The 285,552-nt window shown below is 34.9% G+C and overlaps 2 protein-coding genes across 5 annotated transcripts; both read left to right on the top strand.

Moving 5' to 3' along the window:
• Positions 1-1,000: 1,000 nt before the first annotated feature.
• LOC150100764 (uncharacterized) lies at positions 1,001-38,212 on the top strand. 2 transcript variants are annotated; one of them, XM_090401781.1, is made up of 3 exons: positions 1,001-1,046; positions 34,525-34,763; positions 35,980-38,212. In XM_090401781.1, exons 2-3 carry the CDS (start codon positions 34,542-34,544, stop codon positions 36,235-36,237), a joined length of 480 nt encoding a protein of 159 aa, XP_090257907.1. In that variant the 5' UTR covers positions 1,001-1,046; positions 34,525-34,541; the 3' UTR covers positions 36,238-38,212. The 2 variants fall into 2 exon arrangements, with proteins under 2 accessions (XP_090257907.1, XP_090257906.1); XM_090401780.1 differs by lacking the exon at positions 1,001-1,046 and adding an exon at positions 24,696-25,018.
• A 14,745-nt stretch (positions 38,213-52,957) lies between these two features.
• Positions 52,958-240,174, top strand: LOC150100765 (afadin- and alpha-actinin-binding protein-like). Of its 3 annotated transcripts, XM_090401952.1 has the most exons (13): positions 52,958-53,133; positions 65,557-65,668; positions 68,807-69,002; positions 72,102-72,241; positions 85,587-85,755; positions 96,463-96,601; positions 123,507-123,582; positions 138,511-138,649; positions 153,586-153,763; positions 177,315-177,430; positions 194,116-194,259; positions 230,330-230,532; positions 239,723-240,174. In XM_090401952.1, the coding sequence occupies exons 3-13, from the start codon at positions 68,835-68,837 to the stop codon at positions 239,928-239,930; spliced, it is 1,680 nt and encodes a 559-aa protein (XP_090258078.1). In that variant the 5' UTR covers positions 52,958-53,133; positions 65,557-65,668; positions 68,807-68,834; the 3' UTR covers positions 239,931-240,174. The 3 variants fall into 3 exon arrangements, with proteins under 3 accessions (XP_090258078.1, XP_090258077.1, XP_090258080.1); XM_090401951.1 differs by lacking the exon at positions 65,557-65,668; XM_090401954.1 differs by lacking the exon at positions 65,557-65,668 and having other exon boundaries at positions 194,122-194,259.
• Positions 240,175-285,552: the final 45,378 nt, after the last annotated feature.

Here is a 285,552-nt window from a genome sequence, read left to right on the forward strand (position 1 = left end):
GGCCTTTTTTCCCTGCCAACCTGGCAGAGAACACTTCGTTTGCTAATCTTTATTACATGGAAAAAATTTTGGTAGCCTCAGACTTCATGATTTTTGAACAATTTTTAATAGCAATCTGTTTTATTCTTAATACACTTATTTATAAATTTAATAAGTAAGGTGTACATAAAGTTCACGACATTATAATAACATATTTTTATATATAAAGAAGGAAGTCAAGTGATTTTTATGTGCTTCCTACTTACGAAAGGTTATAAGCCTATAATGCATTAGTACTGTGGGTGAGCTAAGGTTTTTTTTTTCTTCTATTTTTTAAGTTTTATATTTTATGTATTTTTATTTATTTTTACATAGTCCTAAAACCCTGCTCTAGAGACCAAGCATTCGCGACAGGTTTACTGGGAAATAAGCAGGTTAGGTCGAAATTTTAAATAAAATTTTCCTACATATAAAATAAAATTCTTTCGGTGGAAAAAAAATAAAGTAATTATGAAATGTCCGGATTAGATCCAAATTTAAAAGTATTAATCACAGTTATCTATTTTTAGCAAAATTGTATCCCAGACTCTTCAGGCAGAGTAAAATCTGACCGTTTTCTTTAAATTCTTGGTAGCATGCAACCACGCTCTTCATTCGTCCATTTGTTACTCTGGTCTTATTGCATACTTCTGCCTTGTGTTTCTTTGGCCAGTTTTAATTTGAAGTAGCAGCCTCAGTGTTCATATTGATCCTTCCGTATTTCTTCCAGCATCGAAACAACAACACATTGTTTGGGGTACCTGTAGTTGGCTGTCGTCCATCTGTCATGTCGCCTACTTGGCTGTCGCCCAGTTGTCTTGTCGCCCTCAAATGTTTTATTTAGGAAGACATACTTAACCCTTTAATGTGGCTTTGGCTTATATCGCAAGAATCGTTATCTTAGAACTGTGGCTTACTTTTTGGAGTGCTTTTACTGTTTTTAATTTTTTTAAAAAATTAACAATTTTTTACAATCGACAGAGAACAGTAAGAGTGAATGAAAAACATGTCACTTACTGAATGTCAAGGTTTGTCTCAGTTTCATAATCTTATTCTAAAGAAGAATTTACTTATTTTTTATAGTAAGATAGGCGGAAGCGAGTAGCGTTTTTTATTTATTTAATAAAAAACTGTTTGGTTTAGTTAATTATCTAGAATTTGATAAATTTAATGAAAACAGATCAGTTATTCAAAAACCTTCCTATGAAAGCAGTTTTATTTAACAATAAATAATAATCATTTGAGTAAAGAACTAGAACCACATCACACCACATAGTTTTGTAATCTCTTCTCACTTTATCATAAAAACGTCGAAGTTGAGTCCGAGAACTCGTAATTGGCTTCACCGAATAAGAGTGAAGACAGCGAACTAAAAACAATAGGACTCCTTCCCGGTATTTAATATTTACGAACTTAATTAATTAATTAAGTTCGAGGCAATGCACTACTATTCAGGGTGCCCACCTAACTTGATGCTGAAGTGGTAGCATTAAATCCCACAAAATTAATTATTTTCAAACAAAGGTGAGTTAGTTGATCTCATACAGAGATGGAAGGTTTTTTTCCTTACTGAAATTCGAGTTTTTCATCCTTCAAAATGTACAAACTAGCCATAGAACACACTCACTGAAAACACACTTTCCGGAAAGCAAATCTAACTGCATCGTTGTTTGTTTGCTGAAACAAACTTTTTGCAAATAAATAAAATTAGAAGCAATGTTTCCGAGTTATTTATTTACGCAGGGGATTGCTGTATATGTAAATAAATAGACAGCAGATAATTCAACTAAAATTGATGATATTTTCTAGTTGAAAACAAGAAATCGTCTATTTTCTGTAAAATGATAAAATGTTTGTGGTGAGAAAACAAGTGGTCCCATTGGTATTCCGTATAACTACTTACTTCTAATACAAAATAACGTTATTAGGCATTTCTTTGTTTCTATGCAGTACTATAAATATATATCATTGTTATAGGATGCATCATAATAGTGTTGGATATCACACAAAGAAATCGGTGCATTCACCACACGACAAGATAATTAGTTCATTTCTATCCCTAAGTGAAAAAAAGTACTACTACTACTGTAGAGTCTCTATGAACTGAAAAAAGCTTGGTATTATTCATCAAAGAGGATCACGTGAAGTTTTGTTTTGGAATAATACGCGCACCATCACTATTATTTATTGCATTGCGTTAACTGACGTCCATATCTAGCTACTACCTAAAAATAAGGAAGTTCATTATGGCATACGACAGCCCCATAGAGAGCGACAGATGTGGGTGACAGAATATTTTTCTCTATAGTAGAAAAATTTCTGCATGATTAATTACTGTCCGTTGCACGGATGTGTGAGTGTGTCATAAATATTCATGTCCTAAGTTCGAAATCTGAAGTCATCACCTCGTAGAAATTAAGACAAACTCGTACCCGATAAACTCCTAAGTAAGAAAATGGGCACTCATGGCCTCCCAACTTGCATGGCAGACTCGTAAAGAAAGTGTTCAAATTTTATTTGGTTATATCTGCGGTACGTTTGGTGAATGGAAGATCGGAAAACTATTAATTAAACATAAATTTGTGTAACTGCATAGCTGTCCCTTTCCAATTGTTTGAAACTGGAATTGCAATTCAACCACATTATTGATTCTCTAAGTTATTACCGAAGTTAATGGTTTTGTATATGATTAATTAACATATCGTGCATAACGGATGATTGTATTGGAATAACACCCAGTGATCAATTTAAGATGAATTCGAACTATAAACAGTAATAAACTGCAGAGTTTACCTCTTTAGAATGCCAGTTTTACTTTCATCTTCAAACACTCAAAATGACTCGAACATTTATTTTATTTGTTTTAACAATCGGTTAAAAGAGACTCATTGAATAAGCAATCGAATGTTAAACATCCGCTTTAAGACATCCACTTCCGTTTTCCAATACCGAACACTACAAATCTAAGAAGAACGTAATACAACAGTTTTATTACAATTTCATTCGCTTTTTGAAAGGAGCCTCAGATTTTGAATTTATCCAAGGTTTTGACTTTATGACTGCATCAAAATCAACATTTCTTTATTCAAATAAATATAGAAAATTAACTAAAGCTACTAGAAGGCTTCGTTTGATCATTTTAGGAGATAATCAGATTTTTTAGCTTGCCGTTACTCCAAAAGGTAGCTAACTTTATATTTGTTTAATACAACAATAGAGGCAGAAGGTTAACAGTGTCGTTTTCCTTCAAGTTTGTTCTACTAAAGGTTACTTAATTTCATTTAAATATATAATAATAATAAAATGATAAACACGTCGTGTCTTGTACTAGATTAATCTCTCGCTATTCTTGAAAATAAAAGGTTTATACTTTCTGTAGGTATTAAAAAACAGTTGTTTAATTGTATTATTAGACCTAAAAATTCTGTCGAGTAACATTTCTGCCTATTAGCAAATATATCGTACTCTTTCTGGTCAGTATGCTCATATCCAAATACAATTTATTATATTTATTAACAATTTATTATATTCTGTTATTTAACTTTGAATTTTGTTTATTAATCATCGTATGTTACACATCACTTTATTGATTATAGCTGAATCGCATTTTTGCAGTATTGAGAGAACAGACAGGTAAAAAAGAGTGACGGATCAGACTTTTCTATTCTTGCTTTTAATAATGCGAATTGTATAGAAGTCACGAAATAAAATATGAGTATTTTGAATTCAGAGTATAAAATCTAATTCATATTTCATCAAACTAAAACGCTGTAAACTCTGCAGAAAAGTTACATGAGTTAAAAGTAAAGAATTGTTTTAAAAAAATAATAATATGTGGCTCGATCTGCTGATCAACTAGCAAACGATTTATGTCTAATTCTTATATCTTCCTTCTATTATATAAAATACAGCAAATATCTTTAAAAAGCAATATAATTAGAGAGAAAAAGAAAGCGCATAAAAATTATCGAACTGATCAAAGATATATATATAAATAAATGTGTAATAAGATACACAACACAAATACGCAGAAAATCCTTGTAAGGAAAGGGATCAGACAAAAGAAGACTATGCTTATTTAGCATAAGTATGGACAAAATTATAATATTAAGAAATATGGATTAAACGGATTAAAACTCAAAAAGAAAATTTTAAGTTGGTTGCGTACGGTATTGCTTGCATGTGATGGAGATTATCTCCAGAGATAATTTAAATTCCAACGGACATGCAGTACTTTTAACATGGAAATGTGAATAAAGATATTAAAAATAAAAAGATCTAAACGGCAAATATTTGAGCAAGTAATGAAATTTAAATACCCAAGACAACTGTGAACAGTAAAACTATAACTTCATTCTGTGTTATAGTTTAAAAGAACTTTTGAAAACTTCTAAAATACTAGCTATGAAAAAGAAATACCGAACAAAATAAATAAAATTAAGACTATATAAATCAGTAGTCCGATCAATATTAACTTATGTTTGTAAAACAAGGATAGAAACACAACAGATAAACAGACTACATGTGAAATGAAATAGCTATAAAAATAATTAATAAAACGAAATTTGATACAATAAAAAATTAAAAGATTTATAACGAATGCCAGTTATAACCCACAATATAAAAAAGAGAAGTTGAATATGGAATAAACATATTAATATGTATCCAAAAAAAAATGAATAAATTTGCAAGAGACTGAAAACCAGAGAATAGGAAAAAACTCTCCTCTGTTATTACAGATGATGATGACAACAGATAATGTGTCTCTTCCGATAGAATGGATTCAAGTATTCGTTAAATCTACATGATAAGCTGCCCGGTCTTACGGATGTTGAGTTAGTCGGCATTCCACCTCATCTCAAAGTATTAGGGTTAAGCGAAGATGGTCAAGATTTAGTTCATTGCTCTATACTCCTTGATTTTTTTACATCCACTCAGATTACTCACGATACTTTTGATGGTTGATCCTCTGCATCATGATAATAATAATACTAGTTGCGTGATGTATGAGGATTCAGCTGGGAATCTTCATACATCGTGTCTGTTATTACTGGATCAGAAATTCCTAAGGTGTCTTCTAGGGATTATCCTTCTGTGGATTCGCACATGAAAGCGAGGATGGTGAAGATGAGGCAAGAGATGAAGCGTATGCGTATTGAAATGAAGAGAATTGCAGATTATGCGTGGAAGAATGAAGAATGGAAGGAAAGATGGTCATCTGAAAGTGGTAACGAATGATTCGAGAGTAGCTCTGCATGGAGATTCAATTATTAAAGGTATGGTGATGAGAAGGTACATTAGATTTATTTTCTCGGAGGCATAATGCAGAGTGATTGAAACGTTGGGTGGGAACAAGGAGAATGTCAGACTGGATATAAGGAGGTTGTTTAGGAAAGTAAAAAATAAGAGTATGGTAGGGAAGATAGTCAGTGTGTTTCCCGGGTATGATAGTGATGAGTTGAGGCGGCAAGCAAAAATATTATGAATGCTGTGTTAGCAGAACTATGTGAGGAGATAGGAGTGCATTTTGTAGTGCAAGGTGATGTGAAAGAGATAAGACTTAAGCTTCTAATTATAAACTAATCTGTGTGTGGAGTTGTTGTTAAAATATTGAAGAGATAAGTCAGGACCACTATTCAGAACCTGGGTTGATAACAGCAGCATTCTCTTTGATGATCAGTATGGGTTTACTAAAAGAATATTGTGTTTTAGCAATCTGCTCACTTTTTATAATAAAGTGGCACGTGCATTGGATAAAGGTGATGCATACACGGTGAAATATTTATTGCAAAGGCCTTTGATAGATTGTCACATAATAAGCTAGTGATTAAGTTGGAAAACATGGGATTGGGTAGTAGTTTAGTACATTGGATAAGGGACTATCCAAGCAAGTTATGTATGGAGGAGCGATATTCCAGAAGAGGAAAGTTACTAGTGGCGTACCCTAAGGATCTGTGATCTGTTTTGGGGCCGTTGCTGTTTAAGTTGTATGTTAATGATATCGGGAGGGATCTAAATGGTGATATTCAGTTGTTTGCAGATGATGCAAAGTTGGGGGAGAACAATTAGAAATGAAGCCGATGTCGTAGCTTTGCAGGAAGACTTGAATTTGCAAGTGATTGGGGTTACCAGTTCAATGTTGCAAAGTGTAAAGTTTTAAAAATTTGGGAAGCAAAAATGGGATGCAAGGTATACAACTGGTGGCAATATCTTGGAGGAAGTGGTGGAGACGACGGATCTGGAAGTTATTGTGGATAAAGACGTAAAATTTCTGACACACATTTTTAGAATCGGAAAGACAGAACAACAGTATGGCAATGATATGGAGGACACCAACGTGTAGAAGTTGGGATGTTATGGTTCCACTGGCTTTGATTAGGCCACATATGGCCTATGTGCACAGATTTGATCAGCTGGTTTTCACAAGGATGAGGAGGTATTGGAAAAGGTCCAGAGATGATTGATTAAGTTGGTTTCTGGTCTCTGGAATGTGAAATATAAGGACAGATTGAGAGAACGCAAATTACAGAGCCTAGTGAACACGGGGAGGAGGGGAATATGATTTAGACGTAGATGAGGGGTTGTTATATGATTAATGTAGATGATGTTTTACACTGAATGGGGGGAAAACAAAAGGAAAACAAGAGGTCATTCGTGGAAGCTGTATAAGAGGGCGTGAGCAAGTAGGTGAGGAGCAAATTTTCTAATTTTCTGGATGGAGACTGTTGGTGATTGTAATGCATTGTCCAAGTATGCAGTGAATGTGAAGACAGTGAGCAAATTTAAGGCATGGTATGATAAACTGTGTGTGTGTGTGTGTGTGTGTGAGACTGTTGGTGATTGTAATGCATTGTCCAAGTATGCAGTGAATGTGAAAACAGTGAGCAAATTTAAGGCATGGTATGATAAACTGTGTGTGTGTGTGTGTGTGTGTGTGTGTGTGTGTGTGTGTGTGTGTGTGTGTGTGTGTGTGTGTGTGTGTGTGTGTGTGTGTGTGTGTGTGTGTGTGTGTGTGCAATAGTGGGATCTCCCACGATGAGTCAGTTGACTCCATGGAGGTCTGATGATAATGATAATAATAATAAGAACAAAAAAAAGGTGGATAAATGGTGGTCTGCACTGAAATATTACAGACACGACAAGCTGAATCTTAAAACAAGAACAAGAAAAAAGAAAAATCTGCAACGTGCAGTGCCATCTATTGACCAGACACCAAACTGTATTTGATACGTACTCATGTTTATATGCTTTTTAATCGGGCAAGTGATGTGGGTAAGTGTTGTAGGTAAGTAAATGGGTAATTTAAAACAATCATCAAAAATAATGACTGGTAAACGTTTGCGATCAAGGAGTAAAGAATTTTAGTTTTATATAAAATTATTTCTTAACAAATATCCGATTATACGTTTGGAAACAGCGCAGGGTACAAAAAGATTTGTCTTAAATGTTCCTGTTTCTTTACATTTTCGCTGGAACAAATAAATGGCCGATTTCCTATCTGTGAATTGCTCATGCGCAGTTCACAGATAGGAAATCGGCCACTTATTTGTCACTTTCTTCGTGCGATACCTAAGAATCGTGAGTCTCTTGTGAAGGCGCAGGCTATTTACAACTACTCTTGTAATATGCATATCAACTAGCTTAGAAAGTTGATTCGAGAACATTTTAGAATGGCGAACGAACTAAATAAGCTTCTTGAGTTGCCACGCACACATTTCAAAGTAACTGAAAACATTCCTTTACTCGTTATCATAAATAAACGGACAGGAAATGCGACTCACGTTCAAGCAACACCGCTCAACATTAAACGAAACGAAACATGCAAATAATTGCAGACATTTAATTGTCTGGAAATATTTCCTTCAGTCTCTCATTATTCCAAGATCACGTAAACACCATTACTTATCTAGATAGAAACCACAAAGGCTGCAATTTCATTACCTTTTCTACTCAGTAGCTCTTCTTTGTGTTAGATCTTTGGGGATTCTCTTAATGAATTACGTAGAATGATAGTAACTTTATCTACTAAAAGATTTATAGACGGTGATCTCTTACAATAAATGCGTTCCTATCTGTGGAAAATCTTTACACATATAATCGCAGATAAAGTTTCCCAAAAAGGTGGTCGTGGAAAACAATAAAATTCCAGACATTAGCATTTATTAAAATTACAACGTGTAGGACTCAGACAACTGGCCTTCGAGTCTCAATATTTTGAACGGAAACAGACACGGATGGTTCTCATAATTATGTGCAGGTGAACTTCAAATTTCACTTGTGGAAAGGATTAACTTCGTCCATTTTTCTTTATTATAATATAACCTGTGTTCATCTTGTATCCAGAACGAAACCAGACACGGGCGGTTCTCATAAATGATGTACAGGTGCAAACCGGAATGTACGAGTGGTAACAGTTAACTTATTACAAGGTTAAACTGTGTTCGTCTTGTACCTTGAGCAAGGCAATTTATAATGCTAATACCGAGTAACTGAAACTTACTGGGCATTAAGTAATTTGTATTAAATGTCATAGTGGGTATGCAAATTGAAAGTGCGGCTGTATATGTACATCGCAGAATAAGATGAATAATGCTACGATAGGAATGTTCAGATTTCTAGAATTGAATTACTGGAGGACGTATTAACCATTTTATTTAAAGAACACTACTAAATGGGTAAGGTAGTTTAGTTTCTTACTTACTGTGCTTCGCAAAAACTGTAATTTTATGAAAAGTGATTTATATTTTAATAGATACGGAGGTAAAAATAAAGTCATCGATTTACTGAAACTTATGTCTGCACTATTAAACACAGTTTCCAGTTGTTAGTTGCCTTCGAGAATAAATATAGCCCGCATAGCTATGTTATGTGGGGTCCATTTATTCTCGAAATTTCCTAGTATTCTGTTAAGAAGTAGACTGTCCAGTTCAGAAACGTTTTTTTTTTTTTTTTGTGTTGTTGTTGAAAATACCAAGTCAAAGGAATGGGCACAATGATCAAATAACCGATATAAGAAATATTAGACGCAATTATCACTATCTACTAAATTTTGAAAAAAAAATGCAAGTCGATCATTCTCGTGCCAAATCCAGAATAAATGACAATAAAAGAATAAATAAATAACGCATCTGGAAAGAGTAAGTTTCGTGGTAAGAAAATTAATTAATTACATAAATAAGTAATATAAAAATAAAATAAAACAAAAACCAATATCTTACTATACTTACGATACTAATGTACTTATAACTTTGGGTGGATGTCACATTAAAAAAAAAAAAAAAAAAAAAAGGAAAGCATTATCGCTAAACACACACAGCGATAATGTCATAATTGTGAAACAACATGTTTAAACTAGTGATGCTTTCTACTTCGTTTCTTTTTATTTATACTTCTTAGTGTTTCTATCTTAAATTGTTCTTTTATTCCCCTCTTTCTTCTGTTAAAAGAGCCGTCTTGTAAGATATAAAAAATTACAAGGATGTAAAGTCATCACTGAGCGGCTGTAAACGAATAGTTTATCCCCCCCCCCCAAAAAAAAAGGTGATGAGTTTTGAGTGAAGGTTGATCTTCTTCATCATATGCAACAGTCAAGAAATTTATTACAGTCGAAATGAGACATGAGGTCTTAAAAATGAATACAACATTTTCCTTGTTGTATTTTCCTACATGCCCCGCCTGGTGGTGAATAATCCAACCTCTTAATTGTTCGTACTTATGAATCTGATCCAAATATATTAAATAATTGTTGGCACTTTTTTTGTGCAACATGTACGAAAAAGTTTATGACAAGATTATCCAAACCGGAATATGGATTCATTACTTTAAACGAGGTCGACAGAACAGTTCTGCTTGACTGTTTAAAATTGTTACTTCCTTGTTAGGTGGAGAATAAAGAAATTGTGATCATGATTGATTAACTGTGTGTCCTCTTTTGCAGTTGTCAATGGCACACTTACGCTTCCTGTTATAAAATAGAGAAAAATTATTAATAACAAAACGCACAGTTAACTGCTATAACTGCATCTGAGCACTTCACTCCTTAGTTTTGTTTGAAGGCTATAATAATGAATATATCTGCATTGCTCTTCTTCACTTGGAGTAATTTTCTTCATACTTTCATTTCGTTTCATGTATACATCTCCATGTCAAAGAATTAAAATTTTCAGAAACATCACTGCTGGTATGTAAGTCGGTAAATATGCCTGAAAAACAGGAAAAAAGAACAACTCCCATTGTTGGATGAACAGTGAACGGGTTCTTCTGTTCTCCGGTCTTTTCCTGGTCTTTAAGACCTGCAACTGGTTTCGACAACATTAATTAATAGGATAAGATCATTGGTCTTATGCTCATTGGGTTATTTTTCTCAAACAGCGTATGTTCTTCTGGCAAATTTGCTGTGATATGATAAAAAACATAAGTCCTATGGATATATACTATTAAATGATTCTGTTTTTAAAGTTAGAACTTTTCAGACAAGCATTGTATGAACACTTTACAAAACATCTAATGTTTGGAATGTTCGTACAACGCCATGTTCATATATTCATACACATCTGTTTATGTGTATAAACATGGATCCATCTCTGTCTTTTTAAAACCAAATTTAACCAAGGTGTATTTTACTGTCAGGTTTCTAGCTTAAATTTTCTAGATTGTCTTATCTAGAAAAGATGTGTAAGATCGTTATTTAGTAACTTTTTTTAATCCTCTCACGTCTTTATTCTCAAAGGAATTAGGAGAAAAGCTCTTTTAACCGAAAATTAAGTCGGTCTCCATCCATTTGTCCTAAAACCCTAACATGTATATTATTGTCTGAAGTAATCCCTTTGAAAATAAAAATAAATCCTTTATCGCGTGTTTCAATCCCTGCAGGAAGTACATAGGATTCTTTCAGCTCTCACTTCTTTAAAAAAAAATTGTAGTCTTTGCTCTTGATCATCACCCCAGTGCAGTGCATTTTGGGAACGTGTGTTAAACCAAAGGCAATGCTCCTGATCTCGAGTAGTATTTGCATTCAGTCGTGTATGAACTGACATACAAATTTACAAGCTGAGTTGCGGAACACACACACACACACACACACACACACACACACACACACACACACACACACACACACACACACACACACACACACACACACACACACACACACACACACACACACACACACACACACACACACACACACACACACACACACACCCGCGCGCGATATTCGCCTATGTCAAAAAGCTTCTCTTGGCCTCGGAACTAAGAAGATGCGATCTTAGTGCCTTCGTTGTTATAATCTGGCTTTTGAATGAAAAGTCTCGCCAATATTTATGTAAATTTCAAACTAGACTTACTGCAGATTTCTTTAAAGATATTGACGTAAAGAATTCAAGACAATTTCTTTCTCTAAACAAATATTACATTATCCCTTGGAGATGCGTTCTTTATTATTTAAAACGCGTGGCGAGGCTATTAAATATAAAGAAAAATAGCAGTTTATTTGAAATCATGATTCAAATCAAATATGGCTCCATAGTAATATCCTATCTTGCGTTAGTAACTCTTCTCTGTCAATCATATATACGAAATATTAAATATTGCAGAATGTCCGATACATTATTACACCATGTGTGTGTGAACTGATTGTTTAAGAAAACTGTTTATCTACAATGAAAAAAAAAGCAACCACTATGACTATAATAGAACTGCATACTTAAGTGAAGACTTATATGCAATGCAAACAGAAGAGAGAAAATGGGAATGAGAAAAACAAAATCCCCAGCAGAAAGCAGAGTTAGGAGAGATAGTCATTTATTTCAAGAGTTCTCATACAACTGATACTTGGATGAATATGTTATTTGCTGAGCGTCGAAATCTACTCTAACTGAAGAGTGTTTTTACAACATGAAATCGCAAGAGAAAAGCGAGACTGCGTTCAGAATTTCTACTTCCTTGAGTATGAGTATCAACGTGAATTTCGATTAGACGAATTGTGAGAATTTTACATGAAGTTTCTGAATAACAATTCTCCCATGAAAAAAAAAAAGATACATTATTCTGAAAAATACCACTAACTAAATATATTCAGCAACACAGAAAAAAACAACAACCATAGTCTCTGAAAATGTAATATTCAACACTGGATTATTTTTAAGGCAATCCAAACACAAGTTTCCTAAACCTCTAATACGTGAATGGGCGGAAAATTAACATGAAAGATCCTACTTATTAGCGTTGTTAACTTTCGACGTGAAAATCAGGGCACCATACTTATTTTTCTTATGAAAAACATGAGGAATGTGGTTTTTCCAAAGGGCAGTAGTACAGTGAGTGAAGAAGAGGAAGGAGTGAGTTTAGTTTTGAATTGTAAAAAGTTTATGATTAAGTCCTCTGCGTGTCTTAACAGATTTAGAGAAGAGTAAGGATACCATTTTGGATGAACAAAGACAATGGAATTATCTTTAGAAAATGCATGTATTAGAAACAGAACATTTGTACCTCTCTCGGTATCGACGATTCCCTTCGGTCGGAAAGATCTAGGTTCGAATCCCATTTAAGATCAAAAGAATCTTTATAAGGGTATTTACACTTCATCTCGATATGCTCCTCGCAAAAGCTTGAGTTTTTGTCCTGCAAGACAGACACGGCCAGACGTAATTTTAACATATAATACACTGGTCTCATTACCTTAGCTGCTTCGATCTTAACTCAAAACTCGAAGATAGTTTGTCACAGGTAAAAATAATGCTTGGAGCGAAAGACTTAACCTAATTTCTTGCATAAATTTATCACAAAGGGAGATATAGATAAATGTTGCGTGAGAGTTTGAAAATAGGCGTTTCTCAAAGGCGCGCGGTACAGATCGAACTCTGCTGTTTAGTGTAAAACTTAAAAGGGCGACTGGATCAGTTTATCACCAACATAAACATTATTCCAGATGAAAAGGATTTCCACTGACAACGCCAATGATTCGGGTTCTATACAAAAGTTTTTTGGAAGCGTTTGTTTAGATTCAGGGGCGTCTGTCAGAAGAATGGGGATACTGTTTTAATCGTTAAATTTAGTCATTTTAATTCTCTCCCCTTACTCAACATTTTCGCCATTTTTTTCTATGTGAATTCCATTTAAGAATGGTTGTAACTTATCGTGCATTAGTGCCATGAGTGGAATAAGAAATAATCTGAGAAACTTTGCTCCAGAATCCAAAAATGATGTCTCAAGCCATTTTAGGCTTCTAATGAGTAAGGTGGTAGTGGCCTTACATCAAACAACAAAAAAGTCGTTTACCATCTAAAGACTTCCGTGGCAGAATCGAACACACACACACACATGGTCTGTATGTGGGAAAATGATGTTGAATACGCCATCATTTGTTAATTGCACAGTGTGGTCAGCTCTTTGTCGCTTACAAATATCTCAGAATAATTTTCAGGCATAGCGGATACTTTACTCTCACAATATCCTAAAACAGAGAAGAACAGGAAGTTCACTTTATTACAGAGTCATATTGCGTCTTAGATATAAAATTTCTCTTAGATATAAATCTTCCTTATATTCATCAAAAATGGGTTATTTTTATTGAAAAAAAAATTATATATTTGGTCACATAGTTAGGATTCCTTTGGCTGTAACGTAATTCATCTAAGCAAAGAAAAGAAAAAAAGCTTAAGACTATCATGATATCAAGCATTATGAGGAAACAGAGTTCCCGAACAAAAGAATGTGATTTGTGATAATGGACTGTCCAATAGAAATCGATCAAAATGCAATTTATAGTTTTATTCGCGTAATGAAGTTACTGATGATGAAATTATTCATGAGTAGTGAATATTTCTTCTTTATTACTGATGAATAAGCAGAAGTTGATTAAAGAGAGGCTTTTTTTATTAGGAAAGATAGAATTAAATTTCCTGTTGATAACGCTGCAGAGAACAATTACAAATAAAGTATTTCATGCAGAATAAACTGCTTACGAATGATGAGTTTTATTCTATTTTTATTATTGTTTAGTTCGTGACAATACAGATCTTCATTTATCCTTTGAGGAACAAAAGGCTAAAGTTAGAGGATTTTTAAAATCATTTTATTTAATTAATAACGAAAAATGTGTGGTAAATATTATTACCTAATGAATGTTTTTAAATATATCTTTGCATACTTTCATCTTTATATTTTTGATGAATAAACTGTACTGCTCTTCACTACTTCTTTCTGTGTTCATTGATTTTTCACCAACAATATGTCTCAGCACTGCTGTAGTGCATGCTACATACGCTTTCGTTCGATTTTTATTCTCCTTTTGCACGTTTTGGTATTCTGTTAAAACACAGAGCCAGAGATGAAGACAATCAGATCTAGCGAATTGTTTCGAACCCTCTGTGGTTACAAATACTGTATGGACCTTAACAAAACCAGACCAGAGTGAACTGTAGAATGCATGTAGCAAACATAAAAAAAAAGACGAAATAAAAAAAGCATTGTATATGGGGAATGAAACAACATAATTTCACTCTAGGGTACGTTGAGGTGTGCTTTCGAATACCTAATTTTGATTTCTCTAGTCTCACACATACTAAAAGACGAATCTAGAATAGAATTACCTCCATCTGGGTATCACTTAATATTGAACACATCGGTTTGTACGTTGAATGTGCTTTTTTTTTCTATTTCTCAATAAAAAACAAGTTAATTCAGAGAGGGAAGGACTGATATACACCGTGTCCTGTAATGCATATTGACTGACTCCGAAAAATGCGAAATTAAGGAATCAAATTCAATATGGGGAAATTCGTGAACATATTAGCAGAAACCGATACTCTCGAAAACAGAATGGAAAGCACGCACGAGCAAAAACAACAAGGGCTCATTTCTTTTTTTCTTCTGATATCAGTATTTTTTATCAATATCGATCTACATCAGAACTTGCCAAAAGAAATTTCTTGAAAATTCTGCACACTGCGCAAGATTATTGTCGAAGTGGACAAGAAAGTGTTTGAGTAGGGGGTTATCTTATGGGATATCTCCTTTCAAATATGTTAGCCATTTCATAACGAACAGCCTTTTTGCCAATAAATCGGAACCTAGTTACCGTAGTAACTAGGTTCCGATACAACCGTAGAACAGTAGTTGACCAATACTTATAATCATAAGGAATCTCGGAATAAAAAAAAAATAAATAAATAAAAATTACGTACAGGCACGTGTCAAGTAGCGGAACGACATGTCCTCTCAATCGATGAACGAGCAAGTGGACTTTCTTCTACCCTAGGGATACCGCAACCGTAGTTTCTTTTTGCTTTATCTCAGATGATTTTCTTTCTTTTTTTCCCCTATAGTGATAGACACCCAAGAACTATTTTGTTCCAATACTCTGACCACTAAGTCCATCGCTTCTTTCTTTCTTTAACAAGTATAGTAAATGCATACATACTACATCAACACATTTATTTAGCACATATCTTATTAGTTTCTTTGCCACATTACCTGAATTATACTGTGCAAACATCGCCTTAAACCAACTATTATGTAGTAAAGGGAAAGGTTCAACCTTAATCAAATATAAATCACAGATTTCTGGGCATTAGGTAGGTGTGGGTTAATGCAATAAACAGAGCCGTCTGAAAACAGTGTGCTGAATCCAGTAGGACTGATGCTTCTCTCTCTCTCTCTCTCTCTCTCAAGTTCTCCTGAAGAATTAATGCATCGATATAAATATTACCTAATTAAAATAAACACAGATTTGTCGCTTCCAACAAGGTCTTGTTAAATCACATCAGTTAATTTGGTCCCGATTTAATTGCGCACTACGTTTAACAAACTTGTAGAATGCAACTTTGTCATTTGTAGCAATCAATTGAATTCAAAATATGCATCTCTTAAAGATATTCTTTTTCACTCTTCTTCCAGCTTGATAGCTGCGGTCGGCATTATGGTACGACCAGGCAAACTAGAACTGGCAATTGCTTTTCCGTTCTGTGTATTACACTACGCCAAATGAAAATAAAATCAATTAATTCTCAGTAGGATTTATTTTGTTGATTTTTCAGAAAAAGAAATCGAAAAGTTTTGTTATACATTTTTCTAACGTTTTTAAAGTTTATAAATTTTCTAATAGTTCATTATCTTTTCACGGATATTCGCATTATGTTTTGAAGTTCATTGGAAGCTTTATTAGTTTAAAGATTTCCTTTTTTGCAGTTAATATCTCTAGTGTCGAAATGGACTGATCATGAACTATCTCATTGAAGATTATATGAACATTAGGCCAGTGTATTGTGTCTATTAATTACGTTTATTCTACTGATAAGTTTGCCTAATTTGCAGAAGGAAAATCCCGAGTTTCTGGATGGAATTATCCGTACTGAAAACGTTGAGTTTTACTGTAAAAGAAATTTTACCGTTAATATATCCTATTAAAAAAAAGAGGAAATTATGAGGAAATGAAAGTGTCCCAATAAACTTTTTTCAAGCCATTTGATCTCCAATAAGCTGAGTATTGGTCTCATTTAAGGGAGATGAATTTCATCTCCCACCTAAGGATAATCACGAATCCATGTCCTAGTCCACGGGAGGACTTAAACCTACAGCGTATTGGTTGGAGAGTAGTATGAGTATAGCAATTAGGTTAATTGACTCCACGTTGCATTCCTCCGTTTCATTTGACCAACCTTACAATCCACAAATCACCGCAACGTGAAACCTCTACCACCTTAAATTCGGATCTTGAAACATTCACTAAAGGGGTTTGAATAACCTTGTCAAATTCGATACTAGCTGAACACAGTTCTGCTTTATTTCTCATAAAAAAATAATAATTTTCTTCCAGTCTCACTTAAATGGTCCGTAAGTGGTTAACTAAGGTGATTTCTAGTTGTTCAGTATGAAGAAAGGTAACAACACCTAAATCTCTATTCAAGATTAGATGTATTCTTGGGATAACCTCAAATCTCTCTTGGCACAAATACTGCCTCCTCTGCATCCAAAAAAATAGGTTTCTCTTTGACTTGAGGTGTTATTCTAACCCTATACAAATTACAAATCCGTCCAACCATTGATCTCGCATTTGGGATGGTGCTCCTAAAAGCTCCTTAAAATATTGAATTCTATAAGGAAAAGATCGGTTAGAATGACCGACCCCTCTCTAGCTAACACTCCGCTCACTTTCACTCAGGCGCTCAGTTTCCACTGCTTGAATCTTCTAAGGCCGCTCTTCGTTCAGAATTTTCATTAATAAGTCCTGTACTCTCTGTCAAACGCGCGAGAAGCCATTCACCATGCTGTCATAGTTCAACTCCAAACCCACAGAACAGATTTCTCTTCCTCTTCGTTCATCCCTTCCACTACTGTCCTCTGGAACAATCTCCCTCCATTCGTGTTTCCAAAGAAATACAATCCACAATTGCTGAAGACAAATGTGAACCAATTCCTTATTGCCCATCCATGATACTATACTACAGGTTGACAAATCTCTCGTGTCTTGGTTTCCATTAAAAAAAAAAACGAATAAATAAATAGGCTGCCGAAGAAGCTTTGGCGCTAGTTTAGTATGTCTGTGAATTGCAAACGATCTTTTGGATGATTTCTCGGTTCATTTGGGATAAATAAAGTTTTCAGAGGAAAAATCCTCCATATGAGACGGGCTAACTCATCTTCAGTTGAAGCTCTTATTCATCTCTGTCTAGACATGTTTCGGATCCAAGTCTGTAGACCAAAGCGCAGATAAGCAGGAGCTATGCTATCATATTATGGATCGCAGAAATGTTTCGCTTTTGCGTTAGCTTCTGGGGCAAGCTTATTTTTTCAGTATTGTAGTACCTCATTTGACTATACAGGACTCTTTAAGATGTTTAAAGATAATTTATACTTCTCCGAGATTTAAAAAAAAAAGAAGAAAAAAGTCTTCTTTTTTTTTTTCACGTATATAAATACATGAAGTCATCTTCATGTATTTTAATCATGTTTTTCTCTAATTGCCCCACTGAGCTGTAAGTATATGTACAAGCCTTGTTAAAATAAATTTTAGTTTTTTTTTTTGTCTCTGTAACTTTTTAATGTGCACGATTGTTTTTTGGCTTTCCGATTACTACTTGCATTTGTGAAAAATATAATTGGAACATTATTTAAATTAAGGGGATATTAAATCCCACATTGTTTTAAAACCGAATAAGAAACTCAAAGATTGGAATCAGAGAGTTTCTTGCCGAATATAGTAAACTATAAAAGTATTGGCGAATACTAGCGTGAGCTAAATGCAAGTAGTCCTAGAACGTAGTACAAACTCGGGCAACTCGCAGCAAAGGTGGTAAAGTTCTGATCGCTATTCTTGGTATTTTCCATAATGTAAAAACACACTTCCTAGGAAATGTATGCTGTTATTACATTATGGTGGGAGGTCACTACCCAGACCGGTTTCAGCCTTTATTGAGGCTTCATCAGTGAGTAGCTAGACCAAATTAATAATACCAAAGGGTATAGCGAAAAGAACTTATATACTCTGCTATACGAGTTGTCGAAAAGGTGCAACCCATTAATTGAAACTTTTCCCTGGAAGAAATTATCACTGCCAGGGGAAAATAACAACTGTCATCTGTAACTCAAGAAATCTTTTTGGCTCATAGTAGACTTCCAGATCCCCTAAATCCTCGCACCACTATTGTGTCAGGTGAGCCTATACAGAGTCCAAGAAATGGTTTTAAGAATTGCGTTGGCGATGATTTGTGAAGGGACTGGGAATAAAGGAAACTATCCATGAGCATAGTTTACCACAATACTCTTTACTACTTATTTCATATCTCTCCCAATTTCAACTTATGTTAAAGAACAGTTTCTTTTATTTTATGTGTTATTAATACTTTTATGCTAGCACCAAACTTGGATATTTTATAATGATTGAATCTTCTTTATTTGATTTCGTGTAATAAAGTCTTTTGAAGCTTGAACCTTACATGAACAGTTTATCGTTATTTTATCTTTATTATATGTTTATTTATTTTATGTGTAAGAAAGCTTTTTAAACTTTGACCTAACCAGGTTGTCTCTCAGTAAAGCTGTCACCTATCTGTCCTGTCGCCTAGTTGTCTCTTGTCTAGTTGTCCTATCGCTTGTTCTCTGTCCCATTTGTTACCTCATGGGTTCTATAGTTAACTGATTGTCGTTTTGTTATTTGACGTGTTCCTAATTATTTTATAATTAACTTACAAATAGTGTTCTAAGATCTCTATGTAGTCAGGACGTTTCGCAGAAGTATCTTTGTTCTGCCATTGCATCATGAATAAACGTAGCATTGTATCATTAGTCCCAAGCAACTATTTCAAGAGATTTTGCTTTATAACCCATTCTTTTTTTATACACATGAAGACTCGAAGAAAACATCGTTTCCAGATATCTGCTAACTTTGCATCTCTTACAAGATCTTTCAATACCAGTCAAGTTTAGGAACAATCAAATGAATCACAATTGAAAAAAACAAAGTAAAAAAACACGTACCACAGATTTCTAGAAACAACGAAACAATTTATTGTTTCTAAAACTTCAGCGAGATCTCCGTAGCTCAGTTGGTAGAAATGAACCCTTTGGTTGGAAAGACAAGAGTTCGAATCCCGTCTATAACGTGAAGAAACTTCATGAGGTCTTTCAATCAAATGGTGAGTTAGCCTTTCTCATACAGAAATCAACGGTGTTTCGTTCCTCAAAACAAGCAAACCGATCCCGTGAACACACCGATCTATAAGCATAAAGACTTCCCCTTAGGAAACGCAACAGAGGATCAGAAGACTATACCCGTCTTAAGGGAGGATTGTAGTTGAAGAAGAAGATGAAGAAAATGTCACTTAAAACAAGTCAGAGTACTTCGACTTATCCTCTTATAAATGTTTCTAGAAGCATAAGCATAAACTTTTATACGTGAAAAACACTCTGCTATAACATTGCAAATTTTCTATATTTGATTGTGACTCTCTCTCTCTCTCTCTCTCTCTCTCTCTCTCTCTCTCTCTCTCTCTCTCTCTCTCTGTGATAATTATAAAGGGAAAAAATGAATTTTAACAGCATTTTTCTTTTCGGAAACACATTAGCACGATCAATGAGGATCACCGTAACGGGCAAACAAGTACTGCAATCATAACCCTATCCCATCGTCCGGATTCAATTGAGCTGATCGCTCAACTTAAACTATCGTAATGAACTAATTAGTTCGCAGCTGTTAGCTCAGAAGGCTGAGTCTATTACTGTCTATAATACGGTGACGAATCCTTTTGGACAGACACTCGAATTTCAACTACTTAGAACTCTGTTCAGGAAAACAATTACCGTATCCTCCAACTCCTGTCAAAGGTCTACTACATCAGAGTGTTGCTCCGTTACAAGCCGACACGTCCATCGTTCATCACACCTTGGGCTTCTCAATGAATGAGAATGGGAATATCTCTGCATTTTTTTTTTACAGATGATGGTTGACGCTAAAATATAACCATTTCGGACTTAATTCTATTTCTCCTCCTCGAAAAAAATTATAAGAACAAATGTATATACTGTACGAATTCATTATATCAAATACACTTCGTACAACTGTCTTGGTCTCATGCGATTTCCAAAGACAGTGACGTCATGTAAGTAAGAATCAAACTATGTTTCGAAGTCAAACATCATATGGGCTAACTGAATCATATCAATCAATGGATATGATCTTTGAGTACTGAATAAAATTGAATATAAAGAAATTATATTATTTGTTCTTATTTTTCTTTATCAGTGGACGCCCAAAATTTTTTCTCGCTACTTACGGCTGTAAACCAGTATAATTGTTGTGAGCATCTGGATGAATCAGAACAAAGTCATTTTTCTTAGATGCATCTTTTCTTGAGAACGATTGACACTTACAATAAAAAGTTTATTAGGAAATTTAAGCTGATGTTTTAATTTCCAAACTACAATTTGGAAATTGTAAAGTCAGCATAAATGTCTTCAAAATTTTGTATTGAAAGAAAGAGGAATTGAAGAAGAAGAAAAAAGATTGGTTCGATCTAATCTATTAGAAAATAAAACATTTGTCTCGGAGCTTTGACTACCTTGAAGTAATTCATATCTGGCAATGGCGGAATGTGAGCTCCATATAAACTTATTATGGTTATCTCTGAATTCAAAACCTCTCCCGGTTTTCCAAATTTTTCCGTTGGTTACAAACCGAAAGTTGCGCAAGCTTTCCGGTGTTCGTAAATCCACGTTGATCCAAGATGCGTGGATGAACTTTTGGTCTATAAGATAGTCAGAGCATGCCCTAGCATGTAGATGATACATATAAGAAAAAATCACTGTCGCTATTTGGAAGTCGATCTCATAGCAGTCAAGAATATTACTAACCATTACGGATAATTATTGAGTCAGGATTCACTTTTGAGGCACAAAACTATTAAAAATCATTCAATAGTTTTCAATTCATAGATCATTGTTTTTTGTTTTGTTTTTGGTTTTTGACAATTTCGTCCAAAAATGTTATAAATCTGATGTAACGCTAAGAATTTAGGTAATACAGAAGCCCTTATCTATAAACCAAACATAACTTTTCAAGGCAGTCAGTAGAGTGACTGTCTCACACAGAGCAATGAAAATATTTTTTACATCGATCCCATACACCAATGGTGAAGAACCTATAAACACATCAGTGCTCTGTGTTATGTGCAGATGAGAATTGAGAACGAAAAAATTTATTGACTTTTTTTATTGAAGAAACGATGAAAATCAAGAAGGTTACGGCAGATTTATATCCATTCTTGAATGAACTTGTCAAAAAAAAAAAAAAAAAATCAATGACCTATGAATTGAAAGTCTGTTACTAACAACCAGAGCAGCAGCTCTTGCTGCTCTTGTTTTAACAGGCCCACGTGTAGGAATGATGGTTGTCAGTTCAGTGGAGCAATCATCATTAAAGTACCGGTAGAATAGACATAGTGCTCAAATATTTCATCTGTGAAATAGTGATTGAAGTACTTCGAAAAGGGAGAAATCATTCTGTGACAAGTTGCTATCTTCTGGACAAAACTGAGAAGTTTTAGATTTTAGGAGCACTATCCTCAAACGTGTTAGCGATATTCTAAGCATGGGTTGCTTTGGGATTTGTATAGATAGTAGTATGGTAGGTAAAAATGATATCTAGTTTTGCAGATGTCAGGAAGCGATCCGTCTGGTGATCTATGTATTACTTATGGTAAGAATAGGTGACCTGGGATCCCTTTTGAGAGAGAAAAGGCAAGACTACGTTTTGGTAGCATTGAAGGGTGATCATATTTTCCTCGATCTATTGAAGGATGGTATGCAAATCAATGTTTAAGGCACTGGAAGCTTGGGATGTCTGAGCACTATATGGTTTGGCAAATGAGTAGGATGAATGGAGCGTAGTATCATCAACAAAGCTGTGAACTGAATTAGTGAAAATTTAGAGTAGGTCATTTATGCGCGGAGAAAGGGAGAAGGCGATAGAACAGCTCTCTGATGTACTCCTGCACTAATAGCGAAGCATAAAGACTGGGAGTAGTCCACCATGATACAATGAACGACCAGAGGGAAAGCTGGCTATCCAATTACAGTGGGTGGCGTCGATCAAAAGCTCTGGAATTATTTACAGCGACGCACATGTTCCTCCGAACCTTTCCATTGTCTGTGTCTAGTGGTAGGTGATGTACGCTAAGTCAGCCATGGAATGGCAAAATCCATACTGGTGATCGCTGATTAACTAGTGAGCCTCTAGGTAGAGGAGAAGTTGACTATTGATAACTTTCTCCATTAATCTGGAGAGGATTGAAGTGATAAGGATTGTTCGATAGTTTTACGGTTGACTGGATATATGATTGATTCCACTGGGTGAGAGGTTGAGATCGGTGCCAGCTAAGTAGGAATGAATGAAGGATTCGGAGATGCCATTCACTAGGCTAATCAGAGTTTATTTTTCAGTCTATTGACATAACTATCATACTTGGTTTTGTTCCAAATAAACCAGAAAAGTAGAATATGAAACTGTTTTTCATTAACGTGTCACTACAGATTTAAAAATATATATACTTTTATATCGTTCTATAAAAAATATTATTATTCGTCTTTATTTCCTCTTTTAAGTGAATTTATTAATTTCTCTCCAAAATAGAAAATTACCCCACATGGATAGGCCTAAAGAAGAGAGTGAGGAATTCTATGAAAACTTACAAACTGTTTTGGACAGCCTACCAATGAGAAACATGCTTTACATCTTAGGGGACTTCAATGCAAAAGTGGGAAAGAGTATGAGAGTTAGGCCGGAGTGTGGCATATTTGGTCTAGGTGAACGCAATACCCGAGGTGAAGGACTGTTGGAATTTGCCCAAGCTAACAGATTAATTATTACCAATACTTGCTCCCAGAAACGCCCACGACGGATCTATACTTAAATATCTAACATTGATGGGTCAAAGCACCAGATTGATTACATCCTGGTTCTCCAGGGGTGGAAGACAAGCATCTCTGATGTGCACACTTGTCCTGGAGCAGATTGTGGTACAGACCATCAGCTAGTAAGAGCCTAAGTAAGACTGAGACTCCAAAATTTTTTTCTTCCAAGTCAGGCACATTCCACTAGATTGGATGTTAGATAATTCCTAGTGGATTCACAGACGAAATATCAACTCGGTTGGATGATTTTCTGTAGACAAAAGCATCTCTGATGTGCACACTTGTCCTGGAGCAGATTGTGGTACAGACCATCAGCTAGTAAGAGCCTAAGTAAGACTGAGACTCCAAAAACTTCCAAGTCAGGCACATTCCACTAGATTGGATGTTAGATAATTCCTAGTGGATTCACAGACGAAATATCAACTCGGTTGGATGATTTTCTGTAGACAAATGAGGAGAACTCACCAGAAATGCTTTGGGAAGGAATCAAGGTGATAATACAAGATACAGCCAAGACGTATCTCGGCCCAATATGAAGACCAAGAGACCCATGGATATCAGATTCAACATGGGAACTAATCAAAAGAAGGCGGTTGGAAAAACAAAGCGACACAGGGACTGAAGAATATAAAAGATTACATAGAGAAACTTTTGTCTTCTCACGTCTCTAAAACTTTTATTTAGATTATTTTATTGCTTTTAATTCATTATTTGATGTTTTAAGCTTTTTCATCTGTTTGTATCAGTTGTATCCGATTATTATTATTATTTTCTAAGAAGCGAACTGTGTAGTTTAAGAAGATATTCAAGCGATATCGAACTACAATTAGAATGATAATAATCTAAAGGCAGGTGTACGTGGTGCCATCTAGTATCAAGTTTGTGTTTGAAACCTAAGCTAAGTTCATATTACATCTGACAATAATATCTTCAGATTACTGAAATGATAGCTATATTGTTATATTTATATGTTTATTATATTAAGTTGCAACTAAAAAAAGTCCTACAAAGGCACTATTAAAAAAATCAATCCCAAATCTAATTCAATTTTATTCTATCTAATTTTAACCGTAAATATCAATGAATTTGTTATACTCTTAGTTTATCGAAAAATTTTACATCACTTTTATTCGTAATATTTGATAAACACTAACGGCCTGAGCTATATGGATAGAATAAACAACTACTTTTTTTAAAAAAAAAGAAAAAAAAAGAAAAAGAAAATTTGGATATAAAGTAGTTGTTTGCAATCGGTGGATCGCGGAAAGATTTCAAATAGATGCTCATTCTATCTCCCCGTACACTAGTATAATGCAATATTTTATTAACTGTAAGTAAATGTTGTTAAGTAACTGAAACGTAAAAACAAAATAATAATAAAAAAAAATACTTCGGTTCAGAACTTCAAGCACACAACTACAACTTGCGAATGCGAAGTAGCATTTCCAATTTGCTTCAATTAAAAACAAGCACAGAAATAGACTCAACTTGGAAGATAATCAACACGCACTTTCCTCAACAATTCTCAGCATCGAGCAATTAGCCTCAAGAAAAAAAAAAAAAAAAAAAAAAAACTCAGCTTTCCTACTGGGTGAGTAGTAAGAAATAATATTATTTTGACATGAAAACGGAAATAAATTTCGAGTTAGCTTCGTATTCTTAAATAAGTAAACAAATAAAATACTCTAAAAACTTGATTTTGCAAGTTCTTAGACTTCCCAGTAATTCCGTGAATGTCAAGAGAGGACTAAATATAAATATAAAAACTTTAGTTTATTATATGAAATCTGCATGCAGTTATGCTGTCTAAATAACTGTTTCGTTTACATTATTTTGAAAGAGAATTTAGTTGTTTATTATTATTATTATGATGATTATCCTGGTGTATATACTAAGAGTGAAAAGTGGGTCACGATAATAGTCTCTCTCTCTCTCTCTCAGTCTCTCTGCTATCAAGGAAATTAGTTGTCATCTCGCTAACAAAGAGAGACAAAACTTTACGGAAGTAAATAATTGGGTAATTTTAGCATCTCCTTCTCAAGTGTCACGAGCGGATATACCAAGCGAACGCTTTAATAATAAAAACCTTCCTAAAAGTCCTAAAAAAAGTTTCCACAGTATTTTTTTTTTTGTATTTCTCGCAATCTCCTCAGCACGAAAAGGTTATTAAAACATCCCGAAATCTTCTCATTATTTACTGTCATTCTTTCAGGGTTAGAATAGAATTCATCTTGCTAAAACGGTCGTAAAACTCATACGAAACATTTACCTGAGTTGCTGAAGACGATTTATCATATAGTTCATCTCAATGTAATTCTTTAAGAACGCCCTACCGTGTCATTAATATTAACTAAAACTTCCATAGTTTGCTTGGGAAGTTTAAGTCAATTTATTCTTATCCCTAATTCCATTCCCATAGTTTTGAGCAACAAGTTCCTATTTTTGCTTGTCATGCTAGCTTGCAGTTTCTTCACAACATTTTAATTAGTGTTTCTGTCTTGACACAAACTTTGAATAATGTTGCTTACTTCCCTGCTTGCTACTCTTTGAGAACCATGCATCACTTATTAAACGAAAAGAATTTGAGCCATAAAATATGTTGCATACTATAAATAATTTACCTAACATAGTCTATAGGTAATATTTGTTAATAAAAGACTAATCATTAACATTCTTGTCAATATTTACTAATGTGTTAATCGTATCAGTATTAATTTTTTTAAAGGATGTCCATGCAGAATAAATTTTTCATCTAAAACATTTTTTCTGGAAAAATGAAAGTTTTTAATGTGTCTACCATGAACTTTTATATTCATAAAAAAACCCTTTCTAAAAAAAATAGAAGAGATAGCCTATTTCATAGGCTAGTCCTCCTATTCTATAAACTAGACATTTGTTTTATTCGCAAGAGAATAATAGATAGCCTATATAATAGGCTACATCGCATAGCAAACTTTATAAAGCCAGCTATCGCGAAGGAATAGCCTGTTTTACAGACGACGAATGTTACTAACGTCGTTCTTTTTTTCAGAGGGAATTTATGTTAGATACAATAACAATGAATTTTTAGAATCTATAACCTGTTAATATTAACCCTTTTAGCAACGTATGCATTTAAGTATTTTATGCTGATAACATAGCACACAACCAAAATTACAAACTCAAAATCATCGCCTTGCATGGGAGGATTTCAAATGACTGCCCGTTTCAAGTTTTACTCGTTTATTTAATGCCAGGAGTCAAAATATATTTCGTGACAATCTTGTAGTCTTTCACTGTTCATAGAATGCATTATACAGTAAATAACTGTTCATTGTCTAAATGATTTGTTCAGTGAGAGCCTCTGTAGCTCAGTCGGTGAGTTCTAATTACTGTTATAAACTATTGATAATTTGTTCGGGCTTGCTAATTGAAACATGCGAATATTATGAATATGAAAATAACTTTTTTATAATATGAGCTAGTACATATAAATTTAATCTCAATAAAATGGTATACCACACTCGCTAATTCGGGGAAAAATTGAAACTCGCAAGTAAAATTTCTGACCCATTTGGCAGAGGATGATAAGTGATTTTTTTTTTTTTTTTTTTTTTTGAAATCATTAACTGATTAACACAGAACTTTTTTACCATTTATATTATGAAAAATAGAAATAAATTGTAGCCTTACTTAGAAACCCATTTCCACATTACAGACAATATTCATTGTAATCAGGGTCGGAGTTTTTTTGGGGGCGGCAAAGTTGGCATAAACTATACGAAAAATAAGGGAGAAGGGGTGGCAAAATATGCTACTGCAGGGGGCGACTATACGAAAAAATAAGCTACTGCACTGGGTGGCAAAATTCTTAGGGGCGGCCCTGATTGTAATCATAAGTATACCAAATAATTATACTTCAATTGTATGTAATGAAAAATATTTAATGAACTACTTTTAGTTGTATATGGGTAATACGTAATTACTGTTAGTCCGTGCATTCCAGGTTCTGCTATGTAGGTGTAGTGTCTAGAAATATTTCTATGGATGTCGTTCGTATTATTCTTCTAAATCTATTAGAATAGGCGAAGCAACAGTAGATGTATTTATAGTCATTAAATATTAGCTTCATCAATCGTTCATAATAATAATATCCTTTCTTTGAAATGATCTTAACACTTCTTGTGGTGGTCGTGTGACCCAATGAGTCCAATGTTCATCGAGAGGTCACTCCACTCTACACAAATCATTGTCTCTAATATTTAATCCTCCGCCTACACAGGACACTGATCACTAACAACACACAACGCCACCAATGAGATCTCGACGAGAACTGGTTTTCTATTTCAGCCTTTATTTAAAAAACCCGCATGCCACTTATATTAAATCTCCACTGAGACATCTGTTTGTACTACGCTAACAGATAAATAAATGAATATTGTAACAGCATTATTAAATAAAATAGTGCAACAAGTCCCCCCCCCTCCCTCTTTGTCCTTCCTATTACATAAAGGAATGATTAGTATAGTTTGCTAATTCAAATGACTTCTAATATTTATTATGCTGTCAGGCATGTATTGTATATGAGCTAAAAAGTATATCTGACATCGTTAAAAGTACAAACTTTCGAAGATCCCAAAATAATATAAATAAAATATATTTTTAATACATTATTATTTGTTTCCCTTGCGCCATCTATAAATAGATATCAAAAGTTCGCCTTTCGAATTATTATGGTCTATTATAATACGTGACATTCCACGAAATACGTCAGTGCACACTATAATTGGTTTTGGTTTGCTGTGACCGATGTCTATCACGCAGAAACATGTGTACATATTCCATTTGAGTCAGATCAGACAGTTTCCTTTTTAGTTTCTGTTAAAAAAGGTTATTTTAAAGATTCTAAAGAAATATATTTCTGGGTTAGAAATGAGTAAATGTTGAGCTATTACATTAAAAGGATAATCTAAAGCAAATTTATTGAAAGAGTTCAGGTACTGTGTAAGTGGTAATCCAATTAAATGAGATTTGTTGTATTTATTTACGATGCATTATTCTAGTATTCATTTTATAATAATAATAAATAAAATGACTAGGAAATTTAATCTTTATTTATGTATTCATTCGTGTAACCATTTGTGCATTCATTTATACTTGGCGAAAAGATTATAATCACAGTGCTAAAGGGTATCTTTGAAGCTATCGGAGAGATTTTTTGAAGCCACTGTAGTAATTAGTTGACAATTTTTTCATCATTTAAGTTGTAACGCATGAAATAATTTTCTGTGTGTCTCATCTACTTATGATTTCTATATAAACAGTCCACATGGTATTCTTAAGGTCTGCTTAGGTAGAGATAGTTCGCTGATTCACTGGAAGTGCATATTAAATAATTTATATAGTAACTTCTTACGAAATTGGTTGTGGAGAGTTGCATTTGTTATTTGCATTCACACAACTCTCTCTCTCTCTCTCTCTACACTGCAGCTGAAAGATAACTAAGAGAACTGTAATATTGACTTTTTCTAAAAAAAAAAAAAAAAAAAAGACAAATCCTCTCTACCACTCATGTATCATTTGCCTCCTTTCTATTGTATATCCAAAAAGAAAATCCTTTTTCTCTGTAATATATTCTTATCATATGTAAATAGTCTCTTGTAGCCTATCTTCCAATGTATATTTTATGAAGTTAAATAAATAAATTTTAAAAAAAAAAATCTCTGTGGTTATCCAATTTCTGTTTTTGTGTTGCTGTTGTTCCGTATATAGTTTTGCCATGGCAAATTATTTCTTTAAAAATTTCCCACCCTCCATTAAAACTGATGTACAAATATCAACCATCAGATTAAGTGTGAAGGGTGGCAATATATCTTTAATTTGGAGAAGGTTCGTTGCGATAGGTCTTAATTTCTTTTTGAAGGTAGTTAATATGACTACTCCACTTCATATCGTGATCTACGTGAAGGCCAATATATTTTACTATTGTGATTTGTGTTATTGCGGTGCACGAGAATTTTTCTCCTATATTGCTGCAATGCATTTCGTTGCAATTATTGATTTTCAATGGTTTTTTAATAATCACAATAATGTGTCTTTTCCGTGTTGAAAAAGATGTGTGTGTGTGTGTGTGTGTGTGTGTGTGTGTGTGGCAAACTTTGTTCTAGTTTCTTGTTATGTGCATGGTGTATTGAAGCCTGATTTGATATTGGTTAATAATAATTGTTAGAATAATAATGCCAAGTTATGCTAGCGTAACGCAGGGCATCTTATCATAATCCTTCAGTTATTGATATTTTTAATGACTGTAAAGGAGTGCTTGTTTGAAGTTGTATATGGTCTATTATTATTGTTACTTGCACTTCCATTGAGTTCCGTACTCATCACCCGGAGGCCATTCAACACATCATTCTGCACTATAGTAATCTACGGCATGTTACTACTCCATTTTATTCCACGTTATACTATTTCGTGTGGACATTTCACATATTGTTGTTGTTGTTTTTGGCATTACGGGCAAAGCAACGAAGGCCATGAGGCCATCTAACTGCGTATGCTCTTCTGTCTTATTTGTCTGTTTTGTGCGATTATAAAAAACCTAAGTTTCCGAGAGGAAAAATCTGTCACTTCTACAATATACAGGACTGGCTAATTTACTTTTAGTTCAAAAGTTCTCATAAAAATTCTTCCTATCCTCGACAGGATTCAAATTTTGGTCTCTCCAACCAAAAGGAAACAATTGGTCCAAAAGGAACGTTGAAACGATTATCGTGTCCTAGACGATATTCGAATCAACGTTCTTTCCATCTAAGTGATGTTGTCATTACTGATCAGTTATGCTTTGCTGTTGCGAATTGTTATTGTGATTAGCAGTTTCACAGGAACCTCAATTTATACATTGTATACGCTGCTCAGAAAGGAATAACAATAGTAAGAAGGAAGAGGAATAGTAAACATATGTCCAGAAAATTCTAATATACCATAAGAACCAAATAAATAGTGCATGACTGAATACTGCGATCATGCAACAAAAATAAAAAAAACACTCAATAAAAATCAAAGATAAAATTATAAGATACATTTTTATTTTTTCATTTAAAAAAAAAAAAAAAAGAAATTTTGTTCGTTTCATTTATTTTAATTTCTGTCGTGTTTTTTTTTTCTGAGTTAAGTTTCTATTTTCAGTAATGATTCAAGTAATATTAATATAATTTCCCCGTTTAGATGCAAGTATCCTTTGAAATTAGTAGGTCCAAATTCAGTTTGATTTAATCTCTCTCTCTCTCTCTTTCTCTCTCTCTCTCTCTCTCTCTCTCTTTAGATTCTTATATAATCATGAGTGAAATTAGACAGAACAAGTTAATCTGGTCATTCATGATAATCTTACTTATATAAATGTGGTACGTCAGTACGTCTCGGCGATGATTTATGCATTTTTTTTTTTTTTTTACTGGTCCCGCTGCCAAATGTGCATGCAAGCATTAATACAGACGTGATTGTTATTGAAGTCAAGATTTTGACCTTGACCATTAATCGTCTCGCTGACTTTCGTCTGTTGAACATGGTCGTTCCTAAACGCAACAAAGAATTGCTGCCTAGTGATTCAGTTTCTGTGACATGAGGGTGTGACAGCTGCAGAAATTCATTTAAGAATCGCAATACTATGCAGAGACGGAGTGCAGTGTGAGTTCTATAGACTCATATGTTGGACTAACGTGGATGCGTGGATTTATTTTTTCACAACAGGAGGTAGTTATGGTTCAATTGGCAAACTGACGATAAATTATTCGTGATTCTCTTTGAAGGGAACATCATTTTATTCAATTATGGCCATGTGAAGAATGTGCGCTTGCGTGATTTGTCCTTGGCACCTTGTTTTTCACTCTTGCAAAAGCTTATCATCGTAATTATATTCAAAATAATAGCTTATCTCTTTGTTGAGAAACGATGTGTGATCTATTTATTATGTTGTAAATTTTAAACATAGAACAATAAAAAAAATGATAGAATAGAAAAATGATAGAAAAATTATAGACCGCCTCCGTAGCGCAATTGGAAGAACGACGGTACGTTGCACCCTCCGATTGGAACAGACCTAAGTTCGATTCTCGTCGCGACGGGAGGAATCTTTATCTGGACGATTCTCAATCGAAGGTGAGTTAGCCGATCTCATACTGACGTAGCAGGGCTTTTTCTCCCGGAAACTCGGGTTTTTCATCCCGCATACAGACAAAAAAAAAAAAAAAAAAAAAAACCGAAATTACAAATAATCACCAATAGATAATTACATTTACAAGTACGTATATTTATAGGGGGGTGTGACCAATTTATGTGCCACTGTCCGTCCGTCGGATGCCTCTTTATCAGGAAGGCTTTGGCTTATCTAACCTATGGCCTGAAGGCACTGTGAGTCGATTACTATCTATGGCAGGGATCGGCAACCTTTTCAGACTCGCGGACCACATTCAACTTTTAATTTTAATAATCGGGCCGCAAGCGTTTAATTAAGAGATAATAGTGAGTGAAAATATACTTAAGTTATCAATTTTAAAAAACACAGAAATATTTAAAGTACCAGACATGAAACAAGCATGAAAATGAAACTCAATGAAAAATTATTATCACATAAAAACAAAGTAATATAGTTTGTACATCACGATATGTGAGTCTCCTTACTTAATGTGACTTTTGTGATTGTTTTCCCTTGGCCAAATTATCTCGATCCACTTTATAACTTGAGGTGCAAATTCGAATCGAAGCATGCAAAGTTCATCAGTCAGGTCGAGAAGAAAATTTATGTTTTCTAAAACTCATGGCAGAAAATGCTTATTCCCAAATGCATGTGCTTCCAAATGCGACTATCATCTTCTTTGCGAAACTGATTAATCCTTCATTTTTTTTGGTAAGCATCGATAAAATTTTTGGATATTTTCTAACGAAAATGCGTTCTTTAATGTTTCATTGTGCTGCAATTCCAAAACTTCCCTCTGTAGTAGTGGGTTGGTATGTCATTAATGTCGACATTAAAAGTGTTCAAAAAGAATCGCATTTCGATGTTATGTTTATGAAAATCAACAAATCTTGTTGAAACTTCCGTTAGTAAATCTTCAATAATACCAACAAAAGTTTCCTTTTGTTTGTATGACCAAGTTGCACAGGTGATATCCCGAAGTATAGGTATAAAATTATTTTTAATTTATTATTCATGTTATAAAATGTATTATTTAAATAATTCAACATACAGGCCACATGTCATGTAAGTATGGTCAACCTTTTATGGGCCGCCAAAAATGTACGTTTGGGCCGTAGGTTGCCGACCCCTGGTCTATGGCATTAATGCATTATACCTTTCCCAACTTCTGTAAGTGGGATGTCCATAAAAAATAAACGAGATATAACTCTTTTTAAAGCTTCTTCTTTTTTACCTCCTTTTGAGGGTATCTTTCTCCACTGTAAATATATCCTGAATAAATATTGGCATGCGTTAAACAAAAATCAGGGATGTTGACTATAGTTCATGAAAAAAGTTTGCCATCATCGGATTCTGTACACTAATAATAATAATAATAATAATAATAATAATAATAATAATAATAATAATAATAATAATAATAATAATAATAATATAACTGTGATGCAACACTGTGCCTGCTTGGTAACAACGAATATAATTTGATATTCTTCTTCATCTTGAAATATTCAAATATTCTGAAGTTACTAATGGTTTCTGGCATGTTATTAAACATTAAAAATTATCTGTCAAAATTTTGCTTTGTTTCCAAGAAATACCTGCTCATCATGTCGCTTTCTGCTTTACTCTACTTCATCAACTAATGTGCGATTAGAAAGAGTTGGACTGGTTGGAATTACGGTCGCTGAGATTAAGACTGTGAGTCCGGTCTTTTTAACAGATTAAAAGTGCGTGTGTTCTCTACCAGTTTCACTGAATGAAAAACCTGACTTTCCAGGAGGAAAAAATCCCTCTATCTCCGCTTGACTTCGACTAAGACATCCTCAGCTGAAAGCCCTTATAGCGGTTCCTTTTCCTAGATGGGATTTGAACACGTCTTTCCAACCGAAAGGAAATGTCGCAAGGTTCTTGCAAGAACTTTTTTTTTCTTTTTTCAATAATCATTGTTATCATTTTTTGAAGTACCCAAAAGAGACATACTGGTTACTGTGATAGTCTTAACACAATTGAAGACTTTACGGCAAGAAAGGGGGGGGGAGCTCCAATTTTATCAACCCTTTTTCCTCGTAGATGGATGAATTTTCAAAATTTGAAGCTGTTCCCTTTTTGTGCCAAATTGCACAAAAATACGTTAATCTAACGTAAATAATTAAAATAAGAAATAAACTGTTGTTACAAAACTATTATTACTACATGGGAATATATTAGACAATATCAAACAACACAATTTTGTGAAAATTACAAAGAAATATTTATAAGAAATTATGAATATTAGTCTCAAAGTTGTAAGGTGCAAGTTCTATGCCTCCTTCTTACGCCAATCTATTTAACGATTTTTTTACACCCAAATACTCTGTTTTTAAGAAAATTGAATTACAACCTGTAACTCAATTTTCGACCAAAAACGGAGCTGCCTCATTTTTGCAGCAATGCCTTCAATTAAGGTTTCGCAGCCAACTTGAGTCACTTAAGAAAGATAGATAAAATAAATTATGCCAATGCTACTACACAAAAAAGCGCGGTTTCTGAACCATACTCATCTTCTTGGGATGCACTCTGTTAGTATATATATATATATATATATATATCAATTTTGTTACTCTTTTTTTCTCTCTCTCCTCTGAATAGCCATCGTATCATTACTATTATAAACAAGAAAGGACTTTAACCCGAATTTTAAGAGAAACAAAGAGAGAAAACTCCTTCTTACTTTGTTTATTAAAGTTCGAAGATCTACTGTAAATATAAACAAGAATAGTATTCATGGTTAATGTTGAACATATTCCAGATTAATCATTGCAATATTTCGCTTTCAGAATGATTTTTGGATTTCCATAGGAAAAATTGTTAACGTCTGTTTTTAGGTGCAAAGTACAATCCCTACAACTTATATATTACAGTATTACGTTTTTTCTGATTTCTTTTAGAAGAGAAATAACACCTGATGGAAGAGCAAAGTCAGGTAAAAAGTGAACCACCGCCGAAGTCCAGTGATATTCTAAAACCTTGCCAGGAAGTGGAAGAGCTGTTAGCCATGATCAGAAAGACGAAAAATTGGATTGATGACATAAGGAATCTTTTACAAAACAGCGCAAAACAAACAAAAATTGAAAGCAAATTAGCTCAAGATAAAAATTCACTAGTAATAAAATGCAGCGAAGAAAAGGTCAGTATTTTTATGTACATAATCTATGTTATGATATCTGACGATAATATATGATAATGCTATTCTGTTATCATAAAGAATGGATCTTCTTCCTCTTAACCTTTTATTTTTGGTCGACCATTCAATAATTTCGTATTTTATTCTTTTTGAGTCAATTTTATTAGTCTGTTCATTCCATTCTGATCTCTGATCTTTTTAATTCATTCTTTTTGTTGGCTGTAACTGACATTATTTGACATGTAATTGATATATATATAATTGCTTGGTATCTTTAACATAACATATACCCAAGGTAAAAAACTTTCTACATATATATGGTAAGGTTTTGAAGCGGCTAAGTCAAGTGAAAGAACAACGACTGGGTCCTCACATCGTTGTTCGACAGTTCATGGCTTTCAAAAACACGACAGTCATTTATTTCCCCATCCTCCTATTCGCCTGGCCTCACCCCCTACGCCTCTTTCCTGTTCCTCAAGATTAAATTATGGCTGAAAAGGTTGTTTTGATGCGAATTCAGGAGGAGATATCCAGGCAGAATCGCAGAAGGTGCTCAATGCAGTCACACTTGAGAACTTCCAGGGATCCATGGAACCATGGGAAAAAATTCCTAGGATCGCTGTGTGCATGGCTAAGGGGGGACTGCTTCGATTGAGACGATGGAAAGTACGAGTTAAGGTAAATAATTCCCCAATATTGTTGTTTATGTTATTTTGGTAGTTATTTTCTTTCTTATTCATGATATTCTTCATATTGTTATCATATAAATGTTCATGCATTTTGGGGAGGGCTAACAGTGTTCTTGTTTTGTTTTTATCTTCAGTATATCAAAACGTCCATTTTGTATGTTCCGGTTTACTTTTGTCATAATGTTTCATTATGTTTGTTTAATGCTTCTTTTAAACATTTTCATCATTCTGATATCGTATTCGCTCTTGAAGAGATTCCAACCAAATTTAGTCTTGTTAAAAATGAAATATTTATATATATTATAATTTATTATAATTATTGTAATACACTAAGAATTGTAATTCGCTAGTGCGACTTAATATTAATTTATTAACATTTACTTATCTTCCCATCATCTACATTTTATGCAGGGACTTAACTCGAACGCGTATATTCTTGGAGTTATAATCAACTCTCTTAAGTCTAGCAAATTTCATTCGATTATAATTAATAAATATCCATTTACAAATTTTTATGTAATATCTTTCAGGAGGAATATGAGAACATGTTAAGGAAAAAGTCGGTACACAGATATGAGGAAATACAAACTTTGAATAACCAAGATCAAGTACTGCAAAACAAGAAAAATATATCTGATATATACCTGCACGTTCCTTCTTGCGAGCTGAGTAAAGTGTACTACATGATAAAGCATTTAAAGGAACAGGTCAAAGAGCTCAACTCGTATGTACAGTATGATATAACAATATTAACTGCGCAGCAAAACAAATCAAATTCATTGGAATGATTCAACAACTGAATAAAAAAGGAATGTCTTGATTCGATAATATTAGTAGTTATTTAAATGTTTTCCAAGATTATTTAATGTAAGAGTAACATGGAAAAAATCAAACCGGTAATAATTAATATACATTTGTGCATCATAAGGATATAAAAAATTAAGGGATGTATGCTGCTTATTCTGAATACACTCACGATATTAAATATTGTAAATATTTAGCTATTATACCATACAATAAGCATTGCCTTTTATTAATTCCAAAGTCTTGAAAGAATTATATGTATGAATGAACGTGGTCTCTATGCAAAAAAGAAACATGAAAATAAATAAACAAATAAGTAATAAGCATAATGGAATTGACTATACTGTAGTTTAACTGTCTCAAATCCATTTTGCTTAATCTTTATGCCTTGATATTTTGTGTTTTCCAAGATCTTTCTCCCCCTCCCTCCCTTCCTCCCGCCTTTTAGAAGAGGATTGATTCATTTATTCATTTGGTTTTGTATGGTACCTGTTATCAATCTCATCCTAATACTCTCTTTTCGTGTAAGCAAAGTGCATGTTCAGAAGCACTAGCCGGTTAGTTCTAGGACGTAATCAAAAACATAATCTGTTGTCGTTCATTTTTAACGACTAAAACAAATCCATAATAAATCCATTAAGAAAGCTTTGAGGCATACGTGATAAATTGTAAATTCATGCATGCAAATTGAAAACTCGTTTCCCATTAATATTAGGGATTAAATAAAATAAAGGCACTTATAGTTTTCTATTTAAGTGCCTACAGATTTTATTTTCTGGAAAATTCTGTTGCAGGACGCTTGCCAGAGAATGAGCAGGAACGAACGACATATTTACTGAAGAAATGAATGTGATGAGTTCAAAGTTGAATTGAGAATGGATGTTGGCTAATTTCTACTCAAATTTTCACCCGGTTTGAGGCATAATTATATGAGAAAAAAATCAGAAAACTACCTTTTTTTGATAAGCGTTATTGAGTTGCAAATTTATAAAGTTACAGAAGAAACAATGAAGGATTCTGCTTATTGAAAGGTTTAGCCACCATCGGTAACGTCAATTGGACGTTATTGATAACTTATATTACAGCCTCCGTAGCTGTCGGTATAGACCAGACATGTTACACACGAGGCCCGAGGGCCGCATGAGGCCCGTTGACAAGTAATGTCCGGCCTTCTAAACTTTGTAACCGATATGGTTATTTCACTTTTGACAACACCGATTTAAATAAACATATTTAAAAAATTAACATTTCCACTTAAGATTATTTTATACGCCAAACTACTTTGCAATTTCTAAAGGAAATAATCTTCTATTTGTCATTTCAAAAAATCTTGTTACACTTACACCACTCTGCATAAATATCGAATTTTACCAAATTTTAACGAGCAAGTCTACGTACGCTGCTACATCCGCTGACCACAGCAATCGGAGGCTAGCCGTTAGCAATTTTCAAGTCGTAAGAAAGGGTAGTGTTTTCTTTATAATTAATAAAGAATTTATATAAATTATGTCGAAACATTCAACAGTATTAGTAAAAAACGATTAATTGAAAAAGAACACTGTAGTTTTCAAGAAAAATGGGAGTTACAATTTTTTGTATTAAGTGAAGAAAAAAAAAATATCCCTGATATGTAGAAACTCTATTGCAGATTGCAAAGAATATAATGTTAAAACGCATTACGATACATCATGAAGAAAACTATGACAAATATGTTGCGAAACTTCGTGAAGATAAATTGTTATCAGAATTAAAGTTGACACTTCAAAATCAACAAAGTGTGTTTACCAAACCTATTGAAGATAATAGAGCTGCGGTAAAAACCAGTTATTTGTTATCACATTTAATCAAGTTTCTTCAAAAAATGATATGTATAATTTTATTTAAATATGTAAACTTTATATTTTATATGTATTTTTGAAACATGGTTGTATTTTGTACTTATATAATGTTAATATTAAAAAATCAGTTTCCTCTTTATTTCGAGATTTTTTTCTGTTGCGGCCTGCAGCTTAATTTGGCCCTTGGAGGTAAACGAGTTTGATATGCCTGGTATAGACGAAGCCCTTTTGTCGGAAAGACCTGAGTTCGAACCGGCCCCGTGAACACACGCATCTGCAGACATAGGGCACACTGGGAGGCCTAGGTTACTACCTTATCCTCGAAGCGGTCGCGGTTTCGAATTGTAATAGGCCATGCCTAATACAAACGTACTGGCCACTAAGGCCTGTACGTTTTTATTTTAACAGTATTGCAGCACCAAAACGAAACAGTATATTATAAATGGATGTTTATTAACTAGCTTAAAATTCACTGGATTTTAGACTAGTATCCTCAGTGGAAAACAGTAGGTTATACTGTATTTACACTTGACAGTGCTGCGGGTAAACTGTAACATTCTATTGCTCATTGTTGGCATATTAAGTATGGCATGCTATGCCCCACCAAGTGGCACTTATTAGGTATTTGTTGTACAGCTGGATAAGTTGGTGCTGCTGTACAAACCTAAACGTATCGATGGTGTCAATGAGGAAATGTCTGCTTTATAGAGAACTAGAATCACTCTCAACAAACTTGCTGCCATTCAAAGTAGCACATCGTAAAAATGCAGGATGTATATTACCGACCTCCCACACACATGCACTGGATTAGGAAATGATCGCATTGAATGCGAAAGGAAGTGGTCTGGCAAAACCGATAAAGCACTCTACAAGGTATGCCAGATTCCGTTGTTGACGATCCTGGTATTTTGTATGCAACTGTTCATGATCTTATCCTCAAATCATTACATGAAGATAGATGATGATGACAGATTGGTGGAGACCTGATTACATTCTGCTACAAAGGCATAAAAAGCCGTAGAAAAAAATGGACACATATCTTATCGTCTCGTCTCAAAAATAATTTAATTTTCTACTTTTGTTTGAGTATATTGAGATGTTTGAAACAGTATGTCAGATTTAATTCATTACACATATCGTAAAAAGAATATTTACGATATGTGTGATGTGTGTTACGTCAACGAAGGTTATCTTAGTTTAGAAATGATAATTCATTAATATGACAAGAAAATTAGATGAGAAGATAAATAAATAAAAGCGATCTATCTTGAAAGTGGATCTGAATGATTCTTATCCGTTTTAGATCTAAGGAGAGTGATCGTAAAACATGAAAGATTAAAAAAAAAAAAAAAAAAGAGGAAGATATCAAGATCTAAAAAGGCAACCAAAGTCAAATCCAATATTAATGAGATAAATACGTTTAGTAATATCTGAAAATTAACTGATTTGAACGAGTGTTTTTTTTTTCGTAAAAAAAATATTTAAGAAGAAAGAACAGAACTCGAAATAGCAATATACAATTGTCATATTAATGGATTTATTGTTCAACTCAAAACATCCCCCCCCCACACACACACACACGCGCACGCGCGCGCGCGTAAACGTTTTTTTTTTTTTCTTATATAGTCCAAAGGAAAGCTTCGCAGGGATGCTTTATTAGATTCTAGGTTTGCTGTTTAACTGAACTGAATAACATTTTTCTGTTTTATAATGGTAGATGCAGGTTTTGGTGGAATGCCCATGGAAGTATGGGAATTCCATCGGAATGATAGAAGAAGAACTGAGACATAGCTAGTGTCTATGTGCCAGGGGAATAGAGTGAACTGTATTTATACTGGTTTAGCATAAGGGAGAAGTCATGAAGCGTACGATTTCCATGTGCACACGGAAGTCGTACTTTAATTTTAGTCGCCAAACGTGCTTCTACTGCTGTAAAAAAAGAATGAGAACTAAAACAATATCTGATTGGTTGGTGTCTCCCGTTCTTGTAGATTATACAGCCTCCCTTCCCATGTGATATTAGCAGGAAATTACACTCACGAAGTCTTAATTTTGAAAGTAATTTCTTATATCCATTTACAGCCTCCTTTGCTCAGTCAGTATACACTTGAAAAGACCTGGATTTGACTTCCGTCTAGAAGACAAAGGACATTTATCATGGCTATTCAAGTTAAGATGAATTAGCCGGTCCTATACGGCGGTGACAGCGGTTTCCTCCCAGAAACTCGGTTTTTCATCCGAATATCAGTCGAATCGACAAGAAGAAACACACGTAATTTACAGCCATCGCAGACAATGCAGATAAGATAAACCACCCTATTATAAGCATTACGAGGTTGTTAAGAATCCAAGTTACTTGGATTCTGGTTGGAAAGACCAGAGTTCGAATACTGTCAGGACGCATATAACGTGTATCAGTTTTTCACCTGAGGTAGGCCGCTCTCATACGAGAGGAAGGTTTTCTTCTGCAGGAAACTCGGGTCTTTCATCAGGCAAACCAGTTAGAAGAACACACGCAATTTATAAACAATAATACACTTGGCCTCATAGTCTTAGCTGCATCGGGCGTGATTATAAACAACCACTCAGCCAACAGAATCCCGTTCGAACAGCCTTTATCAGGGCTTTTCTGTTGAAAGTCTGATACGGAGGTTGAAGGGTTTTCTTCTCAGAAAGTCTGTATTACCTTCTACAACCAGGCAAACATGCCTTGGAGAGCATACACATTCTTTATGCACACAAAAAAAATATATTTAGGCTTAATGCTAACCACCTTATTCTGAAATATGGTTTCAAATGCCAATTTTGGAATTAGCATTTGATGTGCCCTAAAAGCCTGTAAGTACCACGAATTGTTGTGACGGTATACTATTATTATCGTATTATACTGCAGTCACCATTATCATCATCACTGCTTGCTGCTTCAATTACGTCTCTGAACTGACTCACTATACTTCACCGCTCCATATTTATATTATCGCTTTCTTGGATGTATATATATATGTATATAATTCAACTTATTGTTCAACTTAAAACATCTCACCTCATAATAATAATAATAATAATAATAATAATAATAATAATAATAATAATAATAATAATAATAATAAAGACACTACATGGATTTTGGTTAAAACATCTAACCAGTCTACATGATCGAAAGGCAGAACAATTCAATTATTTGTTGCAGTCAGGTTCAATGAAAGACTGGATAATATCTGGGCGCACTTTTCTAGTCATTAAAACTAAAGATAACGGTGCAGACCCAAATAACTATCGCCCATAACATGCCTACCAACTATTCTTAAGCTGTTCAATGCAATCATAGCAAATTCCATATACCACTACTTATCAGATTTATCCGATTGAACAAAAAGGCAATTTTCAAAAATCCAGAGGAACAAAAGACCAGATCCTTATTAATAAAATGATTCTCAGAAATTCAAAAAGACGAAAAACTTAAACATGGCATGGATGGACTATAAGAAAGCATTCGATTCCCTCCTACACTCCTGGATCCTAAAATCACTACAAATATTTGGAATTAGCAAAAGCATATGTTCCTTTCTGGCTGCTATGAAATCACGGAAAACAACCTTAATAACGAATAATGAACAATTCGGAGATATCAGCATTAAACGTGGAATTTTCCAAGGTGATTCCTTGTCACCATTGCTCTTCAACATTTCTTTGATACCTTTGACTATGATTCTGAACAAGACAAAACTAGGATATGAAATTCCTAATTATAATATTAAATTTTCTTATCTATTGTATATCGATGACTTGAAGTTATATGGAAAATCAGCCGAGCAAATAGACTCTTTAATGAACACAGTTCGTATTTTCAGTCAGGACATCAAAATGAAATTTGGTTTAGATAAATTGCACATTTATCTAAACCAAATTTTATCTATTAAACGAGGAAAAATCAATGACACTAGCAATTTTAATTTTGATCAAGAGAAATATATAAAAGCACTTTCAGTTGATGAACACTATAAATACCTAGGAGTATTAGAAGCCAGTGGCATTCTCAACTGGAAAGTTAAACAAAGGCGGCAGCAGAATACACCGAAAGAGTTAGAAATATTCTGAAAACAAAACTAAATGGATTAAATACAATTATAACAATGAATTCTTGGGCTATACCAGTGATCCAATACACAGCTGGCATAATAGATTGGACAAAAGAAAACCTGAATAAACTGGACCGCAAAACTAGAAAACTAATGACTATGCATCATGCATTGCATCCATGAAGTGATGTTGACCGGTTGTACCTACCAAGGAAAATAGGTGGACTGGGTCTGATACAAATGAGACAGACTTTGGAAGAAGAAGAAATTAGCTTAAAAAGTTACATCGACAATAGCTCCGAGCAAATGTTTCAAGCAATTACACAAGAGGACCTTCTAAAAGCAACAGGAAACAAATCCGATTACAAAAAGAACAACAAAATAACCGATATATGCGCTAGAAAAATAAACCCTTGCATGGCCAATTTCTTCGAGATGCTGAGGACAAAATTGACGTGAACAAGACACGGCAATGGCTTTAACACGGATACATTAAAAAAGAAACAGAAGGATTTATTCTAGCAGCTCAAGAACGGGCATTACAAACTAATGCAATCAAAGCAAAAATTTTGAACATCAATAATAACAGCAAATGCAGATTATGTGATCAGAAAGATGAGACAGTAGAACATCTAATCTGTGCCTGCAGCAAGATAGCTCAAACTGACTATAAATACCGATATGATCAAGTGGCCAAAATAATTCATTGGCATATGTGCAAAAAATACGACTTTCCTACATCTGATAACTGGAGGCAGCATAAAATAGAGACAGTATTTGAAAACGAAACAGCAAAAATTCTCTGGGACTTTTCGAATACAAACTGATCGTCATTTGGAACACAATAGACCTGACACAGGTTTGGATTATTGATATCGCAATATCCTTTGATAACAACATTAAGAACAAAGAACTGGAAAAAATTACTAAATATCGAGATCTGGCAATCGAAGTTGGCCGGCCATGGCTTAAACACACTAAAGTTATCCCAATAGTTATTGGTGCGCTTAGCGCAATTTCAAAGAAGCTATCCAACTATTTACAGCAATTAAAAATCAACGAAGTGACCCCATATGACCTACAAAAAACAGCATTACTTGGAACAGTCCATATTTTACGACGCTACCTGACGGAGTACTCTTAGATTCTTGGGTAGAATCTGAATTGTTCTGTATCAATAGTCAAATTGTTGTTTAAATAATGTTGTTTAAATCTTGTTTTGACTGTGTATCAATTTTGATAATAAAGACTAGTCATTAACAGATAAAAGAAATGAAATCTGTAATTTATTTAATATAACGGTTTCATTTCGTTGCTTGACTGATAATGACTTGCATTGCATGCTGTAGTGCCAATCGGTTTCACTCCGTTTGTAGCATATCTTTTAAGCCAACAAAATACGCGAGTGGCTCATAACTCAGGGAAGAACGCTGGCGATTTCAAAACATTCTCCATTCGAATGCCAAAGCATAAGCCAAACAAAGTGAACTGCACTATTAAGAACAAAATATTTGAGCACAGAACACTCATGTACGTACCAAAATAAATAAAAAGTGATAACAAAAGTAATGAAAATATTTTGGGAGATAGGACTCTGGTACAAATAGAACGCAAAAATTTAAAAGAGTATCATATAATACTATGTTTATGGAAGCAGGTGGATTCTGAATAAGACTGCAAGCGCGCGCGCGCACGCACGCACACGCACGCACGCACGCACACACACACACACACACACACACACACACACACACACACACACACACACACACACACAGCAAGTTATATTCAAACGTGTGTGTGTGTGTGTGTGTGTGTGTGTGTGTGTGTGTGTGTGTGTGTGTGTGTGTGCATAGATGGCAAATCTCAAATACTGTATAATATTCTCTAATTTTGTGCACAACACAAACATTATTATTAATTTTATTAATTTATTATTAACAGGGCCCCATCGAAAAAAAATCGTAATAGAGACATATATTATTATAATATTTATTGTATTTATATTCAATACTAATTTATAATTTATATCCAAAAACATATGCAGCGAATATTGCAAAAATCAAATGCAAATATTACATTTTTAGCATCTTACAGGTGTACACATTTGACATGGCACATTATCTCAGATTTTTATATAGATAGATATATTGTTATTGTACATTTGCATATTGTACACAAGCACATGAAACGTAAGACGATTAGTAATAAAGAAAGAATTAAATACATAAAATAAATTTAATAACAATTTAATGGGAATTAATGTATGCTACACAAAAAGTCAATATCAGGTGAAATATTTGAAACGGCTATTCTTAGATTTCTTTCCAATTCTTCCATTGATAAGCAGGACCTATGCTTATTTTTAATTACCAATAACGATGAAAATGCTGTTTCACAAAGGTATGTAGATTAGAAAGGAATTAACACATTTCAGACTGCGTATGCTAATGAGGGACATTCTTTTTGTCGTCGAATCCAAAATTCGGATAAATCACTGTTAAGAAATTATGATTCGAGGATTGAATCTGCTCTCATACCAATTAGTTCTTCTTGGGATGACCATGGAAGATTGCTAAATTGTAGAGAAGGAGCAAATGGTGTTCTTATCTAATCATATTCTTTATGTTCATTCAAATTAGGAAAATATTTTTCGAAAAAATCATAGAATTTGTGAGGTGGTTAATTATTATCCATTTATTTTCTGTTGATAGTAAAATATTATTTTCTTTAACATATTTATGAAGAGAAGTAAACCTTTCCGTTTTATTATCCTTAAAACCTTTTAACCACGCAGAAAGTTTACTTTGAAATGCTTGCAATTTAATGTTTAGTGTTAATATATTGGTGCTTTTTCCTTGCAGAGAAAGATTTAATTCATTAACTTTTTCGAAAAAATCCATCCGACAGATAAGAAATGAAACAAAACCAATTTTGATCACAAAAATGAGATGCTAACATGGAATTCTTATCAAGAAGAAAAATTCGTAGTTCATCTTTCAATATTAAAACTCGTTTTAGAACTTTTCCGCGGGACAACCCCTTACTTCTGTGTGATATAAAAGTGTGTCGTAATTGGAATCCATCTCTTGGCATAAAATACGCAACAGTCTTCTATTAGTAGCATTACTTTTTATATAATTAACTACAGTAGAAACTTTTGATAACACTTTACTCAGTGATTCTTCCGTTTGTCGAAATGCTAAGTTTTATCTATGGATAAGGCAATGAACATGTCTTGCATTCGGATAAACGTTTTTTACTTCTGCTACAAAACCTGAAATTCTCCCTGTCATTGCTGCGGCACCATCAGTGCATCCAAATGCACTTTTGCCAATCAAGTTCATATTCTTTAAAAAAATTATTCACTTTTTCAAATATATCTTTTCCTTTGGTTGTACCGGAAAGATTTCAAAACAGTAGATCTTCATGAATTTGAAAATTATAGACGTATCTAACAAAAACCATTAAATTAGCGTCCTTTGTATTATCCGTAGATTCATCAAGCTGAATGGCAAATGCATTATTTTGATTCGTGAAATCAATGTTGACATGATATTATCGGCAATGCAATCTATTCATCTTTTAATTGTGATATTAGACACAGGAATTTTTTTAAAGGTTCTGATATTTCGGAACCATAGATAGTTTCGCAAATTTTTTATTGCTGTTGGTAATACGAGGTCTTCACCAATTGTATGAGGTTTCTTTGTTTTTGCAATTAACAAAGCAATTTCGAAAGATACTTGTACTAATTACTAATTTGTCATTCAGTTTATCATGCTTTGAAAAACATTTAGTTTGTCGTTTTAATTCTTCAGCCTTTCTTTGAAAAAACAATTGTCTTGCTCTTATATTCCCCATGAACAGTACCTAAATGGCGACAAAGTTTTCCGGGTGGCATGCAATCATTTGATAACTGTTTATAGCCGATTACACATATAGGTTTTGATTATTATACGATGGTACAAACCCATATTTGAAATAAGAAGGATCAAAATTTTCGAATTTTTTCATGCGACATTTTTTGCCTTCTTACCGTTTGGTGCTGAAGACGACGCGGGCTGTTCTGGTAAAATATGAAATACTATCCTTTTTTTTGAGTATGTTTCTGCTTCTGATTGTTCGCTGGATTTTTTTATCGGCCACTTATTCATCTCAGGGTTAAATTTTTAATTAGAATATATCAAATAATAGCACCACTTACCAATACTAGCACACCACAGACTAACAATGAAATTAGTGAATATTACCTGAATAAGGGAATCCCCGTACCAGGAACAGACCAATTAGTATTTTCATAGTGGTGGTTAACTTATTGGTAAAGTTGGTTAAAATTAAAAATCAGGAATGAGTGGATACACACGCACATGATACTTTATAGAAGCAGATTGACTCAGTAAAATGGTAGATCCTGCCTCCGAACTTTATTCACATTTTATAATAAGATGACAGCAGAATTGGATAAAGGAAATGATTACACCATGATATACCTGGAATTTGCAAGGCTTATCATCCAAGTGAGGTTACTGCTGTAACATAACGGTGTATGGGACAGAGACTGATGTGGGAACGCAGGTGGATGAATTGGAGGTTCTTAAGATATTGCAGAATCTCAATGTAAATACATCTTTTGGATTAGATGGGATATCAGTTTCTGGGAACGCGCAAGGAAACTGGCAATGCCTGTGACTAGGCTCTTTAATTTAATTCTCAGTTCTGGTAGAGTTAAGAGATAGTGGAAAGAGGCAAGATAATTCGCTTGCATAAAGCAGGTTCTAAGATTGCAGAAGTATATATAATTCAATCAGGATCTCAGAATGTGGTAAAATTACTGGAAAAATTGGTGAAAGAGAGAAATCAAGAGTATCGAGATATTTAATATTCTATGAGGAGCAACATGGCTTTGATAAGGGTCAGTTATGTCAGTTATAATAAGTTCAGTTAGTAATTTACTAACTTTTTATTATAGTATTACAGCTGAGTTGGATACACAAAGATTCTGCTGTATTTTCAAAAGCATTTGACAGGACACCACATGGAATTAGGTTACATAAATTAGAACAAATGGGGATGGATATGACACTTGTGGACAAAAGAGTGGCTGCTGGACAGATATCCAAAAGTAATATATGGAGGACGAGAATCCAGGAAAAAGCAGATGACAATTTGTGTGCTTCAAAGGTCTGTGTTAGAACCACTACTGTTTAATTTGTACATAAATGATACAAGAAATAACATGAAAGGAAATATTCATTCGTTTGATGATTATGCAAAATTATCTAGGGCAGGGTTTCCCAAACTATGTTCCGGGGAACACTGATGTTCCTCGGAAAGTGAATAAGTGTTCCGTGAAAAAATATCACAATTGATACGAGCCTGGAATGGTTTTAAATGCTACGACAAGTTCAAACATGATTTTCATGTTTGAAAATCAGGCGCTCCTCATTTTGTGTGTTGATTGTGCTATTCAGGCCAGCGTGCGCTGGCCTTGACTCAGCACCCCGCGGTTTTCGACAACTCAAAGCGCAAGTGAAGTACGGAGGGAGGTATGTATTCTAGGAAACGTGCGGTCACAAGCAAGGTCAATGGGAGGCTCTGCAGCCCTGCACGCCTGTAGAGTGCGCTGTCAAATTTTTGCGATGCGATACAGCCTGCTTCGGCGATAGTGTGCGCTTAGCTTTACATTGAATACGAGACCGATGATACTTCGCTCTAACCAAGATGATCTGTTAAAATTTCAGGATTTGTGAAGTGTTCCGTCGTAGGAAAAATTTGGGAAACGCTGAGCTAAAGTAGTAGTGAATCAAGGCAATGTGGAGAGCTTGCGGGATGATTTAAATAGGTTCTCGGTATGGGCTGAAGATAATGGGTATCATTTTAATGTAGAGAAATGTAAAGTTATGCATTTTGAGATAAACTGATTACAAGCTGTGTACCATACTGATGGAACTATACTCCAGGAAGAAGATGAAACTATGGATTTATGGGTAGTGGTAGACAAAGATTCCAGATGTGGAAATCACATTTGCACATCCGGGCTACTGTTCTCAGGTCTGGTCTCTTGGGTTTCTTGGGATGAGGAAGTGCTGGAAAGGTTTCAGAGGCAAGCAATCAAGATGACAAGTGGTGTGTGGCATGTTCCCTATGAGGATAGATTGATGGTGTCTACGAACTGCATAACTTAGTTGATAGGCAAAAAGAAGGGCTATGATAGAAACATTTAAGATAATCTTTCCCTTGCATCAAACCCGATGCAGGGGAATTATTACCGCACTTGTCTAGATGAGAAGAACAGGAGGTCATCCCTGGAAGTTGAGTAAGATTGTCGTTAGTAGGGGTGATGACTATATTTTTCGCTTTGAGAGTTGTGAATGAATGGAATGGGTTGCGAGAGTCAGCTGTTAGCGAGGGTTCAAGGAGAGGTATAACAAATTGTGTGGAAAGTTTGATCTCCCTGAATGTGTCTTCAGCCTCCATTGAGGTGACAATACAATAATAATAATAATAATAATAATAATAATAATAATAATAATAATAATAATAATAATAATAATAATGATTATTGAAAAGAAAATGAAAGAGTTTGAGAACAGGAATCAAACATTGGAGATTCAGTGGCAAACTCTGAAGAAAACATTGATTGATTCTGCCAGAGAGGCATATGGTAAGGTTGTGTGCAAGGATAGAAAAATCAGAACTCCATGGTGGACACAGGAAGTTAAAGAGGCAGTGAAGGAAAAGAAGAAAGCATATCAAAAGTTCCTGGCAAATAAGTCAGCTTTTACTCTTACAGAATACAGAGACAAATGTAAGAAAGCTAAACAGTGTGTAAAACTAGCTAAACAAAAGTCATGGGAGGACTTTGGCAAGAATATAGAAAATAAATATCAAGAAGGTGGCAAAATATTCTGAAGGTTGTTGAAGAAGCTTAGGAATGGAGGAAAGAGTTCTGTAAAAGGAGTTAGAGATGATAAAGGTGATATGAAAACAGGAGAAAAAGATATCCTTGAAGTATGGAGTAATTACTTTGAAAAACTGCTAAATGAAACAAGCAGTGATGAGAGCACAGTGGTAAAAAACACTGACCAGGCATGCAGTCAGGAATACATATCCATACTTGAAGTAGAAAAAGCCATCAAAGGCTTGAAATGTGGAAAGGCAGCAGGAGTAGATGATATTCGACCAGAAATGCTGAAGTATGGTGGTATAAAAGTCTTACAGTGGCTGCACTGCACAGTTCAGAAAGCCTGGACTGAGGGACGAATTTCCGATGATTGGAGTAGAGCTCTCTTGGTACCCATACATAAAAAGGGAAATCAAACTGAATGTGAGAATTACAGAGGTATTTCCCTACTGAGTGTTCCTGGCAAGATCTATGCAAGTATACTTGAGAAACGGTTGAGAAGAATTGTGGAAGAAAAGCTTGGTGAAGAACAAGCTGGATTCAGGCCAAATAGAGGCTATCAGGATCAGATCTTCACTTTATGACAAATAGTCGAGAAAGCATGGGAATATAACAAAGATCTGTATTTAAGTTTTTTCGATTTGGAAAAGGCATATGACAAAGTGCCAAGAGAGAAGCTATTCAATACGCTGCAGTTATATGGTGTCGATGGGGCATTATATCAAGCAATACTTAGTCTTTATTTGAGTTGTAAGTCAGCAGTTAGAATTGATACAGGAAGATGGTTTAATGTTAAATCTGGTGTGAGACAAGGGCGTACATTATCCCCTCTATTATTCATTATCTATATGGATCACATTATGAAGGAAAGTGATATTAAACCTGATATCAAAATTGGAGATGTTAATGTCAGCTCTTTGCTTTATGCGGATGATGTTATACTTCTAAATAAATCCAATACAAGTCTGCAAGATTCTCTGACTAAATTGAATAGCTGTTGTAATAGATATGGTATGAAGGTCAGCAATAAAAAGACATAGACAATGAAAATAGGCAGAATCATTGAAAATGTCAAATGTGTTGTGAATGGAGAACCTGTGGAACAAGAAAAACATTTCAGCTATTTAGGCACGATTTTTACTGAAGATGGTAAATTAAATATAGAAATAGACAACAGAATCAGCAAAGCTGGTATGGTGGGAAGTCAATTGAATAAATTCATATGGAATAAGAAAGAAATTAGTCGGAACACTAAATTAGCTGTATATAAGACAGTGTTCAAACCAGTTTTAACTTATGGATCTGAGAGCTGGGTCAGAAGTAAAACACTTGACCAAAGACTAGAGACTGCAGATATGAGAGTCCTGAGAAAGATTAGAGGCATGAACAGATGGCATCAATGGCAATATCATATTAAAAATGAGGATATTAGGAAAGAACTTGACGTTGTCAGCATCCAGGAATGCGTTAGCAGAGATAATCTCAGGTGGTATGGTCATTTAAATAGAATGGGAGAGGAAAGATTAGCAAAACAAGTGTTCTCTGCCAGGTTGGCAGGAAAACGACCCAGAGGAAGACCAAGATATAGGTGGATTGATAGGGTACAAAGTGCCTTAGACGATAGAAATATAAGATCTGATAATGTTGGAGTCTTGACAAGTAACAGACTGATTTGGAGGAAAATTGTAGATAGGAAGTTAGTAATGATGTAATTTTTTCATGTAGTACTGTCATATCCTGTACACCCCTTGAGGGTACATGGCAGGAATTTGATGATAATAATAATAATAATAATAATAATAATAATAATAATAATAATAATAATAATAATAATAATAATGAAATTTGTATTCATAGAGTGAAGCAGTGCATGGCTTTTGAACAGAGAGCTTCAAATTTTGGTGTAATTTTAGTTTGCAGTATAGCATTGAATTTTGGAACCTAGTACAGAGGGAAATATTCGAATAATGTCGGCTATATCTTTTTATTTTAAATGACGTCCATTGAATCAACAAATAATATCTACCTATAGAGGCTTTCAGAATACCCTGTGGACTCTTTATATTTATTCATGTAATTGTTTAGTCACCCATGAAACCAAGTGGAAGTGGCTCTTGCATCAGTATCCCTGGCTGCTGGAATAAAAATTCATATTCCCTTCTAGTCGTCAAGCAGATTTTCTTTTTTAGCCCTTTTATCTCCTGTTCCCGAGTTAATTGATCTTTCTTGGTGGCAATGGGTTCCAGAAACTCGTGTTTTTAACACTTCAAATTAAGAAAATCATAATTAGAACTACTCGGACCTGTGCAGCTCAGTGAAACATCCCTGTTGTCAGAAGAAGAGTAACTTCAACAAGAACTTAGTTACCTCAAAAGGACTTTCTTAAATAACGGTTACTCACCTAAAAATATCTATAATCGTCTTAGTGTATAATCAACATAGTATTGAAGATAACTCAAACCCAACAGCTTACATCTCCTTACCGTATATAAGTTCTCTTTCTCTCAAACTATAGAAATCCAGAAGAAATTTAATGTTGAAACATATTTCTCCACCTTTCCAAAACTCCGATGTTACCTCAGTCAACCTAAAGTAAAACACAACCTTCTTCAGTTCCCAGGAATATACATAATCATTTGCAGTTGTGGCAAACCATATTATGTCCAGACAGAAAAGTCCATCTCTCTTTCTCTCTCTGCCTAGACGAACACCAACGTGACATTTCTATAACAGAGTCCATGCGAGTGCCCTATCCAGCCACGTTTTATTCTCGGCCAGTACCAATGTTGAAGGACGACAACATCAAATAGACTGGCACTCAACTTCAAACATCCATAAATGCTCCGATGAATTAGAAAGACCTATCTTGGAATCCAAAGAAATAGCTCTTGCCCCTGCCCATCTAAACAGCAATCTCAGTTAAAGCCTGTCCGATTCACATAGCGCTGTAATCTAATTTTCGAACACTCATGATATCATTCACACGCACAGTACTTCCCGCCAGAACTAACGCTCGGACTTACTACTTGTTCTAAACTCTATTTTGTCTAAAGTACAATATATTTTTAAGATGTTGTTTTTCCATGGTACTGTATTCACCTGACGAAGTCGGCATTTCCGAAGTTATATATATAAATATGTTTCAGATACCAAGCAATTTTATTTTATAGCTAGGTTTTTAATGTTTTTTCCCAAGTAAGCAAACAGACAAAAGTGATCGGAACTTCTCCACCTTTGCAACGAGTTGCCTCAGACTTGCACTACTGCAGGTGCAAACTTGACTTACTTGTCTGTTTGCTTACTTGGGAAAAAGCATTAAAGATACCAAGATTATTGCTTGGTATCTTTAATATATATATATGTAAAAAAGTTTTTTTTTTTACCTTGGGAATAATGTATATTAGGGTTACCAAGTAATTTTAGAAATAAACTTGGTTATTTTACTCCTAATCCCAAGTAAGCCAACAGTTAAGTTTGCGCCTGAACGTAGTTCAAGTCTAAAGGTGGTGCAACACCAGGGCAACTCATTGTAAAGGTGAATAAAGCTCTGATCACTATTCTTAGCATTTTCCATAATGTAAAGCACACACACACACACACACACACACACACACACACACACACACACACACACACACACACACACACACACACACACACAAGTATATATATATATATACTTGTATAATTGCATAGACCTGTATAATTGCATAGACCTGTATAATCTTGCACTATAAGCAACTCAGCTGATCTTACGATTGTTTATCTTTCACAACTTGCATAAATAAATAAACAATTCATTCGGTTGATATAAAAGATAAAATGTATGGTTCGTTGTGTTAATTTTCCATCGTGTCTCATCAGTAGGAGGCGTCGTTGTTCTACAAACTCAAAGCTTATTCGTTAACAAAGTTATTTAAAATAGGTCTAAATTGAAGTGTGTCAGCTGTCATAAATGGCATGTAAGTTCAAATTATGGTATTGAGTTATGCAGCTGAATGAATGCATTCAGAAAGGCTTAAGAGGCGAATTAAAAGAAAAAAGAGAAGGAACATCGTGAGTGACTTTGACAAGTTTATTTTAGTAAATGAAAATAGCCGTAATGAATTTAAACTGGCATCCTTATTAAAATATTGCAATTTGTATATTGAAGTGGACCAATCAATATTTAATCTATCTCTAGTGTTCATTGAAGGGATATTTCACTCATCCAAGGATGTTATAGTATCTTTCCTTATATGTTTTTTATACAGTTCAGCGAGGAGCTAATTGTTACCAGTAAGCGTTAAATTTAAATGGAAGTTTTAACCCTGTGAGCTAGTTCATTGGAAATCGAGAAACGACATTCTTAACCTAGGGAAAATCACATGAAACTCCGCAAATTTAACTTCTCACATAATAGTCTGCGTAAATATAGAAGAAACTGGTTAATTAAATGTTTAGCATGTCTTATTTTGCAAAAAGTCGTAACTTCCTTGACATAATTAAATACCTTATATACTGTCAGTTTGCATAAACCTGTATAATTTTACACCATAAACAACTAATTCGTGTTAACGTTCTTATACTGAACAAAATTGTCTTATGAGCTTTAGCAGCTCATACAGAAAAGAGAATTGAATGAGTGAATGAAGACCAAAGACAGTAGTGGTGCTATAGGTTTTTATCACTAGTTAATTTGCTGAAATCGTATTGAATGTATGATGTATTAAAGGATGAGATTGCTATTGTTTTTAATAACTTTCAGTAATAAACGTGTTGATTAGATATGTAGAGCAGCATTTAGCGTCTCTACATATCTAATCAAAACTTTAATAGCTAATCTACACTTTAATAGCCATACAGAATGTGTCAATGTTTTCTGTTGAGGAAAACAGATAAGTCACTGGCAAAAGAATTTACATTCTTCTGTTAGTTTCTCCTAGTGTAGCATATCCCTATGCACTTAAAGTTCTTGGCTTCTAGCCAGTCATTCATTCATCCAGTGTCTGAAAAGCATGGGTCACATGAATTGACATGTGGTTCTTGTTCTACATTAATGTTTTTACATCGTATTGTGATTCTAGGGTTAAACATTGCATATAATCCAGATATAACACTATTTGACCTTGCAGTAACATAGCTACAAGCACCACCAACATTTGGAAACACATCATCAGTTGCATCAGTCTTGGGACAGGTAGCTCAACAGCAATTTCCTCCATTCCCCTCTGTCATTGACTTTCTTGTTAATCTCCTGGTAACTCCTCAGGCCGTGCTTTCTTTGACTTGATCAACAAAGCTTTCCCTTGGTTTGCCGCTTTTTCTTTTCCCCTCTATTTTACGTTCAGTTATTCTTTTCAAGTCCATCATGCCGAAGTATATGTCCGTACCACCTATCTCTTCTAATTTTGATTGATCTAATTAGACTTCTTGTTTTGTTGATTTATCTCTCTCTCTCTCAGGACTTGTTCTTTTGATTTTTTTTTTCTGTCCATTTTATTTTGTTCATGTGGCACCAGCACCACATTTCAAAAGCCTCCAATCTTACATCTTCTCTGGCCAGATTCCAGGTTTCGCATCCATACAGTGCAATACTCCATATCAGTGTCTTTATTTTTTTAAAATTGTGGATTGAGGTTTCCTTTTAAAGTGCTTTTCATCTGAAAGAATTGAACTTTTGCATTGCTTACTCTTGACCTTATGTCTTATCTTGCTCTGCCATCTTCTGTTATTAGGCTTACTAAATATTTAAAGCTTTTTACTTGTTTATTTGTTTCCCATTGACAGGGCCATTGCCAGATTAGATCACGCCCTGAGGCAAACAGTTAAATATTGCCCCTGATGGATTATGAGACAAAAATATAAGAAAATCTCCAATTGCTATTTTGTTTTTATTACAAGAGAAACATTAATGCAAAACGATTACATAATAATATTAATTAAATGTTTGCTCTACGGAGATATCTCACAATAAAACTGTTTATAAGCTCTTTTAAATTTAAATTATAAGCTATGGCCACCTCTGTTGATATAGTTGCTAGACCAACCAATCTTTCTTGGTTCATTGCTGTTCTGAAATAAATTTTAATCAGTTTAAGCTTGGAAAAACTTCTTTCCGCACTTCCTATGCTAATAGGAATTGTTAGCATAGCGACGATATGGCTGAACAAGCGCCCTTATTAAACTGTGCCATGAGACAAGCTGCCTCTATGCTACATCCTGTCGACAGTAGTGCCCGTTGATGTCTATATTGATAAGGATTTTGCCTGAAACAAGGATTTTAGCCTTATCTGTGTTGATTTTCATTTTATATTTTTTGAGGTTATTATTTAATAATTCTAGTATTGTTTTTAATGTTTTTCTGTTTTCTGCTACAAAGGCTATGTCATTGGCAAATCTCAAACATGGCTTGCTCACCATTTATCTTCATGCCTCTATTTATTTTATCTTTAGTTTCCTCAATGACATTTTCAATATATAAATTAAATAAAAGTGGTGAAAGTATGCATCCTTGTCTTACTCCACTCCTGTTTATTATTTTCTTCTTATCATTGATTTCAATCTGTCCATTTTGATTTTTATATATTTGATAAATTATTTTTCTTCCCTCAAGTCTATACTGATATTAGTAAAGCAATTTAGGAGTATTTGATGGTTTACTTTATCAAATGCTTTCTCTAAATCAAGTAAGTAAATTTAAGTATTTTTGCTAAGATCTATTCTTCTCTCTATTATTGTTCTTAAACAGAGTATTGTCTCTCTTGTTCCTATATTCTTTCTGAATCCAAATTGGTCTTTATCCAGTAGACAATCTATTTTTGAATAAATTCTATTTTGAATAATTTTAGCAGAATTTTGCTGACATGTGGGATTAAAGCTATTGTTCTAAATTGGCTGCATTTATTTTATTATTATTATTATTACGCAACACCTCCAGGGAGTCCAAAGACTCATCGAGGGAGGGCACCTACTCAATAACTCTGTCTCCACCAATCCATCAACCACAACTACCCTTCATCATCTACACTAACGCCATCTACCGCTGACCACCACCACTTGTATTTTCACAGACAATCACAAATATCCATGCCCATGGTGGGATTCAAACCCACAGCCTTTTGGCTGGAGAGTGGATATGCTAACCACTCGGTCGATGCCGGCATAGCATTATTAGCATTATTCATTTTTGGTATTGGTATTATAGTTAATTTCATAAACTCCTTGAGTATTTCTCCTCTATCATAGATTTGGATTATTAATTGATAGACTAAGGTTTTTGTCTCATCACCTAGATTTTATAATAGTTTCATAGGAATATTGTCTACACCTGGACTTTTTCCCTTACTAATTTCTGATAGGTAGTGCTTTATCAAATTCTTCTCGCATTATTGGGGGGGGGGCCTAGATTATCTTCATTTTGATCTTCTGTGTTAATATCAACATTTAGTTCATCGTCATTATAAAGTTTTTCAAGATAATTCTTCCATTTCATTAATATATCCTCAGATTCTATGAGTAATTTTTCCTTTTTTTTCTTTGATGGCATTATTTTTGCTATTCTTATTAAATTTGAAAATCAATTTGTTAATTTCTTTATAGGCTCTCTTTATGTGTTCTTTTTTAAATAATTCATCTATGTTATTACATTGTTCCTCCAGATATTCTTGTTTGGCTTGTCTACATTTTCTTGTAATTTGATTTTTAATATATTTGTATTTGGCCACATCTTCTTTAACAGCATTTTTATATTTTCTTCTTTCATCCATAAGGCCAAGTATTTCTTAATCAATTATTGTATTTTTCAATAATTGATTTGATGCATTTGTAATAGACTGTTTAATCATATTCCATTGGTTTTCGATATTATCTGTTTTCTGGAATGTTATGATCAGTTGCCTCTTGGTATCTTCTCTTTACTTCTTCACTTTTTGAATTTTTCAAAGTTCCATCTTATTAGTTTCTCTTTTGATTTGTTTCCTATGTTTTAGTTCTGTTTTCATTAAGACATGGTTATGGTCACTACTGATGTTAGCACCTGGATATTTTTTGCAATTTTTTTTATTTGGTTTCTGTATTTTTTCTTGACCAATATATAATCTATTTGATATCAGTTTGAATCCCCAGGTGCTTTCCAGGTATATCTTCTTTTTGGAACTTGAAATAATGTATTTACTATAACTAGTTGTTTTTGTGTACAAAATTAATTGCTTTCCTCTTTCATTTCTACAGCCAAGAGCAACAGCTGGAAATACTAACTGATGAATGACAGAATTACCTGTAGTTGTTATAAACATTCTATCTTAGTAGGAAACTAGCTTACCTAATTTCATGAATCAAAACCTCACTGTAAAAAAATTGCTCCACACAGTACCTATTAATTATATTGAATCAGTACTATACATCAATTAAAAAAGAGCTTGACTGGTAGCTGATAAGTGTCGCACATCAGTTTGACTTGTATTATAATAATTTGTGCTTGGTTTGTTGAAATACATATCATCATCTGTTCACTGGGTATCCATGGATGCTGTATGGTAACTCTGATTCTCGGTGATGTGCCTCACCAGGTGTGTGTGAATGACTGATCTTCAGATCAGTCATTCACACATGCTATCCATCCATCTCATTGATGATCTATCCCTTCCTCTTTTTCCAGGAACTTTATCTTCTATTACTGTTCTGAGAAGTCCTCCTTCCATCCTTTCAATGTGTCCAAAATATTTTAATTTTCTTCTGTCAGTATCCTTAAGGAGCCTTAAAGTTCTACTGATCTTTTCTATCCAAAATCCTCAACTTCTTTCTCATGGAGAGAGAGAGATCCATCCTTCCAGATTTTAGACAAGTCTCCGACTGTTGTTTTAGTCATTCCTAATCTTTTTCAGACATCTTCTGAACAGCAATTCTTCACATTAACAATAGATCCCAGGTACTCAAACTTGCTGACTTCCTCAATTCTTTCTCTGTTTAGGTATACTTTATTTCTCAAGAACTTTCCTGTTTGTATTTCCGTTAAAAACCATAATCTTTGTCTTGTTAGGATTGAGTTGAAGTCTGCTGTTATTACTGATATTGTTAACTTTATCAAGAATTTGCCCTGGGTCTCTCAACTGGTTATCCTCCCCCTCCCCCCATGTATAAGACAATCCCCAATTTTTAGTCTAAAAATTTTAGAAAAAAGTATTGTCTTATACACAGAAAAATACAGTATATAATTCATTATATCTGTATAGTGAATTATAGTCGGATTTAAATTGGGTTTTCATCAGATATCCAGATTACTGTTGCCTATAAATCAAAATATGTATAAACTGTTATTGTTATTATTATAATGGAATCTCCATGTAATCAGAAGACTCATTGCAGGAGACCCTACATTGACACACTAACCATTATTCACAAAATATGTAACATACTTCTTAAATTCATTAACAAACAAAGCATTCACAACTACCTCTGCCAATGCATTCCACACATTCACCACCCACCAAGCAAAAAATCTAGTCCTAATACCCCTTGCTAACCGACTTTTACACAATTATAAGCAATTACCCCTCATTCGCTCCCTTCCTGCACTGTTTATAAAAAATCACCAGTATCAATCTTATAAAACCCCTTTTAACAATTTATATGCTTCTATCATTAGCTAGAAGCTAGTTTTTGGAGCCCACAGACCTTCAATCTTACCTCATATGAAACATTCCACAGAATTGCAAGTCTTGCAAGTTTGACGCAAGAGGATCGCATCTGGATCCTCTCCTCCATTTCTTCATCACCAACGAATCCAGGTGACCAAATCTGTGTGCAGTAGTCCAGATATAGTCTTATTATTGCCATATAAAGTGGAACAATAACTTCCCTATTCCTGCTTGTCAGTTTATTCTTCAAGAACCATGTAATTTGATGTGCTGTTTTGGCAACTTTTGCAACATGCCCTCTAAACTTAAGATCTCTCTCTGTCCAAAATAACCCCAAGTCCCTTGCCTCGTCAACTTGCAGTTCAGTTCCATTAATATAGTGCATAGCATGTGATCTTATCCTCCAGAAGTGTATCACCTTACACTTAGCCATGATAACCTTAGCCCATACCACCAGCCTAGATAAGTCATCCTGCAAGATATCTACATCACTTTCATTGACTGTCGTTCTTCCCAATCTTGCATCATCATCAACAAACAAGTGGATATTTCCTTTCAAATTATTTTCAATATCATTCATGTACAAAATAAACAACGGTTGACCAAGTACCGAGTCCTCAGGTACACCTGCCTTCTCCTGACTCAGCTCCACCATAAACCACTCTTTGACATCTGTCCTTCAACCACTAGTTCAAACCACCAGCTTTGGATCCATTTCCATTTGCTCCAATTTATGCAACAGAGGTCTATGTGGAATCCTGTCAAATGTTTTTGCAGAGTCCAGCAGTATTACAGAGTAAAGATTTCCTTTATCGAACTCCACTGTTACTTTCTTATAGATAGTAAGTTACTAAGGAAAGACCTATCCTTCACAAAACCATGCTGCCTCTCATAAAGTATATTTCTTCTAAGTTCTGAATTCTAATTTTTATCAATTTCTCCAAAATCTTAACCACCACTCCTGATAATACTGATTGGCCTATTGATTTGTTTCTTCTTTCTTGGAGCCTTCCTTATGCAGTGAAATTATTTTCCACGCTATTGGAAGTTTATCAGAACTGAGGCTTGCATTAACTTAGTCAGAGGAAATGATAATTCTCTTGCATATTCTTGCAACACATGTGCTGATATGCCATCTAACCCTTTTGGCACTGTTAGCATTAAGGTTCTGTAATATACTAAGCACCTGTATTTCTTCTCGGGTGCGCCAGTAGTGTCCGGTGCCTGTGTGCAAAACTTTAGTTGGTGCTCCTATCCCCCACCTCCAATAAAAAAATCACTTTAAAAAAACGTTTTTTTTTTTTTTAAGTATTTCCTCCTCTTTGGCACCTTTACTATCCTGGCGCCTGTGTGCATCGCACACATTGCACATATGGTCGGCCACCCCTGTTTCTTCTATCTCTAGACTCTCATCAGTCACTGACATGTTCGGCAGTGCAACATTACAACCGAGATAATACACTTTTGTAAAATGATCACTAAGTAACTCAACTATTTGATTTGCATCTGTTACTTCCCTACCATAAACAACACCTTTTAAAGTCATCCTTCCAAAATTATTCCTCCTTTTACTTGCCACATAGTGAAAGAACTCCTTAGAATTTCTTTTAGACTCATCAGCATGCTTCCTCTCATTATTAGTTTTGGTCTTTTTTTGCCAACAAGTCGCCCTCTTTGCCTGTGCCTTGTAATGCTCATGGGTATGCTGGTTATCTTTTTCTTTATACTTCCTTCACAACCTTTTCTTTATCTGTAACTCCTGCTTAATAATACTATTCATCTATCTTACTACTACTTGATTTCTCCTCCTGACTTTGGGAATACTGTCTAGTACTGATTTCCTTAAAACACTTTTTGACAATCTCCCATGCACTGTCATCATCTCCCCCCCCCCCTTCAAATTCTCATGCCTATCTTAAACCCCACTGCAACTAGTTAAGTTACTAGTTCAAATCTTGTTGTCTTATAAATGTTTGTGAAAATCTAGACAGCAACAGTTTTTGTCATCCAACACGACACCACTATCTTGCATATTAAAAGACTGAATTGGCATAAAAAAATTCATTTCATTTTTTTAGAGATAAGCTATGAATCTGTTGGTTATGACTTATCCGATGTCTGGCTGTACTATAGTGCTGGTGTTTAAGTTTCCAATTTTTTATCAACAGAATTGCTTTTGCATTGAAGAAAATTTTTTGTTCTAAAAAGCATATATTTTCTATGTCACACCTGGATAATTTGATAACCCCAGTGGCATTAACTTTGTATCAATAATTATTAAGCATTTCATAAAAATTAGTTTCGAAATAAATTTTTAAATAACAGGACTTCAGTGCTTTTTCAATTTTGACTTATCTCATACATTTCAGATGAAATTTCCACATGAAGATAGAAAACATATAAAATATTGAGTTAATTGATACCAAAATTCCATATTAAAACTACAAATGCTGCACAGTTGTGAAATATGTGTGCTCTTTGTTATACTGTTGATAATGTTTTTGATTAACAAACATTATATGATATGAGCTTTTCATTCTTAGAAATGTTAACTATTTTCATTAATAGTTAACATTTCTTTCTGTTACATTAATGCCATAATAATGATTTTATAAACATCTTATTCATTAAAAATAAATTACCTCCATATTACTTTCTATATGCTTTGATTATTTATATATAAAAATACATAGCTTTTTATATATAATGCCTCCATAGTGCAATTGGAATAATGATTGGACATTGCACTCTTAAATTGGAAATACCTGAGTTCAATTCTTGTCATGACGAGGAATCTTTGTATGGAATTTTTCAATAAATGGTTGGTTAGTTGATCTCATACAGATGTTACAGGGTTTTCCCTCCTGGAAATGAGGATTTTACATATCGGGTATATGCAAATTGGGCACACTCAATGCATAGACAAATATGAATGGTAGTAGATGGCACTGTGTGTAGTTGATGTATTGTTGATATAGTGTAGATGGATTGTGATGTAGTGTGTAGATAGTTGGTTAGGCAGAGTGAGGAATCCTCCTGTGATGAGTCTTTGGACTCCTTGGAGGTGTCACATAATAATAGTAGGGTAATAGAATCATTATTAATCACTGCCTAATAAAGAAAGAGACCTTTTTTTTTCCCTATCGGAAAGCTAAATGTTACTTTATCTCATCATGCAACATCGATTTGTACATTGCATACTTAATGCTTTTCAGAATTGAAATAATATTAGGAAAATGTAATTTAATGATTTTTTAATTTAATGGAAATATTTTTATTGTGACACCTCCAAGGATTCATTATGGGAGGGCACTCCATACAACCCATTGTCTATGCAAATTTTTATGTATATTTCGTTCACCTTTTTCCTTTTAGTTCAGCAAAACAGCTGATATATTGAAAGATGACTCTTGAAAAAAAAAATCCATTTTTTTCTTAAATGGCTGAATTTGCTGCTGCATTTCATATATGTGTGTATTGATTTTACCTTGCAGAGAAGTATTCAAATGATTTTGTTTTGATGTTATAATAAAACTGGTTTCTGCAAAAGTTATTTTTCAGTAATTCACTTTAAAAAAGGTCATGATTTGTTTTTGCAAAACTAAAATTTTTTCCAGCCTGGCTTTGTGACAACCAGCTCGCTTCAGAATAATATATTGACTGCTTCCTTGGACAGAGGAGAAGGATACACAGTAATATACTTGGATTTCGCAAAAGCTTTTGATAGAGTACCTCATGATAAGTTGACAGTCAAACTAGAGCAGATGGGGTTGGAATTAGATTAGTGCATTGGATTGGAGACTGGCTATCTGATAGGTATCAACAAGTTGTGTATGGGGGTGCAATATCCAGGAAAAGGAAAGTCACTAGTGGAGTGCCTCAGAGATCTGTTTTAGGGCCATTACTATTTAACTTGTATATTAATGATATTGGCGAAGATTTGGATGGAGATATTCAGTTGTTTACAGATGATGCAAAGTTGGGACGAACCATAAAGAGCAGTGAAGATGTTGTGGCCTTGCAAGAAGACTTGAATAAATTGAGTGATTGGGCAAGCAAATGGGGATGTGAGTTCAATGCTACAAAATGTAAGGTTTTAAAATTTGGAAAACAAAGATGGGATGCAGAATTTATGCTTGGTGAGAATATATTGTTGGAGGTAGAGGAAATAAGAGATCTGGGGGTGATAGTGGATAAGGATCTAAAATTTAGGGGATACATCACCAAAATTGTGAAGACAACACAAAGACTTCTGGGAATGATACGGAGGACACTGACGTGTAGAAGTAGGGAGATTCTTGTTCCATTGTATAAGGCTTTGATTAGGCCACACATGGACTATTGTGCCCAGATTTGGTCACCTGGTTTTCAGAAGGATGAAGAGATGTTGGAAAGGGTCCAAAGGTGACTGACTAAGGTAGTTTCTGACCTCTGGAATGTCGAGTATGAGGAAAGATTGAAAAGATGTAATTTGCAGAGTCTAGTGGAGAGAAGGAAGAGGGGAGATATGATTGAGACCTACAAGTTGGTAAGGGGTTGTTATAGGATCAATGGTGGAGAAGTTCTACAGAGAATAGTGGGAGATCAGGGGAGAACCAGAAGTCATCCCTGGAAACTGTATAAAGAGGGTGTGAGTAGGGGAGTGAGAGGCAGGTTTTTTTCTTACAGAGTTGTGAGTGATTGGAATGCCTTGCCTGAGAGTGTGGTGTCTGCAAGGAGTTTGAATATGTTTAAGACGTGGTATGGTGAGATGTGTGTGAGATAAAAGGACCTCCTAGATGAGTCTTTGACTCCATGAGGTCTTGTTTAATAATAATAATATAATAATAATATATAGAAGACCAGTGTTTTAAACTGTAGTATGGTTTGTAACTGACAATGTTATAAAGTATTTGCTTGAATGTAGTTCACAGTAACTTTATGTAATTGTCATTTAAAATGATAGATTTGATACATAGATCCTCTTTATTAATAGAAACTTTCATGGCTTACACATGTAAAAAATATAGAATTTTATTCTAAAACTCCAATATATTTCATCCAACATAATATGGATATCGTTAACTACATTCAAAACATGAATCATGAGAAATAGTCATGAAGTATGTGCCTACTAGTTCATGTCTCAGTTAAGCTAGGATTGCACTGTTAGTTCAAAGGAAAAATTGCAAAATTTGTTGCATATATTAAAAAAATAAAATAGTAATAATAAAACATTATGAACAATTAATAGCAATCACTCTCCAAAACTTAGGTATTGACATACAGTCGAGTGATTAAAGTTCCAATGATTTCATAGCATTTCATGTGTTTTAAGAAAAAGATGATCAGATTTTGAATGTGCTGGAATGGAGGATCTTTGTTTGGTTCCAGAGAATTCTGTGCACATAGTATCAATAGCATGAGAAGTGATGCCAGACTTGTTGGATTCCAAAAAATGCAATATAGTCTTGATGTTCTTGTATTCTAATTAAAGCAGAATGATCAGTCTGTCCAAAATAGCAAAGATGACATAAGCAGGGTACGTGATAGGTAGTAATGTATCCTTTGTAATACTTAAGGTAATAAGTAATAGTAAGAGGGAAGACTGTTTTTGAGCTGATTTGAAGGAAGTATATACATTAAATTTGCAAAGAATCTGTGATTATTTTTTCTGAGGTTCCTGTAAGGTATTAAATTAAGCTTATTTTCAATAAGCTGTGAAAGTGTCTATAAATATGTCTGGTATACATGTTCTATTAAAACTATTCAAAATACTGTGAAAAGAAATTAAGCTATTGGTATTTTGTTCTTAAACAAAGTAACAAAATCTTCATGTTTTCCTCCATTGGAAGGTGCACCATCTGTGCAAACAGTATTATTCAAATTAAGTTTTGCTTCAAGAATATAAAAATGTTGATCTTGAACATTTTTATTATTGCCAAAGCCATTTATGGTACAGATAAAAAATTAACGCTTATGTTGAGTATGTAATATCAGTGGACTAGTCTTGCACTGTAGAGTTGGCACTTCACATTATAGCTTTTCACCGTTGCAATCATAGCATCATAGAGTAAACACATCATTGTCTTCCACAGCAATTGCATAATACTAGAACCCCATTGTTTATCAATCATCCTATTTTCTTCCTTAATAGTTCTTGCTCTTTCTTAATATCATCACAGATGAATTCCTTTCTTGATATGTATCCTCTAAGGTAACCTGCCTCAGATTAGCTCAGCATACACATTTCTGAATGCTAATAATGTCAAGTTCTTTCCTTTATCCTTGTTTTAAACATGATTCTGCCATTGCCATCTGTTCACTCCCCTAATCTTCTTCAGAACTGGCACCTGTGGTCTCTAGTCTTTGATCAAGTGCTTTTTTTTCTAACTCAGCTCTGTGATCTCTAAATTAAAATTGGCTTTAAACATTTGATTCAAGCTCTTTCCTAGTATCATTATATACAAGACTAGCTCTCTTGTATACAGCTAGTTTAGTTTTTTGATTAATTTACCTCTTATTCCATATAAATTTATTCATTTGATCCCCTACCATACCAGCTTTGCTAATTCTGCTTTTCCAGATAAATTCATTAAATATTTCAGTTCTGTAAGCATATGAATCTTGTTCATTTGCTATATTTCTTAATGAACATCACAATAAAAACTGTTCCTTCGGTGCTGTTATTCAGTTAACAAGCAGTTCAGCACAGTGACTAGTATCTGGTATATTTACCTTTTGAAGACCACTGTCATATTAGTAATCTGTTATATTTCATTAAAAATAAAAAACTTATTTTTCTAGGAATGAAAAAATTAAATCTCACTTTTAGGTAAGGTAACAAGTTTTTTTTTCTTTTCTTTTCTTTCTTTTTTTACAGACATATTTTAATTGATTATTGGAGTAAAAGTAAGATGGTTCCACAAAAGAATGACAGTATTTGACATGCAGATATTTACTGAAGAAAATTTGAGATTCAGCAGCAATTCATAGTATGTATAGTTCAGCTTAACTTGACTTTTGTCATGTATGTAAAAATCCGGTATTTGAGACCACTTGTTAGATAAATGAGTTTAATAAAAGAAACGATTATAATGCTAATAAAAAAAAATGATGTGATTTGCTGTAGTTGGTGGATTGAGTGGTGGAGATGGAGAGTTGTAGTGTAGGTGCCCTTCTTTGATGAGTCGTTGGATTCCTTGGAGGTGTCACTTAAAAAAATAAGCGAATATGACCACGTTGCCACCAATTGATGAGAGTGATCATATGGTCTTGACCTGGGAGGTTGCTAAATGTGTGGGATTTTCAGTTAAGGCAGTGTATATGTGGAATTACTGGGCTGGTATGACAATCTTAGGAGATTGCTTGGATCAGTGCTGTGGCATGTAAAACTGCCATGGCTGGGTCTTGATGGTGCATGGGAAGTGGTAAAGGAGTGTTTGAGGGACGTAATGGCTGCATGCATACCTAGTATGCAGTCAGCCATTACTTCTAGAGAGTAAATCAAGAGGGAGTTAATGAATGAATAACACCATTAAGCTGGAGCTGCAAAAAAAAAGAAACTGTGGAGGGAATTTAAGGAGAAAGGTGACCTGCAGGCACAAGAACAGTACAAGGCACAGGTCAGAAGGGCAACTAGTGTGGTAGGAAAAGCAAAACCAGAGTATGAAAGGAAGTTAGCAAAGCAGGCTAAAGAGAATCCCAAAAAGTTCTTTCGATATTCTGCAAGTAAAAGAAAAATGTATACAGTAGAATGATTTAATGAATGCCGATAGTAGGAAGGTTACTAATCAGTCGAAATAGTAGAATTACTAAGTGAACACTTTGCAAGAGTTATATAATCCAGGTGGTGATATTGCATAAATGAGGGAACCGATGGTTTGTATGGGAACTGAGGTGAAATGGAGGTGAATAGCATATTGCACAACCTTAAGGTGAATACATCTGTGGGATTGGATGGTATACCAGCTCAAGTCTTACGTGAAGCAGCAAAAGAATTGTCAGTGCCTTTAGCCATATTATTTAATCTAAGTCTGAGCTGTGGATTGGTCCTGATGAGGTGAAAAGTGGGGAAAATAGTTACTTTGCATGAAGGAGGCTCCAAGACTGCCGTTGCAAATTAACTGATCAGCATATCAGGAGTTGTTGTTAAAGTATTGAAGTTGGTCAAGAGCAAAATACAGGAATGGATAGATGGAAATGGGATACTGTATGGGGGGGGAGCAGCAGGGTTTTAGATCATGCTTCAGTAACTTACATTTTGGTGAGATGGAATGGAGGGTTGTTGATGGAGAGATATCAGAGATTAGTTTATTCAGGAGTAACTCCAAAAGAAAGCCTGTGACTAGTGGTGTGCTGCAGGGTTCCATTCTTGGACCACTGCTATTCAATTTGTTCATTAATGATATAGGAAAGTATCTAAGAGGAACTGTTCAGTTATTTGCCGATGAAGCAAAGTTTGGTAGAGCAATAGTGAATACACATGATATCAAAATTTTGCAGGATGATTTCGATAGATTGACACACTGAGCTAAGGAGAATGGATGTCAGTTTAATGTGACAAAGTGTCAGGTTATGCATTTTGGGGTGAAAAGATTAGCAGCAGTATACCACATTGGTGGAACCATACTCCAGGAAATTGACGAAGCCAGAGACTTGGGAGTGTTAGTGGATAGGGAGTTAATTTATGGAGCACATAACAAAAGTGACTAAATCAGTTCATCAGATCACTTGGTTACTGAAGAATATTTTGATGAGGAGAAACAAGCAGGTTATTGTTCCTCTTTACTGAGCCTTGATAAGACCCCCCCCCCCATCTTGACTACTGTGCACAGATCTAGGTGGAAAAGAGGTGATATGATTGAGATATTCAAATTACTTAGGGGTTTTTACAAGATTAATTCAGAGGAAATTTTTCAGAACAGTTGTGGTGAACTAGGGGCATCCATAGAAACTTAGCAAGGTATTAGAACTAGGTTTTTTTTATGCTTAGAGTGGTGAATGAGTGTAATAAGCTGCCAGAGTCTGTTGTGGGTGTTATGACTGTGAATGAGTTCAAAGCAAAATATGATGGATACTGTGTGAATGTTGGATAGTTCTTGACATGATGTGTAAGGCCTCTCTCGATGAGTCTAAGGGCTCTTTGGAGTTGCCCATAATATTATTATTATTATGTGACACCTCCAGGGAGTCCAAAGACTCATTGAGGGAGGGTACCTACTCTACAACTCTGTCTCCACCACTCAATCTACCAAGTACAATGAACTGCAACTACACCAACACCATCTACTGCCCACCACCACTAGTATTTTCACAGACAATCAAGCATCCATGTCCACAGCATGATTCAAACCCATAGCCTTTTGTCTGGAGAGCAGATACGCTAACCACTCAGCCAACCAGGCTGCCGTGGCCTGGTTGGCATTATAATAATAATAACCCTACAAGGTTCATAAGTTGTCAAACCTTAGATTGTCAGGGGTACCAGCAAAAGTTATACTGAAAAAAAAAAAAAAAAGACTAGAAACAATTTATTCTAATAATAATAAATTATTATTATTACTAATATTATTGTAATAATTCAATTCAGACTTACGATGTAAGTCTGCTGACTTATGAAACTTGTAGGATTATACTTGTTTATTTTATTATTATTGTAATAATTCAATTCAGACTTAAGATGCAAGTCTGCCGACTTATGAAACTTATAGGATTATATTTTTTATTTTATTAAACTTATTATTTATCTAATAACTTGGTTTCAATACTACAAGTTTTCACACTACTAAATCACAGAAACTTACATATTCATTTTGTCATGTATGTTACACAATTCTGGATTAATTGTAGCTATAGTATCTCTGCTTTTGTCTTAACTCTTGTGAAAGTAAATTTTTATATGTACATTTTATCCTTCATATAACTTTATAGAGGGATGGGGAAATGGTCCCAACTTGATATTTATTATAATAGCCATCTAAAATCTGTCACATTTCCAAAATGCAAGCTAACTGATCTGAAAAATATAGATATCACTGAAGTTGCAGCATGGAATTTTTTTATTGTATTTGTAAAGTAAATAAATTAAATTGTGTTAATTTATATGTAAAATTTATATTAATTTCTTCCAGATAAAAAGTGAGAAATTAATCTTCTTAGATGGATTCATCTCTACCTTTCTTGAATAATTACCCAAATGGCAATACAGCTGGGATCAAATCTGACATAGATAGTGGTTTGGGAGATGAAGAAACAAGTCTGATTAATGGCATCGATCCTTTTTGTACAGAACAGAATGTTGACCATTGTCTTGCTTACTTATCTCAGGTAAGGGGAAAAAAAAATCTTTGTACATTGATTTCATAAGTGTAGTATTTGTTTCACCTTTTAAGTTATATTCAAGATCTAGGGTTTCTTCTCTTCTCCTTGTTACAAAACGACCCAACTAGCTGTAGGATACAGTATTTTAAAGACATACCCATCCCATGTCTTAGCTGCTGCTGTGTAATCCATATCGGTCATCCTTAATTATGCATTTAAAAACATTTAAGTGGTATATAATATGTGCCATTTTTAAATAGCGGTATACAGTAGATATGAAATAAAATTAATTTAAAAAATCAGTTTTTAAATATACTCAATAATTGGAATAAGAAATAACTTCACAACAAATATTTAAGATATTTCTTAAATGTTGTTTGTATAAGAGGAAAGGAGTAAATCTTATTTCCTTTTAGCCAAGCAGTGTTTGTCTATTTGAAATTTAACAAGATCTCATTTTTGCCAAGAACTTGTGACAACAGTACACTCCTTGGCATAAATTGCCTTAATTTTGCTAAACTTCTCAAGAGCCTTAGTATTTCTCTTTTATTAGTGTATCTTAATAAGTTAAACTGGCCTTGCTGCTGTTCCTCACTTTGGGTTCTCTTAAAAAAACAGGCAGAAACTGACTGCTATGTCAGTACATTTGAAATATGTATTTTCTATAAGTGAAAGTGTAATCACTCTGTAAATCATAAATATTGAATGTTGAACTGAAAAGCATTAAAAGAAAGCAGGTTAGTAAATATCCATTATTGTTACTTTATCGCCCAGGTAGGCATTGTTTTTGCCTTTCAGAACTTGAATAACATATACAGGATGTGATTTTGTGCTGCCTCACCAGTTAGGTTAGTCAGTTGCTTGCTTTGGATTTAAGGCTAAAAATTAGATTTAAAAATTTTAAAGGATTGAGGTCTTACAAGAATACCATTTTTTTAGCATGAGTTTCCATGCTAGTGCACTGCTTAGGAGATATGGATTATGCCCAAGAGCCTAAATATTGGGCTCTCTCAAAACAGTAACATTCTTAATCAAGTACTCTCTCAATTAAGAATTTTTATCTTGACAGCTGTTTTGAATGTTGCTTCTTACTGGATACTAGAAATTCTCCTTGGACTCTTTTTTAAGTTTTCAGTGACCCTTTGGAGATTTCTATGGCTAGTCTTCAGTGTGTGTGTGTGTGTGTGTGTGTGTGATTATGTTAAACTTGTGCTACTTGCTAACATAACATTTTCACTATGAGTGTAAATTGTACCCAGTTATAATTTCATTTGTATGAAGAATGAAAAGCATCAGCTAGTATGGAATTTTTAGTTTAGTTTATAGTTTAGAGGGTTTCACTCTTAGTTTCTTCTATGTCTCTAATTACCCAGAGTTCAAAAGTTATCATTTGATTAAAATCTTTAATCAGATGCATTAACACATTCACTGGGCATCATGTCCCTCGTCAGGCAGGAACTTACTTGATTGTATATTATGTCCATTAACATTGGGCAGGTGCATTTTTCAGTTTCAATATGTAGCATGCAAAATGCAAATTTAAATTTTTTCATTCAGATTTATTTGTAAAATTAATAATTATAAACTGTCTTAATGATAATACTTTGTATGTCTTAATGATATACAAAATCTCAAATGTAACTCTGTTTGATTTCAAGTTATATATTCGGGGCATTTGAAATGTGGTTATGGAGAAGAATGGAGAAAATGAAGTGGACTTAAAAAAATCACCAATGAAGAAGTATTACAAAGAGTTGAAGAAGAAAGGAATTTACTAAAGACCATAAGAAGAAGAAAGCATAACTGGATAGGACATGTATTAAGAGGAGACAGCCTACTGAAAAGAATGATAGAAGAGAAAATTGAAGGAAAGCAACCAAGAGGAAGAAGAAGACTAATGATGCTTGATGATATAATGGGAACAAGAAGATATCAGGAAATGAAGGAGGAAGCAAGAGACAGAGGAAATTGGGGGAAAAGAATCTGCTGAGTTATACCATTGGACCTGTCAAGAGACAGAACACTAATGATGATGATTCGGGGCTTGGTGTTTAAGAGTCAAGGCTGGAGAACAGGGAGAAGACCTCCACATGGCCTTTTGGAGAATGCTGAGAAATGACCAGGGCTTCTGACATGATGTCCAGTCCCCACCTTCTTGTGATGTATCCTGTTGGGTATCTATCTGGATACTGGACAAAGAAGGGTGGACTGGTAATTTGGGATTTAGTCAACCAAATGGTATTCTTGTTGGCTTTAACCATAACCCAAAATAATGGTACAACATGGTGGAATTTTATGGTGGCTGGGACATCGCCCAGTTGAACAAGTTTCTTGTTGTTTTTGTCGAGGAGCCAGGGCAAACAGTGAAAAGTCAACTACTTGAACAAATCCCAATTAACATCAACAGAGATCAAGATTGGTACCATCAACATAAGAAACATCAATGGAAAACAAATGGTACTAGCAGAAGAATTAGATAAGTACCAGATCAACATAATAGGTGTTACTGAAACAAATATGACAAAATCAGGTGGGATCTTTCTAAGCAACAAATACAAGATCCAGGCAATAACAATCAGGGAAAAGAAGGAGAAATCAAAGAAAAATGTAAGAAAGCAAAGCATTGTGTAAAATTAGCCAAACAAAAGCCATGGAAAGACTTTGGTAAGAACATAGAAATTAAATATCAGGAAAGTGGTAAAATATTGTGGATGCTATTGAAAAAGCTGAAAAGTGGAGGAAAGAGTATTACATGTGATATGACTTTGGTTTGTATGTAATAGTATACAGTAATATTTATATTAGTATGCAAACTTATTAAAACAGTATTTGCTATGATATGAGGTGTCTGTGTGTAACAAGTAACATGCATTAATGTAATGTTATGGGGAAGTCTTTAGCTGAACTTGCTGTGAAGAAGAGGATAGGTAAGCTTTCCAGAAGTTTGTCTTTTTAGATATCCTACTTGAAAATTTATGGATGCATCTCTACACATCTTGCATTCACTTTGACAGAAATTTGTTCAAATGTTTAAGAACAGTTTATATTTTCGTTATAAAAAGAAGCAACATAAATAGCTATATTCCCTTATTTCATTCTTTATAGGAATTTATTGCCTTAGGATTGCCGTCCATATATATAAAAAATTCGTCTAACTGTGATATTGTGAAACTCATCAATGCCAGCTATGAACTACTTCATCTTCACTTAAATGATGCCAGAGGTAGAGATGAACTAGAGACAAAGTAAGTATTTTAATGTTTGTGTCAAATCGGTTGTATGCTATTTTGTTTTTACTGTATATAACATTTCATGAATCAAATAACACTGTTATTAAGCATTTGTGTTTTTAAGTATCAAGATGAAGTATTTATCCATCTTTTGCTTATTAGTTGCAAATCAGTACAAAAAAAAAAAAAGTTCATATATATATATATATGGGGGGGGGGGGCTGGAAAGTTCTGATAAACACCTAGAACAAAATGATATTAAAGCAACTAATATAACTACAAGAAAGAACATACTAGTAACAGTTATGAAACTACCTTCAAAAAAAAAAAAAGAAAGAAAGATGGATCACTTGAAGTGCCTTTTTTTTTTTTAATACAGCCTATTATAAAACTAAATGCCATCAGGTGGCATATGGTTATTAATACCACTTTCCTTCATAATTAGATCCATATAGATAATGAATAACAGAGGGGATAATGTACATCCTTATCTCACACCAGATTTAACATTAAACCATCTTCCTGTACTTCTTTCAATTCTAACTGCTGACTTACAACTCAAATAAAGACTAAGTATTGCTTGATATAATGCCCCATTGACACCATATAACTGTAGTGTATTGAATAGCTTCTCTCTTGGCACCTTGTCATATGCCTTTTCCAAATCGATGGAACTTAAATACAGATCTTTGTCATATCTCCATGCTTTCTCGACTATTTGTCGTAAAGTGAAGATCTGATCCTGACAGCCTCTATTTGGCCTGAATCCAGCTTGTTCTTCCTCCAGCTTTTCTTCCACAATTCTTCTGAACCGTTTCTCAAGTATACTTGCATAGATCTTGCCAGGAACACTCAGTAGGGAAATACCTCTCTAATTCTCACATTCAGTTTTATTTCCCTTTTTATATATAGGTACTATGAGAACTCTACTCCAGTCATTGGGAATTCGTCCCTCTGTCCAGGCTTTCTGAACTATGCAGTGCAGCCACTGTAAGACTTTTATACTACCATACTTCAGCATTTCTGGTCGAATATCATCTACTCCTGCTGCCTTTCCACATTTCAAGCCTCTGATGGCTTTTTCTACTTCAAGTATGGATATATATTCCTGACTGCATGCCTGGTCAGTGTTTTTTACCACTGTGCTGTCATCACTGCTTGTTTCATTTAGCAGTTTTTCAAAGTATTTACTCCATATTTCAAGGATATCTTTTTCTCCAGTTTTCATGTCACCTTTATCATCTCTAACTCCTTTTAGAGCACTCTTTCCTCCATTCTTAAGCTTCTTCAACAACCTCCAGAACATTTTGCCACCTTCTTGATATTTATTTTCTATATTCTTGCCAAAGTTCTCCCATGACTTTTGTTTAGCTAGTTTTACACATTGTTTAGCATTTTTGCATTTGTCTCTGTATTCTCTAAGAGCACAAGCTGACTTATTTTCCAGGAACTTTTGATGTGCTTTCTTTTATTTCACTGCCTCTTTAACTTCCTGTGTCCACCATGGAGTTCTAATTTTTCTATCCTTGCACACAACTTCACCACATGCCTCTCTAGCTGAATCAATCAGGGCTTTCTTTAAGGCTTGCCACTGAATCTCCAAGTTTGATTCCTGTTCTCAAACTCTTTCATTTTTTTTTCAATAAACTTTATGTATTTTAGTCTACAGTTCACATCTGAGAGCCTGCTCAACTTTTATTTGCTTTAAAACTTTCTTACATGTTATTCCTTTCAATATGAAATTCAATTTTATCCTGCTCAAGACTAAATAGTGATCACTTCCAATTTCAGATCCTCTGTACACTCTGGTATCCTGCACCAGGGAAAAAACATCACTATGAACAATAACATAGTCAATGAGACTTTTCTTATTCCTTGCCTCTTCTCTCCATGTGAATTTGGGCACATTTTTATGTTGAAACATAGTGTTAGTAATAACCAGTCCATGTCCTGAGCAGAAATCCAACAAATATTTGCCATTTTTATTAGCTTTGCTCTTTTCTCCAAATTTTCCCAAAATATTTTTGTATGTCTCACAATCATTTCCTACTCTGCTATTGTTGTGTCCCATTTTATGATTTTTATTCTATCTAATAATTTCCACTTATCTATGTTTTACTATTATCTATGCTCGAGATATCACCAAAAAATTTTACTAATACTTAAGTTATTTCTCCCCTTAGTACCCCTAATATTTGTATTATACTGCGCCTTTTGGGATATTTAGTTTGAGATATTATATACAAAAACAAGGAGAAAGAACTAAAATATGTCAGAAAGTGTAACTATGTTGCAGTCGTGACGTTTTATCTTGTTTCTTAACATTAATTTCCCGCGTGATTAGGTTCGTAATTTTTCAAGTGGTGCATTGGACAGCAATTTCAGACAACTGTTTTATCATTGGACAAAAGGTTTATTAAATTCCTTAACATGGTACAATTCAAATTTTAGTTATTATTCAATTCAATGCTATACTAAATATATACAAACTGACATTAGCTTATCATAAATAATTTAGCTATGACCCTATAATGGGTATTACGATCATGCCACCATACACATTCAACACATAACTTCATATGACATGGACATATGAGATTAATTCACACTATTTAACTATCCAAACTTAAGTAGCTTAACTAAACCATTTACTGCACAAACACATCACTATGACATTTAAACTTTCTTATACAATATAACAGACATGCAAAATTCTCAGGACACTTAATTACTCATTAACACTAGCCAGCTTACTTTCAATATATTCTGTCAGATACTAAAGTCCTAGTATTGTTTTCTTGGTCACTTCAACAGTTCAGTATTAGAATAATGATGACTAATAACAGACGAATCTTAGTTAACACGAGATATAATTTACAGTACCTTTCTTTCCTGAGTTTTTCATTGGGCCTCTATCTTTTTCTGATTGAAGTATCCTGGTATAACCTCTCCGATAATCTGCTTCTCCTATGTTCCCTTTTGAATTGAACTATGCCTATGCAGTCTTTACCTTTTTGTTATTCAGGACACACTTTGAATCGTCGAAATAACGGCTGTGCAACTTGCAACGTGGATATCGATTTCTTTACAGCTTCCCCTTTTCGTGATTGTCACTGAAGTTGAAACACAAAGAATATGCTTTCTTTTCCTCGACTATATGGCATAGTATTCTTACACAGGAAATACGGAACCGAAATTCCGCTCACTTTTGTCTCCGTGTTGTGACGACGGAGATATAGCTCCAATCTCACCACTCAGGAAAACACTGTGAAACCCATACGAAGGAGCTCTTGAAGAACTCTCCTGGAACAGAACCAAAAGCCAAAAGGTCTAAAAGCCTCAAAGTTCTGTGGGGGGGGGGGGGGGGTTCCAACCCTTTTATACTTGCTCTCCTAACTACACCTTCTATAACTTCTTTTCTCTGCCCCCTACTTGATTTTACTTCACCGACCAATTAGGGTGGCGTTTTTCTGCCAAACGTCCTTTGGTCGGCGAGCCCGTAACGATGTCTTAATCCGGGAATTGGCCCTGAGTGATAGTCTGTTGTTTTTCTTTTGCTAGCCTCTAACTTAATCCCCTTTCGAAAATTTCTCTATGAACTTACTTAATATTTTAATCTCTGGCCTCTCACATATCATCTCTTATGACTAATCCTTTTCTGTCTTATTTAGTTAAATTTTCTCTTTTATATCATATTACAACATTAATATATTCTTTCTTTTTGTTAGTTAGTTCAACAAACACCTTTATATTTTATATATTTTATTGGATGCAAGAATATTTCCTTTTCTTTTAATTAATTCATCTATTATTTTTTATGCAGGATTTTTAATTTATTTTTTCTTCATGTTACACCATGATAGCTGAGAATTCTACATTCTTAAGATATCAGGTGTAACACTATTTAGATCCCCAACAAGGACCAACTTTTCCTTTTTCATTGTGTCAGTTGCTTTTTCTAAAGCCTCAAAAAATTCCTCCACTTCTACCTTAGTAGAACCCTCTGTGGGACCAAAGGCACAAATAGGTCTCATTGTCCGGTTCCCCATTCTCATCTTTGCTCACATTACTCTACTTGAGACAGACTGCCATTCAAGAAGATTAGCCTTGTATTTTGTGTTGAATACTATGGCTACTCCAGTATTAGTTAAAATTTTATGTTAGAATTAGATTGTACTGTGGTGTTAATTAGATTTAAGTTAAAAATTTTAAATATAGTTAATATAGTCTTTCTGCATGGTAAATTGCATAGTAGAGTACATGGCACTGATGTGAAGCCGAACAATAGCATCCAAGCCATCATTGTTTAAAGAATTCAATCAAAGGAACTTCATACACTGCAATGTCTGTGAGATGTATGTATTACCAAAGGCAAATGGAATTTGGTTTGAATGTGATAGTGGTGGGAAAGTGGGCCAAAAATGCTATGACAGCGAGGATCAAAAGTGTGGGTCAGGTCATAAGATTCAAGCAGTTGATGAAACAGAGAATACATGTGAAAGTCTGTGTGATGGTGTAATGTCAGATAGGATTGAAAGAGAGATTAACAGTGACAAATTGAGAGAGAGAGTGAAAGAATAAAAGTATGATAGATGTAAAGAATGAAGAGTTTGCTGTAATGAGGGAGATAGCTTATTACGCAGAGTGGTACACAGGACGTAGCAGGAGCTGCAATAAATGCAGAAACATCTGACAAGTGGGTCAGGTGATATAAGAAAAAAGGGAGCGTGAGAAAAGAGAAATTAATGCTTGATTAAGAGAGAAGGAAAAATCATGGAGTGAGTCTTGTATGGATTCTATAAGATGTGTGATTGTTAAGAGATTGACAAAATCATGCTTCCTGGGTGCAAAAATTATGTTAGTGAGACTATTGGAGCACAAGAGGGTGAAGTGACAGAGTTGATAGTTTTGGCTGAAATGAATAATTTGAAAGAAAGTATGGCATGAGGGAAGACGTGAAAGAATTATTGGAAGTAGCAAAAGAAAAGAGTGAGAGAATTAAGATAGTGAGTCTGTTGCCACGGTATGACAGAGTAGAGCAAGAAGGAGGGTCATAATAGCAAATGACTTGATGTGTAGGTTATGCAGGAGGAGTAATGTGTGTTGAGTGAGTTTGATGGGCAAAAGGACTTATACAAGAAAGATGGTTTACATCTGAATGGATTTGATGTTCAGAGTCTGGAAAAAATGTTGAATGAAATGAAAGTGGATGTGCAAAATCAGGGAAACTAGAGCTTTTTTTGGGAGGGGGTGAAGCTGTTGAGTGGATATGCAGATATCAGGAGGCAGTTGAGTGTGAGAATGTGCATAAAATGTCTAAGATACCACTGGTAACAAGCCAGATTGGGATAGTTAGTATAAAGTGTCAGGATAGTGGAGGGTCTAAGGAACTTTTGTACTTTGGGTACACTAATGCCAAAAACATTTGGAACAAAATGGAGGAGTTTTTAGCATTGGTTATTCATCCTGGCCATTAGTGAGACATGGCCACTAACTATAACCAGAAGATGATATAGTTAGTGGGATAGAATATGAAGGGTATAATGTTCAGGGAGGATAAAGAGAAAAGAATGGGGGGAGGAGTTTTATTGATGATAGCCAATGAACTGCAACCAAAGAGAGTAGCAGTTCAACTGCAGGCCACTGAAAATAGTACATTTGAGGCTATCTGGTGTGAGATAGAGGCTAGCAGAACAAAATATATAGTTGGGTGCTTCTATAATCCAGGTGATGGAAAAGATGGAGATATTGGCAAATAAGCTCAATGAGTTTTCCTTGGGAGGAGAGGACACATGGGAGGAAGGAAACAGAATTTATGTAGTCGCCAAGGAATAATTACCTGAGACAGCATGTGATGGAATGTACTAGGGATTTGAGAGTGCTCAAGCTAGTAACTGCATCTGAGAATTTGACTATAACCACATTGCCACCAATTGGCAAGAGTGATCACAGTTGTCTTGACCTGGGAGGTGGCTAAATGTGTGGAATTCTCAATTAAGAGAAGGTATATGTGGAATTACAGGGCTGGTAAGTATGACAAGCTTAGGAGATTTGCTGGATGTTGATAGTGCATGGGAAGTGGTCAAGGAGGTTTGAAGGAAGTAAATGGCTGACTGCATACCTAGTCAGGAGAGTAAATCAAGTGGGAGTTTAATGGATGAATATCATCAGCAAGCTGGAGCTGAAAGGAAAAAAAAAAAAAAAAAAGTTTGAAAGTGATCTGCAGGCACATGAGCAGTACAAAGCACAGGCCAGAAGGGTAAGAAAAGCATAAGCAGAGTATGAAAGGAAATTAGCAGTGCATTCCAAAGATAATCCCCAACACTTCTTTTGATATGCTGCAAGTAAAAGGAAGAATGTTTATGTCAAAATGATTTTAATGAATGCCCAATGGGAGTAAGGTAACTGAATCAGTCAAAATTCAAAATAGTAGAATTACTAAGTAAACACTTGGCAAGAGTATATCTCCACCTGTCATCCAGGTAGAGATATTGTAGTAATGAGAGGCAAAGACATATTTGTGCTGAGGTAAATGAAGGTGCATAGTTTTACATGAAGGTGCTAGGGAATTGTCAGTGCCTTTGACCTCATCATTTAATCTAAGTCTCAGCTCTGGGTTAGTCCCAAGGGGTGGGGGAAAGAGGGGAAATAGTTTCATTGCATAAAGGAGACTCCAAGACAGAAATGGGATGCTGTATGAGGAGCAACATGGTTTTGTGAAGGGTAGGTCATGCCTCGGTAACTTGCTTACTATTTTATAATACAGTGACAGCTGAGTTGGTTCAAGGTGATGGGTTTACAGTGATACTGCTGGACTTTGCAAAAGCCTTTAACATGATATCACATGGAATTCTAATCAGTAAACTGCAGTATATGGGGATGGACATAGGGTTAGTGAGATGGATAAGAGAATGGTTGATGGAGTTTATTCAGGAGAACAGTCCAGAAGAAGGCCTGCTACTAGTAGCATGCCACACGGCTCTTCTTATGCTGCTACTGTACATTAATTTGTACATTAATGATATAGGAAAGAATCTGAGAGGAACTGTTCAGTTTTGCTGATGATGCAAAATTGGGTAGAGTAATAGTTAATACAGATAATGTTAGAATTTTGCAGAATGATTTGGACAGATTGGCAGACTGGGCTAAGGAGAATGGATGTCAGTTTAATGTGGCAAAGTGTAAGGTTATGCATTTTGGGGTGAAAAGATTAGCAGCAGTATACCACATTGGTGGAACTGTACTCTAGGAAATTGATGAAGCCAGAGATTTGGGAGTGTAGGTGGATAGGGAGTTGAAGTTTAGGGGGCACATAACAAAAGTGGTTAAATCAGCTCATCAGATCACTTGGTTACTGAAGAATACTTTGACAAGCAGGTTATTGTTCCTCTTTATCAAGCCTTGATAAGATCTCATCTTGACTACTGCATGACTACAGATCTGGTCAACAGGTGTTCTTGGCATTGAGGAAGAGGTAGAAAGGATCCAGGGCCAAGTGACTAAGATGATAGCTGATCTATGGAATGAACCTTACAAGAACAGGTTGAAGATTTGTGGGTTACAGAAACTGGTTGACATGCAGAAAATGCATGATATGATGGAGACATACAAAATACTGAAGGGTTTTTACAAGATTAATACAAAGGAAATTTTTCAGAACAAGTCTGGTAGTGAGAGAACTAGGTGCCATCCTTGGAAACTGAGAAGAGTGTAGTTGACAAGGGTGTTAGAACTACACGTTTTGCTTGGAGGGTGGTGAAAAGTGGAATAGGTTGCCAGTCTGTTGTGGGTGCCATGACTGTGAATGAATTCAAAGCAAAGTATAATAGATACTGAACAAATGTTGGATAATGCTTGGCATTATGTTTAGGACTTCCCTCAATGAGTCTAAGGACTCCATGTTGCAGCCCGTAATAATAAGTAAACCAAGTTACTGACTTTAAAAACCTCAATGAGTAGCCCAGTAGTCAAATTATTGCATCAAATTTGAATTTGGCTATTAAAAACAGTAAGCAAAATGACATGAAATGTGAAGAAATTTATCAGTTATTGCTGATGTTGTTAAACAAAAATTAGTTAAGGAAATACATTACTCCAGTAGTGACTTTTCTTCTAGATGCTTCAACAGATATTTCAAATGAAAAGAAACTCACTTATCATATCAGATGAGTAGATAAAAATCACAGGATTCCTTTTCAAAACTCAGTTGTGTATTTTAATAGAATAGAGAAAGAAGTGAACAAAGTTTTCTTGCCTGAAGACTGATAAAGGCATTAGGAACAGAAGTTTCAAAAAATAAATAAGAGTGGTGGCACATGGTATAAAGAGCCATGCCAAATTTGAATTTGCTGTTTTAAATTCTGATTTTAAATCATGTTCCTCTCTACTTTCATATTTTTATAGCTGATTTTCATGGAACAGTTATTCAGTTTATGTAAAGAATCTCAGGCTGGTACTGGATGTATTTATGAATGTAACATCTGTATAGAGTTTAGTTGAATATCTATAATTTTGACACAAGGTGTAATGCCACTTTCCTTCATAATGTCAATATAGATTAACAGTGAAGATAGTATACATCCTTATCTCACAGTGGATTTTACATCAGACCATATTCCTGTACTTCCTTCAGTTCTAACTGCTGACTTACAGATTTAGTGTGGGATATATATTGCTCCGTATAATCTCCAATTTAGAACATATAATTGTAGCATAATTCTGAACATATAATTTTGAATTTTCAGAAAATTTTTTCACTATAATTGTAACAGTTTGAACAATTTTCTTTTGGCATCTTATCCACAAAACTTAAATACAGATTCTTATTATATTTCCATGATTTCTTAACTGTTTGTCTTAAAGTAAAAATCCTGACAAGCTGTTAGAATTGAACCTACCTTATTCTTCCCAAGTTTCCTGTCCCTATTTTATTAGACTTTTCTCAAGTTTACTTGCATTAATCTTACCTGGAATACTCAGTTGGGAAATTGCTCTGTAATTCTCATTGTTTTATTTCCCTTTTTAAAGTAAGTATTATGGGAATGCACTGATTTGATATTTAATATACTGAATAATATAGTATAGCCTTCTGCATTATGCAATATAGCCACTGTAACACTTTGTACTTCAGTGTTACAGTGGTTGTTCTCTTAATGAGACATCCAGAATGTCTTCAGATTTTCTTTCACCTTTATGATCTGATTATTTTACAGTACCTTCTTCTCTATAAGTGTTTTCAGTAGCCAGAACAAAACATTTGCCACCCTCATGATTTTTACCTTTCATTTTCTTACCAGAGTCTTATAATGAATTCTTTTACAGATAGCTTAGTTTTCTTATATTTTTCAACATATTCTCTCAGGACATCTTGAGTTGCATGAAGTTTTTTATCCTTACAAATGATTTCATCACATGCTTTCCCTGATGATTGCATTATGTTTTCTGCTATTGAATCTATTAGGTTCTTGTTTTCAAACTAGAACCAGCTTGCAGCATAGTATTAATAATAACTAGTCTGCATCTTGAACAATAAGTATAATACAGTGCTTGGAAAGAGGTCAGTAGACACCATAGTATGAAAACAAACAACCATCGCACCCACCCTCTTAAAATGTAGGACTTCCTTTCAATGTGATGACTGCAGCAATCCTATGAGGCATACTTTTTACAAGTGTATGATAGCGAACAGTGTATACACTATCTTTGCACCACTGAAGAGGACACTGCATGTTGATTCAGGTGTGGGGCTTGCACATTGCAGTCCTACTATGAAAACACATGTTGTGAGCCTCGGTTCTGAATGTTTTTGTGCAGATTCATTTCCAGTCAATGCCTAGAACTTTACATTCAACATAGCAGCCGAAGAATGGTTTGCATATTATTATTATTACGTGATCCCTCCATGGAGTCCAAAGACTCATCAAGGGAGGGCACCTACTCTACAGTTAACCACTTAATCCACCAATTACAACGAAAACTGAAACTACCATCATCATCTACACCAACACCATCTACCGCCCACCACCATTAGTATTTTCACAGACAATCACAAACATCCATGCCCACAACGGGATTCGAACCACCAGCTCATTTGGCTGGGGGAGTGGATATGCCGCTCAGCCAACCAGGCCAGCATATTATCCTTCATAGCACCCTACGGTCACATTCTGTGAGTGTGGTTGTCATCCACTGTAGGTAGCAGCACTTGCAGTTGATTCCCTGTGCCTCCATCTCAGTATGGTATCACTGATTGTTGACCTGGGATGGGTAAGTTTGTCAGCAATTTGCAGAACAGATAGGCCTGCAACATGGTATTCTATCAACGCCTCTTTCAAACTTTGTCAGTTCCCTTCTCGCTACCATTTCACCTGGACACAGTTGCACTGACTTGGGAGCATCATATTCTTTCAGTTCTTTCTAAGAGAGTGGACCAAAGCTCAGGGTTAAGAATCACTGAGAGCTCTGATTCTAATGAGCTGACGGTGATATTTGGTAGTGGCAAGGCTGGGCACATTGCAGTGATCTGTTCTCGCAGTAGTGCATGACTGGCACATTTGTATATATGTATGGAGGACTTTTTTTTAATAAAACTGATTTTTAGCTTGATGCAATTCCATAATGAATGGCACACTTCCTTTCAGACATGTATATTGCTATGCATTATGGTAAGGTTTACCATCCAGACTAGTTTTTGATTTTTGAGGTTAAATCAATGTTATATTTTACTACTTGCATATTGAAAATAAATCAACCTGCAGTGATTTAACCTTAATATCTCTCTGTCTAGCTTCTACTGATCAGACTTCAATAAAGGTTGAAACCAGTCTGGGTGGTGGTGGCACTTCCCATAATGCATAGCTATATACATTTCCAAAAGGAGGTGTACTGTGTATTATGATCCTGAGGCAGTTGATGCGAAGTCAAAAGCATCTGTATACAAATAGCATAGTCATGAAGATATTTCATGTGCAAACTGTTTGGTTACACTTAGTAAAGGATTAAAACAAGAATCTAATTTTCTTTTCTTATTTCTCAAATTTCAGACTAATATATATACAAGGGTGGTCTGAAAAGTACTCAGCCTCGACCATAGATGGCAACGCTATCAGCGAGATTTTTTTTTCCTAAGTTGGTACATCTCTCATAAGCATCCATGTGAAATTGCACAAGTCATTCTATCGAGTAGTTTGTTTTCTGCTATTGAATCTATTAGGTTCTTATTTTCAAAGTAGAACATCTCGTAGCATAGTATTAATAATAAGTAGAGTGCATCTTGAATAATAAGTATAATACAGTTCTTGGAAAGAGGTCAACAGACACCATAGTATGAGAACAAACAGCCATACACCCACCCTAATAAGATGTAGGACCTCCTTTCAATGCGATCTGAAGCAAAAGTTTTGTCTGTATCCCTTGAAATGGATAAAATTGAGTATCGTGCAATTAACAAAGAATTTTATTATAAAATTCTTTGTAAAAGAAGGTTTAATGCCAAAAGAAATTTATTCGAAGTTCATTAAAGTTTATGGGCACTCTTCTCTTTTGTTTTTGACAATTAAGAAATGGGCTGTCTAGTTTAAACGTGGCTGTACCAGCCCTGAAGTTGATCCACATGAAGGACGCCCAAAAAGTGTAACAACACCAGAAATCGTTGATCAAGTTCACGATATGGTATTGGATGACTGGTGAGTCAGAGTGTGTGAAATTGCTGAGACTATAGGCATTTCAAAAGAACATGTAGGATATATTTTGCATGAAGAATTGTATATGAAAAAGCTTTGCACAAGATGGGTGCTGTGCTTGCTCACAGCAGATCAAAAACACACTCGCATGAAAATCTCTGAACAGTGCTTGGAGCGTTTTAGCAAGAATAAAACTGATTTTGTGCATCAATTTAGTATTATGGATGAGACTTGGATTCCCCATTACACACCAGAATCCAAACAGCAGTCAAAACCAAAACAGTGGAAAGAAGCCAGAGCCAAAGAAGACAAAATCAGTTCCATCAGCAGGAAAGGTCTTGGCATCAGTGTTTTGGGATGCTAAAGGCATTTTGTTTATTAATCATCTTGAAAAGAGTAAAACAATGACCAGGGAATATTATTACAATCTTTTTACCATACTAGACAAAAAAATTCGTGAGAAAAGACCAAGTTTGCAGAAGAAGAAAAATCATCTTTCATTCCACAGAGGTGTTTTGGCAATGGGAAAATTAAGGATCTGCACTATGAATTGTTGGAACATCCACCTTATTCCCAAGATTTGGCTCCCTCTGACTTCTATCTCTTCCCAAAACTAAAACTCTTCTTCGTTGATCAGTGTTTTTCTTCGAATCAATAAGTGATTGCAGCTGTATAGGAGTATTTTGTAGATCTTACTGAAAACCACTATAGGGATGGGATAATGGCACTGGAGCACTGCTGGAATAAATGTATTAGTCTTAAGGGAAAAATTTATGTTGAAAAATAAAAATTATTTTGAAATTATAAATTCATTTTTTCATTGTTAGGCTAAGAACTTTTCATACCACCCTCGTATATTGCTGTGCTGGCCTGGCTGGCTGATTTGAAGAGCATATCTGTCTGTAACCAACAGGTTGTAGGTTTGAATCCTGCTGTGGGCATAAGTGTTTGTGATTGTATTTAGGTGGAAGATGAATTTCATTGCCTGGTGTGAGACCACTGCAGTGCTTATTGGAGGCCTGAAGTGGCTGAAAAATGTTCCATGTTTGGTCTCTAGAGCAGGTCTTCTGGAATAAATAAAATATAAAAAATAAATAAAATTGACAAAAAAAAAATCCTTAGCTCATCCACAGTACAAATGTACTATTTATTAGAATAACGTTTTGAAAATTATAAGAGAGAGGACCATATGTAATATGGTTTTGTTCTAGCATGCTCTTCTTTATTGATTAAATTGTGAGGAAAACATGCACACAAAATATTGAATATGGGAAGATTATTATATATCTGATATTTATTGTTAAACTTCTTTCCTCTTCTTCATTGTTAATTATGAATAATAATATAGAATACCAACAGTATTATGAAATAACCCTATAAAAATTTTGGCTGTGAAGAATATATTAACACGTGACAATTATTTTAAATAATACTTTGAATTTGTAAACTTGAATGCTTTCTTTTTCACTAAATAATAACTGGATTTTAAGTTTAAAGGAGAAATCTATTTTTTTTCCAGTAGCAACATCTATAATTCTGAATAAACTGTCACTTATTGTCTTTTGTTATTTGGCAAGCTGAACAATAAACAAAAAATCAGTTCTGTGTATTATGTTGCACTATTTAATATTTTGAAATTATTTTAAATGTATGATTTTTTTTTTTTCATCTTCTGAAAGGAACATTCGTCTTTCATCTGACTGTAATCAGTTGCATACACATAATGTGCGATTGAAAGATGCCTTGGATCAGGCTCAAAAGAAAACAACTGTTTCACATGAGAAAGAGAGAGAATTATTAGGAAAGATTAAGATGCTTCAATCCCAAATAAAATCTGAGAAAGATGAGGTGAGAAGAATTTTTTTGATGTTAAGCAGAAAAAAATTTTATTTACCTTAATTATTCTTATATTTTAGATAACTTTTCTGTACATGCTCTCTCCACTGATTTTAGAATAGGTAATAATTCAAAATCCTTTGAATGATGACCTTGTAACATACTAAATTGTGATTGCTTTATATTTCAAATGTCTTGTATATACTCTTGTATCCTAAACCGGCATAAAAATATCACTAGCTACAATAATATAGTCAAGATTTTTCTTATTTCGTTTATGTTCTCTCCATTTAAATTTATGTGTGTATTTATATTGGATCATAATGACTTTTTCATTTCCTGAATAGAAATCCCATGGAACTTGCCATTATTATTAGCATTGTCTCTTTCTCTAAAATTTTCCAAAACATTTGGATTCATTTTCTACTTAGTTTAGATCTGCATCTTCCAAATCCTAAGCATCCATATTTTAGAACCAAGTAGAGGAAAAATGAAAGCCATCAGTAAGAGCTGTTACATTGATATATCAACGTAACAGATTCCAAGTCCATATAATTTTAGTACCACATCAGAAAGATCAGAAACATCAGTGCATTTTAATGATGCACAAGTAATAATAATACATCAGTATTATTAATGTGTTAACATTACATATGAAGCTCTGCATATTATATTCTAGGAAATAGTAAGAACTCCCTCTTACTATTTCCAGATGGTTCCAGAAGACAGCAACAGAAGGAATGAATGATAAAGGAAAATTTGTTTTTTTTGAGTTTGAAGTTGAATTGTGAAGAAGTATTGAATAACTTCAGCATGTGAAGTATTTTTAGGAGTTTTTAAGGTTAAACTCGCATCATATGTGAGTCAGTTTTCAATGATGAGAGTTGATTTTTGATTTGCATAGAGTTAAAATGTGTTGAGCAAAAGAGAGATAGGAAACCAATTTCTTGGATGCAAGAAAAGCAATATTTGCAATGTGTTTATGCCCAGAAAAGAACTATAGTTTTGACAGATTTGGATATCAAAAATAAAACCAGAAGAAAATGTTTTCTTGGTGAGAAATAAGAAAGGATTAAGTTTTTTACTAGCAATGAAATTGACATGTTTTTCAGAACCCCATTAAAGAATGGGATCAGAATTCAGGGTTGTGAAAGTAGGTATTCAGGAGTTTGTGATTTTTGTAGTACAAGTTTTGTCAAATGAGAAAGAAGAGGGGCGTGTACTATCATTGGCAAGTGTGGATTGGATTTGGGGTCATCTACAGAAGATTATTGACATGTAGCAGAGAGAGTAGGAGAAACAGTGAAACTTTATGTAACCTCAGTATTAGATGAAATTAAAATAAGTTATGGAGATAAAAATCTTCATAACTTATTTTAATGGTATTATAACACCCATACCAACAAAGTTATAAAAAAGATGTTTATTAACTGGCTTATATTTCACTGGATTTCAAACCAGCATCTTTGAGATGTGTTTCAGTTAACACATGACAATGAGTAAGTGAAACAACTCAAATTGTAACAGATCTAAAGTTCTATTTTGGTACCTTTTGTTGTAAGAAAAGAAAAACAGAACCATTACAGTTACGTAGGAGTTGATCTTAAGATAACAGTCTCACACAAATTATTAATTTTTATTGCTATTTTTGTTTATGAGTACCCCTTTTTATGATGTCATTGATTTTTTACTCAATTTTTAGGGCATTACTGATATTTTGAAGTCAAGCTTATAAAGAATATACGAGAAGAATAATTTTGGACATACCTTTGTAGGATATTCCTGGTCGTCTTATTCATCAGCATCTGACATATGGTGATATACATTTGTATTACTGCTGAAGTATGACTGAAAGAAAGGGAAGGGTGGGGGTTGGAAAAGTGGAGATCGAGAAATGTGGGAGAATTATGGGTGAGGCAAGAGTTATGCCAAGTTTAAAACCCAGGTTTTATGGGTAGGCTGAGAATTCTTTTGGAAGAAGGTGAAAAATAGAAAATTGGGGGGGGTGAAGGATAGAACATGATGGAACAAGATTAGACTTGGGAGTAATGAGATGTGAGCCATTTCAACATTGTGTCGTCTTTGGAGCTTGTGGGAAAAGTGGAGGCTATGTCATGTCACCTTGGTGTTTTTGTCTTGGGTGTATCTGTGTTGTTTTCTGTTGGTCGGAATCGTGACCTAATTTTTATATTTTGGCGCTTCCAACTCTTGGAGTTTATATAGGGAAAGTGGGTGTTTATCGAGTTTTTGTCACATTTTATGGCTATCGTTTCTGATATTCTAAGCATTTTTAAGTTTCTTATTGTGTAAATGTTCCGGAATTGGTATGCTGCAGTCACGGAAATGTTCCTGTAGTCTTGCCCATAAAGATTGATCATGGAACCTGTACGTGACATCAGTCTTTTTTGCAAGGAAATTTGTAAACTACATTGTGGTGTTCTAGTATTTCTTTGAATGTGAGATTTTGTAGGTTTTAGAAGTGTTGCCAATTTTTGGTTCATGGTGAATGCCAACTTATAGTCGGTGTGTTTAAAAATGTATTTTTTGTAGGCTTTGTATATATTCTGATGTGTGGCAGTTTGATTTTTGTTGGGAAGCTTGTTTTGGTTGGTGGATTGTTTTGATGGGTTTTGTTGGCGTAATTTTATTAGCTGTGTTGGGTAATTTTGGTTTTTAAAAATCTGTGTAAATTTCTATGTTGATAATTATGTGTAGTCGAAAACTTGTATGCATTTATAAATTGTGCTGAGATGACTGTTTTTTGATAAAATAAGGATGGTATGAGTTAAAGTGGAGGTAATTTCTGATATGTGTGGGTTTGTAGAATATTTTTATGGCTATTTTGTTGTTTGTTCTAATTAATGTCAGGTTTAGTAAAGTGGTGATGCATGTTGGTACTCCAATACATAGAATATTGTCCACATATCAGCTGTAAAAGGTGATGCCGGGGGGGGGGGGGGGACTGAGTAGGTGTGATTGTGATAGAAATAATTCAGCTAATTGTCCACTAATGTTTTGGTCCATTGGAAGTAAAAATTTGGATATAGATGTTATTGTTGAATTTAAAGGAAGTTTGCTGTGATTATTAATTTTATCAGGTTTACGATATCGCTAGGTGTTAATTTTGTTCATGATCCTAGGGTTTGGTTTCTGTGAGTAGTGCGTGTATGATGTCTGAACTTTTGGGGATGTCTATGTTGGTGTATAGCGACATTGTGTTCAGTGAAGTGAGGACGTCATTGTAGAATGGAGTTAGGTTTTTTATTTTTTGAAATAGGTCATCAGTATTTTTTATCATTGATTTTGACTTGGTTAGTGAAGGTTTGAGTAGTTTTACTACGAATTTCGATAAGGGTGATATGGTGGTGTTTTTGCATGCGACTTTCGGGCATACCGGATAACCGTCTTTATGGGTTTTAATTTGTCTGAATATGCATGAAGTACTTGTTTTGTGGGATGTTATATTTTTCATTGTTTTTTTTTATCTATCTTGTTTTGGTTTTTTATAACATGTAGGGTTGTTAATTTGTTTTTATGAGGTCAGGAGTTGGGTCATTTAGAACTTTTTGGTGTGTGTTTTGGTAATTTAAAATAGCTGTTATTTTGCTGTGGTAATCTGTTTTGTTTATGATGACTACTGTGTTGCCTTTGTCTGCTTTTGTGATTGTTCTATTCGGATAAAGAGGCCTTTGTGCCAAACATGATCAAATATATTGGAGATAAATAAAAAAAAAAAAAAAAAAAAAAAAAGCTGAGGAGAAGCAGTGGTGCCACGTGAAGATTTAATACCATTTTTTTTAGAATAATAATCCCATACATGAGAAGTTATTCAACCTATATTACATTAGTGCCTTGGATAGGCAAAAGTTGAGCAGAAAGAAGAAACTTCTTAACAATGCATTTGAAGTGAATAATAGAATTTATTAGTTAGTATGTATTCTTCCTTGTTGCAAGAACACTATTATGGAGATAAGAGAAAACTGGTTGACAGGTAGAGGCTATCCTGGCAAACCACACTTGTTTAGCTAACCTTCCCTCTCCCATTCTGTTTAAGTGACCATAAACCTGAGATTAACTCTGCTAAAACATTCCCGAATGTTAGCAATGTCATGTTCTTTTCTAATATGCTCATTTTTAATATGATGTTGCCATCTGTGATCTTCAGTCTAACCCAGCTTTCGGATAAGTTGAAACTCGTTTGAACACTGTCTTGTATAGAGCTTGTTTAGTGTTTTTGACTAATTTCAATCTTATTCCATATAAATCTATTCATTTGACTTCCTACCATACTAGCTTCACTAATTCTGTTGTCTGTTTCCATATTTAATTGTCATCTTCACTAAAAAATTGTTCCTAAATAGCTTAAATGTTCTACTTTTTATTCATTAATAAAGCAGTGTCAATGTTTCTACTATTATTCAGTTTCGTTAGGGAATCCTACAGACTTTTTCTGGCTTTATTTATGAGTATTACATTATCTGCATTAAATAAAGAGCTCAGATCAACATCACTAATTTTTATATTAGGTTTATGCCACTTTTTAATGTGATCTATGTAGATAATGAATAAAAGTGGTTGTCTCACCCCTCATGATTTAACATCAAACCATGTTCCTTTACCTCCTTCAGTTCTAACTGCTAGCTTCGAACTCAGATATAGACTGTGTATTGTTCAATATGGCATCCCATTTATACCCCATAGCTGTAGCATTTTGAACAGCTTTTTCCATTGGCACTTTACCACGTGCCTTATCCAAATCTACAAAACTTAAATACAGATCCTTGCTATATTCTCATGATTTCTTACTTTTTTTGTCTTAAAGTGAAAATTTGATTCTGACAATCTCTATTTTCAAGTTTTCTTAGCCTTTTCTTAATAATGCTTGTATAAATTTTACCCAGGACATTTAATAGAGAAATTTCTCTATAATTCTCACAATCTTCTTTCTTTCCCTTTTTATAGATGGGTACTTTGAGAGCTCTACCCAGTCATCTGGAATTCGACCCTCTGATTAGGCCTTCTGAATTATGCTGTGTATCCACTAATAAACTTTTATACCTTCCAATTTGAATATTTAATGTTGAATATCATCTATGCCAGCTGCCTTTTTACATTTCAGGTTTTTGATAGCGTTTTATGCTTCAAATATTGACAAGTACAGGCAGCCCTCGGTTTACGCCGATTCACATTAACGCCAGTTGCCTGCACGTGCTTTCTTACTATAGTATGGTTGACTGAGAAACAACGCTAGCAGGCACTCTAGTGTTTGAGTGTTTACTGAGCTACTATGACATATATGTATCAAACCTAGTTTTAATGTTGAATCTACCTAATTGTTCTATTTAATTTTTTTTTACATACATGTTTAAATTGATAAAGTACATAATTACATACTATGTCTGATAATAGAAGTGCAGAAAAAATTAGCAGAACTTTGTGTTAAGAAGGCACGGAAATCAATCACACTTGAAAAGAAAATGGAGGTAATTCGAAGAATGGAAGATGGGCAGACATGTGCTAATGTCTGTAGAAGTATGAACTTACCTCCATCAACTGTTACTACAATTATGAAAAATGCAGATAGAATAAAACAGTCTGTGCAACAATCTACGGCAGCACTAAATGAAAACATGTACGTTATAGCAGGGGTAAACTTCATGGAAAAATGGAAATTATTATTATTATGGGTGGATGACTTGAATCAGAAAAACATTCCTTTGACGCAGGCTCTTATAACTGAGAAAGCAAAAACAATTTTTGAGGATCTTAAAAAGACAGATGGAGGCGAAGAAACATTTTTAGGAAGTAAAGATTGGTTCATGAGATTTAAGTCTCGAAGTAAGTACCACAGTCTCGAATTATGTGGTGAAGTGGCAAGTGCAGATGTTGCAGCAGCGGCTGCTTTTCCTAAAGAATTTCAAGACTGTGTAGAACAAGAAAGTTATCCTCCTGATCTCATTTTTAATGTTGATGAGACTAGGCTCTACTGGAAAAAATTGCCATCACGCACCTTCATTTCCTGTGAAATGAAGGTGCGTGATGGTAATTCTGTGAAGAACGTTCCTCTCCAGGTTTTAAAGCTGCAAAAGATAGACTTGCGCTTTTGTTGGGTGCAAATGTCTCCAGAACTTTGAAGCTTAAACCAATGTTGGTGTACCATTCACAGACACTACGTCCCTTCAAGGGTCTAAAAGCCATGCTGCCAGTCTATTGGAAATGGAACAAGAAAGCTTGGGTTACACAAGACGTTTTTATAGATTGGTACACAAATTATTTTTGTCCTGCCTTGCTATGCTTCTGTAAAGAAAATGATTTGCCAGCCAAGGCATTGCTTCTCTTGGATAATGCCCCTGGACATCCTCAAAACCTTGCTGAAGTAAGAACACCATTGGATGTCAAGGTTGTTTACATGCCCCCAAACACAACATCGCTTTTGCAACCGATGGATCAGGGGATTATATCAATCTTCAAAGCCTATTACCTCCATATAACATTTATCGAAATTGTAACAGTCTTGCACACTTCAGGAAAAACTATTAAAGACTATTGGCAGTCATTCGATATTTTGAAGGGCATTAACAACATCGAGGCAGCTTGGAATGAGGTGTCAGCAAAGTGTTTAAAAGGAGCATGGCAAAAACTTCTTCCAGCATTTATGCACAACTTCGAGGAATTAGAGCAAGAGGAGAATGTTATTGAAGATGTTACCAAGCTTGTGCAAGAGGTTGGATTGTACGATATTACAGCTGAAGATATGACAGAAGTCTTAGAGAGCCATGATAAACCGCTTTGAAGACTTAAAAGAATTAGCTGAACAATTAAGTTAACATCCAAAGGAAGAGAAAGAAAATGAAGAAAGTCTGCTGAGAGATATGAAAACGGCCTATTCACAGCGTATCCTTGCAAGCATAGAGACATTGACTGATGAACTCTGCGAAATGGACCACGATTGGGAACAGAGTGCGAATGTAAAAAGGAGTGTAATTGCATCTATCTGACCTTGCACTGAACTCCTTAAAAAAAGAAAATGTAGGCAGTTAACACTGAATACTTTTTTTTAAAAAAAATTCAGGTGATCCTAAACCAGGAACTTCAACATAGAAATATGTAATATCTTTTCGAAGTGTCATATTTTTTGTATATAATTTTGTTTTGTTTTCGTTATTAATAATTTTATTTTAACAAATATATATGTATGTATTATCAAAGCTTTAAATATAATAATGTTACACATACTTCATGTGCATATTTTTTGACTGCGTGGAACATAACTTCATACCTCCCATTAAAATTGGGTTCATTTTACCCTGATTTGGTTTACGCCCATTTTTTCAGGAACGGAACTGAGGCGTAAACCGAGGACTGCCTGTACTCTTGAATGTTTTTTATCACTGTGCTGTCACTACTTGTTTTGCTTAGCAGTCTTTCAAATTAATTAATTCAGACATCTAGAATATCTTTATCTTCAGTTTTTGTCACTTTTATCATCTCTATTCTTTTCCAATTTTTTTCAGTAGCCTCTATAATATTTTGCCATCTTCCTGATATTTATTTTCTATGTTCTTACTAAAGTCTTCCCATAACTTTTGTTTATCTAGTGTTATAGTGCTTTGCTTTCTTATATTTTTCTGTATTCTCTCAGAGCACAAACTGATTTAGTTGTTGGGAACTTTTGATATACTTTCTTCTGTATTTGATTCTGCAGTTCACTTAGCTGCTTAACTTTGATTTGTTTTAAAACTTTCTTACATACTTTTCTTTTCAGTATGATGCTCAGTTTTATCCTATTCAAAACTATGATGATCTGTTTCAAATCCCTGGTTAAGGATGAAAACGCATACAATACTTTTGTATCCGTAGCACCCACAACAGAGTCTGTTGTGGGTGCTACGACCGTGAATGAGTTCAAGGCAAGGTATGATAGATACTGTGTGAATGTTGAATAGTTGTTCTTGATATGATGTTAGGGCCTCCCTCGATGAGTCTGTCGACTCCTTGGAGTTTCCCGGAACAATAATAATAATAATAATAACAATCCTTAACCAGCATGCTGTCAACAATAACTTATCAAATAAGACTTTTCTTGTCTGTTGTCTTTCCTCCATGTGAAGTTGGCACAAATGTATGGTGGACTTTTAGTGTCAGTAATGACCATTCCATGTCTTGAATGGAAATCTAGCAGGTACTTATTATTCGTTTTGCTTTTTTTTTTTCTCCATTCCCAAAACATTTCTATGTGTGGTAATCATTTCTTACTCAAAGTCCTCGAAGAATTTCTGTACTTCATCCTTAGTAGAACCATCTGTCTGACCACAGGAACAAATAAGTCTCATTATTCAGTTTTCCATTTTGATATTTGCCTAAATCACTCCAGTTGATGTTGCCCTGTCATTCAGAAGATTATCCTCATATTTAGTGTTGAATTCTATAGCTCCTCATTCCTTTTTCCCTGATCATTGTTGCCTGAATATAACATCTTGTATTTGTTGCTTAGAAAAATCTCACGTGTTTTTGTCTTTGTTTTAGTAATGCTTATTATATTGATCTGGTACTTATCAAATTCTTCTGCTACTTCCATTCTTTTTCCATACTTATGTTGATGAACTCTGCTGTTGTAGAGTTGAGGTTTGTTTTAATAACTAACTTTTTGCTGTTTGCCCTGGTTCCCTGACAAACACAATTGCATTGTTGTTTAATTGGGTGATGCCTAGTTTTCATAAAATTCTATCATTCTGTACCATTGTTTTATTTTGGTTTAAGTCCATAAGAAGAAAAGTCCACTAAATCCAAAATTGTCAGCCTGTCCTCATTCATTTATTATCTAGGTAGATGCCTGTTAACAGAATACACTACAAGGTGAGAATTTGATATTAAATCAGAAGCCCTTGTTTGTTCTCTGCACTCATTAAAAGGCTATGTAGAAGTCACCTCCCAGTTATCCAGTTTTGATCCTTAAACACATCCTAGAGTTGATGTTCATTTTTAAAATTATTTCTACAAAAACATGTATCTGTGACAATTAAATTATATAATCTTAGACAGATTCACCTTATCTTTAGACCCTTAAGTCCTATGCTTGACATTGCTATTATAAAGCATAGCTTTTATCTCTTATGTTTCAGGTGTGTCTAGACTTAGTTGAATGTTAAGGAAGTATCACGTTATGTTGATCACTAATCGACTCTTTCTGTTATCTATCTGGAATTTATCTGATTTTATGTGAATATTTTGTTGCATTTTGGCCCAACTGGTCCACCATCCCAAATATGTGAACAATATTCAGGTTGGTTGGATTTGAGATTTCTAAGGTATCAAGAGTTTAGAGTAGTAGAGAATTAATGTTTTTTTAAAAAAAAAAAAAAAATAGGAAGAATCTCTTATGTTTTGAGTTCAACACAACAGTTATGTTGCCATTGTCAGTTTGTGAAATGTTAACATTTTTGTTATTATGTAGCCTACAAAGATATGGTGGTTGTGAACCATGAATCATTTTGGTGACGAAGTGTAATTTATTTCTATCCTAATAGGAGAGATAGAGATATATTACATTCAATATTGTGTAGAAAATCTAAATAAGGAAACATTTTGGAACATTCACAAATTTGAGGGCTTGAGCTAAATGAGATTGAAACACCTATACTCATAATCTGCAGAGATCCAAACAATAGAACAGCTGAATAAACTGTAATGTAAATAATGTAATCTTCTTTGATCCAGATATTGTTCAGAGGTTTAGAATCTATCTTGCAAGACTAACCAGGGTTTATGGTTATCCTATTCACAAGCCTGGATATCCTCTGTGACTGATTATTGACTCTATAGAAAGTTCTACTTGAAAATTTTTCAGATTTCCTTACTCCTTTTCTCTACTTATAAAAAAAAAAATATCTCTGATTTTATTTCAAACATTAGAGATTCGGCTCTTACAATTTAATGGTTTAGTTTTGACTGTTTGCCCACATTCCAGTAAATGACACCTTAGAACTTTTATCTTCTAAATTTCCATCAGACATTGTGAACGTCTTGAAGTTGATCATAAACTCTTGATAGTTCAGCTACACTGGAAGTTTTACAGACTAATTTGAAGAAACTGGATGGACTTGCTTATTTCCCCAACTCTGGTAAGGTTTTATTTTGGAACATCTCAAAGAAAAAATCTCTACTTTTGATTGAAAACCTTCACTTTAGTTTCATTACATGAAAGACATTTTTGCAATCTTGAATAAATCATGTTAAAAATAATTTTAATTTAAGTTTTTAATTTTTTTTAATTTGATGTCCTCATGGCTACAATCTACAGGTGACTCAAAAGTATTCATTGAAACAAAATGTATGTTCCGAGTGAATAATTTTTTCTTTAATAAACTACTATGGATTCTCTATAAGTGAAAGTTAAGTGTGTGTGTGATTTGCTTTTGGAAATAATGACTCATACTTAATCGGTCTATAGATTTTTTTTACTCCCTTTCTATGGTCTGATATTTTATCACTGTTGAATTTTAGCTTATTCTCAGACCATACTCACAGGACTACTCTTTCTAATCACAAATAAGCAAAATATGCAGTTAAACTATTGTGCTCATAGCACTCAGTCTTACACAGAGATGGAATTTATTTATGTTTTCCTCAGTTTTGTGATATGAAAAAAATCTACAGACAGTGTTATAAACAATTTATGACTTTAATTTTTATTTATTTTTAATTTTTTTATATACTTAGGTAAAGAAGCTTACTTCTATTATGCAGCAAAGACATGTACAGTATCATCATGAACTTCGAAAGAAAGAAAAAGAAATCGCTCAAATTAAAGATCGGCTGTATCAGTCACTCAGTGAAAAAAGTCTTGATAAGAAGTGTGGTAAGGTTACAGTTTAAACATAAACTCGTTTAGAGTAAACTTGTTTTAACTTGTTTAAAGTCACTTGAAGGTCAAAGCTAGATAACTGTGAGTAGACTACTGCATAGCTGTTTAAGGAATGGAACTGACCAGGCCTTCTTATGTTGACATATCAATGAATAAGTGGAACTGGCAGAAGAATTACAAAGTAGACATAATTGATGTTACCAAAACAAAAGATAAAAACAAGTGAGATTTTTCTGAATAACATATATAAAATGTTATATTCAGGTAACAATGATGGGAAAGGAAGGTAGTAGCTATGGTACTCAAACCTAAATAAAAGGATAATCTTTTCCAATGGAGATAACATCATAATAAGGAATTGGAGATTGAGATGTTTTGCATGTGTTCCCACAGAAGGTTCAATCAAGAAAGGTAATTAAGGAATGGAACTGACCAGGATTGCTGACCTAATACCCAGTCCTCATATTTGCATGTGATGCACTCCATTAATAGATAATTGCCTGCATGCTGAACAAATGAGGATGCATTGGAAATTTGTGATTTAGTACAGGGCTATCCAGCCTTAGATAATCCGAGGGCCGCATTAGAAAAAAAAATTATTTGAGGGCCACATCACAATGTATATACAGTAATTTGGCGAGCAGTAGTGACTCAACCTCAAAAGCTGAACAAACGAACAACACTAATTGCACATTAATCGCATGCTTGCATTCCCCATGAGGGCCTGTAGCATGCGCGTTGGAACAAAACATGGGCATATAGTGATGTAAAAACACCAGATAAGATTTATCAACATCGAGACTATCGATTAGTGATAGTAAAAAATAAAATATCTAATACGCATTCTATTCAAATTGTTTTTATTTTTTCGCTCGTGAAAATCAAAACCCACAGGTGGGCCGCACAAAATGGCACTGCAGGCCGCATGCGGTCCACTGGCAATGCTTTGGGCAGCCCTGATTTAGTATATAATAATGATAATGGAAAGCTGATAATAATGAATGGAGGAATTGTTTGAATCGTTAGAGACAGCAACTGACATTAAAGAAAAAGTTGATCTTTTGGAGGTCTAAACAGTAAAGTATGATATAAATACCAGACATATAGAAATGGTTGGGGAAAATTTGAAGAAAAACAAAGCTGATAATAATGGTAAGTATCTGCTAGATTTCTGTTTAAGACTTGACTAGTCATTAATAACACCATGTGCCAACATAAAAATGTGCACAAATTATATATAGAGAGAGAGAAGACACAAGAAAGAAAAGCCTTATGATGCTTCAGGGGATTTGAACTAGGAAATGATCACCATTTACTTTTGAACAGGATAAAAATGAATTTCACATTGAAAAAAAAAAATGTTATTTACATTATTATTATGATTCAAGATAAAAACAGTTTGAAAACAAGAACCAATCAAAACCTAAGATTAATGTGCAGTTTTGCTATCAGGTCTAATGCCACTTTCCTTTATAATGTTGAACCATGTAGATGATGAACAGCAGTGTTGCACTTTTGTCTTACACAAGATAAGACGAGTGCACATCAGACCATCTTCTTGTCCTTCAATTCTAACTTACCACTCAAATATAAGCTATATATTGCTCAATGTAATGCTTAGTTTACACCATATAATTATAGCAATTTTGAACAACTTTTTTCTTGGTATCTGTCGTATGCATTTTACAGATCTACAAAACTTAAATATAGATCCTTGTTATGTGTGATTTCCTAACTACTTGCATTTAAGTGATATTCTCATCCTGACAACCTCTATTTTTACTGAACTCAGATTGTTCTCTTGGTATCCCTGCCAAAACTTTTCTTAGCTTCTTAAGTATGCCTGTATAAATCTTACCTAGAACACTTACCAGTGATATTCCTCTGTCATTCTCACATTCAGTTTTATTTCTGTTATAGATGAATACCTTCGAAAGCTATACTGTAATCATTCAGAATTCGACTTTCTAACAATGCCTTCTGAATTATGTAGTGGCCACTGTAAAGCTCTTATACCTCCATATTTGAGCATTTCATGTCTGCTTCAGCTGCCTTTTTGCATGCAGGTTTAATTACGTTTCTTTCCTATATTTCTCTGTATTCTCTCAGAGCACATACTGACTTACATGCCAAGAACTTTTGATATGCTTTCTTCTTTCCTTAACTGTCTCTTTAACAACCTGCATACCCATAGAGTTCTGATTTTTCTATCCTTGCAAACATCACCACATATTTTCTAGTTGAATAAATCAATATTTTGTTCTCGTAGAAAGGCTTAGACGTTGGTTATACATGCTTACTAAATGACTTAAGGAAATACATTAAAATAAACTTTAATATATTTCCAATATTTCGGCAATGTCACGTTGCCATCTTCAAAAGGAACTTACAATAAAAATACGTGCACGCAGGCACTAAACACAATAAATGAGAATGAAGCGAGGTAGCTATGGTTTTCCTAAAAGTCCTGATGGTGCCTCCTAGCAGGCTATGTAGGTATTCTTGGCCGTTGGGCTGAAGGTCTACTGATGTAAGCCTCCCAAATTTGGGGCAGTCTCGTGCAACCAAACTTGTTGAGGTTTGGCATGTTTCTGTAGGCTGAGGCTGATTCCATGAATATTCTGTGGCATTTATCCAGAGCATGGTCTGCAAGACCAGAGTGGCTATACTGGTGAAACCGAATGTAGTCCTTGTGTTCTGAAATTCTGATATTCGCTGTCCTGCATGTTTGGCCAAAGTAGAACAACTTACAGCTGCAAGGGACCTGGAATACACCAGGTAGGTCCAAGAGGAGTTGTTGGTCTTTAGTGGAGTGGATAAGGGATGTCAATTTTCTGTATGGTCTGTAACAAGAGGTCAAGTCATATTTTTTTAAGATTTTGGTAATTTTTTCAAGGTGCCTAGGATGTAGGGAATGGTGATGGATTTAGAGTAATCCTTGTTGTGAAGGGGAGGGGGAGTTGTGGTTTACTGGTTTCAATATTTTTTGAATTTTTTGGGTGGTAGCCATTGGCTGAGAAAGTGTTGAGGATGTGATTTAGTTCATTGGTTAGGGCATTGTCATTTGAACAGATTAGTTTAGCCCTGTTATATAGTGTCTTAACAACTCCATATTGTTGAGGAGGGATGGTGGGATTGTTGGTGAATGTATCTGCCTGTATGGGTGGGTTTTCTATAAACTGAGAAAACCAAGGTTCCATCAGGCTGGTGGGTGATTAGTGTGTCTAGGAAAGGGAGGCTGTTGTTTTCCTCTTTTTCTAGGGTGAACTTGGTTCTGGGGTGTTGGTTGTTTAAGTGTGTTAGGAAGGAGAGGAGCGTATCAGAGCCATGTGGCCAAATAGCGAACACATCATCTAGCGAAGCCATTGGTTGGTTTTTGTGGGGCAGAGTATGGGGGAGGCTTACATCAGTAGACCTTCAGTCCAACGGCCAAGAATACCTACATAGTTCGCTAGGGGGCATCATCAGGACTTTTAGGAAAACCGTAGCTACCTCACTTCGTTCTCATTTATTGTGTTTAGTGCCTGCGTGCATGTATCTTTATTGTAAGTTCCTTTTGAATATGGCAACGTGACATTGCTGAAATATCGGAAATATATTAAAGTTTATTTTAATGTATATATTCTATTGTATGTTGTAATTTCCTTAAGTCATTTAGTAAGCAATATTTTATTCATGGTTTGTCTCTAACTCTCCAAGGTTTGGTTCTTGTTTTCAAACTTTCATTTTTTTTTTCCTGAATATTTCCGTAGTTTGTACACTGCAGACACTAGCAAACAGGAGAAAGAGGGTTGATATGATTGAGACTTGCATACTTTTAAAAGGGTCATACAGTATTTCAGTTTTTTTTTCCATGGACGGTGGGGAAAGGACAAGAGGGCATCCTTGGAAGCTGAGAATGAAGAGTAACTATGCTTATTCATTCTTCAGTGCAAACAATGTCGAGTTCCTCTTTTAATATCTTCTTTTTTAATATGATTCTGCCAGTGATGCCATCTGTTCACTTCCCTAATTTTTCTCAGAACCCTCAAATCTGTGTCTTTAATCTTTGATCAAGTGCTTTATTGCTAACTGAATTCTTAGATCCATACCTTAAAACTGGTTTGAACATTGGCTTGTATACTTCTGGTTTGATGTTTTGGCTAATTTTTCTCCTATTTCATAAATATTTATTCAGCTGTCTACCCACCATACCAGCTTCGCTTGTTTTGTTGTATCTTTTCAAATTTATCTTTACTGAAAACTGTGCCTAAATAGCTGAAATGTTTTACTTGTTCTATATGCTTACCATTCAGGATGCAGTTGACGTGTTCAATGCTTCTGCCTATTTTCATTGTCTCTGTCTTTTTAATGCTGATTTTCATACCACAGTTATTCAATTTGGTCAAGGAATCCTGCAGGCTTGTTCTGGATTTATTTAGGAGTATAGCATTATCTACATAAAGTCAAGAGCTGAGATTAACATCACCAAATTTGATACCTAGTTTAATATCACTTCATAATGCGATACATTCAGATGATGAATAACATTTGAGATAATGTACACCCTTGTCACATACCTGACTTAACATCAAACCATCTTCCTGTACCTCCTTCAGTTCTAACTGCTGATTTACAATTCAAATAGAAAGTATGTATTGCTTGATATAATGTCCCATTTACGCCATATAACTGGAGTGTTTTGAACAGCTTTCCTCTTGGCATCTTGTCACATATCTTTTGCAGATATGCAAAACTTAAATACAGATCCATGTTATATTCCCATGATTTCTCAACTATTTTGTCTTAAGGTGAAAATCTGATCCAGATATCCTCTTTGGTCTGAACCCAGCTTGTCTTCTTGAAGCTTCTCCTCCATATTTTCTTAGCTGCTTCTCAAGAATACCTGCATAAACCTTACCAGGAATATTCAGTAGAGAAATTCCTCTGTAATTCTCACATTCAGCTTTATTCCTTTTTTTTTTAATAGATGGGTACTACGAGCGCTCTACTCCAATCATTTGGAATTCGATCCTTTGACCAGGCCTTCTGTAGTGTAGTGACTATAAATTTTTATACCTCCATATTTTAGCATGTCTGGTTGAATATCATCTACTCCAGCTGCCTCCTTTCCACATTTCAGGTTTGTGATAGCTTGTTCTACTTCAAGTACAGATATATATTCCAGATGGCATTCCTGTTGAGTGTTTTCTATCACCATCCTGTCACTGCTTGTTTCATTTAGCAATCTTTCAAAGTAATTACTTCATATATCAAGAATATCTTTCTTTTTAGTTTTTATTTCTCTCTAATTCCTTTTATAATACTCTTTCCTTGATTTCTGAGCTTTTTCAATATCCTCCAGAATATTTTACCACCCTCCTGATATTTATTTTTTATGTTCTTACCAGAGTCATCCCATGACTTTTGTTTAGCTAATTTTACACAGTGCTTTGCTTTCTTATGTTTCTGTAAAAATGTAATATCCATTTTTATCCTGCTTAACACTAAGTAATGGTCACTTCCAATTTCATATCCTCTGTACACTCTTGTATCTTGATCCAGCATGATGATATCACTATCAACATTGACATAGTCAATGAGGCTTTTCATATCCTGAGTAGAGATCCAGGAAATATATACTGTTATTATTAGCTTTGCCCTGTTTTTCAGAATTTTCCCCAAATGCTCCTATATGCCTGGTGGAATTCATTTCCTATTGTGCTGTTTAGATCTCCAACAAGGACCACTTTTTTCACTTTCTTTATGTCACCTGCCTGTTCTAATGACCAGAAAAATTCTTCTTATTCTTCTTCCATAGAACCCTCTGTGGGACCATATGCACATCTAAGACATTATCTTTTTCCCTATTTTGCAGTGTTCCCACATCACTACTTGAAATTGTTTCAATCAAGTTGTTTATCTTCATGAATGCTATCACATTCAACACCAAAGCTACTCCTCCCTTTTCTTGATCATTATTGCCTGAATGTAACATCCTATCTTATTATTTAAGATCTCACCTGTTTTTGTCTTCTTTGTCTAAAGTAATGCCAATTATGTCCACATGGTACTTTTCCAATTCTTCTACAAGTTTGATTTCCTTTTCATTAATATCCTTCATATTGATGGTTCCTATCCTGATTTCTTCTGATGTTGGGTTTATTCTTCTTCTAGATATTGACTTCGAGCTTCTTTCAGTAGCTGACTTTTCACTGTTTGCCCTAATTCCCTGACAAAAACAGCAGAGGCCTTTTTGAACCAGGCGACTCCCTAGCCAGCATAAATCTTATGTTGTACCATCATGCACTTGTGGTTTAAGCCAATAGAGAGTACAGTTTGATTGGCTAAGCCTCAAATTTCCAGTCCATCATTTGTTCAGTATCTAGGTACCTAGTAGGTACCTTAACAGGGTGCACCACATGAAGGTGAGGATTGGACATTAGTTTAGAAGCCCCACTCGGTTCTCTGCATTCCTAAAAGGCAATGTGGAGATCTCCTCCCAGATGATATTTGTCCCATTATAATATTTGAGGACTCCAGAAATAAAACTAGGGTGCTTAATGGTCAAAGCTGTATAACTGAGAGGAGACCTCCACATAGCCTTTAAAGGAATGCAGAGAACCGACCAGGGCTTCTGATCTAATGTCCAATCCTCACCTTCTTGTGGTGCACCCTGTTGGGTATCTACTTGGATACTGAACGAACAAGGATGGACTGGCAATTTGGGATTTAGCTGATCCAATTGTATTCTTATTGGTTAAACCAAAATAAAAAATGATGGTACAACATGATAAAATTTCATGCCGGCTGGGGCGTCCCCCGGTTAAACAAGACCCCCGTTGTTTTCGCCAAGGAACCAGGGTGAACAGCAAAAAGTCAGCTACTGGAACAAATCTGAAAACACACCCCAACTCAACATCACCAGAGTTAAAGATCGGTATTATCAACATAAGAAGCCTGAATGGCAAAGAAATGGAGATAGCTAAGGAATTAGATAAGTACCAGATCGACATAATATGGGTGACTGAAACAAAAAAGGCAAAAACTGGTGAGATCTTTCTGAGCAATAAATACAAAATGTTATATTCAGGCAATGACAATCAAGGAAAAGGAGGAGTAGCACATAGTATTCAACACAAAATACGAGGCTAATCTTCTTGAATGGCAGTCAGTCTCAAGTAGAGTGATGTGGGCAAATATGAGAATGGGGAATTGGACAATAAGGCTTATTTGTGCCTATGGTCTCACAGAAGGTTCTACTAAGGTAGAAGTGGATGAATTTTTTGATGCTTTAGAAAAAGCAACTGACACAATGAAAAGGGAAAAGTTGGTCCTTGTTGGGGATCTAAATAGCAGAGTAGGAAATGATTGTGAGACATACAAAAAATATTTTGGAAAAATTTGGAGAAAAGAGCAAAGCTAATAATAATGACAAATATCTGTTGGAATTCTGCTCAGGACATGGACTGGTTATTACTAACACCATGTTCGAACATAAAAATGTGCACAAATTCACATGGAGAGAAGAGGCAAGGGATAAGAAAAGTCTCATTGACTATGTTATTGTTGATAGTGATGTTTTCTCCCTGGTGCAGGACACCAGAGTGTACAGAGAATTTGAAATAGTTTTGAGCAGGATAAAATTGAATTTCATATTGAAAAGAATAACATGTAAGAAAGTTTTAAAGCGAATAAAAGTTGAGCAGCTCTCAGATGTGAACCGTAGACTAAAATACACAAAGATTATTGAATAAAAAATGAAATTGTTTGAGAACAGGAATCAAACCTTGGCGAATCAGGGCTTTCTTCAAACCTTGAAGAAAGCCCTGATTGATTCAGCTAGAGAGGCATGTGGTGAAGTTGTCTGCAAGGATAGAAAAATTAGAACTCCATGGTGGACACAGGAAGTTAAAGAGGCAGTGAAGGGAGAGAAGATAGCATATCAAATAAGTCAGCTTGTGCTCTTAGAGAATACAAAGACAAATGTAAAAATGCTAAACACTATGTAAAACTAGCTAAACAAAAGTCATGGGAGGACTTTGGCAAGAAGATAGAAAATAAATATCGAGAAGGTGGCAAAATATTCTGGAGGTTGAAGAAGCTTAGGAATGGAGAAAAGAGTGCTGTAAAAGGAGCAAGAGATGATAAAGGTGACATGAAAACCGAAGAAAAAGATATCCTTGAAGTATGGAGTAATTATTTTTTTTCTTTTAGGCTTGCACGGTGATCCGAATGTATTTTTGGAAATTATGGAGACAACTACCGTGTTTGAATAAAAACTTTAGTTTACTATTACTAAAATTTTACAATTCGACGTTTCGACCTTTATGTCAAGGTCATCTTCTGGAGCGTACAAATATACACAGGAAACAAGCTATACTACAATCATACTGGTTCGTTAAAGACACTGACTAACTGCTACCACAATTGTTGGCCTGACCTCTGGTGATCTATCCTTCACGGTCTACCGAAAACCGACACGCACGGGCCAATACATACATGCGAATTCATATCACCACCCAGCACAAAAATATGGAGTCATAAACATCCTTAAAAACAGAGCCACAACTATTTGCTCTAACCAGCAAGCCCTAAAACAAGAACTAAAAATCATTAGTGACACATTCATAAACAATGGCTATAACAAAAATACTGTCAATAAAATACTCTATAAAACCACAACAAAAACAAATCTAGACTACAGTAAAACCATAGCCATCCCATACATTAAAGGGTTATCGGAAAAAATCAACAGAATCCTACAACATTATAACCTCAATGCCACCTTTAAACCACCCACTAAACTTAAAACCATATTCAGCTCCTCAAAGGATCCTCTCCTCCCATTAGCACATCCTGGAGTCTATTGCATCCGCTGCACCTGTAACTTACCGTACATTGGTGAAACAGGACGGACAATCCCTATACGCAAAAAAGAACACATTAGACACATTAAATATAACCATTATGGTGAAGCAGGCCTCTCAGACCACGCACTCAACACCTTACACCAAATCAACTGGAAAAGCACCTGCTCCTTACACCGCACAAAAACATGGTACGAAAGAAAATTTAAAGAATCCTGCGAAATCCTGATAAACCACCCAAATATCAACAATAAAGATGGTATGAAAATTCCAAGGATCTGGATGGCACACATTCAGCCAACCTAATTTGAAAGATTCAACATAAGTCAGGACTCTAGCCAATATGCTATTATTAGAAACCATTCCACCACTCCAACTGGCTGGAATGATGTTAATATATGTATATAGTAGACAACACAAATAATAGGACTTTAGCGTTGATGTATAATTTTTTTTTTTTTTTTTTCACCAGAGGTCAGGCCAACAATTGTGGTAGCGGTTAGTCAGTGTCTTTAACGAACCAGTATGATTGTAGTATAGCTTGTTTCCTGTGTATATTTGTACGCTCCAGAAGATGACTTTGACATAAAGGTCGAAACGTCGAATTGTAAAATTTTAGTAATAGTAAACTAAAGTTTTTATTCAAACACGGTACTTGTCTCCATAATTTCCAAAAATGCATATGGAGTAATTACATTGAAAAATTGCTAAATGAAACAAGTAGTGATGAGAGCACAGTGATAAAAAAAACACTGACCAGGCATGCAGTCAGAAATACATATCCATACTTGAAGTAGAAAAAGCCATCAAAGGCTTGAAATGTGGAAAGGCAGCAGGAGTAGATGATATTCGACCAGAAATGCTGAAGTATGGTGGTATAAAAGTCTTACAGTGGCTGCACTGCATATTTCAGAAAGCCTGGACAGAGGGACGAATTCCTGATGATTGGAGTAGAGATCTCATAGTAACCATATATAAAAAGGGAAATAAAACTGAATGTGAGAATTACAGAGGTATTTCCCTACTGAGTGTTCCTGGCAAGATCTATGCAAGTATACTTGAGAAATGGTTGAGAAGAATTTTGGAAGGAAAGCTTGGTGAAGAACAAGCTGGATTCAGGCCAAATAGAGGCTGTAAAGATCAGATCTTCACTTTACGACAAATAGTCGAGAAAGCATGGGAATATAACAAAGATCTATATTTAAGTTTTGTCGATTTGGAAAAGGCATGTGACAAAGTGCCAAGAGAGAAGCTATTCAATACGCTAAAGTTATATGGTGTCAATGGGGCATTATATCAAGCAATACTTAGTCTTTATTTGAGTTGTAAGTCAGCAGTTAGAATTGAAGGAAGTCCGGGAAGATGGTTTAATGTTAAATCTGGTGTGAGACAAGGTTGTACATTATCCCCTCTGTTATTCATTATCTATATGGATCACATTATGAAGGAAAGTGGTATTAAACATGATATCAAAATTGGAGATGTTAATGTTAGCTCTTTGCTTTATGCGGATGATGTTATACTTCTAAATAAATCCGCTACAAATCTGCAAGATTCTCTGACTAAATTGAATAACTGTTGTAATAGACATTGTATGAAGGTCAGCAATAAAAAGACAAAGACAATGAAAATAGGCAGAATTACTGAAAATGTCAACTGTGTTGTGAATGGAGAACCTGTGGAACAAGTAAAACATTTCAGCTACTTAGACATGATTTTTAGTGAAGATGGTACATTAAATATAGAAATAGAAAACAGAATCAGCAAAGCTAGTATGGTGGGAAGTCAATTGAATAAATTCATATGGAATAAAAGAGAAATTAGTCGGAACACTAAATTAGCTGTATATAAGAGTGTTCAAACCAGTTTTAACTTATGGATCTGAGAGCTGGGTCAGAAGTAAAACACTTGACCAAAGACTAGAGACTGCAGATATGAGAGTCCTGAGAAAGATTAGAGGCGTGAACAGATGGCATCAATGGCAATATCATATTAAAAATGAGGATATTAGGAAAGAACTTGACGTTGTCAGCATCCAGGAATGCGTTAGCAGAGATAATCTCAGGTGGTATGGTTCACTTAAATAGAATGGGAGAGGAAAGATTAGCAAAACAAGTGTTCTCTGCCAGGTTGGCAGGAAAACGACCCAGAGGAAGACCAAGATATAGGTGGATTGATACGGTACAAAGTGCCTTAGACGATAGGAATATAAGATCTGATAATGTTGGAGTCTTGACAAGTAACAGACTGATTTGGAGGAAAATTGTAGATAGGAAGTTAGTAATGATGTAAATTTTTCATGTAGTACTATCATATCTTGTACACCCCTTGAAGGTACATGGCAGGAATTTGATGATGATGAGAAATAAAACTTAAATCTACTAGCCAAAAAAAATTTTGCTATTCTAAAATATTAGTTGACTTTACTTAAATCTTGTTGTAGGTGATGTTTTAAAAAATTAAATGCTATGATGGCAAAACAAAATAATATATTCTTTAATTCTCACTATACATTACCCATAATTATACAGAAATATATGCTTTCCTTTAATGTGGGTTTAAAATGTATGCCACAGCAGGGCTCATTACATCTTAGTTTGTGTTTTCTTTTATTTTTCTTAATGAACAATAAATTTATATAAATTATCCATAAACAATAATTTAGGAAAGACAAAAAATAAAATTCACAAACATGGAAGTAGGTAGCACTTATTGTGGAGTCAGACTCGCTTTTCACAATGCACTATCGCATGATCAAATCTTTCACTTGTCTTTGCAAAACAGTTATATTTTTTAAATGACAGTATTAAAAAGCAATTTCATTATGTAAAAATGTTCAATTATTTAATTACACTAAACTAATTCATGTTGAGCTGTGAAAATAAGCTTAGGCCCACACTATGTTACAGTTGCACACCTACTTGAGGGGTAAAGTGTGGGAAGAATAAGATGTATTTACAGCATTTAATCAGACTGGAAATTTTTTGTGTTAATAATTCTAATTCTCTCCATTAAGGCAATGATGACATTATTGCCTGTGGCACACATACAAAAACAACAAACAAACTGCTAAACGTCTTCAGCTTGAACCATTTTCTTTGCCAGTTTCGTATGAATGAAAATAATGCTCAAGAATATAAGTCTTTTCTTCCAGCATCAATGCCATTGCTACAGCTAAATGTAATGGCATAGATGCTACACATACTCTTCTATTAATGTGCATGCAGTCGAACAGCATATCTCATGGCATGTGTACTGAAGGTGATATCAAAGTTTGGTACTTTTTTTTCCCCCACCATACTGTACATACATTTTATTTACTTATCTTCTTATATCTGTTAATACCTTATATAGATAACTATTTATTAATACCTTTAATGTATAAACAGATGACCAGACATGGAGGGGTGTGGTTGGGAGGAATGGAGCCCCTGACCTTAACGCGAATGGGTTGAAATTACTAACAGCTTGTCCATAATGAATACCTTCTTCCAGCACCGAGAAGTCCATAAGTATACCTGATACAGGGATACACTAGAACAAAGGTCTCTGATTGACTTCTTTATAGTCTTAACAGACCTATTTTCCTCAGTGTTGGACATTCGTGAGAGAAGAGGGGCAGAACTGTCAATTGACCACCACCTTGTGTGCACTCTACAGCTTCAGAAACCGGATGTTACAGTTGCACACCTACTTGAGGGGCTTAGGCCTACCACCAACGCTGGTAGGTCTAAGCAGCTATACCACGTGAAATGGGAGACATTGGAACATGAGGCTGTGAGGAAGAATTTTGCAGATGACATTTCCTCCAGGTTCAAAGAGATTCCTAAGCATGCTGCAGATGTTGAGGAGGAGTGGAAGCTGTTCAGAACAGCTGTCACTGCCTCTACACGCTCATGCTGTGGCAGGAAGTGGCTCGGCGTGGCAACGGGCAATGAGAAAAGGACACCTTGGTGGAACCAAGAAGTCCAAAAAACTGTCCAGGCAAAAAAAAGGGAGTCCTATCTAACATGGCTTAGGGTCAGGTCACCTGCGATGCGTTTGCAGTATGCTGAGGCACGAAAAGCTACTGCTGAGGCAGTAAAGACAACAAAGCAGAAGGCTTGGGAATCCTTTGGAGAAAGATTAGACTCATCCTATGCAAATGCAAACAAAATATTCTGGCAGACCATCCGCCACCTTCGAGGGAGGAAATCATGCACAGCAAGGGCAATTAAGGCCTCTGATGGTGCACTTTTAACAACTGAGAAGGGAATACATTGAGAGCCTTCTTAACCCGGGTGGCCCAGCAGTTGTGGACATCCAAGAGGTGCAGATCAGAGCAATGACTTGTCTCACAGCAGAAGAGGTCCATTTAGCAATAAAATTGCTAAAATCGGGCATGGCTGCTGGCGATGATGAAATTCAACCCAAAATGCTAAAAGCCATAAATCGAGATGGTGTTCTCTGGCTGACTCGAGTGTGTCAGGCTGCTTGGATATCTAGGCGAGCACAAAAGCATTGGCAGACAGGCATAATAATAACAAGAAGGGAGGGAAGGATTCTTCAAGAAGGGAGACCAGAAGGATTGCAGTAACTATCGTGGCGTCTTTCTGCTCAGCTTGCCTGGAAAAGTGTATGCTAAGTGCTTGGAAAGACGGTGCAGGAGCATAGTTAAGTCAAAGTTCCAGGAAGAACAATGTGGTTTTCGTGCTGGTAAAAGCACAACTGACCAAATCTTCACTTTAAGGCAAGTCTTTGAGAAATCTTGGGAATATGCCAAGAATGTCTACACATGTTTTGTGGACTTGGAGAAGGCATATGACAGGCTTCCTCGGGATAAGCTTTGGCAAGTAGTACAGGAGTATGGAGTGGATGGCCAACTATTTGCTGCCATCAAGTCCCTGTATGAATGCCCAGAGTTTTGTGTCAGGGTAAACAGTACAAAGTCTGAACCTTTCACAGTCTCCGTTGGCCTCCGCCAAGGTGTGTTCTGTCACCTCTCCTTTTCATAATATTTATGGACTGGATTGATAGGCACAGCCGAGGCAGTGAGTGTGTCAGAATTGGAAGATGTAGCATTGGACATCTGCTTTTTGCAGATGACCTAGTTCTGCTTAGCTCTTCCACGGATGACCTCCAGCAGACCCTGGATAGGTTTGTAGCTGTTTGTGCAGATGCCAGAATGAAGATCAGTGTGACCAAAACTGAAACATTTGTGGTCTCAAGACAACCATCCCAGTGCACTCTACATGTAAGTTGAGTCCCAATGAGGCAGGTGGAGAAGTTTAAATACCTTGGGTCCTTATTCATGAATGATGGAAAATGGGACATAGAGCTAGATACTTGAATTGGCTTAGCAAACTCAATATTGCAGGAGCTTGGCCGTTCGGTAGTATTGAAGCGGGAGTTAAGCCAGAAGGCAAAGCTGGCTGTCTTCAATACGGTCTATGTCCCCATCCTCACCTATGGTCATGAGAGTTGGGTAATGACTGAAAGAATGCGGACACGAATCCAAGCGCTGAAATGAGGTTCCTTCGAGGGGTTGCTGGGCTGACAAGACTCGACAGGGTCAGAAGCTCTGCAATTTGGGAAACCTTCAATACTCAACTGCTGCTTCTCCGTGTTGAGAGATCACAGTTACGTTGGTATGGGCACCTGGTCAGAATGTCACAAGAGAGGCTCCCTCAGCAGGCCCTCTTTGCCAAGCCAGAGGGTGGAAGGCCAAGGACTCGCTGGATAGATTATATCCAAAACCTTTGGTGGACACATTTTGGGAATCCCACCAGAACACCTGAGCTTGGTGGCAGAGGATCGTGACCATTAGAAGTTCCTCTTGCAGCTGTTGCCCCCCACAACCCAATTAGGAAAGGTGGGCCTTGAAGATGTATGTATGTATAAACATACATTTTACCTTATTTGCTAATTTATATCTTTTAAATATAACTATTTATTTAGTAATACCCTGCAGTCATTGTCATGACACAGAATAACCTTTGCTGTCCATGTGCCATAAAATCGCATTCAGTCATTCATGTAACTCCTACCTGATTAACTTACCTTAGGTATGCAATTTAATATTGCTTCCTCTGTATACCTCTTAACAATCTCCCATGCACTACTAACATCCTTCCCTTGGAGAGTTTTATGTCATGTTACAGCTTCAAGCTTCCTCCCAAGCTTGTCATAATAACCTGCCTTGTAGTTCCCATATTATACCCCCTCTTGACAGAATATTCCTCATGTTTTACAAACCCCCAAGTCAAGACCACGTGGTTACTTTCCCCAATCGTGGGCAGTGTGACCACCTTAATTATGGATAGCTCTTCTGATCCTATGACTAAATCCAGTACTCCTGCACCCAATCTCCCTCCATCACATGCTGTCTCAAATAATTATCTCGCAGTAGCTGTATAAATTCCATTTCCTTCCTGCTGTGTGATCTCTCTTTCTTCCAATCTATATCTCCATAGTTGAAGTCCCCATTATAATCACTTGACTTGCACTCGTACTAATTTGCTGATGCATATCTTCCAGATCATCCTCAGAACCCACTGGCTTATAGCAGCAACCAACCAATTTTGTCTTATTTGCCTTGATCTCACTCGAGGACTGCCTCAAGTGAACAACCACCTTCCTACCTATCATCAGCAGTACCCCCTCCTTCTTTATGTTTCCAAGTCAAATCACCTGAATCGACTAACCTGTTCAGTTTTTGGTCGAGAGACTAGATTTCCCACTTGTTGGTCATTCTCACACTCACTCGCCTCGTGGGTACCTTCACCTTATCCCTCCCCTAATTGCTTAAGTTTTCCTGAATTTGCTCAGTGAACAAAGCTCTCTAGACACCTAACATCAAAACCATTTAGATGTAGTTTGCCAGCATTGCACAAATCCTTCTTTCCGTCAAACTCGACTATAGGTCCACAAATCCTACATCATTCCTTCTGCACAACCTGCATATTGATTCATTTGTTATCACAGTGTGGCAGGAGACAATCTTCACATCTTGCCCTTCTTTTAGAAGAGCAAGATGTGACTCTCTCATAGAATACTTCTCACCTCTTAGATCATTAGTGCCAACCAAGATAATTAGCTCTTTCACCTTATCTTTGGCATGACTAACATCATTAATTTTTGTGCCAGGGAAACGTGATTTGTTATACTTTAAGTACTCCTCTGGTCATAGTCTCTGTACATAATTTTTTCCTTACCTTGTTTTTTCTCATGATCTTGATTTTTACTTCAGACCACCTTCTTTCTCATCTGAGCCCTGCTAATCTCTTGCTACTTCTGCAACTTTTTGATTTCATAATTTGTCCTGTGTAGAATAACATGCAATTGTGCCATATCCTTATTTAGGTCTGTTTTGTTTATCTGTAATTCAACTTGATCCATAGTTCGTCTGATTTTTGTGATACTTTTACTGAGAAAGTTTGTAGTAAGTTCTCTTTGTCGTAACAAAATAGTTAACCAACCTTGAAGCCAGCATCCTTTTTCAGAAAAGGCCCATTTCATAATCATTAAACACAAGTTTGGGAGGATAACTGCTTTACTCAGTGATGGCTTTCAGAGTTTCAGGAAATTCTTGAGGTGCCTTTTATATCAGCTTACTGCTTCTCCAGTGGTGGAGGTTACTGCACTTTTTTAAACCTGTCAAACCAAGTCCTGAATGTCTCTTGCCTTTTCCATTATTATGTAAATTTTGCATTGAATTATATATTTGGTTTAATCCTTTATCCAAGTGTAAGCAAAGTTTGCCCCTGAAGTATTTTCAGGACTGGGACAACACGTGGCAAAGGTAGTATGAGTTCGCATCATTTGCCTTAGTATCCCATAATGCAAAGCCCATCTCCTTGTGGACATGTATAATGCTGTGCATTAAGGGAAGGGTCACTACCCAGACTGGTTTCGACCTTTATTTGAGGTCTCATCAGTGGGAGCCAGACCCAGAGGTGGTGATACTAAGGTGGAAGTAATGGAGAAGTCATATTTTCATATGCCAGTTGTTAAAAGGTGTCACATCTTATTATTAAAATTCTCTGGATTAGAGATAAGTTGATGGAAGTTTTTTTCACTTGGCTATGCTACCAATTATATATTTGGTTTAATCCTTTATGCAAGTGTAAGCAAACAAGTGGGTCTGGCTCCCACTGATGAGACCTCAAAGGTCGAAACCGGTCTGCGCAGTGACCCTTCGCTTAATGCATTGCATTATACATCTCCTCAAGGAGATGTGCTTTGCATTAATGGATGCTAAGGGATGAGGTTAATGGATGAGAACTTATACCACCTTTGCCACAAGTTGCCCCAGTCCTGAAAATACCTCAGGCTCAAACTTTGTTTGCTTACACTTGGATAAAGGATTAAACCAAATATATAATTGGTAGCATAGCTAAGTGAAAAAACTTCCATCAAATTCTGCATTGAGTTTGATCATCCACCAAATATAAAGTTTTTTTTTTTTTTTTTTTTCAAGAATGTTACTTCTTGATTGGGTTACCTTTGTTGCTGAAAATTTCATCATCATCAAATTCCTGATATATACCCTCAAGGGGTGTACAGGATATGTATGATAGTGCTGAAAATTTTGAGGTCGCAATTGTAGAAGAACTTATTTTGTCTGCAATTTTCATAATTGTTCTTATGGTACACGTTACTAAGTTTAAAGAAGCCTTCTACATCCACTTGACATTCACTTTCTTCTAGCTGGTGAATGTCAACTGTCTTAACACTTGCAATTTTATATCCAGGGAAATGCTTTTTTCTTTGGATCTTTAATTTTTTGTCTGGTGGTAAGGCTTAAATTTGGGAAGCTATCATCCTCTGTACTTTACCTCAGCAGCCAAGGATGCCCAATTTAGCCCACTAGGTGGCACTATATAGGATTTTAGGCCTGGTCTCAGTTGACATGCTTTGTATTTCATGCTAAGTGCATCAAATTACTAAAGGTATTGATACATTGAGTATTATCATTTGAAGCTAAAGAATTCAGGAAATTAGGTACTGTGATCTTAGTGTTGAAGGCAATGAGTTAGGTAAATTACTATTTTTCCAAGTGTTTGGAAAAGCATGCTATAACAAAACAGCATTGAATGAAGTAGTATTAACCGGAGTCTTGGTGTGTCTAAGAGTGAGTGAGTGACATGTCTCATATGTCTCAAGCCTTAAATTGCTTTAGCATTTTCATAAATAACAGTCTTATGTCTGTACTCAATGAAATCCTTGACAGTAAACAGTCAGTCTACTGTCTTTGCAATATATATAAATCATCACATTCACTGTAACAGTCATATTGATATAATAATAATCTGCAGTACTTATAGGCCCTTAAGGCCTGTGGCCTAATTGACTTGCAAATTTGTGTTCTTCTGGGCAGTTTGGTTATGGGATAAAAACCTAACTTTCCAGGAGGAAACACCCTGCTGCCTCCATATGAGACACTAATTCACCTTCCATTTAAATCCCTTATAAAGATTCTTTATTAATTAAAGATACCAAGTAAGTTTATATAAATTTGGTTTTAATCCTATTTCCCAAGTAAATCCAAGTTTATATAAAATTACTTGGTATCTTTAATACATAATATACCCAAGTTAAAAAACTTTCTACGAAGATTCTTTGTTCTAGATAGGATCAAACCCAAGTCTTTCTGCCAGAGGACTTTGTCAAAACTGGCTGAATTATGGAAGCTCCCCACATTGATATGTAACCTTCCTTTTTATCAGCATAACATTTCTAAAGCTGTCCTTGTAACAGGAACATCTTTAGGAGCTTTACACAGTGATAGTTTATAATTAAATTCATGATTTAAACCAAATTTACTGTAGCCATGAATGGTTCATTTATTAATGTGATTAACAGATATCGGTCTTGTGATCATTATCATCAAATTCCTCATGTATCCTCAGTTGTATGGGATTACTATGATAGTACTACATAAAAAAATTTACATTGTTACTAATGTAATCATATTGTGATCATTATGTCTGAAAAAGATTAAGAACAGTGCATTGTACTTGATACTTCTTTGATTGTCAGCAATTATAATTAACTGTATTATTATTATTATTTTTTTTTTGGATTTATTAATAATAGAAATTCTTTGTAGCTTATTCTTCTCTATTGTAAACAAGTTGTATTTGCAATAGAACTTCATCTTTTCATGGCTTTTCTGTTTGTTGATTGCATCTTTACAGTTTTTGAGATCCAGGTGTGCATATTTTAATGACAGTGACTTCATAGTTAACATGACAGAGAAAAGCTTTAGGCTGAAGTTGATTCATGTACAGAAATATTGCTATCACTTCTCCCTGTATGCAGTCCACAGTTGTCTGCCCATGTTCATCCCTCAGTGCCTCAGGGCTTTGTTCTATCACCTATCCTCTTTCTCTTATACATAAATGACCTATTCTCAATCATCACCAATCTTATTTATAGCTTTGCCAACAACAACAATAGTCCATTTATCCTACTCCTTTGATAAACCATGTAGTTCTCAGACATCCATAACATCAAGGTCATCTGCAACCAGTACCGTAACCACTGATTTCCATACCTTCAGTGGGGCAAGGATAACCTGGTCACCTTCAGTGCCACCAAAAGCAGTCTTGCCTCTTCTCTCACAATAGGGATTTCAGCTCGTTTTCCTTATCCTCAGTAATACACACATCACCAGACTTGATCAGCTATCTCTTCTTTGACTGACATTTACCTCCACCTGTCCTGGCACCAACACATCACATCAAAAGAATACCTAAAACTAGGTATTCTTTTTGCACTCAAGAAGCTATCTTACACCCACCCAAATCTTAAATCTGCTCATCCATAGAATAGTGTACACACATTTGGGGCTGTGCACTTAAAACCTCCCAAAAAATTTCTTAATTCTGTCCATGACTGACTGATTTTCCCTTTCAGTCGTTTCTGACCATGGGTGGCTTTGTAGGCCTTGCCCACAAAGTATTCCTGGTGTGATTTTTACAGGGTAGTTCACCATTGCTTTCTCCAACCTCACCCTATTTTATCCATGCTTATGACTGACATATGGCTGGAACGTATCATGACTGTAATCCTTGTGTGTTCACGGGGACAGTTTGCCTGTTCTGAGGGATGAAAACTCAGTTTCCAGGTGGAAAAACCCCCTACCTCCGTATGAGATGGACTAACTCACCTTTAGTTGAAAGAGATCACATAAAGGTTCCTCACGTCACTGACAGGGATCAAACCCAGGTCTTTCCAACCAAAGGGCTTTGTCTATATTGACTGAGCTATGGAGGCTCAATGCTGTCCAAAGGACAGCAATTCATCTTATAGATGATCTTTCCCTCACAGGCTCACTTCAGCTCTGTCTCTTCTACAGGTACTTCCGTAGTCACTGCTCCAGTGAACTGGCAAACATCATCCCTCTATTTGTTGTTAGACCTGTTAAAACAAGAGCAGCAACTGTCCAACATTCCTTTTCAGTAGATCACAAACATGTCGAACCTGTTTCTCCTCTTCCTCATTTATTCCATCTATCTCTGTCCTCTAGGAATAGCCTTCCTCATGATGCATTTCCCAACAACATCAACTTACAGGTCTTTAAGAAAAATGTCAATAGATTTCTTCTTTCTCAATCTAATCTGCACCTCACATGGCCCTGATGTGTTATAGGTTCTTGTACCTCATATGTAAGATAAAAAGAAAATTACATTTAATATTTAGATTTTATTTTCATAAAATTCACATGATAACACAAGGAAAGGAGTGAATGATATTATTATTAATAAGAGGGAGACCTTCAGGCAGTCTGGAACTCATTGAGGGAGTCCATACTATTTGCACCACCTGTCATACCTGTTCTTGAATTCATTCCTGCTACTTGCACACACTACTCTATGAGAGAAAAAGCTGACCCTAATCCCCTTCTTGACAACATTCTCAACTTCCATGGATTACCTCACATCCTTTCCCCACCCTCTATAAAATGAAAAATTCCAGCTACTGAAATTCTTCTGTATAATCTTTCAGAAGTTTGTAAGTCAATATCTCCCCTTTTTCTCTTATTTGCTAGTGTCTGCAGCCTACAAATTCTCAATCTGTCTTTATAATCTGTATTTCACAATCCTGATATCATTTTTGACACTGTCTTTTGCACTCTCTCCACTGTATCAGAATCACTACAGAAACCAGGAGACCAGACCTGCTTGCATAGTCCAAGTGAGGTCTTATCAAGGCCTTATATAGAGGCAAAATGACGTCCTTAGGTTTACATGTCAAGGTTCGTTTCAGCCTTGCCATTGTTATCAGAGTTGTGTTTACAAATTTTGCTAATATGACCCTTGAACTTAGACTTCCCATCTACTAAACCTTCAACATCTCTAGTCTCATCAATTTCTTCAAGCATAATCTCACCAATATAATATGACATTGGATATCTAATCACACCAAAGTGCATGACTTACATTGAAATTACAGCATTTTCACATGCCTATAATTCCAGCCTATTCAAATCATTACAAGTACTGCATATCAGCAGCATGCCTGATTAACCTACCTATCTTTGCATCATCAACAAATAGCTGTGTCATATGTCAAATCCTTCCCAATGTCATTAATGAACAGATTGAATAACAATGGATTAACTTTTTTTTTTTTTTTTAACCTCTTCATCAACATGAGTTTCCTCATACAGTGAAGAGGTAGCAGTTAGTTCAATATTGCATATACCAAGTTGATAGCTTTTAGCAAAATGGCTACTCATTAGGGTGGTGCACCTAAAACCTCTCAAAAAAAATTCTTGATGCTGTCCAAAGGAGTTCAATTCAGCTCATAGGTGCTCCTCTCACAGGCTCACTTCAACCTCTATCTTGCAGCAATGGTTTTGGCTCTGTCTCTTCTACAAGTACTTCCATGGTCACTGCTCCAATGAATTGGCAAACATCATTCCTATATATTCAAAGGCCATATATTTTGACCTGAAAATTACAGTACATAATTAGTGGTAACATGAAGACAAAGAAGTACTCGAACAATGGATTAATGGATTAATTTAAAACAGTGAGAGCTGTGTGATGTTATACATAAGACATTGCAATGAAATAACTGAGGAAACATATTAATTTTTAAAAAAATCTTAATATGTGATTAGAATAACTCTCCCATATCTTCGATAATGAGAGGCAGTTATTTTGATTCCAGTTCAGGCAATGAAGTAAGGCTTTCACACATTCTTTAAATAAGTGTTGGAGCTTATGGTCACAATGATTCTGACCATAGGATATTGTAGTCTTCATGTTGGAGGTTTAATGGAATATTAACAGCACTTGGAAAAGGATAAAAGCTAATTTGAATGTTTCCAAATATTTCGTCTCAGTCACTGAGACATCTTTAGGGATTAAAAGTAACTCTTATAACACGCACACGCAAATACAATGATACCAAGTGAAACACACGTGGGTGACTCAAGTCCTATGTAGGTGGTGGGCCCTCTATGGGAATTTGTAGGTGGTCTAGAATATAAAGTAGGACTTCTGATAATTAATGTTTCCCAAATTTGGAAAGTTTTTTATGAAACCATATTTATTTAAATTCAATTGATTTCTGAGTGCCACCACAGATTCTAAAAACAGTCTTTCTTTTTTGAATTTACTATGGTAGAGCATGGTGGTTTTCTTCAGGAGATCCTGTAAGTTGTATCCAAAATGTGGTCTGCAAGGCCAGATTGACCATAGTCATATTGCAGGTGTATGATTTGTGTTCTTCTAAACAGATGATTGCTGATCTACCTGTACGAAGTAAGCCAGCTTGCAGGAACAGGGTACATTATATACTCTTGGCACTGAGAGAGGAGGAGCTGATCTTTGGTAGAACAGATAAGGCTAGCAAATTTATGGTGAGGCTTAAAAGCTGTGTAGAGGTTATTTTTTTTTAAGGACCTGATTATTTTTTCTAATGTGTCATGGATGTAGAGAATGTAGATGAATGTATATGTCAACAACATATACAACACCTTCCTTTCCACTGTAGCCATTGGAAAGGAAGGTGTTGTATATGTTGTTGAGTTTGGTTGAAAGGGAGGTTCACTCAAACAAAGATTGTGGGCTCTATTGGTTAGTTTTAATAATGCTATATTGTTAAGAAAGGGGTGGTGGTGGTGGGAGAGCTTGTGAATGCCTGTGCAAGTTGGTTTTTTATATACAGTGAAGGAAAGGTTACCATTAGGAAGGTGTCTAGGAAGGATAAATTCTTATTTTACTTTTCCATCATAAACTGAATTCTTGGATGTAGGCTATTCTATTGAGGTGACTGAGGAAGGAGTCTGTGTCTGGGCTGTGAGGCCAAATAGAGAACACGTCATCTACATATCCTAACCATCTTGCTAAGATATGTAGAATAGAAGGTTTGAGAGGGGGGGGGTGAGAGTGAAGGGACCCATAGCAGTTCCCTCTATCTGTTTGTAAACTTTGTTTTTCCAAGACAAATAACCAGAATTGATGCAAAGGAAAAAGATAGATATCAGAAGGAAAAACGTTTTTTAACTATTCATTTAGAAGAACACAAATCATATATCTGCACCCATGACTATGGTCAATCTTGCCTTGCAGACCATGTTTTGGATACTACCCACAAGATCTCCAGGAGAAAAGCCCCATGCTCCACTGTAGTAAATTCAAAAATGAAAGACTGCTTTTAGAATCTGCAGGGGCACTCAGAAATCTACCAAATTTAAATAAATATGGTTTCATAAAACTTCCCAAAATTTTGGAAATATTAATTATCAGAGGTCCCACTTTACATCCTAGGCCACCTACAAATGCCCAAAGAGGGTGCACCACCTAGATAGGAGTTTAGTCACCCACTGTCTCACTTTGTATTGCGTTGTATTTGAGTGTGTGTGTGTTACAAGATTTATTTGTTATCCTTGAAGATGTCTCGGTGACTGAGACAAGAAGTCTCAGTCACCGAGAAGAAATTAGTGTTTAATCCTTTCTTAGTGCTGTAAATATTCCATTAAACCTTTAACAAGATGTCCTCCCAACATTTAAACTTCAACACATGGATATTGTAGTCTAAGGCCATATTTCCCAGATTTTCTGTTGATGTAAAACTAGTTTTCCTGTATTTTCTTCATTGAATATGCAGTTTGTCTTAAGTAAAAAAAAGTGACAGTCAGAAGGAACTTCGTAGACTCCAGAGAGAGTGAGAGGGGAGTGTTTATCTTTAGAAAATGAGAACCATGTAAATAGTTTGCTGAATGGAATAAATATAGCCACTAGATTATACTTTTTAAGAATTTCTAGAGATTGGTTCTGCATTTGAACTTGATCTTCCAAACTTGAATCAGAATGACTGTCTCTCACTATCGAAGATATAAAAATCTTATTCTAGTTACACATCACTGCTTTTAATTAATAATATAATTAATAAGTGTTTCTCAGTTACTCCTTTGTGTTGTTTTATGTATAACATCAACATCGCTCTCACTTTTTTTTTTTTTTAATTTAATCCATTGTTTGAGTTCTCTTTTGTATTCAACTGCCTGTCACCACTGATTTTCAGGTTGGAATATATGGCCTTTGAATAAATACTATTCTTTATGTTGTTATGTGAATTTTATGAAACCTTATTGCATGAGTAACTCTAAAACAGTTATTAGATTTTTAATTTTGTTATCTTGAGCTAACACAATGGCTTGTAATAAGGTGGACAATTATAGATTTCCAGACAGACATTATGTGATCGTCACTTGTGTGCAGCACTTGATTAATTTTAATGATGAAAAGTATGTGTAGATGTTTTTTTGTTTCTTTTGTAATTAGATTTTAGTTTTTTAGATAAAGTAATTGATATCACAGTAAATTTGTTTCACAATTCAAACTAGGTACAAGAACAGGTTGAACATATAACTAACTGTACATGGTTCATTAAGTCATGAATTTACAATCATCAGTTTGTGATTTTTGTTTATGAAATGGTGATGATAAAGTTAGCAACAAAATGTTGATATGGTCCAGTTAATGTTGTTTATTATTTTAACGGTATAATAGAACACGAAACTAAGTAAATAATTAATTTATTAACTTGATGCTGATATTTCGCTGGTATTATAACCAGCATCTTCAGAGCACAAAAACACTGTTTGTCACAATACGCGAGACTAAAACAACATGGTGTACTTAAACAAAATTGTAGCAGCAACACAAAGACTAAAGTCCTGATTTTGGCGCCCTCTATCTGAAAAAAAAAAAAAAACTATCATATATTACTAGAGTCCTAGAAAAGTGCTAGTTTAAAAACGCTAACCCATAGAGCGAGAGCAATCTGTTCTAATGACAAGGTTCTTACTGCTGAACTGACTCACTTACGCCACACCTTCTTGGCCAACAGCTACAATCGACATAAAATAAACAAAATACTAAACACTCCTAAGAAGCCCCTCCCACTATCCACCACAGAGAACTACAACAAAACAGTCACCATCCCTTACATTAAAGGCACATCCGAAAAGATCTCAAGAATCTCAATAAACATAAACTACGCACTACATTCAGACCATGTAGCAAATTAGCCACCCTCATCCGCTCACCCAAGGACAGCATTCCTCCTTTATCACATCCGGGAGTCTACCAAGTACCATGCTCATGCAATCAAGCCTACTACGGTCAAGCAGGAAGAACTGTGAATATCCGCATCAGCGAACATAAACGATACGTCCGGAATTATCATTATGGGAAGTCGGGCCTAGCAGACCATGCTCTGGATACCCCTGCACACAGGATCAACTGGAAAAACACAAAAGTACTACACAGAAACCCGTATAAATCAGAGAGATTGTTCTTAGAGGCGACAGAAGCCCTAAAACACACTCCAAATCTCAACAAATATGGCTGTATTAACTTGCCGAAGATCTGGGAGACAGTCATATTAAGAAAAAACTAGCACTTTTCTAGGACTCTAGTAATATATGATAGTTTTTTTTTTTCAGATAGAGGGCGCCAAAATCAGGACTTTAGTCTTTGTGTTGCTACTACAATTTTGTTTAAGTACACCATGTTGTTTTAGTCTCGCGTATTGTGACAAACAGTGTTTTTGTGCTCTGAAGATGCTGGTTATAATACCAGCGAAATATCAGCATCAAGTTAATAAATTAATTATTTACTTAGTTTCTGTGTTTTATTATACCGTTAAAATAATAAATAACATGTTCGACAAACACATAAGTCTGTCCACACGTTTAATGGTCCAGTTAACTTAAGTGAGTGTTTATATTAATATTCAATGTAGTGTTGATATAACACTATAATAAATTATGCCTATTGTTAGATTGATTGTGGTTGGTTTATTGAGAATAAATTTTCTGAAGAAAATTGTTTACTTTTCTGTAGGATTCCGAGGCAACCTAAATGCTTCTCTAACTTTATGCTCTGTTAAGTTATCCTTTTATGAGACATAAAAATTACCAGACCGATCACTTAATAGAACATAATGTTAGAGAAGCATTTAGCCCACAGAAACCTACAAAACTATAGGAAAGTAAATTACATTATTCAGGACATGATTCTTCTCTATAAACCAGCTATGATCAGTCCAACAATAGGCATCATTTCTTAGTGTTAGGTTAATACTGCATTAAATTTTAATTTAAAAAAAAAAAGTACCGAGGCTATTTTACCATTTTTTTTTTTATGATCATTAGGTTTATATGTGCAAACCCAAGTTAATTTTTTACAACCAGGTAAAATGGCATTACTGCTTTAAATTCAAGCCATCAGACACTCCCCTGCTGTTTATACATATTCATATAACTGATCAAAGTAATGACTCCCATTTATTATTAATCAAATTAACTATAAAGTGAGCTTTCATCCTTACCAAATTATTATGGAAGTACTGAATTTTGTCAAACATGATGAATCTAATCCTATTTATCTTTCCCAAATGGAGCCTTTTATTTGCCTTTCATGGAGTTTTTCAAAACATGTCCACCATATTTGCTAGTATTACTACTGTATTTTGCTTTTAATATTGAATGTTTTTTTTATATTTTTTTACATGAAATAACATTTTATGACTTTATATTCAACTAGCAAGTATTGATATCCTCAATGCTTTACCAAGGGCTGATGGACAACGAGGGAAGTGGAAAATATACTCTACAAACAGGTTAGTAAGTAGTAGCTTTGTTGTCTGAGTAAAGAATAACAAAGAATTCATTTTTTTAATTGCTACATGAATGAAGAGAGTTGTGTTGTAATGCTGTTGCACTGTGTGCCAGAAAAGCAGACTTAATAAACAAATCATATCCTTAATTTTAAAATCTTCCATAAAACAATAAAATCTGTAGTTTGTCCCTCATCCACTGCTTCAGATGCACTGTATCATAAAATCAATTCCATTTCCCCCCCGACACACACACACACACCTCTACTGTGGCTCATTTGCAATAACTGCATATGCTCTCTGGTTGCAACAACCTTGGCTTAAATTCCATGTATAAGTATATTTTAAAGGGCATATTCAAGTTGAATTAACCATTCTCAAAGAGAAGTAACATTTTTCCCTCCTGTCACAACATTTTATTGATGGTCACATCCACAGATAGTTGCTAAATCCATAACACTTTAATACAATGTGTGAACTAAGGATTGTAAAATTGAAAACATTGCTCTAGAAATCAAACAAGATATTGTTTCTACTTTAGTTTTCCAGAGAGCCAGGTAGTAATCTCACTTGGTGATGAACATCATCTCCTGTCTAAATGCATTCACAAACATCTGTGCCATGTTAAAATTTAGACCTTTAAGCAGAAAAGCGGAGATGCTATCCATTCATCCAACCAAACTGGCACAATAACTAGAATCTTTGAATATACACATTACAGTTGATCTGTTCATAATTATGCAAGCTATTGATGTATATTAAAGAAATTGTAAACACTAAATATGCACCCACTTGGCTGTATTTATTAATCTTGCTGTTTCTTCAGGACTATAAAAATTGCATAGAAAGAACCACAAACATACAAAAATTGTTACATCCATACCAGACAAAAATACATTTTAGTGTATCTCTTCTTATATATAAGCCTGTGGTGAACAGCTTTTTGTGAAAGCCACACTCTGATCTTTATAGGACCGCACAAAGTTCATGGTTTCTAGCAATTTTTTGGCATGTGAGGAAGGCCATTTTAAAAAATATTCAAAATCTTGAATCTGCTTTAAGTCTCACACACACACACACATATATATATATGTGTGTGTGTGTGCACACAATTAATATTATAAATTAAAACTGAACAATAAGCTCTTACAAATTATGCTATTAATCTGATTGTAGCGTGTTAATGTGAAATTGGCATTGCTTCATTCACAAGTTCTCACTCTCTGAAGTTAAATAAGATGACTAAAAGTTTCAGAATTTTGAGTTTTCTTTTAAAACTTAATGAAATTACAACTGAAAACTTATTCAACAAAATATATAAACCACTATATTATCATTACGTGACACCTCCAAGGAGTCCAAAGACTGATCAAGGGAGGGCACCCACTCAATTCACCAACTACAGCGAATCGCAACTACCATCATCATATTCATCAATGCCATCTACTCTCTGGATTTCTCTTTAGAGAGAAATCCAGAAGTACTTGACCATTATTATGAGCTTTGCTCTTTTCACCAAATTTTCTCTAAACAATTTTCTTGGTATTGTGCATATTTTAATATGCAGTTCTAAAATTTTTCATTTTTGGTTGATGCAAGTATTAAAAATGGTTGAGAAATTAACTGGTCTAGTTAATTTCAACATTATCTAGAATGTGCATCACTAATAACAATGACAGGACTAATAATATGCCTACCAGCTAATCAATTTCAAAAATTAGTTATCAGCTAGGTGATATAATTCCATAGTTATCACCCATGGAATGATCTGATCTGGAGATTAACTTGCTTGTGCTATGAAAATTCTAATAGTGTAGAGCTACAATCAGTAGCTATTTGTTTTTTTCTTTCCTAAAACTGAAATATAAACATTGAGACACCAGATATTCTCCCAACATATACTGTACTTTTGGCATGTCAAACTGTTCACATGAAATGAGGATTTTTGCTCTAAATCACAATTTCCTGAATTAGTTATATAACCAGTTGAGGACTAGGTTCTAGTTGTCCCTTCTTTGGCTGCAAAACCAGTTATCTTCATACCAGTTTTATTGTAATTTTTAATCTGTTGATCTTTATATAATACTTTGTTCTTTTCTCTTCTTTTTCTTCCCTCAGATTTATTAATAGAGAGGATCAGAATTGATTGTGCCATTTGTGTAACAATAGCTTTCCTAACATGATATTGTTCTTGTAGTTAGAGGTATTGGTTACGGCATGTTAAATACAGTATTTTTTGTTAATACTTGGTGATAATATCAACATGAAAGATGGATGAAGTGCCATGTAATTCATGGTTATTTCCTCCCCAATTATTAGTAATTTCCAAAGCTTCATGAATTAATCATTTTTATGTAACACAATTATGAATACATTTAATAGTCTTGGCGAAATGTATATCATTATTTCTATTATTCCTCGCATTTCTGTGAGAGGGGGTGGGGGGGTGTTTTAGTTGAGAGTGATGAAGACATCACTCTCAACTAAAACATCTGACTATGTTTTAGTTGAGAGTGATGTCTTCCTGCTAGTTGAACACAAGAGTATACAGAGGATTTGAAATAGGAAGTGATCACTATTTACTTTTGAGCAGGATAAAATTGAATTTCATATTAAAAAGGAGAATGTATAAGAACATTTCAAAATGGAGCAGCTTTCAGATGTGAAATGTAGACTCAAAACACAAACATGACAAAAAAAGTTTGAAAACAAGAACCAAACCTTGGAGATTCATTGGCAAACACTGAAGAAAACATTGATTCAGCCAGAGAGGCATGTGGCGAGGTTGTTTGTAAGGATAGAAAAATCAGATCTAAATGGTGGATGCAGGAAGTTAGACAGCCAAGGAAAAGAAGAAAGCATATTGAAAGTTTTTGACAAGTAAGACAGTTTGTGCTCTTAGAGAATATGAAGAAAAATGTAAGAAAGCTAAGTACTATGCAAACCTGGCTAAACAAAAGTCATGGGAAGATTTTGGTAAGAACATAGAAAATAAATATCAGGAAGGTGGTAAAATATTCATGAGGCTATTGAAAAAACTCAGAAATGGAGAAAAGAGTACTGTAAAAGGAATTGGAGATGATGAAGGAGATATGAAAACTGTGGATAAAGATATTCTTGATGTATGGAGTAATATTTTGAAAGATTGCTAAATGAAATAAGCAGTGACAGCATAATGGTAAAATACATTCAGCAGGAATGCATGGAATATTTATCTGTACTTGAAGTAGAATAAGCTATCATAAACTTGGAATGTGGAAAGGTAGCTGGAGTAGATAATATTTGACCGGAAATGCTAAAATAAGTGGCTTCACTGCATAATTCAGATGGCCAAATTCCAGATGATTAGAGTAGGGCTCTCATGTACCATCTATATAAAAAAAAATAATAAAAACGGGGGGGGGGATAAAACTGAATGTGAGAATTTAGAGTTTATCCTTGCTGAGTGTTCCTGGTAAGATTTTTGCAAGGACACTTGAGAAATGGCTAAGAAAAATTGTGGTAAAAACAAGCTGGATTCAGCCCCGATAGAGGTCAGGATCAGGTTTCACTTTAAGACAAATAGTTGAGAAATCTTGAGAATATAACAAGGATTTGTATTTAAGTTTCATAGATCTGGAAAAGGCATATGACAATGTGCGAAGAGGAAAGCTGTTCAATGTTATGGTGTAAAACATTATATCAAGCAATACGTAGTCGCTATTTGAGTTGTAAATCAGCAGTTAGAATTGGAGGTGCAGGAAGATGGTTTGTTAAATGAGATGTGTGACAATGGTGCACATTATCTCCACTGTTATTCATCATCTATATGGATCACATTATGAAGGAAAGTGGTATTAAATCTGATATCAAAATTGGCAATGCTAATCTTAGCTCTTTACTTTTCTTTATGCATATTATGTTGTAATTCTGAATAAATCCATTACAAGCCAGCAAGATTCCCTGGTTAAATTGAATAACTGTTGTAATAAATTTGATATGAAAATCAGCATTGAAAACATTAACTCTATCCTGAGGATAAAGATATCCTCAAAATACCTGAATGGTGAACTTATAGAACAAGTAAAACATTTTAATATTTAAGCACAATTTTTAGTGAAGATGGCAAATTAAATATGGAAGGAGACAACAGAATTAGTAAAGCTGGTATGTAGGAAGTCAGCTGAATAAATTTATATGGAATAAGGAAGAAATTAGTCAGAACGCTAAATTACTGTATACAAGACTGTTCAAACCCGTTTTAAATTATTAATTTGAGAGCTGGCTTAGAAATAAAGCACTTGATCAGACTAGAAACCATAGATATGATAGGGCCAAGAAAGATTAGTAGAATGAACACATGCTATCAATGGCAGTATGTATTAAAAATTAGGATATTAGGAAAGAATTTGCCATTAGCATTCAGGAATGTGTTAGGATAGCTAATCTCAAATAATGTGGTGACAAACAGAAAGGGAGAGGAAGGATTAGCAAAATAAGTGTTCTTTGCATAGTTGACAGGAAAAAGACTAGAGGACAACCAAGATAGATAGATAGATTGATACAATAAAATATGCTTTAAAAGACAAATATAAGATCTGATAATGTTTGGAGTCTTGACAGAATAATTTGGTTGAAAATTATTGATCAGAAAATGGTGTAACTTTTTCATGCGGTGCTATCATAATATCCTGTATGCCCACTGAGGGGACACATCAGGAATTTAATGACGATGATGAAAAATGTGTCCATGATGAGTGAAAATGTTTATTTGATGAGTAAAAATATTTAAAAAAAGCTTCAGTTTATTAGTAAATTTTATTTACATAATGAAGATTCTGTTTTATGTCATAAATTTGTTTGCCTTATTACATCTTTTGGGGAATTTTGGTGATTACAAATGTCTGTTTTTTTCAGTGATCAATAAGTTTGTCATAATTGAATACATCCAGTCAATGAGAGGTAGGATATCCATGCATTATTTCATCTTCAGAGAGTACTGTTGTATCGTGACATGGTAACCTAAAATTGATACACAGCAGACAAGTAATAAGCTTATTTCTTATTCAGTGATGGAATGTGCAGAATTTGACCATCAATGGTGTATATTAAAACTTTGAAAAGTTAAGAAAAGTATTCATTTTACCAACAATATTTCTTTATATTGGTTCTAACATGTAATATTTTTTTATTGTTTTCTGAGTTGCTGCCATGCATCACATCCCTGAGTTGTCAATCCAGCAATATTTAAGAGAAAATCAGAAGTCAGAAATGCACTAATATAGTTGTGTAGCTCTTTTTAAGGTTTTTATTAAGCATTTTATGATACTGATTTCAATGTTTCTTTATAATGGTAAATAGGAAATTGTTTGCCTTTTTCCATGAAAGTGATATGAGATATAAAGGTTAGAAGTAAAAACACATAAAAAAAAAATAGTATCATCATCATCAGAAGCCTCCAGGGAGTAAAGGACTCATTGAAGGAGGCCACAGGTCACCATTGCCAGATGTCATATCTTCTCTACTCATTCATACTGGATGCACTCGCTACTTCAATACTCAAATGTGTCCATGATGAGTGAATTTCAGCTTGCCCACTGCTCTGAAAAGAGAAAAATGTAGCTCATCCCTTTCCTAATGTACACAAAGCTAACTTCCATGAATGCCCACTTGTCCTCTCCTCACCTTCCATATAATGAAATATTTCATCAGTTGATTACTTATAACACCCTTTCAGAAGTTTATAGACTATCATATCACTCCTCTTTCTCCTGTTTACTGGTGTCTACAGTCTTGTAATCTCTGTCATCTTTGTTACTCTTCACCTTTTTCACAGCTTCTTTATCCCCCACCCCCTGAACTCAGAAGACCAAATCTGCACACACTAGTCCAAGTGCAGTCATATTAAGGCCTTGTAAAGAGAAAAAATGTCTTCCTTATCCTTACAAGTTCAAAGGTCACATGACAATTTTTGCAATGTGCCTTTGAACTTGTTTCCTATCCACCATACTTCCAAGATTCCTAGCCTCCTCAATTTCCTATAACATAATTCCACTAATATAATATCATTGAAAATCTCATCATGCCAAAGTGCCACTATCATTTGCCCACCTTTCTAGGCCATTCGAATCATTCTGTAAGCACTGTATATCAGTAGCATCCTTGATTTTACTGCCAATCTATGCATCATCAGAAAATAACTGAATATCTCCTGTCAGGTCCTTCCCAATATTGTTAATATATAGATTGTGAACAACAATGGTCCAAGGTCTAATCCCTGGGGAACACTACTTGTCACCTTAAATCTTGTAGATTTACACCCAGCCACTTTCTGATACCTATCAATCAGCCACCCCTATCCAAGTTGTTTATATTCCAATCCCATATTCTCCAGTTTATGCAATAGCCTTTCATATGGTATCCTATCAATTGCCTTAGGAAATTAACAGTGTCAACCCATTTCTGCATGTGAGTTCTTACCAACTTCTCTAAGATATTCACCACCATTCCTGTGATACTGATAGGTCAGTAGTTAGGCACACTGGGTTTTTCATCACCTTTGTACAATGGAACTGTCGTACATTCTTTCCAGTCTTGTGATATGTTTCCTGAGCTCAGACTTGAGTTATACAAACATGTCAAGAGCCAAGCCATTTTGGCTGAACATTCCTTTGCTGTTATTTTATCTGGTCCTATTGCTGAATCGATATCCAGGTTATGCAACAACTGTTGAACCTCATTGCTAATACACCTCTGTCTCTTCATCTAGTGTAGTGGTAGCATTGTGCACAATGTTGCATACACCTGGTTGATTGCACAGCCATTTCTTTTCATGCTCCAACTTAACTTTTGGCACAATACTTGTAATTTTTCTTGTCTCCACTTCATATATTCCCATAACTCCCCTCACTCTTATTCTCACAATATTCCTTCCATCATCCTCCTATGGATCCCTTGCTTTAGTAAGGTTGCACATCCATTTAATTCCCATCCTATTTGTTGTTCAAACTCCAGGGACACATTCAGATGCTGAAAAGATGCAGTATCTGAATATATATGAATGAAGAAAAATCAGAGTTTCTCATGTACTGCTGATATCCTTCCCATTCAGTAACTGAGACAATGAAACCAAAAATAGTATTCTCTCTAATTCCCAGCTTTGTATTCAGCATGTAACCTATCCTAATTTAACATCGATATAATTATCAATCAGGACAGTAGGCATGATCACTGTCACCAACTGGTGGCACAACATTCTTAACTGAGAGCCCTTCTGATGCTGTGATCAAATCTAATAAATACTCTTTGACCTCAAGTTCCTTCTTTCATATGCTGCTTAAGAAAGTTATCTCACGACAGGTCAATAAATTATCCTTCATTCTTATTATGGGTAACTAATATTGTCCACACATTTGATTGAGTAGAAGAAAAATCTCGTAAGAATGAAGGAGAATTTATTTACCTGTCACTTGCTTAGTACCTATCAGGGTAATTTGCCAAACATCAGCCTCGGCAGCTGAACCACCAAGTCCGTACCAACACACCATCATATATTTTATCGTGTTAGCCTCAACTTCACAGATAGCTTCAAACTCACTGCTACATGAACATTATTATTACCATGATGAGTTTCTACCCTAACTGGACACAGATCATCTGATATCATTACTAGTGTCATCCTCCTCTTTTCTTTTTAAAAATACTATATACACTTAACACTCAATGCTAGTTATTACATCTGACTCTAGTAGCCAAGTTTCATTAATGCTGATAATTTTTGGCCAAAACAAATTCACCAATGCAACAAATTATACCCTCTTTGTTAATAATGTTTCTTACATTTGTGTATAGACATAAGTTACCTCCTGGCGTTTTTATATACTTACATCTGATTTCTGCTTAGTCCAGTTTGGCAACTTTCTCTTTTTCATTCATAGACACTCAAAAAAAAAAAAAAAAAAAACTGAACCCAAAGCATAAATTTCCACCCCTTTGCTAGATTCATAACTATGTTCGATGACATTCATATCTTCATGTTTGTGTACAATAGTGAATTTACACACATTCTTACCTTTTCTCCCATGATGTTCTGCTTTCTCTTACTTTCTGCATTAAGTCTCAACTGAATTAATAATTTCTCCAGGCTCCTGATTTCAAATCCATTCAAGTGTAGGCTATCACTCTATATAAATCTTTTCTACCATCAAATCATTGATTATCATTATTTTATCATTAGTATCATGAATAAAATAATAATAAATGGCCTTGTATCACTTATAACATGTGAATTTTTCTTCCTTTTTAAGTATATGCTTGAACATCAGCTGAATCATGATTTTTATTTTCCACTTTTTATAAATTCCTCATTTAATATAATATTTATGAGTTACTTCAGCTTTGTGACTTAACCATTTACTTGTGGGTGATGTACATAGAGGGATTTTCTTCCTTAACTGCTTCATTTATATTAAACACCAGTATATTCCAGATATAAATTTTGACTTCATATTATACTTAATCAAACTTTTCCTTAACTAATGCCATTATATTCTTATAGTTAAGGAATGCTTATTATCCAAAGAAAAATGCTGACTGAATGAATTACACAATTACTGATATTAAATAGTCTTAAATGCAGTTCTTTGCACCAAATCCAAAATGGATATGTTTAATTAAGTATAGTTGCTGGGAAGATTCCCATGTTACTCCTCTTAAACACTATTAATATAATTACGGCTATTATAGCCTGTTTTTGTTTAGGAGTGTCCCTTATTTTAAAACATTGGCTAACATACTCAAGAAGGGGTGTGTATGTGTGTGTATATATATATATATATATATTTTTTTTTTTTTTAGGGCATTATGGGTGAGTATAGAAGGCAATTATGGCATCATAGAACCAAAAACATGTTGTTTTTGGTTCTATGATGCCTTCCAATTCCAAGATCCTGCTGAAGGTTGTTTATAAATGGGGGGGGGGGTAACATGGGAGTGTGTTTTGAGCAGGAAATAAGTTTGGAAACCCAGGTTACTATTAATAATATATATATATATATATATATTATTTTGTTTAGGACTGCATTTTGGGGGGGGGGGGGAAACGAAGGGAAAGGGTATCCTTATGTGGAAACTAGGGACAGGGGTTAACGGTCTACACCCCGTTAACCCCTGTCCCTAGTTTCTACATAAGGATACCCTTCCCCTTCGTCCCCCCCCCCCCCACACACACAAAAAAAAAAAAAAAATGCAGCCCTAAACAAAATAATATATATGTTTATATATATATATATTATTAATAATAACCCGGGTTTCCAAACTTATTTCCCGCATCAAAATACACTCCCATGTTCCTTTCCCCCCCTCTCCCCATTTATAAACAACCTTCAGCAGGATCTTGGAATTGGAAGGCATCATAGAACCAAAAACAAGGTATGTACAAAAGTTTTTCCTCATCTTTTATTCTGCCATAATTGCCTTCTATACTCACCCATAATGCCCTAAAATATATATATACCCCTTTTTGAGTATGTTAGCCCAATGTTTTAAAATAGGGGACACTCCTAAACAAAAACAGGCTATAATAGCTGTAATTATATTAATAGGATATGTTTAATCTTATGTGCTATTGCTGTAATGAATACTTCTGACAATATTGTGGAAGAGATAGGGTCCTCACATTTCATTACACCTGTAATCAACCATGAGTCACATCATGGTAGCCAACCTCCTAGATAGGAGAAGACACATAAATGAGGTTGGGGTTGCTCTAAAGAAAAGGACAAGCTGAATTGCACAGTGTACTTTGAGAAGCAATTAATTAGCTTAATGGCTTCAGTTCATCTACTATGTATGCAACAAACTCTGCTTATCTGAGTATTGAATTGCAAACTTCCATTTGATTTGAGCTTATAGTTTCAAAAATAAAATGTTACTCTCTTGTACAGTAATGGTTTCCAAATGAGTATATAATCTCTGAGAAACTATCTGATGCATATATTATGAAAGGTGAAAACTGCACCAAATTTAGAATATCCATTGACTTATGAAACTGAATAGCAATAAATTCTTTTCTTGACTTGAAACTGCTCATAACATGTCATTTTGTCAACTTGTTTAAATACTGTATCATTTGATAAATGAAGTTTTTTTTTTTTTTTTTTTTTTTTGCAAGCATTGGTATCCCTAATACAACTTTTACCATTTTCCTTGTATAACACAACTTGACCATTATATAAAATTCATATTTTAAATCTCATGATCCTTTCCACAATCTTCTATTTTAATTTTGTTCTTCAGATAGTTGAAGGCTTTTTTTTTATTTTCCTCCTCCTTCAGAAAACATGTCCATAATGCAGTTAATAAAAACCAGCACAATAACAAAGGCAATACTTCAAAATCATTTTAAATATATGTCAACTTGAAAATACAGTAATTCCTCAATTATCTAACAGCAGTAGATTAGTTTGTCAGTCTGATAATTGAAGGGTTGGATACTTGAAGGTATAATTGCATAGTACTGTTTTCAGAAGTCACCAACCTATTCATCATCATCATCATCATCATCAAATTCCTGCCATGTACCCTCAAGGGGTGTACAGGATATGACAGTACTACATGAAAAAATTACATCATTACTAACTTCCTATCTACAATTTTCCTCCAAATCAGTCTGTTACTTGTCAAGACTCCAACATTATCAGATCTTATATTTCTATTGTCTAAGGCACTTTGAACCGTATCAATCCACCTATATCTTGGTCTTCCTCTGGGTCGTTTTCCTGCCAACCTGGCAGAGAACACTTGTTTTGCTAATCTTTCCTCTCCCATTCTATTTAAGTGACCATACCATCTGAGATTAGCTCCTCTAACGCATTCCTGGATGCTGACAATGTCAAGTTCTTTCCTAATATCCTCATTTTTAATATGATATTGCCATTGATGCCATCTGTTCACGCCTCTAATCTTTCTCAGGACTCTCATATCTGCGGTCTCTAGTCTTTGGTCAAGTGTTTTACTTCTGACCCAGCTCTCAGATCCATAAGTTAAAATTGGTTTGAACACAGTCTTGTATACAGCTAATTTAGTGTTCCGACTAATTTCTTTCTTATTACATATGAATTTATTCAATTGACTTCCCACGATACCAGCTTTGCTGATTCTGTTGTCTATTTCTATATTTAGTTTACCATCTTCAGTAAAAATTGTGCCTAAGTAGCTGAAATGTTTTACTTGTTCCACAGGTTCTCCATTCACAACACAGTTGACATTTTCAATGATTCTGCCTATTTTCATTGTCTTTGTCTTTTTATTGCTGACCTTCATACCATATCTATTACAACAGCTATTCAATTTAGTCAGAGAATCTTGCAGACTTGTAGCGGATTTATTTAGAAGTATAACATCATCCGCATAAAGCAAAGAGCTGACATTAACATCTCCAATTTTGATATCAGGTTTAATAGCACATTCCTTCATAATGTGATCCATATAGATAATGAATAACAGAGGGGATAATGTACATCCATGGGTTCATTAATTGAAAGTTCATTCATTGGATGGTTGGATAATTAAGACATCGCTGTATAGCCACATGTACATCATTCTACAAAATGTTTTGGAAATAGACTACATTCTTCCTATAGATATTTTAATCATTATGATTGTTCACTCATGATATGCTGAGCAGACAGTGACAAACACTGCATCATTTTGATGGTGCATGTTTAAATGCCTTCAAATTGCAGTCGGCTACCTTTAATTAAATTCAAAACATGCAGGTATTTTTTCAGACTTCCTTTTTTGCTCTGAACTGCATTATTTCTGTTTACGTGAAAGGAATAGTTCCATAACAGTATATTTTGGTTCTAAAAAAAATTCAATTTTTTTTTCTTTTTTAATATACATTACAGAAGCATTCATTAATAGGAATAACAAATGTTGATTGCAGATATCACAGTTATCATAGAGTATGAAAAGGTGTTGCCAACTAAAAATGGAAATTGTTGTGTAACAAGTTTTTCTTGTGAAGATTGATTATATGTATGAACAAAATATATCCATATTTAATTTTTCCTAAACTAAAAAGTATGTCATAAAATCAATTTTGTATGATCAGGAAGGGGAGCACGATATAATGATAGTATTACATGGAAAAGTTACATTATTACTAACTTTCTAACAAATTAATTCGATGAGAAGTTAGTAACAATGAAAACAGATTAATTTTCACCAAATTAATATGTTATTTCTCAGGACTCCAGTATTGTTAGATCTTATATTTTAGTCTTCTAAGGTACTTCTAAGATATTTAGAACTGTATCAGTCTGTTTACATCTTAGTCTTTTGAAGTATTTTTTTTTTTAATCCTGGCAAAAAAAAAAAAAAAAAATTTCCTCTCCCATTCTGTTGACCCACACCACCAGAGATTCACTCTGCTCACACATTACTGAATGATAATGTCAAGTTGCTCATATCATTGTTTTTAATATGATTCTGCCATTGTCACCATCTTTTCACTCTCCTAATCTTTCTCTGAACTCTCATATCTATGGTCACCAGCCTTTGATCAAGTGCTTTATTTCTAATCCAGCTCTCAGATTCACAAGTTAAAATTTGTTTAACTACTGACTTGTATATAGCTAATTTAGTGTTTTGACTAATTTCTCTCTTATAAATTTGTTCAGTTGACTTTTTACCATACTAGCTTTGCTAATTCTGTTTCATCTTTCCATATTCACTAAAATTGTGCCTGAATTAACTGAAATGTTTTACTTGTTCTATAGATTTTCCATTCAGGATGCAGCTAATGTTTTCATCATCTTTGTCATTATTGCTGATTTTATTATTCGGTTTAGTTAGAAATCCTGCAAGATTTGCCAGATTTATTTATCATAGAGAGCTGGGCTGAATATGAATATTACCGATTTTGATATCAGGTGTATTGCCACTTTCCTGCATAATGTGCACGCTTTTTCTCACACCTGATTTAACATTAGATCGTCTTCCTGTACCTCCTTCAGTCTAACTGCTGACTTAAAACTCAAATATAGAACTGCATTGCTCGATATAATGTACTATTTCCATCATATAATTTAATGTTTTGAACAGGTTTTCTTTTTAAATTTATTTTTTTTTTATCCTTAGCACCTCATCAGATATCTTTCCAGATCTACAAATCCTTGTTATATTCTATGATTTCTCAGCTGTTTTTCTGAAAGTAAAAATCATCTGATCTCAGCAACCTTTATTTGATCTGAATCCAGCATGTTTTTCTCCAGGTTTCTCTTCCACAATTTTTTCTTTCTTTTCTCAAGTTGCTTGCATAAATCTTATCAGGAATACTTAGTATGGTAATTCCTCTGTAATTCTCATTCAGTTTTATTTTCCTTTTAACCACGTCAGCGTCAATATGGATAAAATACATCACTTCTCTACACAGTACAGTAACGAGGGTATGAAGCGTCTGTGGCAAGTGTCTAACTTGCGCCCCCTAACCCAAAAATGACAAAATTTGAAAAATTTAAATGTAACAAGTTAAATTTTACTAAATGCAATATGTTAAATACTTACTATTAACCCTATCAAAATTAGTTGCAGTGTGTTGCAAGCGTATTGCCAAAATTTAAAAATACAACATAAAATAGCAGACTTTTATATCTATTTATTTATTTTTACTTTTTTACATTTTGCGCCCCAAACCTAGTTGTGCCCGTGGCAGGCATCTCTTTCGTCATGCCCTCATTATGGCATTGCCTCTACACTTTGTATCCATCATATATTTCAATGTAATATCAAGGGTATTACAATTTTAATATGCACTTCGTATCCATGGTAACCACCCAATATACCTCTTGGGTGGTTAATGGATGGGTATTACAAGAGCACTACTCTAATCATCTGGAATTCACCATTCTGACCAGGCTTTCTGAATTATGCAGTGTAGCCACTATAAAGCTTTTTATTCCTCTGTATTTGAGCTTTTCTGGCCAAATATCACGTACTCCAACTGCCTTTCCAAATTTGGTTTTTTATGGCTTTTTCTACATCAAATGTTAATATTTACTTCTAATTACATTCCTCTTGAATGTTTTCTGTCACCATAGTTTCATTACATGTTTCGTTTAGTAATAATTTAGTAATTACTCTAGATCTTCAGTTTTTGTGTCACGTTTATCACATTTGATTCCTTTTACAGCACTCTTTCCTTGATTTCTAAGATATTTCAAAAGCCTTCAGAATACTTTGCCATCAAAGCCTTCAGAATATTTTGCCATCTTCCTGTATTTATTTTGTGTTCTTACCAAAATCTTCCCATTGGCTAGTTTACACATTGCTTTGTTTTCTTACATTTTTCTATGTATTCTCTCAGAGCACATGATGACTTTACTTGCCATGAACTTTTGATATGCTTTTTTTTAAAATTGACTGCCTCTTTATTTTTCTGAGTTCTTCATGAGTTGCAATTTTTTTGTCCTTGCAGACAACCTTACCACATGTCAAGAAAAAGATTGAAAATAAGAACCAAACCATATTGAATCTTGCAAAAGAAAATTAATTGTTTTCAGAAAAGAAGAGACAGACAGAGATAGGGCTTCTGCTTACTTTTGATTAACTTAGTCATGGTTAAAAAAATGAACTAGAAAATATGTCATCAGTTACATTTAAGGTTTTTTTTCTATAATTTTACATGGAAAAATGGCTAAAAAGTATATTTTATAGTATGGAACTTATGCACTATTACAAAACTTGAAATGTATAAAAAAAAGGAAAAATTTGTGTGAGATAATGTTTTTCCTTGTTCTCTACATGCAAGAAGACTTATACAAGAAAATTGTCATTGGATATTATATTTACATATAATCAAATAATAACATACAATTTCTGTAATGTTTTATTCATTAAAAGATAAACTTTTTTAATTAAGACCAAACATTTTAATCATTTATATTTTAGTCATGAGGAAGAACTTTATAATTCTGTGATATCTGACTTCATTGCAAGACAGCAAGAGTTAATTGAAGAAAATTCCTGTTTACGAGACTGTTTGTTATTCTTCCAGAATGAGCTAACATGTGCTCTTCGTTATTCAAAGGTAATTAACTTTTTAATATATATCGAATAAATATGTTGCGTATAAACTTTAGCATTGGTGTATGCTCATTTCTTTTAGTGTCCAGGATATCAATGTTGGCATCTGGAGCCTGAGGTGAAGTATTAGTCAGAAATTGCTACCCTGGCTGGTGCAAGCTGCTATCAAACCCTGAATTAGAGGCCATTCCTGATGTGGAGCAGATGACTGCAACCACACCATACCTGGTGGATAGTCATTGTGGTTAATCTTCAGGTAGCTTTGTGCAGGGCATGCTTATTTAATGGCAGCATAGAGCACCATTTTGGTTTGAGAGACCTTGCCAAGGGCCACTTCACTACCTGTGGTGTCAATATTGCTGTTGGTTTGGGACAGCTTATCAGGTTACCTTGCTTATCTCTCTCACTTGCCCTCCATATCTGGAGGGGGTGAGCTCTGTGACCTCCACCTTTTGTATGACAACAAGCAACCTGAAACTCCAAAATATGGAAGATGGGGATAGGAGACAATTCATGACCTCTGCTTTATCACAACTGATATAGAATGAACTCTTTTCACCTCAGCTTACAGTCCGCAAAATAAACAGCTTCTCGATACCCTGATGGAATCTCAGGAAAACAAACTGGCCAGAATTCATTGAAAACAGCATCAACATAATTTCATCTACAGTTGATAATTATGAAAGATCCATTAAATTTCTCATGGCATCTGGCAAAAGACACATCCCTATAGGATTTGGAAAGACCTACACACCATGCTGGTCAACTTGAAAGTAGTATTCTGACAGAATATAAACAACAGAACCATCCAGACACTGCTTCCACCCTCTTAAAGTCCATGGATGATGATGATGATAGAACAGCTCGCTGGCATGAAGAAATAAATAACTTCAAGTTTATCAGATCAAGTCACAATAAGGCTTGGTCATTGCTCCATCGACCAAGAGGCACCAGTACTCCAAACAGAACTAAAGAAAAAGTAAATACAAACTGCGTTGCAAAAATCTTAGCGTGTGCGCACATACACACACACACAAGCGAGCCATCTTCTTTTGTGTGTGTGGGTATGTTTTATTTCTCGAATCCAGTAACATCATCATCAATCATCATCATCAAATTCCTGCCTTGTACCCTCAAGGGGTGTACAGGATATGACAGTACTACATGAAAAAATTACATCATCACTAACTTCCTATCTACAATTTTCCTCCAAATCAGTCTGTTACTTGTCAAGACTCCAACATTATCAGATCTTATATTTCTATCGTCTAAGGCACTTTGTACCGTATCAATCCACCTATATCTTGGTCTTCCTCTGGGTCGTTTTCCTGCCAACCTGGCAGAGAACACTTGTTTTGCTAATCTTTCCTCTCCCATTCTATTTAAGTGACCATACCATCTGAGATTAGCTCTGCTAACGCATTCCTGGATGCTCACAATGTGAAGTTCTTTCCTAATATCCTCATTTTTAATATGATATTGCCATTGATGCCATCTGTTCACGCCTCTAATCTTTCTCAGGACTCTCATATCTGCGGTCTCTAGTCTTTGGTCAAGTGTTTTACTTCTGACCCAGCTCTCAGATCCATAGGTTAAAATTGGTTTGAACACAGTCTTGTATACAGCTAATTTAGTGTTCCGACTAATTTCTTTCTTATTCCATATGAATTTATTCAATTGACTTCCCACGATACCAGCTTTGCTGATTCTGTTGTCTATTTCTATATTTAGTTTACCATCTTCAGTAAAAATTGTGCCCAGTAACACTAGATGAAATTGATGCAGCTCTCAAACTAAAACGGGTAAAGCCCCTGGCATTGGGTGTATCCTTCCAGGTTTTCTTACCTTGGCATAAAAACAAAAATCTAATTTCTTCTCAATAATAAATTATGAATGACTCCTGAAACTCGCATGAGTCAGTGATTAATAGCTTTGCCAAAACTCATCAGGTCAATTGATGACCTTAACAACTACCACCCTATAGCATTGCTTTATACCTCTTACAAACTTTTTGAAAAGGTTATCCTTTCTAGGATTTCTCCAAAACTCAAGGGCATCTTACCCAATGAACAAGTTGGGTTTAAACCTGGCAGAAGCTGTTGTGACCAGGTCATGGCCCTAACAACCCACATAGAAGCAGAATAACAAAAGTGTTTAAAAACAGGTGTTGCCTTCATATACCTAACATCAGCTAGTGACAATATATGGAAGAAAGGCATACAATATAAAACAGCCGAAATAATAAACCACCAAAAAACTGTAAAATTCTTAGAACAAATGCACTTTAATAGGAAAATAAAGATTTATCTGTATTTACAAAAAAGCAGGATGGACTGCCACAAGGATCTGTCTTCACCCCAGCTCTATTCAACTTGTGTCAGTTCAGATTGCAATTGTCACCCGAGCCAATACTTTCCAGAGCCTTGAAGAAATATTGAGCAAAGATTTAAGTTTACTGCAAAACTACTTCAAAATTTAGAGACTGTCCCCTAACCCAAGCAAAAGTGTTTCAGCTTTCCACCTAAATTATTATTATTGCATGGGAACCTTCATGGAGTCCTAAGATATTGTGAGAGACCTAAACTATCAACACAATATCTATCGTACCTCTCCTTGAAACATTAGCAGACAAAGCACTTGCATCCGACTTTGGCAACCCATTCCAAAAATGTGGCAGACAAACCTCATCTTCTCACTCTTTTTTTTCACTGCTTCCAATAACCTTCACATCTTCATACAATACTTCTTAGATCATTGGTCCCAGCCAAAACAATCAATTCTTTCATTTTTCCTTTCTATATTCTGACAGCATTACTAACATTATTAATTTTCACACCAAGATTTTGTAGTGCTTTCATAAAGACCCTCCACTTATCCTAGAATCACCGTAAATAATTATTTGCTTATGTCATTCTCTCGATTTATCTTACAATTATCTTTTTGGCTTCGGATCTCTTGGTTTTATCTCTTTTCATTTCAACTAATCTCTTGTTTTTTTTTTCTGCAGCCTTTCAGTCTTGAACTTTGTCCTGTGAACTACATGCAAGCATAAAATTTCTTTATTCACGTCTTCTACATTCTCCTGAACTTCCACCACTGCACTTTCAGTATTATCACAGATGTTTGAATTTTCTGGTCTTGTATCAGTGCTCTCTAATCTACTGTCATGTAATTTGTTCTCTATGTATTCGTTTTCAAAGCATTTATTTCACACTCTCACCAGTTTTGCTCTCCTTTCACATGTTTCAACTTTTGCAATTAATACATCTCGCAAATTTTACAATGCACAAAATCACACAATTTTAGTTTGCCCAACAAAGACGTTTTGGCCACCATTGTTCTGCTATGCCCAACAAAGACTGTTTTGGCCACCATGGATGCCATACCAACAATATATCTAATTTAAAGAAACATAACGTTTCACGTACATCTAAATAACTCAGTCTATCTCATACATTTATAAATACAAAAATTTGAGAAAAAAAAATTATCTTTCTGCAGCATTATGAATCCATGACATTCACCAATCATAATTCACTCAGTCATAACCACAAGGTTTGTAGGAAACTAAAAATAAGCCTCTGTAATAGGACTAATTCATGAAAGCAACTCTTGGTACCTTGGTAGCACACTTGACCACAGCTTCACATACCAACAACATTTTGAAAAAATTAAGTTAATGGTATCTGCCAGGAACATCATAAACAAGCTCATGGGCACACTTGAGGTTGTAATGGTTGGACTTTTAAATCAGCAACTCTTGCTCTGGTATTTCCAATGGCAGCATACTGCTCACAGTTTGGAACCAAAGTCACCACCACAAGACTCTTTGGACACATAGCTCCAACATAACAATGAGGACCCTCTCTGGCACCTTAAGGTCTACTCCTTCATGCTTCAGAAGAGAAAAAGCTACCATCAAAGAAATAAATAAAATCAGAAATAACATCATCCTTCCAATACATCAATATATCTCTCCACCTCCAACTCACTGCCTTATCTCCAGATCTTCCAGAATCTTCACCTCCTGGGGACCATCAAAGAAGGTCCCCGGGAGGTGAAGATTCTGGAATGAACTACAAACAAGTACCTGATCACAGATCCAATTGTAAAATCTCCAGGATTTAATCTATCCAGACACCTCTGGAGCTAGCTAAGCAGATTTAGGACCAAACAAGGCCACTGTGTCCGCTTATTACATCTGTGGGAAATTTCATAGTTGCCTTTTTTTTTTTGCATGTGTGGCACTCTGCACACAATGCATCATATCACTGATGACTGCTTTCCATGCTCTTTTCCTGAAGGCCTCAGTAACTTGCACTCACTCCCAAATAGTGCCATCGTTGGTTAACTGAACTGCCAATCTATATATAGTTTTGTCATTAATTTGTATTTTTATCCATAAAATAAATAAATAACCTAGCATTGTTTGCAGTTGTTGGACAGTTAAGTGCAAATATTAAATAACTGCAAGCAATGCTAGATTTTTTTTTGTAGACAATTTGAAGTTAAAAATACAGTATGACTAGTTTTGATCAGTGGTGTTTACTTTAAAATTCAAGTGACTTTTGAAGCAAAACTAAATATTTTTTTGCAATTGCCAACAAAATGTTCCATAATTGCAATATGGGCAATCAATGCCAGCAAGTTCTTTATAATTGTGATTTCTTAAGCTTGTGGCATTATGAGTAATTATGAACAATACAGTCAGTTGTCACTATACTAAATTTACAGATCAATAGAGTTTGTCACTACAGCAGAAAGTTTGCGGTAGTGAACTAAAGTAGCAATGTTGTTGCTTTGGCAGGGTTGTTATTACTATCAGACCTCTATGGAGTCGACTCATCACAGGAGGTTGTCCATCACACACACACACAGCTCATCAATCTGTGACTTGAGTGCATTCCAACCACTCACCTCTCCATGCAAAAAAACCTACTCTTCACTCCTTTGATCGCACTCTCCTTGCAGCTTCCAGGGATGGCCTCTTGTTCTCCACCCATTCTATGAAAAATCTGATCCACATTAATCCAATAATAGCCCTTTACCAACTTATATGCCTCGATCATGTGGCTTCTCTGGGAATGTAGACCATGAAGCCAGATTGAGGGAGTGCACAATATGTGTACTGGATGGAAGGACGAGAAGGAGAGAGAGAGAAGACACGATCATCTCTGAACCAGTTCCAACATCTTTTTATCCTTTAGAAAACCCTTTTGCCTTATCTCTATAAAAAATTCCAAAAGTAGACATTATAGTGCATCTTGAAAAGAGAATATGCAATCTTTGAAGAGACTCTGCAGACCTTATTCACATTCAAACTTCAGCTTTATTGTTGAAAACTAAATTACCACCTAGAAATATACTGAAATTGGAGTTAATAGATCTTAAAGAATTATAGCGTGGTAATAGTTAAGAAAAAACAGTAATACTTAAGGCAGAAAAAGGAAATGCAACAGTGGTTATGAAAGCAGACAAATATGTAAGAAAAATTAAAATCCTGTTAGATGATTCTAACACCCACTTATCCTTAGACCAGAATCTCACATGGCATACACATAATAAAACTAATGACATGATCAAAAACTTACCTAATTGGCCAGAAGAATTTAAAAAACTAACATCTATTAGTCCCAAGAATTTATGAAGCATTAAAAATAAACATGAAAATATTGCATTATGGTCAAATGTAGATGAGAGAGATTTATCAACCTCAAACTTGGCAAATTATCTGTTGAACCTGGTAGCTCCACACAAAGAAAGGACAGAATTATGTGAAGAATAGCTTATTTTTTTTGAAAAAGTAAAAGATTTAATTATAGAGCCTTCTGAAATCCTAGCAAGTTTAGATGGAGTCAGTCTTTTCTCCAGTGTACCTAAGGATGACACAGTGGATCTGCTTATAAACCTTTTCCCTCCAGACAGTAAGACTATTCGACACTGTATGAAAACACTTTTCATATTTCAGTTCTGGTTGCATTATGGGATACTTTTGTTATTTGGTCAGGAACAATGGATGACTTAATTCATTTCAAAGACTATGTGAACAGTCAGAAAAAATTACCTTTCCTTGATATCCTTGTCGAAATAAACAAAGAAGAAAAAATATTGTCTTTTTCAGTGTACAGAAAAGCTACTGCAACTGGAAGATTTTTACATGATGCTTCGCACCATCATCCATCACAAAAATAGGCATGATTAAAACATTTCAAGATAGAGCATGCAACATGTCCAATTATGTCAATCAACAGGAATGAAGAACTGCACTTAAGTATATCCTCACCCTCAATAGTTATGAACCCAAGATGATCAACAAAATTTTTAATACAGCTCCTTTATTTTAACAGGATTTTAAGAATGCAGCTGCTTTACCTTCCATCAAGAATGTCAGACAAAGTTGCTCTGTGAATACAACATTAAAGTGGGCTTTTTACCATTGCATAAAATTTCCAGATTCTTACATCCACCAAAACCACATTATGAGATTCATTGCTCTTGTAGCATTTGCTATGTAGGCCAGACATGAAGGTCAGGGATGATCCGCATACATCTCCAGAGGCATAAAAAAAATATGGCATAAATCATGTTTAGCATCCCATACAGCTAGCACAGGTCATCAAATGGTATGGTAACAAACAGAAATGCCTTATATTGATCATAATTGTTTTATAAGAAAGTTCAAGGAAGCCTCACAAATGGTAAAGATCTCCCACAAACAAAAATCAAGGCTTAATTCCACACCAAGTTTGGTCTACTTTCATTAAAAATCTAACTGCCACAGACCTGGGATGCAACACACACACACACACACACATGATGCTACAGAAATTAGTTGCTATCAAATAATGCTAGTTGTTTGACAGCAACTAGCATTGTGCCAACACACATACAGTGATTCAAGTTTTTATTCTGGTTACTCAATTATATATACTAATTGTGAAGTTCTGATAACATCTAATATGTGCAATTAATTGTTTCTAGTCTCTTTTTGTATCAATTTTGCTAATATCCCTGACAATGTAAGTCTGACTTACCAAACTTGTAGGGTTATATTTATTTGTTTTTATTAAACTCATTATTTATCAAAGAACATGTGGTTTCAATACTCATAAACTACTAAATCACAGGAACCTGCCATCTTGGCATCAAACACCTGTTTGCTAACCTTTCCTCACCCATTTTATTTAAGTGACCATACTACTTTAGATTAGCTCTGCTTACACATTCTTGAATGCTAACAATGTCAAGAGTTCCTTTTTAATATTTTCATTTTTAATATGATTCTGCTGATGATATCTGTTTACCTGCCTAATTTTGCTCAGAACTCTCATATCTGTGGTCTCTAGTCTTTGATCAGCTACTTTATTATAACCTAACTCTTGGATTCATAACTTAAAACTTGTTTGAACATTGTCTTCTATACTGCAAGTTTAGTGTTTGGGCTTTCTCTCTTATTCCATATAAATTTATTCAGCTTGCTCCCCACTTGCCAGTTTTATTTTTTGTTGTCTATTTCCGCAGTTAATTTGCCATCTTCACTATGAACTGTGCCTAAAGAGCCGAAATATTTTACTTGTTCTACAGGTTCTCCATTGAGAAATTAAAACAGTTGTAAAACATTAGTGAGCCTGCTTTTCTTGTAAAATTCATGGGGGGGGGGAACTACTAGCATGTTATCAGAATGGAGAATAATAAAGACATATTGAAGATGCTTCTTCATTCATATATTTAATACATATTTCTAGTTCTGTGTACCCATCTGTTCATGAAAATCGAGACTGGTGAAGGAGTAAAAACAGAATTACAGAACATTATGGATAGCTCCATAATCTCCAAAAAAAATTCTTTGTTCTCCAAGTCAGAATACTAGCTTGATACATGCAGTTGATGAATGAAAAGTGTAAAAGCTCTCTAGGCTTCTAACAGGAATGGAAGAAGAGTCCACTTCTTCACATAATAGTCAATTACCAGAAGTTATATTCTCAGTTTTTTTGTTACACTTTAAAACTGTTCTTTCCAAGAAGCACGTGAATTATTTATGTAAATTGACTATAAGTCTGAAATGCATTCAACAAACCTTATCAGCTTTTTTATTTGATATAGTAACACTGACAATACCTTCTGGTAATTGTTTGAGAGTAAAGTAAACAATGGACATTCAGCATACAGTTATGTTCGTTATATGCTTAATTATAGAAAATTTTTTCACTTTGTTACGAAGTAAATTTGACAAATTATATTCTTGTTTAATCCTTTACCCAAGTTTGTTTGCATGCGAAATATCTTCATGGCTAGACTACTTATACATAGAAGCTATTAACTTCATATCATTTTGGCTCATTAACCCATCTTACTTTGGCATTAGCAGGACCACTACCCAGACTGATTTCAACCTTTATCGAGGTCTCGTAAATGGGAACCAGATCTAGGAAGGTATCAAGATTGAATCAATGCAGAAAGTCCCATATTTTCCATATACAACTAATAAAAAAGGGGTATATCACCTAGTTAAAATGTTATACTGAGACTTTTGATGTGAATTCAATAGTCTCTGTATATAAATAGCCTAGTCATGAAGATGTTTTATGCCCAAACTTAGTTTGCTTACACTTGGGTAAAGGATTAAACAAGAATACAAATTTAATTTACTTTATAACCAAGTGTGAAAAACTTTTACCTATCTCTGATCTATACCTTTATCAATACTTGCATATGGAAAATATGACTTCTTAGTATCTTCCTGGATCTTGATCATTGCCTTTCCTATAATACACAAATATGGAATTCTGAGGCAATTAATGTGAAGTCAGTAGCCTAATTGTGAAGATATGCACTTTGCACATGAGTAAAGGATTAAACAAGAATGTCTTGTTAAATTTAATTTACATGCTTAATTATGTAGTTCATCTTCTAAATGATATTATGAAGTTAGACAATTAAGAAAACATGCTGGAATTGAAGTTTCAGTGATGTGATATATCCATAGTTTATCAGGTGAAAACCATGTATAACATATTCGGAAAGAAACACTGTTTTATTACTAGTGTCGTACGTTCACTCATGTACATCTTCAGATTAAGTACAAACAAAAAATATATTAATAGAGAGATTTGTAAATTAATAACTGTTATACATTGAATAATCTTAAACTGGATTGAATATATAGCATTGAGACACCAGATGCATGGCTTATTGTTATGATACGCTGTGCAACTTCTCATAGCCTAATTCATTAATATGTCTATCTGATATATGCTGACCAAACCTGGTTCAAGATTAGTGCTTGGAATTTGTTACATTGGGTTGGACATTTTATCATTCTGGTAGTTTTTTAAAATCTACATAGTGGTTGATTTCCTGTGAGTTGCCAAAAGCCAATCCTGATTTATATGCCCTTTTTTTCCTTTACATCTTTGTGTTCTTTGAGGCTTATTTCTCTAGCCCATCTGTCCAGCATAACAGATACTACCTGTTCAGAAAATTTGTACACTCCTAGTCATTTGCTCATGAATGCTTTTTTTTTTTTTTTTGTAGTGGCATGAAGGCAACTTGTATTGCTTGAGTATTTTTCACTGTTTTATTATCTATAACATTTTTACATAGAGTAAAGAAAGAAACAATTCTGCTGTATGTTCACTAGAATATGCAGATATGTCTATTTGATATATCATTGATAGTGTCAAGATTGTATCCATTTTTTAGGAGTATATTTTTAAGTATAGGAATTATTTCTGGGAAAACTCCCATGTTACTCCTCTTAAAAACTATTATTTTTACAGCTATTTTGCCTACTTTTGTTTAGGAGTGCCCCTTTTTTTAATATCACTGGCTTTTTACTTAAGAATTCTTAGGGCATTGCAGACGTATTTTAGCGACAGACATAATAGAAGAAAATTTGCACATACCTTTTCTTAGATGTTGTTGCCTGTCTTCTTTCTGTGGTGTGCATCCTTCTGTTGTTATGGTGTTGAAAGGGGAGTGGGGAAGGCTTAGGCAATGTGGGAGAATTAATTTGAAAAAACCCGTTTTTTTATATAATATATACATATATTATTTTTAAGGGTAGGCAGAGTGCATTTTTTGTAGGGGTGGGAAAAAGATGAAAAAGGGGGCTGAAAATAGACACTGTTTTTTAGGCGAAGGGTTTATGGGGAAAGGAGACCGGGGAGTGAGCCGTTTCGACTGTGTGGGTCGTCTGAACTCGTGGAGAAAGTGGATGCTATGTCGTGTCAGCTTGGTGTTTTTGCCTTTGAAGTGTTTGTGTTATCGCCTATTGGTCGGAGTTGTAACCTAATTTTTATGTTGTGGAGCTTCATACTCTCGGAGATTATGTAGGGTCGGTGAACGTTGATTGAGTTCTCATCACATTTTATGGCTATCATTTCTGATATTCTGAGCATTGTTTCGTTGTCTTGTCTGTCTATTATGATGGCCTTGTCGATTTGCAGGATATATTTATGTTCAAGGGTGTGAACTGCTATTTCTGTTTTCCCTGTATTTTTTATTCTATTTTTCTTTTTGATGTTGCATTTTTTAGTATTTTAAATGTTCTGGAATAGGGATGTTACAGTCACGGAAGTGTTCTTGTAATCTTGCCCATAGAGACCTGATGGTATCTGCCATAGCACTTGTGTAGGTGATATCACAGTCTTTTGGGCAGGGAAATTTGTAGACTATATTTGTAGACCCCCCCCCCCACATCACCTTTTATGGCAGATATGTGGACAATATTCTGTGCAATGGAGAACCAACACACACATAACCACCTTATAAGCGTCCCTTAACAGTTACAGCAACCGACCAAAATTCACAATAGAAACTGAACAGAACAAATCCATCAATTTCTTTAACTTAACATTAATCAGAAAAAAACAACAAAATAGCCACGAAAATATACCACAAACCCACCCATATCGGAAACTACCTCCATTTCTACTCATACCATCATACATACAATTCAGTCAAAAAATCGGTCATCCTATCACAATTCATAAATGCTTACAAGTTTTCAATTAACCATAATTAACTCAACACAGAGTTTTAAAAAAAATTCAACTATACCACACAAGTAATAAATTGTGCAAACAGGACAGCAAAAAAAACTGCCAAAACAACCCAACCACCAAAACAAACCTCCCAACACAAAAAGTTATCAAACTTTCACATACAAAGCCTACAAATACATTTTCAAACATACTGACTACAAACTGGTATTCACCACAAACCAAAAATTCACAAATCTTCTAAAATCCACTAAATCTTTCACACACACAAAGAATTATTAGAACACCACAATATAGTCTACAAATTTCCCTGCCAAAAAGACTGTGATATCACCTACACAGGTTCTACCATCAGGTCTTTATGGGCAAGACTACAAGAACACTTCCGTGACTGTAACATTCCTATTCCAGAACATTTAAACACTAAAAAACTCAACATCAAAAAAAAAAAAATAGAATACAAGTACAGGGAAAACAGAAATAGAAGTTCACGCCCTTGAACAGAAACATACCCTGCAAATCGACAAGGCCATCATAATAGATATGGCAATGAAACAATGCTTAGAATATGGGAAACGATAGCCATAAAATGTGACAAGAACTCGATCAACGTCCACCAACCCTATGTAATCTCAGGGAGTTGTGACCTAATTTTTATGTTGTGTAGATTCCAACTCTGACCAATAGGCAATAACACAAACACTTCAAAGGCAGAAACACCAAGCCAACATGACATAGCATCCACTTTCTCCACGAGTTCAGGCGACGACCCACACAGTCGAAACGGCTCGCTCCCCGGTCTCCTTTTCCCATAAACCCTTCGCCTAAAAAACAGTGTCTATTTTCAGCCCCCTTTTCATCTTTTTTCCACCTTACAAAAAAAGCGCTCTGCCCACCCTTAAAAATAATGTGTATATATTATATAAAAAAAACCAGTTTTTTCAAATTAATTCTCCCACATTGCCTAAGTCATTCCCACTCCCCTTTCAACACTATAACAGCAGAAGGATGCACACCGCAGAAAGAAGACAGGCAACAACATCTAAGAAAAGGTATGTGCAAATTTTCTTCTATTATGCTACATATATTTGTCTCTAAAATACATCTGCAATGCCCTAAGAATTCTTGAGTAAAAAGCCAATGACATTAAAAAAGGGGTTGCTCCTAAACAAAAGCAGGCAAAATAGCTGTAAACATAAGTATATTTTTAAGATATGTTATTTCTTTTTGCCTTTTTGTTGCCATCACTAGATATTGCAAAAGACCTGTCTTTGAGTGTTTTGATGATGGCCAGTTTTTGGACAGAATGATCATGCAGCATAAAATGTAGGTATCTTCCAGTGTTGAACTTTTTTCTTTAGACTTGAGTGAAAGATTGCTATGATTTTCTGATGATTGTCCTCCATCAGTTATTGTATCTCCCCCCATTCCTGAAATCAAGTCTTAACTAACTTTTCCTACTACTTTAATGACTATTCCAGAGATACTGACCTATATATAATTTGATACCTCTATCTTGGATCCCATTTTAACTAAGGTATTAAAATTAAATAGTCTAGCTATATATATCGACAGTTTCTCTTAATAAACAGTAGATATCCTGCCTAATTCTACTTCTCTATGTGCATTGAGATTTGCAATATCCCATTGCATAACCAACAATTGTATTACTTCTGCCTGGATGTCACACCTCCTATCAGAATGACTGTTCGGTAATTCTACTTTTTCTTCTGTTGCTATCAGATTCCTACTTATTTGAATTTACTAAATTTATCCTTTCATAATCATTTTTCCTTCTTACTTGCTGCATAACAAAAAGAACTATGTGGGATTCTATTTAGTTTAGCCTGTTCAGCTGATTTTCCTTTTTTTGATTTTGTCTTCCTTGCCAGTAAAAACTTGCTTATAATGTTTCTCCTTCAATTCCTTTCACATCTTTCAGACATCTCTTGTTGAATGATGTTACTCATCCATTTAACTTCCACTTACTTATTCTAATGTTTGGAATGCATTAGAATAAGTAAGTGGTTTCATTCAAACATCCCTTAACCACTTCTTATGCACTATTAGTGTCTTTCTCTTGCAGTTTCTAATGCTTGTAATATTACTCCAAGCTGTTTTCTAAGATTGTCATAATTATCTTCTCTATAATTCCACATATATGCTTAAACTGTAAAATTTGACATACTTAGCCACCTTCCAAGCTAAGACTGCTCACTCTTCCCAATCAGAGCAAAGTGGCTACCATGATTGTGGGCAGCTTCTCTGATGATGTCACTTCATATGCCATTTTAGGTAATTATTCCTGTAGCCTCTGTTTCCTTTTCTCCCCATCTATTCTTTCTTCTTTTCAGTCTGCTCCATCAACCAAACCGAAGCCTGCAATTTTTGGACAAGTCAAATTAAGAGCAAATTTCTCCCCTTTAGGCCAACAAATAGCTTTATATTCTTTAATAACATCCCATTTCTTTAAGTATCCCATCCTGTTACATATTTCATCATCTTCTGACATCACACCTATCTGATTATTTGCTGCCTCTTGATTTGCCTGTGTCTGCAGTCAGTCTTCCTAACATCACATTTCCCTAACTCATTACATTCTGTTATCCCAGACCAGAAATTTTATTTAAACACCTACTTTCAAATCCATATAAATGCAATCTATCTATCTGATTCAGTTCATACATACTGCATGTCGTTCCTTTTTTCATGTCTATTCACTGTTCATAGTTTGTTACAGCCAGTATTCTCAACTCACTTCTATCAAACTGTGGGAAAAAACCCACAATCATAGTTCACACACTTCTTTTTCTCTTCTTTCATATCATCTATTGTATTATGTTTGTCTTTCAAGTCATTTGACCTACTGATATAACAGTATCGTTTACTTGCTCTATCTGCATTTTCATGACCTTCAGTGACATTACTCATCTTCACTCCCAGATAATGTTCTTGTGCTTGCATGCTGTTCCTGTTTATTTCCTTTGATCTGTTCTCTAGACATTTTCTTCTTCACTTGCTTAATCAAATGCTAAAATTCTGCATAATCTGTGTTTCAATCTTTTTTTGTTCCACTCTTCTCTTACATTTTTCTCCTCTTCACCTATTCTAACTTTTATTTTACTCATGCAGCTTTGTATTTAAGTGCCTGTTTCTTTCACTATGTTGCCATACTCATACTTTTGCACTCATTCTTTTGCATGCCATTCAAAAACATGTCCCTTCCATCTATTTAAGAAAAGTATGACCTGTATATACACTTTCTCTATTTTCTTCTAAACTCATCTCATTCCTCAAAGAGCACATAGCACAAACACTCAGTGATCTCTCTAAGCTGCATGCATGCTGGCCGATGTATGCCTTCACACAAGACTATCTCCCACTCATTGCCAGAGACAATGTACTAATAAAATGTGTTTTTGTTATCATTGTATTAACAAGCAGTAGATAAATAGCGATTTTTTTCAACGTGTGCAGTGATTATTATCATGTTGATGTCAAAAAAAAACTTAAAGCTGCAGGAGGTTTCAAGTTATTGTAGCTAAATGAACTTGAATTTTTATTCAGTTGAATAAAAAAATATGGAAATTTTAATTTTTTTTTAAATATAATTTTTGGAGTTTAGATGTGGATTATGCATGCACTTTTTTTAAAATCCATGTCCCCCTCCCCCAGGCTAACCCAATTGCAGCTCAGAAAGTATCATGACTTGTGCATTTCTTTTCCTGCTTCCTTTTATACTGAGTTAAGTCCCACTACAAATTTGATTGCACTCCTAATTGCCAGGTCACAGACAAAAAAAAAAGTTTGAGTCTCTGTCCTAAAGACCAAAGTTTATTAACCCTTATTATAGACTAGACTAGACTTTATATAATAAAACATCTTATTAATGATGAGTCTTGTTATATTTGTATTTACTTAATCTTACTTAATCTAGGCAGACGGTTCATTGCTCAATGAAAATTCAACACACAGTTCCTGTCAGGCTTCGACTAGTCATTTCAGAAGCTTATTTCAGATGCCATTCAGTATTGTTGGTAGACAGATAGAGGCCACCTTAAGGGATAATTGGAATTCCTTAAAACAGTATATTAAAGAACTTGAGCCAACTCAAGGTAAATTTGTCTTTTATGCTGTTTTCTTTCATACAGGTTCATTAAACTGTAATTTCTGAATTTTCTGTTTTTAGTCATTGTAAGACATTAGCTCTTTAATCTTAGTTTTTACTTTTTTGACATTATGCTGGTAAATGTTCAAGCTTAGTTAATCATGTAAATATGAAGGTTTGAAAAGAAGTTTGACGACCACTCACATTATTAGGTTTCTGAGATGTTCCATGTTAAAATAATGTCCTTCACATTCTTTGGTTTTTTGCATTGCTTTTCTCACTTTGCAAACCCATATACTGAACCATTTTGAGATAGCTCATAAAATAACTCTGCATAGCTCATGTTTAGGAATTAGAAGCCCAGAACGACATGGATTAAAGTTGGAACTGAAGAGTGAGTGTTCAAGAGGTGTTGCTTGGATGACTAACAGCCTTTATTACATGTACCTGCATACAGCTGTGCATTGCATTGAAACAAAGCTGTTTCATTCAAAACTTTTTTTTTAATACATAAAAAAAACAAAAATCTTATAATGTCTTTTATTTCCCAAAGACGGAGTCCTTTTAGCCTTTTTGGAAATTGATAGGCAACAAATCCTTAGCTGAGCTCATGGCTGTCAGTGATTTTTAAGGCATCAGGTGACAAAGAACTGTTGCTTGCCATCCTGGGCCCTGACATTTGGGTATTTATCTAAAAACAAAGTTCTATAGTTGATTTTTTTTTTCCCTCTTGATATACAGGGTTTACAGCAAAATTTTTTATCTGCCTTTACTTGAAGAGTGATTTACTGAGGAACTACCTGAGAAAAAAAAGTAGAAAAAGCTTTTTTTATTTTCTTTAGTTGGCAACTAGAATCAAACCTATAATGGATTTTTTTGGCATTTGGATACCCAGAAATGTTCCTACATGGCTACATGAACTGAATCTTCTGGTTCCCATGTAGCCTTAAGTAAAGTTTGTCGTACTTCTTCTTCTGAGTCTTCGTTTTATGAATTATGTACTGCATGTGAACCTTGCATGCTTTTCTGTATTAGGCAAGTTTTCATCTTTTATCCAGTACTGAAGGAATTGGACAAACACAGTAGTAAAGAAATGCATAAATAAATCCAGGCTCTGACAAAAAGAAAAATTTCATCTTTGTATAAGAGATCAAAATGGAAAAATACTACTAGAAATTCTGTTCACACAGATGCACCAGACATACAAAATATGGTTGGTAAACCAACTGCATACAAAGAAATAGAGTATGCTATAAGTCAAATGGAAACACATAGAACACCAAACCCTGATCAGATTCCTATTGAATTTTTGAAGAAATGAAATGAAAATGCAATTAATGGTGATTAAAAGATTATTTTTAATAATATATATGATGCAGGACACATCCCTGCTGATCTAAGAAAATCCATCTTTGTCACTATCCTTAAATTTCCAAAAACTTTTGAATATTCAAAATATAGACTAATAAGTTTAACAAGCCATATTGTTGTTAAATTGTGAATGAAGATATAAGTAATAATACTTCATTCATAATTAACATCATCTACTATGTCATAAGCAGGACTTATTTAAATTTATTCTGTTAGTTTCTTGCTTATAAAATGTTATTCATGTAATTCCTTTTGAGTTTTGTTAGTTAATTTTATTTATGTGATTTTAAAATATATTATAAACATGAAAAGCTCTATATTAAATTGTCGTTTATTTTATTTACTTTATTCCTTTGATAATAATAATATAAGAAACTGTAATGTATGTAATTTTAATATATCCAGAAGATTCTTTGTGATATCATTTGATTGGTTGTTGTGAGAAAACATGCAAGTTTCTCCTAGCGCGTTTTGGAGCATGAACTACTATATACAAAGAGAAAAACAAATTCGATATGAGCTAAACCGGTGAGAACCAGTTTTTGGCCAGAAAAAAGGAAGGAGTGGATATGAAAACGAAAGTTAGGGGAGTATAGAGAACGGTAGCTGGAAACTGGAGGGGAATTTTGATGTGCCAGAAACGGAATTTAAAGGACCGTGAATCGCTTAGCAATTTAACTTACCTTTTTCTGAGTTGGATTTTTACCAAAACTTCCTAATGCCTAAGAGTGGAATAGTGCAGGAAATAGGATAATACGTATAAGAAAAAGAAGAAATAGGTAGATAATTTAAACCAAGTGCATAAAGGTTATATTCTCCCGAGTCTATAAATCAGTCGTGGAAGTGGAAGATTCTTTTAAGTCTGTGTTATTACAAAGTAAATGTCAGCAAGGACTTTAAAAATGTTGTTCAATCTCCTTAAGATGTGATGAAGCTATATTCTGGTAAGATTACCTATACTATACTTAGTGAGAAGTAACAAAAATTAATTCCGCTGAAAGTAAATTGCTCCTAGTTGTTGCATTCAGCGAGTCAAGATTTAATGTGTGTTGTGCTGACTTTTCCCTCTTCAAGTGACAAGGTGCTATTTTATTGAATTAAAGTGTTTATTGACTGAACGAGAATATTGAGAAGCATATTTGTTGTAATTTAGCAATCTCGAACTTACAAGAACTAATTTTGATTAACTGAGCTTAGAGAATTACAAATAAATGTCTGATGGTTCACGAGTTGTATTCTTTCTGAATATCTTGAATTGATTTAATATTTAAATGTTTTTAATGTTACCTTGATCAGAGTAAGGTTATGATAGAAGTTCTCTGTAATAAGAAGAATAAGATCTGTTAAATATAATCTTTAATTATAAAGTTTAAGCTCAGTTGAGTAGTATACTAGAATCTTAATGAGAAAGCTTTATATTCATTTAATTATAATGTCCCTGTTGGAATACTGTGTTATGATGTAATTTATGTGACACTGCATTAAATAATTTTATTTGAATTGAATCTTGTATTTGCCTGATTGTTTCATTGCACCGCTCATTAAAATAATATGAATCTTAGCAGGAACCCTATGTAGTAAGAATAAAAACCTCAGCCCAAAATCAGCTTATAATAACCTAATATAGTTGAAGGTTGATTTATCTAAATTGCTCTTGCAATTCAGAATATGGAGTGCCACAGTATAATATAAATTTTCTTCATATTCAATTGATATATCAGCCTGCAACTAGTTAAATACTAAAGAGAGAGAATTGTAAGACGATAAAACGTGATTGAGAAGAAGTTACGATCCAACATTATGAAATTGTTACTGAGAATAATCCTAGAAAGAATAAAAGGCACTTTATCAATAGAAATAGAAGACACTCAATCAGGTTTTCAAAAAGACAAAGGGACAAGAGAAGAAATTTTCACTCTGCAAGCCTTGATTACCAGAAAAGCATAATCTTTATTTTATCAATCATGCCAAAGCATTTGATTCAATATATCATTAGAAATTGAAGAATAATGGTCTAAAAGGAAAAGATCTACATATAATTCCAAATATATATACTGGAATTAAATGACCTTCATAAGATACAAAAATGCATATTCTGAGAGCTTTTAAATCAAAAAAGGAGTAAGACAAGGATGTGTTTTATCACCTTTATTGTATAATATATATAGTGAACAAATTTTTTAAAAATATTGCAGAATTGAAGGGTGTAAAAGTCATAGGTAGGAACTTCAACAACTTCACGTATGCAGGTGACATAGTGCTGCTATTGCCAAATCTGAAGATGATCTTCAAAACTTAGCCACAGAAATTTACAACAGAAGCTTAGACATTGGATTAATTATTAACCTGAAGAAAACAAGGTGCATGATTATATCAAAAGAACCAATAAATAAGAAACTAAATATAACTGTTAACCAAAAGAAAATTGAACAGGTTAAATCTTGTATATATTTATACAATAAATGATCTAAAGGTTATTTTTAATAATATATATGATGCAGAATATAAATGCTTACAGATGGAGGAATTCCCTTAAAGAAATTTAAAAAAAAAAAAAAAAAAGAGAATAGAGGTAGCAAGAAAAACTTTTATTGATATGAAAACTGTTCTAACATCCAGAGACATTAACATAGACACAAGAAAAAGATTAATAAAGTGCTAGATCTTGTCAAGCCTTCTCTATAATAGTGAAACTTGAACTCTAAATAAAGAAACAGAAAAATGAGAAGTTTTTGAAATGTGAACCATGAGAAGAATGTTGAAAATATTATGGACAGCAAAAATAAAAAAACTAAAATGTTTTAAAGAAAGCAAAAATGAAAATCGTTAAAGAACTTAAATATTTTGGACATCTAACTAAACTAGACAAGAAGGCATTCTCTAATTAATATTAGAAGGGAAACTGGACAGAAAAAGAGGTAGAATTAGATCCAGGAGAATGTGGTTGTTTGAAGATAGACATTAAGGACTGGACTGGCTTTAATTACCATAAATGTTCCTGAGCAGCAAAAGAAAGAAAAGTTCCATGACACAGTTGGCAACCTCCTCCTAGGGGATGACACTTGATGAAGATACTTGCTATTCCATTCATTGCATGACTATTAATTTCTAAATTTTTGGAAAAATCCTTCTATTGTATGTAATACCCTAATATAAATAAATATTTGGTGTCTATAAATGCTGCTCTTTTAACTTCAGTATAAACACTTGAAAGAGCACTCAGTAATTATTAAATAGTGAACTTCCTATTTTTATTTTGTGAAAAATAGAAGCAATTCATGGTATTTTGAAAATTGGCATAGTTGCTCATTATTTACTTATTCCTGTTCACCCCATTGGGAGCATGGGACCTCTCTATGGTCCTGGTTTCTATATCAAAGCATTTTTTTTTAGGTGGATGGGTTGTTAGCACTTTGCTCAACCCTCTCATTTATCCAGGCTTGAGACTGGCATGATGTGGCATAACTGCATCATAGCTGGTCAGTTGCTCATTAGGCTATCCCAATGAGTATATTAAGTCCCAAAGTTCTGAGCTGAACACTCCTGTTGCCATTTTTCCAAATGGCAGTCAAAAATGTTTTTGTAAAATAACTCTCTTCCAGTTACTTCTATAATAAAACTTTTTTTCTGAAATTCTCTGCAAAGGATTCAATTTATTTTCTTCCTAAAAGATGGTACTATTGCAAAATCAAAGTAAATGAGGCTACCACTGAGATATCTATCTGCAGTCTCCATTTGTCATGATAATGCAAGTGAATGCACTCAGAAAAACTAATATTTTCAAAATAAAATATAATTGTCTTCATATTTATCATTATTCACCTATGTCTATACCTGCTATCCATAAATTTGAAGCTGTTTTCAGTTAACTTATTTTCTGTTTAGATTGATCTTTTTTTTTTTTCATTTAACACTTGTCCTCCTCTTTTCATTGAAGTCTTTCTTTTATCACTAGCTTCTCTGAGCTGTTCATTGAGAGATCTTGGAACCTGAAAGTCTCTTAGTCATGTATATTATTGACTTGAATTGCTGTGCTCTGTACTGTCGAGATGTACTCGAGAGGTGCCCATATCTGGGCACAGTAATCTAGATGGGATCTTATCAAGGCTCGATACAGAGGAACAATAACTTGTTTGTCTCTGCTTGTTAAAGTATTTTTCAGCAACCAAGTGATTTGATGAGCTGATTTAGCCACTTTTCCAATGTGCCCCACCCCTAAACTTCAACTCCCTATCCACCAACACTCCCAAATCCCTGGCCTCATCAATCTCCTGGAGTACGGTTCCACCAATGTGATATACTGCTGCTAATCTTTTCACTCCAAAATGTATAACATTACACTTTGCCACATTAAATTGACATCCATTTTCCCTAGCCCAGTCCTCCAAACTATCCAAATCATCTTGCAAAATTTTGACATCCTGTGCACTCACAATTGCTCTATCCAACTTTGCATCATCAGCAAACAAGTGAACACTTCCTCTCAGATCTTTTCCTATATCATTAGTGAACAAATTGAAAAGTAGTGTCCAAGAACAGAACCCTGCGGCACACCACTAGTCACAAGCCGTCTTTTGGATTCCACTCCTGAGTAAACCACTCTCTGGTATCTCTCAATCAACTACCCTCCTATCCATCTCACCAACCCTATATCCATCCCCATCTGCTCCAGTTTACTGATTAGAGTTCCATGCGGTATCCTGTGAAAGGCCTTGGCAAGGTCCAGTAGAATCACTGTAAACCCATTACCCTTATCTAGTTCAGCCGTCACTGTGTTATAAAACGTGAGCAAGTTACTGAGGCATGATCTACCCTTCACAAAACCATGTTCTTCCCCATACAGTATCCTATTTTCATCTATCCAATCCTGTATTTTTCTTTTGACTAATTTCTCCAAGACCTTGACAATGATTCCTGATATGCTAATCGGTCGGTAATTTACAACAGCAGTCTTGAAACCTCCTTTATGCAGTGGAACTATTCCCCCCCCCCTTTCCACCCTCTCGGGACTAACCCAGACCCAAGACTCAAATTAAACAAAATGGTCAAGGGTACTGACAATTCTTTTGCCACTTCACGTACGACACGAGCTGGTATACCATCCAATCCCACAGAAGTATTGACATTGAGGTTTTGCAATAGACCACTCACCTCCACTTCATTCGCCACAATTCCCGTATAATCTATTGGTTCACTCAGTAATTCAACTATATCAACTGATTCGGTTACCTCCCTACCATCGGCATTCTTTAAAATCATTCTGCCATATACATTTTTTCTTTTATTAAAACATATGAAAAACTTTTGGATTCTCTTTAGTCTGCATGGCCAATGTTCTTTCGTAATCCTTTTTTGCTTTTCTTACCACACTCGTTACTTCTGGCCTGCGCTTTATACCGTTCATATGCCTGCCGGTCACCTTTCTCCTTAAATTCCCTCCATAGGTGTTTCTTTTTTTGCAGCTCAAGCTTAATGGTGTTATTCATCCATTTAACCCCTACTTGATTTATTATTCAGACTCTAGGTATACAGTCAGCCATTGCTTCATGCAAACACTTCTTAACCGCCTCCCATGCATTATTAGCTTCTAGCCCTTACAGTTGTACATGCCATGGCATTGAACCAATCAATCTCCTAAGCTTGTCATACTTACCAGCCCGATAATTCCACATATACCCTGTCTTAATTGGAAATTCCACACCTTTAGCCACCTCCCAAGTCAAGACCCTATGATCACTCTCACCAATTGGTGGCAATGTGGTCATATTCGTTACAGCCAAATTCTCAAATGCAATTACTAGGTCAAGCACTCTCTGACCCCTTGTATTTTCCATTACATGCTGTCGCAGATAGTTATCCCTTAATAACCGCATAAAATCCAATTCCTTCCTCCCATGGGTCCTCTCCTCCTTCCAATCAATGTTACCATAGTTGAAATCTCCCATAATATTACCCTCCTTCCACTCATTTCTTCTATTTGCTTATGCATACTATCTCCACCATCTATTCCATCCTCTGGTCTATAGCAGCACCCAACTGTATATTTTGTTGTGCTAGTTTCAATCTCACACCAAATAGCCTCAAAAGTGCTCTTTTCTCTATCCTGCAGTTCCAATTCTATTCTTCTTGACTGTAGCCCATCTATCATCAATAACACTCTCCTCCCCATTTTATTCTCCCTGTCACTCCTGAACACACCATACCCCTCACATTCAATCCCATTAGCTGTGTCATCTTTTGTCAGCCATGTTTCACTAATGCCAATAACCTGTGGTCTGGAAGTGCCAACCAATGCCAAAAATTCTTCCTTCTTGTTCCTAATACATCTGGCATTTGTATACATGAATTGCAGAAGCCGATTTGTCCCATCCCTATTTTGATGCCTTTTACTAATATACCATTCTGATTCGTGGTCTTTCCTACTCGCTTGGACATATTACACACATTCACATACTCAAGTGTCTCCCTAAAATCTGCATATCTACTCCCCCCCCTCCTTAATAACTCTAGTTTCCCTGATTCTGCACATTCACTTCCATTACATTCGACAACACCTACCATGTTCACTTTCTAGAGAGAAACTTATTCCATTGTAAAAGTTAGCTGTTGTGTTTGTTGAGGAAGTGGTTGATTCACTGCTGATGACAAGCATGAAATTGCCATAGTAGGGGTGGGCTATAGGTTAAGAAAGGATATGTTCTAGTTGTGTTAGGAAGAGCATTGGCAAACTGCAAAGTGTCCTTTCTTTTGGATCAACTGAGTGGATTATTCTAGATTTCTTTTAATGTTTTTATGAGGGCAGTCAGGACCTCTTCTGAGGAGCAGTTGATGATGTATTTAAAGACCTAATGTGTTCTTGATTGAAAATTTGGAGATGCAGATCTCCAGTCCTGAAGGAAAGAGCACAAAAAAAGTCCCTTCTTTTAATGATTTCCATTAAAAGAAGGGATAAAATATTGTAATTTCTGAGCAAATAAGGTTTTCCCTTTTGAAAATTTAAAGGTTTTAAAACTCTCAGAGCTAACAATAATAATACCTTTAGCATGAATCACCTTAATTATTTGTGAAAGCCTTAATGTGGAGCTTCGTAGTTATAACATGGTAAGATGGACCATGTTTTCATTAAAATGGATAAAAAAGGGGGAGGGACCATATTATTATTATACGGGCACCTCCATGGAGTCTGAAGACTCATCGCAGGAGACCCAGTCTATCCACACAATCTATCATATTTCTTCTTGAACCCATCAACAGACAAAGCACTCACGACTGACTCTGGCAACCCATTCCACTCATTCAGAACTCTCCAAGCAAAAAATCTAGTCCTCATACCCTTACTAACCACACCTTTATTCAACTTCCAGGGATGACTACTTGTTCTGATTCCTTTAGCCAAGTGCTGAAACAATTCTCCTGCATCTATCCTATAAATCTCAATCAACGAACATGGGTAAATGTGGTGATCTTAGCAACTGATCGTTGACATATCAGCACAAAATAGGTGGGTCATTCTATTGCCCAAGTAGTAAGAACCCTAGGGTTCTTGAGAACAATCATATCAATGGAGGTCCCTGCTCCCCAGCAAGCAAGTGGTGGCCAACTATGTGCCATTTGATGACTAGGAATGACACTAGGCGAGGTATCGCCTTGCCTGGTGTTGGAACCATAAAAGTGAACCAGAGTCGTGTGGTCTGAATCCCATTAGTAGTTGTACCAAACTGATGGATGGTTGCAGATGTGGCATTGATAGCAAGAGGCTATTGTCTTGTTGTTCCAGGTCAGCTCTATTCAAGGTAGTGGTGGTGGCGCGGCTCTGTGATGGTTTGGGGAGCCTTCTCATGCTGCAGCTGCAGGATGTGCAAAGGCCATGAAAGTGTGTAGATGATCAAGCCAGCACATTCTGGTAGTTCGTAGCATTTAACGACCTCTCTAGTCCCTTAGTGTGTCTGAAGAGGTCCTTGTGAACTACCAGAATGTGCTAGCTTGATCATCTACACACTTTCATGGCCTTTGCATATCTTGCAGTTGATGGTCTGTTTCAGCAGGATGATACACTGCTCCCCCCCCCCCAACCAGGCCGCAACCTTCCAGTGTTCTCCAAGGTCCAGATTTAAATCCAGTAAAATCTCTCTGGGATTCCATTGAATGAGGCATCAGATCTGTGTATCTGGAACTGGTGTGCAAGGCACAGTTATTGACAATGCTGCAACAGGCATGGCCGGAATTACCTCTGGTCGGCCACCTCTGGCATCTAGTGGTGTTGATGTCTTGGAGAGTATAGGCTGTTATTCGGCTAGAGGAGAACTGACATGCTATTAGGTAGGTATCTAATGTTCTGTCCATTGAGTGTGTGTAAACTTTTGTTGTAAAAGTAGTTTTAAATTTCAATTTAGGAGTCTGAAATAAAAGCTGAAACAGTTAACTAGATACAAAATGAAAATTCCTTAAGAAACTTGTGAGAAAATGAAATTTGATAAGATCAGCAGTGAGGAGATATAAAAAAAAAATTGCCTTACAAATCTTATTTACAACTTGTGGATAGTAAAGAAACAGTAATGACAAAAGCTTGATGATGTAAAATTATAATATAATTAGAAGAATAAAAAAAATTAATACAAGTATTAAAAAAAAAAAACATGGAAGACCAAGGAAACAGTGACAAGATGAATTGCAGTGAACTTTGTTGCAAAAGGTCTATGACCTAAAGTTGAGAGTGAAGAATAAAGGTTTCATTGGTCTGACATCTGTTTAAAAGTATGGTTCTCATCAGAGACAGAAACACAGAATGCTGGGTTATTTCATATTTCTTCTTGCTTCAAGCTTCAGCTTGTTGCATGTCTAATACTTCAATGCAAATAGTTGCTCCATCACTTTCTTAATCTACAAAGTGATTTTTATTTATTTTTTTTGTTTGTTTCTGGTCTCTGGTTAGCTTAACAATTCATTTTGGGTCCATCCTATTAACATGCCAATTCCATTCCATTCTCTTTTTTTCCCATGTGTTTATGGGTTGTAGTTGACATTTTTCATAAATCTATTTGTTTCTTTACTACGAGGTGGTATCAAAAAGTTTCGAGACTAGTTTTGTAACACGCCAACAGATGGCAGCACAAAGCCGCACACAGTTACAGGGAGCACCGACCTTCGTAAGTCAGTGTGCCAAAAGACATCATCCTGTGTACATCGGGAGCTGTGCAACTGTTGCTATTCTGACCATGTGCATTACCATGTCTGCGATTTCATCATGGACAGCAAGTTAGAATGAGGAGCGAACGTGAAATTCTGTGTGCAACTGGGCAAATCTGCCACAGAGACGTTGGACATGATTCAGCAATGCTGCAACGAGTTGTTCGAGGTGTTTTGAATGGCATACGTGCATCAAGAGCCGAAGAACATCACTGGAAGACAACAAGAGATCAGGAATATAATAAATTTAGTTTAATCCATTTATCCAAGTGTGAGCAAACAAAGTTTGCACCTGAAAGTATCTTCAGGACTAGGGCAAGGTGATACAACACCAGGGCAACTCGTTGCAAAGGTGTAGCAAGCTACCAACACTCCTGTCTCAGTATCTCCCTTAATGCATTAAAACACATCTCCTTGCGGATATGTCTAATGTTATGCATTAAGGGAAGGGCCACTACCCAGACTAGTTTCGACCTTTATTGAGGTCTCTTCAGTGGGAGCCAGGCCCAAGCTGAGATACCTTGTTTGCTCACACTTGGATAAATGGATTAAACTAAATTTATTATACTCTAACCAAGTGAAAAATAAACTTTCAAGAGATCAGGAAGACCTTCAATGAGCTCAACCCCTGAAAATGTCGAAACCATTCAGCAACTTGTGCATGAGGATCGTCGGAGAACACTCCACAACATTGCTGCCATTGTCGGTGTGTCATATGGAACAGTCCAGGCAATCCTCGCATGTGATTTGAACATGCGCCATGTTGCTGCCAAGTTTGTCCCCAGGCTGCTGACCCAGGAGCAGAAGGAACATCGCATCGAAGTCTGCCAAGAACTCTGTCAGCATGCCATGCATGACCTGTCCTTCATGTCGAGGATCATTACCAGTGACGAAACTTTGGTGTATGGGTATGACCCTGAGACGAAGCAAGTCTTCACAGTGGAAGAGCCCATCATCTCCATGACCGAAAAAGGCGAGGCAGGTCCACAGCTCAACCAAGTGCATGCTCATCGTCTTTTTCGACATTCGCGGCATTGTGCATCAAGAATTCATCCCCAGGGGCCAGACCGTCAATAACGAGTTCTACTGTCAGGTCTTAAGGCGTCTGAGGGAGAACATTCGGGCAAAAGCGACCGGATTCTGTGGCACGTGAGAAACTGGATGCTCCAAGACGACAATGCACCCTGTCACTGAGCTCTCCTCGCACATGAGTTTCTCGCCAGAAACATGATCTCACTTCTGCACCCACCCTACTTGCCAGATTTGGCTCCTGCGAACTTTGTCCTCTTCCCGAAGATGAAGATCCAGCTCAAAGGTCACCTTTTGACACCATTGCGAAGATCCAGTGCGAATCGCAGAAGGTGCTTGACATGCTTCGAAAAGAAGACTTCCAGGACTCATTCCAGAAGTGGCAGGAACGCTGGGATTGCTGTATTGCTATGCAAGGGAACTATTTTGAAGGTGATAGTGTGTAAACATAAATAAAGTAATTTCTTGTAAACAGAGCTAGTCTCGAAACTTTTTGATACCACTTCGTATATCGATTTTTTTTAACTTTTTTCTTAGTGTTTTCATTTCACATGTCATATTCACTGGTTGTATTTTTGATGTTCCTATTCGTGTTTCATATGCATGTGTCAATATTGGTCAGACTACTGATTTATATATTCTTACTTTTGTTTGTTTTGTTGGATGTTTATTTTTCCATTTAGTTGAATTTAGGCATCCTGATATTTCTAAAATTATTATAAAAAGAGTAGAAGGCAAGAGGGCTATCCTTGGAAGTTATGCATGAGTGTGGTGAAAAAGGGTGTGAGGAGTAGATTTTTACATGGGGAATTGTGAGTGAATGGAACACATTACTGGAATATGTTGTTAATGCAGGGAGTGTTAAGGATTTTAAGATTCATTATGATAAATATGTTGTCAGTTGAACCTCCTAGAATGAGTCTGCTGACTCCGTGGAGGATGTAATGATAATATTTTATTAGCCTTCGGGGATTTTTCTTTTACTTCATCCTGTGTTATATTTTCACTGTTCACAGTTACTCTAGGTGTTTTAATTTCATTATTGTTCCACTATTTTTTTTATTTAGTTCTGATTTACAGCTGATCAGTTCTTTTGCAGTTACCATTGATTTCTCTTTTGATATTTATATGTTAAAGCCTGCTGCCTATCTATTGGAGTTTGAATAACTGCTTTTGGAGATCTTCGTTTTATGCAAGTAATGCTTCATCATCTGCATATTCAACCAAATTTAAATTTTCTTTTTGAATTTTTATTCTATTTAATTTCTGTTTCTTAAATTCTGTTATTTTGTCCATGATTATGTTTTAAAAGAAACATGGACTAAAACATGCACTTTGTCTGTTGCCTTTCCTTATAGGGATGTATTTGTGTTCTGATATCTTATTACACATTCGTTTTTTGTGTATATATCTTTGATCATTTCAGTGATTTGCAGTGGTATCTTTCTTAACCTTCCTACCGGCCGAGGTGGATGAAATATCCAGCCCACCATAGCATTCTGCATGGATCAAAACTTATCAGCATTGTACCTGTCATCATACCATTACCTCCCTCCGCCGTTAATCCCTTTACGGCTATTTTAGAGCCATTCATGGATTAACTGTTGGTGCCTGACTAACAGTTTGTCACCTGTCTTTATACACACTGTTTTACTTGGAATTTTCTTTACTGTCCTAAAATATTTGACTTTTTTTTGCCTCTAAAATGATTTGTGTTTTTTCCCAAAAATTGAAAAAATTGCGAAAATAATCAATCCTGAAATGACCATCGATCAGCCTTTGCAATGAATCTGTTTAGTAGTAGCAAATTTGCTGTATTATAAATTTATTCTTCAAATCACTGCAACGGAACAGTTGCACTGGTTGTTCCAATATAGAAACAACTTTTTTCACAAATTTTCAGATGTTTGCATTGAGCATATTGTCACATGTTTATATTTTTAAATAATATTTATTGAAATAAATATGACCTTTTGCTTTCTTTCCTAGCAAAATACCGTTATATGGATTATCACATTTCAGTTCTAGAAACTAATTTTTTTTTTTTTGTTGTTTTATGAACAACAAACGATGTTATATTGCATAACTCAGTTTCCAATTGTGAATCTTTTTAGTATTGAAAATTTATATCCAATGATGTTTTAGCAGGGATTCTTCGGGTTTTTTTTTTTTTTTTTTTTTTTTTTTTTTTTTTTTGTAGGATGCACATTACTATAATATCCAGTGCGTAACCACCGTAGATATGTTGAAAATATAATATGAAGGATATCATATACAGAATAATTCAAAATTTATGCTCATTTTGAAGATTGCTAATGCTTATCCCCCACATCCTTATCCTCTCCTGGAATTCAATTACATAACTACTCTAAATTTCTACAGGCTCGAAAACATTTCCAGACAGTATTCAAAATCTATTACTTCATTTTACCGTTTCGACAAAAGAAATAAGGCAATAATATTGTTGTACCCTGAAGCTTCTAATTCTGTACTATTTCTTTGCAATCTAAAACCAGCTGTTCTACTGTCTGCTGAAATGATTTGAAATTTTAGAAATACTGTGCTATATTTTCACCATACAAAATTGTTTACATGCATACCACACAAAAAAAAGTTCAGTAGTATTATTTTAGTTTCTTTTTCTTAAAATAATCTAAATATTTTTACTTCTACTTATGCTTCTGGTTGCTATTTCTGAAGTAATCTATGTCTTAGAAATACTTGTAGTAATCCTCTTAGCTGGATGGAAAAGTAAAGGCTTAGATTACTCTCAGTGCTATTGAGGAAGAAAATTGAGAATGCTTATGTCGTGTTTCGTTTTCAATTGTTGATTAGTAGACATCCTAACATAGAAAAAAAATACATTTCTTTTACAGGCTGATACAGTATTTATGCTGAAATAAGTTCTTAATTTATAATGATCAGTTTTATTTTTATTATCGAAAAATTATAAATTATTTCATATAATTATCTTGAAAAGGAGGACTCGAATTATTTTAAAAGAAAAGGAGCATATACTTCACATAATTTTATTTTTTGGGAGGGTAGGAAGGTTATATCGAAGACTTATTCAATTTGCAGATATTTCAGTGAATTTATTTTATAAATCGTTCGCAAGACAACTGTTATGAACGTAAATCACTTGGGGAACATGCCCATTCATTTTAGTGTAAATAGTAGCAAAGGTTTAGCTACTTCAGTAATGCCACGTATCTAAACTAGAAGAAAATGTCGTTATATCTGCTGATTTAGAACTCTTGCATAAATAATTTTTCCGGCATGAATTCTCTATCAGCTATAATGTAATCAATGTACAGATTTTTGCCCTCTTGTATTCTACCATCTTATGTGCAGTGATTTCTTCTTTGTACTACTACAAGAAAAAAATCAGATAACACAAAAATATGGAGTATTTTCTTTTTCATTGGGTGAATTTACAATGTTCTCTCTTTGTGTTTTGAAAAGAAAGTACAAATGAGTTTTTTCTTACTATTTTTGCCATTATAACATCTGATACAATTACAAGAGTGGCATTTTACCGTTTTCATCCAACACGAGAAAAAGAAATATGACAATAATGTTGATTCTGTCGAACTTTTGTAGTGGAAACTTTTAATACAAAACTTTGTAATTTATATATATATATATATATATATATATATATATATTATTGAAATTAGGATTTACTTGGGATGTATGCATTTATAAAAAATAAATTTAAATGACTAGAACTCGAGAAAGTATAACAAAAACCTTTAATACATCACAACTAGTTTCATTGGTGCTCCGACTTCTTCAGGTGAGAAATAAAAAACATAAGACATCAAAGCTGTATAACTGAGAGGAGACCTCCACATAGCCTTTAAAGGAATGCGGAGAACCGACCAGGGCTTCTGACCTAATGTCCAATCCTCACCTTCTCGTGGTGCACCCTGTTGGGTATCTACTTCGATACTGAACGAACGAGGATGGGCTGGCAATTTGGGATTTAGCCGACCAAATTGTATTCTTATTGGTTAAACCAAAATAAAAAATGATAGTACAACATGACAAAATTTCATGCCGGCTGGGGCGTCGCCCGGTTAAACAAGGCCCCCGTTGTTTTCGCCAGGGAACCAGGGCGAACAGCGAAAAGTCAGCTACTGGAACAAATCTGAAAACAAACCCCAACTCAACATCACCAGAGTTAAAGATCGGTACTATCAACATAAGAAGCCTGAATGGCAAAGAAATGAAGCTAGCTGAGGAATTAGATAAGTACCAGATCGACATAATAGGGGTGACTGAAACAAAAAAGACCAAAACTGGTGAGATCTTTCTGAGCAATAAATACAAAATGTTATATTCAGGCAATAACAATCAAGGAAAAGAAGGAGTAGCCATAGTATTCAACACAAAATACGAGGCTAATATCTTCTTGAATGGCAGTCAGTCTCAAGTAGAGTAATGTGGGCAAATATGAGAATGGGGAACTGGACAATGAGACTTATTTGTGCCTATGGTCCCACAGAAGGTTCTACTAAGGTAGAAGTGGAGGAATTTTTTGAGGCTTTAGAAAAAGCAACTGACACAATGAAAAAGGAAAAGTTGGTCCTTGTTGGGGATCTAAATAGTAGAGTAGGAAATGATTGTGAGACATACAAAAATATTTTGGGAAAATTTGGAGAAAAGAGCAAGCTAATAATAATGGCAAATATCTGTTGGATTTCTGCTCAGGAAATGGACTGGTTATTACCAACACCATGTTCCAACATAAAAATGTGCACAAATTCACATGGAGAGAAGAGGCTAGGAATAAGAAAAGTCTCATTGACTATGTTATTGTTGATAGTGATGTTTTCTCCCTGGTGCAGGACACCAGAGTGTACAGAGGATTTGAAATTGGAAGTGATCACTATTTAGTCTTGAGCAGGATAAAATTGAATTTCATATTGAAAAGAATAACATGTAAGAAAGTTTTAAAGCGAATAAAAGTTGAGCAGCTCTCAGATGTAAACTGTAGACTAAAATACAGAAATATTATTGAAAAGAAAATGAAAGAGTTTGAGAACAGGAATCAAACTTTGGAGATTCAGTGGCAAACTCTGAAGGAAACATTGATTGATTCTGCCAGAGAGGCATGTGGTGAGGTTGTGTGCAAAGATAAAAAAATCAGAACTCCCTGGTGGACACAGGAAGTTAAAGAGGCAGTGAAGGAAAAGAAGAAAGCATATCAAAAGTTCCTGGCAAATAAGTCAGCTTTTACTCTTACAGAATACAGAGACAAATGTAAGAAAGCTAAACAGTGTGTAAAACTAGCTAAACGAAAGTCATGGGAGGACTTTGGCAAGAATATAGAAAATAAATATCAAGAAGGTGGCAAAATATTCTGGAGGTTGTTGAAGAAGCTTAGGAATGGAGGAAAGAGTGCTGTAAAAGGAATTAGAGATGATAAAGGTGAAATGAAAACAGGAGAAAAAGATATCCTTGAAGTATGGAGTAATTACTTTGAAAAACTGCTAAATGAAACAAGCAGTGATGACAGCACAGTGATAAAAAACACTGACCAGGCATGCAGTCAGGAATACATATCCATACTTGAAGTAGAAAAAGCCATCAAAGGCTTGAAATGTGGAAAGGCAGCAGGAGTAGATGATATTCGACCAGAAATGCTGAAGTATGGTGGTATAAGAGTCTTACAGTGGCTGCACTGCATAGTTCAGAAAGCCTGGACAGAGGGACGAATTCCCGATGATTGGAGTAGAGCTCTCATAGTACCCATATATAAAAAGGGAAATAAAACTGAATGTGAGAATTACAGAGGTATTTCCCTACTGAGTGTTCCTGGCAAGATCTATGCAAGTATACTTGAGAAACGGTTGAGAAGAATTGTGGAAGAAAAGCTTGGTGAAGAACAAGCTGGATTCAGGCCAAATAGAGGCTGTCAGGATCAGATCTTCACTTTACGACAAATAGTCGAGAAAGCATGGGAATATAACAAAGATCTGTATTTAAGTTTTGTCGATTTGGAAAAGGCATATGACAAGGTGCCAAGAGAGAAGCTATTCAATACGCTGCAGTTATATGGTGTCAATGGGGCATTATATCAAGCAATACTTAGTCTTTATTTGAGTTGTGAGTCAGCAGTTAGAATTGAAGGAAGTACAGGAAGATGGTTTAATGTTAAATCTGGTGTGAGACAAGGATGTACATTATCCCCTCTGTTATTCATTATCTATATGGATCACATTATGAAGGAATGTGGTATTAAACCTGATATCAAAATTGGAGATGTTAATGTCAGCTCTTTGCTTTATGCGGATGATGTTATACTTCTAAATAAATCTGCTACAAGTCTGCAAGATTCTCTGACTAAATTGAATAGCTGGTGTAATAGATATGGTATGAAGGTCAGCAATAAAAAGACAAAGACAATGAAAATAGGCAGAATCATTGAAAATGTCAACTGTGTTGTGAATGGAGAACCTGTGGAACAAGTAAAACATTTCAGCTACTTAGGCACAATTTTTACTGAAGATGGTAAACTAAATATAGAAATAGACAACAGAATCAGCAAAGCTGGTATCGTGGGAAGTCAATTGAATAAATTCATATGTAATAAGAAAGAAATTAGTCGGAACACTAAATTAGCTGTATACAAGACTGTGTTCAAACCAATTTTAACTTATGGATCTGAGAGCTGGGTCAGAAGTAAAACACTTGACCAAAGACTAGAGACCGCAGATATGAGAGTCCTGAGAAAGATTAGAGGCGTGAACAGATGACATCAATGGCAATATCATATTAAAAATGAGGATATTAGGAAAGAACTTGACATTGTCAGCATCCAGGAATGCATTAGCAGAGCTAATCTCAGATGGTATGGTCACTTAAATAGAATGGGAGAGGAAAGATTAGCAAAACAAGTGTTCTCTGCCAGGTTGGCAGGAAAACGACTCAGAGGAAGACCAAGATATAGGTGGATTGATACGGTACAAAGTGCCTTAGACGATGGAAATATAAGATCTGATAATGTTGGAGTCTTGACAAGTAACAGACTGATTTGGAGGAAAATTGTAGATAGGAAGTTAGTAATGATGTAATTTTTTCATGTAGTACTGTCATATCCTGTACACCCCTTGAGGGTACATGGCAGGAATTTGATGATGATGATGATGAAGACATAAACATAAGGTAAAAAACATGGACTCTCCAGCTTAATAAAAAAGTAGAATAGTAACAGTCATATTTGAATAGGTGACCACGTGCTACTGTTGGCATGAGGTGAATGTGTGCAACAGCTAATTTTAGAGAGCCAGTACTGGATTATTGTGCTATGGGAATCAGGCAAATTGTAGCTTAGATTGTTGTTCAAATGTGAAGGGTCCAGAACTATTTCTTTTGATTCGATAATTCTTCTTTCAAATTCATCCTTGCATATATATAAATTAGTAGTGCGTTCCCAGTCAACTTGATGTGGCTGTTCTTCAAGGTTAGAGTTTGCCGAGAAGAGGACATGACTGGTCCTTTCCAGTACTCCGTAAAATCCAGTACAACAGTAGCATGCGGTCACCTATTCAAATATGACTGTTACTATTCTACTTTTTATTAAGCTGGAAAGTCCATGTTTTTTACCTTGTTATTTTTATGTCTTATGATTTTTATTTCTCACCTGAAGAAGTCGGAGCACCGATGAAACTAGTCGTGATGTATTAAAGGTTTTTGTTATACTTTCTCGAGTTCTAGTCAGTTAAATTTATTTTTATATATATATATATATATATAAGCAAAAGTATTGCTTATTATAAAATTGGAGCATAATATCTGAACTAGCAGAAAATATATACATATCAATTTAAATCATAACCATGAATTTTATTTTGTAATGACCAATTATACAGGGAAACCAAGAAGGTGAAAGTGCAAAGAACAGTAGATTACAATATAAAGAAAAAAAAATTTAGTGATATGTTTAAAGAATTTCATTATTCTCTATAAACCAAAGTCGCTCAAGCACGTCCTCCAGGAAATCTATGAAGTATTCTTCGAATCATGATTTTGAACAAAAATATAACATAATCTCGAATGTCAGCAGCCGGTTTTTTTAAATAATATTTCAAATAATTAGAACAAAGAAATGTTTTGTGGGGTAAGCAATTAGAAAAAATTAGCAAAAAAATTAAAAATTAAATTGGTTCTGGAAGGTAATGCAATATTTAAGTGAAGAAATTAGGCAAGGATCTTTATTTTGTCTAGGCATTAAAATTGTATTGTATAATAAAAAGAGAAAATAAAAATAATTTCTATATTTTTAGAAATATAACTAAAGTTCAGTTACCCAGCATAGAACAAGGACTGCATTTCTTGTTATAGGTAACTGAGTCACAGCTATGAGCCTGAAATAATCTGATTAAGTGCTCTCTTAAGCATGAGGGATTATTACACCTTCTAATGGACATGCTGGCCGAATTGCACTTCTTATCCATGTTCTTTCAACAGATAGCATGCATCGTATCCAGATTTAGTTGGACGATCCTTGTTTTAGACGTCCTCGCCGGTTGGGAGGTTAATGATAGTACTTTCATTATGTCCGGTAATCTGATTCTGTCAAAAGCCTTCTCTAAGTCAGTGAAATAAATAAATGTTGGTTTGTTAAATTCTATTGCTTTTTTCCTGTTATGTGCTTTATAACAAATACAGCATCAGTACATGATCTTCCCTTACAAAATCCTGTTGTTCATCATTATAATTTGATTCTAATTCTTTTTTGATGATTCTTGTACATATTTTTAGAGTGGTGCACAGTGCGTTTATTTCTTGATAATTTTTGGTGTTCAGATTTTGTTCCCTTTTTAAATAAATATTAGTAATTGTAATATCCATTCTCCATTCATTGGGGATCTGTCTTTAATTAAATTTCTTGTTTTCAGTCGTTTCTTTATCCTCATTTTTAGCATTTCATTATAAATTCCATCAGTTCCAAATGATTTCCTATTTTGCAATTTTGAGATGACTGATTCTATTAAATTATTTATTTAAATTCTTTGTGTTTTCTGACTGTGGTATTTCAGTATTGTGGTATTGGAGATGGTGGATCCTCAGAAGAATTCTTAGTCCCATGGACTTCCAAAAAAGCTAATTTAGAAATATTAGAGATGATTGGAGAAGATAGGACTCTGTTGTGAGAACCATTAAGAAAAGGAAAACCACCTACCTTGGTCACATACTAAGGCATGAATCCCTACAAAAAACACTTCTAGAAGGAATGATACAAGGAAAAAGAAGAGGAAGACAAAGAACAGATTGGATGCGAAATATTAAGGACTGGACCTTTTTGTACTATGAAGAAAGTAAAAGAGAAGCACAAAGTCGTGCATGGTGGAAACTCGTCAACTTCCTGGAAGGAGATGACATCTGACAAGGTATTTCAGACATTTTTATTTGTTCTTTGCCTTCATATAATTTGGTGAAAGAGTTTTCCCATTGTTCTTTTTCTATGATTGGTATATTTATTTATTCACAAATTTCTTTTGTTTGATTTTAGATTATTCTCCATACTTGTTTCTGTGCTTCATAAAAGTCATATTCCAGTTGTTTAAAATAGTCTTCCCAATATTTTTGCTTTGAGTCTTTTTTTTAATTTTTTATTTCATTTCTTATTCTTTTATATTTATGTTTGGCTGTATTAGTTTTTCTTTTAAATGCTTAGTAAATGCTGTTTTCTTGGTTTGTGATAGTGTTTTTTTGATTTTTTTCAATATATCAGAGAGTTTGTCTTGTTTTGTATTTTCCAGTTTTTTTTTTTTGTCCCAGTGCTTCATATGCTGCCTGTTTAATATCCATTTTTTTGAATTTTTCCCAATGAGAATCTACATCTTCATTACTGATAGCATTTTTTTTTTGGAATTACTCTTTTAGCCTGTTTTGGTAGAGTATTCTTATACTGTCTTCTTGTAATAATTCCACCCTAAATTTATTTTCTTTTATTTCTTTATTTTGCTTGTTTACTTTATTTGTATTTTGTTGAAATCTAAATTTTCCCATCGGTAGTCCATGATCACTTTCAATGTCTGCAGATGTTATGACTATTATATCCAATATTTCATGTTTTATTGTTCTATTGGTTACTGTATAATCTATAGTAGATATCGGTCTTCTGTTATTTCTTCATATTATTTTGTGTCGACTCTTGTGATTAAAGAAGGTATTATTTATTTTAAATTCGTTATCTGTATAAAACTGAAGCAATCTTATTCCATTTGAGTTTTGAGTTGTTTCATTGAATCTTTGACATATGCCTGGTATTAAACTGTTTCCAATCCTTGCATTTTAGTCTCTTGCCAGCATTATTAATTCAGCTGATTTACAGTTTTCTGTAGCATTTCATATAATTCTTCAACTTGCTGGTTTTGGTTTTCCTTCTTCAGAGTTATAGGCACTGATTAGAATTTTATTTTGCAGTTTTAAATATCATTAAATGAAACATCACAACAATATAATATGAGAATATCAAAAGTAAAGACAAAAATAATGGTGTTCAAAGTTGAAAATCCAATAAGAAGTAAAATAGTGATAGATTAAAATATTAGAACAAGTAAACACTTTCAAATACCTGGAATGCAACATAAAAAAGATAGACATGAGAATATCAATTTTTTTTTTTTTTTTTTTTGAAGTAAATGGCATAATATTTAAGTGATCTTTGGTACAAAAACACACCAGAATCACACTATATAACATTCTCTTTAAACCAGCTTTATTATATGGAAGTGAAACATGGACCATAAAAAAGAACGAAAATGGATTCAAACACGGAGATGAAATTTCTCAGAAACACAGTTGGATATACCAATAGGGCCATAAAACAAATAAAGAAATTTTACAATCCCTGAATATAAAACTGATTAACCACCACTATATAAGTAATGGACAATAACAGACTATACAGATATAAAATAAATGAAAAAAGAAGAATTGGAAGACCAAGTAAGTGATGACATGAGACTGGAACAGTCCACTTGGCCTAAAATCCATTGTAGAAGAAGATTTTGCAGTTTTATTTTTATTCTCAGTGTCTTTTCATGCTTTTATTTCATTTTGAAAATCCTCATATATTATTATTCCCACACCTGTTGTAGTTCTTTCTTGTTTCTATACTTCATTAAAACATAATTCATATTTAAAAGATATATTTGTCATATATGAAATGTCACATTCAGTGAATAAATCTTTTAGACTTCTGCTGTTAAGTGAATTTCTGTTAAGTGTTTAATCCAAATGATGTTTCAGATTCACACATTCAAGAGATAACTTGGATATGCTATCATTGAAGGCAGTGTTTGTTTGAGAGGAATTTTTTAATTATAGCAAGTATATAATGTACTGTGTAGTAAACAGCATCATGATGAATATCAGGATTCACACACTGTCAACTCTTAAGCCAAGTAGAGAATCATTAGAGTCAAAATTAAACTTGCCTTTATATGGTGGAGGTATTCAACTAAACAGCATATCCAATTTGTTAAATCTGTTTAATCAAAAAATTGAGACACTTTGAAAATAGCAAAAAAAAAAAAAAAAACAGCTACCCAAAATGCATTGCTTTTATTCTGTGATCTTATTCACTACTGCAGAGGTGAAGTTGAAATCAGTTAAAAATAATGCTATAGTCAGTTTAACTGCTTTCAGCTAAATTTCAAATATAATTTCTTGCATTGCTTAATGTTAATGTTCTTTGAGAATTTTGGTGCATTTAGACCAAAATGGAGAGAAGAGAGAGAGAGTTAAAGGAAGGTAAAGTAAAAATCCTACTTATACTACTATATTTTAGATTTAAATCTTTTAATTATTGTAAACATCATTGCATATTTTCATGAAACTTTGGTGGTATAAAGTATTTCTCATTGCAGTTTTTATTTCTGAATAATGTAATTTTTAAACCTGTTTGCATCTCAGTTATTTAAATGATCACTATAACAATGGTCTTTTTTCAGATGAACGTCTAAAGAAAGATGTTGACTTGGAAGATAAAAAGAACATGCAGAAGAAATTGGAAATAATGCAAGAAAGATTGAAATATTATGAAGAAGCAATGCAACGCAATGAACAAGTTAGCTCATTTTGATGCTTACGTGTATTCTTAAATGCCACTTTAGAACTTGTGTAAGCTTTTAGTTGTTAAATATGAAAAATATAGCTACTAGTTTCACTACCTAAAATATTTTTATTGCAGCAATTTTTCAGCATTTAGTTAATTTTCATTTTAGGTTGCAAAACTAGTAGGTGTTGTTTTTTATAAGAATGTTCTTACATCACTTACCCTTTCCTTTTGAATTAATACTCAATCTCCAGTCATAATCAGATTACTTTCCTCAAACTGATCAACACCTCGAACTCCATCTTGGCACAAACACATATCCATAGTCTCCAAAAACATTTGGTCATTTCCATTCAACATACTACTTCTCATTTGTGCAACACTGTTAACACTAAAATGGGTGATATATCCAGAAGATAGATAAATTAGGCCCTCTCATACAGACTCATTCTAGTCACTTTCTCATAAATGTTCTGTTCTGCATATGGATTTTAATGGATGCAATTCCACTGAACTCGCTACATCATTCCTTTACTCATCTCTGTGCATATGTAAATATGAACAGTTGCTGGTCAAAATTCATACGTAGTTCAACTTTATGCTTTTCAAACTATCCACTTCTTTTATTTCACTTAATTCTGTTCTTTGAAATAGATTTTCTCATGCTCTTTTCCCTAAGGAGTGCTATTGTCAACTGCTTAAGAAAAACATTAAAGTCTTACTTTATTTCTTCTTAATTCCTTCTGGTTCCGTTGCATTAAAATGAAGAAGGAAATCAATACTCATATATAATGCAAAATTCATACGTAGTTCGACTTTATGCTTTTCAAACTATCCACTTCTTTTATTTCACTTAATTCTGTTCTTTGAAATAGATTTTCTCATGCTCTTTTCCCTAAGGAGTGCTATTGTCAACTGCTTAAGAAAAACATTAAAGTCTTACTTTATTTCTTCTTAATTCCTTCTGGTTCCATTGCATTAAAATGAAGGAAATCAATATGCATATATAGTGCAATCCTTATCTCCTGCTTTTTTCCAACATCATGTTTCTTCTGTGTAGGGAAACAGGATAAACAAATCAAATACAGAAGAATCATGTCACAGAGAACCCCCTTATCCTAGGAAGGAAAACTTTAATTCATGACAATAAACCTCTATCATTCATCGTCACGAACAATGGGCTCACTGTCCATTGGTGTCCGATGCCTCCTTTACTATCTTTTTCCACCTTTCTTTGTCCACTGTCACCGGAAGATAAAGACATTTATGTCTTTATCTTCCGGTCCTCACTCATTCTACAGATGTGTCCAAATAATTGCAGCTTCCATTTTATAATCTTTTGCATTAGATTCTCTTTTGGTTCTATCTTCTGATAGAGCTTCATTGGTGATTTTCTGTACCCATCCTATTCTTAGAATCTTCCTGTAACAATTTCTTTCAAATGCCAAAATTCTTTTTCTTGATTCCTTATTTATTACCCACGTTTCAAGATCCATACAGTACACCACTAAGAGTACTGGAAACATGCATCTTTAGTTTTGTTTCCAGGCTGATCACTTTACTTTTCCAGATGTTATCCATAGCCTTCAGATTTGTTCTTCCCTTTGCAATCTTGATCTTTCTTTTTTACATTCCAAATCATAAGTCATTTTACTCGTTCTCTTACTATAGCAAATGGTTATAATGAACTCAGTTGCCCGTAACAAACTACCAAAAAAGATTTTGACCAAATCTCATATCATCAGAGCTGTTTTAAAAGAAAAATCACTATAATTTATTTTTATAGTCCCTACAAGTTTGTAGTAATTTGACTGCAGATGACATTACAATTGCATCCATATGAGATTGTAAAGGTACTTGAAAAAGCTCTTAAGTTGCAATATCCTACTGCCCTCATCAAATGCAATAAGTAAATCATCTTTTCCATATTTCTTATATATTCCATACATACATTCATACATATTTCACATAATATTAATTCATTGCTATGAAGTGTCTTTTATAAACAAAAATCTGTAGCTACAACCATTGAAGGTAGTGTTTTATAAATGCAAAAAACATTTAACCATGCAAATGCTGGTTCATTTTGTGAGGTTAAATGTTTTTTTTTTTTTTTTTTTTTTTTTTTTTAGGAATTTTGCTTATTAATTATCTTGAAAAGGGTAAAACAATAACTGGGGAATATTATTCCAATCTTTTAACCAGACTAGAAGAAAAAATTTGTGAGAAAAGATCCAGTTTGCAGAAGAAAAAAAATCATCTTTCATCAGGACAATGCACCTGCCCACAAAGGTGTTTTGGCAGTGGGAAAATTAAGGGATCTGCACTATGAATGGTTGGAACATCCACCTTATTCCTCAGATTTGGCTCCCTCTGACTTCTATCTCTTCCCACAACTAAAACTCTTTCTTTGCTGATCAGCGTTTTTCTTCGAATCAAGAGGTGATTGCAGCTGCAGAGGGATATTTTGAAGATCTTACTGAGAACCACTACGGGGACTGGATAATGGCACTGGATCATTGCTGGAATAAATGTATTAGTCTTAAGGGAGATAATGTTGAAAAATAAAAATAATTTTGAAATTATAATTTTTTTTTTTTTTCATTGTTAGGCTGAGAACTTTTCAGACCACTCTCATACTTCATCCTCTTGTTTATCATAGGCCCTCAAGCCCTAACCATGTCAGGAAACCAGATAATCAGAATAAGAAGCAGAAAACATCAGAAGCTGCAATTAAATACACCACTCTTCTTAATAATACATTCAAAACAGGGGAATGCCATCATGGAAAAATGTCACCCATCTTCATCCAGAAAGGTTTGGGAGGATTAGCAGGGTCTCCAAAATCTGTAAAGAAGCTTCTTTTAGGAGTATACTTATCAAAGCAACAACTGAGACATGATCAGAAAAGTTACTTTATGCTGTATTCATCAGCAGAATACTGATTATGGTTCCACAAAACTTTAAACTTTTTCAGAAGCATGATATCAGAGTGAGATCTGCTCAGAAATGAAAGATCAGTGAGTGACAGCAATGAAGAGAATACTTATATATAGAGATGGTCACCTGATTCCCACCTGCCAAGAACATCATCCTTTCATTTAACACACCAAAACCACCAACATCTGTCAAAGTGGTCTTACTGCCAGTAAGGCTCCATATCCTAAACTCTTTTCGATGTTTTAAATGTCATCCTCTCAAACTACCTGTTGTGGCTCTGCCATCTGTTTCCCGATATAGCATGAAAACAACGATTGCAAGAACAAAACACCAAAATGCCCTAATTGTGAGGAAGACCATCCACCTTACTCCTGAGTATGCCAAAGGTTGAAGGATGAGAAAAATGAAAACAGGAGGCAAAGAAGCAATATATCACAAAAGTGACAGCTTACACCAAGAAGGCAGCTGTAAAAAAAAAAAAAAGAAAAAAAAAAAAAGTGTCAATGGGGATCTAAATTCATATGTCAATCCCCCCCCTTCTCCACAATTATAACATCCCTGAATGATATGAATTACTCTATCTCCTTTAAGTGAATGAAGGCAATCAGTATCGACTCGTTCTGGAGGACATGTCAAAGATGGTCCCACTACATGAAAATCCACTAATAATGGAATATGCATCACAGAGGATAAAACATTCCTGGAGCCCATCTAATGGGTGGGATGTCTTTAGATATCACAGATACCTCTGCTTCCCCTGAAGAAGATAAAATAATTCATGTACCTAATGCCTTAGAAAGAGTACAGTATCACAACATCATGGACATTTTTCCTGATGAAGAGGAAATGATGAATACTGGCCGTCCTCAATTCTCTAAAAAGAAAAAATGCAAGGCTAATGAAAGCAAAACTACTCAACTTAGGAAGTCAGCTTATTCAACTTACAATGATACCATCAAAAAAATGAAATGATGAAAACATTCCTACAATAGAATTCTTGTGGATTCTGTCAGAAATCAATGACATTAAATCCCTCTTGCAGAAGTATAAAGCAGTATGCTTTTGCTTACAGGAAACATATCTGAAGCTGAGAGACAATTCAGCATTATGAAATATTGCCATCATTTTTAAGGACAAAACAGGATGGACCTGCTCATGATGAGTTGCCATCCTTGCTAGATGAAAGCATGGTTGCCCACAAATATCACTCAATACAAACATACAAGCAATTGCAGACTCTCAGTTGGAAAACTATTAACAGTGTGAGGTGCTACCCAAAAGTTCAGGGAATATTAGTAGTGAGTGTAAGCCAGTTATTATATGGCCTTTCACTATAAGGGTAAGCAGTATCCTTTGTGAATCAGTAAACTGAGAGGCAGCATTATTGTGTTACATGCGTTTTTGTAAAGTCATGTTTTAGCAGCTAGGTGATTTTTTTTCCCCCAGCTGAAATGGTGAATTTTAATGAGTAAAGAATCTGCATGAAATTGGTTTCAACCTCAGAAAACTGCTGCAGAATCCTACTGATGCTTGAGGATTCATTTAGTGATAATGCTCTGAGCCAAAGCAAAACTTTTTTTGTGGTACAAATGCTTCAAGGATGGATGAACATCTGTTGTCAATGAAGAGTTTTCTGGATGATCATTGACAAGTACACCACTGAAAAACATCGCAAAAATACATGAGGCTATCATAAGTGAACTATACATGATATTTGTGAGATTGTTGGACTGTCTTTTATTGGGCAGTTTGAACATGAGAGACATTGCTGCAAAATTTGGGCGAAGACTGCTGAGCAACAACCAGAAAGAACATTCACTGCAGGAAGCTAAGAGTCAAACCAGAGATGACCCCCCCCCCCCCCCAAAAAAAAAAAAAGTAATGAATATAGGATTCATGCAATGCTGGATAATTCTGATGATCAGAAATAATGTGTCCTATTAATGTATAAAACATATACTGATCTGCAGCAAACAAAAGAAAATTCTTAGAAAACTAAGTGATATATCCATAAAACAGAAATATATACACATAACAAATTTTACAGGATTAATTGCTGCTCCATCAACCAACATGTATTCCTGTTATGCCTAAATGCATCACCTGATCAACATTATTAGTTTGTTGGATTAGCCACTCCTCATGGTATTCACTGAACTACCAAATGTATACAGCGGCTGTTTATTATTGGTTACTTATTTATGCTTTGCAAACAAATCTATTTCCCTCTCCTCGTAATTTTTTTTTTTTAATCAGGGCATCATAAATTCACTTATACATGTCTTGAATTTATGAGATTACATGCTATGCACTCCACCTAACAACTTATGGGACACACATAATAGCACAATTGTTAATTATTAATAATTTGTTTGTCAGTAATGAAAGTATTTCTATTTGCACTTGTTCTTTCCACTTCCCATTCTGATATGGTTTATTAATAATGGTTCACATATTTATTCCTTTGAGTAATTCAAATATACCAACCAAATGTAGCATTCTCCTTCATTGTTGTTTTCTAATACACCCTCTGTCCAAAAAGAAACCGAACTTTTCAAAAATAGAAGAAACTAGTGGCACCACCTGTTGCATATTTTTGTTGTCGAAAGCGGCAACCTTCATTAGTGTTGTGTCAACTGTGACATTTTTTATGACATTTATTTCATTAGAAGCTGAGTTATAGTGACAGTGTGTTTTGACGAATTGTCGGAAAATGAGTTTCAAACAGAGAGCTGCGATTGACTTTTTCGGTAGTGCATTTCGGTAAAACTTAGTAAAAGTTTTACTGAAATGCACCAAATGCTTCAAAAAGCATATGGTGATTAATGTTTATCTTGTACTCAAGTTTATGAGTGGTTTAAGTGATTTCAAAGTGGTCGTGAGATGCTTGAGGACAACGAAAAGCCGGGCCGTCCAAGAACTGGACTGAGCAGAGTTAACATCCAAAAAGTGCGCGATTTCATCAAAGAAAACCCATCCTTGAGATTGATTGAAGATGAATTGGAGATTCCAAAATCAACTGTGCACAACGTTTTGACCGAGAGTTTGGGCCTTTGTAAATTTAATTCACCAGTTCACTGACGACCAAAAAATGTATCAAATTGAACATTACAAGGACCTCATTAAAACCCCTGTAAGGACTCAAACTTCCTTGAAACAATCATTACTGGTGATGAAATGTGGTGTTTTGAGTATGTGGAGACCACCAGAAGAGGGACATCTGGAAAAAAAATCGCTTGGAGAAGTCAAAAGTAAAGACAACGCTGATTTGTTTTTACGATTCCAAGAGCATTATCCAAAAAGAATTCGTTCCGCCTGGCCAAATGGTCAATGGTGAGTTTTATCTCGAAGTTTTGAAGAGATTGATAGCAAGAATTCATTGCGTACAGCATGAATATCACGATGCAGGCAGCTGGTCACTTTTGCATGATAATGCACCATCTCATTGTTCGAACATTGTGAGACAGTTTTTGAGCAAAAACCAAGTTTGTGTGTTGGATCACCTGATTTAGCACCCTGTGACTTCTTTCTCTTCCCTCGACTTCATTTGCCGATGAAAGGAAAGCAATACGACACCATTGAAAACGTTCAAGCAGTAGTAACCATGACCCTCAACAGTATCCCAAAAACCAATATAAAAAAAACTCATTTACCAAATCAATTGACTGTGCCAAACGCTCTATCGAAGCTCAGGGAAAGTATATTGATTCAAATAAATTATTTGAATAATTATAATTGGCCTGTGTTTTATTTTCTATCAAAAGTTCGGTTTCTTTTTGGACAGAGGGTGTATATCCTGAAACAAACGCATTGTACCCCCCCCCTTTGCAGATTTAGTTGCAATTAAAAAAATTATGACGTATAATATCATCCAAAATTTCCACGGGGTGGTGTTTTCTCTCACCTTGTCAGATGTGAGGTTTGTCTGGGAAATTCCGGAACTTTTAAAATAAATTTTCCTTGCTGTCTGACAGTTCCGCTGGCAGTTTTTTCTTTATTGATTCAATCAACTCAGTGTTATTCTGTCCTTTAAATAACAGTTTGTTTTGTTTTGTTTTTTTGAGGGGGGGGGGGGATCTGTTGGTTTGAGGTCAGGTGAGTAAGCAGGTTTTGAAACATCTGTTTTGTGTTGTGCCAAAAATTGACTGATTAGTAATGATGTGTGTGATGAAGCATCCATTGGTTTCCCCTTCACGCATCAAGCCTATTTTTTATGATAGCCTCATGAAGACGATGCATTACCTCAAGATAATACTCCTTGTTCACAGTCTGGCTTTGTGGAAGAAATTCATGGTGAACAGTGCCCTCAGAATCAAAAAAAAAAACATCACATTGATGTTTGACTGCATCTGTCTCGCTATTTTGGGTCGTGGTGACCCTTTTGACACCAACTGTGATGATTGAGCTTTTGTTTCAACATCATAGCCATAAACCCACATCTCATCCCCAGTTAGGATGTTTTTTAGAAAGTTTTCATCTTTGTGAACTCAACTGAAAAGCTTTCAGCTCACATCAACTTGAATTTTGATTGTCATTCAAAAGGTGAGGCACAAATTTGACTGTAGTGCAATGCATACCTTAATTTTGCATAAGAATCTCATGACAGACTATTTTTGAAATGTTTACTTCTTCATCTACCTCATAAACAATTAAATGGCAGTTAGAATGGATGTCTTCACAAACTTTTGCAACATTTTCGTCAATTTTCAATGTTGACAGTCGTCTTGAACGGGAATCATCTTTGACTGAAGTGTTTGGCCATGTTTGAAATATTTGTACCACCCATACGTTTGAGTCCAGCATAAAGCCTCATTCCTAAATGCTGTTTTTAATATTTCAAATGTCTCTGAGAAAGATTTTCTCAATTGAATGCAAAATGCAAAACTTCACACAAATTTATTGCTCATGAAAATTCTCATTTTCAGAGCGACGAATTTCAGTAACACCAAACAAATGTAGTTCAATAACTAAGCAAAATATCACGTTGAGATTTTCGATAGGTTATTTTCCAATAACCAATGGGGTGTATGGACCTTAGTATCGATGTCAGCCACTGATCTCAGGGTCAGGATGTTGGGCTCTGGTCCTCGCATACACTCAGCTCTCTCTTATGGCTCCAAGAAGTTGGTAGTGGTGTAAAATCGTGTATAGAAGGATGTTTATACAAAAATACCTTGTATACCAATTTTACTGGTAAGCAAAATTCATTAAATATACTTGTGGGTAAATAGAGAAATTTTCATAATTTTAATTTAGAAATAATATTTTTTGTATATTATTAAATGTTGTCACCTCAAAGGGTTTTTGTGAAAGAACAAAGGAATATAAGTGTAAGATTAATAGTGTCTAAAGAAACCTCTTAGTTACCAGTAATTCCAGACAGATTAAGGTATTAACAAATGACCTGGGGCAACTGCAACCTCGAGGGTCAATAGTGCACGGGGTTCTCTCGACTACTTGCACCGATCGACACGGGTGACTGGTGCAAACCACCAATGTACCTGGGGGACGATGATGTAACCAAAAACAAAGGTCATCGGGATCATATAAATAGCAGTTAGATACGGCGAAACAGGGTCTTGTCTTGCCTTTTTCTTGGAGTAAGAGTTCAAGTCGATCTGGTGTGCGTTCCCGTTCTCGGGTCAGCGAGAAGTTTCAAGGTCACGTGGGGTTCCCACCTGAATTTACAATGTACGCTACGGCAGCAGAGTTTTGCTAACATTGTCGGAGATAATTTGTAATCGCCATCGGAGACTTGTGTTCCAGATAAAAAAAAAATATTGCTGAGGGACCGATGTGACTAAGATAAGCTGTTTTAGAAGAAATTAGATGCCGAGTTTCCATACCACCAAGTTCCCGATGTCTGCTGATGATAAAGAAGGATCTCTCAAAACCCAGAAGAGTTTCCCCGAGTTAAATGCTAAAGTCTAACTATAACAGAAAGAATTGATTTTATGGATCATTCAGAGAAATACAGACCTCTGTTCAAGTAAGATATTTCATTGTTTAGCTAGAGAAAAAGATTGTGACGGTGATTTAATTGAGGGACTTGTTTTATAGTGATACTTGAGGACTTTAGGCCTTATGCTGATAATTGAAGTAGTTTGTTATATGTGAGAGAAGGTCTGGCTGAAATTTAAGGTATTTAATGTTATAGCTATTGCCTAAACCTGCAGAATGTTATGTAAAATTTGATCTGAGCTTTACTAAGTTTAACAAGAGAAAATTATAGATACATGGTCTTGCTAGAATTAATTATGATAAGGATCTAAATTGTAAACGTAGTCATTAGTTGTGATTTGAAGCATAGAAGCTAATTTACTTAGTACTTAAAATTGACCCATTGTATATTTCATTGATGTTAAATAAATTGTTTTCTTGTTTAAATAACTTGCCTGATTTCTATTTTCAATGCACTACTCATAAATTCGAATCTGTGTGAGTCTTAAAGCTAGATATTGTCACGATTGCATAACAGGAAATTTAAGTTGATAGATTTACTTAGAATTAAGAGAGAAACGTTCCATGTGGTTTACTGTGTGTTATTCTTTGGAGGGAGATTCACCTCCCACCCACGAATTTGGTGGCGCAGCTAGAAACTAAATAAATTTTCCAAATTCAGTTGAGAATAAACACCAGTGGGTCAGACAGAGAGATTGGCTCCAGGCAGAGGCGATTTCTTTGTTCTGCAAGTTTTGCGCACGTGAGCTTTATGTTATTTGCGGCTATAAGTCAGAAGTATAGTAAAGGTTAAGAAGAAAGGTTTAAATGATATAACTATAGTTTTTACAAAGGCGCAGAAGACAAGATAGATTTGAAGATCTGATAACATTTAAAATAATAATAATATATTTAACAATTTTGTTAAGTTCTGAATGAAACTGTATTAATTTATATTTTCTTCAGAACTTAACATGCATCTTACATTTTGGCATATACTGATATATCAGGCAGATAAAATTGCTTGTAAATTATCGGAGACGTTAATAATTTAAGAATAATTTTATTTGTCCATAGTGTTGTAATGTGTTTACTGTGAATACTCCATTGTTTAAACTTTGCTAAATTTGTATAAATACTTGTATATTACTGAGAGAAGGCTAATCGGATTAAGTACCGATAGCTAGGAGCAAATCACGTACACCAAAGTACACGTGCACTGTGGAAGGAGAGCACGCGATCCCCCCACCACCACCGAAGAGTATGCTAGGGGAGATTATGGTGCTGGGAGATGTAAGGTGACATGAATGAAGAAATTAGGGTTAAATTAATGTCTATGAATGAATAACCTTTAGTATTGTGGAGTTCTAGCTTATGATTTACCTTTTGATAGAATGTTTTAACTGTACTGATATTTATAGATGCTAAGAGAGAGTAAGAAGGGTTAGATAATTGTTTTTTCTTTGAAACTGATATTGAAGCTAGCATGTGCAAAAGTTTATTCATGATATGTAATCTGACTAGAGTGTAAATGTTTTCTTTAGATTCAATGGTTGACTTGCCTGATTTCATTTTCTATTGCACCACTCATAAATAATTGAACCATGGCGGAAGGTAATTTATAGGGGAGGCTACAACTGCAAGCTAAGTTAGAGATAGATGAATTTGAACTATTTCGTATAGTTTAAGAAATTAGGGATAGTTGATTCTTTTGATTTTTCGTTGTTCAAAAATCTAGGATTCAGGGTGGCGCAGTATAATATAAATTTTCCCTGAATCCGAAGAGAGAACCAGCACTGAAACAAAGGAATTGCCATTGTCTATTGGGAATCTCTGTCTTTTACCGACGTGCAATATCCTTAAAGTTGTTAACGGCCCAGAGTAAACGTAGGGACTGCATAAATTAAAGAGTTAATGAGGTATAATTGAGGTTATAACAAAGTATTGAATTAAGGAATTATTAACAATATAGACATGAAGTAAACATTATAAACAAGTAATAAGAAGAAAATATAAGGAGGTAACAAAGTAACAGTAGTGCACACCAGCAGCCACACCCTAGTAAACCGCATCAGCTGGCAGACTAAACTAAGTGAGGGTATCAGCAGTATAGAATGCTGTAAATAGGGAATGTCACCCTTTATGTGCATGAAGTCTGGAATGGCCAAGATGGCAGAAGAATCAACACTGACTGATCAAAGGAATGACAGTAATAGACAACACTCTGTGGGGTAGTGCTTGAACAAGCATCAGAGTTGTTGATCATATGCCCAACAACAATAATCTCTCTCTTTCATAACCAGAGGAAGCAACACCTTTTTCTATATGCCTAGCTTGAACATTCACTGTAGAATAGAACCATAGACTTAACTATCTGCTCATCCTCCCTTTTCTTACTCTGCAAGCAGGAAACTAAGAATTTATTTTTGCGACGTATCACTTTCTCATGATATCCATTTTTATGCTTGGGCAACCATACACTCCATCACAGATATGATGATGGAATATTGAGCAAGCTGATGGGCTCACTTTCTCATCATTAGCAGAATTTGATTCTGCAATGATCAGCTCATCTTCCATCAGCAATGCAGTGAATCATCTGACAGTGTATTATACAATTTGCCACAACTGCAATCCCTAAAACATCTAGTGAGTTCCATGTTTCCCTAAGCCATGGTGGAATAATGATTTTACAGCAGTCAAAGAAATCAGAAGACAGCTTGGGATATTTTATGAAGATATCTCACAACAAACCTCATTGCCTTCGAATGTGCCCGAGCTCTAGCAAAACACATCCATTGTTAGTCGAAAGGAATTCGGAATGCAATATACATCCTCCATAACAAGAACAACCAACACTAAAGAAGTCTGAGACAAAATCTGGAAAATGACAGGGAAACATAGCACCTGTCATCTCCCTATCCTTGAGTATAATGGTAACAGTTGCTGATCCAACATTGATTGTGAACACACTTGGAGAGATTTTTGCTAAAACATCTGCATCTTCTTGTTGCCTGAGTTTCTTGTCCAAAAAAAGCAAAGCTGAAAAACAACAAATACCAGTTTACTTCATACAACACTGAAGAATACAATAGCCTATTCACTAAAGAAGAAATGAAAGCTGATTTGTTTAAATACCATCCAACTGCTGTTGGACCAGATAATATCCATTATAAAATGGTAAAATATCTCTCACCATCATCCAAGGATCAACTGTTACTCAACTGTTGACAACAGAATTTTCTGTGAGAATATTTCCAGATACCTGACAAAAGGCAATTATAATCACCTTTCCTAAGCCAGGGAAGGGTCCAAAATTCCCAACTAACTACCATCTAGTATCTCTGACCACTTGTGCAAAATTCTGGAATAAAATAGCTAACTCTTGTCTTTTATGTTTTTTTCTGGAAAAAAAAAGAAACAACCTTTTTTTTTTTTTTTCATTACAGCATATTCTGAAAGGCTTCCGAAAATATTATTTTACTACTGATCATATTGTAGAAAGTTTGTTTAGGTAAAATTTATAAACTCTGCATTATTTTGGGGTCTGGCTCCCACTGACAAGACCTCAATAAAGGTCAAAACCAGTCTGGGTAGTGGCCCTTGCCTTTAATGCATAGCATCATACATCTCTGCAATGGGATGCCCTTTGCATTAGGGGAAAATACTAAGGAAAATGATCAGAGTTTACTCCACCTTTACCACGAGTTGCCTCAGACCTGAACTATGTTCAGGTGCAAACTTGACTTACCTGTCAGTTTGCTTACTTGGGAAAAAGGATTAAAAACCAAGTTTATAAAATTGCTTGGTATCTTTAACATACTGATCATATTGTCTGGCTGAAGGCCTCCATTAGAGATGCCTTCCTAAAACCTGCATTTAGTATCAATTTTCTTTGAAAAGGAAAAGCATACAACACATCTTGTAGATATGGAATACTGAAGGATCTATTAATTTGGTCTCAAAGGGAATCTCCCTCTTTTATTAAGAATTTCTTATCTAACTGGATCTTCCAGGTAGGAACCGCTCTCCCAAACTTATAACCGAGAGGAAGGAGTCCCACAAACTTCAGTTTTAAGCGTGATGCCTTCTGCAATCAGGAAGCGATCAATTTTTCCATTCCATTATTGATTGCAGATTGCAATCAATAATGGAACAGTAGCCTCCAACTCTAAGCAATGCCCTTTACGCAGATGACTTCATCTTCCATCATTCGTGTAATATGAGAGTAATACGAAAGACATCTGCAGTATACCACAGCTTCTGACCATCCCTCAGAATGAGTGCTTGCAAATGGGTTCAGATGTTCATTGATGGCAAGCTCAGTGTCCTCCCTCACATACATCAGTTACAAGACAGGTGCCATAAAGCAATGAACATTCTATGCACTCTGACTTCCACTTTTGGGGTGGGTGCTGACAGATGTTCTTTCCTTTGTTTGTACAGAGCATTGATAAGATAAAAACTTAATTATGGATCCCAAGTCTATGCTTCAGCTAGGAAGAGTAAATCCTATTCACGATCAAGTCATCAGATTTGCAGCCGGAGCATTTCGTGTGTCACCTATTCCTAGTCTGTACTTTGAGGCAAATATGAACCACCTTTGTCACTTCCACATAAAAAACTGTTGCTGTTATATGCAATAAAAATAAAATCCCTGCCAGACCATCCCACATGGCCAACTATTTACTGTCCATGATGGGAGAATCTGTACAACAATAGGCCACTATAAAACCCTGTGGTTTGCAAATCAAAACTCTCTTACAAGTCTAGAGATTGTAGTAGACAGCATAGCCCATACACCACCAAACACAGTTCTACCATAGCAGTCATACATACCTATATGTAGCTGCTCTTTTAGCAAGCCACCAAAATTTTCCACCCCTCCTGTTGTCTGTCAGCAGCTCTGAAGCTCACATAATTGAATACTCTGATTTTGTGCCTGTCTACAGACAGTTCAAAATCAGAGGATCTAGTGAATCTTCTGCCATCTTTCTAGAGATAGCATTATATTACAAATACCAATAGTGTATCATCTTTACAGCTGAGTTGTATGTGATAGAGCTTGCACTTTATACTTCAGACTGCATTATTACAAAAAGTGTATGATATATTCAGACTCACAATGTTCTCTTCAGGCAATAAGAAATCTTGAGCTATGAAAACATCTGGTGTTCTCTTGAATCCAACACCTCCTCTTTCAATTATGAAAGCTAAACTTTTATATATGTTCCCTCTGTTAGATTCCAAGCTATGTTGAGATAAAAGGGAATGAGGGTGCAAATGCTGCAATTAGGTCAGCTCATTTCTCAAACATCTACCATCTGTCTATCCCATACATTAACTACTGGCAAACAGGGCCGCCCCTTCCTCCTTATTTTTCGTATAGTTTATGCCAACTTTGCTTCCCCAAAAAAACTTGCCGCCCCGTGCAAATGTACTTATTGTACCGTCAGTAGAGCTGGCCCTGCTGGCAAATTATCAGAAACAAACTTCTATTCCAGTCGTCATCATGGAATAGAAAGACTAATAGATTTAGTTTTCAGGCTTAATTTGGTAGAGCATAAGATCTACCAAATTAAACCTGAAATTAAATTACAGCAGTCCATTAATTAGTAATAATTAATGAGTAAGAACTATAATTATTAATATGCAAATTTAATAGTTTCACATGATAGATAATTAAATAGAAAATTCATTATAATCTGCATAATTAATACAATGTGCAGTGAAATTTCAAAACGTTGAATGATAAAACTGATCCCATAATCTTCCTTTTGCATATTATGCCAAATGATTATTACAGTCAAGCAACTTCATTTGTAGTTTTTTTTTCCCCTTAACCAGGATAGAGCAGTTAAATCCTTTCTCTGTAGTCTGTTTATCTGTTACATTCTCTGAATTTAATTTTTGTTTTACAAGGGAATGGCCAAGTTTCTGAGAGAAAATCCTGCAACATTGAAATGAGACTTACTAATTCACATTTAGTTTAAAAGCTCTTAGTGTTTTTCTTGTCCTAGACAGGATTTAAACCTAGATCTTTCCAGTGAAGAATTGTCATTTTGACTGTTGTAAAGATGCTTGATTACAGTTATCATCCTTTTTTAACAGTGTTTCTAATAATCTAGGCTAATTCAAATTACTGTAAATTGTCTCTGGTCATGTCATGTCAGTGTTGGATTATGGCGAAATCAATTATGGTGAAACCAATACCGTTTCACCATAATGGTGATTACACAGTACAGGGACCACCTATTGGATTTCTCCAGCACTGAAGTAATCAATTTCTGGTTATGGGATTTATTTTCTACACATGCAACCTGGTCCTCAACATATCTGGTTGTGTCACATCTTAATTATGCAATTAAGAAGTTGGATAATTTATGAAGCTCATACATTTTAATTAATAAATAACATAAAACTGATTTAATTATGTATTTTTATTAGTATAAAATTTTTGGCCTGGTATCAAGGGCATCTTCATTACTAACATACTGAGAAGTGAAGGCTCCATCTGGTTGATGAAGTAATAGATCTAAAAAGGCAATCCAAAGTGTATTCAGAAAGAAAACACATACTGAACTTTACATTCATCTTCTTTCACAACATCATAACTGCAATGACTTTAAAACTTTAGTACATCAAGCATACTCTCTTTACTCTACTGAATTGCTGCTTTCCCAAGAAATAAATCACAATAAGTCCACCTTCCTTACTAATGGCTTTACAGAATCATACATAAATAAAATAATTCTAGACTTTCCTTGTCATCTGCCTTTCATCAGAATAGTGATACATAGGTGGTCTGTCATATCACCATTCCATGTTATAAAAGCATCTCAGAAGGTATAACCCAAACTACTTAGATCCACTGGCCTACAAGTGTACTTTCATCCTATCACAAGATATCTACTTTTCTAGGCTCAGCTAAAGATTAATTTCTGCTTTTAGCTCCTGGTGTGTATCAAATTTCTTGCCCATATAAACATACTACAGCTGTGTGTTGTGATGAATATTTAGACTATGTCATAAGCCAGAGAAGAGCATGCTATCACAGAGTTCTTTGAAAGAAAATTAAAGTTCTTCATAAAAGTAATAATCTCTTGGAACATTTATACAAAGAGAGTTGTGAAGCCTTGCTACATCGACCAAATCTAAATAGGAATAATGGACTTCAATTAAATTCAATCAAAATATGGGAAATAGTTCTTCACAAATTCCAGAATTGACTTAAATTTAATTAATTTTTATTTATTATTAAATCTTGTTAGTTATTTTTATAAGATCTTAATATAATTAGACTATGACACTACATCATGTACGTGCAGTTCATGCATGTCATAATTGAATATACTGGTTTCTGTTCTTGTTAAATTTGGATGTCATACTGAAGATCCTCTTGATACTAGGGTGAAAAATTTATACTAATAAAAATGCATATGTAAGTTAAATCTGTTTTATGTTATTTATTAATTATTATGTCTTATGTTTTTATACATAAAGTTTATTTCATCCTTGTCACCCCAAATGAACTTAAGTCTCCTATTGGAAGGCTAATAATATAATTCTCTGGCTACTTGCTTGGGTATGCATGTCTTTTCAAAGGGAGCATTTGCAATTAAGTTACAAAAACATTCCAGATGGTATAAAGTAGTTGTTTTGACATGATAAACTTATTTTGTGGAATTTTTCATTTCACAAAAATAATTTTTTTGATATAGAAATATTTCTTTGGAGTATGTTTTCTTTTTGACTAATAATTTAAAAACTTACTATTCAAAACAAAGAGAATTAAAAACTTAATATTTTATTTTAAGATACAGGTGTTTTCTCAAGTAGAAACCATAGAGGAAGGACAGGAAAAAATTTTAAAAGATAAACAGTACCTTGAAGAACAGAAAATATTAGTTGATAAAGAAAGAAAATCACTAATGGAAACTGCCTTAAAACTAGAAAAAGAGGTAGGCACCTTGAAATACAGTTAGTTATTTGTTTGAATTTTTAACTTGGAAATATTGATAATGAAAACAGGACTATTCATAGGAAGTTTACTATGAATAGTTTGATTTTGCAACTTTAACAGCGTTTTTTAAATATTGAAAATGTCATTGCACCTTTTATACTGTTCATCAGTTGAAAACACAATTTCCTTTTTTGAATTAGTAGGAATCTTAGTAGAATCATAAAAAAAACATAATAAATGTACTATAGATTGACAAAATGTAGCACTAAATTTTCAGTAGAAATTGACCTTCATTCAGACCTTTTGGCTAGAACTATATTTTAATATGGATCTACCATTGATACTATTGTTTTTAACCCTACTCTTCCTTCAGACTTCCATACCAATGGTTTCCATTAAAACAGACAACCAGTTATCTTTCCTAGATGTTCTTATCCAAACCCTTGCATTATCAGTATGACATCAACCTATCTGCACAGATACTTGCAGAAAAAGAAAAACCCAGCATATCATCCCTCACAGAAATCTAGCATTGTGACACAATGTCAGAAATGTGAAAATGTTAAAATGTTTCTAAGCAGATCACACCCACATCAATTCCATTTACTCATCTTCACAAAAAGAATTCTTTGCTATTAAAACATTGACGTAGTAAAATGAGGTCTTAACAGATAGTTCCAATTGTACTGACAATCTTGCCCTACCTTAACCTTCTGGTGAGGCAGGAGAAAATACTGCCCTGCTACAATTTTGTGTTTGCATACTGACATACTTACTAAAAGGTGTGTGTGTACTATCATTAACAAACCATGTGAGAATGGCAAATATAAGGAAAAGAAAGAACAGGTATGAATAGAAATAATTTCATTACTGGCAAACAAATTATTAATAATTTATACTTGTGATCTTATGTGTGTTCCTATAAGTTGCTGGGTGGAGCAAATAGCATGTGATCCTATAAACTCGAGACATTACATATGTGCATTTATGATGGGCATGAAAATTAAAAAAAAAAAAAAAAATGATGAGAAGAAACAAGATTTGTTTCTGAAATATAAATAACTACCAATAGTAAACAGCTGTATACATTTGATAGCTCAGTAAATAAGGGCTAATACGATGAACTAATAATGTTCAGGTAATTCATCTAGTTAGGGCACGAATACATGTGGGTTCATAGAACAGCAAATCATCTTGTCTGGTTTGCTGTGCTTGTTATGTGCATTTGTTTTTGTTTTATTTATATTTCACTTGGTTTTCTAAGAATTTCCTTTTACTCACTGATGATCAGCACACTTTTTACATAGTAATATATATATATAAATAATTTCCAATCATTATCAGAATTATCCACCCTTTTGGGAATCCTATGTTCATTACATAACTTTTTTTCTTTTTGATAGTGGCACTTCTGTCTTATTAATAATAGTTCTCACTTATTCAAGTATTTTGTTAGAGATCAATGGATGCAGTCCACTTCTTATAATACATACAAGGGATCATTTTTATATGTGTAAAAATGAACCCCTCTTACTACATGTGTTCTTTCTGAAGACTGGAATGATAATGTTTCTATGGCATGAAAAATATTCCATCCTTAACAAACACTGTACTGCTGAATAAGAAAAAAAACTAGTAGTTTTATTGTATCATTAAATACAGTACAGATACATTTATAGTCTGTGCTATATTTAACAACAATTAGTGTAATTATTCTTGTTGAGAGGCTTATACGCTGGTTAAACATGATAACTAATATTTAAGGAATTGACAGCGTACACTAGAAATATAGATTAAATAAACTTTAATTTATACTTTCCGATATTTCGGCGAATGTCACGTTGCCATCTTCTTGGGAACTTACTACTAAGACACGTGCACACAAGTATTAATAACAGCAAATGAGACTAAAGCTAGGAAGCTAGCGTTTTCCTAAAGTCCTGATGGTGCCCCCTGGTGGGCTATATTGGTAGTTCTTGGCCTTTGGGCTGAAGTTCTTCTGATAAACGTTTCCCAAATTTGGGGCAGTCTCATGCATCCAAATTTGTTGAGGTTTGGCATGTTCCTAAGGGCCGAGGCTGATTCCATGAATAGTCTTTCATACTTGAACTTGCTGCAGTGTATTACTGTGGCTTTCTTCCATCTTATTCTGTGGTGAGTATCTAGAGTGTGGTCTGCAAGCCCAGAGTGGCTGTACTGGTGAAATCGGATGTAATCCTTGTGTTCTGAGATTCTGATATTTGCTGTCCTGCCTGTTTGGCCACATGGCCAAACAGGCAGAACTTTTCGCTATTTGGCCACATGGCCCGGATTCACTCCTCTCCTTACTAACACACTTAAACAACCAACACCCTAGAATCAAATTCACCCTGGAAAAAGAGGAAAACAATAACCTCCCCTTCCTAGACACACTAGTCACCCGCCAACCTGATGGAACCTTGGTTTTCTCAGTTTATAGAAAACCCACCCATACAGGCAGATACATTCACCAACAATTCCCCCCCCCCCTCACAACAATATGGAGTTATTAAACCATTATTCAGCAGGGCAAAAATAATCTGTTCTAATGATCAAGCCCTAACCACTGAACTAAATCACATCCGTGACACTTTCTCAGCCAACGGCTACCCCCTCCAAAAAATACTTAACCCAGTTATCCACAACCCACCACCCCCCTCCCCTTCACAATAAAGATTACTCTAAATCCATCGCCATTCCCTACATCCGAGGCACCTCGGAAAAAATCAATAAAATCTTAAAAAAACATGACTTGACCACTTGTTACAGACCACATAGAAAACTGGCATCCCTTATCCGCTCCACCAAAGACCAACCACTTCCCCTAGACCTACCTGGTGTATACCAGGTCCCTTGCAGCTGTAAACTGTCCTACTTTGGCCAAACAGGCAGGACAGCAAATATCAGAATCTCAGAACACAAGGATTACATCCGATTTCACCAGTACAGCCACTCTGGGCTTGCAGACCATGCTCTAGATACTCGCCACAGAATAAGATGGAAGAAAGCCACAGTAATACACCGCAGCAAGTTCAAGTATGAAAGACTATTCATGGAATCAGCCTCGGCCCTTAGGAACATGCCAAACCTCAACAAATTTGGATGCATGAGACTGCCCCAAATTTGATAAACGTTTATCAGAAGAACTTCAGCCCAAAGGCCAAGAACTACCAATATAGCCCGCCAGGGGGCACCATCAGGACTTTAGGAAAACGCTAGCTTCCTAGCTTTAGTCTCATTTGCTGTTATTAGTACTTGTGTGCACGTGTCTTAGTAGTAAGTTCCCAAGAAGATGGCAATGTGATGTTCGCCGAAATATCGGAAAGTATAAATTAAAGTTTATTTAATCTATATTTCTAGTGTACGCTGTCAATTCCTTAAATATTAATTAGTGTAATTAGGGACAACTGGAATGACACTTCATAATGAAAAACAAGTCCTTCTCCCTCCCGCATAGATTATGCTGCATGCAAGCAAAAACAGGTTTAATTAATGGCACCAAGTATATAGTATCTAACTAAACACATTTGTCCTAACATAGTCTTTCAAATTTTCAGTTAAAAAAAAAAATGCATGTAACAGCTTTTTATAATGCAGTCATTGGTGCAGAAAATAAACAATTTATTAATGAGAATTTTCTAAAGCAATTCAAGACATACATGCTGTGTGTGTGCGCACGCGCGCGTAACTTGAAATCAGTTTGAATTGCATTTGTGATTTTCGATATCATTAAGACAGTTCACAAATATTCATTTTACAAATAAAATTCTACCAACAAAGTTGTAACTAATATGCCATATAAACATTTTTGAAAATGCACTGTCCAACACAGAAGTGGCATACATACAATAAAGCTAAATCCCACATGAGATGTCCACACGTGCAGACACTGTCCAAAATGAATATAGTTATCAGAAAAGTCATACATGCCATCTACATCATTTGAAACAAGACTTGTAAACTCCATATATAACAGTTATTTGACCAGCCTGGTTGACCAAGTGGATAGCATCTCTGCTCTCTGAACCTGTAAGCGTAAATTCACTTGCCTGGATGCTTGTCGTTAAGTGGAAAATGAATTTCATCGCCTGGCATCAGGGCTAGAAAAAGTTCCACTTGGGTTTCTAGGACAGGATTTTCAGCCTATGTAACACTTTCATCTCCCATTTTACTAATATACTATAATATAACCTCTCATGGATGTGATTCATGTCAAAGTAAACAAACTGTTTAGAATAAATCTCCTGAGAAAGTTTATATCCCACCTTCAAACAGTGCAACAGACTACCCAATTTTTTATCTTCTGCCAACAAACAAGATCCTCTGTCATTACCCAAGGTATATATCAAATGTCATTCCCACTTCACTTTAGCTTTTGTTTTGGTCAAAATAGTCATTCTGTAGAGAAGAGAATGGGCAACATCAAAAAGTGCATATGTTACATCAAACACAGAATCCTATTTTGATGTAACTGAATGCGAAATCCTTTGAAAAAGCAGTAAATTCATAGAAAGAGTTTCAGGCACAAATGCCTACTCATTTTTTTTTTAGGTCTTATTACGTTGTTACAATCTGAATAAGAATGGTAGATTAGCATAGTCAAACTTTCAGGTTTTCAGCTGTATAAATTAGCTCTTTTTCATCCCCCTCTCCCTCTGCATTTGGTTGTGCACTTACTGTAGCAAATGCTGCTATAACAAAGTCACTCACTCACCATAAAATAAACCACTGAAAACTTCCAATGAAAGCTCATGGATACAATGTTATACTAAAAGAAATTTGCTGTAACAAATTTTTTAATGTAACAACCTATTCCTGTGGTTGCTGTAAATTCACTGATTTCTTTAATCTTGCCATCCATGCTGGCTACTTTACTTGGAAAGGCAAAATATACAAATAGTACATACTGCAATGGTGTTCTTCTCACCTCTTATATCCTCTTGCCAGTTTCTGAATAAAAGAACATTTTGAGAAAAAAGCTCTGGGCTTTGCTACTCCTAAACCTCTTATCTGGCTAAGGTATATTGATGGTATATCTTCAATTTGACTGAAGGGTTTTGACACATTAGGCACATTCACCTCTACATCAACAAGCAGCACCCTAGAATCCAGTTCACTATTAAAAAAAAAAAAAAAGTGACCCTTCTAGACACTTTAATCATATATCCTCTTAACAGTTCACTTTCTTTCACCATTTATAGTAACCTATATACACAAACTGATACATTCACAAACTCTTATTAGTAGAGCCATCCACCTCTCTTCTAACTAGCTTTCTTCTGCAGCTAAACTTATGTATGTTTGTCACATCCTCTTATCTAATGGCTGCAGTTCTAATAACCTGACAGTTTTGAAAAGCCAGGCCTCATTTATAAGGTCTGTTTTTTTCTTTAAATCTTTGTGTTCCTTCATGTGAATTTCTCCCAAACATCTCATTTGTCCACTATAATAGATGCCATACGCACAGAAAATAGTATAAATACCTGGCCTCTTAAAACATGAGCTGTTTTATCAGTTACATTTAAATTTATGTATATTAAAGTAACTATACTTCTATAACTCACATTTTCTTGCACATTTGGTGATTTTTAGTAAAGTATTTATAGTTATTAGATTGTAGCCATTCTAGAAGCAAGATTACCTCAGAGGTAATCCATTCTCGTTCTTTTTGCTTTTATCACTAGATATAGCACATGCTCTGTATTTGAGGATCATTATAACACCTTGCTTCTGTGAACTGTTGGTGGTGAGAAGTGGTATGTAAATATCTGCTTATATATGTTGAACTTTTTTTCTGTATACAGAGAAAGACTGATTTGTCTAATGATGGAGATTAGTACATCCATGTAAGGAAGTGTCCTGTTGTTCTCTGTTTCCACCGTGAAACAAATTTTAAGGTTTAAACCATTCAGGAAGTTATTAAAATTATAGAGGGTTTCTTTGGATCCCAGTCAGAGGAGGAAAATATCATTGACACAACATAGCCGTATTTTTTGACTTTGCTTTTGTGGTATTTTTGAATGGCCATCTTTTCAAAAGATATATATCTTTGTCAACAAGGAAATTGACACTCCCAGTGCTAGACCTTCCTACTGTTCATGATAAGAATCTGTTATTTAGACAATGTTTGAAAAATGTGGATTGTGTCCAATGAAAAAAGCTCTCCTAGTAGCAGTATGTCTTCTCTGGAACATTGGTAAAAAGACTCATTATGGCTTATCTGATCTTGCTAATATATCTGTCGGATCCAATATGATTTCCTTCATCTTGTTGATAAAATGTGGCTACATTATATCAAAGATACTTTTTTCATGCAGCAGGATCTGAAGAAACACTATAGTTTTAATACCTTCTTGAAAGATTAAACCTTAAAATCTTCAGGAAACGGGGGAGGGGGAACTTCGTGGATGTGCTAATCTCCATCACTGGACAAAAGAGATCATCTTTCTCTGTATGCAGAAAACCAAGTGCACCATAGATAGATATTTGCATGAAAATGTAAACTATAAAGATGCAGTTATTTATCATACATAAAAAATGTAACTGACAAAATTGCTAATGTTTTGAGACAGTATGATATAACAACAAAAATCTCCAATGTTACCTCAGTCACCTGAACAACCTCATCCATCACTTAAGAGGCTAGCCATGTGTTTATAAAATTCTCTGTACATGTCTGTTATTGCATCAAAGATGTAGAGGTAAAACACCTTCATGATCAGCAAAATTGTCAGGTTATTTGACAACAACTCCCAAGAATGCCATTTATTGAATTTAACAGCGAGTTCAAAAATTTAAAGAAGCCACTGAAATGACACTGTGTCCAACACACCATAATAAAATACAAAAAAAATCAAGGCCTGATATAAACTAACTCTAATTGACCTATATAAAGGACCTAAGCAACTCATAACTGGATTATGGTGTAGACATTACAGAGCAACAATAAATCGCATCTGTGACATCTCACCACAGCATGAACCATCAGTTTAATGACAGTTCCATCAAATCGCACGTTTTGTATAATAAATCTTTCTACTGCTATTTGTTTTCAAATTAAAAATATCCTTATTCCTGATGAAGTACACCATTGAACATAAACTAGTAGAATGAACAATTTTATTTTGTATCTTTTAATTGTGGTTTATATAAGAGATAATATGAAAATACTTGTTGCTCCCTCTGTCCCACATCTCTTCCTAAATAGATTATAATAATGATCATATTACCATTATTTTCTTTTTTTTTAGCACCTCAGAGAAAAGCCAGAACTTTTAAAGAAACTTAATCTTCACTGCTTACAAACCTTATGCTATGGCTGCCTCTTTCTTCATCTCTAATGCACAAACTGGAATATCTACCACCATCCATCTTGAAGAACACAATGCATTTGCCTCTATAATTATGGTCAATCAATTTAGTGGACCATGCTTTAGACTTCATGCATAGCATCAAATGGAGAAAGACTATGCTTCACTACCATATACAAGCAGCAGAGATTTTTTATAATCAATAGCAGATCTTAAAAATGAATACAACCTTAATAAATATGGCTGTGTGAAACTCTTGGATATGGGATTCTTAGACCTCCCACCTGACAATGTGGGCTGCCTACCGAGGTTAGTCCTGATAGGACTTGCACTTGCAGTCTAGTCACTTTCACTTGCTTTTGCTCCTCTTGTGTGCACATCATGGTTTTTATAGTTTATTTCTGAAAATATCTCTGTCAATACTGGAGTCATTAAACCTTGTTTAACTTCATTCCTGCTGTTGTCTTTATTCCATGAAATGTAAAATGAGAATTAAAGAAGTACCATGTCATGATGATTGGTGTTACCAATACAGTGAACTTCAAAAACTTGAGAAACTGGTAACTGTAAGTTATGATCATGTACTGACAATTAAGAACAACAACAAAAAAAGCAAATAGCTACAGCATGCAACACTTAATACAAAGATAAATTTCTTGATGACAGGCAGAGTGATGTGAATTTATTTCAAAATGGCCCATTGCACAGTGAGATTTTTTAGTGCCTGTGGGCTTCCAGAAATTCTAGTAAGGAAGACATCAGGAAATTGTTAGTCATCAGAATTATTAGCATTGTCTGTGTACAGCTTATATTTTCTCTTAATGGTCAAAGCTACATAACTAAGAGAACTTTCATTTAGTAGCAATTTGCTTGGATTCTAAGTAATGAAAATAGGCTTGCAATTTGTTGTTAGCCAATCAAACTGTTTGTGTGGACTAAAACTGCCTATATGTTGATGATATTGTGCAACATAATTAGGTATCGCATTGCTCAGTTATACAAAGACCTCTCTTCCAGATTTTGTCAGGGAATTAGCATAAACTGAAAGAGTGGTGGAATAACTTGCATTCAACAGACATACAGTAAAAAATCTGTGAAAATGAGGAGTTAAAGATGTTGACATGATTGGTTAGACAAGACTGAAACAAGGAAATTATTATAAATAAGCATACTGTGATTTATTCAGGCAGTGGAAATCATCCATTTACTTAATTTGGAATTTGTATACATTGCTCTACACTTGAAATTGGCTCATGAGGCCTTATGGTCCTGCTGAAGGTTAGTAATGAAGAAGCAGAACTTTTTTGAGTTAAAAACTGATTCTTGTTGAAATCTAAATAAACATAGAAATGTTTTAGAGAAAATCACATATAATAATGCTCAAATATTTGTTAGCTTTCTGCATTTGATCTTTTTTATTAATTTGAATCCCACCCATGAAAGATTTTAAACCATAGTACAATAGTATTAGTACCATGGGTGGACTAATAATCGAGAAAATGCTCTAGACTAAACGTAGTTTTTTTCAAGTCATTTCTCCCCAACGAACTCAGAACATGTTATGCTCTGGTCATCATTCTCTTTAATGTGCATAATGACTAGATATCACCATGAGGGATATCCTACTCAAAAAGTGCTATGTGCATGCCCTTTTTTTCTCTCCAAAATTAATATTTTATAGTATTTTCAGTATTAAAATGACTTTAGAAAATGGCATTGTGGTTTAAAAAAATTTTTTTCAAAAAAAATGGTAATTCAGTGCCATATTATCATTAAATATTGTTAGAGTTGCTATTAAACAAGGGCCATCTATACTTCGGTAGTTCATACATTACAAATTTGAGACCTTAATGGAAACATTTATTTTTCCTCAATATTGTGACCTGTGGTTATCCCTTAATGAGCATCTCTTCATATGGTAGAAGGGACCTCCCAGTGGTTGATGGTACTAGTCCTTTTAATTGTTGCTATTGTTGCTCTATTCCTCCTGAGTCTTTTTTCATTTCTTGTCATCCAGACTATTGCCAGTGGACTCTAGTACCCTGCTGTCATGCTTGCGCTCTGGTTCTTAATTCTTCCTTTCATCAGTATGGGTTTTTCATTCTCAAATTCATCGGCATCTTCAACAAATTGCAACTAATTCTGAAATCGTGACATCAACAGGCACCAATAAAACAAGAAACAGAACACATCAGAGGTACCCATTAATTGCCATCATTCCTCATTATGCATTCAACAGGTGAATATCCTATTTGCAAAATGTCCCTTTTTTTTTTTTCATCCAGAAGGGTTGGTGGTAATATTCCCTTTAATCTTTGTTAGCCCATGTGTACATAAAAAAAACTTTTGTGTGCAAGTTTCCAGTCTCAAACTCAATGCGTGGGAATTGGTTGCAAGTTCATAATAATGGTTGCAAGCCACAAACTCTTAATTTTATATGCTTAAAATTGGTTACAACATCTAAATATTGTACGTTCCATTGTAAATATTTCTATGAGAGCATGCTAAATGTTTACCCTTCAGTTACTTAAATACTGCATATAAGTATTTAAGTAACTGAACTAAAGTTACTGCATATACTGCAAGTATATGCAGTAACTTAAATACTGCATATACTTGCAGTTTATAAACAAATTGTCACTTTTCAGCCACTCAAATTTAAAAGAATTTGCAGTTCTTTCCTGCTTTAATTTTGATGGTTTAATGTACTATAACTGCTAACGTAATATTTCTCATATTAATGTCTCTCTCCTTTTTTTTTTTTTTTTTTTTGTCTAAGTTGTAAAACTTAGATCAAAAAACCCTGTAACTTGTAAAACTCCAAGCAATCGATTAATTTTGTTTAAGTCTGTGTAGCCACATGAGTTGCATGCCTCTGCAGCTTGCTGATGTCAGCATCAGTTTGCCTACATGGCACAGGCTAAAAGTAACGTGTTTTGTTGGAATGGATTAGTCATATTGTGATGAATACATTGGAGAAATTACCAAATAAAATAAGTCACAAGTATGATTTATATAATTTGTTTTTATAGGGAGAAAATCCATTAATGCCTTTTATTTCCCATAATGAGTAGGCGAGGTGGTTTTTGTCATATCTAACTTTTGAAGGGTGACAGACAGTCTCTCTCACCCGTAGCCGCTCAGATAGCTGGCACAAGACTATTACTAATTATAAACAGCATCCAGTGAAGAGAGGCAGATAGGTGCCATTGTTATAATGTTCTGTATTTCTATTAGATATTTCTCAACCTGCTTTGTCTTTTATAATCCTTTTACTTAAACTTTGTTAAATGTCATAAATGGTCGAATGCCATTTATTTATTTCTATTAGATCTTATGTTCTCACGATCTATACTCTATCAAATTTGTTTTATGACTGTGCCAGTTAGACTATGTATTGAGTGCGAGATTATAAAATTTTAAACTAAAGCCAAAGCGCAGATATTGTTAGCATTCCCCACTTATGTTAATGTTTACCTTTAATTAGTCGTGGCTTAATTATTGATCACATCTTATGCAGGTTCGAAATTTTCAGGATAGTGCATTGACAGAATCAGTCCAATGTGTTGCTCACAAACCATTTAAATCAAAAAGGAATATGTACCCAGTCTTATTCACATTAATACACACATCTTATGCAGGTTCGAAATTTTCAGGATAGTGCATTGACAGAATCAGTCCAATGTGTTGCTCACAAACCATTTAAATCAAAAAGGAATATGTACCCAGTCTTATTCACATTAACACACACACACACACACACACACACACAATTGATTCATACTTTGTTCTATGTTTCTTCCCTTAAAGTTAAATCACAATCTAGAATATCCTGCTAATCCTACAATTGAGTAAGCTTTTCTTACTTTTACAATAATTACTTATACACAGTTCAGATTAAGACACACCTAATGAGCTTATTTTGATATTACTTACACAATCTTATTTTACTTATACACAGAGACACTTGGTGTACTTTCTTGCTTGGAAATATCACATACGTAAGTACTTATAATTCTTGTTCAGCACTGTCTTTTTACATGAATCTTGTCCACATGAAAGTGCTCCATTTTTTGTCTTTCTTTCTTTCCTTCCCCTGGCTCATTCTTGATTTCCTGCCAAATTTCTTCTTTGTCTGAGTCATCGATTATTCTATGCCCCTTATTACCCTTAACATGGCGGTGGACCCAGGTAAGTGAAGATTAAGAATTCTGAGATTTGTGATGCTTTTCTTTTTTCAATTACCGACAATGGACCTCACATGGTGGCAGACCTAGGTAAGAGAAGGTGAAAACCCTAAGACAAAGTCCTCGATGTTTCACCTTATAAAGGCCCAGACTTCCATTGTACACATGCGCATACCTCTCAAAACTTCCATATATGGTCGCGTATTGACATTCGACCATGATGGTGTCATACTTCATGCATCTTTTGAAATGTCCATATATGGACATGAGTTAACAACATTACATAACGACATCAAGCACTGCATTATTTTAACAGAGGCTCATGGTTAAATTATTACAAATACAAGATTATTACAGACAAAAATTGACATTTCTTTAAGTGCAACCTCCTTAGAAAAACATGTAAAAACAAACATAAGTTATAATGTATTTGAGAAATTTTACACTGCTATCTCATGGTCCCTAACACAACATATTATTTTGTGGGAAGTTTTTGGCATTGAGACCACATTATGATGTAAATAAAAAGTTTAATAAAAATAAGCTATTAACACCTAACAAGTTTTGTAAATCATATGACTTAAATCATTATTATTATTATTATTATGTAACACCTCCAGGGGGTCCAAAGACTCATTGAGGAAGGGCATCTGCTCAACATCTCTCTGTCTCCACCAACCACACCTACCTTCATCATCCACGCCAACGGCATCTACCACCGACCACCACTGGTACTATCACAAACATCCATACCCAAGGTGGGATTCCAACCCACAGCCTTTTGGCTGGAGAGCAGATACGCTAACCACTGGGCCAACCAGGCTGGCATATCATCAGGGGGTACTGGTACAGGAAAGTTTTACACAAAAGCCTATTAACAATTAATTACACAAATTAGATGTTTTGATAACTTCACAACTGTTACATATAATTCATAAACCAGAATACAAATGGTAAATTCATTACTGTATGTGTTGTAACATTGCTAGTTATCACATTTTCTGCGGTATCATGCATGTTATATCCTAGGTCCTTGGCAGTTAAATTTTTTATGAAAGCAGACTATACTTGATGTGAAATTAAGTCTTGATTTTTATTACATTGTGTAGAGATCCTAAACATGCGATCTCTACACAATGTAATTTAAAGGAGCCATTGCGAGGCTCCTTTAAATCTTCTTGTAAAACAGAAAATTGTCGTATATTTCTTCCAAAAATATATGACATTTTTGTTTGTTGCTAAAGTACTTGATTGCCTGTAGTAGTTGTGTGAAATGCTTGATTTATGCTCTCTCCTTTTTTTCGGCCTCTTTTACGTGTCTCTCCCCCCCCCCCCTCTCTCTCTCTCTCTCTCTCGACCTTCCTGTCTACATAACACAAATGCCACAAGAGCAGTGAATCTCATAAACACCTGGTTTTTTCATGGGGTGATGTGTAGGTTTTTGTGGATGTAAGAATCTTGATATTTTTTAATAGTAAAAAATCCACTTTATAGATAAAGAAGATACCTCTTTTGCCTCGGAGGAATCCACAACTACTAAAATACTTAGTATGCTATATAGTTGAATTTGATGAGATCTTGGATAATTTTTCTGAGTAGGAAGAGATAGTTGCTAGCTGTCCACAGTTTTTATCAGTTGTTTTAAAAATCCAAATGACAATTAAAAACAAGACCTCATAATATGTGAATCCACCAGATTTCAGTAATTGAAAGCATTCTTTCTGTAATTGTCATGGATTCTGTCAAAATATTGATATCTGTGACTCCTGAAAAAGACTAAGCTACTGTAACTGCAAGAAAGCCTCAAATAGTCTGGAACTTTAAGAGGCCATTCAAAAAAAAAAATGAAATTTGCTTTGCTTTAATATTGACCAACTTTGGTAGAACCAGATGACATCCATCATAAGATGATCAAACATCTGTCCCCATCTTCATGGATCAACTATTCTGCCTCTTTAACAGAATCTTCTGTGGGTACAAATTCTTGATTCCTGATGACGAAAAGTTATTATTGTCTATGTTGTTATTTGTTATATATTATTCATTACTATTGAGCAATAAAGAAAGCCAGGCAAGGAATCAAAAACTCGATCTCTCATCTTTTTTCTTTTCTAGACAGTAAAACCTTTATTCCAGAGGATAAAGTCTAGCTTCATTAAAATATTGGTAGGAGATTGAGCCTTCCCAGTTGCAGCATGCCATTGATCCCTTTCACTTATTTCATTAGACTGGAAACTTCCATTAGAGATGCTTTCCTAAAAAATAAGCACTAAGTATCAGTTTTCTTTGATAGGGAAAAAGTATGAAACATCTTGGAAGTGTCATACACTTTCAAAAAAAAAAAAAAAAAAAAAACTGAAATCTGCTTTTCTTCACTATTGACCAACTTTGGTAGAACCAGATGACATCCATCATAAGATGGTCAAACATCTGTCCCCATCTTCATGGATCAACTACTCTGCCTCTTTAACAGAATCTTCTGTGGGTACAAATTCTTGATTCCTGATGAAGAGTTATTATTGCCTATGTTAATCTTCTCTGGGTACAAATTTCTTGATTCCTGAATCTTTCTCTCTCTCTCTCTCTCTTCATTTCCTATTTCTCTCTATTTCTTCATTCTCTCAAAATTTCCTATCCAACTACTGACTCTGCCAACTCAAGTAGGATCTATCCTCTCCCAACTCTTCCTGTAGTAGGAGAAAGTCTCATAAGAATCGGTTTTAAACATTCACTATCTGCAATTAAAGCAAAAAAACTCGATAACCAAACACTTTCCCTCTGTTGTATGTGGATGACTTAACCATCTTTTTGTCATTGCAGCAATATGAAGGTCATAGAAAGACAATTGCAGCAATCCATTGACTCCTTCCACCTGGAAACTTGCAAATGGATTCAAGTTTTCACTCCAGATGGCCATTTGTGTGCACTTTTTCCATAGACATGGGGGGTCTACATCCAAATCCAGAACTAAGCTAGGATAAACAGTAAACTTATTTGCAACAAAGTTCTTAGGACTCATATTCAACAAAAAATCTAGCAATCCTATTGCCCATGTCAGTTGTGGGATAGGTTCCAGAGAGAGAACTGTAAACATCTATTAATTAAAGATGCCAAGATATTATATTCTTCATTTCATCCTCTATCCAAGTGTAAGCAAAAAAGTTTGCATGTGAAGTCACTTCACAATTGGGCTATTTGTATATAGAGGCTAATGACTTCACATCAGTTGCCATAGTATCCCATAATGCAATGTACTTATCCTTGCAGATATGTATAATGCTCTGCATTATGGGGAAGGCCACTGTTCAGACCAGTTTTGAGCTTTATTGAGGTCTTGTCAGTGGGAGCCAGACCCAGAATTGATACCACATTGAAGTAATGCAGAAGTCACATTTCCATATACAAGTAGCCAAAAGGTATCACACCTTATTATTAAAATACTATGGATTAGAGATAAATGTTGAAAATTTTTTCACTTGGTTATACTATAAATTAAAGATGCCAGGAAATTATATTCTTGGTTTCATCCTTTATCCAAGTGTGTGCAAACAAAAGTTTGCATGTGGAGTCTATTCGCAACTGGACTACTTGTATATAGAGGCTAATGATTTCACATCAATTGCCTTAGTATCCCATAATGCTATGCATTATGGGAAGGGCCACCACCCAGACCAGTTTAAACCTTTATTTAGGTCTCATCATTGGGAGCCAGACCCAGAAGTGCTTTCAAGGTTGAATTAATGCAGAAGTCATATTTAGGTTGAATAAAGATTGAAACCAGTCTGGGTAGTGGTCCTTCCCATGATGCATAGCATTATACTGTCTGCAAGGATATGTGCATTACATTATGGGATACTAAGGCAATTGATGTGAAGTCATTTGCCTCTATATACAAGTAGCCCAGTCGTGAATCGACTCCACATGCAAACTTTGTTTGCTTACACTTGGATAAAGGATGAAACCAATAATATAATTTGTTACTTGGTTATACTATAAATCTTTAAGTTATAGTATAACCAAGTGAAAAAACTTGGAACAACTGTAAACATCTTTGCACCTCCTAGGGTGCCTGCTTCTATCACTGTTGAAAATTTGGGTCAAGACTCACTGCTATTGGTCTGAAGTCTTTCTGTCCGACAGTAGGCTTTGGTGGTTAGATTCTACCTGCCATTAGACGATTTGAATTGCATCTAGAGCATCCCAAATATCTGTTCCTAATCTCTATGTAAAAGTAAATGAATGACCTGCCACTTTTGTTCTAACAATAACTCATTGCATTATGCAGTAATAAAATCAACCCATATTGAGAAGTATTTTGTGTCCATGTTGGGAAGATGTATATAATACTCATCATAATGGCAGCCCTTGACATTGCTGTAGGCAATAATTGCATGAATGGCTCTAAACACTCTACACCTTGGCATAACTGCATTCCATCATGCAGCTTCTCTCTGTGCAAGGTGCAATAGAATACTTTGTGTGTATTTGATTTTCTTCTGATCTATACAGGTAGTTTAAAATCATAGTCTCTAATGGGTCTAGTTGTTGTCTTCTCAAATAGTATCTAATTGCATCCCACTGGAATATTGTAATTATATTGCTGAGAACTTGCATTATATTATGTAAAGATGAAACACTACCAAACATTACACTGACTCATTAAGCTTTTGAAAAGCATTGAGAACTTGGGTAACCCTCTGCTTTCTCAGATCCAAAATCTTCTACATTAAATATGGAAGCTTCACTTGGACATTGGCCACATTGGGATTAAGGGAAATGACACTGCAGCTAGGTCATCTCATCTGTTAAGATGCCATTATTTGTCTGTCACCCTACTTCAATTATAGACAGATATAAGAATTTAAAAAAATTTTAAAAAAAATTGATAACCCAGTGTAAAACATCATGAACTAGAGAGAACGACAAGTTATACTAGATTAAACCTCAAATTAAACTGTGGCAGACCAGTTTGTACAGGGTTCACAAAGAAAAAGTTGTACTTGCTCAGCTCTGCTTAGAGCATACTCATCTCATTCACTCCTTCCTGTTAAGGAGTAATAACATACCTATGCGTGAGTATTGTTCATCTGTTTTAACACTTCACCAAATTTTAATAGCTTGCCTCATTATTTTAATGAGCACAATCATTATTTAATTTTTACTGTTTTCCTGGGCCTTATACACTTAGGTAGATCCTACCAGACTCATCAAATGTAGCTGATGTTTTTAAATTTCTATTTTATTTAATCATAGATATACTTTGAACCAATGTTGTACCAATTTTAATCTTTAGAATTTTATATATATTGATTTATCTAGAAAAGCTTCAAATTAGTTTTACGAATATATTTACATACCTTTATGTACTTTTAATTGTAGATATGGTGCATAATAGCCATGGATGCTCATGCACCAATAAACACTTAACCAGTTATGACAACTTCTTTTGGCAGAATTCTTCCCTTTTCCCACAAATCTTCTATAATAGTCATTTGGATAATACATTATGTATTCTTCAGTTAAAAACGTACTAGATTTTTGGGAAATGAGTTGTAGTTGCTGAAGGACAATTTTCTTAAAAAATGATTTTTTTTTACCCAGTATTTTACAGAAGTGGCAGGTTTTTTCATTCTGTAAACAAGCAATCCATCCTGAGCATATACAGCAATATCAGTATAATGGACTTATATTAAGGGATCTGAATGCAGAATATTGGCCAGTGGTAGTTAAAGGGTTAAGAGACTAGGTTCATCTCAGTCAAGGTTGGGACCTGCAATTAAGTGCTAATAATTTTGCATTCAGATTCTATACTCAATCTATAAGAATAGATTGAGGGGGTGTGTGGATCGCAGAAGTTGGTTGATAGGAGAAAAAGAGGGGATATGATAGAAACATTTAAGTTGCTTAATGGCTAGATGGACCAGAACAAGGGGTCATCCCTGGAGGTGGAATAAAGGTGTAGTTAATAGGGGTGTGAGAACTAGATTTTTGACTTGAATAGTTGTGAATGAGTGGAATGGGTTGCCAGAATCAGTTATGAGTGCTTTGTTAATGAGTTCAAGGAGAGGTAGATAGATTGAGTCTCCCACGATGAGAGACTTCAGACTCCATGGAGGTGCCCACATATAATAATAATGGGAAATCTGATCTGGAGCTATAAAATCTGACAGCTGGTAAAGGGATCATGATAAATAAAAAAACTTGATAAGATACCCAGGCAGCCAGTTTGGGATTTGACCAGAATCCCCCCCCCCCCAACAACAACATACACACATAAACATGCATGACCAACCAGCTCATTCTTATCCAGTCTATTTGAATTATACATTGATTGCAACTAAAACATTATCTGCTGTAAAGTACCGTTTGACTTGAAGACTTTCTGCTCATCAAGGATCTTACTTTTTTTTTAAAAAGTAACATTTTATTTAAATAATTAACATGCTTTTAATAGCCCTTTATATATCTTTATCCATAACATATATTTCTATCTTTTTATTGATAGAAATATATGTTACAGATAGGTATTTTAAAGATATATAAGAGCAGATAAGTTTCACTTGCCTGCTATATCCATAATGACAGCTTATCGCAAACAATTTTACTTCAGGTTGATCAATTTTTTCTTCAGCTTAACGGAATAAAAAACAGACCTCTTAATTATCTTTGTCTTTGCTTTTTAACAAAGGCACAGTCTACTCTCACTGTAGAAAGCACTATTATAACAAACTTGTTCAGTATGTTCATTCGAATGCTTTGGAATAAGTTGTTGCAGGCATGTGCTCCTCAATTTTATAGTTTTACAAGTAATTCCCTGCTAAAATTTCAACAAACTGCAGTTCTTAAAAGGATTAATACCTTTTAAGAAAGGTATTAATCCTTTCTTAAAAGAAACCCATAAGTGCCCACTAGTCCCTACCATAAAAAAGCAACGATGGCAGCAGTAAAGCCCAACGATAACAGAGTACACCGGAGAATCCAACATCATAGCCATCAATCATCACAACTGCAGATTAGATGTCACAGACACACACACACACACACACACACAAAAAAAAGCCCATCTGTGCAATTTCTGTCACCAATGGTTAAATGTTCAGTGCATAAAAATGGACAAAATTGCATACAAACTTCTTGTGAACATGAACCAACCTTTCTTCTGTCCACTGTGCCTGCCTTAAGTGAAACAGTGCCTCGCTACTATCAACGAAACCTTCTCCCACAAAATCAAATTAATGGAATCCAAGTTAGAACAAATCCACAATCAATGCTTAGACCAGCCAACTCCATAGCCTCATCACATCAATGGTGCATGACTCAATCAAGGCTGACAACATAATATATAACGCCATTATCCTCAACTTTCACAGTGAAACCAACGATACATTGAAGGAAGACATCAAGCGAATGGAAAAATCTAGTTTTGACTGCAGCAAAATCACCAAATGCCACCTCTTCAGACCTACAAACAAAAACAGTGATGAAACAACTTACAACTGGTAAAGTAACCTTGACACACTAATGAGTGCATCAGAATTAATGCAGCTGTGAACAACCTCAAAGAAGTTCTCCCCAATCATGTATATGGGCCTGACCTTACCTTTACCCAGCATGAACAAGGCCAAAGAAAAATGCAAAGCAACTACAAAACATGGTACATAGACTACAAAAGAGGAATTCTAGTGCAGAAATCAAGCGGTGTTAACAGCCATCTTGCAAACCAAAATACAGGCAGTCCCTGGGTTACGAATGAGATACATTCCTGAGAATTTCTGTAACTCTGATCCCTGATGAACAGCACATATGCACTAATAATAATAATACTATAATGGCTCATACGAGTATGTGGCAATAATAATACAGTGTAATACTGTAATAATAAGTTACAGAAACTATTCTGTTCTTTCTTTTAATTCAAACAAACAGAACATAAAAACAAACTCATACAAAAAGTTTAGATAGGAGAATTTTCAAAAAAGAATATTAAAGGTTGCATCAGTGTCTTGTTTAATGGAAGGGACATTTTTGAGGCAAGAAGGTAGGGTAACATTAATCGGAAGATTATTATGATGGAGATGGTGCTGGAGAATCAGATATTGATTCTGTTTCTGGAGGAGGGGAAGCTTACCACTGAAGTCGGTTTCTTGAAAAAGGTATCTAGGGTTGTTTGCATAGCCTTTTTCTTTTTTTCATCATAAATGGCCTTGCAGCAGCTGATGTTTTCACTAACTGCACGGCAAAGCTTTCTAAACCACTGAATGCTAGGATCTTGCTCCTCAAGCTTATCAAATCCTGCTTCAATGAGATGAAAGGTTTCAGATAATTCTTTTGTCATAAACTTTCTTGGCTCTAGATCTTCTGATCCTTCGTGTTCTTGTGTTTCTATCAGCTTCCTCTCTTCTATCTTCATGAGGTCTTCATTGCTTAATTCTCGTGAATGGGACTCTAGTAAGTCAATGACATAATTTTCACTGATGTCCAATTGCAGTGTATTGCCACTATCCCCCACAGCTTTTCTGGCTTCACCGATGTCTTCTGTGAATCCACGAAAATCATCAGAGAATTGAGGGCACAGTTTGTTCCACACCTCTTTAATTGTTGATTGCTTCACTTCCTGCCAAGAATCAGCAATGTTTTTGATGGCATCGTGGATGTTATAATTCTTTCAGAACTCTCTCAAGGTCATCACCATCTTCCGTAGCCCTGACTGCTTGTAGAAATGTACACCGTAAGTAATAAGCCATAAATGCAGCGACTCCCTGGTCCATTGGCTGTAGTAATGATGTCCAATTGCAGTGTATTGCCACTATCCCCCACAGCTTTTCTGGCTTCACCGATGTCTTCTGTGAATCCACGAAAATCATCAGAGAATTGAGGGCACAGTTTGTTCCACACCTCTTTAATTGTTGATTGCTTCACTTCCTGCCAAGAATCAGCAATGTTTTTGATGGCATCGTGGATGTTATAATTCTTTCAGAACTCTCTCAAGGTCATCACCATCTTCCGTAGCCCTGACTGCTTGTAGAAATGTACACCGTAAGTAATAAGCCATAAATGCAGCGACTCCCTGGTCCATTGGCTGTAGTAATGATGTACTGTTGGGTGGTAAGAATACAACCTTTACATTAGGATGAATGTCATCCAAAGATGTTGGATGTCCAGCACAAGCAGAATTTTAAAGGGAATTTTCTTTTACGAACAATAACGTTCCATAGCAGGAATAAAAAGTTCAAGAACCAATCTTTAAACATGGCAAATATGACCCATGCCCTTAAATTTGGCTTCCAAATAACGGGAAGAGCTGCTTTAATAGTGCGGCAAAGTGCGGGTTTATTTACATGTATGAAAGAAACTAGTTCCTGAATTATTAATTTAATTATTTAATTATTAATTATCCTTGGGAGCCAGTTCGTAAGTATGGAATGCCGTAAGTTGGGTCGTCCGTAACCCCGGGGACCTTGTGTACAATACTGCATGTGTATGATTCAATTGGTCAACAACAACTCCCCAGATCCACTTTACAAATATATGTGGTCTCTGCTCTGACCTTAACAATGTCCACTTCCACCTCCAGTCTGCAAAACTCTAACTACTTTTTCCTGACAGAAATACAAATTTCAGACTCTTCAAGCACTACTCATCTGAACTTTCCCAAATACACATCAAGGATGGCATTTGTGCATGTGTTTCCTCTGGCATACTATGCCATAGAGCATCCAACTTAGAATTTCCTAATTACAATCTACTTTGGTTGAAAATCTCTCTGCCCTGCTCTATCAAATCTATGCAGAACTCTTTGACTTCCTTTCTTTGAAAGTCAATGTCCTTCACTCCAACTTTCTTAGCAGTGAGGTTATCTTCCTCAGCAATTTCAATGTATACAATACCAACTGGCTATCCTTTTCCAACTGCACAGACCAAGCAGGTAGAGATGCTGAGACATTTGCCATCACAAATAACTTTATCCAAATTGTTCACATGCCCACAGTGTACTAGATAATCCCAAACACTCTGGACCTCTTCCTCACTAGTGATCCCTTCAAATATACCATGAGTGTTGTATTTCCCGTAGGTAATTGAGACTACAACTTTGTGCTTATCTCTTCCCCTGCTGAGTAATACCCACACAACCATTCTCAACCAAGAGTTGTCTGCATTATAAGAATGCCAAGTGGGATGACATATATATATATGCCTCATTCCTATGGTTGCATTATTGCTTTCAGCCTTCCAACTCAAGCTTATGCACTGAATGCATCACTGAAATAATATTTTCTGAAATGGAAGCACATATTCCCCATTCCAGGCTAAATTCCCATGCCTTAAGTAAGCAAGCAAGCTCTGGTTCTCCAGATGATGTGTCAAGACTGTACAAATGAAGAACCAAGCTTCTTGTGTAGAGGCTTAAGTGCTGTGAGGACATTATGTTGAAGGTTTAATAGATTTTTTACAACACTCAAAAAGAATTGAATTCTACGAAAGATCAGCTCCCTCCTCTCTCTCTGCCTGGAGTTCACAAAGTACCCTGTTCCTGTAAGCTTGCGTACTTTGGACAGACAGGCAGATCAGCATCCATCCGCCTGGAGGAACACAAGTCGTACATCGTTAAACACAACTATGGCCATTCAGGCTTGGCTGACCATGTTTTGGACACCACCCGCAGAGTATCATGGAAGAAAACCACCATGCTCCACCACAGCAAATTCAAGAAAGAGAGACTTTTCTTAGAAGCAGCAGCAGCTCTCAGAAACCAACCAAATCTTAACAAATACGGTTGCATTAAGCTTCTGAAGATTTGGGAAACACTCATCACCAGAGGTCCCACCTTACATTCCAGGCCACCTACTACCGCCCTTAGAGGGCGCTCCACCTAGATAGGACTTTAGTGTCACCCACGTGGTTGGGCTTAGTATTGTAAGCTTTTGTGTGCATGTTACATTAATTGTTTTTGTAATCCCCGTAGATGTCCTAGTGACTAGGACGAAATATAGGAAGTATTAAATTCTATTTTAATTCTTTTTGAGTGTTGTAAAAAATCCATTAAACCTCCAACATAATGAAGAACCAAGCATACTGCAACTGGCTGTCATCAAGTACTCTGCCTTCTCTCACTGCTTACACCAAAGCTTAAAACTGTTGCAAGGAAGTGAACAACTCCTTGTATCCCAATTCTCTTAATATACATGGTGCTAATGCATTATAGGTGGACTAACCAACCAAGAGGTTGGTTGGTCCACCAAAAAGTCTTGGTAGGCATAATGCTATTCTAAAGGGAATTTCTATTGCTATTTTAAAGGGAAGATGCCAAGAAATTATATTCTTGGTTTATCCTTTATTCAAGTGTAAGTAAACAATGTTTGCATGCAAAGTATCTTCATGACTGGGATACTTGTGTATAGAGGCTAATAACTTCATGTCAGTCACCTTAGTATCCCATAATGCAAAGCACCTACCCCTTCTAGATGCATATAATGCAATGCATTATGGAAGGGCCACTACCCAGACTGGTTTGATCAGTGGGAGGCAGACCTAGGTAGTGGCCATTCCCATAACGTATTGTATTATACATAAAGCTGTGTGTGCATAAAGGATGCGAGCTTTGCATTATGGGATACTAAGGCAATTAATGTGAAGTCATTAACCTCTATATACAAGTAGCCCAGTTAAGATATTTTGTGCCAAATATTGTTTGCTTACACTTGGATAAAAAATTAAACCAAGAATATAATTTCTTCAAAAATAAAATAAAATAAATCATCTAATGCCTTTTGTTCCCTTATAGGGAGCAGGCAAGGCTTTTTAACTCTATCTAACGTTTGGAGACTGAGTGAGCAATTCAACCTCTACTGGTAGCCAATCAGAGATAGCTAGCCCAAGACTATCATTAATTAAGCAGCATGCAGTGAAGAGACTTCTAACAAGTGCTTCCATCTCGTGGTACCTAACACAATATTTTTAATGTCTGAAAATAGTGCGAGTTCTACGGTCGATTTTCTTAAGTTTATGGGACAAAAAACCAGAGTTTCTGGAAGAAACAACTCGCTTGCCCATGCCAGAGATCAGCTAACTCAGAAATCAGTTTTAAAAAAAAGGCTTAGAAAAAATTCGGTGACTAAAGGAACTCATGATGCTCTTTCTTCAGGTGGTTTAGCACTGAAGTCATAAAGTCCTAAAATATTAATCTTTAAGTGTAAGCACCACCACTTCCATTAAGCTACACATGCACTATATAACTTCTTGGCACCTTTAATTTATAGTATAACTGAGTGAAAAAACTTTCAACAAACTGTTCCTGTGGTCTATATAAGTTTGCTATAGTGAGGGTTGATGTAATAAGATGTATAAGAGAACAAAAAATCTGATATCAACATTATGGACATTCCAGTTTGGCAGACCATTCCTAGGAAAGGATACAATGTAAGCTTATTTTATACAGAAGTAAATATAAGTTTGAGAGATTCTTCTGTAGTTCACTGCGCATATCATTAGGTAATCATGAAAGTGCTCTAGATATTAAACAGAATTCACGTAGCACTTGATTAATTACAATATTAATCCATTAACCTTTCCTTTCCCTCCCCATTCATTGTTTACAGCCTCACGACTTTTATGACCTTAAGCCCAAGCCACCAAGATTGTTTCAGATGGCACCACTTATGACTCCAGCATTTCCCAGATGTTATTGTTTTTTATGCTTTTCTTTCAGTGCCTGCCTGTTAACTCTGCTCTTTGAAAATGCCTTTTTGAGAAAGGTGAATTATTGGAGGATAAGTAATATGTCTAGAAATAAAGTTATTTCTAGACATATATTTTTTATTTCATTCCATTACTTTTCCACATATGTTGTCAGTTTTATAATTTTCTGCATGGGGAAAAATTGTTTGCTAATAATATATATTGGAACACAGGAACAATATAAATTTCAGTTTTTTGAACAAATCTCACCTTTTTAATCAAAAAGTACTATTTCTTGCAAAGTGGGAGGTTGTAGTTTATGTAGTTTTATGTATATCAGCACCAAAAAAAAGTTTATTTTTATGCGACTCCTACCTGCATAAGATTGTAAACCTATGCTACATTATCATGGTGAGCTAGGGATTTTAATTTTAATTTTTTTTTTATGTATTTATGTTTTACCTAGTCTGGAAACCATGTTCTAGAGACCAAACATTGAATTTCTTAAAGCCACTTCAGGCTTCCAATAAGCAGGGTTTGTGATCTCATAGCAGGACATGAAATTCACATACTACCTAAAAGCAATCACAAATATCCATGCCCACAGCACAGCAGAATTCAAACCCACAGTCCATTGGTTAAGAGCAGGGGTCAGGAACCAGCGACTCTTGGCTGAACAAAGTGCGGCTCTTTTATGTTGAATTAAAAGATACATAATTAATACAAACAACTAAATATTGTTTTTTGATATGGCCTGTTCGTGACTCTAGATACTATGCATGTGATGTGTGTTATACATGAAATTTGTTACACATGTTACGCATGCCTAAGGTAACTAGCGCCACGCAAAAATTTGAACTAATTGATCAGCTGTCCTGTCAAACACCACGGTTTTTAGATACATATGAATTTTAACTGTTAAAATAAATATTCTGTTAACTTATTCATTGTGGTACTAAACTGGTGTTTAATTTAGTGTCAGGTAATGTTATGCACAAATTAATTTTTATTATGTTATTATGTTGAATTTGTGTTTTCACTTGCAGGTAAATTTGTGATAATAACCCTCCTAATATGAGTTCAAGAAAAAGAAAAATAATTGAAGAAAACAGAGGATTCCATAAAATGTGGATAGAGAAATTTGGATTTATAGAAGTAAATGGAAATCTGCAATGTTTAATTTGCCATCTTAACTTCGAAATAACAAATCAAGTAATGTCGAACGATATTTTCGAGGAAAACATTTAGACCTCGGTAAAAAATATCCTGAGGGTGATAATAGAAAAAAGGCTATTGAAAAATTACAAAAGAAAACATTGCTTCAACAAAGAAATTTGTCAACTGGGACAAAATCTTCATCGAATACTACTGAAACAAGTTTTTTGTTATCCCTTCAAATAGCAAAAGCGGGAAAACCTTTTACCGATGGCGAATTTCTAAAAAATTGCATTTATAATGTCTGAAATTCTATTTAAGGATATGAAAAATAAGGACGAGATACGTAAAAAAAAATTAAAGATTTACCTCTTTCGGCCAGAACTGACAAGGAACGGATTGTAACAATTTCTGCTGAAGTTTCAAATATGCAACTTATGGATATTAATTCTGCCGATTTTATATCTATTGTAGTTGATGAATCAAATGATATTTCCGATATGGCATAATGCTGCATTATGGTTAAATATATCACATCTTCCAGTATTCGAGAAGAACTTCTTGATCTGCTAATACTTAAAGGACACACTACAGGTCAAGATATTTTACAAGTTTACAGAATAAATATTAATAATATAGTATGCATTGCGACTGATGGCGCGCCTTCTATGATTGCGAAAAATAAGGGGTTTGTTAAAATTATTCTCCGCTCATATTCCACATGGAGTTATTTCATTTCATTGCATTTTGCATCAAGAAGCTTTAGTTGCAAATTCTTTGGGATTATTACCGCAACTAAAAAGAGTGATGGATGTTGTTGTGCCAATGATAAATTTCATCTGATTTCAGGCATCGAATCACAGACTTTTTGACACATTTTTAGAGGAACTAGGTAGTCAACATAAAGATTTAGTGACATTAACATCTGTACGATGGTTATCAAGAGGAAAAGCATTAAAACGTTTTTTCAGTGGTTAAAGGAAGTAAGTTTTCTTAACCACTAAAAATTATAACACAAATCATGTGGAACTTCTCAGTAATCCCAAATGGATACAAAATTTTTGTTTTTTGCTTGATATGACAAAACATTTTAATAAGTTAAATTTGAAGTTGCAAGGGAAGGGAAACACAGCCTTACAATTACTAGAGTAAGTCCTTACCTTTGAACCGAAACTAAGAGTGTTTTTCAAAGATGTTACTGAAGATAAATTTATATATTTAGAAAATCTAAAAAATTACAGATCAAATTTAAATAAAGAAAAAGTTGATTGCAAAATATTCGCTAAAATGATTACTGTAATTTTAGATTAATTTACAAGCAGATTTCAGGATTTTAAAAATCATCAGGAGATGATGAAATTCATATTACATCCATTAAATTGCAATTTAAAAATTAATAGATATTGAAGCTTTTCCCAGAATATCAATTGCAGAACTACAAATGGAACTTCTGGAAATTCAGAATAAAAGCATCTAGGTACAAAATCTTCAGGAAATGGTAGCACGAATTGATGAAAATGAGGAAATTATGGAAGAAACATCACAGGAAATTATATTTAAATATTGGAATTCTTTCCCAACTAATTATTCAAATGCCAGGCGACTTGCCTTTAGGATTTTGACTCTTTTGGGTTCAAGTAAAATTGTAAACAATTTTTCTCTTCGATAAATTACATTAAAAATAAGTATAGGAACAAACTGACTGAAAGTTTGAAAGCCAAATTATTATTAAAGTGCACGACATACAATCCAGATTTAAGTAAATTGGCTGAGAAGATGCAAAATCAAAACTCTCATTAGTGAATTTTAAATTAAAACAATCAAATATCTATTAAAATACATAATATTGTCTTTTTTTGGATTAATTCTTTTTGCAATACAAATTCTTACTTTTTTGCAATATTATACTTAAACATGTTTTGTGATTAAAAACTTAATCAAACAATGTTGTTTTATTTATTGAACATATAAAAAAATTTATATCCTAACATAAAAGTGGTATTTGATATCTGGAAGTACTGAATTAAAAACAAATTTACCTAAGTTTGAACTAAATGCAACTTTAAGTCACCAGGAAAAATTGAAGTTGCGGCTCCCAAAATTTTGTTTTAATTAATTTTTTTGGTGGAATGGCTCTTTGGTTCAAAAAGGTTCCTGATCCCTGGTTTAGAGAGTGAATATGTTAACCACCTGACCACTTTGGCCGAGTGGTTAGCGCATCATCCGCTCCCTAGCCGAAAGGCTGCTCGTTCAAATCCTGCTGCGGGCATGGATGTTTGTGATTGTCTGTGGAAATACTAGTGGTGGTGGTGGTCAGCGATAGATGGTGTTGGTGTAGTTGTGGTCAGTTGGCAGATTGTGAGTGGTGGAGACAGAGCTGTAGAGTGGATGCCCTCCCTCGATGAGTCTATGGATCCCCTGGAGGTGACTAATAATAATAATTACAAGATGCAATCCTGACAGATAACAGATTAATTTGGAGGAAAATTGTCAGTAGGAAAATAGTAATGATGCTGACTTTTCATGTAGTACTATCATAATATCTTCTTACTCTTTGAGGATGCATATCAGGAATTTGATGATAATGCAATCAAGAAGTTGCAAGAGTTCACACTAGTTGTGCACCTCTTCGAGCAGACCACTCTCAATGGCACGAGTCTATCAGTCTCTCTCTCTGTTTGGAAATAGCATTAGAACTCTACTGCCAACCATTGAATCTCTTATATCATTAAAGTGATGCCCTTTCAACTTGATTTTCATTTCTAGATACAAAAAAGTTTGACAATGTTAAATCAGGCAAGTAGAGAAAGAGAGAGAGAGAAAGTGGATGAGTATTACCATTTAAATTTTTTGCAAGAAACTTCCCAGATATACAAAAACAAAACATCATCTGGTCTCCTTCATCAGAGAGAGATTTGTTCAGCCAACAAAAACAAGCATTATCATTGTTCTGTTCAAACAAATGAGGCCTTGGACATTGGCAGTGTTTTCATCCATTTATGTGCTTGAGGGATTTATAATATGTAAATATATGTAATAATCTCTATTGGTAATTATTTCTAAACCATCTTTAAATTTATTGTGCCATTCATAAATTCCAGTTTTACTCATAGCTTATCACCATGATTGCCTTAACATTTTTTTTTTCTAAATTCATGCCTTTGTTCTTTATAACTCATTGCAAATGTACCCTAAACAACTTCACTGATGACCATTTGAAACATACCGTAGTCAAGAGCTTTGGACTAATAGCAATTTTCTGTGCTACTCATGTAAGCACTATTTGTCACTTAAAATAAGGAACTGGGGCTGGCAATTTGCCAACCTGGTTAGCTGAGCAGATAGCACTTCCACTTTTTGTCCAGTAGGCCAAAGGTTCAAATTACTCTGCTGTCATAGATGTTTGTTAAATATCTTTAAGTGACAGAATGGATGATTTCATCAACTGATGTCAGAACATTCCTCTGTTAGAGGCCTTGAATGGTTTGAAAAGTATATAAAAAAAAAAATTTATATAAAAGCCGTTGACCTCACATTGATTGCCTCAGTATCCCATAATGCATAGCAATATACATATGCTAAAGTAAGTGTGCTTTGCATTATGGGAAGAATGCTATCCTCACAAATTTCACTGTACCAATACAGGAAATGATTTCCAAAAACCATATGCTCCTTGAGATCAATCTAACTCCAGTGAGTAACCCAAAAGGATCATTCTAACTTGTTACTCTTAATCTGGATCGCTCCAGGATACTTGGTGGTTCTGTAAAATCTCTTACGAAAAAATTTTGATTTGCAAATTTTTTGCAATTGATTTTCCAGTTTCCTTTTCTTAATATTTAGTATTATTTAAATATAATATAAAAAAAAAATGTTACTGTAAAAGTGCACATACATTGACTGTATGTAAAGCTGTAAGTAGGGATTATGCCAGATTAGCGATGGCGAAACACCAACCAAAGGTTGCAAGGTCAACCGATATTGACCGAATAAGCAAAATGACTTCATCGCTGAAGACTGATCCTGAAAAGACAGCATAGAGAACAAAGAGCAATATTTTGCATAAAAGGAGATTGTGTCGCTTGGCTCAAGGCTTTTTTTCTTCTGCTGGTCGTTGAAGGATTTTGTTCTCGTTGCCAAGGCTCTTCTCCCATCGCTGGTTATCTACCAGTCGAGCACTGTAGGATCTTTGTCTCCAGATCGCAGCAAGCCAATTTCCTCATCGATGGCTCTCAAGTTTTAGTCTCCAGAAAGAGAGCAGTTACACGCAAGTCTAGCAGTAACTATAGCTGATTCCATATCGAATATCTGACATAAGAAAATTCTACAAGAGGACTGCCTGTGATGTCCATATGCAGCAAGGAAAGTTAACCAGAATGTAGATGCTACGATCCTGAAGATTTGCTTGTACTCTTATTCATGGTAAAATTGTAAGTCGGCACTACTTTTGTATTTTTTTAAGGAAGTGTATCTCGGATTTGTGAAAGTGCTTACAAGAAATAGATTGGAAACAAGCACTGACTAAGCCACAAGTTTTGCAGGAAGATTGTTTTGTTAACTTATATATTTAAGTAATGAATGTGTGCTTAGTTATAATATTGGAAGCAGTAATATTATGAAGTTGTATATAGTTAGGCAATTGTTGAGTCAATCTGTAAGGGAAGGATTTTGCTAACTTGTTTATTCAGTGAGCGAATATGTGTGCATGGTCTGTGTCTAACAACTTAATCCAGTAATTGTGTGCATTTTGAGTTTTGTCAGGTAAGTTGCATTACCTACTTGTAAGAGGATTAACCACCTTACTGGCCATTATGGATCAAATACGCATCCTCATGCACTTCGTATCCATTATATATTTCAAGGTAATATCAATGGTATTGCAATTTTAATATGTGCACTTCGCATCCATGATAACCTTGACGTCTATAGACATCTTGGCCGGTAGCGTGGTTAAGTCTGATAATTGCACAATATCTTGAGTGTAATGTACTTCCTGTGTCTAATTTTTAAAACAAATGTTTTTGTTTTACAACTACCTGGCTGTTCTTTGGCTGATGCACTATCTCCAAAAAAAAATGCGAACCTGCGGACATAACAAGATATGAATAGTCACGACTTGCATATAGAGAAATTGGATATATTTAGTGATTAATTCCTGTTTTTCCTCACCCTAACTTTCAAACATTGTTTACCCAAATTAGATGGTGCAGTTGAAAATAAAAAATAAATTTTCTAATTTGATTTATATGAGGGTGGGGACTGCATACATTAAATATACTTATAACATAAAGTTTGTTTAATAGCAAGTGGGGACAGAAATTGGTCGCGGTTGGATTGATTTTTGAAGCTTTGTTAAAGCAGTTGATAGACTAAACTTTGTGAAGTTGGAAAAACCAATCTATCTAAACTAAAGTTAAGATAAATAATTTACGGTAATAATTTTACAAAGACACACTGACATCAAAAGGTAAATAATTAACATTATTTTACAGTTCCACTAGACAACACCCACAAAAAAAAACTTTGGCTCCACCAAGCCAAACACAAGTCTCTGCAAGCAGCTAACAAGAACACTCATCTCCTAGGACAAGCACCCACCAAAATGTTCTGAACAAGCTGTCAGTAAGAGCCATGCCATAAATATTCAGTAAATGCAGTGATCAAGACTGCTGCATTCATTAGTGAAAAATGCAAGTAAAAAATGATGTATCACTATATTATTAAAATATACTTTGAATCAGAGAAAGTTGAAAGAAGAATTTTTTTTTTTTTCACTTAGTTACAAAATGTATTATACTTGACAAGAAATTACATTCATGTTTTAATCCTTCACCCAGTGTTAGCAAACAGTTTATGTGCCGGTATCTTCATGACTGGTCTACTTGTATAAGTAGAGGCTACTGACTTCACCTCAGTTGCCTTAGTATTCTATAGTGTTTGCTTGCTGTTTGGGTGTAAAGGATTAAAAGAAACTATAATTTCTTGTCAAATATAATATACTTTGTAATGTGCAAAACAACTTTCTACAACTATCTTTGATCCATAATATTTTAATAATATGGTGACACACCATATTACTACTTGTATATGGAAAATATTTGACTTCTGCATTGATTTAATCTTAATATGTGAATAATTTGGGTATTTTGTAAAGATGCTTGTGGTGATAAATGGAGATTCAACAATCTTACCATTTGTTTATTCAGTTTTGTGCTCATGCAGAAATATATAATGTGTTATTATAATATTTTGCATCAAGAGTTTTATATAATCAAGGGCAATTTTGGGCAGTTGAGTTTTGGTCATTTATTATGTGTCTTGAAGATCATGCAATTTTGAATCGGTGCTCTTACCAAAACAGTTCAGAGTCCAGCAGAAGTGCCGGTAAGGCTACAACTGCACGGTAAGCGTTTTTTTTTTTTTTTTAGGTCATTGACAGATATGGAACAGCAGCCAAACGAGACAATGTTTGAAGAAGTATATCGAGAATTTATCAGACTGGACAAACTACTCAACAAAAATTGGCCAGGAAAGGTGAAACTTTATGATACATTTCCCCCGGCAAGTGTCACAGACGTTGACGCTGAGATTATGGAAGATCAATCAGAATCGGCTAACCCCACTGCTACAGATTTTCAAGAAGTCTGCATACGTAAAAAGCGGAGAATAACAGATGAACCATTCAAAGACTTCACAATGGAACAAGATGGCCAAATTTTGAACTCCTTCTCCCAAAGAAAAGGTGCCTCCAATTATATTAAGAGAGAAGCAGAGATGGGCAGATTTAAGATCAATGTCCAACCTACACATTGGCTATGTAAAGGCCAAAAATGTGGATGAAGGAATAAAGATATATCCCACAACGGTGATAGACTACAGGCAACTATCAAAAGAAATGGACAATAGAGGTATACAATATCATACCTTTTCGCTCAGCTCAGAGAAAATTTTAAAAGTGGTCCTCCATGGCATCTGTGAAGACATTGATACAGAAGATATAGTTGCTGATCTTAATTTACAGGATCTACCTCCAGTTAAGGTCGGCAGAATGTACAGATCCAACAAGTCTCCCATGCCGTTAGTCCTCGTAGAGATCCAGAACATATATAAAAATATCTACAACTTGAAAACAATCTGCGGGCTCATTGTCACACCAGAGCCACTCCGAAAAAGGGCATCCTCTGGGCAGTGCCATAGGTGTCAAAAGTTTGGCCATACCCAGAAATTATGTAAAGCTGAATTTAAATGTTTGAAATGTGGGGACAGCCACCCAAGCAATATCTGCACAAAGCTGAAAACAACCACGCTTAATGTGCCAACTGCGGTGGTCCCCATCCTGCCAACTACAAAGGATGCATTCGGCACCCAAAAAATTAGATGGATGGAATCAGCCAAACAGTCCTCTTCATCTAGTACAAGAACACCAGAAGCCCCTGCACCACAGTCAGAGACCTTCAAAGATAGAGCAAACCAAAAGCAAACAAGAAGTTATGCTGACATGGCCCGTACAAATAAATCGGCATCTACAAACTTAACAGCTGTTATTACAGACTCTCTAGCCTACATGCTACAAGACTTCAGCTTGTCAAACCCTTCAGCAACCTCCACCAAAAGATTTCTCCGTGAAACACAGGCCATCCTCACAGCGCTAATTTATGAGTAGAAACAAAATTCTGGAGCTTCAAGACTTCACTAACAGATATGAACCAGATGTTATATTAATCAGTGAATCACATCTAAGATCCTCAGATAACCCTAAAATAAGGGGTTACTGCCTATATAGAAATGACAGATTGGTCTACAGAGGTGGTGGCACTGCCATCTTAATTAAAAACCACATCAAGCACAATTCTGTGTACAACTCTCCAACCACTAATCTTGAGATCACGAGTGTGGCGGTGTTCTCCAGCTCGGCTTGGCATACTGAAAATCTATTCTGCTTACAAACCCACCCCTAAAAACTCTACTACACTCTGACCTAAATGCCATCTTATGCGTCAGAGAACCCACCATTATAGCCAGGGATCTGAACTCCAAGCACCCTGCATGAAATTGCAGATCCACCAACAAGAACGGTTGCATCCTTTCCGACTTCATAGGATCACACAATGCTGTTGTGGCAGGTCCCACCGAACCAACTCATCTTAGTACATTTGGAACTGCAGACATCCTGGATATAGTTATCCTGCAGGATATTAATCTTTAATACAGCCTAAGATCATTAAATGAGTTGTCATCTGATCACAACCCAATACTACTTCAGATGGAAAGACAAGAATACCTGTCTCCTCCTCCTCACTCCTATATATCGCGGGAAAGATTGTTGGAAGTGCTCAGGGATAGTATTGGCCCTGTTCCTCACATACGTACAAAAGAAGACATAGAATCTGCAATTACAAGCCTCTCCCAACTAATTAACTCCACCATAACGGTAGCCACTCTCTACAAATTTGTGCACAAGCCTGGTCGTTTGCCTGAAGACATTATGAACTTGATCAAGGGAAAAAAAAAAAAAAGAGCCAGGAAAAGATTTCGTAACACTCGTGCGCCACAAGACAAAACAAATCTAAGTAGACTTATTTGGGGCTGTGAGATGCACTAAAAGCTCACAGAGACCATCTGTGGGAAGAAAAGTTAGCCTCTATCTCACCTACTGATCACTCTGTCTGGGGATTACTAAGAAACATCAAAAACAAAGGCAAATCTCTTCCCCCAATACTCTTTGACCAGGGCCTTGTACACACTGATGGGACAAGGCGGAGGCCATGGCAAGAAATTTGGAAGAGCAGTGCGAGCCTCCATATGGAAATCTAGACTTCAATCACATATATAAAATTCACAGACAGGTCAGACACTCACTCAAACTTCCTGATACCAGTATTGACCACATTGCACCCACATCATCTGGTGAAATATATAATATTATTAAAAACTTAAAGAACAAAAAAGCTCCTGGACCAGATGGCATTTCAAACAGGGTGATTGAGCTGTTTCCTCGAAAAGCTGTAGTACACCTGACCGTTATAATAAATGCAATCTTAAGATTTCACTATTTTCCTTCCACCTGGAAAGAAACTGGCTGATGTAATCCCTATACATAAGCCAGGCAAGGACCCACACCTACCGCAAAATGATCATCCAATCAGTCTTATCTCCAACCTTGGTAAGGTTGTGGAGAAGGTCATCCTCTCACAACTCCAAACCTCAGTAAATGACCTAAACATCCTCCCTAAAGAATAGTTTGGTTTTCGGCAACACCGTAGTACTACCCAGCAAATCCTCAGAATTGTGGAATACATCACCACCAGCTGTAACTGGTGCCAGTGCATAGGAGCTGTTTTTCTAGACCTATCCAAAGCATTTGACAAAATTTGGCATTTCAGACTCCTACACAAATCATCTCAGCCGGTATCTCACTAAAAATGGTTCATCTAATTCATTCATATCTTCAGAATAGATCAATACAAGTCAAAATCAATGGTTCTACCTCATCCCAGTGCCATATCTTCGCTGGAGTGCCGCAGGGATACTTACTAGCTCCATTGCTGTTTTCTATATACATGTAGGACATCCTGCACAATCCGATGTATTCCATCATGGCCCTGTATGCAGACGATACAGCAATACTAACCAGATCTCTCTGACCACATTTCATTACCAGAAAACTTCAAGAAAACCTTCTAAAGTTGTAGGGTTGGTTCTACAAATGGAGATTGGAAGTCAACCCCCAATAAAGCTCAGGTTTTCTTTTCTCGAAAAGGCCAATATCTCCTGCAGGAGATATATTACTGTTCGATACTAAAATTCCCTGGCAGACAGAAACAAAATACCTGGGTGTAATTCTCTACAAAAAGCTAACTTTCAACCAACACATCAAGTCTGTATGTGCAAAGGCATCTAAACCCATCACTCAGATCTATCCACTAATTAATAGAAATAGCAAGCTAAGTAACAGAATCAAATTGCAGCTATACCAGATGACAATTCGTCCTATCATCACCATGCCTCTTCAGTCTGGAGCCACACCTCTAATACTAACATTATCAAAATATGAGTACAGAACAAGTGCTTAAGAATCATTCTGAAAGCCCCATGGTATGTTAGAAACAATCAACTTCATAGAGATACAAATATTCCCTAGATTTTCTCTTTCGTACAATCTTTAGCATCTAAGTTCTTCCTAAAGACATCTATACACCCTAACGATTTGGTTCAGCAAGCTGCAGCATATGAGGCAATGGACATATTCAACATAGAAGACCAAAAGCTATTTTAACCTCCTATAGCGATGCATAATCTCCATGCCCAATCAGGGAGAGCAAACTGCTCATAAATTTTGCCTTCACTCTAACTGCAACAGATAGCAGGGAATATGAAAAGAATCTTGCTTCACCCCTAAAGACATAAATGTCAATTGTCAGTCAATCTTATTATGTTCCTGGGTATAGTTTTCAGGAACGTGTTAAGGTCTTTTTTGAACAGTCATATTAAAAAAAAGTTAATATCTGAATTCAAAACATAGTCCTCATCCAACTGTAAAAACTATAACCTTTTTTAATGCTAAATACTGTATAATCTAAATCCACATTAGAATTTGACCATTAAATAGAATGAAAGTTAACATAGAAAAGATTGAACAAAAATGTGGTTCAGAATTTGATTGGAAAGTTAATGTGTGACATAATAAAGCATATTCTGCCAACATTTCTTTTTTTTGTTGCAGAAAAAGACTTTAGAAGAACAAAAGTTAGAATTTTTTAAATCTCAACTTCTAAAACCAAAGCAAACTTCTGTGAGTCTATCAAGTACAAAACCAACAATTCTTCATGCAACAGGCATTCTCACAATGCGAGATGGTAAAGTTCACCTGCCAAGTTCTCCAGAATTACGTGAGCTATTTGGTATAGATGAATCTTCTGTTTTAGGGTAATGAATTTGAATATTTCTTATTTTTGATAATTTATTATATTTTAATCTGCAACTAGAGTAAGGACTAAAATCTGTTGGGTTTATAAAATTGAGAAATGATGTAATAATATTTTACTGAAGTATGTTTGGAATCACTTAAACCGCAAAGTTATATAACTGAGACAGAGAGAGATCTCCACATATCCCCTTAAGGTAAGGTATCAAGCTGACTCCAGCTAGCATGATATTTAATGTTTTCAGTCACAGCAGGATTCTTCTTTTCTTCTATTAGAAAAGTCAAATGGAGATCTTAGGTTTGTTCTTGATTTGCATGCTATAAAAAAATTAACGGAATCAATGAACTATCCCCTACATAATATTGAAGAATAGTTAGCTGCCCTCAGTGGACCTAAGATTTTTTTCTAAACTAGATTTCAATAATTATTTTCAAATACTAATTAGAAAATAATGCCTATGTTCCATAGGCATTATTTTGCATTCTCCATCCATTAGTCTAAATATATATCAGGATATATATATTTATATATATCCTGATATATATTAGGATATATAACTCATATATATCAGGATGCAAAGAATTCTGCACAGTCATTCCAAGCATTAATGAACATGGTTCTTTCTGACTTCTTAGGTAATTCACTACTTATATTTCAGGATGACTTATTACCGTACTCTTCTGATACAAAATGATACTCCAAACTATTAATGGCAGTTATTCAGAAGTTGCATGAAGCTAATTTAATGTTAAAAAAAAATATCTAAGTGTGAATTATTTTTGACTAGAGTAAATTATCTGGGACAAGTCATTAATGAGCATGGAATCAGATCAAGTCAAGAAAACATTCAGGCTATGGTTTCTCTAGGTGTACCTAAAAATGTGAGACACATTGTAAATTAGTTGGTATGGGAAACTACTATAGAAGATTCATACCAAATAATTAAGTATCTCAGTCCCCTTACTGATCTTTCAAAGAAAGGAAGAAAATTCAAAATTCGCATGGGGAAATTTATAGCAAAGGACTTGGATGATTTACAGTCTACATTGATAAATCCAACAGTTATTCATCCAAAATTGTTAAATTTTTTTTGCAGCAGATGCATCTAAAAATTGCATAGCTGTAGTTGTGGAGCAATATGAGGAAGATAATTTGAAGCCTGTAGCTGAGAGAAATTATTGAAATCAGATCACCTTTGTCTTTTTTTGAATAATATCAAATATAAGAACAGAGAATCATTAGATGGGCTCTTGAAGTACAGAAATATAATTCAAAGGTATCTTATTTACCAGGTAGTCAAAATGTTGTTGCAGATTATCTTTCCCGAAATAATTCATATACGATGAGAACTCCTCCTCCTGATGTTTTAAATAAGGATTGTTTCTACACACATGTAAATGTGACGCTTTTAAGCTCTTCAAAAAAAGGGAATGACTAGGAAGTCTAAAGATGGAATTTGGAATAATAATTCCATAAAGAGTATTCAACAGGAAGATCTAGTTTCAGGACCTACACACACACCCACACACACACACACACAGTCGGGTCTCTTTTTATGTGGTAGATATGTTCCACAGAAAATCACACAAAAAAAAAACCTAACTTACGTTGAAAAATTAGGGATACATTCCATAATTTTCTAAAACTGCATAAAACCAAAGCAATGAATTAAAATAAACCTAAAATCTCATAAAAGTTTATAATTCAGGAAAATAAGAATACCTAAGTTTGTTTTAAACCTGCTTTATTCATTTGATTTTATTGAAAAGTAACAATTTTTTTTTACGTTTTTTCATCAGAATTATCGTCACTATTAGACAATATTCAGCAACGTTGGCGAACTGGTGCAAAATCACTTTCATCACCAGAAGAGAGATTCAGCACATCAGATCTCTGTGGTAAAGACAATGGTTCTTCACAAACAGAATTAGTTTCACCCTCGTTCTGTGCTGATTTTTTTCTTTTGACAATGTAATCAGTGATTAAACTTTGCAATGATGATTTTACAAATTTTTTATACAGCTCTCTATATCCAGAAATGCAGTTCTTCAGCTCATGTTGAATTTAAAGGCTCGTTCAGAATTTGTGTCATCGACAAGAAAATGATTTTCCAATTTACTGCACAGTTCAAGACCTTCTCGAATTATATTTGCAGGAAGGGGGACAGGTTTTTCTTCCGCTTCACTATCATTTTCTGGATCTTCTACGATATCTAAAGTTAATCAATATCCAATAATATCATCATCACTTAAGGCATTATCCACAAGCAATTCGTCTACATCATTCGGTCTAAATGTATCAAAACCTTCTCCACCAATTTCATGTGCCAAAGTAATGATTTCAGCTGATAATGTAGATGTTTGAATGGTTCCACTGTTTGCAACACATCCAGGACAAGCTGCTTTCCAGCAGGCATTTTTTCCAAATGTCAGTTACTGTTAATGATTAATTTTCTAGTTTATCCAATATAAATTGAAAAGTGTGCTTAAGTAATATTTTTTAAAAGTAGCAATTATGCCTTGATCTAATGGCTGAATAATTCTTGTTGTATTAGATGGAAAAAAACACTATCAGCACATTTGGATGTTCTAAATGCGGATGACTTGGTGCATTGACAACAATTAATAAAACTTTAAAATCGAGAGCTTTTTGCTTCATATATGTTTCCACTTCTAGCACAAGGCAATTATTGAGCCATTCAGTAAATACCGCAGTTATTACCCAGGCCTTTAGCCATCCAATGTACTGGCAGTTGTTTTAGATCTTTGCCTTTTAGAGTACATGGTCTTAGAGTTTTTATTTACTACAAGGGGTTTCAACATTCAATCCCCTGACGCATTGCTACAAAGTAACAACGTTACTCGATCTTTGCTTCCTTTAAACCCACTTGCTTTTTCTCAGACTTTGCGATATAAGTTCGACTAGGCATTTGCTTCCAAAACAATCCTGTTTTGTCAGCATTAAACACTTGATCGGGATAATATCCACCATCTTCAATAATTTTGGCTAACTTCTCTTGAAAAGTTTTGGCTACTTCTTCATATGCTGCTGCAACCTCGCCTGTAATCTTCACGTTATAAAGTGTATTCCTTTTTAAAAACCCAGTTAGCCATCCTTTGCTAGCCGAAAATTCTTTATCAGCCTGGAAGCGGAAGTAGATGGCTCCAATTGCTTCATCTGTTCATAAAGCCGAAGAGCTTTTTGTTTAATAAAATAACCACTTATAGGAATTCTTCTTTGAGTTAATTCTTCAATCCAAATTAGGAGTGCTCGTTCCATATTTTCTAATAAAGCATCTCTTGAATACGATGATAATTTGGCACTAAGTTTTGTGCCAGAAATGACAAATTTTCTTATTGTGACTTCATTCTTTTTAATTGCTCTTATAGTAGATCCAGCTAAATTAAAATGTTTACCGATCGGCATAGATCCCTTTCCTTTTACTGAGCGATCTAAAATTGTAATTTCCATTTCCAAAGAAATTGCGTTTCTTTGGTGCTTTTTTTTTCATCATTGGGCCAAATTAAATCTTTAAAATAAAAATTAGCAAAATTTAAACTTACAATAATGAAAAGACAAACACTTACCATATGAAAAATTAAACTTCACTGGCAGAATTGCTGCAACATGCTGTTCATTATGTACACAGCACATAAGTTTTGAAGTTATGCACCGCATAACTTCAAAACCGCATAAAAAGAGACCCAAGTGTGTGTGTGTATATATATATATCTATATATATATATATATATATATATATAAATGAGCCGGCCTGGTTGGCTAAGAAGCTACGGGTTCGAATCCCACATAGGCATGGATGTTTGTGACACTCTCCCAATATGGACTGGGTCACCATGGGAGTAGTAGACCCAAAACCCTCCTGCAGTGGGTAGAAATATAGGCTGTTCATTTATATAAAATGTGCCTGGGAGGATTGGTGCCTAATGATAATTTTGCACATTTTGATCATCATCATGATGCATATCATACTAGACCAGAACATGCCTAGTGTGGCCTGTTCTGGCCTTAGAAGTTATCGTTGAATTGTTTAAGAGGACGTCCTGGCTTTCTTTTTCCTAATGGCTTGTACTTTAATTCATTTTGATCCAACCAGGTTATTTCAAGTTCAAAAGGAATACTCTGTATAAAAAAAGAATGTAAGGACTAATTACAGAGAAGCAGTAGCTCCATCTAAAATGCATGGACAGAATCAATGTTATTATTATTATTATAGCAGTATTATTCTAGTTTAGCAGATCATGTATGGTTTGGTGAAACTTTACAATGTGTTAAAGAACATTATTTTTGGTTAGGACTTTTGTTCAGTATTGCAGTTCTCACCAATTGGGAAATCGCTTTCAAGGAAAAGCTCTTGCAACAGTGCAGATGCCTGTCAGACCTTTCATCACATTTAAGCTGATATATTAGTTCCTTGGCAGGAATCAGGAAGAAATAATTAGATATTTTTTAGTGGTTGATATGCTGACTAGATACCCTGATGCCTTTCCACTTAAAGATCAGAACATTGGTAAAATGTCTTATCGATGAAACCATTTGTAGGTATGGTTATTCTGAAACACTATTGACAGACAGAACAAAATTTTACCTCTGAATTGATATTGCAAGTTTGTAAAATATTGCATATAAAGCAATTGTTCACAGCGGCCTGCTAAGAATGAATAAGACACCAGAACCAGTACTCTCAAAATTGGCTTATGGCAAGATTAAAAACCAGGATCTTTTTCTAATTTATTTATTTATTTATTTATTTATTAATTTATTTATTACACTCAGACACAGAGAACTGTGTCCGAGTGTAATGGCTGCAAGTAGGGAACTGACAGACTTTGAAAGAGGTGTTGTGATAGGATGCTATGTTCGACAAATTGGGCCATCCATATTCCAGTTCCACAAGTTGACTCACAGATAACATTACCCTCATCTGCCCATCATTGTATATGGTCCCTCACTAATTTTTCCAAGATCTTAACAATTACTGATGAAACACAAACTGGTCTATAATTTGAGACTTTCCACCTACTACCACCCTTATGCAATGGCACTATCTTACCCTCCTTCCATTCCTTGGGTACCTTTCCCGTAGCAAGACTTTCATTGAAAAGCCAGGTTAACGGAGCTGTCAGTTCTTTAGCACATTCTCTCAAAACCTGTGGCAAAATTCCATCCAGTCCCACAGCTTTATTGGCATCCAGAGTACTCAGTATTTGAAACACACTCTGCTCTTGCACCTCTAAACTTGAACCTGCCCTATCCCTCTAGTATTAAAACCTACTTCTCTAGGATGAAATACTCCAATAAAGTGTTCATTGAACAACTCCACTATATCCTCTGCATTAGTCACTATATTCCCAATTTTATCCCACAATGTCATTCTTTCACAATTGTTTCTCCTCCTACTGACCACATAGCAAAAAAAAAATTCTATAGGATTTTCTTTGGATCTTAGGGCCAGTCTCTTCTCATATTCCAGTTTCGCTTTACTTACCATACTAGTCACTCTCCTGGCCCGAATCTTATATTCTTCATGCATCTGCTCTCCACCCCTCTCTTATATCTCTTCCATAACCTCTTTTTCACCTAATTCCACATACATTCCCTTCTCTTTGATACTCCTGCATGTCTATTCATCTTCCAAGTAAAAACCACATGGTCACTCTCCAAGTGGGGGAAGAGATGCCATCTCAGTTATAATCAGCTCTTCTGATGCTCTGACCACATGAAAAACTCTTGAACCTCATGTTCCTTCTATCACATGTTGCCTAAGACATTTGTCCCTCAAGAATTCTAGAAATTCCATTCTAGAATTTTCCTCTTCCTGATTTATACTGCCGTAGTTAAAATCTCCCATAACAATCATTCTTCTTGCACTTGCCAAGCTCAACTGTCTAAACATCTCCTGCTCCTCACCCTCTGTGCTCCTTGGCTTGTAGCAACACCCCACTAAATATCCTGTCTTGCCCATCTCTACCTCACACCATATACATTCAAAACCATTAGTGTCAATGCCCTCCAAAGCCTCCAAGAGGACATAAGTCATCACTTATCATAAACAGTACTCCACCACCGTGTTTTCCCTTCCTATCCTGTCAAAAAATGCTGTACCCTGCTACTTCTATTCCTGTTATATCATCTTCATCAACCACATCTCTGAGATCCCAATATTTTTTGGACAGGCTGATGCTATCAGCACCACCTGATCACATGATGAGCTGATTGCTGTTGAATGTAGCATCCAGTGAAAGTATGCTTTCAATAAACTGAAGTTATTAATTCACATGAAGGAGTAGAATATCTGAAAAGGGTAATTTATTGTTTTCTTCCATTTCCATAGTAAATTTAACATGTGGATGTGACTTGTTTATTTTCGATTTTAAAAAAAAAGTAGGCAATGTGTCTTCGTTATGAGACCAGATCACGCTACACCAAAGTGTATAACTTTGTATTTACTAGCATTGAATTGACAGCCATGTGCACATGCTCACAATTCCAGCCTGTTAAAATCATTCTGCAGGTACTGCATATTAGCTACATTAATAATTACCCTGCCTATCTTTGCATTATCAGCAAACAGCTGTACGTCACCTATGAAATTCTTCCTCCCTTGTCATTAATGTAAAGATTGAATAACAGTGGACCAAGGAATGATTGCTGTTGCACACCACTGGTTACCTTAAATCTTGCAGACTCACATCCCATACACCACTTTTTGATATCTCTGTCAGGCATCCTATTTTTCTTGTAAATACTTTAAAATCCAATCCCATGTCCTCCAGCTTATGTAAGTCTTCCATGCTGTATCCTATCAGAAGCCTTAGCAAAGTCTAAAAATATAATGGTGTATCCATTCCCCTAACTCAGCACTAACATCGTTGTAAAATGTTGCAGGGCTAAAGAAAAATCGCTTTACCATTTGAATGTGTATGATGTCTAAATGTATCATATCACTTCTGTTTTAACTTTATTCTGTATTAAAGTATGAAAAACTTGATTGCAGGATCTGGATAGCTTTAAAAATTAAATTATTACAAAAATAAATTTTATCCCTTAATTTCACAAATATGTCATTGCAGCATGAATATGACATCTGTACCTGGTTTCTGTTATTAATGAATTAAAACTTACCTTATGAGTAACTTAGCCAACTGCTATCCTTTTTTCTTTTTTTGTTTGCAAATCTATTCACTTCTTTATCTTCCTCAAATTTGGTAAACTTATAATGCAGAAAAATTGCTTTGCAAAGCCCCATATCATAAGCAGAAAGGCACATTTGTAAAAGAAACAGCTACTCTATATATAATTAATAATAGGAGATATTGGGAGTTTCAATTCTTCTAAGGTACATGTCTATTTTGAGCTGTAGACATACATATGCACACACTGCTTGGAAAGAAGCCAATGGATACCCACAAGCAAATTGCATTGTGCCACATATGAGTCACATGTTTGTAGCCAGTATAAATTGGAGGAATATTATGCTCTCAAGTCAGTGCAACTGCAATGGCTGCAAGTAGGGAACTGACAGACTTTGAAAGAGGTGTTGTGATAGGATGCTATGTTTGACAAATTGGGCCATCCAAAGTCAACAGCCAGTGATACCATATTGGGAAATGCAAGGAAATGAAGGATAATATGTTTTTACATATTATCCTTCATACTACCATAGGGTAGTATGAAGGATAATATGTAAAAACCACCATTTGTCAGCTAAACACATTGAATGTGTAGTTCTGGGCATCAACTGGAACTTGAATCTGCACAAAACATTTAGAACCGAGGCTCACAACATGGGTTTCCATAATAGAACCGCAATATGCAAGCTTCACATTACCCAAACCAACATGCAGCATCATCTTCAGTAGTGCAAAAGAGCATGTACAATAGGACGTGGAAGCCTGGAAAGATGTGTTATGGACCAAAAAAATCATGCTACACTCTCTACTGAGCAGATGGACAGGTGTGGCAAATGCCCGGTTAATTCTTACCAGAATGCATAATCCTAACTGGGTAAATCAGGTAAAACAGGACCATACCGTCACACTGCCACCTATGAAAATTGGAGGTTGCGGTGTGACTGTATAGTCCTGATTTGGTCTCAGACTTCTGTTTGTGGTGCCATGAGGATTGTACTCCAAGAGGTATCTGAACATTCTGGAGGATGCAATGAAGTCCAGGACTTCATTACATGCCTATAAGAAGAATGGTCCAAAATTCCCATTGATTGCTATCATAATCTTGTGGAAAGTATGCCCTATAGAATTGCTACAGTCATCACAGTGAAAGGAGGTCCTAAATCTTATTAAGGTAGGCACCATTGGCTGTTTGTTTCTCACACTCTGGTATCCACCGACTTCTTTCCAAGCATTGCAGAAATAAAACATTAATCAGATGCCTTTTATTCCTTTATATAGAGTAGGTGAGGCCATTTATCCCTACTTAACTTTTGGAGACTGAGTGGGCAGTTCAATCTCTCTACTGGTAGCCAATCAGAGATAGTTGGCCCAAGTCTATCACTAATTATAAGTGGTATCTGGTGAAGAGATGACTGACAAGTGCTGCAATTTCAGTTCATGCAATTCTTGACTTTATGAGACAAAAAACATGAGTTTCCTGGAGAAAAAAATCTGCTCACCCATGTCAGAGATTGTTTAAATTGGGAACCGGTTGAAGAAGGGCTTAGAAAAAGTTCCTCTAGTCAGCAAATAGAATTGAACTTAAGTCTTTCTTTGGGTAACCTAGTGCAAAGGAAGCAAACATCACTTCCACTGAGCTACACAAACAGAAGCTTTAATGGATCCTTTATGGCAGTTGAGCCCATGAACTCGCTTTTGCCATCAAATCCCCTTCCTAGTACTCCTTATTAATTATTCAACTTTAAGATAAAATTTGTTACATCCAGACAAACTAAACTTCATAAATTTTATGAAAAGCTACTTCTGAAAGAAAGAGAAGACTGCATTGATATTCTGTTAGCATATCTTGATGCCAAATAAAGTTCTAAAGTTAAACATGTTAGTTTTTATTAAAAGCATAAAGCAGCTCAAGAACTGTAACATTAACAAACATCAGTGAAATATATTAAGAAAATAATTGTTCTATCTGTTCTTGGTTCATTTTATTAAATATTTAATCATGATAAAAGTCAGTTAATTTATATTATGTTGATCTTTCAGATCTCCAACAAAAAAAAAATCAGGAAATGCTTGGCTTTCGAGAATGGAATCTCAGTCGGCTAATGGTAGGCCTGAAAGCAATGATTTCTTAAATATTCTGTCTAGTTATCCTCTTCAAAATGACAGTGAAGATGAAACTGCTAGTTCTACACTGACACTCTCAAGTCCAGAGGATCCTGTTAGCCAAGACAAAAATGATGCAAAATGAAATCAACAGAGATATTGATTCCATCTAATAAATATTTTTATACTGTACATAATATTAATAAACTTTCATACTATGTGCCATTTTATCTTTTGTGTTCACCAGTTTGACTTCCAACTTCTATTTAAATGTAAATCATGAATACATTTTCATATTATGTTGGGCTCCATAAAAATTTGAATTGAAGTGCAGTCAGCATGAGTTAATCATAACAAGTTAACACACCTGAATAATAAATGGAGTTATAAACCTGCAAGCATGTTTTTTTGTTTCTTAAAGAAAAAAAAAAAAAAAAAACATTTTAAATTAAATGATATGTATAGAATTGCTTTCATATAAAGTATCAAGAAATATTTGGTTTGGTATTTAATATTAGTAATATAACATTTCATAAATTTTGATAATCCAGGTACTATATAGTTGTATGACAGGTACAGGTAACCTTGTATAACATGGATGTTAGGTTCCATGGAAATGCTGCGTTATATAAATCACGTTATGCGAGACTTGGTTCACATAGAAAAAGTAGGGTTTGGTTCCAAAGTCTTTTTTTATTATTATTATATAAACAATGACATATCCAACAAAAATATATTTTTATTTAATTCACCAATTCATGTAAGTTAAGAAAACATAAATTATGAAACAAATACATATTACAAACATATAAAAATTACAAATTGTACATAAACTTCATTGCACAAAGTGCATACTTTAATCATCATCACTGTCTTCAAAAATAACATTTCGTAGATGTTCTTTATTTACAAGTTAGTAAAAATATCAGTAATAAGACCTTGCTTACTACTATACTGCAATTCTTTATTAAGTTCATAATATGGAGCTAAATAAATATCCAATTGTCTTGTGAATTTTCCAGTGTGCTCCATTGAGGGATCATTATCTGTAAAATAACTTTAAGTCCAATCCTTCTGCTAATTTCTTTAAACTTAATTCTTGAACGGATTCATCACAATCAGAATCTTCAGCAGAACTTTCCCTGCCATTTGGTTCAACATCATCTTAATTGTGTACCAGTTCCTCCTCATTTAAATCTGCTTCCTCATCAATTAATTCACTAATTTCATTTTTCAACCATATCGCAAAAGCCCGCTCTACCAAAAATGTGTGCGAAAAATCTTTTTTTTTTTTGTGTATAAATTTCTACATCGGGTACAAAAAACTTGATTTCCAATTTTCAAGCATGCTATCTGTAACCCATGCCTTTTTGCTGGCCTGCAGGGGTGTAGTCCTAAAAGAAATAGTGCCAGGGAAACAAAAATCCAGAGCACGAAGTGTGGCATTATTATTATTGCGACGGCCATGGTGCAGAGTGGTGCACCTGAAGATACACTCGCAACGTTGCACAAATTATCTTGCATTTCCGGTTTTTTGAAAGCATCGAAGAAGGAACACGCTCACACTCATTGTTCTTAATTTTCGGCAGAAATTTTGCATCATATTCCGAACTCGTACTAGAATTTTCATTCTTTTTAAGTTTTGAGAAGTAATTGGTTAATTTGTTTTCATTGGTTCTCTTCATATTGTTGATACACTATTACACTTTTTTTTTCTTAAAATACTTTCTCCAACACCATATAGCAAACTATAGCGAGGACACAGTTTCACAGAGCACACTACACGTTTTAACTTGTCACGTCCATTGAACTTGATGGGGGGGGGGGTGTAGGGATGACAAACAACCAACTGCGATGTAGCAGGTGGGGATGCAGTATTGTCAGTTTTCTTTGGATTTGAAATTTCAAAACCGAACATTGCCTTGTTTTCTGAAATGAAAATGACAAGAGCAGCAAGCTGCTATTTTTTGACCAAAAGCTGGAAATGCATTATAAGTCTCATTATAATTCTTAATTTATTATAATAAATTTAAAAATTTTGATAGTTTTAAAAAAGTACCAGGGCATGGCTCTGGCCTGCCAATAAACAAATAGGGTGGACTTGTTGAGCCATTTCATATGAAAATTTAAATTTTTTCTTCGAGAGAAATGGAGTTTCTTTTCGATGTTGGTTATTTCCCTTTCGTTGCAGTTTTAGTGGCCATTGCTAGAAAATAATTTTTTTACATAAAAATAGTATTACATATTAATTATGTAACTCACCAGAAAATAAATTGCTCAGCTTGAGATTAACACACTTGTAATTTTTAATGCGCTTTCCTGGCAGAAAACGAAAACAATTTTCAACAATAAACACTTTATTCGGTAAATAATTGACATGCATGCATGCTAAAGGGTATTTCCCTAATATAAATTTGCTACTTATAGTTACATTCACGATACAGGCAGACACAATTTATCAAAGATAAAATTTGATTTTTAAGTCGCATAGTTAAAAATATATGAAAAGATAAATGGTTACTACAATTTGTAGACTGTGATATAACAAAACCACGTTGCATAAGTACCACGTCGAATAAGGGTTACTACAATTTGTTTGTAGAAACCGCTTTATATCAAAACCGTTGTATAAGTACCGCATTATACGAGAGTTGCCTGTATTATGAATCTAATAGTCAAGTGAATGCATTTTTCTTCAGGTGTTTCTAGTTTTAAACACCTGTTTTGTGCATCAAAGGTTTCTCTTCCATCTCTCCCTGTTTTTTTTTTTTTTTTTGGGGGGGGGGGGGGGGTTACCCATTCTTTTTGCATGTTCATCTGCTGTAATCTATGTTCTTTTTGTTACTTTCATCAGTGCCAGAAATGCTTCATTCTATCCTTGATTATTTTTATTTCATCTTTTTTTTTTTTTTTTTTTTTTTTTTTTTTAAGCCTCTTCAAAAATTCTTGTCTGTTGTACAGTTTGAAATTTCATTTCATGTGTGTTTCTAAACAGGCACAAGTTTCTGCCCCATACAATGAAACCTGTATATTATCGCTTCTTTTATTTTACCATTTTACTGATTTTTACTTCCATCTGATTGCATACATACATACATACATACATACACTTCTCTCTAGAAAAGTGTGTGTGTTATCCAGATGATTATAATATTTTATGCCAGCTGATATATATTATGAATGGTATCTCCATTTTTCCAGTTCCTTAAATGATGCACTTATATATATTTTTTGAACTAGCAGAATAGAGGCATCCAAATTATAATTTCTTCAGGACAAGTTGAGGAATGAATTTTATGATTTACTATGGGTTATCAGTCTTGGGTACCAAAAAAATTCACCCAGCTACTTTCTCTTTTTAATTATAAAAATCTAAAACATTTTGAATTCTGTTTTCATTGAAAGCCTTATTTAATATTAGATGGGGGAATATATACTAGCATTATGAATACAGAATAGATTTAGTTACAAAAAATCTGAACTGTGCTGATACCTTATTCAACTTGGTAGTGCTTATCTTTTAAGAGCCATCTGCAGACTTTACTTGGTTGCATTATAAATAAGTTGGTTAAGCCTAATGAGAAATATGTGAAAAAACATGAAGTATGTAGAAATACAATGCATAAAAGAATTATAAATTGAAAGTAATGCCTAACTTCTACATATCTGTGATAATGAGAATATTAAAAACATTGTAAATGAAAGTTTGATAGGCTTATATATATATATATATATATATATAGGTTTGCTTTTTTATGTATTAAGAGGAAAATGAATTGTCTCTTATGTTAATTTTAAATGATATTTTTGTCAGGTTCCAAGCACAACTGCTCTGTTTGGTTTCATATCTTTCTTAACAACTGTCCAGACAACAATTTGGCTGTTAATATTAAATATCAAAAAACAAAAATTTAATGATGATAAATAATAAAATAACAATAATGCAAACCTCAGATAGAAACCATTATAACCAAAAAAGAGAAAGTTAATTTCCTTTCAAGTTTATCTTCAGTTGATTAAATGATAAAACTGATGAACTAAGTGTATGAGCCTTACTAAAATGGTTGTATATGCTGTTATCTCTAAAGAACAAGAAAAATCAGAAATTAGTTTTTGGAGATCAAATGTGCAAGAGAATATATATACAGGTTCAACATAAGTTGATGGCATTCACTACTATTCTGATCTCAATTGCTTCTAAACAAAATCTGAAATTTTTTGTTTGGTTTTGTACATTTTCCTCTTTGGTCATGCATAGCATTCGTTGTAATGCTCTCTGTGCTCCTCACTTCTGGCTATGTAAAATACCTTTGCCCAACCAAGGTATACTATGTTCTAGCCAATCTGACAATAAAATCTTTAAATTAAACAATTTATTTTGTGTACTTTTGGCTATATGATGGTGGGTTGTTTTGCTCTGAAATAGATCTTGCAGCTTTCTGTTTGATATGAAGATACTTTCGTGTTTGCATCGTTAGTTTCATTTTGTGTAAATAGTTGTGCATGTGTCAGGAATTGGGAAATACCAAGAAGGTTATGAGGGAGGAGGGTTTTGTTAAAACATGGATGAATGAGCCAGTCCAAAAAGAGGTTGAAAGAGCTAAAAGAAGGGAGGTAGAACCACTTTTCTGAGTTTGAAGATGAATTACTTATTGATGATGAGAAATTGATATTCATGTTTTTATAGTTCAAAAAGAACAAGAGGAAATTTAAAACCCCTTTTAATTAAACATTGCCCATTTAAGGATATAGATACAAGGTAGGAACAGATTCTCATTTGGCAACCCTAATTCTGATCACCAAATTATTTATCACTGTGGTTCTGCTGCTATAATACATGCATAACCTCCATCCTCTCTCTCTCTGTGTTATTATATGCATAGTAGACATTACTTTACAGTACTCTACCTGTGGTTTTACAACTGGACTAACTTTTCTGTTATAAAATTGTCAGGCCACAAAAATTGAGAATCAGGATGCATATATTGTACTTCAATTAAGTGAGACCACAGCGCCCAACTGAAAATAAACATTTTAGCTAGTATGAATGGCTTATAATAACTGAATCAGTATGGTTTATTTGTTATTCAATAACCAAGCTTTGTCACAAAATATTGTATACATGTTTAGTTTAAAAAAAAACTGTCACTATGCCTTACAGATTCAGTCAGAGGCTGTATTAGTCTACAGCCCCTGGTTAAAGGAAATTGTTGTAATTGACCTTGCTCTTCATTTATTGTACTGTAAATAAGTTTCATTTAAATGGATAATAAATGAAGAGTGATAAACTACAACAGTTCACTCCAACAAGAGGATGTAGACTCTTGTTAGAGTATATACAGTAGAGTATATACTTGTACCCTCAAAATTGTCTGGAAAGAGGAAAAGTGAATTTGAGAATACAGAAACTTTAAAGAAGTGGAAAGTAATAATATTAGAAAGAAACATGAAATTTTATGCTTTCATGAATCTGGAATGAAACATGGAAATAATTTCTATTTCTAGGAATAGTAGCACCTCTTTTTATCTATAGTTGGATATTAAGAATTATCAGAGATGATTAACTGATGGGGAAGGATAAAGAACTTTCTGGCTCAAAATTATATATACATGAGAACATGCAGTGAAGACCTCTATGAATTAAGTTATACAAATCTGTTCAAGAAATGTGCTGTGTACAGTCATACATCTGTATTTATCATATTCCACTTAGATTATTATGTATTGGTATTAAAAACTACATCAGAACTTTTAAAAATCAAGATGATTTTGAAGTTTGAGGATTTTAATTACAAATTAAATATAGAAATAGACAACTGCATAAACAAAGCTTGTACTGTAGGAAACTAACTGAATAAATTTATATGGAATAGAGAAATTAGACAAAATACTAAAGTAGATACAATGCACTTATATATATATATGAGAGCTGAGTTACAAATAAAACAGTTAATCAAACAATCCACAGATATGAGAGCTCTGAGAAAAACTATGGGAGTGAACAGATGGCATCATTGGTAGAATCAAATTAAAAATGAAGATATTAGGAAGGAACTTGACATTGTTAGCATTCAGAAGTGTGTGAACAGAGCCGGTCACTTAAAAAAGAATGGGAAAGGATATCAAAACAGGCGCTTCATCTCAGGTTGGTGGAGGAAAGGAACTAACCAGAATCCAAGAACTAGTTCTATTGATGCTGCTATAAGTTCATTAGAAGACTAAAATATATATGAAAATATTAGTCCTAACAGATAATTTGAAGAAAAAATGTTCATAAGAAATTAGTGCAACATGAAAAGCTTACATTATTACTATCATAGTATTCTGTACCACTTGAGTGTAATTGTCAGGAATTTGATGATAATGATTTTGAATATCCTAGCATTATAGGAAAAAGAAAAAAAAAAAAAAAAATCTGTCAAGCAAGTTGAAGACTGATAAGTACGTTAATGTAGATGCTTGAGATAATGACCATAGTGAGAAAAATGCTTATTGAATTACTTCAGCAGCATGTATGGTGAAATCAAGATTTAAATCAGCAAGATAGAAGGCCCCTAATTGTTTGAGTAGTTAAAGATAAAACCTACCTATCTATATAAGTAATTATAATTGGCTTCTTGGTCAAAAAAAGTGTCATTTGTATATGTGATGTCCCCCCCCCCCGTTCTATTCTGAAGTCACGTGATTTCTGATAATATGGAATTTTTTTTTTTTAACAAAACAGATAATATGCAAGTGTCTTGCAAATATTTTTGCATGTGTTTTTTTGAATATTGGCACAATTACACTTTTCATATTCAGTGGAGTAAATTACACTTTTATGCAATTAAAATTTTGTTTATAGTTTGTCTTTTGGTCAATAAATAGTGCTGTCCATCATGTTTTTTCATTCATATGCTAAGTCACATAACTGTCTTGATAGTATGAGAATGTGTTTTTTAATAAACAGATAATATCAGATATTGCTCAAGCAGCATGCTGTGAAATGAAGAAATAACCTTACAGAAATCTTGTTGAAAGTTTTTCCACTTGGCCATACTATAAATTAAAGATGCCAAAAAATTATATTCTTGGTTTCATCCTTTATCCAAGTGTAAGCAAACGAAGTATGCATACGAAGATACTTAATGACTGGGCTACTTATATGTACAGGCTAATGACTTCACATCAATTGCCTTAGTATCTCATAATGCAACACACACATCCTTATGGAAATGTATAATGCTATGCATTATGGGGAGGGTCACTACTCAGACCAGTTTTGACCTTTGAGGTCTCATCAGTGGGAACCAGATCCAGAAGTGATACCAAGAATATAATTTCTTGGTATCTTTTATATTTTTACAAAAATCTTGTTTATCAATGATGTCATGTATACATAAGGTTTGCTTTAGTCGATATTAAGCTTTTATCTTACAAATATAGGTGTGTATCTGTATCAGATTTTTCAAATCTCTGCTTCATTTAAGTTACATTACCAGCAAGACCAGAGATTTATTAGTAGCATTCCCAGAATATTTCCTCCATGGAAAATACAGTATTATATATACACTGACAACTGGAATCAAGAAAACATTTCATTTCTTTTCTTTTTTTCTACAGAAACATCAAGACAGTTTCCTCTCACATTTAAACTTAAGTTTTCCTTAATCAAAAAACAAGCGTTTGCATTTTAAGATTCTCACTTTGCTAATGCAATTCATATCCTTTTACAACTTAAGTATCTTTTGTTGTGCTCTTTTGCATAGGCATTTTTTTTAATCCTTTTAATAGACTATCTCTTGGTTATGTCATTTTCTTTACCAATAATTGAATTATGAGGCAGCAAAGAAACCAAATACATATACTTCTGAAAAATTATTTGTGCTCCTTCAACTTCCCTCAAATAATTTTTTTAGTAGTGTGTAGTAGTTCTGATGGTGAGCTTGTATTACCATCAATGCTATTTTGTGCTCTTTAACATTTTAATTGATGTGAATAACAGTTTTTTTTTTTCAGCAAGCATCTCCATGATAAATCTTTCTGAAACATTTTTTAAAAAAAGTTATCTGGTCTTTAAAGATCGCTCTCTCTCTCAGAGAGCTGTTCAGTAACTAATTTCGTTAGAATGTTAAAAATATCAATGCTTGTATAGATTAACTCCTTGCTGACTGTACAGTTTGAATTTTGTCTCATGTTCCTAGTTTGTAGTACATGCTGCAAGCATTGTTATATTTTAGACGTCTTCCATTTCTGCATTGAAATAACTTTATAAGTATTATGAATGTTGTAGTGCCTTAAAAGTGAAGTAGGATTAGGTTAATGGGACTAAATAAATAATATGCAGTATAGATAACTCTGGAAGAAAAGACTGTATACCACTGTGATATTTTGGGATATCCTTAACATATCAGCACATTTTTCTTCAATATTAAAGTTCCAAGCTGTGTTTGATCTGTAAAAACATCTCACAATGCTTTCACATTTTCAATACAGATTACAAAAAATAAGATCTTATTTTTTATAATCTGTATTGAAAATAGTCATCATGCATGTAAAACAAATTGCAATCAGAATAAAATGGGTTTCAATGCTTATTGGAAATATCCAGCCAAGAGACTGTGCACTTATTATGCTTTTGATACTTTGTTTAAACCAGAAAAAAAGTGTTCTGTGTAGCCCTTAGAAATAAGAAAAAACAAATATCTGCAAAAATTAATTGCACTAAAAATGCAGATAAATCTCAAGAACAGTTTCTCGCTAACAGTGATTTTGCAAATAGGACTCTATAAATCATATTTAAGCAGATTACAAAGTAAAAAAAAAAAAAAATAGTAACCATTTAGCATTCCTACTACTAGCATAGCTCCTCTGGAAAAAATAGTTTATTTCAGGAACTGAAGTAACTGTCGTCATGATTGTTCTCCAGTTTTCTCTCACTCTTGCTTCTCTCATGCATTGTATATCTGATGTCCCTTTGAGGGCATGCCAAATACTGTAGTGACCAAGAACTAGTTCCCCCCTATTGGTAAAGCAACTCTGCAGACTAGATAGTACATGAGACTGAAACCATTTGTAATAGGAGGCTTCCAGACTAGTTAGTGAATAATCTTGCAATTTATTCTGGCTGATCATGCTTGAACTGAGTGGATTGTAGTGATATAGCAACTCTTGAAGCCATGCAGTGGCCAAGAGACTGGGTGCTCTTTATGTGAGAGACATTTGCCAGTCTTTCACTCTGATATTGACCTCTACTCTTTAACTCTTCCTCACCAGTGAAAAGCTTAAAAAATAATTACAGTACCAGTGCATATTTTAAAAAAAAAATGGCATGAAAACAATAACAAAAATAACATTCATACAAAAAAAAAACTATCCAAGTCATTAAATGTTCATATTGGATGGAAGGAGGAGAGGACACATGTGAGGAAGGAAATGGATTTTATTCAATTATTAAGGGATAACTATCTGAAACAGCATGTAATTGAAAATACTAGGGGTGTGAGAGTGCTTGACCTGGTAATAGTATCTGAGAATTTGACTGTAATGAATATGACCATGTTGCCACCTATTGGCGAGAGTGATCATTAGGTCTTGACCTGGGAGGTGGCTAAAGGTGTGAAATTTGTGATTAAGACAGGGTATATGTGGAATTACCGTGCTGGCAAGTATGACAAGCTTAGGAGATTGCTTGGATCAGTGCCATGGCATGTACAACTGCAAGGGCTGAACGTCGATAGAGCATGGGAAGTGATCAAAGAGCATTTACAGGAAGTTATGGCTAATTGTATACCTAAGGTCCGAATAGTGAAACAAGGAGGGGTTAAATGGATGAATAACACCATTAAGCTTGAGCTGCAAAAAAAGAAACAACTATGGAGGGAATTTAAAGAAAGGGGTGACCTGCAGGCACACGAATGGTATAAAGTACAGGCCAGAAGGGTAACGAGTGTGGTAAAAACAGCAAAAGCCGATTATGAAAGGAAACTAGCTATGCAAGCAAAAGAGAATCCCAAACAGTTCTTTCAATATGCTGCAAGCAAGGAAAAAACTGTACATGGCAAAATGATTTTAAGGAATGACGATAGTAAAGAGTTTACTGAACCAGTCAATATAGTGGAGTTACTGAGTGCGCACTTTGCAAAAGTATATCATCCAGGTGGTGACGTTAAAAAAATGAAGGAACCATTAGTTTATATGGGAATTGTGATGAATGAAGTGGAGGTGAATAGTCTATTACAGAACCTTAATGTGAATACATCTGTGGGATTGGATGGTATACCGGCACGGGTCTTGCATGAAGCGGCTAATGAATTATCAGTGCCCTTGACCATGTTGTTTAATCTGAGTCTCGGGTCTGGCTTAGTCCTGAAGGCGTGGAAAGAGGGGAAAATAGTTTCACTGCATAAAGGAGGATCCAAGACTATGGTTGCAAATTACCGACCGATCAGCATATCAGGAGTCGTTGTCAAGGTCTTGGAGAAAGTAGTCAAGGGAAAAATACAGGAATGGATTGATGAAAATGAGATACTGTACAGAGGACAGCATGGCTTTGTGAAGGGTAGATCATGCCTCAGTAACTTGCTCAAGTTTTATAACAAGGTGACGGCTGAACTGGATAAGGGAAATGGGTTTACAGTGATACTGCTGGACCTGGCAAAGGCGTTTGACAGGATACCACATGGAATTCTAATCCATAAACTATAACATATGGGAATGGATATAGGGTTGGTGAGATGGATAGCTGGGTGGTTGATGGAGAGATATCAAAGAGTAGTTTATTCAGGAGTAGAGTCCAAAAAACGGCCTGTGACTAGTGGTGTGCCACAGGGTTCTGTTCTTGGACCACTGCTGTTTAATCTGTTCATTAACGATATAGGGAAGGGTCTAAGTGGGACAGTTCATTTGTTTGCTGATGATGCAAAGTTGGGTAGGGCGATAGTGAATGCAGAAGATGTCAAAGTCTTGCAAGATGACTTAGATAGATTGGAGTTCTGGACTAAGGAGAATGGATGTCAATTTAATGTGACAAAATGTAAGGTTATGCATTTCGGAGTGAAAAGATTAGCAGCAGTATACCACATTGGTGGAACTGTACTCCAAGAGATTGATGAGGCCAGGGACTTGGGAGTGTTGGTGGATAGGGAGATGAAGTTTAGGGGGCACATTGTGAAAGTAGCTAAATCAGCTCATCAACTGACTTGGTTGTTGAAAAATACCTTGACGAGCAGAGAAAAACAAGTTATTGTACCTCTGTACCTAGCCCTGATAAGACCTCATCTCGACTACTGTGCCCAGATTTGGTCACCTCGGTTCCTTCTTGATGGGGAGGAGGTTGAGAGGATCCAGAGGCGAGTGACTAAGATGATAGCAGGTCTATGGAATGAACCATATGAGAACAGGTTGAAGATTTGTGGGTTGCAGAAACTAGTTGATAGGCGGAAAAGGGGAGATATGATTGAGACATTCAAATTGCTAAAAGGATTCTATAGGATTAATTCAGATGATATTTTTGAGAAAAGGACTGGTGGTGGGAGAACTAGGGGACACCCATGGAAGCTGGGCAAGAGCGTGGTTAGCAGGGGTGTTAGAGCTGGGTTCTTTACTTTTAGAGTGGTAAATGAGTGGAATAAGCTGCCAGAGTCTGTTGTGGGTGCTAAGACAGTGAGCGAGTTCAAGGCAAGGTATGATAGATACTGTGAGAATGTTGAACAGCTGTGTGAACATGATGTTTAGGGCCTCCCTCGATGAGTCTAAGGACTCCTGGAGTAGCCCGTAGTAATAATAATAATAATAATAATAATAATAATATTGTTACCACTTAGATATCCAACCCCAATCCGCTATTTTTTAACACAAAACATTAACTAGCATCCACAACCATTATCCACTTCGACTATCTGAATTAGTATTTCATGGCTCTTTTCTATGCAAGAGTGATATTTGTGCCAGAGAAAATCAAGGAAGTTTAGCACAGAGAATGCTAAACCTTCCTTATCTTCTCTGTCTCAAAATTTCTTTGCCTTATTCATTTGCTGTTTCTATTGTACTCCAAACCCTGATAATTTCTGACGTTTTGCATATTTATCTCTGAAGTTTAATTTTCTGCAATGTCTAATATTCAGAGCATGAGGTCATCTTTCTTGAGGATTTCAATATCCACAACTCAAACTGGTTTCCTTTTTCCAATTTCACTGATCAGCAAGAAAGCTGAAGTATTTATTTGTTAGCAGTGTACTGACTTAATGAAGATTGTCTACCTATCAATCAGAATGTTAGACAGTCCTCACTGGAGTCTTGACCTTTACAACCAGTTCAACAAGCTTTTCCAGTTTATAACTAACATTCCCATGTTACTGATTAGTTTTAAATTTGCTCTTTCTTGGAGCCTGCTTTATGTAAAAGAACAATTTTGCCTTCTTTGTATTCCTGTGGGACCTTGTCAGAGCTAAGGCTTAAATTAAACAGTCTGGTCAGATAACATGTCAAATTCACTTGCACTTTTTTGTAACACATGAACTAGTATCATATTCCATAAAATCCTAAACCTAAAATCATATCATATTCCATATAATCCTAAAATCCTCCATTTCATCTTCCTGTATTCTTATACAAGAATACAGGAAGGTGAATTCAGGTGCAAATGCAGTATTTCCACCTGAATGAAGTTATGGAATGATCATTCTTGAACTCAATTCCCTTTTTAATGACTTTCTTTAACTCAATTCCCTATGCAATGACTGTGTGTAAACCGCATAGAGCAGACTGGTAGTAAAAATATGTTTATTTAATACGAAGCTGGTTTTGTGAAATGTTTCACATCTTTAGGAGAATAACAGTGAATAAAACAGTTAAGCTACAAGCAGGTAACATTCACATTGTTAAAATTAAAAAAAAGACTAACAGTAGAATATATGCATGTATATGTAGTAACTTGATGGTTAGTAGTAGTGTTATGCACACCTCTCTCATAAAACATCTAATGCACAGACACTAGCGGTGCACTATATTGACTTGGTGTAAGATTTCTTGTTGCACTGTTCTGGATATTTTAACTTTTCAAATGACTCTTTATCTTCAAAAGCTATGTAGTGGAAATTGTGACCTAAATATATCATAGTTTGTTGCCACGTTACTTCATGTTTGGTTCCGTTTTTTTTTTTTCTCTCTACATCCTTAAAATGTTCAGATATGCATCTCTCCTGACCTGCCTGTCTGTCCTGCATAACACAAACCATAAGTGAGGTAATTTTGTAAACAGCAGATTTTTTTTAAGTGGCAAATTGGGAGGTTTGGTAACCTAAAAAGACTTGAAATCTTGTCTGTGACTGACCAGATGTAGGGGAGAATCACTGCTTTTCTGTCATCTTGTCTTTCTTGTTTGTTTGGTGACCAGGTTGATGTAGGGTTTTACTTTTTTGCTATACTGCTAGAGATTTTTTGTGCTCTGTTCTGTAGGACTCATACTTGAAAAGTTAGCTCCATCGGTAGCTCAGTTGCAGAGCGGTGGACTGTGGTTAAGGAATTCAGTAATCCATAGGCTGGCGGTTCAAATCTGCCTCAATGGAAGCCAGTTTTGCTGGCCTGGTTGGCCAAGTGGTTAGCATATCTGCTCTCTAGCCAAAAGGCTGCAGGTTTGAATTCTGCTGTGGGCATGGATGTTTGTGTCTGTGAAAATACTAGTGGTGGTTGGCAGTAGATGCCGTTGGTGTAGATGGTGGAGAGGGAGAGTTGTAGAGTAGGTGCCCTCCCTCAATTAGTCTTTGGACTCCCTGGAGGAGTTATGTAATAATAATAAATTATGCATCAAGCAAAAAAAAAAAAAAAAAAAGTCATAACAGACTAACAATTCTTGTAAAATGTGAAAAGTGAAATATTGGTGTAATACTAAAATTCTTAAGATTGCACAGCATCGGGAATTTACTATCAAATGGAAGTTGCCCTACTCAAAGAACACACAACATAAGAATGCAGTTTTCTCAAATTAATGGCCAATATTTGCTGTATTTAGAGTTATTGTCTGCCTTACCTAATAATCTCTGGAACAGTTTAGACAGACTCACTTATAACAAAGCTGACTTTCCACTGACAGCAAAGAAAAAAATTAAACATGAAAAACTTCATGTTGAGCATTTATCTCATAACATAGTTGTCATCAATATATCTTCCCACTTTTCCTGAGGCTGAACTCAGCATTCTGTCATGAGATTTTAATTTTGTATCAAGTAAGATTCCTAAGATTGATATCATACCCAATGTTGAGAAAGGATTAAAAAAAAAAATTATTGAAGAACAACAGTAGACTTAATCTGCATAAAAACAGCTTCCACAGTTCTTCATGCCAAACAGCTATACACAAATACCTCAAAAATGTAATGGTTAGCTCTATGGAATATTATTCAAGACAAGAACATAATAGTCTTAAAAGCAATGTCATGAAGATGACAGATTGTGTTGGGGAAAAAAAAATGCAAACCTCCAAATAATATTAGCATCTATAGTCACCTTGACTATAACCCAAAAGGACAATCTAAAAGACTAATGGTTTGATTAAAAACCACGTTAATTGGTCCCAAAGACACCAAAAAATATCTCATTTCTAGACTCTCAAGAATTCATGGAGCTTCAAGTGTGGCACATTTTATCAAACATACAAAAGGTTTAACAATAGAACCAATTGATCTACTTGCAAGTCTAGACATCACTGGTCTGTTTGCTAATGTGCTAAGAGCAGAAGCTGTACGGTTACATCGAGATCTGTTTTCCACCAGACACTGAACGTTTTATGCACTGTATTCCGGTAGTTGATTAGCAGAGCTAATCAACTACAGAAACTCATTAGTCACCTAACCATCATTCATTCTCAAATCAAAATCACTTTTAAATTTGAAACCAATGTATTCCTTGCTGTTCACAGAAACTGTTTACAGTTTATAGGAAGCTGACTCGCACTGGAAGATACTTGCATGCCAAATCACATCGCCATCCAGCACAAAAAATTGGCATTATACAAACCCTACAAGACAGAGCATACAAAATGTATGCTCTGTATAGAACAGAGCAGTATAAGAAAAAAACAGTTTTTTTCTTATACTGTATAGAAAAAAGAAGAGTAGAATTAGAATGCCTTAGCATCCTACCAAACGACAGCTATAAGAGAACATAACAAAATCTTATGTCAACCTCCTAGGAAACAAGATTACAGAGGAGTGGTAATGTGGTCAAATCACGGAAAGATTTCAAGTCTCCTTAGGCTACAAAAACTTTCCCCATTGCCACTTAAGAAAGCTGTTGAGACTATCATACTTGTGGTTTGTGTTACATAGAAAAGACAGGTAGGTCATGAGAAATAACATATCTGAGGACATAGAGAAAAAAGAAAATCCAAAGCAGAATTGGAATGAAAAATGTTCTATGTAGATTACAATTTCTACTTCAGAGCTTTTAAAAAGTCATCTGACATATCTACAATAGTGCAACAAGAAACAAGGCATAATCTTGCACCAAGTCTGAACCTTTATCATAAAACAGTGGCCTAACACATGCAGACACTAGTGACATCACTAACCATTCAGTTGCTACATAGCAAGCGCATTCCATTGTTAATCTTTAAGTATTTAGCATTGTGAATGTTATCTGAAGATATGAAACATAGTTATTTCAGGAAACTAGTTTGAGTAATAAATAAATGTATTTTTACTACCACAGCAAAAAAAAAAAAATTGGGATTTCCTTTGATCTGCTTGGCTAATTTCTCCTTATAATCTCTAATTATGCTGATCATCCTTCCTGCCTGATCCTACTAATCACTTTTTATATCCTTCAATAATATTTTTTGCAGCTCTGCTTAATGATGCCTAATAGTTGATCAGGTTGCAGATTAATTTGCTCATACTGAACTGTTGAAACTCAAAAGACTCCAATGCTTGTGCATGCACACACTTTATCTCCCATAGCTTGCATATTGAAACACACAGGCAGCAGTAGGTCAAAAACACAACTTGGTTATTGCAGCTGGATGGTTATAAGTGAGTAGATCTTTAATCCTTTCCCAAAATGTTACTGAATTGTAGCATCTGTCTAAGAACTTTTTGAGGATGCATTCATACATTGCTAAAGAAGTCAATGGATACCATACTGTGTGGAACAAATAGCCAATGGTGCCCACCTTAATAAGATGAAGGACCACCTTTGGTTGCACTGACTGCAGCAATCCTAGGCATACTTTCCACAAGTGTATGATAGTGATCGATGGGAGTTTTGGACCATTCTTCCTGTAGGCATATAATGAGGTTCTGGACTGTTGTGGGGCAGATGTACCTTGACCTCACCTGATGCTCCAGTTCATCCTGCAGAAATATTCAATAAGGTTGAGATCAAGGATCTATGGAGGCCGGTCAAGTGTTGTGACGTTTGTGTCCACAAACCATACAGTTGCAGCAGCTTTATAACATGGTGCACTGTCTTGATGAAAGAGACAGTGGTCAGTTATGTAGAAATGCCACAAAGTAGGAAGCATTGCATTGTCCAGAATGTTCAGATGCCTCTGAGTTTAATGTTTGTGGCACCACGAACAAAGGTCTGGGGCCAAACCATGAAAAACAGGACGAGGAAGCTTGGAAGACTGTGTTATGGAGCGATGAATCATGCTACACTTTCTATCATCACACTGCCACCTTCGAATCTCATAGTTGGGGTCACGCACTCTGGTAAGAAATGTCACCGGGCATCCACCACACCTGTCCATCTGCTCAGTAGAGGGTGTTACATGATTCATCACTCCATAACGCAGCTTTCCAAGCTTCCATTGTCCTACTGTATACTCTCTTTGCACCACTGAAAACAATGCCACGTGGGGTTTGCAGGCAGTCCTGCCATGGAAACCCATGTTAAGCCTCAGTTCTGAATGTTTTTGTGCAAATTCATGTTCCAGTCAATGCTTCGAACTCAGCATGTCAGCCAACGAATGGCAATTTTTACATATTATTCTTCGTAGCACCCTATGGTCACATTCGGTGAGTGTGGTGGGTTGTCCACTGTGGGTAGCACTTGCAGTTGACTCTCTGTGCTTCCATCTCAGTATGGTATCACTGATTGTTGACCTGGGATGGCCCAATTTGCCGAACAGATAGGCATGTTTGGCATCCTATCACAATGCCTTTTTCAATCTTTGTCAGGTGTCTTCTCACAGCCATTTGACCTGGACATTAACTTGGGAGCATCATATTTCTCCCATGCTACAAAACATTACCAGTTACAAATGCCACAATGCATGTTGCCCATGGGATTGTCTGTTGACTTCTTTCCAAGCAGTGTATAAGATATAGCCACCGTCCTAAATTATATTGCTAGCGCTTTTGGTGAGCTGTAGATCATATGTATCGTGCATATATAAAAGAAACTTTGGAATGGACTTGTAAATTTGTTTTGTATCATTTAGCATAATAAGTCTAATCTTGATAAATGCTGGATACTATGTTTATAAAATAATTGTAGACAATAAATAATGAAATTTATAATTTATGTGATCACTGGCTGAAGTTGAAATTACGGTCTTCTCCATTTTATTATGTTCCCTGCACAGTAGAGTTCTTGATGTTGGGTATACATTTTATTTTGTTTTATAGTGAAATAAGTTTGTAGTATTTATAGTATTATTTGCATGTAGCTTATTATATGTAAATATTTGCAAATCAAATGAAAGCCAAATTGTATTTTTTCTATAATGAAGTTTTCTGCTGTTTTTATTTTGTACAAATCATATTTTGTAGAAACCATTCAAACAAATGGTTACAATGCAAATTGCCTATGTTTTAGTAGGTTGGAGTTTGTATTTGCAAAATCTTGAGTTTGCTGGATTAGTTGTACTATACTTCAAGCATTTAATGACAAATATTTCAGATTTTTCTTGAGTAAAATAACATGAATTGCTAGAAGTTAGCTTGATTTAATTCTGATATATTTTTATATAATGCAGTTTATAATGCATATGGAGTGGGGTTTTAATGATTGAAATTGTATTATAAATGGTTATTTCTAATTAGATAATTCATATTTAATGTTATGTATAATTCATAATGTACATATTTTTGTTTTTTATGTAATTTTTCAAAAAAAATAGGGTTTATGTCTAAAAAAAGATTTCAGCTTGCCCCATCAAGTCAACATTTACTTCTTAGTAATCTTTTGATAATTACAAAGCTTTTCTTTTATATGTTTCTGATTTCCCTGGGAATCAGCACATTTCCTATATGCTTTTGAAAATTTGCACATCTATTCCCATTTATCTGCTTTGACCTACTTGGTTCATACACTGCAAAAAAATACATAGTACTGAACCAAGTTTCAAGTTTCCTAAGATTTCCAGAGAAACCTTTTGGAAACTAGTCTTTTCTATGCATTTACACTATTTCAGATATTTTGTTCTAATACAATAGCTGAAATGGTGTAAATGTATAAAAAATATAGTTTCCAAAAATTATATCTGGAAGTCTTAGGAAGCTTGGTTCAGTACAGTGTACTTTTTCCATAAGAGCTAATTTCAGTAACGATTAAAGTTTTCATTATATGATATGCAACACTGTTTACAAAGAGCACTGTAACAGTTCATATTTATTTTGGTTCATTCAGTAAGAAAAAAAAAAGCACTAGCATTTAAGAGCATCATATAGATATATATAGTAGTTCATTAGACCTGCAATAGTGATGTCCCATTGATTTCATCAACAGATATAAATAATAAATGAAAAACATACTTCATAACTATTCATATTAGTTCCTACAGTCTCACTGTAGCAAACCCAAAAATCAATCAACTCTATCTGAAATTCAAATAAAGCTGGGAATTTTTAAAAGGCATTGTTAGCTGAACTACAGAGGATCCTTATGGTATTATCAGTTATATAGGTGAGAAGTAGTGGCTCGAGTAGAAATGGTCATCTAAAAATTTTTTGAGGCTATAGATATGGCTAGTTTTCTAACCAGCATCATAAGAGCACAATTATAACTGTGATAGACCCACAGCACTAAACTATGTAATTGAGGAAAACGATTTAAATTGTGAATGACAGCAGAACTAATGTTCTTACATGATGCCATCTATGGGTTGGATAACCATAAAGTTAATTTAGAGAAGTCAGGCTCTCAACTCTTAAAATTATAGTCTCCCAGATCTCTGGTAAATTAATGTAACCGTAATTTACCATAATTAATGTTGAGGTTGGGAAAGTGCTTCATAGCTGATGCTGAATATAAAAATAGTCTTTCATGCCAATCCTGATTTGCTATATAGATGATAGCAGATATAAATTTTCTGTCCTTTAAATCGGATGTTAACTGAGCTACCAGTCTGTTAAAAGTGAATCAAACCGCAGGCACAAGGAACTTTATACACTCTTAGATGTTCAAGGGGATGCAATTGGTCTTCGGGAGAATGTATGATGTTTTTTGATGTACCCTTAACATATGAGTTGGAAATGGTTTTGTTGTGATCCTGTGTATTGGAAGGATAGGGGTGCATGCAATATTTATCTGTTTTATTTTATATAGTTTGTAGCCATTGGCTAAAAAAGTGTTGCAAAAGGTCCCTGGACTCAGTTTCATAAGCTATGTCATTTGAACAAATAGCCTTGGATCAGTGAGTAAGTGTTTTGAAAAATGCCATATATTAGCCTGCTGCCATGGTATGATAGGACAGAATTGAGAAGAAGGGCTATGATTGCCAGTGAGTCAATGAATGAAAGAATGTACAGAATTATCCACCCTCTGGGATAGATGAGTGTAGAAATGATTGTGAAGAGCTGGATACAGTTTTCCAGGTTTTGAATCTGAACGGACAGGTAATGGCATTATATAAGGGTAACTGTGAGCCCAAGGGGATGTTGAAATGCATATACACAAATACCCGAAGTATCAGAAATAAATGAGAGGAGTTTTTAGCATTGGACAGCTCAACCTGGCCAAAAATTATTGGCATCAGTGAAATATGGTTGTCAGATAATGATATAGTTACAGGAATATAATGTAATGGATATTGTATTTTCAGAAAAGATAGAAGAAATAGGGCAGGAGGAGGAATATTATTAATGATAGCTAAAGAACTTAAATCAGCAAAAATAGAAGTTAAGGAAGATTGTAGATCTGATGGAAATGGCTCATTGGAGACTGTCTGGTATGAGATAGAAGCCAATAAGACAAAATATGTTGTTGGTTGCTGCTATAGACTTGGGAGTCCAGAAGAAGATGTGGATGACATGCATCAGCAAATTAGCACAATGAGTGCAGCCCGAGCATTTATCATGGGAGACTTCAACTGTGGTGATATAGTGGGAAGGACAAAAGGGCACATGGCAAGATGGAAATGGAATTTATACAGTTACTGAGGAATAATTGAAACTGAAACAGCATATGATGGAAGGGACCAGGATTTTCAGTGTTGGATCTGGTAATAGCATCAGAAGATCTATCTATAACTGCAGTAGCAACTCTACCTCTGATTGGGGAAATTGACCATACAGTCTTGTCCTGGGAGGTTGCTCAACATGTGGAAATTTCAGTCAAGAAAGGGTTTATTCGGCACTACAAAGCTGGCAATTATGACAAACTTAGGAGGCAACTTGGAATAGTGCCATGGCATAAACTACATGGAATGTCATTAGTGCATGAGAAGTGGTCAAGGATTGTTTGAGCTAAGTGGTATCAGAGTACATACCCACGGTTAGGAGGATAAACCAAGTAGGGATGGAGTGGGTGACTAACAATATAAAACAGGAGCTGCAAAAAAGAAAGCATTGTGGAAGGAATATAAACAATAAGGTGATCAGCATGCTCAATGAGCAGTATAAAGCACAAGCAAGAAGGGTAACAAGTATGGCAGGGAAGGCTAAATCATATTTCGAGAGAAAATTAGCTAAGCATGCTGAAGTAAATCCAAAAGAGTTTTTTTCTCTATGTGGCAAGTAAGAATTATGATTATAGAAAGATAATAACTTTACTCAATGCTGATGGTAGGAAAGTTACAGAAGAAATAGTTCAGCTATTAAGTGATCACTTTGCCATCTGTTGAAGATGTTTAATCTAAGTCTCAGCTCTGGCACAATTCCAAGGGAGTGGAAAGAGGGTAAGATAGTTCCATTACATAAAAGTGGCGCCAAGATAGAAGTTGCAAATTACAAACCAATTAGTATCTCTGGAGTGATGGTCAAAGTATTGGAAAAGTTAAAAGTAAAATTCAGGAATGGGTGGATACAAGTATGATACTCTATAAGGGGGGCAGCATAGCTTTGTAAAAGGAAGTTCCTGCCTCAGTAATTTATTCACATTTCATAATTAGGTGACAGAAGAATTGGGTAAAGGAAATGGCTACACCATATTACTGCTGGACTTTGCAAAGGCATTTGACAGAATAATGCATAGAAAACTATTACATATGTTGAAGCGGATGGAAATGAAACTGGTTGTCAATTCAATGTTGTAAAATGTAAGGGTATGCACTTTGGGATGAAAAGAGTACACACTTCATATCATATTGATGGTACTAGTTTACAGGAGATTGATGAGGGATGATGGTTGATCAAGATTTGAAATTCAGAGGACAGATTGCAAAAGTTGGCAAAATAGTTCGGAAGGTGGCATGGATGGGGGAGGCTGATAGACATCAGTGGGTGATGTGGTAGAGTGGAATCAAGGTAAATGAGAGTGACTAGTGGAATGCCCCAGAGCTCTGTACTAGGACCACTATCTTTAATTTGTACATTAATGATATAGCAGAGATTTGAAGGGGATATTCAGTTGTTTGCTGATCATGCAAAACTAGGGATAGAGCAATAGCTGATAATGGTGATATAGATATCTTGCAGGATAATTTAAATATTTGGCAGCATGAGCAAAGGACAATGGTTGTTAATTCAATGTTGTAAAATGTAAGGTTATGCACTTCGTGATGAAAAGATTATACGCTTCATATCATATTGATGGTTTACAGGAGATTGATGAGGGATCTGGGAATGATTGTTGATAGAGATTTGAAATTCAGAGGACATATTGCAAAAGTTGGCAAAATAGCTCGGAGGGTTACTTGGATGCTGAAAAACACACTGAAAAGTAAAGAAAGAGGGATTATTTATTCCTCTTAGCCTTATATTTATAAAGCTGTGATTGGGCTAAATGTCCACTACCGAGCACAGATTTAGTCGCCTGCATTTCTTGTGGATAGGGAGGTGGTGGAGAGGATTTAGAGACGAGTGACCAAGCTAGTGACAGGTCTTGTGGAACGTTCCCTATGAAGATAGACTGAGGGTGTGTATGTGGGTTGCAGAGTTTAGCTGACAGGCAGAGGAGAGGGGATATGATACAAACTTATAAGTTACTAAAGGGTTTCTATAATATTGACACAGAATAAATTTTTCAATACATGAAGAGTGGGGGGGAAACAAGAGGTCACACTTTGAAATTGTTTAAGGGTGTGCAGACTAGGCTTTTTACTTGGAGAGTGGTAAATAAGTGGAATGGATTGCCAGAGATGGTTCTAAGTGCCCCAAAAGTGAATAGGTTTAAGGAGATTATGATAGGTATTGTGTTAATGGATAGAGTGGGTCTCCTGCAAGAGTCTTTTGACTCTGTGGAGTACCCATATAAAATAATACCATTGTACCACCACCTCCAATTTCATAGTTGGGGTTGCACATTCTGGTAAGAGATGTTCACTAGCAACTGCCACACTCATCTATTCTGTTCAGTAGAGGGTGTAGCATGATTCATGGCTACGTAACAGCTTTCTTTCCAAGCGTCCATGTCACGCTTTACATACTCTTTGCACCACTGAAGACCAACCCTGCATGTTGGTTCAAGTAATGTGGGACTTCCATATTGTGGGCTGCGGTTCTACCTTGGAAACCCATGTTGTGAGCCTCGGTTCCAAATGTTTTTGCGAAAATTTGTGTTCTGGTCAATACCTGGATCCGTGCATTCAACGTGTCGGCCGATGAATGGTGGTTTTTACACGTTATCCTTCGTAGCACCCTATGATCACTTGGAGTGCTCATATAAATAATAATAATACTGTTGGGAAAGAGTGGTGGTGCAATTGTTTATGTAAATACCTTCCTGTATAAATGGGTTTTCTTTAAATGGAGATAATGAGCCATGGTGCGTCTCATTATCACTAGTATACTTTCTTTTTTTATAGTGAGGTTTATTTTAGATTGTTGGCTGTTGAGGTGTGCCAAAAATGTATCTAATGTGTCTGGACCATAAGGCCAAACAGCAAACACATCTTCAATATAGCATAGCCAAATTATGGGTTTAAGTGTCACTGTGTTGAGTGCTTGGTTTTCAAAATGTTCCTTACAGAAGTTGGCTAGAGGGGTGGAAGAGTGGAACCTTCAGCAGTCCCATCCAGTTTTTTGTATATTTTTCCTTTCCATAGGAAATAACCTGCATATATGGTCAATCTTAATAATTGAATTATGTCAGGAGGGAAATTTGGCTTAATAAGGTTAAGGATCTCTGTGAAAGGTGCATTAATAAATAATGCAGTAATATCGAACTGACCATGATATCATCTCTCAAAGTTAAGTTTTTAATAGATGAGGGAGTATTGCCTATGAGATGGGGTGATTTGGATAAATGTTTGGCCAGTTTGTAAGCAGGGCTGTCTATATAGGGCAAAGGGGGTATTAAGTTTGTGAATTTAGAGGCCCCATATATCTGGAGTGGTTTGAGTTTTTTGGTAATTTCTTTGGGCCATGATGTGTTTTTAATAATTTATACACTTTTTTTGGGGGGGGGGAGATTTTGTAGGATCCAAGTCTCTGATCTGATAAGTAGAGGAGTCTTTAAGAAAATGATTGATTTTTCTATTGTAATCTGCTTGGTTTTATAATAACAGTAGCAATTCCCTTATCAGCTTGAGTTAAATTAATTTGTTTATTCCTATATAACTTTTAAAGTGCTGATATTTCTTTAAGTGGCATGTTTTTCTGGGGAGGCTTGAATTTTGTTAGAATTTAGCCACATCCAAACAAATATTATTAGCCACTGTGGTTGTAAGATCATAGATACCATATTGTACACTAATAATTTCCAGAATTGGTACTTTTTTGGATATGATGGCAAAATTATGCTCATGACTAAGTGCATTGACTGCATCTTCTGAGAATGAAAGATTTAACATTACATGTTCTTGTTATAGTTGTGATCGGTAACAGCTTCGCTGCTGAAGACCTACACATTTTTTTCATATGGCAATTCTTAACCTTATCAAATTCAGAAAAGGCGATTAGAATAGACCACAATTCTTGATTAAGAATTTCCAAAAGTTCTTCATGCAACATGGTGATAATAGCATTGATTTTAGCCAACTCAATGTGAATGCTGCTTTGTTCTTGAATTAGCACCAAGCTTGCTCACATATATGTTTACATTTTGCAAAATTAAACTTCTGCAAACTTTTCAAAATTTTCTGCAAAAGTTTTAATTCCAACAGAATTAAAATTCTGTTGGAATCTTAGACAGTTTGGAATGGTATTTGTATCCTGACATCTGTTTAGGACGACCAGCCGATTGAGTTCTTTGACAACTTTAGTATCCACTTACTGAGTTGACATGCTTTATATGCAATTTCTTCTCATAGGATCAGATGGAGGAAAACATCTTTATTACATAGAAGTCGTTGTAGGTCTGAAAGACTACTCTTCCAACCTCAACAAGTATGGTTGCATTAATTTACCAGAGCTGAAGACTATCATTTTAAGACTTCATAGCCTGACTTCTCTGAGTTAACTTTATGGTTATCCAGCCCATAGAGGATGCCACTTACATTAGTTCTGTTGTCAGTTTTTGTAGTGAATGATATGCAGATTGTGTATTATATATTATATATTGATGGAATTTCAAGAAACTCATTAGGCATGGGATCCAAAGTGATAGTGTGGGGGGGGGGGGGATTGAAATTCAGGACATATGTTGTATAAGATATTTCAGTGGACTGCTATAGTGTTGAAAAGAACACTGATGAGTATGGATAGGGAGTTATGTATAAGATCTTGATATGACAGCATGTGAACTACTTTAGATTAGATTGCCAGTTTCAGGAGAATGGAGAGGTGGAGGTGCAGACAGAAATAATAACCAACACATCAGGAATGTGGAATGTTTAACTATGTAGAGAGATTGTTGGCTACAGAGTTTGGTAAGACTGGCCTGAATCCCAACTAGGAAGTAAAAGACCTTTACAAAGGCTTTTCAACTGAAAGTGAATTTAGCCAGTCTCATACAGCAGTGGCAGGTTTGTTCGTTTTTTTTTATCTTGCAATACAGGTAAATTGGCCAGAATTAACAAACTGATTGGTAATATAAACTTCATAGCCTTGATAGTTTCAGCTATAATTTAAACCATTTTAATCCAGTCACTACCAGTGATAGCAGTCCGTTTACATTTTGCTTTTATACATAATGTTTCTTTTAATACCTTTTCATTAAGATATACTGTTTTTCAAGTAGAGTTGAAAACAATATATATAGATAATATTTTCATTACTACTTTTTTATGCATTACCTCAAATTTCAGAAGGATTAATAGCTGAGATAGTGAAATATAATTTACTCAGATAAGTAACTGTATAAGTGGAATTCTCTTTTGTGTGTATGCACATTCAAAGTGAATGTTTTTTTTTAAGACAAACTATACACACTCAAGGAGCGATATAAGCTCATCCAGAGTTACAAACATTCATGCCTACAGTGGGATTTAAACCCACAACCTGTTGGTTGGAGAGCAGATATGCTATCCATTCAGCCAACCAAGCAAGCTGCCTGGTTTCTTCTTCTTAGAACATGAATTTTCTGTTTTTCTTTCATTTTTATCATTGTTATATATCCATCCTTAAGCATTCATAATGCTGAACATCTTAAATATTTTAATTCAGCGGTGGTGGAGGTACGGGCTTTCCACAACAAAATTTTATTGCTCATGAGTGCTTTCAACAATTGCTCTATCACAGCTTATCAGTCTAGTTCACAGAAATGCAGGAATTTCCATTAGCTTTAAAAACATTGTGTAAACCAATGGAGAATGAAATTTTCTTTCAGTGTATGTTTCTGTGTGTGCACTCGTACGCACATGCATACAATAATTCCATTTATTTTCAAAATGATTTTTACATATATTTGAGCTGAGCACTTAGCCTATCAAGGTGGCAACTTGATAGTGCAGCTTCTTATATTGGTAAAACATTTATTTATGTTTTAAACTTGTTCAACTTTTGTGCAATATTTTTATTAATAAAGTTTAATTTTATATATATAAATAATCAAATTGTGAATAACATTTCATAACATTGTGCCATGTTTAGCTAGTCATTATACAATAAAATTCAAGTTATGCATTAATTAATGTATACTTTAAATGTTAAGCCACTGTATACTTTGTGCTACCTTTATATTAATGATGTTTTTCCATGATAGAGTTAACATGATTACATTAAAATAGTAAAAATTGTAACAGCCAAATAGTTTGATTCATTCATTGATATACAGGTATCCCTAAGTTATGTCTTTAACATGTTCCTGGAAATCGTCATAATAGAGAATTGCATATATGTGATATGCATTTTTATTGGGAAGCTTATAATAGCATACAAAAGTATTTATGTGCAATGTGGTAGTATTAAATTATAACTGTGGAAAAAAAAAAAGCTTCTATTTTTAACAAGAATGTATTGTGATCCTTATTTTCTTATATCAGTCTACTTTCCCTTTCTGTTATTTTTAAATTATTTTTCTAAACCCAGAAGTGAAGCACTTAATGTAATAAAATTGCCAAATTATTTTCTGAAATAGTCTTCAATGTTTGTTTCAGAAATATTATCATGAAAAATAAATAAACGGCAATGGACATTGCTTCTGAACTCTCAAAGATTGTAAAATCACCTGGAGCTTAGTAAATTTTTTTCTCCCCAATAATGTGTGACTGTGTTAATAATGAAGATATATATATAATAAACCACATCAAAACAATCCTCTTACTCCATTACTCAAAGTTTGACCACATTGGATTTGAAAAAGTATTAAGTAAATTATGGAACTTATAAAATATTAGAAATAAATGTGCAGCTACATTCTTTGCATAGAATTGCTATCAAAAATTTAATGGAACTGATCGGAATATTACTGTTATCCTTATTTTATTTGAGTTGTCCGATAATGACTGAATTTTAAGTGTAGTAATGTTATCTCACTGTTCAAAGTATATTACTACTGAAATGATCGCAAGTTTAATTTAATTTGCAAAAAATGCACATCTTATTTTATGACAGTAGTTTTGATATTAGTAAAAAAAATAGTTTCATTCACTTTCTTCATTCCAGTGTGTTTTATTTGCTCTTGTAAGCTAAAGCACATTGGCTTATACTTGGGTAATCTCTTCCAAAAATCAGAGATCATTAGCTGCTCACTTCTTAGTTTCTGTTGCAACATTTCCTCAAAATTGCCAATACTACAATTGACCAATTTCAGCTTTTCATGCACCTATTACTAACAGAGAAATGTATCTGGAAGCTAGCAGTGAATTATCTTCCTGATGGAATTTCAACATGACCTCATGTTCACAGTCTCTAACAAGCATTCAGAAAATGTATCAATGAAAAAACAGTTTTAACACAGTTTATATAATTTGGGTGCTTAAGGATCAAAAGCTGTATAACTGAAAGGAGACCATCACATAGCCTTTAAAGGAATGCAGAGAACTGACCAGGGCTTCTTACCTAATATCCAATACTCACCTCCTCGTGGTGCACCATGTTAGGCATCTACCTGGATACTGAACAAATGAAGATGGGGTGCCAATTTGGGATTTAGCCGACCAAATTTTATTCTTATTGGCTTAAACCACAAGTAAAATGATGGCACAACACTACAGATTTTCATGCTGGCTGGGGTGTTGCTTGGTTGAACTAGGGCGAACAGTGAAAAGTCAGCTACTGGAAACAAATCCTGAAACATACCCTAACTCAACATCACTAGTTTTTTTAGAGTTCAAAATTAGTACTGTCAACATAAGAAACCTGAATGGCAAAGAAATCGAACTAGCAGAAGAATTAGATAAGTGCTAGATCGACATAATGGGGGGGGGGGGTTGAAACAAACAAAAAAAAAAAAAACTGATGAGATCGTTCTAAGTAATAAATACAAAATGTTATATTCAGGTAAAAGAAGGAATAGCTATATTTTGTATTCAACACTAAATACAAAACTAATCTTGAATGGCAGGCAATATCAAGTGGAGTAATGTGGGCAAATATCAGAATAGGTAACTGGACAATGAGACTTATTTGTGTCTATGGTCCCACAGAAGGTTGAAGTGGAGCAATTTTTTTAAACTTTAGAGAAAGCAACTGACACAATGAAAAAGGAAAAGTTGGTCCTTGTTGGGGATCTGAATAGCAGAGTAGGAAATTATTGTTTTCTTCATGTAGCTTCCTCAGTCAGAGGGTGCAGCACCATGTCCTTCCAGTTCTCTCTATTGGTGATCATTGTTGACAATCAATGACAAGATATATAAAATATATACGTCAGGTAGTGAAATATCAAGGAGAGGCGTAGCATTCATTGTAGAGAACAAAACTAATAAAAACATTATCCACGTCATCAAAAAAAAATCAGAGTAATGGCAATTTTAGTGAAGTCTAAACCTAGAGATATGCTGATCATTTGAATATATGCTCCTACAGAACAGAATGAGAAAGCAGAAATAAATAACATGTATGATGAAATAGAATGGTGTATAAAGGAAGTTGGAGGCAAGAAAGTTATTTGTGCTATGGGTGACTGGAATACAAAAGTTGAATCAGAGAGAGAACATCTACACACATGGATCCATTTGGACTTGGAATTCAGAATGAGAGAGGACAAAACTGATTGATTTCTGTAATAAGCACAGTCTCATCATAACATCTGCATAATATGAAAATCTCATGGACAGAACATATGACAAATACAGATGTCCTATAGAAAATGAGAACACAGATTTTTATTACAGGAAATGATCCTGAGGACGATGAGATTGGCGGGACATGCATTGAAAGGTTTTGGGAAAATTTGGAGAAAAGAGCAAAGCTAATAATGGCAAATACCTGTTAGATTTTTGACAGAACATTTACTGGTTATTACTAACAAAATGTTCCAACATTAAATGTGCATAAATTCACATGGAGAGAAGAGGCAAGGAATAAAAGTCTCGTTGACTGTTAATTGTTGATATTTATTTTGAAAACAAGTACAGAGAATTTGAAATTTGAAGTAATCATTTAGTCTTGAGCAGGATAAAATTGAATTTCATATTGAAAAGAAGAACATAGAAAGTTTTAAAGCAAATAAAAGTTGAGCAGCTCTCGGATGTGAAATGTAGACTGAAATACACTATTCAAGAAAAAAAAACCAAGAACCAAACCTTGGAGATTCAGTGGCAAATCCTGAAGAAAACATTGATTCAGCCAGAGAGGCATGTGGTGAGGTTGTCTGCAAGGATAGAAAAATCAGAACTCCATGGTAGACACAGGAAGTTAAAGTGGCAGTGAAGGAAAAGAATAAAGCATATCAAAAGTTCCTTGTGAATAAGTGAGCTTGTGCTCTTAGAGAATACAGAGACAGAATATTTTGGTACATAGAAAATAAATATCAAGAAGGTGACAAAATATTCTAGAGGCTGTTGAAAAAGCTCAGAAATGGAGGAAAGAGTGATGTAAAAGTAATTAAAGATAAAGGTGAGATGAAAACTGGAGCAAATTATATCCTTGATGTATAGAGTAATTACTTGGAAAAATTGCTGAATGAAACGAGCAGTGATGTTTTTAACACTGTGGTGTTTTTTTAACACCACAGTGTTAAAAAAAACACTCAACAGACATGCAATCAGGAAAACATATCCATACTTGAGGGAGAAAAAGTCATTCAAAAGCCTGAAATGTGGAAAGGCAGCAGGAGTAGATATTTTACCAGAAATGCTCTCAAGTATGGAGGTATAAAAGTCTTGCAGTGGCTGCACTGCATAATTCAGAAAACCTGGGTAGAGGGAAGAATGATTAGATTAGGGCTCTCTTAATACCCATATATACAAAAAGGGAAAGAAACCTGAATTTGAAAATTACAGAGGTATTTCTCTACTGAGTGTCCCTGGTAAAATTTATGCATGCATACTTCAGAAACAGTTGAGAAGGATTGTGGAAGAGACTCTTGGTGAAGAACAAGCTGGATTCAGGCCAAGTAGAGGCTGTCAGAATCAGATTTTTACTTTACAACAAATAGTTGAGAAATGATAGGAATATAACAGAGATCTGTATTTAAGTTTTGTAGATCTGCAAAAGGCATAGGACAAGGTGCCAAGAAAAAGCTATTCAAAATATTACAGTTATATGGTGTCAGCAGGACATTATATCAAGCAATACTTAGTTTTTATTTGAGTTGTAAGTCAGCAGTTAGAATTGAAGGAAGTACAGGAAGATAGTTTGATATTAAATCTGGTGTCAGACAACGATGTACATTATGCCCTCTGTTATTCATTATATATATGGATCACATTATGAAGGAAAGTGGTATTAAACCGGATATCAAAATTGGAAATGTTAATTTCAACTCTGTACTTTATGTAGATGTTATACTTTTAAATAAATCCAGTAAAAGTCTGCATGATTCCCTGACTAAATTGAATAAATAAAATTTGTATGAAAATCAGCAATAACAAGACAAAGGCAATGAAAATAGGCAGAAACATTGAAAATATCAACTGCATTATGAATGGAGAACCTGTATAACAAGTAAAACATTTCATCTACTTAGCCACAAATTTTAGTGAAGATGGTAAATTAAATATGGAAATAGGCAACAGAATCAAGGTTCCTCCCATGCCGGCTTTGTTGCAACAAAGTGGGCATGGTAGGAAGTCAACTGAATAAATTTATATGGAATAAAAGAGAAATTAGTCAAAACACTAAATTAGCTGTATACAAGACAGTGTTCAAGCCAATTTTAACTTATGGATCTGAGAGCTGGGTTAGAAATAAAACATTTGACCAAACACTAGAGACCACAGATATGAGAGTCCTGAGAAAAATTAGGGGTATGAACAGATGGGATCGATGGCAATATCATATTAAAAACAAGGACATTAGGAAAGAACTTGACATTGTTTGCATCCAGGAATGTGTTAGCCAGGGCCTTTGCCCTTCGCATGCAATGTATCTAAGCGCCCCTGGAACGATCCGGCCGTGTGTGGTTCTTTTACGATAATAAAAATTTTAATTATTTGAAATTTCTTAAATAAATTTTGACAGAACAGCCATACGTTGGTTCGCTAAATGCAAGAACTGGGGATGTTGACTAGGCCGGATAATCGTTAAAAACCCGTATATTCAAAAAATTCTCAAAAGTTAAAGCAAATTTTGATATATTCAAAAAATTCTCAAAAGTTAAAGCAAATTTTGATAAAGCCACTTCACTTTAATCGTTGAATATAAAATGATACAGGGATTTTAGCCTTCTCACCAAACCGAATCGCTAACAAAATTAAAATGAATTTTAATTAAAGATAAAATTTATTTGAACTAAAGTTTAAAAAATTCTTGCATTTTACAAGTTACTAAATTCTTAGTAACTTGTAAAATGCTTTTAATAATATTTATAAGTGGAACTATCTTTTAGGAAAATGAAACTCAAGATAGATGAGAAAATAAAAGAATTCAGAAATAATTAGAACATTTAATATAAGTATTCAAAAAATAACATCTTTACAGAACAACAGAAAATAAATTAAATTACATAAATATACTTGAATTTTTTTTAAATTAAAATTTTAGGATTTTTGATTTCATATTCATAAAATTAGAAATAATAGTCTTAACGTCTAATTACGCACATATATCATTTTCAATAGCTATTAACTCCAAACTAACAAGCCTTTTTTTGTGACATACTTGTTCCTTGTTCTTAAGTAGATTTTAATCAATTTCAACTTGGAAAAGCAACGTTCACCGCTCGCTACACTAACAGGTAAGGTTAATAGTATTCTTAAAGCAATTGAAAAGTTAGGGAAAGATAAATTATTGGATACAATAAAATTAAGAATATCGAAAGGGTTTTGAATATTTAAAGTATCCTTCCGAAAAATATCCCGGAAAGCGCATAACTCGTCATATAGTTCTAGTGCATTTATGTCTTTATTGTCGCCGTCCTTCAAGAGAATCTCTAAATCGTCACATCTTTTTCGTAAATCTTCGTTATTAATTTGTAGTAATCTATACAAGAAATTGAAATTATCATAATATGTTTTTAGTTGTTCAAAACGTTCTATTAACGAACACATTGCAACGTCCATAAGTGTAGAAAACACATTCACTCTAAATTATCTTCTGGCGATTGCAGCGTTTTGTCATGACGCTTGTAGTCAAATTGTCGTGTCTTCTTTCGTCGTCGGACTTCCGTACCAGTTTTAAATTCATGTTCTCCGTCCAACTCTTCATTTAGTTCTTTTGCCGTTTTAGAACCCCTTTAAAATTTGTATCTGATCGATACTCTTGTAAGAATATTTTTTTCGATAAATTCTAAAGCAAGCGTAATGTTCACATTTTTGTCCTGAAGCATTTTACTCACAGGGTTTATTCTGTTAAGTAAATCATGCCCAGTTATAAGAGAGCAAATAAATTTGTAGTCCTTTATTTTAGCACATAATGTTTATGCTTCATGCTGAGTTTCTTTATTAAAATTTTCATTATTAAAAATTTCAAAAAGTGCATCGTAAATTTCTCTAAAGTGATATCGTAGAGGGCGTCGCGTTTTTGATGACTGTTTCAATGTTAAAATTTTTACGAACTTTAAAAGAATTGCCCAATGTTTGTAAGGGAATGAAAAGAAATTGTATATTTCTTGAATAATTGCAAAGATACTAATTGTATCTGCATATACTTTGGCTGTATCGTTAATAATTAAATTTAGAGTATGAGCAGCACATGGCACGTAAAAAGCTCGAGGATTTTTGTTCAAAAGGAAATTTTGGAGCCCATATTTTTTTCTCTTTCATATTTGCCGCATTGTCATACCCTTGACCTCGCGTGTCTTCAATGGGGATGTTCCATTTTTTCAGTTGTTCCATTATTGTTGCACATAAACCACATCCTGGAGCCCATATTTTTTTCTCTTTCATATTTGCCGCATTGTCATACCCTTGACCTCGCGTGTCTTCAATGGGGATGTTCCATTTTTTCAGTTGTTCCATTATTGTTGCACATAAACCACATCCTGTGGAATCTGATGTATCTGCAAAACCTAAAACACTTTCCTTGATCTTGACAATTCCATTGTCACAGGAAACAAAGCGAATAATAATGGTCATTTGTTCTGTTTTACTTGTATCAGGTGTGCAGTCTAAAATTATGGAATAATATTTAGATTTTCGAATTGATAATAAAATTGTATCCCTGATTGCGTTTCTTAAAGTTTCCAATATTTTATTTTGTCTGTCTTTACTCAAATAGTGTACGCTATTATTTCGATGTAGGGCCTTTTCAACATGATTTTCCGTAACGGGATCAAACTTCGCAAACAGTTCGACTAATTTTAAAAAAATTGCCGTTATTCCTTTCATATAATTTATCAGATGATCCGTGAAAAGCTAAATTTCGGCTACCAAGGAATTTTATAATTTCAATCAAGCGTTCTAAAACACTCGTCCAATGTTTCTTTTCCATTTCTTACATGCTTTGAGTCTGGCAATCAATAATAGTTTTGTTTTTTAAATTTTTATCAAGTTCCTTCCATTTTAAGAAATTTTTCATGTGAGTTAAACTAGTCTCATGTCTATGCAAAGTTATACTTACATTTCTCCAATCGTTATAACCTTCTAGAAAACTACTTGATTCAGTAGGTGCATAAAGTTTGCAACAAAAGCAAAAAAACAGAATTTAAAGTTTCGGAATAAATGAGCCATGTTCTTGGCATGAGCTCCCCGTTTTCCATTTTTCTATTATAATACGTGTCACCAAATTTATGATCATACGTATCTCTGGGATATATTATATTTTTCTTTTGAACAGGCTCCATTTCAATTAAAACAACTCGTAACTTTTCATCAATATTTCCCCATTCACCTGGATCTTCTAAATTTACAGAGACTAGCAATGTGTTAATTTCGTGGTCAACTACAGCTAAATCTTCTCCTAACTGTTTTTCACTTAAATCATGCGTCTTGTTATCTTGTTCATAGTTGCAATAGTACTTTGATGCAAACTGGATGATGTGCACGGTTCTTCAACTCTGATTTCTGATGTATCGAGTTGGTTACAATCTGCATCAGAATATTTTGATATTTTAACAAATTTATTAAGAGCCCCAGTTTGTTTCTTAACATCTGCTTCTTTCGCAGCATGTCGCTTACAATTTTGTGCACCGGATAACTTTTTTTTTTAATTTTTGATTCCATTTCTATTTTATACCCACAAGAAATTATTACACAACACGACACAGAGACGAAATAATAGTCCGCACTGCGCTACGGTCATTAGCCTGAGATGCGTACCATATGACTGGTTAACCAGTAACAAATCTTTTGTACGAAAATTCGTTTCTGCACATAAAAACCGTTCACCATTTCACTTTAGATAGACTGCAGTAGACACAACATTCTCTACGCAAGCATTTAGCCTGCTCTAGCTGCAAAATTGTAAACAGCCGGCTGATCAAAGAGGCGGCAATATACAATTTTTCTTAATTTTTATTCGGTGTATCCGGCCTTATTTATTTTAATATTGATCATTCTAAGAAATTTTTGTTTTTATGATAAAATTTTTTTTTCTTAAAAATGAACTTATGAACGGTGTCCCGGCCGCGGCGTCCCCTTCGTAGCGGCGCCCGCTTCCGCCCACCCTGGTGTTAGCAGAGCTAATCTCAGGTGGTATGGTCGCTTAAACAAAATGGGAGAGGAAAGATTAACAAAACAAGTGTTCTCTGCTAGGTTTGCAGGAAAAAGACAGGAAGACCAAGATATAGGTGGATTGATATGTAAATATCATTATAATATCCTGTACACCCTTTGAAGGTACATGTCAGGAATTTGATGATGATATTTATATAATTTTAAAAATTATTTGAAAGACTAGGCCTCCTGTGATGAACTACCCATTCTCATGACAAGAATACAGCTAGAACTTACTACTGGATAAAATTGAATTTCATCAAAAGAAATAGTTTTAAATGTTATTGGGATGTCACACACACAAAAAAATAGTTTCTTAAACTTCTTGCAACTTCAGAATCCTACATAATTCTTTTTCTTGGAACCCCTATAAAAATTTTCATAAAAAATTATTACTGTCATCAAGTTCCTGATATGTACCCTCCAGGAGTTTGGAGGCTACTGTGATGGTACTACATCAGTAATAAAAATTTAAAAAAATGTATGTATGTATATAGGGAAAGAAATTATGAGAATGAACAGATACCTGCAAAATATTTTAACCATAAAAACGTGACTCATATAAGTAATAAAGCAACCTAAGTATTCTACAAATAAGTAAGTTTAACAAAATATTCACTCACTAAGCTTTTCTTTTTGATATTGATACTATATATACGAGAGGTGAAAGAACTAATAAGCTTATCAGTACTGTAAGGTGCAGCTGCACTGAAAAGGGATGCTGAAAAATTGCTGCATTTGTTTTAACAGGACCCAACAGAAACTGCAGGAATAATAATTACCAGTTCAGTGAAGCAATGATTCACGGTAGTACCTGTAGAACCAACAAGTACTGAAACATTGCATCCTGAGAGATAGAGGTTGAAGTGAGTGTAAGGGAAGGACCATCTATGAACCAAATTGCTCTCCTGTGGACAGCATTGAGAATTTGGAGGTTTTTAGGTGCACCAGCCAAAACCTGTGAGCACTACTGTAGGGATAGGCTGATTTGGGATTTGTATATAGTTAGTATCGGGGTGAGTGAAAAATAGCACCTTGAGTAGATGAGAATGCGTAGTTTTATAGATGTTGAGAAGCAAAGGTATTTATTTCTTCTTCTCCTCTTCAAGGATTAGACATTTGCCAGTTCCAGCTTCAATGGGCTTTCCATCTTGTCACTGGTCTTCCTCTCTCTTTCCCTTTGTTTTATATCTATCCACTTCTTTTGGTAGCCAACATCTTTCCATCGTAAACAGTTGCTCTTTCTAATTTTCTCTATATTTCTTGATCTTTTCACTTATGTCGTAAATATCTAGTTCTTTTCTAATGTCTTCGTTTCTTATTTGGTTGTATTTTACTTTCATCTTTCTTTTTAACTGTCCATGTTTCTCTCTAAATTAAATTCTCATCTTTTTTCAATAATGTGTTTTACCACATAAATATTGTCTATACATGATCTCTTCCCAGTCTGAAATCATTTTGTTCTTCTTGAGAGTAGATTGTTTGCAATATTTCTGAGTCTTTTATTCAGGATTTTACTGTAAATTTTGTAACCTGTATTTAATAAACTTATTCCTCTGTAATTTCCACAATCAACTCTGTCTCCTTTCTTAAATATAGATATAACTGTAGCTTTTAACCGATCTGATAGAACCTCACATTTCCTCCAACAGTTATTTATTAATTTTAAGAATCTGTGATGTAAATATTCTCCACCATATTTCCAAAGTTCTGTATTTATGCCATCTAATCCAGTTGATTTTCTATTTTTTGGTACCTTTATTGCTTTTAGTTCTTCCAGTTTTATTGATTCTATATCTGTGCTGATGTTTTCATTATTATTTTCTGTTATTAAATTTGGGTCATACCATAAATTCTTATAATGTTATTATTATTATTATTATTATTATTATTATTCCTGATACCTCCAAGGAGTCCGAAGACTCATCGCGGGAGGACATCTTCAACTGTCTCTACACCTTACCTCTACTACGAATCAACGCCATCTACCGCCCACCTCCAACACCACCACAACTAGTAATTTTTGTCTGTAAATTGCGTGTGTTCTGAAGGGCCGATTTGTATGTATGCGGGATGAAAAACCCGAGTTTCCGGGAGAAAAAACCCTGCTACCTCCGTATGAGATCGGCTAACTCACCATCGATTGAAATCGACCAGATAAAGATTCCTCCCGTCGCGACGAGAATCGAACTTAGGCCTATTCCAATCGAAGGGCGCAATGTACCGTTGTTCTTCCAATTGCGCTACGGAGGCGCTTTAATGTTCTATCCATTCTTTCTCTTGTATTATGTTGATTTGTGCTGTATCTTTCTTTGTTGTTTAATTTCCATTATTTTTTATTTTGTAAGTTATATCTTGTCTTTCATGTATGTCTTCTATTATTATTAATAAATCTGTCCCAAGAATCTTGGTGAGCTTTCTGTACTATGGTTTTACTATATATTTCTTTTATAGATAAAACCATAGTACAGAAAGCTCATTATGAAAAATGGAAAACTTGAATAAAGATAATCTGTAAAGCAGCATCTGAAGTACTTGGAAAGAAAAATAAAATATTTTTTAAAAAAATACATTAAAAATCTGGAACACAGATATAGAAAATGCAGTAAAAGAAAAAAAATGGAGGTGGATTTGCTGCATTTGTTTTAACAGGCCCCAACAGAAACTGCAGGAATAATGATTGTCAGTTCAGTGAAGCAATGATTCATGGTAGTACCTGTAGAACACCTCCATTCAAGTTAAGAACATTGGTCGAGCTTCTGCATCATCAAGAAGCAAAGCTACATATGGGAGATCATGTAGGGGGGAACACCTCAGAATTTGATGCAGGATTTTCCACACAGTTGAGTATTTCTTCTGTTTCCTTTGTATGTTTATGAAGCAGTGATTTGTATGTTTTTTTTTTTTTCTTTTATTGCATTTTCTATATTTGTGTTCCAGATTTTTAATGTTTTTTTTTTTTAATATTTTATTTTTCTTTCCAAGTACTTCAGAGGCTGCTTTATGGATTATCTTTATTAAAGTTTTCCACTCTTCTTCTTCTCTATCTTCACTGATTTGGATTTCTTTTTGGTAATCTGTTAATCATGATTGATATAGCATTCTGATGCTTTCTTCTTGTAACAGATATACTTATGTATACTTGTTCTATTTCTTGTTTTGTCTTATTTACTTCTTTTCTCCATTTTGCTAGTACTGTATTTCTATTTTAGAGACTACTAAATAATAATCTGAAAAAATTTCACTTCCTCTGTAAACATGTACATCTCTCACACACGTGAAGCTAGTTTCTGATAAGTAATGATATGATTAATTATAGATCTTGGTCCTCTGCCATTCTAAGTATATAATATTCTTTTTTTGAAAAAAAAAAGTATTGGTTATTTTAAAATTATTAAAAGTACAAAAGTCTAAGGTATTTATTTCATGTGTATTTATATACTAGAAGAGGCTGGATAATTGCTCAAGCAGAGAGAGAGAGAGAGAGAGATATATACCTGTTTGGTGATTTGCATATTACTAAAGGTATGGATGGGTGAGCTGACATTCCTTTTATGAGAGAAAGGGCAAGACTGCATTTTGGTTGCAGTGAATACTACAAGTTAAAGTATGGCCAAGGTCAGTTAAGAATTAGCTAGCTATCTGACTGATTTAAAGCTGGGACAGTTGTGTCTATTAGATGCAGAGGGGTTGTTGGGTTTATGAATTTTGCATAATCCATGAACTAGAGGGGTAACCATAAGGTTATATTTTAAGTCTCTGTAATGTTTTCCTCTGAGAATTAGTAGAGTCTACTGCAGTCTTCAAGCAACACATTTTTCCCTCAAGTTCATTTACTGAGGACCACAGTAGAATTACCCTTATCATTTCTTGACTTATAGCTTTTGTGTGTGTACAAGGTGACCATAATTAAAGAGGTATTCAGAGCCCTGTTTTTATTATTATTATTATTTACATTTACAGAAGATAGTAGTACATTCTGTCGCCAGGGGACATTTGGCACTGTAAGTGCATTGTTTAGGATTAATTAAACAGTAATGGCTAGAAGGGGCACAACAAATCAATTTTCGTGTTTGTGGTTCAATATGTTTTTCTTTCAGATGTTTTAAGAACTGCATTCTGTAAATGACATTTTCTACAGCAGAATGCAACAGATCTGCACTGATTTGCCTCACATGCTGTGTTATTCTGTCTTTCAAGGCCTGGTTGGCTGAGTGGTTAGCTAAACAAAGGCTGCAGGTTTGAATCCCACCATGGGCATGGATGTTTGTGATTATCTGTGAAAATACCAGTGGTGGTGGGCAGCAGATGGCATTGGTGTAGTTGCGGTTTGTTGTAGTTGGTGGATTGAGTGTCTGGATACAGAGTTGTAGAGTTTGTGCCCTCCCTTGATGAGTCTTTGGGCTCCCTTGAGGTGTCATGTAATAATAATAAATCAAGAACATGTCCTTTATACACCACTCATTTCAGATGACTCCACAACCAAAAATCACAGGGGTTGAGAGGTGAACAAGGTGGCCATGTGTGGGAAACACGACTAATCACTGTGTTCTGATCTAATCACTTCAATCCAATGCGAGGTGGTGCTTTATCCTCCATGAATGTAGAGTTAAGGGCATCTTCTTTGTTGCAGTTGTGGAACAAAGTTGCGCATCTCTTGATACCTAACAGAAGAGACGGTACAAGTTGCTGGTCCTGTCAGGCAAATTTCTTCAAAAAAGTACAGACCAATAATAATATATCAATGCAGTGAAACCGCACCACATTGACTTTTGGTGAGTGTAAAGGGCTGATGGAACACAATGAGGGTTATTTGCAACCCAAATATAGAAATTGTGTGCAAATTAACACAACCATTCAAATAAAAATGTGCCTCATCACAAGATTTTCAATGGCCATGCATCATCTACCTCCATTCAAGTTAAGAACATCAGTTGAGCTTCTGCATCATCAAGAAGCAAGCTACATGTGGGAGATCTTGTAGGGGGAAACACCTCAGAATTTGATGCAGGATTTTCCACACAGTTGAGTATGGCATGCCCAGTTGCATTGATATTACCCCAGCACTGATGGACCTCATAAGAGGTTTAATGGAGTATTGACAGACCTAGCAAAGGATTAAAAACTAATTTTAATGCCTCCAATGTTTCTTCTCAATCACTGAGACATCTTCCGGGAGTACAAATAAACTTATAACACGCACAAAGAACATAATACTTAATGAAACATGGGTGATTCTACAGTACCGAACAAAAATTAAACTCCAACTTCACTAAAAAAAGTTTGTGTAGCTCGGTGGAAGTGGTGTTTGCATACCTAAGTGCTAAACCGCCCAAAGATACACTTAAGTTCAAGTCTAGTTGCCGATTAGAAGAACTTTTTCTAAGCCTTTTTTACCGGTTCCCAAGTTAGTCTATCACTTGCATGCAGGTTTTTTCTCAAGAAAATTGACCATAGAATCCACACTATTTCAGACATTGAAATAGACCAATATCCTCATTTTTGTGTTAGGGTTAGAGACCATGAGATGGCGGCACTTGTTGAGCCATCTCTTCATGCAGGCTGCTTAAATCAGTGATGGCCTTGGTCCAGCTATCCCTGATTGGCTACCAGTGGAGATTGAACTGCCCACTTAGTCTCCAGAAGTTAGAAAAGTTATAAAAGGCCTCGCCTGTTCCCTGTATGGAAATAAAAGGCATTGGCCAATTTATTTTATTTATTAAGGCACTTCTGACAATCTTATATTTGTGGGACTACTCGTTTCTCTAATATAATATTTTTATTTATTAGTCACTTTTCATCAGTGACTAGGACTGTCATGTGTAAAACAATACCAGACCATCTTTTTAGCTGGATGTTTACCTTGTTGAAGGTGGACGGGAGAAGTCTTCTCAGCTGCTGATTTGCAAACATAGGGTATTTGCTCTTATTGGACAAAGAAATGGTTCTCAACAGAGATTATGTCCTCATTCCACTTCTCAACAGTCCAATCTTTGTACACTTTTGCCAACTGGAGCCTCTTTTTCAGCATAGCATTCATCAATAATTTTTTTCTGTCTGTGGGCAATCGTCCAACAATCTTCGACTTACTGTTTTTGTCAGAAACATTAATCCTATTAGCTGTCGTACAGCAGACAATTTTGGATTCAGTTTGCTTTTCCTAACTCGTAAACAATCTTGAGTATGTGTAGTTTCCTTTTCCGTCAGGAGAAAAGGTACATCATCAAATTCTTGCCATGCACCCTCAAGGGTGCATGGCGAGGATATGGCAGGATATGAGAGTGCTACGTGAAAAACTTACATCATGACTTACTTCCTGTCTACAATTTTCCTCCAAATCAATCTGTTACCAATCAAGATTCCAACATTATATGTTCTTATATTTTTCTCTTCTAAGGCACTTTTTACTGTATCAATCCACCTATATATTGGTCTTCTGGCCGATTTTCCTGCCAATCTAGCAGAGAACACTTGTTTTGTAAATCTTTACTCTCTGTTTAAGTGACTGACCATACCACCTGAGTTAGCTCTACTAACACATTCCTAGATGCTAACAATGTCAAGCCTTGTCTTATATCCTCATTTTTAATATGATACTGCCATTTGTTCAGTCCCCTAATCTTTCTCAGGACTCAGAGAAAGATTAGGGGTGGTCTCCAGTCTTTCATGGAGAGTTTTATTTCTAGCCCAGCTCTCAGATCCATAAGTTAAAATTGGTTTCAGCACATCTGATTTAGTGTTTTGGCTAATTTCTCTCTTATTCCATATAAATTTATTCAACTGACTTTCTACCATACCAACTTTGTTGATTCTGTTGCCTATTTCCATATTTAATTTGCCATCTTCACTAAAAATCATGCCTAAGTAGCTGAAAAGTTTTACTTGTGCTATAGTTTCTCCATTCACAGTGCAATTGCTATTTTCAATGCTTCTGCCTATTTTCATTGTCTTTGTCATGTTATTGCTGACCTTTATACCAAGTCTATTACAACAGTTATTCAATTGAGTCAGGGAATTTTGCAGATTTATTTAGAAGTATAACATCATCCACATAAAGTAAAGTGCTGAAATTAATATCTCCAATTATGATATCAGGATTAGTACCACTTTCCTTCATGTGATCGATTTATAGATAGTGAATAACAGAGGTGATAATGAACATCCTTATCTGACACCAGATTTAGCATCAAACCATCTTCCTGTACTTCGATTCTAACTGCTGACTTACAACTAAATAAAGATAAAGTATTGCTTGATATAATGGTCGGTTGACATCATACAAATATAACGTTTTGAATAGCTTTTCTCTTGGAACCTTGTCATTTGCCTTTTCCAGATCTTTGTTATATTCTCACAATTTCTCAACTATTTATAAAGTGAAGATCAGATCCTGAAAGCCTCTAGTTGGCCTGAATCCAGCTTGTTTTTCTTACTTTGTCAACTAAGCTTCCCTTCCACAATCTTACTCAACCGTTTTTCAAGTATACTTGCAAACATCTTACCAGGAACACTCAGTAGGGAAATACCTCTGTAAAATTCTCACATTCAGTTTTATTTCCCTTTCTATATATGGGTACTATTAGAGCTTTAATGCAATCATCTGGAATTTGTCCCTCTGTCCAGGCCATCTGAACTATGCAGCGCAGCCACTGTGAGACTTTTAATACCTCCATCCTTGAGCATTTCTGGTCAAATATCATCAGTCATCAACTCCATCTGCCTTTCCACATTTCAGGCTTTTTATGTTTTTTCTGCTTCAAATATGGATATGTATTCCTAATTACATGCCTGTTTTTTAACCACTGTGTCGCCACTGGTTGTTTCATTTAGCAATTTTTCGACGTAATTACTCCATACATCAAGAATATCTTTTTCTCCAGTTTTCATGTCACCTTTATCATCTCTAATTCCTTTTACAGTACTCTTCCCACCATTTCTGATCTTTTTCAACAACCTCCAGAATATCTTGCCACCTTCTTGATATTTATTTTCTATGTTCTTACCAGTGGCGCACCTAGAATTTAATCTTGGGGGGGGGGAGAATTGAACGGATAAAAATATTTTTAATACAGTGAATTTGCATTAAAATATTTTTATCCGTTCAACTAAAATTCGTTAAATTTCATTCATTCAATAAAATTCATTAGGTAATTATAAAAATTTATTTAAAGAATAAAATCCAGTTTTCTTTTCTTTTTACAAAGTTCTTTCAGTCGTGGTTACATTAATCTCTCTCTCTGCATGTGTATATATATATAGCAAAGCCAGTCCGTTCAATCGTGATTGTGTGATGGTAGATCTTAAATGGGTTTTTAAAAGGCGTAAGTTAGAAAATAACCTTTCACTGACGCATGTTGTTACCGGAAGTTGTTGCAAATATTTTTAATAAGTTATAGATGTTAGGATATATTTTGTAACACTTTGAAACTGCATCAACGGAATTTTTGCATGGAGCTATTGCAAACTGTTTTTCAAATTTCTTATACCACAACTTGAATTCGGCGTTCAAAATTGCTGGATTTGTATAAGGCAAATCACTGGCATAAAATTAACACAATTGGCGAAAATCTTCCATTGCACTTGCTGTTGGAGCATCTTTTCCATTTGGTAGAGAGGAAAAAAATATTTCAAAATATTGCGGTGCCGAGTGAAACGTTCATGAAGTTGAGTCAATATTTGGTCAATAAATGGAATGAAATAGTTCTCCTGAAATACTCTTCTACGGAATCGGCTAGAACATTGGACCTTAATGTTTGTTTTGTGGAAGTCCTTGGCTTTTTAATGTCAATATTAAAATTATTTGCTTTTATACATGCTTCATCGTAAATATCTTTAAATTAAGAATCTGATGTTTCACGAACGGTATTTAATTGAGCCACAACATCATCAACAAAATTTAGGGCAATTAAGAGGTCACTGTCAGATTTTTGTATTATTTTAGACAATGGTAAGGTGCACGCAAATATTTTTTGCAAGCTAAATAAAGATATTATAAATCTTAAAAGATATTAATATTATAATATTATAAACAACAAGCACGTCCTGTCTTTTAGAGGTATTGAAGAAATTGTGTACATTTTCAATTATGCCAATACAATTTCTTATTTGTCACAGATATAGCATTTCCAAGTGCCAAATTCAAACTATGTGATGCACAATGAACATATAAAGCTTGTCGATATTATTATTACATAACATCTCCAGGTAGTCCAGAGACATATCGAGGAAGGGCACCTACTCTACAACTCTCCGTCTTCACCAACTACAATTATCATCATTATCTACACCTGTCTACCGCCGACCACTACCACTAGTATTTTCACAGACAATCACAAACATCTATGCCCACGGCGGGATTCGAACTCGCAGCCTTTTCGCTGTAGAGTCGGCCAAGTAGGCCGGATATATAGACAAAAAATTAAATTTTGTGGATAAAAATTAAAAAATTTTAATTTTTATTATACAAATAAATAAAATGATATAATTATATTACTATTTACTTTTAATGAGATGGATGAGCTTCTCGACCTTGCAGAGTTCCTAAATGTCTACCTTAATATTGGTCAACTTCAGTCGAAGATTGGCACACACACCAAGACGAATTCTGTATTTTGTTTTTATTTCAAGGAGCGATGAAAATCGTTTCTCGCAAACATACGTTGTAGAAAACTGCATGACGATTTTCGACTTCTTCAAATAATTCGGAAATTCACTTCTCACTGAAGGCGAGATCCAGAATCGAGCCAAACCACGATCACGGAATTGCATTTAAGCCCACTGTCACTTGAAAGCTCAATTAGCTGCTCTTTTTTCGATAACGAAAGGTCGTTCTCGTGACCGCAAGCCTGAAATGGATGAAATCACAGAAATTTCTTATAAAAAGTTATTCGGAAAATGTTTCCAAATTCTGTTTCAGAGTTTTGAGGTGGACACAAACCCTTTCCCAGTGGTTAAATTCTAAACTAATAAGTTTCGGGGCCCTATACAAAATAACCAATTGTTATTAAATAAATAACCAATTAACCTTTTGAATACTATCCGGGGAAGCTCCAAACCTCCCCGCCCCTTATATACACATTCAAAACTGTAAACAATTGTTGAATAATAACACACTAATGTAGGCATAATTACCGTAAAGGGAGAAAAGTCACAAAACAGAAAAATGTTCCTACGAACTAACCAGTTGTATTTACCTTTGAATGCGATCCACTGGTCGAGTGTCCAGCAAGTCAGCAATTCTTTCCTTTCGTTAAGCGTATTAATATTATCGCATTGCAACTGATGGGAATTCTGTGTTTCTGTGGATTCGTTACAGACCTCTTTCTCTTCAGAAACTACACACCAACTGTCATTACAAACTCGTTTTGTATTATCACTGTCATCCGAGATATTTTTCCGTTTAAAGAAGGTACCAATGTACTCATCCATAATTGAAATACCGTACTTACTCGCATATAACTCTCACCCCTGATTTTACTTTTCGAAAAAAGAAATTAAAAAGTTTCGCATATACCTCGCAAATGAAAACAGCTGAAACACGTTCAGAGCAGAGCGATAGTAACTTGTCCCCGCGGTAAACAACACGTCCTCCCCCAATAGCCACTATATTGCAGAGGCAAGAAATACAAGTACTTTTATTAAGTCAGTGAATAAGGAATAAGCAGTCTGTGCAATATATTTCTCAACAAATAGTGCAATTAGAGACAACTGAGATAAAAACGAGATTAATTAATAAATCACAAGTTCCCTCATACAGAAACTACGCTGTATATATAGACTCAAGCAAAACCATATGTTGCACCGGCAAACACAGTATAGTATCTAACTAAAC

The sequence above is a fragment of the Typopeltis vanoorti genome, chromosome 12 (assembly GCF_054136105.1).
Source record: "Typopeltis vanoorti isolate ZY-2024b chromosome 12, IOZ_Tvanoo_1.0, whole genome shotgun sequence".
NCBI classification, from domain to species: domain Eukaryota; kingdom Metazoa; phylum Arthropoda; class Arachnida; order Uropygi; family Thelyphonidae; genus Typopeltis; species Typopeltis vanoorti.

Bases quoted from the DNA above. Each gene is read 5' to 3' on its own strand.
- LOC150100765 (XM_090401952.1), top strand. From the start codon at position 68,835: ATGGATTCATCTCTACCTTTCTTGAATAATTACCCAAATGGCAATACA. The intron at 96,602-123,506 runs GTAAGGTTACAG...ATATTCAACTAG, and splicing joins AAGTCTTGATAAGAAGTGTG to CAAGTATTGATATCCTCAAT. The intron at 230,533-239,722 runs GTAATGAATTTG...TTGATCTTTCAG, and splicing joins GATGAATCTTCTGTTTTAGG to ATCTCCAACAAAAAAAAAAT.
- LOC150100764 (XM_090401781.1), top strand. From the start codon at position 34,542: ATGGAAGAGCAAAGTCAGGTAAAAAGTGAACCACCGCCGAAGTCCAGT. The intron at 34,764-35,979 runs GTCAGTATTTTT...AATATCTTTCAG, and splicing joins TAAAATGCAGCGAAGAAAAG to GAGGAATATGAGAACATGTT.